Source organism: Sporothrix brasiliensis (assembly GCF_000820605.1).
Source record: "Sporothrix brasiliensis 5110 chromosome Unknown Cont17, whole genome shotgun sequence".
Taxonomy (NCBI): domain Eukaryota; kingdom Fungi; phylum Ascomycota; class Sordariomycetes; order Ophiostomatales; family Ophiostomataceae; genus Sporothrix; species Sporothrix brasiliensis.
Genome location: NW_024467136.1, coordinates 1966201 through 2235037, shown reverse-complemented (window position 1 = coordinate 2235037; position 268837 = coordinate 1966201). Strand labels below are relative to the sequence as shown.

Genomic DNA, 268837 nt, shown 5'->3' with positions numbered 1-268837 from the left:
AAAAAGAAGAAAAAGAAAAAAGAAAATAAGATGGAAGACTGTCGACTCACTTTGCGAGTGTGCTCTCCACGATGCCAACGGCGCCCACCACGGCCAGACCCGTTGCTGTGCTCTTCCAGTCCAGGCGGCCCTGCTCATGCAGGCCCCAGGCGCGGAAGCCCAGGAATGCGCCCAGACCGACAACGGCCACGAGGTTGCCAGCCACAGCCACCTTTGTCGCGGCGGGATGGTCCGACTCCAGGATGGAAAACTGCTTTGTCAGCCAGTTGTCGGCGCGCTTGGCCTGCACCTCGGCCTCGTGGGCCGTGTCGCTGGCCTGCTTCTGGGCCTTGCCAGCGGCCTTTTTCGCCTTCTCCTTTGCGTTCTTGGCAGCGCTCGAGACTTTGGCCTTTTGCGACTCAAAGTCACGGGAAAGACCCTTTGCGTCCGTCTTCACCGAATCGGCCACGTCCTGTGCCTCAGAAGACACGGTCTGCAGATCCGGGGTGTCGACATCGGGGAATGACGTGGTAGAGGCGTTCGACTCGGTGTTCTCGACCTCGGGAAGTTGCGGCGCCGCAGCCTTTAGGGGGTTGGATATGTGAGCTGGCAATACTTGACAAAAAAGACAAGAAAAGGAAAGAATACAAAGCTAGACTGGAACGCCCTAGACGCCAATGTCCAATATTCCACTGAAAAACACGCAGAAAGTGTGGCTACATACCTCTTCGGGGGTCTGCTTGGGGCCTTTGGAAGCGATGTCTGCGTACGACACTGTATGAGGGTGAAGAAAAAGTTAGCAAATATATCAAGAAAGAAAAGGATGCCGTGGGGAATCTGATGGCGGCAGGTTTGCCAATCGCCACGGGAAGAGAGCGAAGCGCTGTACAAAGCGGTAGCTGACATCGCGTACTTTTGCGGATAAGAAAGAATGCGCGGTGGCAGCTAGGAATTATGTGCAGAGAAAGTGTATGCGAGAGACAGAAGCCTGACTGTGAGAAGAATCAAAAATGAAAAAGCGATTCGGTGTTTTGATTAAGCTGCAATGGTTGTGAGAGAAGATGAAGCTAGATGCGGGACAAGGAAGAAGTTGGGGCGAGCTTAGTTTTTATTGTCATTTGATCGTCGGGAGGGGCACAAAAGAAGGAAGAACGAAGAAGGAGAAAGCACAGCGCATGCATGACAGAATAAGCAGTCGCCAAATGGCCTGGTTCTGGCCCTGGTCTGGCTTCTGGCCGCCTGTGGATTGGCGTCTTGCTATGGCGCCCAGATGGTGACTTCACACCCGTTCTCCTGGGCGTGCGTAGGTGGGGTTAGATCGACGAGGGCGCGAGTTTGGCGTGTATTTATTTTTCTACAGGAAAGAACCCTACGAACCCGACGATTGAGCATTTCTGGTCTTTGTCGCGGCAAGAGCAGATGTAATCAAAGACAGTCCCTGGCGGCCAAAGACGAAAAATATGGAAAGAGCTATTGGCCAAATGCGAGACTAAAGCGAAAGCCCGAATGATTGCAAAAGAAAGAAGGCACGAACGACGAGCTGAGTGGGCGATGACAGGAGCGAATGGCGGACCTTGAATGGAGCTGCTGGGCGATGACGTCGTTCTGCGCGAAGAATCGCAAAATCTGCTATGAGAATGGGTCCTTACGTGGACACAGGCCTCCGAGGCCAGGGCGGGTCCTGAGATCGACTGTTTCCGTCGCAGCATGTGCTCCGAGCAGATCGACTTTCGAAAAAGGAGCCAGCACTGCTTGTGGGTCTCACGTGACATCCAGCAAAAAATGCATGTGATCTATCACATGGTACACTTACCAACCGTTCATTGTTGGCGAAGAAAATATGCTGCACTCTGATTGGACAAAGCAACCTCACTTACACGATCAAAACAGAGGCAATATCATATGAAGAAAATTCAACAAAACAACAACGCAATAAATGTTCATAATGTCTATTGTCTTTGGATAAAATTAGTGAGGGCTTTTAATACCGTACGGAAACTTATATCTTAATAATTCATTCCACAAATAGATGGCTCTTTCGAAATATCAAAGTATTCAAGCAAATATTCAAATGTGCACTTTAGGGCATCATAATGAAATAGAATAGAGTCATCTTAATCATGCTGTCGACTTTAGAGAGAAAGAGAGAGAAAGATCTGGGATTGTCTTTATGTACGTCCGCATCGTCAGCCGACAGGTATGTGGAAACACGTCGAAAGTAAAATCATGTGCTTAATTTGGCGTCATCGAGTTTGGGGCTGATGAAAAATGGCTGCGTGGAAGCGTTGCTGAGTATATACAGACAGAATCATCATGGCATTAGTAGACTTCGACGTCACCATGCAAACTCTGATCACGGGTCGATGCTGAGTCCGCTTCAGCCCATTTCGTCCTCAACCAGGTATATATATCTGGCCTTCCTCCCTACTTTTCGACCATTTCGATTTTGAAACTTAACCCTTAACAAACTTTTTTTTCTTTCTGATCGAGTCCAAAAGCTTCATCAGACCTTCCTGCTTCTATCACATACTGTGACTGAACCAGCCCACAAAAGTTTATTTGCAAAGCTCAAACCGTTCCTTTCACATTCGGTGCTCGTTCCACAGGACTGTCTATTTCCAAATTGTTCAAAATGGCTTTCCAGGACTTTTTGACCAACATGGACGACACGTTTGACGTGGCCGAGCCCAATGAGAAGGAGTGTCACGATGACACCATGGAGCACCTTTGCAGACGCGCTCGCAAGCACGCTGAGCTCTGGGCTTGCGATGTCTGCGAGCTGCTTCACGAAATCGACATGAACGACGTTCCTCTGTCGTCGGGCATGGATGCCGTCTATGGTGAAGACCACAAGGCCAAGATGGCTCAAGCTGGCCACGAAACCATGACGCACCATTCCGGGATCAGTCACCACCAGATCCAAATGGCGCTTAAGCTTACTCGCCTTGTCCAGACTGGCCGCGCCAGCAGCTTCAAGGATTACCTTAGCAAGCTGACTGAGGCCTACGCCATGACGGACAAGGTGACTATGCGCCGCACCTCAGCAATTTCTCTGACTCCTCGCATTGACGGGCTTCCCAACTCGTTCACGCCCAAAATTGCAAAGGATCAGAATGACAGTCTGCACTTCCTCCTCCAGACGCTCTACCAGCTGGACGCTAGTCAGAACTCTGTGTGCATCAATGTGTGCCCTCACATTCAGATCACAAAGGAGCAGATCCTGTCCAAGAAAAACAGCTGTGGTCGCTGCAAGCACTGTGCCACCAGCTACGTGTCCAGCGCCACCCAAGTCCGTGTCTTTCATGACTTTGGCTCCGAGTCTAGCCCTGCCGACCTTTCGTGGCAGGCGCACCTCAAGTCACATGTCAAGAAGCAGGGCTCGGATCACGTTCGCTTTGGCCAGAACAAGCAGTCTATGGAGTCGCTCTTTGGCGAGACCATGCAAAAGGGATCTGCCCTGAGCGCTCCTCAGGAGAAGCGCTCGCACAAGGTGCACTCTGTTTTGCACAAGATGAAAACGGCTATGAAGCCAGCGCTGTCTTTTGACTTTTAAGTCGGAGCAGCACCAAAAAAAAGTCTTGTTTCCTGTTGTTGCGATAGTTTTGATACCCCCAGAATGTCTATTAGCTTTAGTTGAGTAGGTTTTTTTCAGTTAAATTGATCGTCTTCAACTTTGCCAAACAATAACATGCCCATAATGCAACGTAGATAAATGCAAATGAACGCGGCAAAGTAAGCAATCAAGAGAGGGATCGTCTATATTTCAGGTATCTACATTCTCTTTTATGTGTGGCATTATTGTTCTGGCGGCAGTATACATTATACACGAGTGTACACAACAATGGAATGAGAAAGGAGGTTGTGGCAGCTTTAAGCTGTCCTAATGAACCATACAGAAACATGAAAGATGCCGACTGTGCTCCGTCGTTCATCCATGTTATTATCATAGTTTATTTTTTTCGTGGCCCATTTTCAAACTCATAACCACGACCGCTGTTCGCCACCCTGCGTTTGGTTTCGTCTAGTGTTGTACAAGTGGTGACCGTTCTTCCATTCGGCTCGTTGTTGCCTCTTTAGTTCTTGTTGGCGCCGGTCGCATCGAAAGCGGCCGTGGGCACGAGGCCATCGTCAACAGCCTCGGCAGGTTTTTGTTCCGTCTTCGCAAATTGGTTGGCCTCGGCTTGCACGACGTCGTCTTTGGGAGCTTCAGCGGCCACCGCCGGGCCGGTCGATGCTGCCGGTGCGTTGTTCTCAGCGGCGGCATCGCTCTTGGTAGTCGGGTTGGTCTCTGTGGGTGCTGCTTCGAACTGCGCAGTCGTCACATCGGCAGGCTTGGGCTGCAGCTGGGACTCGGATGCTGCAGCGCCCTCGGGAACGCCTTCGACATGGCCGGGCCGCTGCTGGTCGTCGGGACCCGCGTTATCGGCGTCCTGCTCTTCGTCCGCGAGTTCCGCGCCGTAGATCTCAGGGTACTTGCGGAAGCAGTCCTGCATGTGCCTATTGTCTGGTTAGCAATGTGATCTCGGAAGCAATCGGATGTGAGCGAGCTGCGGAACGACATACTGGAACTTCTCGATGCAGTCCATGCCCTTGGGTTCTTCGGTCGAGAAAACGAAGCAGCTGAACGCCGCCTTAAAGTCCTCGCCGCACGGGCCGTCGGCCATGCCGCCGAGACACGGGCAGTCCCAGTTGATCTCGCCAGTCTCCGGGTTGAACGCGCCCTGCTGGCTAGCCTCCTCCTCCAGAGCCTCGGGAGAACCGTCGCCCACAACCGCCGCACCCTCGCCACCGGGAGCCGGAGGTATCGATTTGGAGGACGTGGTCTCTGCTGTGTCTGCCTTCTTGCTCTTCGCTGCCGCCGCTGCAGACTTCTCCGCCTCGGCCCGCTGCTTCTCTTCTAGTAGGGAGTCGATGGTGCGGAACTCAGAGTCCTGGGGAGCAATCGCGGCAGCGTCGGCAGATGTCGTCGTCGATGTCGATCTGCTCCTGAGGGAGTTGTGGCGCGCCGCTTCGTCGGCAAAGATCGGGCTCGTGGTGTACCAGTACAGGGCGCCGGCGGCCACGCTCCATCGGGCCACGGTGCCCTTCCACGTGCCATTGCTGCTAGCCGCCGTTGAAGCAAACCGCCGGGGGGCGCCGGACACGGTTGGGTGGCGGATGGTGCGGGCGAGTTGCGCCGAGGAACGTAATGATGCGCGATACATTGTGACCAGTTGTGTGGAATAGGAAGGGCAGGGGAATAGTGTACAAGAAGAGAAGTCGAAAGAAAATAATGAGAACGAAATTGAAAGTAAAAGGAGAAACGATGCGCGCAAATGCCGGAACAAAAGGAAAGGTGAAAAGAGGGAAGAGGCAATGTCACGTTTTCGAGAACGCAGCGTCGATGTGAAAATGGTGAGTGAACAGACTGAGCGAGCTATTTCGAAAAATTTACAGAGCCGAATTGGTCAGCATAAAGGCCGAAACTAAAGCATACAGTGCTGCGTTTCCGCCGTCATCCGGGCGGATGATTGGCTGGCTGAGAGCTAAGATTTTGGCGACCGTGAAGAAATGTATTGTCGCGTGGAAAGGGCGGAAGGCGGACGACGTAATGCACCGCACGTCCGACTGTTACGACAGTTACTTTTATTTACTGTTCTCCTTTGTCAAATATTTACTACAAGATATGATCTTATTTTTGCGAATTTTTTGAAATTTAACCGATGGCTGCACAGTATGCTCGTTCTTCCAAATTTCAGCTACCATGAAATTCTCATTTGCGAAACTGAATAATCACCTATTTCCAAAGTCCCGCCTAGAAGGTCGAAGGTGACAGTGCGTGATACCTGGCCATAAAGGGGATCTCTCAAGCTTCCACTCCGAAGCACCAACCTCTACGAAGCAACCCACACTATCTTAGCTAAGTCTACATTGGGCTTCTTTCGTCGATTGCTACACAGCGTCTTCCGACCCCGCGAGAATGGCTTCCATATCTGCTCCGCCAAACACACCGGTCTTTGACTGGTTTCCAGCCCGGCTTCTCCAAAGCAATCCTCGCAGCGCAGCAAATCCGTATGCTGCCGTCATCCTCAACCAGCCATTAACGAGCCTGGGACCAGCCCAGCGCGTATGGCGGCGTGGTACGTCTGACCATGAAAGAGACGGTATCCTGCCGTCTTGGTGCTGGTCACCAAGTCTAACATTCTCGCAGCACAATTCCGAGTAGCCGCAGACGGAGGCGCAAACCAGCTGCACGACGTAGCGGAGACGGCAGGACAAGATTTTGTGAGTGTTGGTAGTTGCATTTGCTACCCTGCTCTTCCTGCTCTTTGTCGTTTATGGGCATCTCGTAGTTTGCTGACGTCCCACCCAGAAAGACCTGGACGTCATTATCGGTGACCTTGACTCACTTCGCCCAGAGGTCCAACAGTACTTTGAGACCGAGACAGCCGGCCATAAGACAGAAATTATCCATGATACCGACCAGTACTCGACCGACTTCACGAAAGCTGTGAAACTTGTCCAGGACCGGCATCCGGGCATCGACGTCGTTGCCCTGGGCGGACTCGGCGGCCGCGTGGACCAAGGCGTCAGCCAGCTCCACCACCTCTATCTATTTAGCGAGCGGCGACGAGATGCGACTAGTGAGAAGTACCGCATCGGCTGGTCGGACGAGACTGCCCCTCATGGCAGCACATTCCTATTGACAAGCGACAGCCTGACATTTTTGTTGTTGCCCGGCCTCCACCGGATCCACGTCCGCGATCGGCTCGGCGGTGGCGGCGATGGCGGCAACGGCGAGCCGTCTGAGGATGTATTTGCAAAATACGTTGGAATTCTACCTATGCAAGGTCCCAGTGTCATCTCCACGTCTGGTCTGGAATGGGACATTACGGACTGGCCGACGGAGTTTGGCGGGCATATGTCGACAAGCAACCACGTCCTGCCAGAAACGGAGGTCGTTGAGGTGCTGACAAACCGGTCTGTTGTCTTTACGATAGCTCTAAAGGAAGAGTGGCAGGGCAAGTAGCTGCCTTTTTTGGTTTGTTTGTAAAGCGTTTATTAGCTTTTGTGTCGTTTGTGATCAATTAGGTTATTTATTATTTGTGCGTTTTTAGCGGACATGGTCGACTTGGTTAGAATGCCGAAACAGAAATCGTTTCTGCCTGATAATGTATAGAAGAGTGTCCTCCCAAACAATGATAAATTTGTACATATGCCCTATAAAATCAGGACGACCAAGGCAGAAAACGCCGCGCTGAAAGACCACCGGAAACATGAATGCCGTAACGTAACGCAAATAATTTCCCACCAGTTTTCTTTGCCCCAAACCACCCGGTATCACAAGAGTCCTCACCGTAAGTAGTGCAAGCAAAGCCAGCAGAAGAGCACAAATACTACGACACCAGCCCAGAAGATCCACTTGTCTTCGCGTGCCCGCCGTTCGATCATGCGAATCGTGTCGCCGCTGATGCCCAGTGTGTTTGCCACGGTGTACATGCGTTTCTGTGTGTTTTTGAGCATATCCCGCTGGTTGCCCAGGTCGCCCAGGACCGCCTGACCCCGCGCAATGTACTCGTCCAGCGCCGTGTTCGTGCTGGCAAAGAAGCTCTGCTCGCGCAGCGCGTGCGCCTCGCGCTGGTCCTCGGCCGTGCTCATCGTCCTGGAGTGGCCGGCACCACCGGCACCGCCATAGCTGTGGCTGCCGCTCGCTGTTGCCGTTGCCGACGTTGTTGCGTACGGGTTCTCGGGCGTTCCTGCTGCGTATGGCCGACGCCCCAGTAGCTCGGTGCGGTTCGACTGGTGCGCGGCCTCCTCGCGTGCGGCTTTCAAGCTGTCAAACTGCGCGCGGAACTCGCCGAGCTCGGTCTGGAAATTGCGGATGCGGTCAAATGCCTTTTCTTGTTTTGCCGGGTTGAGTTCCTGCTTGGCGAGTGCATTGTATTCGTCGACGGTGCGTGCAAAGGCAGTCAAGCTGGCGGACAGCGCGCCAACCGTGGCTGCAGATACAGGCTGCTGCAGATGTTGTTGTGGTGGTGCAGACGGGTCGGCGCCGAGTGCTGCGGAGAAGGAGGAGAGGTCTTTGCGGATGGATGTGCTCTGCTTGAGCGCGCTGTTGAATGCGGTGTTCTGAAGACGAATATTAGAATCATGGACATCCTAAAACAGGCAAAGAGGGTCGCGTAGGATCCAGCTTTACCATTATGACAAAGTCGTTACCGTCGATGGACGGGTCGCGTGAGGAAATGGGATGCGATAAAAGAAAGGGGTCGGAAATGTATTGCACAAGGCGCGTTGGCGTCGTTATTGTCTTCTTTTTCTGCCTCGAAACCGCTGACCACCATGTAAATATTGGTAGTGTCGGTTGCCGCTGGGAGGTTGTCGATCTGTTTTTTGCTTTTTGCCTTTCCCGTTTATTTTGCTGTTTGGTGAACGTATGGGGGTTCTGACGTAGTCGAAGTTTCGTCGTTTTCTGTGTTCTGGCCTTTTAGGAGGCAATCGTGGCTTAATCCCTTGGATGGCAAGAGCTCTTGTCGTCCCAGTTTTGTGGGCCTGGTTTCTGCCAGGGTAGCTTGGCTCGGCCATATTGACCGCCTTCCCTACATACTGACAATTTAGGTCACGTGACAATTTAGTTATTACACATGAAGGTGACGTCGATTCTTCAATGTCGCGAGATAACATTGACCTCTTATGTCTCATAAGCCTTGGTCGCCCCTTGTTGTGGTCGTCTTCTTTTTTTATGTATTCGTGTTCTATTGCCTAGATTTCAGTACAGGCCTAGACAAAAGCTGTTATTGGTGCTGCGGATCGAGGAGTGTTCCCAGTGTGTGAAGTATATCAAGCCAACGACGATGCCGAACAACCAGATGACAGCGTTGCCATAGGTTTCTGCTCGCAGAAACAATTAGAGCGTTCGCATCAGGAACAGCTGGTGTTGCTTTCAGAACCATGTGCAGTGGAAATCATCTCTCCGTATTGACGCTTTTTAGTGCTATCCTCTGTCTAATAATTGCCTATTATGGACTAGCTAACTAAGCATCTACTCCTCTTGATTCGCACCTTCCGGTGGTCATTTTGTGTCCTATGGGCAAGAAGCACGTGTGATACAACAAAGCCATCAATAACAAAAAGGGAAGAAGATGGAACGTATTTATGTTTTAAATTTTCGACAACAAACGAAGCATTCACTGTCGCCTTTTCGCCACAACCAGCAACCTGGGCCACCACTGGACAGAAGACGAGGTCAGAGCATTAGAGAATAACAGGCTCAAAGCTCAAATCAGTCCCTCGAGAAAGATCAATACAGGAAGCGTCAGAACTACTATGGAGAGCCGCACGACAGATTGAGGTGGAAGACTGAAGTGTTTCATTCTCTTGCGGGGAGCTCGTAGCCAGTCCCCAGGCGGATCCAGCTTCCGGATGATCCAGACGCGGAAGCCGCTTGGCTTGTCTTTGACGGGCGGGCTGAGCCATGGCCGGCCTACCTAGGTGGGAGGGGCCGGTAGGCGTTCCAAGACACTTCATACTCCTCCCGGACACAGTGATTATGTCTTGGCAAGACGAGGCTGTCCTGTGCCTAGTGGACGTCTGGAGAGATTCAGCCAGGGGCAGGATGGTTCTTCTCTTGCTTCCATTTCTTCTATTTAAGAGAATGGTCTCGTCGACAATCTGCGCTTTAAACTTTGACTTTCACACCATCTCTTTTCATACTCCGCACAAAAGCCTTTGATTTCTCTGCCGACCTCTATTTTCATTCCTTGCTCTCTCCTTCTCAATGTAACCACTTCCATATTCAACACCAACCATAAAGAGTACGAGTCCTAACTGCTCCGAGTATTCAAAACCATATAGAGCAACATGGACGGCTCCACCGCCAAGCCTCTTGACTACCTACAGGTGCTGGATGAAAGTGACCGGAATATATTTTTCTTCATCCTCGGTATGTTCTCATTATTTTCAAACAAATGTTATACCTTCACGCAGAGAGAGTTACATTATATCGCAAACTAAAACTATTCCTCGCCAAAATTAGACTGCATCACAGACCATCTTATCTATCACGGGGAGCTTCCTTCCAAGAGCTTCCTTGAAAGCCTCACTGGCAAAACACACATCACAGACTACGTTGCGGCTTACGCTGGTCAGCAAGACCAAAGCACGCTACGCAAGAGCGTTGCTGCCCTGCAAGCGTGGAAGCCCATTTTCTTGGCTATACCACCAGGCCAGGCCACTGGTCATCGCATCTCTAAGTCGCTTTCGGCCAATAAAGGAACGGATGCTCCGCTCAATGGTGCCACTCTTCTCGATGGACGTGCTGTAGACTGGCCCACTCGACTTAAGGAAAAGAGCGAAACCTACTATAGCGACACGAGCGGCCCCCTCATCCGCAGCTACTACGAGGCCCGTCAAATACGTGCCGAGTACGGCAGCCGTGATTTCAGGTCGGTGCCGCCAGAGCGTTGGTCTGACTTTCCGACTTCCATCGAAGAGCAGCAAAAGCTCGTATGCAAACTCTATGATGCTATTCTCAACATGAATGGCATCCTAGAAAAGAAGCGGCCATTGTCCTTGAAGAGCTCGAGCAGCGACGATAGCGGCGATGATGGTGATGTTGACTCCAGTACCCCTGCTACGTCACGGAAGCGATCGGCCACAGAGAGAGACGAGGACGGCGGCAATACTAAGGATGCGGCCGAAGCCAATACTCCACAAATGAAAATGGTCTCTCCCAAGAAACCCGTTCCGCCACAAAAGGAAACAATTAGTGTTTCCAAGGTGAAGGGTCTCAACCGCATCGAGGTCGAGATGCTCTCCTGGGAAATTTTGGTATGGACAAGCCTCCTCGAAATGCTGGATTCTCACATATGTGGTGGCGACTAACACCTTACTTTTTTAGTACGCAATCCGCGATATCGACCGTGGCCAACTACCTTTTATGAATTGGAGTGGCCGCGACTGGAGCTGGGACTCCCAGTTCACTAGCTTCAATGACCGGTTTGAGGCTGTTGCTACGACTCTACGCCGTTCGAAGGCGGCCGTCTGTAGCCTGCTCGAGTCTGATTACATGGCCCGGCTGGTGGCACACCCACGCAGGGAGTATCGCCGAAAGGAGAACAATCGTTCCCAGAACGCGGAACGCAATGCACAGGTGTTTGTCGGTCGACATGCCATTGGAACGGGCCAAGTACAAGTTGGCTCATCGGGTGATTTGCGGGACCGTGACGGCAACGTGGTTGCTGCCGCTGGAACCGCCCACAGTGGCTTGATCGAGCAGACACGCAAGCTTGGCGAGATGAGCCGGCGGAGTCATGCTGCAAAGAAGGCGAAGACGACAGCTGGAAATGCCACAACATCTCTCGAGAACGATACTGCTGGCGAACCCTCAGGAACTGCGGCTGCGAATGGCTCTCCGCCACTGTCCTCCCAGAGAAAGCCCCGCGTCCGGAACCGGAAGCTCGCAGCCAAGACAGAGACCTCCACTACAGAGCAGTCTACATTCGGAACATCCGAAAGTACCGTTGCCGACGATGCGAGCCAGGGCCAAGGCCAGAATTCGTCGACGAATTCGAATATGAGTGTGAGCTCGGCCGTGCCTAAAGTGGCAACGATACAAAACGGACCTGGATTCACCCCGATGGCGCCCACTCCTTTCTCCTGGCCTCAAGAAAATGGCAACACTACAATAGCCGTAGCTACCCCCGTGGCTCCGTTTGATACCCTAGTTACTTGGCCGCCTGTAAACCAAGGCTTGATTTCTAACGGCCAAGTATCTTTCCATCCAGGAAACAACCACAGCAGTGCTGCTTTTCACGTTGACGGCTCATTCATGGGCGGCGGCGCGAGTAGTAATGAGTTCCCGTCGGTGGCCAGCGGCTTTGCGGTACTCAATACAAATGCACGGCTCAACAATCTCAACATCATTGGAACGAATACGTTGACACTTCCGTTTCGCCCAGCCGCTGGTGAAAGCAATACTCAGCTGCCGGCAGCCGTAAACAACGGAAGCCGCCCCGGATCAGATCAAGACGCGGCTGCTATGGTCTCTGATGCTCCCATGGAAGATATTTTCAGCATGGAAGTCGGAGTCACCACAGGTGTCACTGGAAGAGATGCCACCGTGGGAGGTCATAGTAGCAATGCTGCTACTAACCCAGCGATAGCCCCGTCCCAGCTGACTGTGGCGGAACCGCCGATGCTGAACCCCATAGCATCACCATGGGGTACCGACGAGCATATGAGTCTTCTCTACCAGATGGCGCTGTACAACAACTCCATTCAGAACATTCTGGGCGCCAACTGTACGCCAATACCGAACTTGGCCTCGTCCGCAGCCATATCTGGTGATTCAGGTCTCGACACGAGCATGTACACTATCCCTGATGACTCGTGGGCTGTCAATTACGATACTGACTCTCCCGAACTTGGCGACGATGGTAACTCGAGCCACAAAGAGAATGGTAGGAATCACTGAATATGGGCCTTTACTTTGTGGATCAGGTCTTAATTACGGTCTTTGGAATATTTCACTTTGTAAGGAGGTATTGCATGGTCGGTTTACTGCTCTCAGATCGATTGAAAGATGCAGAAAGCGTGCTTCTGGTGTTCGTTTTTTAAACCTTTGGAGAGTCGTTCTTATTTGTTCTATTTTAGAGGTGCAAAGAGGTTCTTTTAGTACGGATATCTGTCGGTTAAAGGATAGTTGGCAAAGATAGGACGGAGTATTTTGGCGAAGAACGGAATAATTCAGGAGACCACTTTGGAGGGAAGTAGGCACAAGATGGACAGGGACTGGAATTTTATCCTGCTATAAATAAAGGAATTGAAAAAATGAAGAAGCTCATCGCTTTTGTTTTAGCTCGACCTGACCAGTTATGCCTACAAAAACTACCAATTCCTCCGCCCGCCTCGGCCCCGGTTAAACCCACCGCGAATAGCATTGCCGCCGCCCATGGTCTGGTCGTAGCCACCGAAACCTTGGTTGCCGCCAAAGCCTTGGTTACCGTAACCACCGCCGGCAGCCGCTCCCTGGCCGGCAGCACCACCAGGACCACCACCGCCCATTTGTCCCATCATGGCAGCCATTGTCGCGGGGTCCATTTGGCTGGGGTCCATGCCCGACGCCATCATCTGCTGGAGCATCTGCTGCATCTCGGGCGGTATGCCACCGTCCATGCCTGGCATGCCCTGCATACCGCCTTGGGCAGCACTAGCCGCGGCAGAACCACTGCCGGCACCAGCAGCACCGCCAGAGCCCGCATTGTTCCCGCCGGCCGCAGTCGAGTTGGCACCGGGCCCGCCAGCAACCACGCCGCCCGAGGCCATGCTGTTGCCGCCGCTGCCAGCACCAACAACACCACCAGGCCCACCCGGCATACCGCCCATCCCCGGCATGCCGCCCATCAGCATCATGTTGAAGTCTTCCATCATGCGCTTGTTGGAACTGGCCACGGCGTCCTGGTTGTACTCGGTGCGCAGGCTCTCCTGCTTTTGTGAATAGAGGGCCCAGGTGAACTCGTCGAAGCCGTAGTTGAAGTAGTCGCTAAGATCCGTGCCCGGCTTGCGCCACGGTTTGTCGTTCTCGGGGAGGTCCAGGTCAATGTTGACTTGTGTGATGGGCTTGCCGGTGGCCTTGTGGACGGGAATGGCGTTGATGTCAACAGTCGATGTGGACACGGCTGGGTAGTCGGCGGACGGTTCGCCTGCACTGCCTCGCCGTCCTGCTGCAGCTGCTGCCGCTGTGTCGTCAGACTTTCCTGTCGCCTTGGCGCTCCCTTCGCCAGTGGTTGACCGCTGTGGTATATTGCGAATGTCGTTGTACTTCGATTGTCTGGGCAGACGTGTTAGTGTCCATACGGTGGAATAGCAACTGGGAGCGCAAGAAGCGAGAAATGTACATACGAAGGAGGGGCTGCTTTTGTGCCGTCTTTCCGTTCCGTGATGATGTCAATGTCTGAGTCGTCGTCGTCCTCTTCCACACCGTCCTCGACCTCGCCGCCGTCTTCGTCCATGGCACCACCATCGTCGCCATCACCATCTTCTAAAGCGTCTGCATCATCACCCTGCCCAGCGCCCCCTTCTGTTTCTGCTTCAGCCGAGGTTTCTTCTGGCTTCAGGTCTAATGCTGCTTCAGCATGCGTCGCGGCAGATGTCTGCTCTTCGGGCTCATCCGGCGCGTAGAAATCGTCGTCATCGTCGTCGATATCCATATTGCGTGGGTGTATATGTGTTCTAGTGAGCGTGATACGTAAAGCTGAGAGGATGGAGTGCCGTCGTGTGGTGAATCGTGGACTTGTCGCAGCGTAGCTATGTTGGACGAGGTTGGCAAAAGCGGCAAAATCGCAAACTAGGGAGACCGCTGCTGAAGCTTTGTGTCGACAGCGCCCTTTGTCGTGCATTACACCAGGGAGCTGTTGCCATATTTGGTGGCAGGGACGGTCAGAGAGCGGATTTCTGCTGTTTGCGGCAGGTGCACGTGACAACTTTAGCCAGGAACAGCAGGCGGTGAAGCAAGAATCGCGCCTGCTCATCCAAAAACGCGAGAGCTCTTGCCTCAAGCAAACCAAGTGGCAGAACCCCAGGCCCAGGGCGACAAGGCGCCAAAATTCCCAGTTGAAAGGGGAGCCCCAAAAATACCGGTCACCAACGCTTTTCCTAAAACCAACAGCAACAACAAACCAACGCAACCACCAAGACCACACCGCATTCTTAGAGACCTCCGCCCTTTTTGTCTTGCATTTCCTGCCTCGGCCCCCTCCCTTTTTGTTTGGTAACTCCGTCCGCATTCTTCTGCAATGGCGCTAGCTCGGTCAGCGAGCGTGCCTGGCGGGCTGAGCATCAACACAGGCGCGGCCAACCTCTTGTGAGTACGGCGTGCTTTTGCGCTCCATCCTCGCTCGGATCCGTCCTGGATCAACACGGCTTTTGATCACGACTTCGTGCCGTCCTGTTCATTTACATTCACTAACACGCCGCAGCGGAAGTACCGCCACATCCCAAGCTCCAGCAAGCAGCGGTCTCTTCGGCTCGGCCACGACACAGACAGCAGCCAAGCCAGCAGGCGGCCTGTTTGGCTCCCCAGCAACAGCGACGCCAGCACCGGCGACCTCTACACCTTCTCTCTTTGGTGGCGGTACGGCAACGACAACAGCGGCACCGGCAGCAGGCGGCCTGTTTGGTGGTGGAGCGACGACAGCGGCAGCAGCCCAGCCTGCTAAACCAGCACTGGGCGGACTATTTGGCGGAGGCAGCACGGCGACGACAACAACGGCGGCTCCTGCAACAGGAGGTGGACTCTTTGGTGGAGGTACGGCAACGGCGCCGGCGACAACGGGCGGTGGTCTCTTTGGCGCGTCAACAACCACAGCGCAACCTGCGGCTGCCACAGGTGGTCTGTTTGGAGCAAGCACAACCACGCCAGCAGCCGCAGCACCATCGACAATGTCTGGTGGTCTATTTGGCACCACTGCACAGCAGCCTCAGCAGCAGCAGCAGCAGCAGCAGCAGCAGCAGGCACAGCAACAGCAACAGCAACAACAGCAGGTCGTCCCTGGGGTGCGCATCGACCTGTCCAACCTCAAGGGCACGACGCGCTTCAATGATCTGCAGGAGAGCCTGCAAAAAGACATCATTGCCTTTGACACAATGATTCAGTCCTTCATTGAGCAGAAGAACCAGGTCGAGGCGTTCCTGCCGGCACACAGCGAGAGTCTCGAAGCCATACCGGGCGACGTGCGCTTTGTGGCGCGCAAGTACGACGGTGTTTCGGGCGCCATGGCGTCTGATCTGCAGTCCATCCAGACGCTGCGCGAGACGGTGAAGCAGGACGCAGAGCACGCGCAGCTCAGCTTCAAGGTACTTGACAACCAGAAACTGCCGGCACAGTTCCACACATCTGGCCTGTGGTCGACGACAGGCGGCGCTGGTGGCAAGAAGAACGGGCGCGGCGGCCGGGACGGTGTCCGTGGCGGCGACGACGGCAGCGACGGAAAGGCGGGCAGTGACCGGGGCGGCGATGGTGGCGGCCGCACCGACCTCATCAACTACTTCTCGCACACGGGCGACGAGATCGGATCGCAGCTGCGCAAGCTCGAGTCCAACCTGGGCGAGATCGAGGTGCACATGTACAGCGTGCAGGCAGGCCTGTTGGAGCAGCTGCAGCGTGTGGCGGCGTCCTCGTCAAACGGTGCGTCGTCTGCTGACGCGAACGGCGAAGGTGGCAGTTCGGCCAGCGACAGAGTCGCCGAGCTGGCAGCGGTGCTCCGCGACTTTGAGGAGAGCATCCTGACGGTGGCCAGCGTGGTGGGCTCGGCACGAGAGAGCATGACGGGCCTGCAGCTGGGCGGCTTTCTGGGTCGGCGGTAAGGAGAGAGTCTGGGGGCGTAGAGGGCCATGGGTGTTATTTTGTATCATGTACGTCTAGACATTGGAGAAGGAAGCAAAGATGAGTGGGGCGGCGGTCACGGCCGCGGTTTGATTTGATTTTCGTTCTACTTGGCGTAATATAATGAGTCCGACTTTTATTTTTACATCCAGTATTTTGTCCTTTCGTCGTGAAAATAGAAATAGCATCGTCAGTCATTACGTGATCTATAGTTAGGTGGTGCATACAGCATACACAACAGGCCCAAAGACACAAGCCGTTTCCCAAAACGCCGTTCCGAATGTTCTGCCCGCCCCTTCTTCTCTCCCCCTAATACATGCCTTCGTCACCACCTCCTCCGCCATCGTCAAATTCGTCGCCATAGTCGTCGTCGTCCCCATTGTCAAAGGCTGCTTCTGCGTTGTAGTCGCCCTCCTCATCGTCGTCGTACTCCTCGTCCTCCACCTCGTCGTAGTCGCCCTCATCCTCAACCAAGTCAAACTCGACATTGTCTTCGTTGTCCAGGCCAACATTCTTAAACTTCTCCAGTTGCTCCAGCGCCTTGTGTGTTCCGCTCTCGCCGTCCGCACCGTCCTCGGCCTTCTTCGTCTGGAAAATGTCCTCGGCCGTGCGCAGCGACGTCACGTCCGACAGCGCCAGCACGCGGTCGCGCATGTTCTTGGCACCAGCGCCGCCCTTGCCCAGCCGCCCGTCGTCGTTGCCGTCGAGCGTGGGCCACAACTCGGGCGGGAACAGCTCTTTGCTGAACGGACGCGCCGACAGGTCCGGCAGCGCGCGCTCTGTCGTCTGGAACCGGTGCGAGTACATGGGTACAGACGTGAAGGGGTCGATGGTTGCCTTATTGCGTACGCCGTACTGCCGGTTGATCTGGTCCTGGCCGTACGCCTTGCCGGATGCGCCGCCGCCGCCAGGACCGCCGCTCCCGGCGCCCTCAAGGCTCTTCCATGTCCGCGTCTGCGTGTACAGGGGAGTGGAGTGCGTCTGTTCGCGGACGAGCAGGAAAAAGTCGACCGCCTGGCACTCTTGCTGCGTCAATGGAGCAGCCATCGGCGCAGAGTACGCCTTTTGCTATTGTTAATGATGCGCATGCATTATTGGGGTAGCGTTTCAAAAGCACCATCTCTTAGAGAGCCTGGAACTCACCGGAAACAGTTCAACGGGCCGCGAGTCGGCCTTCATTGTAGGGTCATCGGACCATGGCGCACCAAAACCGCCTCGCCGTCCTCCGCGACCGCCGCCGCGACCGCCGCCACGACCGCCACGCATCGTGTGTTATGTATGGTGAGGACAGGAAGTAGACAGAAAAATTGAGTACCGAAGACGGGGCAGGCGGGCAAATGTAACGCGTTGGACGTTGGTGACATGCGTATGACCGCGATGCGATATGGCCTATGACTGTAGATTGTCACCAATTCTCATAGGCCTTTCCGTCCTACAACTTTTTTTTCTGCCCGTCAATTTTTTGGACGGTGCATTCGCTAGTGGCGTTCCGGCATTAGTGGCGCGGTACAGTGAGCATATCAGTAACCAAGTTCGCCGTTATCGTCCCCCACCGCCCAAAAAGCATGCTGTAAGGTACCCAACCTGCAGGCGGTGCGTCGGCCCAATAGCGCTAGCCCCGCGTTTTCCTCAGCCGGTCCCCATCTCGCAGACAGCTCCTTCCTCGTGGCGCACCTATTAGAGCTAGGCAGAGAAACAACTGACGACACCTGCCAACTTAAAAGGCGTCTTCGTCGCAAACAACGGCCACAGCGGTGCGCTTTTGGGACATCAGGCTTGGGGAAGCTGGTCGTCTGGCATCCTCCAATCTGCAGCTTCTCATATAGTGACAAGCGATTTCAAAGCCTCATACATTGAACCCCCCACCCATCATGGACCACAACGCCCCCATCTCCGGCCTCGACGACCTCGACCGGCACCTGGATGCTCTCTTGGCTCTTCCCAGCAATGCACCGCCGACGGCGACCCCAGCCTCGGTCCGGTTTGATCCAGCACTCTTTGACACCGTCGAGCTCCAGCTCACCGAAGGCAACATTCCTGCCCTCATACCCCGCCTGCTGCCCAAGATCGTCGGCGTCCTCCAGAATCCAGTCGCCGTCGGTTCCGAAGCCAATGCCGGTGTATTGTCCTCCATCGCCATCAAGCTGCTGGGCCCTGTCTCGTTTGGTGATGCTCTGACGCTCGCGTCTGAGGCCAACCTGGTCGCCGCTCTTGGCGCAGACGCCGCGCCTGCGACCAACGTGCTGGCCATGACGGTGGTCCACAAAGCCTCGGGCGGCAGCAACACGGCCAGCCAGCGCCGTGCTGGTGCAGCCGAAGACATCACCCGTCTCTCGACTATGAATGCACTGCTCTCCGCGCTGGTTGTGCGCTGGCTGGCGTCGCCGGCGGTCGAAGTCGGCGAGTGCGGTTCACGTGTGATTGGCGACCTGCTGGATGTCGACTGCCCACTGCCACCCGTGCGGTATACGGCGGCACAGAACGAACCAGGACGGGGAATCAACGGGTCTCTGAGCGGTATCGCAACAACGACGATTGCGCCGCCATCGCCCCTCCGCACACGACCGGGCCAGGGCCAGTTGTGGAACCGCCTCCTGCACGATCCAACCTTCTATCAGGACGTGCTTGTGGCCATTTGCCGTGGCACCCACCCAGAGACGTCTGGCAACACGCACCAGCAGTCCATTGCACAGGGGCGTGTCCTGCGGCTCGTACCGCGCTTGGCCGCCCTCAATTTGGCCGCGGTCGCGACTGGTTCAGAGAGCCTGCTGCAGTTTGTCGCCCTGCAGATGGTGGACACGTCCGATGTGCTGATGCACCTTAGCCTGGTGGACTTCTACGAGACGCTCGTAAGCGTGTTGCGCGTGGCTGCAATGGCGAGACGCGTGTCGTCGGCCGCAACTGGAAGTGAGGACAGCGGCAACAATGTCGACTACACCATTGAGGTTTTGCGAACACTGCTGCGAACGGCCACGGCACAGGATCCGGAGCTCCTACAGTCCCTTCAGTCATTGCCGGACCGGACAGTCCCTGAGGAGGCGGATGAGCTTCGGGACTGGTTGCGGCAAATACTTCCAGCGTCTGCAACGCGAGTTTCTGGGTGGCAGTAATAGAAAATACAGCATATGCAGGGAGTTTGAGAGCTTGGGTCTTTTGTTATTGGGGCGTTGTGTGTTTGTTAACTGTAAATCTCATCTTTTTTTATTTTCGACTTTTTGCGTCTTACAATAAATAATAAAATGTTTTACACAATATAATTATATTTATCTATTATGACATTATTTTCATACCAATGAAGCATAAGCAACCAACCCGTAAAATAATATCTTCTGTTAATTTCTCTTCCTTTCGCAGTCTGATATAACCCCTTTCATTTCTCGACACGAACTATCGAAACACGAAAAAAATACATAAAGGCAGACTTCTTTTAAGCCGCGTTTCTATTTCGCCGGTGTGACATTGACCATGTTAAAATCTTACACCTGACGTTTTGAAGAAAATATATACCAACAGTAAGAAGAAAAAAAATGGCAGAAACAAGTCTTTGAAATGGCACAAAACACATCCGCCCCAAGAGCCATCTAATCAATCTCCTTTTTTTTTTTTGGTGCTCTACGCCCCTTTGTGCGTTTTACACACGGGCCCTCTTTTCTTCACTCCTCAGGCGCCGACGGCGAGTTCATCCGCCGGCCCATAAACTTGGTGCTCGCATCGCCGCCCTCGTAGTCCACAGTCCCGCCCTCGGTCGTTGTCGTTGTCGCCGTGCTCAGAACGCTGTCACCCCGACGCCGGTGCTTGCCCTGCTGTTGTTCATCGTACGCGCCCGAGGAGCCACGCCCGCCAGCGCCCTGGCCAGTAAAGAGGCCACTGAGGCCGAGGCTGACCTCACCCACGCGCCGAAGTACGTGAACAATGGCCGCACGCAGGTCGCCGCTCAGCTCGCGGCCCAGCAGCTCGATCATGCTCGGGTAGAAGTCGGCCAGGTGCTCCAGGAAGGCCGGCTCGGGAAACTGTGCATAGCCCTCGAGCACGTCCACGACGACCGGCCGCCATGCCATAATGTTGCGGTGCTGGCTCTCGTCCTCGAGGGCGAGGTAGCCCTGCAGAATATCCTTACACAGAGGCACGAGGGCGCTCTCGACGTCAGCGCGCTTCGCCTGGCGCTCCTCGGATTGGTCGGCGTACATCTTGAAGAGGATGGACACGTATGTAGCGGCAGAGCCAGACTCCTGCTTGAGCAGGTTGGGCGGCTGCTTCATGAACCCCTCGCGCCACAGCCGCATGCGCAGTTCTTTGTCGTTGTTGAAGCGGCGCGCGAACAGGAACGACTTCTTCAGCAGCGCCATAAGACGGAGCAGCTCGGTCGACGGGATCTGGTTATACACGGCTTCATTGCTAAAGAGCTCGTTGACCGTCTCAATCATAAGAAGCTGCAGCACGCAGCGTGAAATGATGCGGTTGAAGAAGCGGCGACGTGCTGCCGTCACTACCACAGGCTGCTGCTGGAGGCTGCTGGTCGGTTTGTAGTCTTCGAGCTGCTGTGGCGTTGACGGACCGTTTCCGGCGATGACAGCGGCGATGCTCTTTGCGGTTGGCGTCTGCGGGTCATCGCTGGAATCTTCGTCCTCGCCGTCCTCGCTTTCGACTGCCACAGCGGTGCTTGGCATCGACAGTGTCGAGGCCGTGTCCGAGTCGGGAAGCGGGTTGCCGCTCTCGGCCGTGCCACTGCCGCCATTGATCTTGAGCGACTTTTCGTCCACAAATGTGCCATCGGGTGGCACGCCGGGGCTTAGTGGGTAGCCAAACTCGAGGGCGCCGGGAGGCGGCGATAGCGATGCTGTTGAGTTGATGGTGGTGGCCGAGAAAAGCTGGTAGGCCGTGGTGCGCTCAAACAGCTCACAGAAGGCGCCGACAATCTTGGACCAGTGCTCCTCAGAGAACTTGGTGACGTTCTGCAAGATCAGCTGCTGCAGGCAGTTGCTACCAATGCGTGCTATCGTGTCGTTTTCTTGCAGAATGCAGAGGGCAAGCAGCTCAAGGAACCGGTCGAGCATGTACTCGAGCGCTTCAAAGTAATGCGTGAACAGTGTAATCATATTGCGCAACGCCTGAATCATAGTCGTTGACAGCCAAACAGAGAGCTCCTCGTGACTCAGCACGTTGGACATTTCGGGTCGCGACCTCAGGACCAAGAAGATCGGGTACAGCTGCTGGCGCCACAGGATGTCCCAGAAGTCGGGCGGGAAGCCACCGCCGTACCGCAGCAGCGTCTCGAAGAAGTAATTCAGTGCGTTCGACCGCACCTCGAGGTCCTCACCCGTCATCAAGACATCATGGAATGCAAAGAGGACAGGGAACCAGAAGCCCTCTTCGACTGACGTAGATGCACGGTTCGAGAGGGGCGACTTGAGGTCGCTTTCGTTTGTGCTCTTCCCATTTTGCGTACCGTTGGAATCGCCGTTGGCAGCAGCCAGGTGACGTTGTGACAAGGGGCACTCGGGCGTCTTCAGCATCTTGGGCACAACGGCCTTGAGCGTCTCCATGGCCTGCAGGCTCTTCTTCTGGAACCGGATGTTCTTGGAAAACTCAGTCAGGCAGACAATTAGGTCTGTGAAGGCACCCTGGGCGATGACGACGCCGAAGCGAGTCCGGAACACCTGTGTGACATTCTCAAATGCCATGTTGACAATGCTCTCGGCCGGGTCGCGCGCAGCCACCGTAAAGGCACCGAACATAGTCCGCCAGCCCGACCGAATATTTTCGCCCCGCGCCTGTATCATTTGGATCAGGCACCGTAGGGCCATATCCTTGACGTGGATGTTTTTGGAATTGGCCATGACGTGCTCAAACGGCTTCAAAAAATCCTTTTGGAACTTGAAACCTGGTAGCTCCTCAATCTCCATAAAACGCATAGACAGCTGACGCAGTGAGTCCAGCGCGAAGAAAACGACCGCCTCGTTGGCGTTGGCGCCAATCTTGTTGAAGTGGTCGGCCAAAAGGTCCCAGATGTTCGTCCACTCAAAACGCACACGCGTCATGTTGTAGTAGCTGATCTCGACAATCTTCTGGAGACTGTACATGCGCGGATTGTCATTGGAGCCGGACACCTTGATCTCGTCCCAGCTGACTTCTGTCAGTGCACGCGCAAAGTGGGTGATGGCCTCACCATTCAGGTTCGCCGTGTTGGTAAAGATGCGGTCCATGCTCTTAACGGTCTCGTCCGATGTCAGATCGTAGGCGATTTCCGGTGACGAGAAGCCATTGGGCCCCGTGGGAGCACGGGGCCGCTGTCGACGCTGCGTGGACTTCCGGCTGTCGCTACCTGTGCTGTTACGGTCCTTGGAGGGCGGCACGAAGCGTGCCTTGGACACGTCGGGCACAGCACTCGCGTCGATGCCGCTAGCCATCAGTTGTAGGCGCTCAAGCTGGCTGACAGAGATGAGAATATCCTTCCAGGACTGCCGAAGGTAATTGCCTTCTGTGTAGCCCAACTCGAGAAGGACGCGCAGGGCCTCGACGTTCTTGGCGTACACGTCTTGAACGTTGTTCAGGCTCGCCGCATTCCGAAGCGCCGAGATAAAAGCCTCGCGGGGGGTCGACAGCTCAAACTGGCACGCGATCTTGGCCGCCAGCTGCATGCCCTCCAGGCAAAGACGGTTTAGCTCGAGGTTGTGCGCGTTCTGCATCTGGCTGGAAAATGCCGAGAAATAGGACATCCACGTCACGTCAAACATCGGGCCAATGTGCTTGAAGTTGGTGGCCGGCACAAATTTAACACCGCCAGCCTTGGCGGGGTTGCGGCGCTGACTGCGGAACAGGTTTTTGAAGAGCTGCTCGGACCGCAAGGAGATCTCCTCCGACTGCTGGACGTACGCTTCTCGTTGAAGGTCACGACCGACATTGGTAAAGGCGCTCGCCAGGCCGGTAGGCTGCTGCACTGGCAGATTGCCAGCCGCGGCTGCCGCCCGGCGCTCACTGTCAAGAACGATCTCGTTGGAAGCAATCTCCTCGTAGATGCCAATGAGGTACTCGTCGGGCAGATCGGCGTTGTCGTTGATACCGCGATTGTTGCGAATAAAGTCCTGCTGGGTCATGCGCTTCACGACATTTGTACTGTGCAGATCGGTGTTGAGCATAATAACCGAGTACGATAGCACGTATGCTGTATCGGCGTTCGCAAAGGCATTCGGGTTGCCATCGTTGTAGCGCTCAGCAAACTTGAGCATGAAACGATCGATCTTTTGGGCCTCGCCGGGAAGACGGAACGATTGGAGGAACTGGCGCAGGGCGGACACAAAGCGGCGCTTCGAAAAGTCCATGGTATCGACAAAGGCATGCATCGTCTCGATGTTCTTGGGGTCAGCATCGCCGAGGTACTCGCCAATCTGAGTCTTGTCCAGCCGGTCTTCCCGGATGAGGAAGTTGGCAATATCGGTGGGCGAGTCGCTGGGAATGAACCCTTGCTCAACAAGCATCTTCAGGCCACGCTTCGGCTTAAAATTGAACGCCTTAATTGCGACGGACAAGGCGGTCTTGCGTGCCTTTTCCTTCTCGACCTGTTCCGGGTCATCATCCATGACAGGCGTCGAGGGGAGAACCGGTGTGTCCACACGCGAAATGCTGTCGCTGTTCGAAGGGTCAATGGATTCACGGACATCATCCACAGATGTCCGCCGGTCCGCGTCCACAGCCGCTGCAGCCATTGCACCGCCATCCGGGCGGCCAGCCTGCGACCAGTTGACCATCGACCGCAGTGACTCAACGAGGGCATCGAGAGAAACCCGCTTCATAATGTATTCTGCCGGAAACTCGGGCTCAGGGGTTTGGTTGGGCACGATGTAGTTAACTGTCAGCGGAGGCGGCAGGGAGGTTTTGATCTGCCACTCACTGCCGCTAGTGCTACCGTGCTTCTCTTCGTACGCGCGCTCGATGTCGGAGGCAATGGGAACGGGAGTAATGGCCAGCTTAGACAAGCTTTCGACGATCGTCTGGAAGATATTGTCGACGTTCGGTTCGCAGTCGTAGTTGAGGTAGGTCTCGACAAGAGCGCGAGGATCGGCGCAGAAGCGGTTCAGGATGTTGATAAAGTACAGCTTCTGCGACATTGGGGCGGTTTTCCGCGCCACGAGGGCCAAGTAGATCTCGTTGAGGAAGACCTCGATCTCCTTCTTGAAGGATGCCCGCATAAACTTGAGCATAAGCCAGAAAATCTCGCAGCAGACTTCGAAGACGCGGTCAACCGAGCTGGCGCCATTGCGGGTGATGCTAAGGCACAGGTAGAACTTGATGGCCTGCAAGAAGCTGGTGGGCTCGTTGCTCTTGGTGTTGGTGATGGTGCAGAGCGGCGACGTGAAGACGCTGATGTTGTTATTGAGGAGGGTGTGGATAAGATGCAGCGAGATCAGCTTCGACCGCATGGGCTGGCCACGCAGGTCGTAGAGCTGGTCGGGTGGCAGCACCTTTGTGGAGAGGTTGCAAAACGACCGGAAAACGAGATAGGCATCACGGATGTAGACCTCATCCTCGGCGTCGAGAGACTCGGGCGCCTCATCATGGGGACTGTCTGGATTCGTCTGCTCGGACACGGATCGTGCGGAGGACGTCGGGTCACGCTTGAGGTGCGTCACCATAGTGGGGCCATCGCCGAGGTTCGAGTCGTCGAAGCTCTTGCGGTGCTCGAGGTCCTTGAGTGTCAGCTTCGTTTCGGCACCTCCCTCGCCGTTCGCGGCGCCTAGCTCGTCACGAGCTAGACCGGGGGTGGTAGCAGCCGAGGCCGTATCAGGAGATTCGTCGCCATCGCCACCGCCCTCGCCCTCGTAGGCCGTGCTAGCACGGGGCTGCTCAAAGATACCACTGCTGCCATGCTGCTTAAGCTTTGACAAGCCGAGCCGGGATTCCTTCATCTGAAGACGCAGCTTGACGCGCTCAAACACGGTGCCGACCATTTGTGTCAGTGTGCCCTGGGCAACCTGCTGGTTCGGCGCGTTCCGCGAAAGGAGGAAGACATTGTACACCTGGCGAATTGCCTTGAGGAGGCCAGCACCATGGACGACAATTTTGTCATTGAGCACGGCGGCCAGCAATGATTTGACAATCTGCAACTGGATCTCGGCGGGCGTCGTATCGCCCTGGAAGCAGTCGCATATTGTGTCGATGGCTCGCTCGATGAGAGGTGCGCGGTCGGCAGGGTCTGATGAGCCCTCTGCAGAAGTAGCAGCGGCTTGGCTTTGTGGGTCCTCGTCGGCATCGGTCGAGGCAGCATCGGCAGCAGCATAGGCTGCGGCCGCAGAGGCGGACGGAATGGAGAAGTAGGAGTAGGAGATGAGCTTGCCAATGCAGTCGAGGGCAGTCGTGGTCAGAGGGATGCTGCCCGAGCGGGTGGCGAGCTGCAGCGGCGCAAAGATGATTTCGGGGTCGGGAAACTGAGGGTCCTTCTCCTTGATGGCGGCCAGGGCTTTCTTGACAGCGTCCGCTAACGGGGCATTGTGTGAAGTGTCCTTGGCCGCAGCAATGACGCCGAGGGACGCGGCCACGAACTTGAGCGAGCTCATGCTGGCCGGGAGGGGTAGGTCGAGCGAAGGGCCATGCGCGGGAGGTCGAGGATTGGAGTGGTACGATCGGCCGAGTGTAATTGTCAAAGGCAGATGCCGTCAGGGGAATCGCAGGGGATGGCCGACGTCGATGTTGAAGCCAGAGGGAACGATTTGCCGACGTAATGTTGTTCGGGGTGGCAGCTCGATCTTCAGGTCACGGTCGTGGCAGTCAGGGGCACAATTGGATCTGGATGGAAGCTAGCAACCAAGATGGGAAAAGGAACAGCCGTCGAGTGTGACGCCCGTGGTGAAGTGACGATAAGTTGCCGATGCCGAGCAGCTGGATGAAAGCAGATGAATCGGGCTGCCTAGTTAATATGGAACCAACATAACCAGGAAAGGAGCATGTTTCGCCCACAGTAAACGACACGCAGCACTGGGGGCAGTTGCGACCCGTATCCGGCGAACCCACGCTTATGGGCGACCCCTAGTCAGATTGGCTGAGCAAGGAGGAAGGGTCCGCCACGTTTCCCTGCCAGTGCCCCACAACCGCCGGTTTGGGGCCACTGTGGCACAGCGACTGTGGCGCGTTGTGTGAGTCGTGAGGCGGGCTAACATGTTAAGCGCATAGGCGAAAGGACAGCTGTGCAAGTCCGATTTGTTCCATAAACCGCATCACGTGGCATCACGTGGCTCAAATGTGTGACAGAAACAGTGAGCGAAATGCACACCATGTACGGTGGTAAGCCTCTCGCCGGTTGTAATCCCGTAAGCTGCTTCTTGGTTTCAGTACACGACGGTGATGGACAAGTGAGCGTTGTGGTTCTGCCGTGCGCCATCGTTCCAGAGAGTTCCGGTCATGAGAGCGGGAATGGCGCTGCGACATTTTTTGTATTTCAAGATAATTTTAAGCCATCGTTAAGCGTGTACTAGAATCCGCCGGAGTCGGTCCTGTCGCGTCGTCCAGAAGGCCTTTGGGAGCTTAGGGGCCGTCGAGCAGAAGCCCGCCAATCATGTGTCGCTATTTGCGACGTCTTGCCAGGGGTTGCCGTAGCTGCAAGTGCACTAGAACCTTGGAAGCAGTGCGGCCAGCGCCGTCCAGCGGACCACTGCTGGCGAACATGCCATTTGGCAACGGCAATAGCGGCCCCTGTCAGTGGTGGTGGGTCGGGCAAGCTCTTTTTGCTGCCCCAACCACTAGGACTTCGGCGGCGATCGAGGAGGCCACTTCAGGGAAGGAGTAAAAACGAGCGAATAAAGCATTAAAAAATGGATCAAAAATAAACAGCAAAAAAGCTCGTTTCGAGCCAATTCCCCCCGAAGTTGGCTTCAGCCATCGTCAATTCCCTCGCTACTTTTCGCGCTCTCAAACACCCCAACGCTTTCTCCGGTGTTACTCGCTCCCATTTGTTTTTTTTTCTTTCACATAGCCATCACCGCATCCTCTGTGACTGCATTGACTCGTCAGATCACTCTTGTTTACTGTTCCTCTCGTTTTGGTCACTCGAGCTCCCACTGGTCGCGCTCGCTCCGTTCTTCTCCGTCTTAGTTTTCTTTTCTGATTTGTCCTAATTTACTTTATTTCTTGTTGTCTCCACCCCTTTCTTCTTCCCCCAATTCACCTCCGATCGAGGTCTAGAAAAGTCAAAAAGCTCGCATCAGACTTCTCCCGACCCTCCTTCAAACCCCTTTTCGACCTCCAGATTCATCCGATTCCCGTCCAAATCACCGCCGCCATGCTCGCTCCCGTCCTCCGGAGGCGCGTCTTCCAGCAGCGGACCGTCCTGCGGTACGCCGTGCCGTCGGCACTCGCCCGCTTCTATGCCTCCTACCCGCCACACACTGTCGTCAAGATGCCCGCCTTGTCGCCTACGATGACGGCTGGCAACATTGGCGCGTGGCAGAAGAAGCCCGGTGATGCCATCGCCCCTGGCGATGTGCTCGTCGAGATTGAGACCGACAAGGCCCAGATGGACTTTGAGTACCAGGAGGAGGGTGTCCTCGCCAAGATCCTGAAGCAGACGGGCGACAAGGACATTGCCGTAGGCAACGTAAGTTTATTTTTTAAGGATGCTTATGCCAACTTTCGGTTGCTTTTTGCTAATCTTTGATCTTCCCCCTTTTAGCCCATTGCTGTTCTCGTCGAGGAAGGCGGTGATGTCAGCGCCTTTGAGGGCTTCACCCTGGCAGATGCTGGCGGTGATGCCGCGCCCGCTGCTTCCGAGTCCAAGGATGCTGCTCCTGCCGAGTCCGCCCCGACCCCTGCCCCGACACCATCCGAGTCTGCCGCTCCCGCCGAGCCCGAGGACAACAGCTCTCCCGGCCGCCTTCAGACCGCGCTCGAGCGCGAACCCAACATCGGTGCTGCCGCCAAGCGCCTTGCCATTGAGAAGGGTGTGAAGCTGGATGGCCTTAAGGGCTCGGGCCCGGGTGGCAAGATCACTGAGTCCGACGTCCAGAAGGCCGTGTCCTCTGGCTCGTCTGCGCCCAGCGGTTCGGTTGCTGGCGCTGCTGGCGCTGCCTACGAGGACATCCCTTTGTCTGGCATGCGCAAGACCATTGCCAACCGCCTGCTGGAGTCCTGGAACACCAACCCCCACTATTTCGTCTCGGCCTCGCTGTCTGTGAGCAAGCTGCAGACGCTGCGCCAGGCCCTGAACAGCACTGCCGATGGCCGCTACAAGCTGAGCGTCAACGACTTCCTGATCAAGGCCATTGGCGTCGCCTCCCGCAAGGTGCCCCAGGCCAACTCGTCGTGGCGCGAGGGTGCCATCCGCCAGTTCAACACCGTTGACGTTTCCGTTGCCGTGGCCACGCCCAGCGGCCTGATCACGCCGATTGTCAAGTCCGTCGAGACCAAGGGCCTCGAGTCCATCTCCAACGCTGTCAAGGAGCTCGCCAAGCGTGCTCGTGACGGCAAGCTCAAGCCTGAGGAGTACCAGGGCGGCAGCATCTCCATCTCCAACATGGGCATGAACCCCGCCGTCGAGCGCTTCACCGCCGTTGTCAACCCGCCGCAGGCTGCTATCCTGGCCATTGGCACCACCAAGAAGGTTGCCATACCCTCCGAGAACGAGGACGGCTCCGTCGGTGTCGAGTGGGACGACCAGATTGTCGTCACGGCCAGCTTTGACCACAAGGTCGTTGACGGTGCTGTCGGCGCTGAGTGGATCCGCGAGCTGAAGCAGGCCGTCGAGAACCCGCTGGAGCTGCTGCTGTAAGGTGGCTACAGTTCATGCTGGCATGCGGATGGGATATCCATAGTGAGCGGACGAGGAGGACGTCTGGGGGACCCGACGCGTCCCGTCCAGAGAGTCAGAGAGTCGGTCTCGAAGTTGTCTAATGGAGGCCAGTTATCTCCCATGGCTGGCCTATTGCTACCAACACAACCTGCTCCAATCGTATATACAAATATATAGACGCAGGAGGTTGCCAGGGACGGGGCCTCGACTTTGTTCTCTGTCCAGAGAACGGCAGGCCCTTGTGTACAACGATTTTCAGTTTTTGTTGCGTGTTTACTAGCTGCATGTTTATTTCCCAATTTTTTTAAAAAACTTCTTTGGAATCTAAAAATGGATTAGAACGCGACATTTCTGTTTGTCCTTGAATGGTCTCGTTTGAACGAATGGATAGCGAATAATTAGGGGCCGTTTTGGTTCTGTAATTTTCAACAGCTGACGACGAATGGTGAGGCAGACTTATTCGCTGGTCATGTCGCAACGAGCTATCAAGGGAATAGCAGTAGCTGCCAAATAAAAACAAAAAGTACCGAGGCGGAAATGGGCCGCACGGATAGAGCGTAGGAGCAATGGAGTTGATCCTTTGGTTGCTCCTGCAGGCAAAAGTTTTGTTTCGTAATACAGGTCTTTTCATATGGTTGCTCTTCCTTCCAATCTGCCTTAGGGTGCTGAATGCGCCGTCTGACAGCCCTCATTTCTGCCCTGTCGATTGACGCTTGCCTCGGACTTTCGGCGATTTGTCCAACAAGACCAGGGCAAAAATAGAAAGGAGCGACGGAACCTCGTATGTTTCCGTGATGCATGGCCCGTGCACGCTCTCTGGCTCCAGCAAAACCGCCCTAGCAGCACAATATCCGACGAAACCGTTTGGCTAAAGTCCGCGCTCTCTGCGAAACCCACAACTGCACTTGTCGCAAGAAGCACCTGCCTCCCGTCTGCCGACGCTCCTTCCCTCCTCTTTTGTGCCTTTATGTTTCCAGTTCTTGCCTATTTTGTTTTGAATCCCAGAAGCTCCTTCCCTGATCTCGAATTGACATAGCGTGGCAGTTGTTATCCCACCAGAAACCTTTCTGTGGCAAGGCAGCCACGCTCCTCCCTTACCTCCGACCGCGCCTCACGAGCTTCCTCTTTTCGACCTCGTTTTCTTCGTCCTGCAAACACGGCTCGACAAACCTCTGAGAGACTATAACCGTCTCTGTACCAACGCCTATTCTTTAAATCCGACTTGCTGCAGCCGCCGTCCATCATGGAGCCCAACAACGTACCAATGAAGCGGAAGCGTCGGCGCCGCACACTTGCGTGCGAAGAGGTATGATTCCACGGTTGCGGACATGGACGTGAAGATGATGATGGAGGGGATGATATGATACAAAGGCGCTGTTGCAAAACGCAGGCCGCCAGTCGGCTTGTTGTCGCAAATTGCTGTTGCGTCAGCGCAGCTCGGAAATGCGGGTTAACGAAACAACGTCGCTAACGCCTAACGCCTTACAGTGCCGCAGGCGCAAAGTCCGGTGCGACCGAGAGCAGCCATGTGCCAACTGCGTGCAGGCCTACAAGCCGGAACACTGCTTCTACCAACCGGACCCTATGGTTACGAAGTCGCCGCCGATGCGGGCGGGCCATGTGCGCAAACTGAGCGAAGGTCCCGGTAGTAGCGACCGGATTGAGCGTGACAGCCGAGGGGGCTTTCCAGGAGGCCCGGCTGACCGCACAGGATCGCTGGAGCCCGACTGGCCGGGGTCAATCACAAGGACAGCTACGTCATCGGCCTCCGTGACTGGAGCCTCGACTCCGGCCCGGTATGTCGTCCTTCCGGCTCCCGGGAGCGGCATCGGGGCTCCCAGTAGCAGTGGTAATCCGCATTACCGGCACGACGACCAGATGAGCCGCACTGACAGTAGTCGCGACGGTGCCTTTCCTTCGCCCGGATCGATAGCAAGAGGGCCATTGCCGGGCGTCTCGTCTGTTACAGGAGAGTCAGAGGTGTCGTCACTCAAAGAACAAGTCCGCCGTCTGGAGAACAGACTGGCCCTCGTGATCAATGACCACGACGAGCCCCGTCTCCCTCCGCCGCACCATGGCAAACATTCGCCGCCCCGTGGACCACATTACCCTCCACCTCACCCGCACCATCTTCCTCCTCACCATCGGCCGCCGCATCACCACCCACCTCCCTTCCACCACGGGCCTCCCCACTGGCCCCCATTTGCCCACCATTACCCGCCGCCGCCGCCACCGCCGCCGCCGCATATGATGCACCCTCACCACCATGACCTTCCCCATCACGACCGGAACGACCGGCATGACCATCGCGATCATCATGGTCGCCACGATCACCACGGTCACCATGACCACCATGGCCACCATGACCACCATGACCACCACGACCGACATGGCAGGCATGATCGCCATGGTCGGCATGGTCGCCACGATTTGGACCAACCCCACCAACTGCTACCGCCGCCAACACCGCCATCCATGCAGCCTCCGTCCTCAAGCATGCCTCTGTCGTCTCTGCTCGAACCGCAGTTTGACGGTTTCGGGAACGACCCACCGAACCGCAGATCTTCCTCCCCGCCCGCGGAAGAGAGCAATACACCTACAAAGAACCGATATATGGGCCCGGGCCATTGGATGAAAGGCGCGTTACTGACGTTCATGGTATGTTTAATTTCGCCGCTTCCAAGGTTAACATGTCGTCTTGTGACTACTGACACGGTCTTTAGAAACCGCTTTTGAACGAGATCGACAGCAAGAACAGCGAACTGTATCAGCATATGAAACAGTGTAAGTCGCTTAGTCGCGTAATAAAGTCTGGCCGCGTCCCCGCAATGCTTGCCATTGAGTACGGCAAAAAAGTACCGGCCCGTGAGGTCGCAGACGAGCTGATCAACAGCTACTTCCGCACGTTCGAAACTGTATATCGTGTCTTGCATGTCCCCACCTTCACGCAAGACTACCGCCGTTACTGGGAAAACCCCAACACAGCTAGCAACAACTTTGTTGTCCAGATGCAGCTGTGCATGGCCATAGGAGCTGTTTTCTATGATGAGACATTCTCCCTTCGCCACCTAGCTACTCAGTGGATTTATGAGGCCCAGTTCTGGCTGATGACGCCGCCGTCCCAGAAGGCGCGGATGAATATCCCCGGCCTGCAGACCATGTGCCTGCTGCACTTTTCCCGTGAGGTATCCGGTATCGGTGCCGACCTCGTCTGGACCTCAGCCGGTGAACTAATGCGCTCTGCCATGTACATGGGCCTGCACCGTGACCCTACCAAGCTCCCCAAGGTCCCGCGTTATTTGGCGGAGATTCGCCGTCGGCTGTGGGCGACCATCTTGGAAATTACTCTGCAATCTAGTTTGGATTCTGGTGGCCCGCCATTGTTGTCACTATCTGACTTTGATACGTTGCCGCCCGCCAACTTCTTTGACGACCAACTCGTGGAAAAGGCCACAGCAGCGACGAGTGGTGCTGCTGCCCCGCCACCAAAGCCGATGACTACGTTTACCAACACTTCTATGCAGATTGCGCTGCTGAAGTCGTTCCCTACCCGCCTGGCCATTGCACGCTATGTGAACGACTTCCGCAGTAGGACCTCCTACGACGAGACCCTGCGCCTGAACTCGGAGCTACGGACTGCTTGCCAGGCCCTCGCTGGTACAATCCAGTCATATCGGCCCTCGGGCAGCGCGGGCAAGCTGCTTCCTACGAATTTTCAACTGCGTCTTGTTGAACATCTGACGCACCGCTTCTTCCTCTCTCTCAACCAGGCGTATCTTGCTGCGTCGCAAAACGACCCCAAGTTCTACTTTTCGCGGAAAGTAGGCGTCGACACGTCGCTTAAGCTATACCAGGCCTGGTCGGGAAAAGCGTCTTCCTCTTTGTCAGCATCATCGACGGGTACTCCCGCAGCCGGATCGACTTCTACGCCCTCTTATGGGCCGGCAGCATCCTCTCTTTCTTCAGCCTCGGTTGTAGCGGGACCAGAGGCGCCGCCGTCTTTGACCTCAACCCCCGGGCATGGCACCCGTGATGCGACCTCTGCAGTCGAACCCCCCGAAGACGAGCAGGACGACTTTTTCCGGCTTTCTGTCTCCGGATCAAGTGGGTTCCGGTCTGTGCCTGTACAGTGTATTGCAACCCTGAGTATGGACCTTCTGTGGCAGCTGGAGGAAGAGCACTCTGTGCGTTTGCGCCTGGGAATCAAATCAACCAACGGCGCGAACAGCAGCAACAGCAGTGGCAATAACAACGGCAGCACGGCCGATGGAGAACCCGGTGCAACTAGCAGCAATGCTGGCGACGCACAAAACGTTGGAGCTGTTAGTCCGCCTTCCGATGCTGGGTCCAAGTTGGCCATGCCCGGCGTTGTCACACAAGCCGTGCTCCTCGAGGCCCTAGAGCAGACTGTTCGCTATGCTGAGAAGCGCTTGCTAGCGGGCGAGACAAATGTCAAGGGGTATCTTTTCCCCTGTGCTGTCGTATCCCAAGCGCGTGCCCTCGCTCGCGGTGCGGATGCGGAGGACATGGAACAAACAGTTATTAATGAGTGCATTGCCCAACTCAAGCACTGTGTGGATTTGCTTCGCGAAGTTGCGTCTACGCACCCTGGGAAGTCGATGGACGACGACGCAATCACGTTCACGAGTCTAGGCTCAGACCTGACCATGAACACGTCAGATAATGACGGTGCTGCGCTCCAAGATTTTAATGCAGCCTTACCGGTAGGCGATGACCTCATGCTGGGTACCGGCAATGAATGGGGCTGGGAAGATTTGGTAAGTTGCATATAGCCTTCTTTTTGGTTGTGGCTTTGGTAACACGAATACTAACAAGATACCAACAGATGCAAAACCAAGGGTTCAACTTCAGCTTCAACATGAACGGACTAGACACTTTTTTTGCCGGCATTTAAGCAAAACGAAAGGAATATATGGAAGAGGGCATGCAGGGCCATGACACGTCTGAACGAGATGCAGATGGATATGATTGGGTAGCCATCCTCAAAGTTGTTAGTGGCGTGGGTGTGTTTGTTTATGACCCTAAAATAAGGTTCATGATATTAGTCTCATAAGCACACGTTCACAGTTTGAATTTCACCACGTCCACGATTTTATTCTTACTAACTTTTTGCGAACTTTAAAAATCTGGTGAAGTATAAAGGAATAGTATATGCACTTTTTGTGTCCCCCTTTTAACGCTTCTACTTTGACATCTACAACTCTTTCACCAACTTCCTGACCTTTCCAAAGCACACTCAACTACCACACCCAACAAACGATGTTTCCCTCTTTCAATATGAAGGCTATCGCAGCCGGTGCTATCCTCGCTACCGGCGCCATGGCTGCTCCTACCGACGAGACAAATGTGTCTCTCATCGACATTTCCATCCCTACCCCTACGGCTGACGGCTACCAGATCAACGCGGCTTCCACGACGGACAGCACCGACACCTGGACCAAGGTCGAGTCTGTGGACGCCGAGATCGACGTCGCCAGTGTTGTCGTTGACGTCACCCTCCCCTTGACCGATGCCGAGAACGACAATGACGCCGACGCCGACGCCGACGCCGACGCCGACGCCGACGCCAACGTCGCCCTGGCTATCGACTGGAGCTACTGGACCGATTCTCCCGACACAGCACCTGACGTCAAGGCAGCAGCGGCCGCGGCTCCGGCAGCCGCGGCTGCTCCGGCCACCCCCGCCTCGTCGGCTGCCCCTGCCAACCCCACGGAGAAGCCCGTCAACATGTACCCGAACAGCTATGGTGAGGGCCTCCTCAAGGGCATCAAGTCCATCTTCGACTTTTTGACCGGCCGCTCCATGCACAGGGCCCACAAAAAGGCCAAGGCCGATTACGAGGCCAAGGTTAAGGCTTGGGAAGCCGCCAAGGCCAAGGCCGAAGAAGAGATTGCCAACAATGCCCAGAACGTCAGCGAGGAGTGGACCATGGACGACCCCGATTACGACGGTGATTCGGGTGAGGTGGTCGAGGTGGTTGAGGTGAACGACCGCCGCGCCCGCTTCTTCCAGGCCTAAGTGGTTTTGCCCCTCGCCCTCGCCCTCGCCCTCGCCTTGTAAGGCGGTGAACCTTGAAAAGGATGCTTTTGATGCTAAAGCAGCAGCGACACGTTGTCACTTATGTGCTGACTGATCTTGTGGTTTGGTACCAACAGTGTGCATTCCATACGTCGCGCACTGCCTTATTTGTATTTGTTTGACCTTCTGATTTCTTTTTTCCTCCCAAAAATAAAATTTCCGAAAATATAGGAGCAACTTGCTTCTAGATAGTCATTTCTAGATATAGATAGGTATGTAGGTTAACAAAGTTGGTTGTTCTCAAAAATTGTCGTCCCTCTGCAAAGTAACCACATGATTACAAAGCGTAAGTGGTACTTGTAGGCACGATTAAGCGGCTACCCTGACCAGAGAGTTACTAAGTGAACCCAATACAAAACATACCCACACCTCGAATTCCACGACTTGTAAGAACTCTATTTTTGCCATTGACACAACCAGCAAGCCATCGCTTAAGCAGAGCACGCAAATGCCGTCACGGTGGCTGGCACTGCATCTGTCGTCGTGTTTCCGCCTTGCAAAACGGGTCCAAGACCACCAATGTTGATCGTCTCCAGATACCGACACCCGTGACAGTCGACACTGTATGTCGAAGTCACCGTGGTCAGGTGGACCGTTCGAGTGGATGGGTTGAAGGGATAGGTGAAGAGGTTCAGATACATTGTCGAAGTGCAGTTGCTGTCGTGTGACGTGGAAGAGACAGACGACGGGGTTGGCGCAGCGAGAGACGATGGACGGGGTGACGGCTGGGGTGACGGCTGGGACGACGTCTGGGACGGCGCCGCGCGGGCTTCTTGGCCGGGATTGTGTCTGTCCTTGGCGACATCGTTCCGGGGCGGCGAGTGACGGTCAGCCACAGGGCCGGCCAAAACACCAACCGCGGCCCAGCCAAGAATGTTAATAAAGAGCATGCTTTGAAGTATGAGTCGTAGTATGAGGTGAAGTGTGAGATGTACAAAAGTGCAATAACAGACACGAAAGTATCTAGGGCCAGGAAGTAAAACAAAGAATGGGTAGGTTGATATTTGAGAGAAAATAAAAGGAAACCAGTAAACCAGGCAGTAGCATGTGTTTTATATGAATAAAGAATGAGAACGGTCTGAATGCCTGCGGAGAAAAGTCGACGTTCAAACACAATGTGGAATAAACATAAAGAGCGGAAAGAGACGGCACTGTGAAGAAAGAGGTTCGGCCACAGGACAAACCAAATCGTTGTGGGAGTCGGCGAATGTGGGAGAGAGGAGTAAATACCGGACGTCAATTTCTTGTAATGGGAGGCTAACTAAATAGGCTGTCCGAATGAGGCCGTATTGTCCACCTTTCGATCGAGGACGAAAAGGCAGCATTCCAATTGCAGGATCGTGATGGTGGACGTGGAATGGAGCGACATCAACGGGTTGATGGAAGAAATGGATTTGACCGTTGCTGTCGATCACTCCGCCACGAGAACAGCGAAAAATCTTAACTCTCTAAATAAACCCAGGCTGTCCTTTTTCGTTTTGTAGCCTAACAAGACTTCGTGACAGGCATGCACCTGCTGCAGTCGTCCTCTTCTTCTTCTTCTTCTTCTTCTTTTTTTCTTTTTTTTTTTTTTTTTTTTTTTTTTTTTTTTTTTTTTTGGTTTGCCGCTTCCCAGCCTTGCTGAGAAAGCTCATAGGGTGCACAATTCCATATTTGAGAAACTGAGCATTATACTAAAACGTCTGTTCCGTAGTCCAGGAAAGATGCCGTTTTCATAGACAACAAGTCGTATCCTCACACGTACGGCAGATATCGGAGAAAACAGAGACTGCGTGAATGAGTAAAAGTACCAGATTTGAAGTACAGTACAAAACAAAAATGAACCGTAGATGAAGAAGAAAGGAACCAAGGTGTTCAAACGTGCTGCCCCTGCCGCTCTCCGCCCCTGTCGCCCCCGGCGTCTGCCTTACAACGCAGCCCCCGCTGTCGGTTCCGCTGCTCCTGCCGCCACCGGCACTGCCGCCGCCGGTACTGCCGCCGCCTTCCCCGTTCCGTGTCCTGTTGCCGTTCCCGTCAATGCCGCCGACGGAGCGCACTTTGTCCTGTACAGAGTTGTTGCCGTGTCGACAGACGTGGTCCCGCGGATGATCATGGCCGGGCAGTTGAACGTGTCACGGGCGATTTGCAAATGGTCGCAGCCGTGGCAGTCGACGGTCCGCACCTTGGTCACGGTGGAAGCATATTCCGTCATGGTGCCGTCCCAGGTGCAGGGCGCAGGCAGGTGCACGGCAGATGCGTCAGTAAGGGTGTACGTGCAGACGACAGCCGCGGCGGCAATCTCGGCATCTACTCTGCGTTGCGGGGCTCTGTTCGCGTTGTTGTCAATACAACCAGAAATGTCAATACCACAGTTGCGGAAAGGAAACAAAAGAAAACCGGCAAACACCCACCAAATGACGTGTCGGAGCCGTCATTGTTGCCATTGTCGCCGACGAGGGGGCCGCCGGGAACAATCAGACCCGGCGACAGGGTCGGCGGGAGGGGATCGCCCAGGCCAAAGCTCGGGGGCGGGTCGTCCGCTACGGCACGGCCGACGTTAAAGTTGGAATCGCCGTCATCACCAGTGAACGGGTTGTCGGGGTCCAGTTCGCCGCCAGGGAACAGGGGGTCAGGCAAGATGGGTCCTCCGGGGATCACCGGATCCGGCTGGAGGGTGCTCGTGGGTCGACCGGGGAACCACCAAGTAGGCGTCGGGATAAAGCCGTCCTCGGCACGGGGCTGCACAGGCGACGCGGACACCAGCGGTGCCACGAGGATGGCTAGAGCCAAGATCTTGCGAGCAGCCATGGTTGATCTGTTCACGGTATGGTTACGGATGTGTAGAAAATGAAAAGTTGAGAAGATGGGAGGATGAGAGAGAAGTGAATGTAAGATGACGTGAGAAAACTGCTGGGGGAAATCTGGAAGCGGGTGGGACGATTAAGCTTTTGAATGCTAAATTTAATGAAGGCAAAGGAAATTGAAAAGCGTGGTCCTCATGGGGTCACTTATCTACTTTGCGAGGTAGATGCCTTCTTTCCTGGAAAGGAGAAAAAGTGTCAGGAGATGTGATATTCTGGGCCTTGCCATGGCCCAATATTAATATTCGGTTGGCGATCTATATGGAAGGCCGGCTATAAGACTTGTTTATTTTATATAAGGGAGGGGGGGCTGAGAACACCACCTCATTCGACGAGGTGACGTACAGATTCCTTCTGGTGATTCTTTTGCATTTCCTCTCTTTTTGGCTCGTGGAGTTGTGGCGTCACTTCGGTCTTGCTTTCTCCTCGGTGTGTTAGTCTACGGCGCAGTTGTTCCATGGCGGAAGAGAACAAGTTTAAGCCGTCCGTGGCGTTACGGAGACGACCGTCTTCCTTTTGTTGCCCAACTAGGGTGACACCGAACGAGTTCCTTGCGATGGAGCTTGTGGGCGATGCACTGAAAATTAAATGCAAGAAATGACGGCACGATATTGACCACCCACAAGCTTCGTCTTTCTACAAACGGATTCCTCCACAGGAGGTTCAACAGCGGCTTGCGTATCCTATATGCCGGCGAGTTTGTAGGCTTGTCAATTAAAAGGTCTTGGTATCGTCCCAGAAAATCCATGTTGTCTCACGGTTGCCTCAAATCCTGCCATACGCTCGCTCGTTTACTGTGTTCTGCAGTTGCCGGTATTCTGTTCATACTTTTGCCATGTTCCCCCAAGCGTCAATCATGTAGAAAAAGAGTGACACACTGCGGGATGGGAGGCGAGAAACCGAAGGCGACGGGTAAATTGGGATAAATGTGAATGGTGGTGGCTGTCGTGGCGGTTATGGCTTTGTGGTTGTGATGTTGGTGAGATGAACTGGAGGAACCGGTTGGACAAAAATACAACGAACGATACAGTATGCGACTCCCTCGAATTCCGGAGAATGTCCTCCCGTCGTTGCGATGCGGCAGCCTTCCCGTCGTATTGTTCGAGATCATCGCCGCCTCTGCTCAACACTTGCCTGGTAACGGAAAGGGAGCCGTCTAAGTTATTCATAGAACGTCATTTAGAGCGGGGCGGTGTCTATTAATATAAACTTGGGTGATAGACAGTGCAAAGGCAAGAGAAGACAAAAATCCGAGGCAGCGCTCACACTTCGATAGATGCCCCTGTACTTAATTCGTGGAACTCCTTACTCAATTTACCAGCCAGCGGAATTCGACCGCACCTTGTCTTCCCAATTAAAACGGTCCCCTGCTTTATGGTTCGCCTTTGTCTTTTGTACCGTTGATGTGCTTTACGGAGCGCAGACCGCCGACACATATTCTGACCTTGGTTGCTGTGCACGTTGGGCTTGAGAAAGCAGAACATCGCGCAATTTTGTTGGTGGTCAGTCTTCGTTTGGCTATTTCATATTTTATTGTCATGATTGCAACCGCAAAGCGAAGTCAGGCCATCTCTTGAAATAAAATAAAGTTAAGGTTGTGACGGACCTCCGAACCCCTTTTGTTGTATAACGGAGCGCCGTCATGTGAACCTTAACATGCTTGTTCTCTCCTATAGTACCGAAATCCTGGAAACTAGATACTGCATCGGCTCACACGGGATGGATGTAAATGTGCCAAGCATGCAGCCGCACGCTTTGCTAGGCATTGTGAAGTAAGATGAACACGAAAAAAGAAGATGAAACAAAGTAAACAAATGCTGACAGCTGACTTCGGCGTTAACCAAATCACGGTCATTTCGTAAGTGAGCCACATCAAAACATTTGGAAGGCTGTTTAATTCATAATTAACGTTGCTCGATATATGTACGAGGGCAAGCAAGACCGACATCAAACATAAAATATAAAATAAAAGGTGCTACCACCAGAGTCTTGCTTTGTTTTTGTTGTTTCCCGTTCTCTCCGCTTCATCTACAGCTTCGCCTTGATGGCGTCACTGCCCCCGCTGCCGCCGGCAAAGTTGGACCCGCCCAGGGCCCCGACAATCCGGTCGATGCTCTGCAGCAGCCACTCGCTGCCCGCGTCCGTCACCAGCCAGTCGACGCCGCGGACGCTCTCCCTGTCGTCGGCCGACGCGCCCTGCTCGCCATGGGGCAGCCACGTGCCGTCCGCGACGGCCTTGCGCAGCCCAAAAATGTGGGACACGACCTGGGGGCCGACGCCCGTCTGGGCGCGCAGGCAGGCAATGGCGACGAGGCTGGTGAGGGCGCGGCCCACGGTCGCGAGGCCGCCGGCGCCGTGGTTGGGCGGATCGGTGAAGAGGGGCCCGTAGTGCGAGTTGAGGATGTGGACGGGGAGGTCCGGGTGCGACTCGGCGAGCTTGTCGAGCAGCTTGACGTCGACGCCCGCGTAGACGGAGCGCCAGAGGCCGAGGCCGCGGGCCGTGGTCTCGGGCAGGTCCTCGGCCCTGGGCACGCGTGTTGGGGTCGTGGCAAGCTGCGAGACAACATCGGCGGGCAGGCCGCTGTTGCGGAAGCTGCCGAGGACGTTGATGGTGCGGGGGATGCCGTTGAAGCCGATGCACTTGAGGCCGACCTCGCGGATCAGCTCTGCCGCGGCCACAGGCGGCAGGGCCGGCGTGGGCTGCTCCGAGGCCACACGCCAGAGCACAGCCAGAGCGTCCGGTGCGTTGAGCGTAATGGTCGCGGCCGCCGAGAAGGTGACCCACGGCTGGCTGCCAATGTTGTTCTGTGCCGCATCACGTGCAATTGCCCGGTACACGTCCGCAATGCGCGGCGGTGCTGCGGTCGGCCCTGGGCGCGAGAAGGGCGCGTTGATGAGCGTCTTGAGCGACGCAGACAGCTTGGACATTGTGGCGGCTCCTCGGCGATGCTTGGCCAGCGGATGCACGGCGCTTGATGCTGCCGGGTGATCGAGTGCACGTTTGCGTCCTCACGTGGTTTCTGTCGACTGGTCTTAATCACGTGATAGGCACTGTGTTGCTTCGTACTGAAAAAAGGCGAGAACTATGGCTGCGAAGGGATCTGAAGACCCAAAGATATGGCTTCTGGGGTTCGTGAGAAAATCAGAATCGATGGCGACCTTGCCAAGCCGGACGTTTGCCATTGCAGCATCGGATTCAATTGCCGACATGGGTGCTGTTGGCTCCATATTTATTTCGACACCAAAGGTGTTAGCGATACGTTAGTGGAGCCGACACCACTGTGGACGGACTGAGCGTGTAAAATACAGCAGTGGGTTTTTATTGCAGCATCTACTGACGTTATTGCGAGCCACCGTCGAGTTTCAACCACCGACCATTCCCTAAGTCTGTTTGTCCTCCAAAATCACCAACAGCGGCCAGATGAATATCCCATACTCGATGCACAACGAGACCTCAACTGGCCCATGGCCCATGGCCTGCCATGCGTATCCATCACCAGTCCATCTGCACACGGCACACCTCCTCGACGGTGCTGCTGCGTGCGCCTTCGCGGCCATATTCTCTCTCCAGCTTCTTGTCCACCTGGTCCAGGGGTTCGTCCGTGTTTCGATTGCTGTTCATGTCGTTTTCGCCCATGATGCGCAGTCCCGTCTCGAAAACGGCCTGCAGCTTGTTCTCCAGGTCTGTATTCACAGCCTGCTCTTCTTCCTTGCGGCTCGACTTTTGCTTGCGCCGCTCTTGTTCGCGCCGCATGATGCTCTCGGCATTTCTGGCCACCCGCATCTTCTGCTCGTAGTTGAGTAACACCATGTTGACATCCTCAGCTTCTTGCTGTTCCTGCACATCTGGTCGCCCAGACTGTGTCGACCGTGTTGACTGGGTCGAATGTGTCGACTGCTCCGACTGCTCCGACTGCTCCGATTGTCCGGATCGCTTCGACTCGCGCGTCTTTGCACGCTTCTCAACCCGCTCATAGTCCTCGGAGAGGCCACACGGCGGTTCGGCTAGCTCCACCTCGTCGGCTTGCCCGGTTTGCGCTGTCTGCTCAGATTGTTCGAGCTGTTCCTCGCGTGCTCGCAGAATATCGGTCAGTGCGTCATACTCTGCCCTTGTCGGCTCACGAATGGGGAAAACGTGACATCTTCTGTCGCCAAGACACCATTTCAAGATCTTGTTCTGGGCACTGTGGAAGGCCGTATTAAATTCGGGGCTGCACGGCTCCAGCGGCGCGCAGAGCGTCTCTCCCTCTCGACTCCAGCGAAGCACCGCCCGGACAAAGCCGAGCTTTGGCCCGTAGACCTTCATGGCAAGCAGTCCAAGAGCGATGGTGCAACCGACTGTAAAGGCACCTAGCTCTCGGCGCGTGGGAAAGCCATTGCGGTGGCTGGCAAAGAGGTTTCGGTATTGCTTGGCCGACTCGGGCAGTTCGCAAATGGCCCGCAGCGTGTTTACAAGAATACGCAGGTCTGTCACGGACAGCGGATCGACCTGTCTCTCGCAGAACATGAACGACAGAACTGCGTAGTACAGGGCACTCTCTAGCTGGCGGATCTCGAGGAACATGGCTGCTCCGGCCATGCGCAGCCACGGGATCGGCTTGTAGGTAACATTGTCCATGGGCCCTTTTGTGAAGTGGGCAAGAAACTCCCCCTCCGCCAACGTAACGAACTGATGAACCAGGTCCGTCTTTGCCTTGTCCCAAGCCGTTCTTTTGATGTCATGAATGAGCTGGACAGCCTTTGGGACAACGCCGGCATGAAACCGCTTGAGGGCCGCCAACTGACTTTCACTTTCCCCGGCAATGAGCTTCATGGCGTCGGCATCTCTTTTGCACACCTCGCCTAGTAGAGAGGCCCGTTAGTCGGCTGAGAAAGAAAACAAAATAAACGCATGAAAAGCATACAGTTGCAAACGTAATCGGGGCAGAGCGTTTGCAAACGCAAAGCCTCCCGGCGGCTCTCCACATCAAGGCGCGTGTCAACCAGCGCTACCGTGATTTCTTCGCCGGGGAGAATGGCGTGGAGCGATCGGACACGTGCCTGGCGACCTTCCACGAAGACAAAGGCATTGGGGGCGCACGAGTGGTTGAGCATTGCAAGCGAGATGTCAAAGCAGTGCACAATTGCGGTCTCGTCGGCCGTTGCGATGACCGCTTGATTGGCTAGGATCTGCGTATGTTAACACGGTGCAGGTAGTTGCATACATCCGTTAACGACGCCACACAGCGACAAACATACTCGACAAAGAACATCACGGATAAACGTCAAGTCACGGTTCTCCAGTGAGAGGAGATGATAAGCATGGAGAGCGCAGTTCTTGACATTGTGCGAGAGAGGAGGCTGCAGCGGAAGCTTGAAGGGCATACTGAGGTCGCGGATCACTTTCATCACGTTGTCGGGAACCGTGTCGGCCTTGTCCATGAGCAGCAGGCGAAGGTGGAGGAGGAACGCCGGGTCTCTGCGCTGCAACGTCTTCAAGAGTCCGCACTCGAAACGGTGGAACTGCTTCCACGCTTTTTGGTGGCAAGTCTAAGCAAGCAACACGCATACGAGGTTAGCAAGGCCAAGCTTCCATCAAAGAGGCCTGGGTGTGTTTTTCACGCACCTTGTTGCAAAATGACATCAGGTTGCAGCCCGTGCAGCGTCGAGCCGGCGGGAGAACTGGATTGCCGCTCTCGCTCTCGCTAGCCACTTTTTCGGTAAATGTCTGCGGGCTCTTGAAGCAGTAGTCACAGACGTCTGTATCGCGCAGCGGTCCCTTACGAGGCCGAGTTGCCATGGTCTGGTCGTCTTCGGGACTTCGGGCCATGACCAACGGGTTGGTCAGAAAAATCATCTCTCCCGGCGGCAGGGGTGCTTCGCCCGTGAAAAAAAGTCCGCTCTTCTTGGTGCCCACGGTAGACGCCTTGATTTCAATGGGCACGGCTTGCTTCATGGAGTCGATGACCGTGGTGTACAGCAAGGGGCTGTCATGTACCAGGCCGATGGGTGGCACCTCCAGCGGCGGCAGCGACGTGGCGCTGCAATCGGCGGACGTAAACAGCGTGGTGTTATACTCCTCCATATCCTCGATGATTGTTTCCGCCATTTTGAGAGTCACAAGATCAAGTTCAGAAACACGTGAATGGGAGGGCTGGTTTGAAAGCGTAATGTAGAAGAAGCGTCGTGCAACTGCGTTGATTGAAATGGGGCAGACGAAATAAGGAGAAGATGTATAGGGTTGCAGCGTGCAGACTGTTTAGGATGTTGTATTGAAGAGTGGTAGCAAAAGGCAACATTGTTTACTCTGTCCGTATCGGAGGCAAGTCAAGAAAGGAAGGAGGGATGGTTGCAGAGTGGCAGGACAATGAAGAAAATAAATGTTGCTTCGAGGAAGGCGCTCCCAGTCACTTACTTGGGAAGGAGCATATCAAAACATTAGAATATAGCCGCTTTTGATCGACTGAGTAATTTACATATTCTGTCTACTCATCCTGGTCGTTATTACGTCTAATCGTTTTTGATGGTCCTACTGAGAATGTACTGAGGCCATTGAAATGATTATTTGCGGCCTCGTAGAGCTCTGCCCTGCTAGTAGGAAGAGAGAGAAATGTGTTCATTACTTGTCAATTTCTAGTTACAATGTGGACTATATAAAACAAGAATCAATGCATCAAACATTGTGTCATCAAGTTCATAATACTAGTAAAACAAATTCAAAAGAAAGACAAAAGGCAAACAAGTATTCCGCAGCGCCACAGATTCCGCAACACACATACACACACAGCTTAGAAGTAGCTACGCATGGCGTCCTGGAAGCCGGGGCCACCCTTGAGATCACGGTCAAAGGACATGTGCACCTCAAGGACCTGCCGGATGTGGCTCATGGACATGGGCTCCTTTTTGTTCACGGCCAGCGCCTGGGCCGTGCGGACGGTATTCTTGATCTGGCGACCATTGAGTTCGTTCCGGGCCAGGTCGTTGTAGTCCTCATCGGAAAATGGCATCATTTCAATCTTCTCGAGAACGCGCACCCGCTCGATAAAGATCTTGAAGATGGCTTTCTTAGCACGTTGGTCGAGAATGTCGTAGCGCAGCGCAAGGTGGATTCTCGACTGGAAGGCATCATCAAACGTCTGGGGCATGTCAATAAAGAACGTCGCTAAACGGATCACAGAACATGACGGAAGGATAGTGACATACCTCAACACGGTTCGTCGTCAGGAACAAAATACCCTGGAAGTACTCCAACTGTCGGAGAAAGATGCTGACTAGAGCATTTCTGTGGATATCGTGCATGTTGCGCTTCTCAAGGAACACATCGGCCTCATCGAGAAGCAGGATAGCACCCCATGCATGACAGATGTCGAGGATCTTCTGCAGCTCTGACTCCAAGAACCGAGAGTCCGTGCCTAGCTCGCCGGCAGAGACCATGTACAGGGGGCACTTAAGCAGCTCCGAAATGCCCTCTGCAGTAAGCGTCTTGCCGGTGCCTGGAGGTCCGTGAAGGACAGCTAAAGAGAAGGTAAGTTAGCCCTCCACGACTACAGCAACAACTAGATCGGAGTAGAGTAGAAAGTCGACATACCAACGAGACCCTTGCCCTTGCCCTGAATGACGTCGTCGATACTCTCCGCTGCGTGGTATTTGTGCGATTCGACGAGAGCCTGTACACCGTTGTCAGATTCATATACTCTAAACAAAGAGGAATGGGAAACAGTGACAAACCTTAACAATGTCCTTCGTCTTGGACTCAAGCACAAGAGACTCATAGGCGTCCTTGTTCCAATGGATCTCCTTCACACTAGACACGGTAAACTCCAGCCACATTTTCTCTGCGAAGGCGAACCCGAGAACAACCGGAGACGACATAAGGTACTCTTCCTCGCTGAACTCCAGCGGCACCTTCGCATCGTCGTTGTCACCCGAAGCATTGTCGTCCTCGGCGCCACCATCCTTTTCAGACCCTTTCTTGAGCTTCTCCGGGGCCTGGTCGTCGGAACAATTGTCAGCTTCATTGTCGTTTCGGTTGTTAATCATCCTGGTACCGCGTATGCGTCTTACCTTCTTTTCCTCCAGAATGCCGTTGGCCCGTCCGTTCCCTTCGTCCGTGTCAGAGCCAGCACTACGGCCCCGCCCGTTACTCCATTCGTTGTCGGAATTTTCGTCTTCCGAGAAACCTTCAAGCTCTGTAGGGCGGATGAGAGAGATTGGGTAATTTGGGTTGATGCGGCGGTGAATGCTGGAGTCAATCATGATGCGACCACTTATGTTGACCTTGACAGCTGTCTTTTTCTTCTTGTAATACGCCATACCGTCGTAGTTCTTGTACTGGACGCCGCTCAATGACACAAATTTCTTGCCACGTTCGATCAGATCCTTACGAAGCTGCTCTTCGTTTTTGTGGTACTCCAGAGGATAGACAGGCAGACTCGTGATCTTGCGTGCGCCCCGAAACTCGTCAATCTCATCGGCAACGCTACCAAATCCGAATCGTTTGCCATCGTACTCGAAATACTAGCACCTGTTAGCCCATGTTCGTCGTCCAAAACAAAGTGCCAAATCATGCAAGAGGTATTACTAACTTTTCCTTCGATGTAGTAGAAGCTGCCCTTCGAAATACTGAAGTGCTTCTCGGCCATCTCAGCCTTGAAAACTCGCGGCTCGTCCGGGGACCCGTATGTCGTTGTGAAAGCCAGGGTGTTCGGCTTCCAAAGAGCCCAGAGCAGCTCAAAGGTAATAAGACCGTTTTTGAGAAGAGGCTTAAGACTAATTGATTTGTTTTTTGTGAGTAAGGTCAAGAAGACAATCAAACAGTGGAGCCAAAAGGAGCAAATGGTGTATATAAAGCTCGAAGATGAAGCATTTCGCTTACCTGTTTTTCAACTCCTCATAATCCTTGTCGAGGTACTTCGCGAGAACCTTGAGTTGTTGGCGTTTCTTCTCGTTGCGCTTGGCTTCCTTCTTTCGGGTCTTCTTGTCTCCTGTTGGCTTGAATCCTTTCATGGTCTTGATATGCTTGCGGATGTCCTCCAGGTAGAGAAACAGCAAATTCGGGTCCATCTTCGGAGTCTCTTCGACAAGGCTGATACCTTTGATGTCACCCATGACTTCCTGAAGGGCATCGCGAAGTAGCTTGCTCTTGATGTCGACGAAGGTTTGCTTGTATTTGCCCTCCCAGTCAAACGTACGACGAACGTGGAAGACATAGCCGTCATACTCGGAGTCAGGTGATTCTTCAGCAGTGTCCTGCAGCTTGTAGTTGTGGATGGTATTGTCCCACACCTGGTCAACACGTTTGAAACTCATTGACTTGGACGTCTTCCTGTGCCTGGAACTCTTCCTGCGGCGGCGGTTGTCGCGCATATTGCCATGGCCGTCGACGATTACATTGTGCATACCACCTCGCATGCCACGGCCCATCCTACCTCTACCACGAGTCGGGGGAGTTGAACGTTTCAGAGGCATTCCATGATGAGGAGGAGGATTGTGGGCGGGCAACGGTGGAGGAGTGTATGCCGGCATTGTCGCAAAGGGTTGGGCCATGCCCGCACCAAACGCCATACCACCCATGGGCATGCCCATGGGAGCACCATAGTAGGGAGTTTGGTATTGTTGGTAAGGATTGAAGGCTGGGATTGTTGGCGGCGGCGGCTGCTGCTGCTGCTGCTGGAAGAGCATAAGCCTGGCGAGATCCTTCTGCCGTCGGGTGTTATGGTGGCCCCTTGCTGGATGGCGAAAACCGTCGCTCTCGCTGTCTGACCCCGACGAGCTTTCTGAGTCACTCGATGATCGTGACGCCGAAGACCTTGACACGGATGAAGAGTTCGAGTCCGAGTCTGAGTTCGAATCAGAATCAGAATCGGAAAGATCTTGAGCCTTGATAGGTTTCTTCGATTTTTTCGACCGACCCCGTTTCGTCGCCTTCGCGGCATCGCGACGCTTCTTGTTCTTCTTCTTTTTTCGCGAGCCTTCATCGGCGCTGCTGGAGGACTCACTGTCGGACAAGTCTTGGTCGGAAGAAAGATCAGAGGCCTGTGACGATGAGTCCGAGTCGCTCTCTGAGCCCGATGAGCCGTCGACCTCAATCACAACAGTCCTCTTTGGCTTCTTGGTGTTGGAGGTCTGTGCCTTACTGGTCTTGGCCTTGCCGCTAGCATTCCCCTCGCCATTGGCACGGTTTGTTGTCTTTTTGAGATTCGTTTCAGTCTTGATGGCCGCCGGCACTGGATCAACAATGGCCTTTGCAGTGTCCTCTGTCGTGGACGTGGACGTATCCATCTCCCGGATGACGAGGCCCGCCGAGTTTTGAGAATCCATATTGGGCGGTTGCTGTTGGAGCAGGTGAAACTTGAAAGGTGGAGAAATAGGTCAGTAGATAGTTCTTTATTGATTCTTTGGTTCTCTTCCCGGTTGCAAAGGATGAAACCAGATGCGTGCAGAATTATCAAAAGATACAAAAATACAGAACAAGAAAAATCAAAGGCGGCCTCGAGAAACAAACGAGACGAAGAAAGCAGATGCAGAGAGGACGAGGCGCGATAGAGTCAAAATGAAACCTGGTGAGCTTTTGGAGCTAGCCAGCTGTTCAAGCAGAGCACATGCAGCTCACAACTACGTACGATACACAGAGTGTCCTGAGGCTCGCTGCAATGCTAGCCTGTCGTCGTTGTCAAGATTGGTTGCGTGTGAAAAATGCACCGCCCGTGTGACCTAAGAGTAGAAGACACCTCGTGCGGGGGGAATTCGGGGAGACGCTGATGCAACGGCTGGCTCCTAACGAAGCCAGCAGAACTAGCTGAAGGGAAATAGCGATAAGGTGGAGGTCGAGAGCGAGGCGTGGGCCGCAGGTACGTTGCCGCCACTTGACGGCAGTCTTGGATATGCAGGGTGGACTGGGCGATAGGCAAGGTGCAGCCTGAGAAGTCGGTGAGAGATAGCTGCATCAGAATTCAAGGACGGGGACTGGGAAATCAAAAACAAAATTAAGACGACAGGAAGGCCCGGTTGCAAATAGAAGAGAACCGCGATGGGATGAAAGCATAAAGATATCTAAATCATACTGCTTGGTGGAATGTCGGTCTGTATTTACTTACACCAAAATCGACAGAAAGCGAAGATCCAAGCAAGCAATACCGCAGCGTGTGGCGATTAGTGAAGGACCGAGGATGCAACGTCGGAAAGTTGGGCAAATTCAAGCAAGTTTTGGCCGTGATGCGATGGCAATGCACACAAAAAGAGAAGTCGAAAGGTTGTCGACAGAGCTGGCGCGAGGGTGTGAGGCTGTGCCACGGAAACAGAAGGAGTGGGGAGGGTCCGCAAAAAAGGAAACAACGACAAAAAACGTGAGGCAGGAACGATGAACGAAGTAAGAGGACGAAGGTCGTCTTTATTATACCCTCTTGAAAAGAGATAGATGTGAATAGAAGATAAATATGTGGAGGGCTTTTACAGATAGATGCATGGGTCTGGCCGACGTTCAATTTGTTTGGTTGTTTGTTGTCAGAAAAGCCCCAAGCTGCGGTCTCCATGCATAGCCACGGGTTGGCCTTTTGGTGAATGCATGATTCCTGCCTGTTGCCTAAATCTCACGCCTGGTTTGCAGTCACAGCTTCAGAATCGCGCCTTCCTCTCCCGTTTAACGGACTCAACTCTTCACCTCCCATCACCAGCGTGAAGACAAGCCACGCAGGAAGGAGCTTGGGCCACTGCCTTCCCCGCTTACCCTTTCTCCACTGAGTTAAACCTGTGAACTTCCAGTTTTGGAAGAAAAGAAGAGCAAGCAACGGGAGATCTACCAGTTGGACTTTCCACTGTTGGAATGCCGCAACATGTCGACGATAGAAGCGAGCCAGATGCACCTTCCTCGTTTTCAATCATTTTTGAATTAAGACGCTGTGCTACAAGAACCACATCGTCGCCCACTACGGAGCAGCCAGCGTCACGATTCTTCGTCGCGACTCCACCAAGTTTCTCAGCCTCGTCAAACCATCTAACGCTAAGCGACACCCACAGGCAGACACCGCCTCGGAAGCGGCTCTCAACAGGCAGGCAACAGTGGAGCCTGGGCGGAAGTTGTTTGCCAAACCCTCTTTATCAGACCAAGAGGTCAAGAAGCTGCTCAAGAACGGCTCTTCCTTGCAGAGAGGATGGTGTCGCTTGTGCGGCTCAAAGGGACTTACTGTGGGCTGATGTGCCGTTGGCAGCCTAACCTTGTCAGCTGAAAAATAATCCCGGATTTTCGTGAATGAACCGGGGGCACACCAGCCTAATCTCGTTGCACAGTCGACTTTGGCACAGTCTGCGGATGCCACGTCAAATGTTGCTTGCCGTGCTGCAACCCTCTTTTGAGACGACGGTCGACCACAAACGAGCGACATACCGATTTGTTGGCCCACCATCGTCGTGATGGCACTTCTTCCCCGACCAGAGAAGTGATCACATACAATAGTGGGGTTGCTCATTGATCCTCACTGACACGATCGCCAGGCAGAAGATTTTATCGTCTGTTGAGGCTCCGCGAGACATGCTCAGCATATGCAAGGACACTCATTGTGTGAACATGCCTTAAAACAAGCTTACCACGCCTGTTCAGAATACAACCCTACCGAGGCCTACCATTTGGACTCGAACCAGCGACAAAACGAGCCGTCCTTCATCAGCAACGATTCATTGACCGAACAAAAAACAAACGCCCAACAGTTGACGATACGCTGCAGTTATTGCAAAAGACTTGCGTCAGATGATTTCCCAAATTAACCAACAGGCACATCTTGACTAGTTGGTATCTGCAGAGCAGTTGTTTCACTTTGTCCTCCGTTATTAAAATGCGGCATTTTAACGGTGCGTTTGTCCTGTCTGGGCCTATATTTACCGCCCATATCTTGTCGCATTCGAGGCCATCCAGTTGCATCTTCGCAGCCTCGTCGTATCTCGGCGGTAGGTACAGAGTATTTGGCCTCACGATGAAGCGAAACGGAAGAGGTCTTTGCGTGGCTAGTGACTTGGCCCGCAATGATCGATCACCGCCGACGTCATCCCGAATTAGTACTCGCTCCAACGCCAAGACCCGCTGGACCACACAATCTCGGCGAACGTCTAGCTTTGGCTGACGATTGTCGAGCCCAGTTTTCCCAGTTTGTTTTCCCCATTCGCGACAAGTGCTTTCGCGCTAGCATCGGACTCAATCGACAGGCAGATAAAGAGAGAGGAGAAAGAAGACGCCGCAAAAAGAGGGTGCCAGCCAGCTCTTTTCTTTGAGCTCCTCTTTCCCCGCTTCCACCTTCTCGCAGGTTCATTCATACAACGTACAGCCAAAATCCAATTAGCACTTGCAGAGCTGGAGACAACGACCACGACAACGGTCAATGCGTGCTACGAGAGCTTCTTTGCATAATACGTCTCCTGCCGACAATGAATCACCGTTCCTCGGGCGGCTGGCGCCGGCTGCTCGGATGGGACCGCCATCCGTCTCACGCACAGCACGATCGGTGGTGGGAAGAGACGCGACGACGACGTACGTGGTCAATTTATGATGTAGTAGCGTCAATTCTCCCTGAACAGTCGTGCTGACCTTTCCGTCCCGTGTTCAGTTCTCCCGGCATACGTCGAAGACACGATTGAGTCGGCCATTCCTCCCGAAGAGGTGACCAAGATCGCGATTCGTCTACGCTATTTGATCGAAGAATGCATTCCATGCGACATGGAGGAAGACGTCATTACGCGCTCTCATAGCCAGGTCATTACGAAAAAAGTCGTCCAAGCGGCCAAAGAGGCCGGTGGCGAAGATAACAAGGACTGCGTGGTATGTGTAGATTCCGCGCTGGGGATGGGATATAGGAGACCGGGCGGCCGGCATCACTACTGGCCTTTCGCTGTGCACAGTTGCTAACGGCCCAGGTCTATTGCTTGCTTATTTGCAAACGGTGGTTCTGGCACCAAGCCCATATTGAGCTGTGGGATGCGGAGATGCACAATATTCGCTCGACTGCGTGCGAGGTGATAGCCAAGCTCATGTGCGTATTGCGTTACCCTTTTGCTACTGCGGTCCGGGCCACATTGTTTCTAAACTCCCAAACAGCATCGAAGGCGAGGAAGACACGAACTACCTCATGCACGCGGTTCTCCTCAAACGCTACTCGATTCTCGTTAATAACGAGCCGACTCTACCTTCCAACGTCATCGAAAAGGCCGTCGACCTGCACGCTCTTCGTGTCATCGGTTCTTCGGGATATCAAAAATGTATCAACTACCTCTGGCGAGGATGGCTCGTGCAGGACGAGGACGATCCTTCGAGCTTCGTGGACTATAAGGACCGCGACAACACGTCGTTCTATTCGCACCTCGACCCAGACCGCATGCGCGCCCCCATGTACCAAAATGCAGTCCAAGTGCTCTTCTCCATCCTCTACCTGGTGCTCTACACCATTGCTATCAACACCATCAACCGCAATGGAGACTTGGACATCGTCGAGATTATTCTGTACCTCTTCACCTGCGGTTTCCTCTTTGACGAATTTGCCAAAGTCTGGAAAGCTGGATACTACATTCTCGGCTTCTGGGACGCCTTTAACGGTGTGCTCTACTCGCTCCTCTTTGTCAGTCTTATCATGCGTTTCATCGCCTTCTCCAAGGCGCCATCCGATGACCCGAATGGCAAGGGACCGCGCGAGCACTTTAACGAACTGAGTTACAACTTTTTGGCCGTCAGCGCACCCATGTTCTGGGTCCGCCTGCTGCTGTACTTGGACAGCTACCGGTTCTTCGGTGCCATGCTCGTCGTGCTCAAAGTGATGATGAAAGAGTCGGTCATTTTCTTCGCCCTGTTGGTGGTCATCGTCATTGGCTTTTTGCAGGCTTTTATCGGCCTGGACATTGCGGAAGATCTCGTTCTCAGCGACGTGACGTTCATCGTGCAGGCCATGGCCAACGCCGTGATGCAGAGCCCCGATTTTGACGGCTTCGAGCAGTTCGGGCATCCCTTTGGCATCATTCTGTACTATTGCTTTACGTTTATCGTCATGGTTGTCCTGCTCAACATCTTGATCGCCCTCTACAACTCGGCGTATGAGGATATCTACGAGAACGCCGACGACGAGTACCTAGCCTTGTTTGCGCACAAGACGATGCAGTTCGTCCGCGCGCCGGACGAGAACGTGTTTATCCCTCCGTTCAACCTCATCGAGGTGTTTTTCTTGGCGCTCCCGCTGGAATGGTGGATGAGCAAGCGCATGTACGAGCGCATCAACGACATTGTCATGGGCATCCTGTACTCGCCGCTGCTGCTCATCGCCGCCTATTTTGAGACCCGGACGGCGTATGACATTCTGGGCAACCGCCGCCGCGGCGATGACGATGACGACACGGTTGAAGAGTGGGAGCAGCTCGCTGTGACTGGTGTTGGTGTCGACTTTGAAGCGGACGGGTGGAAGAAGACAGTCGAGAACGTCAAGCCCAACGTCGAAGACGAGCTTGCCGTGGTAGAAGTGCGGCAGCTGCGCGCTGAGGTCACCGAGTTGAAGCAGCTTCTCGAGGCACTTGTCAAGCGGGCGGGTGACACATCGGTACAGCAGTCGACCGGAGAGCAGAGCTCCGCATCCAAGACAGCCGCATGAGTGGACACCCGGAAGAGAGGATCATGAGTGGCGTTACGAGGAGGGTAGGAGCAAGAAAAGCAGGGTTCGGCACTGCTAACCATATACGAGACGATCGGTTCTTCATCCGACTGAGCGGCAAGCTACCATCTGCGAATCATATCTTTTTCTGTTTTGCATTTCCTTGGCACAGAGGCAGACCCGGCCTAATTTTTTTGGATTTTTCAATATTTTCTGAACATTTAAGGGCATATTTTACTCCTGTTACGGCGTGTCCGGTACAACCGCGGCAGCAACCACGACCAACTACCCTACAACAGCCGGCATGACGCACAACGAACATATTGCGGTGTGGCAGAAACATATGAAGGTTATGTTTGTTGGTCCTGAACCCGGGTCTTGCTCGGCATTGGTTTTAGATATACACGGTGTTAGTTTACGGATACGTAACGTAGTATAAGAAATTGTGTGAAGTTTAGAAATACTACGTGCTTATTTTGCTAGTTTTATTTTGTAATTTGGTTTTTCTTTTAAGAAAAGAAAAATGCCGATTTACAAAGGCAATTAAATATTATTCGTCATTGATGGCCGTCATTTTCTTAAAATTAATACAGTCTTATACTACAACATAAATAATTTGTACGAGGGAAAATTGTTGGAAATGAAAATAGTGCCGCGAACTGACAAGGTTCGAACTTTTTGTGATGCATAACACACAGAATATAACACATAGCCTCCGAGGTTGACGGATTGAGCGCCTTGAAAGTAAATGAGAGGGGAATATTCGTCAGAAACACGTTGTTCAGTAATGAAACGCGAATCGACTCGCATAGAAACAAAAAACCGACTGTAAGATGGCAAATAATCTCAACGGGTTGAAAAAAAAATCAGAAGTTAAAAGTTGGAAAAAGAAGAAGGGCAAAAAGGACAGAAAATACTAAAACGCCACAAATTGAAAAATTTCTTGTCTCTCTCGACCTTCCGTTCCCTAAACATTCGTTGCCTCGATGAATCCCCTTAAAGAAAAGACCAAACAAGTAAACAAATTCCCTTCAAAGCAGCCGCGGGCCATCCCTTGACATATTCCATACATGACGACGATACAAACAACAGTTAACAAAGGTACTCCGCAGACACCGATTAGAAAGTAACAAGCTCCTTGCAACCGATGTTGATATCCGTACAGGTTTGAAAACAATACTGAAAACAAAAGACAAGACTGTCACATGCAAACACGGCATCAAATGACCGAAAACCGGTTAAGACGTCAAACCGGAGAGATGGTGACAAACAACCGAACATGAAACAGATCGTAAAAAGTGTTGAGAAGAGTTTTGTCGCGTAGAACAGCAAGAAAAAGAAGGAGAAAAAAGCAGAGAACAAAACGGGTATGGTTGTAATGTTCCAAAGTACAAGATGATGTAAACGCGAAGTTTAGACACCGCCGCCCATGAACGCTGCCAGGTCGTCCAGCTCCAGGAGCTGTCTCTCGAAGGCGCTGCACAGCTCCTTGGCCGTGATGTCGACCGTCAGGCTCGGCGGGTTCGAGTTGGAGCGCGGTTCGGGCGACTCCTGCTTGTTGACAGGCTCCGGAGGCGGGCTGTCGGGGGCCGGGGTGGGGGCACCGGCAGAACCACCGTTGATAGTGGCAATGCCACCGGTGCGTTTGGGCGCGGGCGGCTCGCTGCCGCGGTCAACCGAATTGTTGCGCTCGGCATCAAGCGACGCGTTACCGCCCGCATGGTCGTAGTCCATAGCATCGGGGTTTGTGTCCGGCTGCGACGAAGCATCGTCCTTGAGATAAGGCGAGCCATTGCGGGCCTTGGCTTGCTCAGGCGATCCAGGCGCATCTTCGCGCGCGTTGATGTCGCGTAGGACCTTAGCCATAACAGTCAGATGGCGGTTCCAGGGCATGACCAGGGGCCACGACTCGGCGCCGTCATTCATCAGACGCAAACTATCGCGCACAATGAGCAATGCCGTGTCGGTCACGTTGGAGGGGGCGAGTCCCTTGAGATACAAGTATGCAACGGTTGAACCAGCGGTAAAGGCGGAGAAAAGCATCACGATGGGGAAGCAGAGGATGGAATCCTTATCGGCCCCGTTCTCGAGCGACACCAGCATAGAGATGATGCCATGGGAGGCTGCAAAGATCTTGTCGACGAGCTGGGTATGAGCGCTGTTGCGCCACTCATCTGCATTGAAGTCCTCGGCCGTAACGATCTGCAGAATTTGGCGACGGTTGACAAAGATCGTGGCACACTGTAAGAGGCAGTGAATCATGGCGTACGTGAAGCCACTGCCCATGGTGACGTGCAGGTTGATCTGCCCAGGCTTGTCGGCAAAGTGGACGGGGAGAGACTGGCGGATGGCGTCAATCTCGGCCTCAAGGTCCAAGCAGCGAGCCTCGGAGAAGGTGTCGATGGACGTCGTGGTCATCATCTCAACCACACTGCGCCAGGCCTTCGTCGCCAGTACAATATAAGCGAATTCGCCAACATCGGCCAGAGCGGCATCCGGGTCGGGGGCAACGCCGGGGGCGACCCCGCTGAGTGTCCGGACAAAGACGGGGCTGCCAAAGTTGAAGTTCATGTCTTGGCAAGGGAGCGCGACATCAACAATGTCCAGCGATGAAAGAGCAGGATGGCGGCCAGGGCTGCTCGTGAGGAAACAGTCGAGGATGTAAATGAGCCAAAGAGTGCGGCGGAATGATTCCTCCTTTAGGAAGTTGTCGGGATCCGAGGGTTGGTGAATCTGCACGATGCGGTACATCTGGGCCATGCGGGCGGCCTGGCCGAGGTAGATGTATGCACGGACGGCGTTGCGGCAGCCCCATTCATGGATAACGAGGAGGCAGAGGGCCTGAATGTCACCAAGGCTCGGGTGATCGAGGGACTGCATGATGAAGTTGCTCGCCTTCTGAGCAAAGTGCTCCGCAGCAGCCGTGCCGCCGCCGTGGCTACCATACCGGCGGATGAGACTGGGAGAGTAACTGATAGGGAGTTAGAAATTGTGTCGGCACCAGTCGTCTCAAGGTTGTTCTTTTTTATCTTACCGAGAAGCAGTGGTCAGCAGGGCGTGCACCATCGACGGGTCGAGGGCAGCATTCTTCAGCTGCTGCAGGAAGGACGGCTTATGGAAGGCAACGCATGCAGGTAGTGTCTTCGAGATAACCCGCTCGCACTCGGCCATAAGTTCTGGAGTCAACCTGTGATAGAGGCGGCATGGTTAGTTAACGGTACAACATAGACTCCACGGGGCCAATATAAAGTGCACGAAAATAGGGCAATATGCTGGAAACCACATCCGAGGTGCACGCTGGTGAATGTCTCAGGTGGGGTTAGGTAGCATGTATCGTGCCAGGCGAAGCTGAAAGGGGGGGGGGGGGGTGTTTGAGGGGAGCTTGAGCAAGAGGTGACCTTTTGCAAAGGCCGTAGAGGTCTGGGAGGCCACGTCAAAGAGAGGCAAGAGAGTACGAAATGTTTGGTGATTACAGGCCGCCGGAGCATGGAAGCCCACTTTCGGCAGAGGAGGGACGTGGAAGGAAAAGGACCGGAGAGGGCGAATAAACTTACTTCTCCGCGCTGCCAAGCGAGTGGCGCGAAGCCGACGAGGTGAGGACAACGCGGTCGGCCGATCCAGAACCAGGCACCCGGCTGTCGCTGGGGAGGGACTCGCGCGTCCGCTGGGGGATGCGAGCCGGAGAGACACCCTGTCCACCATGGCTCATCGACTCTGAGGGGAGGTAGCATTCGTGCATGCCCTTTGCGCAATTCTTGCACGGCGCGCGGCCGTTCTCGTAGACACACTTTGTCTTGCCCTTGCGGCAGCGGACACAGGCACCGCCGGCGCGGAGGGCCGTGCTGCGGACGACGGAGGCCATCGTGAGTGCGGTGGTGAGCGACGTTCGGTGTCGAAAACCTGTCTAGAGATAATGGATATATGCCTGGTGGGAGGGAGCGAGGGAGTTGGAAAAGAGGAGAGGATGCTGAGCGGTGGAGATCCAAAAGTGGCAGATGGCAGTAGCTTGCGACGTGCCAAATACTGTACTGATTGTGAAGGTGAGGCCGGTTCTATGGTGGTGCGGACAGACGCCCGAGCTGACGACGCAAAGCAGCGTTGATGGACGGAGGAGAAAGAATGTGGTGAAGGGAAGAAACTGTCGGCGGGAGAGGAGAGGAGAAAACGAGGATGGAGAAGAAAAGAGCCGGGAGGGAATTCGGGCAGGAAAGAAGTGCGCGGATCAAATTAGGGGCCACAAGGTAACAGGTGGAGGAGAAAAAAAGGAAAGGGCCGGAAGAGGCGCGTGAGGGCAAGGGCGCAGAGGTGGCAAAGGAGCAGGAGCGCCGGACAAGGCAACGGAGGTTCGCGGCGGAGAGGCACACGCGCAATGCGCGGGTGGCAGCGAGCTTGGGCGCTATTTTGGGGGCTTGTGCAGGGCTTGGGCTCTTTGGCCGCCTGTGTTGGGTCAGCCCCAGGGCTGAGGTTCGGGGGTCAGACGAGAAACTACGCTTCGGCGTCGGTCGGGGCGCTATTTTTCTGGGGCGGCCCTTTTGGCCTGTGGCCCTTTTCCTCGTTTCTTTTTGCTTTTTTCTTTTTCTTGTTCTTTCTTCATTTCCCTCTTTTTCTCGGCTGTGGCCTGGAGCAATGTTATTTCGGGACTTGCTCTAAAAAAGCCACGGCCTGCCCGGGCCAGAGCGATCTTGACACAAGAGCACGCTGTAGGATGTACGAAAGATTGCATAAAGGAGGCAACGCACAGAAGGACAGCAGACACAACGACACGGCGCAATAGCGAGCACAAGCAAGAAAGGAGGCCCGAAGGACACTGAAGAGAATAAAAAAGAGCAAGGGGCGCCGATACTGCCTTACGTTTCGGGAGAGGGAAAGGGGGAAGCTGTGCAAAGGGGGCAGGGAGAGCAGGAGCGGGAGAGCGGTGGGCAACAGCGTGTCACGGTAGTGGAAGGCGCGGTGGGCGGTGGGCGGTGGGCGGTGGGCGGTGGGCGGATGACGGGATGGAAAATTTAGCCCCAGTCAGAAAGAAGGAGACGTGGACGGACGGTCGGGGCGGCGGCTACGAAGGGGGGCGTGGACGGTGCGCGACACACAAAAAAAGGGGGGTGTGCACTCAACGCCAACAACACCCGGCCGCAAATTGGGAACGAACACAGGATAACCAGAATGACGCCTAATAATACGATGTGGGAAACACTAAGCAGACGTGAAAAAATGATGGACGGAAGGCCCAAATAATTGAGAAACAACGAACACGGGCGGATCGGGTGATGATGCCGGGGGGCTCGAAGGGGAAGGGACGGACAACAGACAGCACCAAGCCAGGCGATCAAGGCAAGAACGAAAAGAGTGGGAAATTGAAAAGTGGGTCGACTTCTGTTTGCTGGCTAAAGCCTGGCGAGTTGGCTCCGGAGCACCAAGGTTTTTGCTGGCCTGCGTGCCGTCGCCACAAAGCACGGAGACCAGCGAGGGCGTGCGGACGGGATGCCTGCCTGCTTTTTTGGCGTTGTGCGCGACCAGGGCGACACAGGTTGTGCGGTGTTCGTACGCCCCGGCCACAGTCCACTGATTTCTGTACCTTGCCTCCTTTCACGTAGGACGAACTTTTGTCTGCATCGCGAGGAAGGAGGAGGAAGGAGCTTCTGACTTGCATCCCCCCTTACCCTGCATTGATGACGCTGACTGCCGGCTTCCACGGCGCAGCAATGTCGAGCCACAGCCCCGGCCTCCCGGCGAAGTACGACGTAGGCTCTAGGGTAGTAGCATTGTGAGATACAGAGACGCGATACACTACGTTTACAGAAGGGGCAAGGGGCCACAGAGCAGCCCGTCGCCTATGGAATCACGGCCGGGGCAGACTCTCGCCCATTGTGCGGGCTGGCGGCCTTCTGGCACCTTGCGCGACTTTTACGGCGCTTCTCTTGGCGCTCCCATTCCCAGAGGCCGCACTTCCCGTGGCATCAAGTGGCTAGCGCCGCAAAAGAGACATTTCCCCCGCTCCTTGCCCAACAAAATTCCAAGCCCTTTTCTCACCATGCAAAGAGAGCTTGGAGCGAAGCACAACTTTTGAAATGGCGCCGTCCTCGATTCCGGTATGCCTGACACACGACCGCCTGTGATTGCGTGTCATACTCGGTACATTGAAGAGTGGGAAAGCAAGGTACACGAGCGAAGTCACTGTGCATGGAAAATCTCAGCCCACCCCGGCCGTTCCAAGACCAGTCCTAGCCAAACACGGTTGGTTTGACCTTCCCAGAGACACAACTGGCCGGGCGGCAGGATGGTGTCCCGGCCGCAGTCCAGACGCGTAAATTGCAATTTGCAGGGCGGAAAACTTTGGCGGCAGGTTGCACCCAACAACGCCTTTTTCGCTGCTCATATTTGAATCACTGTTGGGATTACGGAGGTCGTCCAGCACTTTAGAGTGCACGATTTATCGTATCTTCTCTTGCACAAGGTGGCCATTTGGGAAGAGATGAGAAAACCACAAGCCCATGGAAAGCTAGGGAGAGCGTGACGACAACCGGACTACGGAGTACTAACGAAAAGATCGGGCGACCTGTCGAGTGACACATGGGCTCGCTTGGCTCTCAAAGTCTTGGCTCAGACCGAATGTCACGAGCAACCGGGAATCATAATTTGCGTCGCCTCTACTTGGTCGCCTTGGTATTTTCTATTTCCTGATCATTTTTCTACTTTTCCCCCTTTTCTTTCTCTTTTCTCCTTTGCATCCTTTTCTCCCAAAGATGCTGCTGCCCTTGAACTCGTCCGGACCACGTCGTCGCGAAGTTGGTCTTGTCGCTGTGTCCATCTGCTCCTCAGTGCCTCGTAGGGGCGATATGTTTTGCCACCAGTCGTTTGTCTCTGAAGAAGGGGGGTGTCGAGTCTCAGTAACCGTCGGCCGCTCAGGTATCAAGTGTTTTGCGTGCTGATCGGGGCTATGCGCCGAGCAAATCAGGTCTTGGCTGCTAGCTCAAGGTTGTGTTTGTCGACTCCGCTCCGTGACGGCGAGCCTGCACACGTAAGATGCCTTGCTTCGGAGTGAGACTATCCATGCGCACGTCGCCCGAGATCTTGCAGAGTTTTGGAATCGCCAACTCACCCGTGGGTTTCCAGTGCTTCCGTGTCCTCTTCCCGCATTATACTTACCTTGTTTTCCTTATTGCTTCAATTTCTCACATCTTGGGCACTTCCCATGAAACGGCCTACTTATTCGGCAGTTACAGGTCACGGTATCGAACAAATGGAAGGCACGTGAAGGTGCTCGGTAGCGGACCGGACTGGCTTTCGCACACTAGGGGGGCCGTTCTTGCCCTTCCTGCGGCCTAGGCACCTCTTTCTCTTCCAACAGTCGTGCCACTGCCCCAAGCCCGACCGGGACGCACAATTTAGCTGGAAGATTGCCCCACTTGCTTCCGTGCCCAAAACCAGTTCCCCCAAAGATGGCGCCGTGTTTTTTCATGTCTCGCCCAGTGCTTCGTGTGGGTGCCTTCCGTGTACCTTCCGTCCTTGCTTAACATGAGCGTTTCTTCATCGTTCCTTCTATTTTACTTTTACAAAGAGCCACGAACATGTTTACAGGAAAGAAAGAGCAACCGGCAATACGTCGTATTTGGTTCTCTTTTGTCACCGGCTTTCCCCTTTTCACAAATCACTCGTAAACGCTCGCCTCGCAAGCTGGCCGGCACATTAAGACTACACCTACTTCCGGGGGCGACCCTCCCTTCTACCCCCGGTCAAACGACCTTGTCAAACCGCCATACTCATCAAATTATCCAACCACCCGATCCCTGAAAGACGGTACACGGTAGAACAAACATGAAAGGGCGCAAGAAAGAGCAGAAAGAAAATGAACAGATCCCGGAACGGTTGGGCGACGAGAAAGGAATAGGGGCCAAGAAAAATGAGAGGGCGGTTTGAAGCACTTCTCTCATGTCCAATTGGGGCAGCCCCGTTGCGCCGTGTCTCACGTTTCAGACCGCCTCCGACGGCTCAGACTTTGGCCCCAACAAGTGTCGCATGAGATGTGTTATGCACAATGGACCGGGCGCAGCGCTGGATACTCCTGCTGGCCTTCGGCCGTGCTCGGCCAGCCTCAATACGGCAACTGGCAAGCAAACCCCAAACCGGCTGGCGAAGTGCATGCTTCGAATCGGCTCTTCGGGTCTCTTTACAGGCCTGTGCATCGCATTCGGCCTCCCTCTCTCGATGGTTTTTTGTCTTTACCTACTAGCTCTTGTCCAGCCTCTGTGTTTGCTTCCTCGCCGCCGGCTAAATCAAAATCAAGATCAAGCTGCGAAATCGACATTCGCTCAGGAGAACGGACGGGCGGCTTGTCTCACTTCCGGCCTCTTACGTGGCGGAGACTCAGCACCACATACCTACGAGGTATTGCTACACAGTACACAGCTTGTTTCCCGTCGATCCTAGGTATGGATGTCGCCTGGCCCTCTTCTTTCCCTTTGATTATTTTGTCTCTTCATTTTGTCGGGGTCTGGGCCATTTTAATCACCAGCGCACCGACAGAGTGGCAATGTGGGTTCATGCGGCCCCATTTCTTCTCGGCAAAGCGCGTCGTAATTTACGCGCACGACGCAACGGAGCGAGGCGGACAGGGCCCCGTTTCCCTACGACTCTGTATTACGGTGCCCATTTCAGGCTTCAAGAAAGTACAGCCCTAAAAGGAAAGGAGAATGGGCAGAGCACTCCTAAACGCTACAGAGGCCGCTGGTTTGGCCATTTACCACCGTGACCGGGAGGGGGGGGGGGGGGGACGTCGACCCCGGTGTTCCGATGCGCCAGCGGTGCGCTGTCAGATTTTCAACACGCAAGTACAAGGACACACACGGAGCACTGCAATCACCAAACTTGCAATTTACGGAGTACATCAGGCCGCAGATCCGTCGTACCAAGTGGAATACGAGACGAAAATTGAGGCACACGACACGACTACGACTGACACAAGCCGCTGTCCCCAGAAAGACAGGAGACAAAATACTAATTCACACGAACGAATCAAAACATATGCTGGTAAAAGCGTCTGCCCAGTCGGCCCTCGGGGATCAGAGGAATGGCAAAACGCTCGGCACCATTTGATTTGTGTGCTTAGGCAGCGGGTCCTGGGACGTGTTGATGGCTGACTTTCTCTTGCCGTGCTCACCCGACAAAGGCGAATAAACGGCGACTTTGGAAACTATGGAACCGGCTTTCCTTTCGTCATTTCGCTTTTTGTGTTTGAATGCTATTTCTTTTTCATGTAAATGTGGCCTTCGGCCGGCATCGCACATTTCGGCAACCGAACATTTTTGTGGTTCTTGTGCGCCATATTTGCCTCATGATTTCCTGGCGGGTCCTTTTGTCGCGCCTGCGTGTGCCTTTCCTTGGCCCCGGCGATGGGAGCAAAATGAACACTACCAGAACACCCAAGCGGAAATCGCTTGGAGACCGTCGGAAGGTGCAGCCCGAGTAAAGTGCATTTGTTTGTACAGGGCCGGGAGAAATTAAGGCGAAGACGGTCCACGGATGCGCGAATCCGATTATTTTCAACTCGGCAAACAAAACCTACCGTATGATGCGGCATGTCCTTATTACGGAAATCGAATCGACAAAACAAAGCAAGGTTTGATTGTCACGGAAAGACGCCAAAACGGCAACAGCGCGTTTGCTGGTATGATATTCTTGGATAAAAGTCCCAGTGCCGGGCGTGCCATTTTGGCTGCAAGGACACATCATTAACAGATTGCCAACGAGGCTCGGGATGCTACGTGGACTGCGTATCCGCGCGTCCCGACGAGCCCGTAGAGTTTGGGATGACGCACATCGTAAACTCGCCAGGCTATCTTTTGGCGAGTTCGGGAGGCAACGCAATTGTTGCCCTCGAGGTGGTAATTCCAAGCAAACCAAATGCCAGTGGGTTTCAAATCAAGCAAGGAGAGAGCTGACAGAGCCGAGATAGCTTATATCATTTCGGCAGACCGTTGCTACGACTTGTCGGGAGGCTCGGCACTGGCCGTTTGGCGTGACTGACCCCAAACATAGTTGTTTGTGACTTGGTCTGGGGTCCTATGAGATGCCGAAGTTGACTTCAGACGACGACACAACTGTCCCATCCTAGAGCTTGAGAAGCTGGCTGTCCTTGTTGTTTGCCATAATAAACGAATTGCGGCCCACATCAAGGTTCTGCTGCCTGGAAACTTCAGACGACACTGCATCCACCTCATTGCCTCATCTCTTGACTCACTCGAGCTCGACTGGCACACCGAATCGAGATCCCGACTTTGCCACTCGTGGGCTGGGACGAAGCGACGCCTACGCCAGGTTACCCTGCTGTGGATTTGACCGCCACAGGTTCCGGTTTGTCTGTCCTCGGCGCTGCTTGCCGGCAACTATCGTTGACCTTTCGGAGAACGGGATTCATACTGGCATCACTAGACAAAACAAAATAGCTCGTGAGATTCCGATATCAGAACCTGTTGTGCAGAGCGAGTGCTCGGCCGGGTGGCGGCAAGGTCGGGCAGAAGGGGCAGCGGGCAAGGCTCGGTGGCTCGGTGGCTCGGTGGCCCACCGGCTCTTTGGACATAAATTCCTAGAGCAGATTCTAGGACAACGTTGTGGGAGTGTGATGCTGGACCAAGATGGAACCGCTTTCACGCCTAGCTGCCGAGATATGACCGTCACACAAGAAGTGTCGCCGCTTGCGCAAATTGTTCTCGCTGTGGACAATTCTGCTCCTTTTCTGTCTTGTCATGTCGTCAGCTGTGAACCCTTTCCGTTTGTCGAGGATGAACCGCAGAGTGACAGATCTAATGAGGTTAGATTGTCCGGGGCGCATGTTCTGATTAGATTCGAAGCCAAAGAGCCGAACCTGCCCATTGAACGTCACTCGTGGTTTCTTAGCTTTTGACGATACTTGGTGGCATGGCTAGAAGCCAAGCGGAAGCTTTACTGTCGACCGTTTACGGTGACAGGCACAGCGACACAAAACGTTCGACGAGGGAAAAAGCAGTGTGTGCCAAGCAGGTTTCGATGGTTTCGCTTCGTGATGACTTACGGCTAAGCGTGTCCCTTTGAACGTCGACGTTTGTATGTTGGCGTCCCTTGCTTGTCTGATGGTTTCATTCACAAGAAAAGGTTGGGTCAAAGAGCATGCCGGTGTCCAGGTCCTTTGCAAATGTTTGCGTTTTGTTTGTCGATACAACCCCAGAAAGGAACCGGTCATGATATAAAAAATCAGTCAGCGGTCAGTTCCGGCGGCTGGCCGCCATCAATTATTCCGGTCGGACTTGTTGTCGGCCGGCGCAGAATTTACCGATTTTGCCGGCAGGGCTAGTTGGTCTTTGATATTGCCGAATTTGCCGACGAAGCTTGGCATCACTGGGATTCGAGCATCGATGGAAATAGGATCAAACCCAAAATGAGATTGCGTTCTAAGCAGGATGGAAGAGGAGACAGACGTATCCTTCACCGACTTGTTTTTTTATTTTATTTTAACTTCATTTGTTTTTTAAAAAAAGAAGCGGATACTTTTCGTCTGCTGTTAATGGTCGTTTTTGTCGAGAGCTTCGTCGCCCGTTACGATCTGAGGATCTCTCCCTACTCTTTCTCGTACCCCATGTTTCAATCTCTATCCCATATCCCCAATGTTGCCTACCCCATCCATGTATGCCATTCATGTGGTGTCATGGCTACGACCGAATGTGACCATCCCACATCTCGGGGCGCCCGACTATCAACCGGCCTGTTTAACGTCCATCAATCCGGCAGGCAGTTCGTTCCCCTGGTCCCTGGTTCCCGACCTCTATGTTTGGATTCAGAAAGCCACTGTACTATTGACACCGGTTTTGCTTGAGAGGGACAACCTATTTTGTGACCCAATCTGGTTGGCCTGGTTGGCTGGCTTGCTTATTTGTTTCTGTTTGTTCTTCTATCCTCACATTGGCAAGCTCGAGTTTTGCATCGTAAGCATTTTGGCTCGCCTCCGCTTTTTGTGTATATGAGCGAGAGCTTGGGAAAGAGAGAGCACAGTTGGTATGGAACTTTGATGATGCTTTGAAAAGCTTGAGCGTTCGAGATCAAGTCAATGACTGATATTTTTACGTCACCTTTTGAGTGGTAAATATGTCCATGCAAGAAGGAAAGAACAGAACGCTCGTTTCTTCAATGGCTCCTATGTTGGATGCCATGACTACGGCCTTATTTTCTCTCTCTCCCCAGCTCGAGCTACGTCCCGTCCTGATCTCCGTCTTGCTCTCGAAATTTGACAACCTCTTTACCCCGGGCTTGAGCTCCCGATATCTCACGAGAACTTGACGTGATAGTCCAATTCTCCCGCCTCATTATCGTATCCAATCCTACGAAGATGTACATGACGCTTTGGCCATCATCTCCATGGAGTCGAAAAGGTTGCCTCGCCTCCGCATTTTCACCGTCAATTTCCCACATCTGCTTCGTTTGCTTCCCTCTCTCCCCCCGCGTGGGGTTTTAGGTTGTATTTTGGAGCTTCACGAAAATAAAAAGGATTTAAGTTGAACGTCTTCGTAGGTTGCTTTCTTCCTACGGACAATGCCGCGTCCTTTACGGTGTGGTTGAGGAACGAGGGAAGAAGTTGAGAACGGGCGAGATTCTTAAAAAATAGCTGCGCAAAAGACGGGGGTTGGAGGTTGTGAGTGTTGTTTAGTGGAATGAGGGGGAAAGGCAAAATCGACATTGGGGAAGCCTACCGACCTGCCTGAAGCGTTCTAGTACGAACTAACGTATGTGGATAATGGAGGGAGCCATGATCTCACAAATTTTCCTCCAACGGCGCCTTTGGGTAGCCCTTTGGGCACCGAACGGAGTAACTACGACATGGAGAACGGGCAGAAAAGAAGGGAAAACCTCACTTTTTTCAGTAGCTCCGGCGGAAGGCATGCACTGCAACCAGGCCTGCCCCATCCGGCGGAGTCTCGGTGGGGGATGTTACGCCGTAATACAAGGCGCCTGGATAAGAGTTCACCAGATCTGTCGCGGACAACAGGTGGTACGATGGTCGTTGTGCGGATTTATTACTACGTTCGGGATATTACTTGTTTGCTTGTTTTAGGGCAACTAACTTCTGTAGTGCATGCTTCTAATCCACAGACTGGAAACATCATCCATTGTGGACCCGCGCTTGGGGCAGATCTTCCTCATTGACTTGTCCACTCCGCAACCACTTTTACAGAAACGCAGGCGCTTGGTTTTAGGTTCTGCCATGTAGCCTATTGAGACAATTGCCGAGCCTGGACTACGTTCGACAGTCGATGTTCGACATTCCAAGACTACATGGAGACAATCAATACGTTTTGCTCTAATTTTTTTTTTTTTAAAAAAATAGAAAAGGTATTTCACACTCTCAACATGTATTAGTGGTAAGTCTGCAGCTAGCACCGGAGCACATTGCGGGATGATTTACGGAGAACGACACATTACAATGAGGACAAGCTCTTCCACAAGCTCATGTCGTCGAGATGTTGGGCAATTGGTCTCGGTCGGTCACCGAAAAAGAACGAATAAAAAAGGTATAAAGAGGTAAGAGTCGAGACAGGGATGGGCTCCATACGACGCTCTTGTCGAGTGTTCTAGCCTGTGGGCGAACGTTGATCAAAAAGGGTTCATTTTCATAGCATCCTTCTCCATTCTCATCTGAAGTCTCGTAACACTCAAAAGGCGATCCAGATGCGCCTTTTTCATCGCTGCGTGACGAGATGCATTATATCCTCGGTCTAGCACTTTGCTGTTAAACATTTCGACTCTATTTGTTTCCTTTGTATTATCGTGATATTCTCACACGATGTCTCGGGTGAGCGACGTGCAGGGATCCATAAAAAAAAACTGAAAATTTAAACTTAAGCGAAGGAATTACAAAAGGAACAAAGCTGCGAGGACGAGTTGCTTGTTACGATCCTTCTAAAGTATTTGATTTTTCTCCTACTCTCCTGCGGACACAGCTCTCTGAGATAGGTCGCATATGCAACGGAACCAAGTTGACTGTGGACAGATTGCACAGCCACTCCAGTCATCACCATATCTAAGCCCTCCGAAAGCGCTGTTGCCGTCGTCGTGTGTCGTCAACGTACTCCTTACATCATCTCAGCTTTCTCCTGGTGTGGCGTCGACCTTGGTAGTTCTTTGTACGGGGACGCATTTATGCGCGTTACTTCTGTTCTACTGTTGTGCCGGAACGGGAATCCGGCAGAGAAGCGACGTCGGCACAGAGGCGCCGTGAATAAGAAAGAGAAAAAGAGTATACAACAACGATGAACAATGACAAATAACGAGCACGAGCAGCACCAAAAAGAACCGCACAATTCTAGTCGAAAACAGAAAAAGAAAAGGAAGAAAAGGAAGAAAAGGATTTGAACCCCTGCTTTTCTCGAAATGGAAGACAATCGCGTGACTTGGCCTGTTCCGCGTTTATTTTATTTTATTATATCTTTTTTTGCCATGCGTCTTTTCACTTTGAGATCCTCCGTAATTCGGGGGCGGGCACGAGATGGGAGGGAAGGATCGAGAGAGAAGTCACCAGGTTATCCCTGTTTTGGGGGAAAACAGGCCGGGGGATAGAGAGGCGATATGTTTGCAGCATAACCTGATGGCGAGGCTGGCGACGGGTTTTTTCTCTGGCGTTGTGCATATTCGTAATATTGTTGACTGATCCAACTATGTCTTTTCTTTTAATTTATATCTCTTTCCATCTCTTTTCCATCTCTTTCCACAGCGTAATTTGTCAATATTTCCTGCTCGAAGAAACCGGGTCCCGGCGCCCAATCTCCACCATGAAAATGACAAAGGACAAAATGACCTCGAGGCACGATAGACGTGTTTCTCTTTTCGTGCAAGATCGTCGCCCACTTTCTGTGGGGTTTTCGGTGCACGCGTGCGGCGCCCGCGCACTTTTTCCCTCTTTTGTTTCTTCTGGTACTTTTGCTCGTTTCGTTTCTTTCACTGGACGTTGTGCGTCGTCATGACTCCGTATGTCGTATATTTTGCTGGTCCCCACCGAGAGCCACCCGAGCCACCGTCTCATTTTCCACGTCCCACGCGCCGTGCGCCGGTTTTTTTGTCCCGTTTCTTCTTCCTTTGGTACTCTGCCGCCGCAACCCCCAGAACGTCGTAGGATCCTGAGTTTCCATTTGGTACCCTCTTTTTTTGTTTTCGTCGTCCATTTGCGATCGTCGATTCCCCCGTGTCGTTTCCTGGCACCACACCACATTCCTCCTGCACACGAGGGCTCGCGCCCACACATCCCTGCTTTCTCTTCTCCTCACTTACCTCCGCTTCTTCCCCTTACCCCGCCGTGTTATTTTCTTGCCTCCCTCGGTCTTCTTTCTTGTATCTTTTCGTGTCGTCTTCATATCGTTCTCCGTCCATTGTCCTTGGGAATCAAAAGGTTGGTCAAACGTATGACATACTAATCATGCCAAGACCACCCAGTTATCGTTTGCTTATGTCGTGCTCTCAAGGTCAGATACCATACAAGGAAAGCTTGTTCGTCGTAAATTGTCGGTAAATAATAATTGACAAGAAAAAGACCCCGGGGATAGAGCATCCCCGGCCGTGGAGGTCCCACCCATCGTGCCGTTGGAGACCTACCGCCGATCGCTCTACAAATAATTTTCTTCTGTCGTACCTCTTGCACACGGCTCTCCATAAATAAAGACAGCTCGTTCCCCTCTCCCGTCACCGATCGTCTCTTCCCCCCCTCTCTCCTCCACTCTGTTCGTTGCTTTCCGTTGTTGCTCGTCTTTCGGTAAGCATCCTCTTTTGAGTGCAGGAGACTTCATTCTGAGGGTCTGTCACATCTCGATTCCGTTTTTCATCCTTTGCTTCCCTTGCCCTGCCTCGTGCTTTTCCCTACTTCTGGGAAAAGCTTGGTCCTGCACGAACCATCGCGCACACTGTTTCGAGGCGCCCTTGTTGACGTCAAGCTTTTACAGCGCCGCGGCGAAACATTGGCACCAACCACTTACACCCAAACTGGCCTAGGCAGAACGCCAAGTGTCTCTCTCTAACAGCAACGACGTCCCAAAGAGGAACTTTGTCTCCTGCACACACACTTTGCATCCTTCTCGCATCGCCAAAACCGTCGCACACTGGCAACAAACGACACAATATGGCAGAAATCGAAAAGACCGGCGGGCCGGTGCACGCCGAGTTCACTGACCTGCCACCCCACCATGGCATGTCTACGAGCCAGTACATCGCCACCCGCTTCACGACGCTCGCGCCCGCCAAGGGCTCGGCGCCGAACCCTCTGCGCATTCTCTTCTCGCTCAACCGCCACCAGTGGGCATTTTTCGCCATCGCCTTCTTCGCCTGGTCCTGGGACGCCTTTGACTTCTTCACCGTGTCGCTCACCGTCGGGGACCTCGCCAAGGACTTTAACAAGACCAACACCCAGATCACCTGGGGCATCACGCTCGTGCTGATGTTCCGGTCGGTCGGCTCCATCTTGTTTGGTATCGCTGCCGATCGCTACGGCCGCAAGTGGCCCTTTGTCATCAACAACGTGCTCTTCATTGCGCTCGAGCTCGGCACGGGCTTCTGCCAGACCTACCCGCAGTTCCTGGCGTGCCGGGCGCTCTTTGGTGTCGCCATGGGCGGCCTGTACGGCAACGCCGCCGCCACGGCGCTGGAGGATCTGCCCGAGGAGGCGCGCGGTATCATGAGCGGCATCTTGCAGCAGGGCTATGCCTTCGGCTACCTTCTGGCCACCGCCTTTGCCCGCGGCCTCGTCGACACCACCTCCCACGGTTGGCGCCCGCTGTTCTGGTTTGGTGCCTGCCCCCCCGTGCTCATCATCGCCTTCCGCCTCATGCTCCCCGAGACCAACACGTACCAGCAGCACGACGCGGTACGCCGGGCCGCCCGCGTCCACGGCGACACCGCCCCGCCCAGCGCCACCAAGACCTTTTTGCGCGAGGGCAAGGTGGCGCTGCGCCGCCACTGGAAGCTTCTGACGTACCTGGTCCTGCTCATGGCTGGCTTCAACTTCATGTCCCACGGCTCCCAGGACCTGTACCCGACCCTGCTCTCCAACCAGTTCAAGTTTTCCGCCAACGCCGTCACCGTCACGCAGGTCGTGGCCAACCTGGGCGCCATGCTCGGCGGTACCGTGGTTGGCTACGCCTCGCAGATCTATGGTCGCCGCATCAGCATCATGGTCATGTGCGTCATTGGTGGTGCCCTCCTGTACCCGTATACGTTCGTCACCAACAAGGGTGTCATCGCCGCCGCTTTCTTCGAGCAGTTCTGCGTCCAGGGCGCTTGGGGTGTCATTCCGATTCACCTGATGGAACTCAGTCCGGGTGCTTTCCGTACCTTTGTCGTCGGCACGGCCTACCAGCTTGGTAACCTGGTGTCGTCGGCGTCGTCGACCATCGAGAGCACGATCGGTGAGCGCTTCCCGTTGCTGCCCCTGGAGAACGGCACCAAGCGCTACGAGTATGGCAAGGTGATTTGCATCTTCATGGGCTGCGTGTATGCCTATGTCATGATCCTGACGTTCCTCGGCCCCGAGCATCTGAACCGCAACTTTGATGTCGCCCACGACGCTGATCTGCGCGCCGTTGCTGGCGATGAGACCATCGTTGACGCTCTGCAGCACCGCGAGCGCAAGGGCCTCGGCAACGAGGGCCTGGAGGGTGGTGCCGCCGTGCACCCGGATGGGGAGCGTGACAAGGCCACCACAAGTTATGTTTGAAGGATGAGCGAACGGCAGGTAATGTTCGGGGAGGCGGGCGAAACGAAGTGATCCTATGGTTAGTTATGGGCCACCTTGAATCATCAAGGTGATGTCAAGGAAGATGCAAGTCACAAAGTGAAATTGATCAGCCAAATGAAAACGATCTATTGAAGTAAGATGCCGTCCCTTGTGTCTATAATGATGCCGTTCATAACCACATCACTGTGCTGCACCGTGCTGCGTCTTCTATACGCGATCCTACGGACCACGATGCAGCTATTGTCTTCGTCTTGTCGTCGTCGATGGACCCACGTAGATCGTTCGACGGGTCCCGTTGACGGGTGCCATACTCGAACTAGCAAGAATTGGTTTCGTCTCTCCCCAGAAAACTCACGACGGCTGACGGGTAACCCGGAAGCACCACAAAAATCTCGCATCTGTCATCGTTCGTGCATGGTGACCCGCTTTGTCCTCGAGTTGAGCTCACGAACCACTGCGACTGGAGAGTGTGAAAACGTCAAGGAAGGCTTTCGCGCACGCCGTTGTCCGTAGGATGGAACGGCCAGGAGGGCCCAAAAGCAAGCCAAGCCAGCCTTTGCCCACAATTTCCCACTATTTTGCGGTGGATTCTATTCCCCCTGCTCAAGAAACGGCCTGGAATAGAAGGCTCAAGAGGGTCCTCAACAGGGCCAAGTACGGAGTAGCTCCCCTCTTGTTTAGCGTAATCTGGGGAATGTGGATTCAGGCGTGGGCCTTGGGACACGCGAATATGAAAGTGTCGAGAGTCGAGAAAGGATATTCTTCAATCGGTGAAGAAACAACAGATTTCAAAGTAAACAAAGGGGGAGAGAGAAAGTGCAAAATCATTGTGAAATACTGCCCGAAACTTCACATGCGAATTGCAGGCACGAACCTACGCAAAGTGGGAGTACCACGAGAAGGAACGAACGACAAGACACGGGGCCTGGCACACACTGCCCCTAAAGGTCGCGTTCGAAGGGGCAGGGAGGGAAGAGTGAGAAATCAATTGCCCCACTGAATTATGGCGCTAGAATCGTCACTGGCCAATAAAACTGTCTGTTTACCCCGCATTTGCCTAGTGGCAGGTTGCTGTCTTGCCCTTGCCCATTCTTCCATGCTGCCCAGGTCAGCGTTGTTGTTTCCCATTTTGCCACCAAATAATTTAGCGTCGACACGCGAGCCTGAGTGGACAACTGGGGCCTGCGAAGTACGGAGGCGGAGACAGCGGAGGTCCTAGCGACACAGAAATCCGGGGGATAGACACATAGAGAACGCCAGTATACCCACTTTCTGCCCCAGAAATAGCGTTATATAGAGACTGCGGCACCACGTACGCAAACATGCCTTTTGGCAGGAATCGGGTGACTTTTGACAATTCAAATACAAGAAAGTGTATTACGAGTAGGACATACGATTCTCATAGTCAGACGTGTTTGGGTCGGAGTGGGCGCCGCTTTGTCGCTGGCCATCGGTGGCGGTCGCGCTGACGACTCGTTGTGACTTCACTGTAACATACCACTGTCGCATGTCCGTCCACCGCCTGTTGGTACTTTTGGGAGACGGTGAGACACTTGGACAAATCGACAAAATACGCTGGAGAGTTGACACAGAATAGGGCATGTTTGCTAGAAGCGGCACGCCAATCCGGGATATTGCCTGTTTGTGCACTGCGCCCAGGCCTCTCTTTTCCAGTCCCATTTGTTGCGTCACTTTGATGCCCTTTGCCCTGAGCGTCTCCCCCGGCGAAATAAGCAGCCCAGAATGCTGTACGTCGTACACATGACCTGTTCTTCCCCTTCTGCTTCTTTCTGGTGACGAAATAGCGCTTTCTCCAGGCAGGACACTTTTTGGCAATGTGCGACATCCAATTTCTCAAAGCATGCCGAGCGCAACAAGCAAGAACAACGGCCAAGAGAGACGATGGTAGATTCCGAGTGCGATACCTGAGAATGGCCGTTTGAGCGGAGAAGACGCAGCTCCATTTCTAGTGCCATCGCCCTCGACATGCCACGACGACGATGGAACGACAAAAGCAATTATTACTACGGCAAAGTGGATTAATAAAACCAAGAACAGATGCCCTGTGACCTCATCCAACAGGGAAAGGCCCAGTCCAGGGGCGATAACCCGACAAACATAGACTACTTCGTACGAGAGGAGACGTGAGAGAGAGGGTGGGCGTGATCAACCAATGGCCGAAGACGCTCTTTCTCCTGTCTGGGCTGACTGACGGCTGGCCCATCGTTCGCTGGCACGCACCGTTGTCTGGGGCCGCTCTTTCCTTTTCTGGGGATGTGATGCACTCCAACGCAATCGTCGGATGGCCTGTTCCATTGTTCCCATCCCCCATCATGCCCTAACCCCCCTCATTTGTGCCTTCCCCTCCTGATCGCTGGTTCCCTCGCCTCCCTTTATTAACCCTCCATCACCCTCCTGCCGTTCATGCCACACCGTATCCTGCCTTCTACCCTCCTTTTATCATCATCTTCTTCCCATTTTCAGCACACATCCAACCAAATCATCTTATCTGAGCCGCATTTCCATCAAATACGACCCCAAACACTCAAGCACAAGTCGTCATCCATCACAAGAGTCTCTTTCAACAGGTATGTGTATCTCATTTCAGTGGTTTGTCATCCATCACCAGTCACCAATTTACTGTCAATCCCTGCTTGTTCTCGACATTTCATCATTTCATCAAACGTTTGCCCATCAAACTCACATCGAATTATTAACATTGTTCTTCCTATCCACAGAACTCTTCCTTTTCGTCACAAATATCAAATCTCCACTCTACAACACACCCGTCACCATGCCCGTCCGCATTCCTGCTGCCAAGGCCACCGAGGTCATGTCGTTTGGCGTCGCTGGCGTCGGTGCCTTCGCACCCATCTACATGATGCTCGCTCCCGGCGCTGAGGAGACCATGGCCCGCCACACCGGCTATTGGGCACCCCGGTGGGAGCATGTCGCCCAGCGCTACATCTCCCCGCCGATGCAGCATGCCGTCCGCACGCACGTTTCGCCGCCCGTCGAGCGCACCATGCAGCGCATGGACAAGGCCACCAACCACCACATGACGCGGGCCGCGCAGCACGTTGACCGCCGCATCCGCAACAGCATCCAGCGCGTGCAGAAGTAGACGCCGTGTCGTCTCCTTTTCTACTTTGCTTACGTTTCCCTCCCTTTCGTTGCACATAAACCTTTCTCTTGCATATGGGACAGGGTTCAGGATGGTTGTATGACACAGGGCATGACATGTTGGGTATCATGGCTGAAGACCTTTTTATTTGTTGAGCATTGCTATTTGCATTTTACTTGCGTCTGCTTTTCCTTATTGTATCTATTGCATGCACTCTTGATGGCAGTGATGGAATGTCTTCGGCGATGCATAGTTACACGCCTACATTCGGATCCCCATCACCATTTCTCGTTATGCTAAGAACCTGTCCGCCGTAGACAGTGCCTTCTTGAATAGCAAACGGAATCAACAGTACAGTCAGACTCTTATATTGCACCTTGTCCGTTGCGGTGAATACATTTGTCATGAAAGCAGTAAACAGTGAACCGTTTTGTATGTCAACAGACGGTAGGAGTACGTTGCAAATTCCATCGCGCAGTACGGAGTAAGTTGCCATTGCGAGGTATTGTTATTGTCTGGTGATGACGACTGTCAATTATGGACAGAGTCTCCCAACTATCGCGTTGCAAGATGCTTTCATATGTACTTGCCCAGTGCCTTATTTTAATTCGACATGTAGAAAAATATGTTAGGTGAAGGAAAAGGGCCAAATAGGTGTTTGTGTGTGTTTGTGTCCTGAGTTCCGGTGTGGTGGGCCGACAGTTTCCAAACAATTAGACCAGCATTACGACAATACGGCTCTTTGCCTACATCAATGAAAAAACTGCCTCGTATTAATACAGTGCCGTTGGATCGCTACGAAAAGACGCCATCGTGACTGATCACGTGTCACTCTCCGACTTTGCTAGTAGTGATGAGGAAATAGGGGCGTTTGAATAGCTGCAACAACAATCAACAAAGGTGGACGTCGATGATGGGTAAGAGTGCAGTTTCTTTTTTGCCACCTATCTACGGTGCAAACTTCACTTAGCATAAGGGTCCGGTGCTGGGACCAAAGAAGAATTTAAAAGTAAAACAAAGCTTAACATGGTAAAACTTCGGTGACTTGGAAATGTGAACAGAAATATAGTCATCATCAAGGGAAACAGTTGCTCATGTAACGCATATACATGGCACCTCTATTCTAGTCTCTCTTATATTGTCCCTTTTATTCATTTCGCGAACTCGAATCCCGCTTTCATTCTTTCCTTTTCTTTTTTCCCCCCCGAACTTTCCCTGCCACATACGCCAGTGTTTAATGGGCAAACCGGAAATCCAGACGCTTGCTGCCCTCGTCCTTGGTGGTGGCCAGGTAGTGAAGGCGCTCCTCTTCGGTCATGGCGCTCCAGCGCGCATCGCGCGACTTGTTCCGCCAGACATAATAGACCTTGGTCAGCAGATAGACGCCGACGTTGCCACAGGCAATGGCCAGCAGCTGGCTGTTCCCGCGGCGGTAGCGGGGCGCATCGTCGGCGCGGTAGATGTTGGACGCGATGACGCCGCCGGCCTGGACGACCATGTTGTAACACGCGGCCGAGACGGTCCGCGAGCGCACCGCGTTGGAGTTGCGCGAGTTCCAGCCGACCTGGATGGGGTGGGCGTTGGGGTACGCCAGCAGCAGAGTGGTGAGCGTGAAGACGACCCACTTGCTGACGGTCGCGGTGTCGACGACGTAAAAGTAGACGAGGAACGGCACAGCCCAGATCTGGCCGATCATGGCGGTCAAGGTGAGCTCGTTCCAGATCTCGGCGACGTAGGTGAGGATCATCATGGTGATAATGTGCAGCACGGTGTAGGGGATGGTGAGCAAGTTGCTCTGGAAGGTGTCGAAGCCCAGGCCCTTGAGCGACAGGGTCAGGTACTGCTGGGGCGGCGTCATGGGGATCTGGAACAAGATGCCAATGACGTAGAGCGGCCACAGGTCGTAGTCGCGTAGGCTCTTCCACAAGGTGCGCGGCGTAATGGGCTGGCGGTTGTGCATGGTGCTCTTGGTGGGATCCTCGCGCAGGACGCGGTTGACAATAATCTTCTCCTCCCGCTCGCTGAACCAGCCCTTCTTGCCACGGAACCAGCTGGGCGTCTGGCAAGGGCCGGGCGGCATGAGCACGGCGGACAGCAGGCCAATCACAAAGGTCAAGAGACCCTCCACCAAGAAGAGCCAGCGCCAGCCAGACTGGCCCGCCACACCGCGCATGTGCAGCAGACCAAAGGCGAGGATGGCGGACAGGATGTCGGCGATGCTCATGGCCGTCCAAAAGAAGGACAGGCGGATGGACAGCTCAAAGTGCTTGTAAAAGTAGGACAGGTACAGAATGATGTCGGGGATGAAGCCGCCCTGGAGGATGCCGAGCAGGGCACGGCAGGCCAAGAAGGACGAGCGGCCACTGAGCCAGTACTGGCTGAAGGCGACAATCGACCACAGCACCATCTGCAGTGGGATCCAGCGATCCGGGCCCATCCACTTGGAGACGAGCTGAGACGGGAGCTCGGCGCACATGAACGACAGCTTGAACACGCTGTTTCCGAGATTGTAATCGTAAGGAGGGGGGGGGGGGGGGGGGAGGAGAAAAGTTTGTGTCAGTTGGGGCAAGTCAGTTGTTCAGCAGACGAGAACAAACTAAACTCACCATTCGTAGTCATCTGCAGGTCCTTTAAGAAGTTGTCCGTCAGAGCCTGGACCAGGTTCGAGCGGTCCAGCTCCAGAGACATGAACATGATGCAGGCCCACACCATGATGCGGAAGTCGATCTTGCGAATCAGGGTGTTCTCCTCGCGCCAGGTCCAGCGAAACAGGGGATCGAAGCGGTGGACATTCTCCCAGTTGGACGGCGGATGGTACTTCTCCGCCGACTCGTTGTCGTCAAAGACGCTCGGCTGCGTGGCAATGGCATCCGGATCGTAGGCGCCGCGCTTCTGCCACCAAAACTGCTTCTGCTGGACGGGAAGGCCGAGATCGGGAACGCCCGCACGCTGGGTGTCAGAGGCATCGGAGTCGGATAGCGACACGACGGTCGCCAGCGCCGACTTGTCTCTGGCGAACACGGTCGCCATGATGGTGGTGATTGGGTAGACAAAGAAGGGTGTAGGAATGGAAATGTAGGTTGATCTCTGACAGGGAGAGTGAACAACAGGAGGCAGCCCACGGTCTGTATATATATATATATAAAATCACCAAAGGAAGACGAGCAGCGCACCTGTCCAGCTGGCAGAATCTAGACGAGGCCGGGATGTAGATGCCCTTTTATCTGTCCGGGAGGCCAGCCGAGCAAAGCCGGGCGACGACCTGCAGGGCCACACCCATTGCAGTAATAATATGTGCTTTCCATGCTCTTGTAGGCTGGACACAAAATTTTGCGCATGGCGTAATGACGATCTCAGCTGACTCTCCTTGACTTGCCTGTTGATGGGCCCTGTCTAGTCGTCTGGAGCAAGATTCTGCGGGTTCTGCGTCGGAGTGGAATAAAAAGCATGTAAGTGGATAGGTGGATTTTGGCACCGGTTTGCAGCGGATGGAACCCTTAGAAAGACCATCGACAACCTACCGAAGAGGTACCCCAGGAAAAATTGTGCAAAGGGAAAAGCTCAAAAAATGGCTTGACTTTTGGCTGGCCAGGACCGTGGTCCGTGCAAAATCAAAGGCACGAAACATTCGGCCAAAGTGACGAGATGCACTTCAGATAGAGGCAGGGCTGTTCTAATTGGTGCGTGGCCTTAGTGTCATTTTATCTTCTAAAATCTGTAAGGGCACAGAACCTGAAGCTAGTGATGTAAACTGGATCTCACAACGAAAAAGATGAGAATACGGAGAGAAAAAGCACAGGGACAAAGATTTTATTATTAGCCAGACACAAATGTCGATACTACACATCGTACACATGGAAGATAGGGAAGATGTTGAAGACGCTTCGACTGGTGAGAAGAAGAAAACAGGTAAACAGAAGTAGCCAGGCAAAAAGGCAAAAAGGCAACATTCACGTCTTATCTGCAAAGGCCAGATTATGCCGTTTTCTCTTTCTCTCTTTTTGTTTTTCTTTCGTCTTTCCGCCACCTAGCCGTATTCCATTACACAATACTTCAAGATTCGCTTTGTTTACGCCATCACTGCGTTGTGCTTCATTTACTTTGCGAGGCTTCCAGCACGCAAACTCGGGGAGCTCGCGGACAGAGTGGCGATCAACCGTTTGGCAGGGCAAAGGAGGAGAGGTTTTGATAAGCAACCGAAAGTACATGCTTCCACGAGTGGCTGCGGGCCAGGCCAGCGATGTCGTGTCACTGCTCCTGCAAGGTTATCGCCACGTTACCTTGTGCGTGCTGTCTATGTGCTGTATCTGTAATTCGTACGCCTCTCGCTTTTCGTCATTGCAATGCTAAATGTCGACGACACAGCACATGGAACACACAACAACCAAGACAACCAAGACATCCAGGTCGACGCCCCACCAACGACCCAAGCTTGGAAAATTGGCCATGACAAGTCTACTCGGCACACGATCTGGCGGGAAGACTGCAGGCCAGACCGCTCGACCCGCCTTTGCAACGGCCGAGTCAGGCTATTTCCAGCCACCTGGAGCCACTATTGGCAAGGCCCATGCCTCTTCGCCCGCTTTTACGCCGCTACGCGGTTTGGCCACACCGTCAACACCTTCACCATCGTCACCACCCAGCAGTGTCTTGACAATGGCGTCTTTTGAAGGCGTTCTTTGCACTTCGACCTTACGACTTTCATGGCAACTTACAGCCTTATCTCCCTTTCCTCATTCCATGCCTCGATACCCGTTCGTCTTCTGCCGTCTTTGTATAGTGATTGACAGGTCCCAGTCCCTTGGAACGGGCTCTCGAACAGGCAACGGAGACTGCTCTAGTCATACGAAGGAACGTCAACAAATTAAAGTCCAGTCGAGTCGTGCAGCGGGCCTAGACGCAACATGGTCTGGGCCTGTCTATTGTCAACCTCTTCAATATCGAATGCAATCGCGATGTTGGACCGGCTTGGCCTCGTGATGCGTCGTGATGTGTCGTGACACGTCTCCTCGAGTCTGATTCTAGTCTTTCAACGGACAAAATATACTATGGCTCCTCTTCCGGTAATTGTTAAACTCTTCACGACCACAGCGCCTTACACTTAGACCAAGGCACCTCAATTTTCTTCTCTACAGCCAGGGAGCCCCTTTGTCTTGACAATGCTGTAGTGAGATACATTTTGCGAGTCCTCGTGAGACAAACGGAAGCTGGCCAGGACACAGAATAAGTCGAATGGATCTACTTTTGGCCAGACGCATCACACAGCCCCCGAAAACCAGTCCACGCCGTCCCGCGTGATTCGCGGAGTCCGGATGTATCGGGCATTTATTGAATCCCGGATCGGAATTGTACGTTCTTTCTTGCGCTGCCATGTTTTTTAACTTTGTTTCTACGTCTGTCGAGAGTGCTCTTCCGTTCTCTTTCTCACGGCACAGACTCCAGCCCACCGATCTTGTGCGATATTGCGTGACGGGACTTTCGTGATCGCCAGCGCCGCTGACGCAACTAAATTACTGCCCGCAACTGCCCTACCGACAGTGCCCCAGTCCACCCCATAGCGGCACTCGCGATTCATTTAGCCCAATCCCCTGCCAAGTAGAACTCCACCAGAGGCCCTTGTCGCGAACGATGCTACACTGACATCGGTCATGTTTCTTGAACATCAGCCCCGGGCTGCCTAGAACCCAGAAAGTAGCTTGTTTACGGAGGTGGTCCGTTGCGGATCTTGGATTCGGTGCTTCTAACAACCCCCACGCGGCAACACTAACACCAATAACAGCACAAACAAAGCCAGGCTAGCCAACGAGATAAATTATGTCATTTGGTACAGAATGGCAGAATAGTAGGGAGGAAACCTCTCTTGTATTGACCAGACGGGCCTTGATACTACATCGTAAAGATGCAGTGCCTTTAATACAACTATCAAATAAGAAAGACAAGGAGAAGATACTGAGAAAGTTAAAGAATCAAGTCAAACATTAAAACGTATAACAGAATATTGAAATGAAGGATAACAATACGTCAAACGCCGACGCCTTTCGATCTGCCCACCGCACAAAACATAAACTTGACGTATTCAAGCATGCTCTTGCCTCTTATATAATGAATTTGCATAGGCGCCACAGACTACAATTCATTCACATGCGCTAGTAGCCAATGTGCATTATTGTTCGTCTTGGGGGTTTTTCTGCAGTGACGTGATCACGACACGTCGACCCCGGATTTCACGATTGGCACTGACCAGACCTGCAACTTGACATGACCGGTGTTGACAAGACGATTGCCATTGGTGAGAATGGCATTTCCCGTTTCGTCCGCCTTTGGCAATGACGATGGATTCTCTCCTCCGACATGCCATAGCTCAAGGGCCGGGTATTGTCTCAATACATACACTTTGGATCTCAATCGGCCCTCTTTGCGTTCCTACTGTTGACGATCTCCGTCACACACACTCAAAATCTCGCTCGTTTTCTTCTTATCCAACCAATTCCTCCCTCTCCCGTCTCCTCGCGGCCATTGCCCCTCCATCTTCATGAAAAGGTGTCATCCGCGCTTGCTTCCATCAATATGACACCAAATGGAGGGATCGCGCAACTGGCTGCAGAAGGCCTGTTGCAGACGACGAAGACGCATCGGTGCCTTGTATGACTGTACGCGTTGCAGCCTATTGTCGGAGAACGGAATGATGCTCGTTTTGGCGGGGTGAACACATCAAATGGCGTCGTGTGCACCTCGCTGCCTCCCAAGTCTCCCTTTGGATGTAGATATAAAGTAGACGCAGAGTCATCGGTCTTGAGTTTTATATTGTGCTTTTCGTCTCTCATTCTTCATCCATCTTCGTCAACTTCCGACTGATACCCTTGACTTCCCTTTCATATCCCATCCTACCGTATACACTTTATCCATCATGGCTCCCGGTGCTGTCGAGAACCTTCCCGTTGCCGCGACGCCCGTTGATGTGGCCAAGGAGGTGGCCACGCCTGACGTTGTTTCTGTGACCGAGGAGGTTTCGGCTCCTGCTGAAGCTTCCATTGAGGCTCCCGCAGAGGCGCCGGCTGCTGAGGTCGCTCCGGCCGAGGCTGCTCCTGTTGAGGCCGCGCCTGCAGTTGATGCCGCTGCTCCTGTCGCCACTACAGCCCGCGCCACTGATGCGGCTCCTGCCGAGACTACCTCTGCCGAAGCTGCTTCTGCCGAGACTACTCCTGCCGAGACTGCTCCTGCCGAGACCGCTACTGAGGAGGCGCCCGCTCCTGCCGCTGCTTCCACGCCCGTGTGGACCCACCGCGAGCCCCTCAAGCTCTCTGGCGCTCTAGACGAGTTCAAGTCCATTGATCTTACACCCACCATTGGCACCGAGTTCCCCGAGGCCGACCTCGTCGACTGGCTCAAGAGCCCCAACGCCGACGCCCTCCTGCGCGACCTTGCCATCACCATCTCCCAGCGCGGCGTCGTCTTCTTCCGCAACCAGTCCAATCTCACCAACGACCTGCAAAAGGATGTCATCCTGCGCCTTGGCGCGCTCACCGGCCGTCCGGCCACGTCGTCGCTGCACATCCACCCCATCCTCAACTCGGAGCGCGACCTCGGTGGCGAGGACCCGCAGATCAGCACCATCAGCTCCGTCCAGCAGGAGCAGTACTACCGCGACGCCCCCGGCAAAGCCTCCTTGAGCCCCAAGAAGCAGACGCGCGGTTCCTGGCACAGCGACATTGCGTTCGAGCCCGTGCCGGCCGACTACACCTCGCTGCGCCTGGTCCAGCTGCCCAAGACCGGCGGCGACACCCTCTGGGCCTCGGGCTACGACATCTACGACTCCATCAGCAAGCCCTACCAGCAGTTCCTGGAGACGCTGAGCGTCACCTTCCACCAACCCCTCTTCGGCCAGATCGCCGACCGCTCCGGCTTCAAGCTGTACGACAAGCCCCGCGGTGCCCCCGAGAACGTCGGCTCCGAGCTCAAGGCCGTGCACCCTGTTGTGCGCACCAACCCGGTGACGGGCTGGAAGAGCATCTTCCCCGTGGGCGGCCACGTCAGCCACGTCAACGGCGTCACCGAGGAGGAGAGCAAGTCGCTGCTGGCCTGGTTCTTGGACCTGGTCTACAAGAACCACGACCTGCAGGTCCGCTTCAAGTGGCAAAACGAAAACGACCTGGCCATTTGGGACAACCGCAGCGTCTTCCACACGGCCACCTTTGACATCCGCGGCCAGGGTGACCGCTTTGGCAACCGCGCTGTCGGCCTGGGCGAGCGGCCCTACTACGACCCCCAAAGCACGTCGCGCCGTGAGGAGCTGGGCATCGAGCACGGCCGCAGATAAGAGATGAGCGGGTGTCTCACTCTCTCTCTTTCTCGCTCTCTCTCTCCTGTTTACAAAGTATATTTTACGCTAGCACCTCTCATGAAATGAAGTCGTTGAAACTGTAAACATCAAAGAGTTGCTTTGTTTGTCCTATCTTTCTATTTTTGAAACGATGCAGTCTCGGTTGCTCGTAAATTAATCGCCAAGGCCGCAATCTGCCCGGACATACCAGCCGCGGGGCCAGAACAGCGGCCGATCCCTGGACCCAAAAGCACGGGTTGGGAGGGACCATAAATAGCGCCGTCGAGTTTATTATGTGCGTAACATACGATTTGTGCAAAAAGAATAGTACGAAAACTACAACCTAGCTAGAGATGGTGTCTTCGCTAAAATGAAACCAACAACAAGGCTGATATCTGCTTGTTTGTTTATGTCTTCTTGCAAATTGATACTATCCGGACAATGCTCACCCTATACATCAACCGTCCCGTCCCATTCATTAGGTAGAGCCAATGTTTCAAATGGACCTCCCTCTTATTGACGCACCCATGTACACAAAACTCGTAGAAAATAATTAAGCGAGAATACTGTGCCAGTCTGGTTGATACAATGGACTACAAAGTGAACCATATATATCTGCGAACCCGGACACGCGGCCTGGGACAACGGAAAGTACGCAGATGTGCCATATTGCGAGAACCATTGGCTCGTCCACACCCGAGGGACATTTCTGACCCGTCCGTTTCTGACTATTTTATTCACCGGTCGCAGACAACATTCCAACCTTCAGCGGGTGTATTATTGTTTTTTTATGCCGAGACACCTTCTCATTTACCATATCGTATCGAACCATCACTACTTGAGAATCTTGGTCCCAGCCCTGGATTCGGTTAGTCCTGGGTTTAGCCACATCGTACTTTTAAGCCGACATCCGGGTTCTACTTGCTCTCAGTAAATTAACCATGCATGCCATGTTGGCCTCTAAATTCGCCTTGTCAGTTTCCAGGTCCTTGAATCTGTGTTGACAGGGTGATCATACGGGTGATAGATGCGGCAAACTTTCGACAGCAAACTAGCTTGTCAAGTCACATTAAAATGAGTGCCAACAAGTGTAGGCTGCGGTTAACAAAAAAGACTAGGGAAGATCACCAATATCAAATTATTCGTAACCACTGCAATCGGGCAGATTGTCATTAGACGGGTTCTTCCGAAGACATGCAATGTCTATGGAAACCCCCCGAGATAGACATTTGTAAACCAATAAGGTGACCAGGATGGTGGCACAGTTCCCGGACACGGGCGGTAGATGCAAGGTAGGAAGTCCGACGACAATAAGAGTTGCCCGCTCTCATGGTATTAATTACACTTGGATTGTCCTGCGTCACCGACTCGGCCAGAATGTCCTCTGTGCCGATACAAACATGCATCATGACATGTTGGAACGTATGCATTTCCGAGTACATTGTCATCAATCCGTGGCTCTGAAAATACACCGAGAGTATCAGGGCTCCATGGAAAAGTGAAGAAAAGGTCTAAAGAGTAGCAGAAATGAGAAGTAAGAAGGGCAGGACAGAGCCAGCATCGACGTCTGGACGGCTCCAAGTGAGTCAAAATGGGGCGGCAAGGTTTTGTCAACCAGGTGCATGTCTCTCGTCCGGTTCCGGGTGGCAATTAGATAATAAAATCCATCCTATATATCTATCCCCCATCCGTCCCTTGTCTCTCATAGATGGATGCGTTACTTCCATCGTGGTAAGTAAGGTCTTTTCCTAAACAACCAACAATATGTTTTCGCCATCGAAACTTGTTGTCCTTGGCTGTACGCTCCTTCCAGTCGTGTCTGCCATCTCCGGAAAGACGTTCACAGGATGGGATTGGTATGTCACCCCCGAATTATACGAGGAAGCACAAACAGTCACCAGTTGCTAACTCCTTTAGCTGCAAACCTGCTTGTGCTTGGACGGCCAGCGTTCCGAAAGGAACCTCTGGCACCGCCCATGTTTGTGACATCAACAACAACCTTCTCACCAACGGGCCACAGGCCAAGTCCGGCTGCGACAGCGGCGGCACGGGTTACCTCTGTGACTCCTATTTGCCCGTCCCCGTCTCCGACACACTTTCGTATGGCTTCGCCGTCATGATGGCCAGCGGGGACTGCTGCAAGTGCTACCAGCTCACATGGACGTCCGGCCAGGCCGCCGGCAAGCAAATGATTGTGCAGGCCATCAACGTCGGCGCGCCGAGCGGGTCCGTGGGCAGCAACGACATTGTGGTGCTGACGCCCGGCGGCGGCGTGGGGCCGAACACGGCCGGCTGCCGCAACCAGTACGGCACGAGCTGGGGCCAGCAGAACGGCGGCGTCAGCGACCGCGCGGCCTGTGCTAGTCTGCCCAACAATCTGCAGGGCGGCTGCTACTGGCGGTTCAATTGGGCCAAAGGCGACCTCAACGGCTGGAACGTCGACTACAAACAGGTGTCTTGCCCAGGCCGGTTGACATCGATCTCGGGCTGCTCGGGGTAAAGACAAGCAGTGAACGATGAATCGGTTTGTCTCTGGTGGTTGACGTCAATTAGTTTGATCTTGCAGTTTGTTCTTGGAGTCTTGATTGTGGTTTTTATTTTATTTTTATTTTATTTTTATTTTATTTTTATTTTATTTTTATTTTATTTTTATTTTATTTTTATTTTATTTCTATTTTATTTCTATTTTATTTTTATTTTCATGTTTATTTTTCCTTCTACTTTTATATTTACTTCCAATATTATTTATTTTTATATTCGTTTCATTGTTAACGCAAAACAGTGGCACCTTAATTATGCAGAAGCATTTTCATTCCTTTATTTTGCCATGCGCTTTTGCAGGTTCTCTCGTTCAGGTCCACGAACCAATTTATTTGTTTCATCTTGTATTTTTTTTTTTTTTTTAAAAAAAAATTCATTCCACCAGCAGCACCGTAGTTCAACAATGCAACCCCCGCGATCCTTCACGACAGATGCCTGGCTGTCCAAAGTCCACTTTGCAATGCACTGCCCCGCTCACTTCTTTCTAGGTGCATTTGGAGGGCCGATACAGCCTCGCAAGTGAGAGGCTGAATGCGGCTCATGAGCGCACACTGGGCCGGTGGAGCCTATCAGCTCATGGTGCAGATTTGGTGCAACTGCGAGATGTGCCGCTGGCAGAATCGGGCAGGAGCGAAGCAAGCAACAGCAGTCGCGACCCAGTACTCAAAGCAGAACCAGGAAGGAGCAAGAGGGCGACGGCTGCACCGGCAATAATTTACGACTACCCCCCCTTTCTACCCAACCACACTCAAGACCCATCATCATCGGCTACCCAGTCCTGACCAGCACCTGGATAGCCGCCACTATGCGACTCATCGAGACGTCCACGCTCGAGATGCGGGAGTTCTTCCCGCCAAATATCCCGCCCTACTCGATCCTATCGCACACATGGGGCGCCGACGAGGTGTCGCTGGTCGACTTCATGGCCGTCAGTTCGGCCTCAGCCAAAACCAAGTCCTCCCGGCGCGGCTTCAAGAAGATTGTGCGCGCCGCCCAGCTGGCCCGCACGCTCAAGCACAAGTACATCTGGATCGACACTTGCTGCATCGACAAGTCGAGCAGCGCCGACCTGACTGAGTCCATCAACTCCATGTACCAGTGGTACCGCGATTCGGAGGTCTGCCTCGCCTGGCTGGACGACCTGCTGGGTGACAGACCCGACAGAGACATGGCACACTGCCGCTGGTTCACGCGCGGCTGGACCCTGCAAGAGCTCGTTGCGCCGCGCCGCCTTGAGTTTTATGACGCAGACTGGTCCTTCCGGGGCACCAGAACGGCACACGTCGACCGCATCTTCAAGCGCACCAACATCCCGCAGCGGATCCTGCTGGGCCAGGCGCACCCCACCGGCTACTCTCTTGCACGCCGCATGTCGTGGGCGGCGACGCGCGAGACGACGCGTATTGAGGACACGGCATACTGTCTGCTGGGCATCTGTGACATCAACATGCCGCTGGCATACGGCGAGGGCGCCAAGGCCTTCCGCCGCTTGCAAGAGGAGATTGTCAAGAAAAACAGCGACCTGACCATCTTTGCGTGGCGCTCGCCGCTTGCCACAGTGCCGGCCATCCAAATAAGCCAAGACGAGGGCACCCGCCCACATCGATCCGCGGTCAAGCCCGTGCCGGTCACCGTTGAATCCAGCCCCGTGTTCCATCCAAAAGACGCGCCCGGCGTCGCCTCGCCGGCTCACTCGCGAGCCACCTCGCCGGCCCTCCCCAACCCCATCGAGACAAAGCGTCGTTCCGTCTCCACGTCTCCCTCGCCCTCGAAAGGATCGAGAGCCTCCACACCCGTATCGACCCCACTGTCCACCCCGACTTCGGCACCGCTTGGGAAAGTCCTCTCGAGTCCGAGCACCTCGGCCGTGTCAGTGGCAGCGTCCTCGACCGTGGCGGATGGCGCTACCAACCAGCGGCGCGGCCGGCCTGAACTGTGCCTCTTTGCACCCTCACCAGCACCGTTTGCGGAATATGCGAGCTTGCATCCCTTCGCCGACGACTTTGAAAACTTTTCAGTGACAAACCGCGGTCTGTTCGTGTCTGGGTCGGTGTATTTGCGACTCGTGACCAAACAAGCCGTCCCCGGCCAGTCACCGGCTACAAACCATTATTTGTTGCTGCTTGGAAGCCAATTCGGCAACTTCGTCGGCATGTACCTGATCAAGGTCGGGCCAAACATCTTTCAGCGCGACTGGGAGGCCGACATGGCCGTCTTGAAGCAGGACGATGTGCAGTTCCTGCGAGGCTTTCTCGTAACGGACTGGTATATCCTCATCGACAAGCGGTCCGCTAACACGATCACGGCAGAGACGTTCCGCCAGTCGTCCATTCATGTTCCACTCACGGGGCACGGCAACGAGTACGTTATCGTCAAGGAAACAGCGCCGACGCACTTGTGGGATGTGCAGGACCGCCTATTTGTGCGGCCCAAGGCATATGCGTGGACACGCTACGACATGGTCTTGGCCGTCAAGTTTTCCGCCACGCTGCGCAACATCCACATCAAGGTTCCCGACACACCCGACGCCATTCCGATAACGAGGCGCATCTACTTTGTCGTGCTCTGCCAGTACCGCCACCACCAACGCGACCCAGAGTTTGTCGTCTTTTTGGAAGAAGACTACCCGCGGGAGACGGAGATGATCATGGTGCGGCGGGCACCCAACAACAGCTTCATGTGGCCCGACCTGGATGTCCTCTGCCCCCACCTGACGAAGCTGCCAGATTATGTCATGGTCGATGTCGGCGAGCGCAATGCGCGCACGGGCAAGTGGCGCAGCTGCTGGTACCGCATATCGACAGTGCTCAAGAAGGAGAAGGTCGACCTGGAATACACGGAGCCGGAGCTTTTCAGCTTGTACTTTGACATCACGCTGGTTGAAAACTACAATCCCGCAGAGGCCAAGGACAAGGACAAGCAGGGCAAGCAAGACAAGCAGGATAGGCAGGATAGGCAGGATAGGCAGGACAAGGAGGAGAAAAAGACGATTGCCACGAACATGAAGAAACCCAGCTAGAAGCTGCATATCTTGGCGAGGCGACAGTTGCACGATAGGGAACGAAAGAGACCATGGCGTATGCTGACATTATTCAAAATTGCTTTTGATTATTTGTTCGACGCATCCGAACGACAACCGAGTCAAAAGTGAAAAAAGTGCAAAGAGTGAAGCTACACAAGCGAGTGAGTGTATCTGGTATCCTGTTGTTCCGTCCAAATCCATGTAACTGACATGACTTTCAGTACCGCGTTAACCCGAGAGAGAGACTGATAAGGCGAAAATAAACAAAAAGAAAGAAAGAAAAGAGTAAAACAGACGACAAACTCCCAAGACTCCCATTGCCCATTTATTTCCTTTCGTGACGCGACCATGTCATTCCGTCTACTCGGCATGCCCAATCCGAGGCTGCCCACCACCACGAGAGTATTGTGCATATATCGGCGACACGGGTGCGACGGGCTCTGCCGGCTCTGCGGGCTGCGTCGACTGCAGCGCCGCATCGTCCGTTCGTTCTTCCTGCACGGTCGTGTCTGTCGTGACAACCACATACTCGGGGGACACTGCACTCATCCGCGACCGTCCGCCAATGGGACTCTTGGTTGCCGTGGCGGTGGTGCCGGCGGCCTTGGTGGTCTTGAAGGAGGCAAAGGCAGACGCCTTGGACGGCACTTGTGTGGGGACGTATTGGGTCTGGGACGGCGCCAGCTTGGGCATGGCCGGCGGAGGCTCCGAGTTGCTGGTCGCCGGCCGTGACAGGTTGCCGCTTTCGCTGTCGGTGCCATTGCCGCCGTTCTTGTTGTCGTTGCCACTGAGGATGCGCGCCTGCGACTCTGTCGAGTCGCGCACCTTGGACGTACTGCGGCTGCCAGCGCTGGCGCCGCCGCCGTTGCTGATGCCGTTGCCACTGCCAACGCCGCCGCTCATGACGGCCACGGCGGCCGCCTTGGCTTTGCCGTACGTCGAGTGGCCGCCCGTCGTGTCGCGGCTGCGCTGCAGGTTCGACGTGTTGGGGGACGTGGTGGTGAGCACAAAGGTGCCGCCGCCGCCGTAGCCCGTGTTGAGGGCGCTCATAAACGGCTTGAGGCAGGGCATGGTGGTGGCGATGACGGCGTAGGCGAGCTCGGTCTGGGTGCAGACGTAGGCCAGGATGCCGTGCAGGGACTCGTCGTTGCTGTAGAGGGACTGGCGCAGGTAGTAGAGGCGGACGGCAGCGGCGAGGATGACGGGCAGGCGGAGGCCGTAGGCGACGACGACGACCGACTTTTTGCTCCACGGCAGCTGCAGGTCGCGAACGAGCCAGACACCGCCGATAAAGAGGGCGATTTCGACGAGGACGTCCATGACGGTGACGGCAGCCCAGCGGGCATACTGGTGGTGGTGGTTGTTAGTGTTAGTGACAACAAGTCTGAGCGACGTGAGGACACGGAACACAAAGACAAAAGACAAAAGGAGGGCCAAGCACGTACCGTGGTCGCAGAACAGCCGGGGACCGCGTCGTTCCAGGGCTGGCTGAGGTCGCAGCGGATGGTGACGACGAAGATGGAGACGACAAAGTAGACGGCCGAGGCGACGAGCAGGATGCGCGCCATGACGCTGTGCGACGGGTCGCGGGAGAGGCGCATCAGCAGCAGGGCAATGGAGCTCTTGGTCAGCCACATGCCGACGAGAAAGAAAATGTCGCTAATGTACAGATCGCGCTGCCAGGCGAGGATGGCGTCGGACGTGAGGTCGGCCACGACTTTGCCAAAGCCGTTGGAAATGGCCAAGAAGACCAGGACGCCTTGTATCAGGGCGACGACCATGCTCAGAAAGGCGGCGTAGTCGTCCTTGCCAAAGGCAGCGCGGCACTCGATGCGGACATAGGTGCGGATGAGCAGCGAGATGACGCCAAAGACCAGACCGAGACTGGCTGCGATGGCGAGGATGCCGCCCTGGTCGGTGTCGGTGACGGCCTTGAGCGGCGGCAAGACGGTTGAGTTGTCGGCCATGTTCTTGATCGATTGTATTTTGAGTCGCGTTTTTCAAGTCGAGATGCCACCGACCAGACATAAACACAAGAGAGACGAGAGACAAGGAGATCGACCAGGGATCAACACAGGCGGGCGGAGAGATATGAACAAGGACGAGAGTCGGGGGTGCGAGTTGTTATAAAGATCAAGAGAATGTCACGAGGAGGCCAGGGGCGGGCGATGAAAAGTATGTCCGAAGATAAAAGAGAGTGGTTTTGCTCCAGGGAAGGATGAAAAAGAGACGGCAGACCGCACGGCAGGGTCAGTCAACGAAGAGGAACAGAGCCTAAACCGACAGGAGAATATGATGTATGTATGTATCGCCTGCATGGAAAATGAAAGAAAAAAGCTCTTGTAGGGAGATGTGTACTCGTATTGAAATCGGGGTGGACACTGGGAGAGCTCTGATGGGGCACAAAGCAAAAAGAAATGGCATGAAAAACGAAGGAAGAGTGGAAATAAGATAGAGGCACGGCTATAGCCAGATCTATTATTTCCCCGTTCAGCGTCCTGCAAGTTGTTGCTCTCCCGTCAGTAGTGATCGTCGGAATGGATCCAGGCGAGAGACAAAGGAAGCGGGAAGAGAAGACAGGGAGGCCTGTGAAGGAAGAAGGAAAAAGATTGACAGGTTGACAGGTTGACAGACTGACAGACTGACAGACAGACAGACAGACAGACTCACGGTTCGACCGGCTGGCCGTGTAAGATGTGACCAACACGAGGACGTTAGACTCGGCGACCGACGATCTCGACAGGTTGTATATGGTGGATGACAAGAGGAAAGTGGAACGGGAGAGACGGAGGGCAATAGAAGAGACAGGAAGGCCAAGGACAGAACGCCAAGAGATATCAAGACGGCTCACTGGTCGACATGAGACATGCAGAAGCTGGCACTCATTCGTCTCTCGGTGATGGTCTGAACGATAACTCCGACAACCGCGTAAGGTACAAAAATCAAAGGAGGTGTGGTGTACTTCGGAACTAGGCCCAGGGACTCGTCGCGAAAGAGGCGGAGGGCTGTGAGCTGTGACGCCTTTTACAAGAGGAGAGAGAACGTCGGTCGCAAGGGGCCAGGCACAAAAAGCCACAGACAAGGGGTGAGATGAATGGGTGTCACAGTGGCCAATTTGTGCCGCAAAAGGCCTCTCGAAAGGGGCTGCTGGATGTGATGGATGAGCAAAACAAGAACACGGCGAATTTCCCAGTATGGACTACGGAGGACGGGGTTTTCCAGCCCCAACGAAGCGAAAGGGCATGCTAAGCGTCGATCATGGCTCCCCGACAAACCAAAATAAAAGAAAACAAGTCGAGAGCATCCCTGGCTCTGGGTGAGGTGAGATGTTGAGCTGAAAGCGAGTTCTATGGCAATAAAAGTATGAACGTGAACGAAAAAAAAAAAAAAAAAAAAAAAAACCAAAACAACCTAGAGAGCGGATGATCTGCACTCAGATCACATTGCTTCGTCGCTGAATGGCCGTTCAAGGTAAAACATACGGCGCTCTCAGCAAAGCATGACCACAGTAGCATAATCAAGACAAACTACAGCTGCGGATACAGCTGCGGAGAGACACGGAGAGACAGAAGTGGCAAGTTTTGGGGTAGATCACATCACGAGTGACACGTCGTACTGCTTTGTGGGAGAAGGAGAGTAAAAAGGCAAAGGGGCAATCAATAAGAGGAAGTGACAAGAAAGAGAGAAATACAAAGACACCAATGTAAGGGGTAGCCGAAGCAGCGCATGGCCCACGAGGGTGTACAAGGTACGGGACGACGTAGAAAATAAAGTAAAAAGGAAAGCAGACACGGCGCGACGGTAGAAAAACTGATTTGTCTGTTGCCAACTGCAGGGAGATTGGAAAGACGAGCCAACGCCACGGCCAAGTAAGTGAGACACGAGAGCCAGAAAGTAGACCGACCGTTTTGTTTGGGAGGTAGGGGGGATAAAAAAACGAGAAAGAACCGGTTGTGTTGGACCAGTCGCCTTCTCAATGAAACCAACAGCATCAATCGGCACCTGTACTGTCGTATCGACATAAGATCGCATTCTCTTATTCCTGCATCGTAAAGCCAAGCAGCGCCTGGAAACAAACAACTAAAAAGAAGAAGACAGAGAAATGGAGGAGGTGCGTCTTCCTTTGCTCGACTGAGGGGATCAGCATTGTGGAGTGAGACACCTCTGTGCCTTGGCTTCGCCTGGCTTTGTTCGGGTACTTGTGATTGCTTTTGGCGTCTATTTGGTGATTCTCTCATTGCCATATTGCTTTTTCTTCTTCTTTTTTTTCTTTCTTCCGGTTGTGCCTTCCCAGTGACCTCATCCTCGTTGGCATCACAACAAAAATAACAGACAGCCGTGTCAATGCCCTCCGCCATCATTGGATTTCATAAGAAAAATGCTCTTAACTCTACGTTGTACTCTGTAAGAGATGTCAAAGACCACTGCTGAATGAAAATGGTCTGATCTTAGAATATCAATACGCCATGATGCCTCTCTTGGTCGACTTTGTCCACACAACAGTACCAATCCGGAGATGCACGTGGGGGTTGGCGAGCACAAGCACGAATATCGAGCACATAATTTCCTCGCAAATGTACAACGTAGAGTTCAAAAGCCACTCGCACAAGTACGAGACACGCACCGACCTCGCAGGATGAGGAAGAAGCGCAGTCGGGAGACCTGACGTCCGTTTGGTGGGCGCAACGTGGAGGGTCGCAGTGGCGCTACTACGAGTTTGTCGTAGCGCTACGCGGGAGTGCGCAAGGGATCTTTTTGGGGACAGGGACAGGCCCTTGTCCCAAAACTAGGCCCACAAGGGTGAGATGCTGGCTCTTCCCATCGGTCAAGTTGTGGGAGGCCAGGGGATGCGGTCAGATTGAGCTGTGGGGATCTTTTGTGATATGAGATAAACAGGGTTGTTTACCATCTCGGTTAGAGGAAGAGAAAACGAAGTCCAGCTGCAGCTGAAAAGAAATTCCAATCACAGGCCAAGGATGTCATCAGTCAATAATGGCAACTCCCAGAGCCAAAGGTGGCCGAAACAAACAATGACCAATTGCTCGCGACACCTCTCAGGTCCGGCTTTGCTGCCAAGTAGGTGTATGCAGGACACGAGCAAGGGGTAAGAACGAACCTGGAAGAAGAAAGAGAGACAATGGGAAGAAAAACAAGAGTCAAGCAGTGTGTGGAGAACGAGACAATGTCTCTAAACATGACGGCAGGTTTCGCCCAATAGCGGACGACTCCGAGCGAGAGAGCAAGAAACAGGAGAGGAAAGCAAGGGGAGAACGAGGAGCAGTGAGCCCCCAGAATCCCAAAGACAGGACGGCGTCGTAGGGACGGCGTCGTAGTTGGCTCCGTGTCCCTTGCCTCGAACAGCGCCGATCTCCCTTGCGTCGGGGACGTTAAGGGTAGCCTGTCAGCTAAAAGCGACAAGAGGAGCATAAACCCGACAGGACAAGGAGCGAGTTCCGTATGTCAACATTGCGACCTTTACCGGAAGGTCATAAAAAGAAAAAGAAAGAAAAAAGAAAGAGGACCGCCCAGTTGGGTATTCTCCGAAAAGCAAACGGCCCCTGCACAAGTCGCAGAGAAGGTTTGTTGAGAAGGTTTGCCTTTTGCATAGTCCCGAGGACTTGTGCCAAGAAGTTTGGGTACCACTGGAACTGTTCGAAAGGATAATAGGAAGACAACTTTGGTTGGGGTTGAGTCTCAAAATGAGACGTGACGGAATAATCCGACTCTCTTCCATCGGTCTATCGGTCGCTGTCGTGGCGGTTTAAATAGGAAGGACCAACTCGAGGTACTTCCATTCTCGTTCAGTATTAAGTACTATATAGATACATATATATATTAAAACAGAAAAACAGAAAAACATCAACAACAACCTCATAGTTTTATCACAACATAACAAAAAAAAAAGAGCGAATTCGAAAGCGGTGCTTCTGTATGAGAAGCGCATCAGGATTTGAGCCCGATGCGGGGGTCGAACCCGCAACCTTGAGATTAAGAGTCTCACGCTCTACCGATTGAGCTAACCGGGCGTTCAGACTTTCTCGTTCTTGATTGATGCAACGATCGCTTATTTGCATATATGAAGGTGGTCTTGAATCGGCTGACTAAGCTTAAATTCTTTGTTGGGCAAGAAACAATTTCTCTTTTTCGCTGCCCTCTCACCCGCAACCGTTCCACAAACAAGCCCAGCTCTTCGTAACATGCAAACTGAGAGGTGGTCTAGACGTACCCTGTCTATTCTGTACGTCTGCCATGTTGCGCGTTCATTCCAACCGTCGGCGACTGGCAGCGGCTTTGACGTGTCTCAAATCCGAAAGACATTTTTGAAAACGGCTGCAAAATGGCTGTCTCTTTGATTCATCCGGGCGTTGAGTCTTTGGCATCGAGCAAATGCAGTGTTTACATTGTCTCCTTGCAGGACAGGGAGGCCGACCTCAGACTTTATCACTTCAGACAATATTTGCAACAATGTTTTGGTTTTCTTCTTTCTCTTTTCTTTTTCTTCCCAAACCTCTCTCATCGGCCTTTCCCCATATTGAGGAACGGTGCGTCGTATTTCAAGGTTGTACGGCGCACGGAGTATTCCTCTGTTGTCGTTTCTCGGTCATGATCGATCTGGAAATGCGCATCCTTTGAGCTTTACCCTCAATCGAGTACGACAGTCGCATTTTATCGGCCGAGCGTCCGAGGTTGCTCCATAGCGTCCTGTCAGCTCTCACATTTGGTGGCAAAGGCCGTTCGGTTCGTCTTCCGAGGCCCAGGAACTAGGGCAGCCAGGGTAGCCAGGACAGCCAGAGCTGACCCTCGACAGCCGAAAGAGGGTGCTGACCAGGCTAACCTGGGATGTGCTTGTTGGAGTTCATTGGACTTGGTCCCGGTGCCCGTCAGCCCGTCTTCCGTCTTTGATGACCCCTTGCGAGCTGATGTGGATCTGCGTGGGATGCAACTGGAAAAATAAAAGGGGAACACAGCTCGAGTGAAGCTTAACAAGCGACTTGCCGCGCAAGGGATTTTTGGTTCTCTGCACGCTCTGACGCTCACTGATTTTTGCTTCTTCTTAGTTGTTGTCTCTGCGCGAGGCCCCTTCAGGCAAGGATCAACGGCCGCTAGACCACCCGTAAGGGAGCGGAAACCAAGACATCTCCCATGTCCTTCTTAGCGCAGGTCCCGCTGTTAACCTTTTGTCGTAGTGTCTTGGATGATCCTCTTGGTTCTGGGGCTGCATCTGTGCCTTTTTCGAACCCTTTTGTAAGTCTTACCTTGCATTGGAGGAGTCGACCTCGAAAAGCCGCAGCTTCGCCTCAATCTGTCGTCTGGACTAAGACAAGTGAGAGAGGGGCTGATGCAAGGGCCAGGAGGTTGACAAGAGGCAAACCAATGGGCCACCAGAAAGAGGAAGCTATGGCCAGACCAAGTGCACATGCATGTGGTGGACAGACATCCGGAGAGACATTCGCGTGAATACGGGGAGCATGTCGAGCGCCGTAACAGATTCGAGAAAGACCTGACGACCTGGTCTCTTTCGGGACGTTTCTTTTGGAGACCCATGTAACAGTCTGCTGCATTGATTTTATTGAAGTATTTTCATCACATTGAGACCCCTGCTTGCATGTCAGGTCTGTGTTCAGGACCTTTTATTTCTTTTTATTCCCTTTTATTCCCTTTTTATCATCCGTTGGATTTCCATCACATCGGGGCCTGGCCTTTGGATGGAGCTGTGCATGGGTGGTTGCCTGTCGATCCTGGCTCTACTTCGTAGTCGGAAGCCTTCCAGGGCCGCGGGTCAGTTTTGGCTTCAGCTCAAGGAATCAGCGAATGTCGAGGAGGTGAGCGAGCCAGACAGAAAAGTGATAGTGTGCTGCAATGCCCAGGGGCATTGAAACGAAAACAATACACAGGAGGCGAACAAGAACGCACAGACAGTCAGTCGGGAAGTACCTTGTCGTTTATGAATTGGGAAAGCGATTTAGAAAAACAAAAAGAAAATAAAAAGCCTCTTGGTCCAAAAGAGGCAACAATCACCGCATATCTCCATGTCGGTTTTTGTGGTGGAATAGACGTCCTGCAGCTGCGAGCATGGTCACGGAAAAGACGCTGCAGTTGTCCCCCACGCATGCAATATGCTGCACATATTAGCCATACAGAGACGTTGGAACAGCACAGAAGTTTGTGGCTTTGGTAGTACGACATAAAACCTCGCATTGGATGCGGAGCACAGAGGTCTTTCCAAGTGGAGGTGCCGGTTTGTCTGCCGGATGATACCAAAGAACGGTAGAGGGGGTGGGTGGGAGGAAAAGACAAAAGGAAAAAAAGAAAAAAGAAAGAAAAAAAAGAAGAAGAAGAAAAAAGTAATAGACCATGGGTGCCTCGATACCGACGGCTGTTTTGGTCCAGCTCTTGTACGACATACTTATGCTCCTGTACCCACTCCACCTTCACTTACAACAGCTTAGCCAGTCGACTTGCATCGTTTGAGTGGGGGAGGCTTGAGCTGGAAGAAACGCTACTCTTGTATTTTCCGTACGGCATCCACAGTCGTAGCAAGGAGTACTCTTTTTGTTTGTTATTTTCCCTTTTATCTTTCGCCAAGCTTTCCTGCATTGTACTTCTGCCAATAGACGGCCACATGTGTCAACAGTCATGACAGGCATAGTCGACTGGAGATAACAAAGGCTGGAGCATTGTGTCGTCAAGTCTTCCATCCGCTTGCTGTGCTCCGTTTGGTCCCTGCAGACCCTCCATGTTCTTGCTGGATCGCCACATCTTCCTTGCCTCCTCGTGTCTCTGACACAGCATGGACGCACTGCACTCGGAACGCCTGGATGTATGTCTCACTCCGGTTCGTCGCCGCCCTGCATACGAGCACGATCATGTACGGCACGGCGCTAGAAGGACTGAAAGGGCATCTCGTCCAGAAGAAAGAAAAACGAGTTTGCCTGTGGTTGGGTGCATTGGCATGCCGTCCTGCCGCGAATCCTTGCCCAGTCTGGCCCGTCCACCACGCTCCCGGGACCGCTGCAGTCGCTCGTTGCTTTTCTTCGTTTTCTTCTTTGGTCGTAGTGTCCATTATCACTTTCTTTCGGTACGTGGACAGCGTGTTCCCGGCCATCTCTTCCTTTCCTGCCGTCCTGCCTCCATCCCTTTTTTGAATCAGGCGGGCTACTCTGGGGCTCTTTTGCCTGCCCACGCGCTGTCTCCTCCTACCTTTACGACAGACGTCTCCCCTTGCATTTCGTTTCTCGCTCCGCGGCCTCCTCGGCCTCCGCCTCACGTTTTAGAGTCGTCTTTTTGACTGACCTTTGCGGAGTACTACTCCTTTTCTTTTTCTTTTTCCATCACTCCTTCCACCCACTTTCTGTTTATCGCTTCTCCATTAATACGCATTGATCGTCCTTCTTCCTCAGTCTCCTCTCAGTCTCTTTGGTTATCCCCTCTCCTTGTTGTTTTTCTCTCTTCTCTGCGTCCCACTCCCATTCCCTCTCTCCTCTCCCTTGTCCATTTCTCCATTTGCTCCGTCGTCTCCATTCCCACGTTTTCTCTTTTCCTTCTTCCTCTTACCCGTCATTTCTTTCCATCCAATTTCCCACGTTACCAGCCTTTCTTTGATTTTTACTCTCACAGTCTCATCATCGTACCTGAAGGCAACATCACGTTTTCATACCAACACGTACACGTCCGTCTCGGCATCACTCACCATGTCGGACACCACGAGCAACAAGGAGTTCATCGAGATGTCCTCCGACGGGGTCAACAACAAGGAGTTCGTCGAGATGTCGTCGGAAAGGGCCGTCTTCGAGACGAACAAGATCGACGCCAAGGGCGGCACCGAGGCCGATGCCCGCGAGATGTCGATGCTCGGGCGGACGCAAGTCCTCAACGTACGTGACTCTCCTCTCTCCTCTCTTCTCCCAGATCCTCTCTAGCATCCTGCTCACCTTCACAGCGCAACTTCCGCTTCCTCTCGACGCTGGGCTTTGCCTGCACGCTCATGAGCACGTGGGAGATTGCCCTCATGACGACCAGCTTCGGCCTCGTCAACGGCGGCAAGGCCGGCCTCGTCTGGGGCTACCTGATTGTCTGGGTCGGCTACATGCTCGTGTTTGCCTCCATCGCCGAGATGGCCTCCATGGCGCCCACGTCCGGCGGCCAGTACCACTGGGTCTCGGAGTTCGCCCCGCCGCGCGCCCAAAAGTTCTTCAGCTACACCATCGGCTGGGTCTCCGTGCTCGGCTGGCAGACCGGCCTGGCCTCGCTGGCCTTTCTGGCCGGCACCATGATCCAGGGCCTGCTGGTCCTGGCCCAGCCGACGTACGTCTTTGAGAACTGGCACGGCACCCTGCTCGTCATCGGCATCACCGCCTTCTGCATCGTCTTCAACACCTTTCTGGCCGGCCGCCTGCCCATTGTCGAGGGCACCGTGCTCGTCGTCCACGTGCTGGGCTTCTTCGCCGTCCTGGTGCCGCTCTGGGTGCTGGCGCCGCGCTCGACGCCCGCCGACGTCTTCGGCACCTTTGGCAACCTCGGCGGCTGGGACACGACGGGCCTCGCCTTTATGGTCGGCCTGCTGTCGCCCGTCTACACGCTCATCGGCGCCGACTCCACCGTGCACATGTCCGAGGAGGTGCGCGACGCGTCGCGCGTGCTGCCGCGCGCCATCATGTGGGCGGCCACCATCAACGGCTCCATGGGCTGGGTCATGCTCATCACCTTCTGCTTCACCATGGGCGGCGTCCTCGACATTGTCGACACGCCCACCGGCTACCCCTTCATCGCCGCCTTCTTCAACGCCACCAACAGCATCGCCGGCACCGCCGTCATGACCTCCATCCTCATCGTCAACGTCACCTCCGCCTGCATCAGCACCGTCGCCACCGTCTCGCGCCAGACCTGGTCCTTTGCCCGCGACTGCGGCCTGCCCTTCTCCGACGTCATCGCCCACGTCAAGCCCGGCTGGAACATCCCCCTCAACGCCGTCCTCCTCACCTTTTCCATCACCGCCCTGCTGTCCCTCATCAACATCGGCTCCTCCGTCGCCTTCAACGCCATCGGCTCCCTCGCCGTCAGCGCCCTGCTCGGCACCTACCTCATCTCCTTTACCTTTCTCATCCTGCGCCGCCTGCGCGGCCCCGCCCTGCCCTCGAGTCGCTGGTCGCTCGGCCGCTACGGCCTGGCCGTCAACGTCGGCGCCGTCATGTACCTGTCCGTCGTCTGGGTCTTTGTCTTTTTCCCCCAGGCCAAGGACGTCACCCTCACCACCATGAACTGGAACGTCGTCATCTTTGTCGGCACCATGCTCTTTTCCGTCGTCTACTACTTTGCCTACGGCCACAAGCGCTACATGGCGCCCGTCAGCCTCGTGCGCCGGCAGGAGTAGAGGACAGCGCCTTGGTGATTTCCCCTGAAGAGTTTGCGTAAAAAACATTGTTTCGACGATACCTGTATCTCCCTTTGGACATCGTACTTGATCCCCCGTTTGTTGATACGATTACGGATGGTTGTTTTGACGTCTATATATTCACATTGATAGAAATATCCAGTCTTTTTGTTTGCTTCGTTGGCATTGATCAATTTGGTTGCTATCGACTATGTACTTGTACTTCATAACGCCGTGCCACTACTTCTTCGAACCGATGCCCATAAACAAGCTGGCCAGACCCCGGAGCGAGCCTCGATTCGAGTTTGCATTTGTGCTCTCCCTGTCTGTGCCCTCGTTGGTGTTGCTGAAGCTGCTGGTGTTGGTCTTGTTCGTTGTGTTTGTGCTGAGTGTGCCATGCCCGCCGCGATTCGCCTGCGTCTCTTCCTCCAGGTCGTCGTTGTCGTTGTTCTCCCCGTCCGTCACATCTCCTCCCTCTCCTCCGTCACGGTGGGATGGCGCGTCTCCCTAGCACTGAATCACGCCCTCGCCCGTCGGCGCGCTGACGTCGTACGCGAGGTCCAGCTTGACCGACCGGCCCGCATTGAGCTTGACGTCCCACACAATCTCGCCCGCCTTCTTGAGCGTCGCCGACGCCGTGCCCCAGTCCTTGGCCGCCGTCCCCGCCGCCGTCTCCGTTCCCGTCCCCGTCGCCGTCACCATGCCGACACCCGCCGGCACCGGCCCGCCGCCCACCGACACGCCGCGCGGCTGCTGCAGCTCCACCCGCAGCTTCTCGTCCTCGCTCACCGGCACCTGGTCCAGCACCAGCAGCGTCACCGGCTTGCCCGCGCTTGCCCGCGTGTTGGAAATCGTCACCGACCGCCGGTACACGCTGCTGTCCTCCTTGGAGAAGATGCCCGTCGTCGCCCGCTTGACGTCCGGCTTCGGGTACGCCACGCGGATCGCCGGGTCCACGCCCAGGCTCAGCGGGAACGTGTCGCCCGCGCTGCACCGCGGCAGCGTCGTGCGCCCCAGGAACGAGCCGTCCAGCGTCAGCCCCGCCGTGCCCTTGAGCAGCGTCAGCTTGCTGCCGTTCTTGAGCTTGGCCTTGAGGTACGCCACCGGCTTGTACTTGGCCACAATCGTGTGGCTGAACACCACCTCGCGGAACGCAATCCGCGCCACCCGCTGCTTCGACGCCGTCGACCCGGGCGCCAGCGTCTTGAGCCCCGGCAGGTCGTACGTCGTCGTCATGCCCGTCTCCTCAAACGACGACTCCTGGAACTCGAGCTCCGGCTGCAGCTCGCCGCCCAGCGTCATCTCCTCCATGTACGCCGCCGCACCCTCCCCGGCGCCGTCGCTCGAGCCACCGTCTTCTTCCTCTTGTAATTCGTCTTCTAGGTCGTCATACCGGCGCGCATCGTTCGACGACCCAAAACCCACGGTCGGCTTCTTCATCCGCGCAGAGCCGCCGCCCCCGGCACGCGAAGCCGACAATCGAGCTGTTGGCGCCGGAGGTGGCAGCGCTGCCGGGGGCGCAGCTCCAAAGACGGCGGCAGCGTTCGAGGTCGTCGCGCCAAAGGACGACACGACCGGCGCTGCTCTGCCAAACAGGGCGCCGCCAGCCGCCTTGGCCACCGGCGCCTGCTGCTGCATCATTTGCTGCTGGGGCATGGAGAACGGATGCGACCCGGTCCAGCCAGCGCGGTCGCCGCCCGCATCGTAGTGTGTGGTGCCCGCGGACGACGACACGCCAAACAGCTCGCCGCGCGGCTTCTGCTTCGTGACCAGCGCGTTCTGCTGCTCCTTCCAGTCGCGCTTGTGCGACACCTCCTCGCGGCTGTGGAGGACCGCGTCGTAGCCGTAGCCCCGGCGCAGCTTGACGCGCCACGGCAGCAGCGTCGGGATCGTGTCGTTGAGCCCCGAGAACGTCGTCTGGCTCGTCGACAGAATCACCTTGCAGCCCGTCCACGCCTCCGCCGTCGTGTTGGTGAGCTGCGCGTCGAAGCAGAGCGTCGCCGTGTTGTTGGTCGTCGACAGCTGCAAGTCATACGTCGGCGACCAGAAGGCGGACGACGTCACGTACGAAATGGAGAGGTCGCACGTCGGGCCGCTCGTCGTCACCGCGCCGCCACTGTCGGCCCCCTTGTCGGCCCCCTCTTCGACGGCGACGCCCGCGCCCAGGTCCTTGTCCTTGGGGGCGGCCGCCAGCTCCGTCACGCTGGCAATCGACGTCCGCCGCGACGACGACGGCGTGTACGATGGCGCGTCCAGGGTGATGCGCACCGTGTAGCACTTGCGCGGCCAGTACTTTTCGCGCTCGCGCTGCACCCGCAGCTTTTCCCGGTGCGCCTCCGCCTTGCGCCGCTGCACCTTGAGTTTTTCTTTGCGCTTGGCCGCCTTGGCCTTTTCGCGCGCCCGCCGCGCCTTGTTCACCGCCTTGGCCTGGATCCGCAGCAGCTTGCCCTCGTCCTTGCCCAGCTCCCAGATCTGCTCGTTCAGCTCGCGCACCCGGATCGTGCCGGCCATGTGGTCGTCGAACACCTTGGCCCGCTCCGCCCGGTACGTCTCCACGCCCGCGTCAATCTCCACGTTCCGCTTGCGGTCCAGCATCTTGCCGTACGCGTCCAGGATCTTGAGCCGGCTCTCGGCGCTCGCCACCTCCTCGTTCGCGCGCTTGACCTCGTCGCGCAGTGCCTGCAGCTTCTTGCGCACCTCCTTCAGCTCGGCCGCCTCCTCCTCATCGCTGCTGTCCTCTTCCTCTTCGGTGTCGCTCTTGTCGTCGTCGTCCGACTCGGGGTAGATGTCCTGGAAGATCTCGCGGTTGGGCAGCAGCTCAATGGCAATGTCCGAAATAATGGCAGAGCCGGTGCCCTCGACCTTGATGGAGTTTTCGTCGACCGTCGGCGACAAGCCGACCACCGTAATTTGGTTTGCACCGGGCTAAGGTTGTTAGTGAGCGTCGCACGGCCTGCGGTTGGGGAATTCATTGTCATGTACGTACCTTGAGAGAAACATCTTTGATGTCGCGGACGACTTGCGCCCGGCTCGGGAACAAGGTGACCGTCCGGGTGGGGAGATCGCGCACGCGAAACTCCTGCTTGTGGATGGTATCCATGGCGGTGGAGTTGTTGGTGTATTGCAGTTCTTGGTGGTGGTGAAGTGGTGGTGGTGTAAGTGCAAGTAAATCGCAGAAACTCGAAATTTGACAGAACGGAGCAGTGCTGTAAACGAACAGCAACTGTGACTGTTGGTGGTATGTAGGTCAAAGTACGAAGTGGTGATGAAGAAGAAGAAGAAAGAATAAAAAAACAAAATAATGAAAGTCGAGAGATGGCGGGGAAATGCAGGAAACTTATACTCTGATCGAGGGCTGGTGCCTTGGCAAGGGACTTTCTTGCCTTGCGTGTCCAACGTCCGTCACTTTCGTGTGTGAGCAGTGAAGAAGCCGCTGTGGCTGAACCTGAAGTGAACCAGGGGCACAAAGTCAATCCTTCCCTTGATGGGAGCAAAGCTTGAAGCTATCTGGCGAATTGGCACTTGGCTTGACAGCCACGCTTTCACCAAGATGGCACCCAGAGGGGGAAATCAGACAGCTTCGAATTGGCTTTCATTCTCTCTCACAGAATTGAAGCTCGCCAGGGTGAGGCTGACCCCCGAAAGTGGTAAAACGTTCGACGAAAGGAAAACTAGGCTCTATTGTTGTTAGTCAACCAGCTAGGCATCCACAAGGCAGAGGCAAACATGCATGTGTAGAACTGACTGGCCTGTCTGATTGGCTTGTTGGTCTTCCCTCAACTCCGGCTTTGCTGCCTGAATGCTGGGCTGTCTGTCCACACTGCCGAGAATGCCTTGTTAGTTGCGGAGAAGGCCAGTCCAGGGGCAAGAAAGCTCAAAAGCAACAAAGAAGGACTGTAACGGCGATCCTTGGCAAGAAAAACAAACCCGCTTAATGGCACGGAACATAACGACAATTATGGGCCTAGTCGGGCTGCCTCTTTTCAGTGGGAGCAAAAGACAACCAGACAACAAGCAATAAAGAAATACAGATAGAAACCGATGTCCAGGCAACAAAAGCTCCCAAAGTCAGAGTCACACGATAGATTCAAAACATATTAACCCAAAACAGACAATTGTTGATTACCAAGATGGCCGTGGCACAAAACGAGCGTGGGGATACTAAAGTACAAAGAGTAGGAAAAGCAAGGACGAAAATAAATAAATAAAAACAGAGCTTGAAAAATACAGGAAGGGCAAGCGCAAAAGAAACGACACGGAAAAGGCAACCAGACGCCGAGAAATCAAAGACATATTCTTACAAATGAACTCATGGAGGTCATTTTTCCAAGGTGACGGAACCAGCGCGGCTGCTGAACAGCGACAGCACCCTTAGATCATCACCAGCGCGGCCATGACCGCAGCAAGGCCGGCGACTGTCCCCACAAGGTTTGCAGCACCACCAGCCCGGCCCGCCGCGGCGCTCCTCTGCTTCTGCCCGGCTGTCTGGGCCCACGAAGTGCCGTTCTTCTGGCCGCGCGGGTTGAGCCTCACGACCGTACCGGGCGCCGAAATTGTCTCAATCGCCGGCAGCATCGGCTCCAGCATCTCGCAGTTGGCCACCTGGTCGTCCGGCATCACCTCCAGTCCCGTTGCGTTGGTCTGGAACCGCAGCCGCTGGCGGCCCTCGGGGCCGGCCCACGCCGTCCAGTCGGGCATGCCGGCCAGCTTCAGGTCGTTGGGGTCGAGCGCCTTGACAAAGGACGTCCAGTAGGCCATGGTCGCGGGCACAATGGCAGCATTGCTCTGGCCCTCGCGGTACGACTTGGGCGGGTTCCCGTCGGTGTTGTTGGGCCCGAACACGGCGTTCAGCTCGACCGTGTGATAGGAACCGAAACCGAGGCGCTCCTGCTCTTCGTCACGCACCGCGAACCGGTAGTTGAACGTCTTGACGCCCTCCCGGGCAATGGCGTTCTGCAGACGTGCCGTGATGCAGTGAGCAGCGATATCACCAGCCGCATTGGCCAACGGCCTCCAAAGGGGCCCACTGCTGGGGAACTGCGCAAACGTGTTGGCCACAGCGATGACGCCCGTATGGTTCGTCAACAGGTACGTCGTGTTGAGCAGCGCCAGCGATGCGTTGGAGAGCACATTGAAAACGCGGTTGTCAATGAAACGAAGCGCCTGCCCGGTCGTGTTCGTCATGGACGGGACGTTCTTGGTGCCCTCGTCGGCGCAGGTACCAGCAATGATGGGAACATGCAGGAAGCGGCCTTCGTCGAAGCTCTGCAGCATGGGGCGGCGAACGAGGTCGTTGTCCAAGTGTGGGTTGAACTGGCACTGCTCTGTCTGTAGCGCGGTGGCATTGACGGCGCGCAGGCAGCTCAGTGTATTGGCAGCAAGCGTGCAGTTGGTCGCCTGCAGCAGGCAGTTGTACTGCTCCTGGCCCTGGTCCAGAGTGCGAAGCGTAGCCACTGACGGTGACTCCAGAATAGCTCCTTTGATCAGGCGCGGGTCTTGCTCATCCCACGCTGCGAGAAGCAGTCCTAGCGATGTGGCACCAGCGGAGTCGCCAGAGGCCACGATATGCTTGGGATCACCGCCAAACTAGTCGCATTGTTAGTCTGACTGTGTTTCAGGCGGATGTCAACACGTGGGAAGCAGTTACGTACCTGTGCAATGTTCTGCTGGACCCACTGCAAACCCTGGATCTGGTCCTTGAGGCCATTGTTGAGACTGCCGTTGTTCTGCACCTCACGGCTCTGCAGGAAGCCGTAGGGTCCCACGCGGTAATTGATCTGGACCACGATGATGTTGCCAAAGGTGGCCAGATCACTGCCGTTGAAATTGGCGTTGGAGTTGGACGAGAACCCGCCACCCTGGATGAAGAAGAGCACGGGCAAGGCACTGGTGTTTGTGGCGTTGGACGGCGCAAAGATGTTGGCAAAGAGGCAGTCCTCGGAGACATTGAACCGCTTGCTATGCATCGTAAAGTCAGACGGGTTGCGCGGCAGACAGACGGCTTGGAACTGCGTGGCGTCCTGCACATCCGTCGTCGTCGGCGGGTTGATGGGCGCGGCGAACCGTAGATCGCCCACCGGCGCCGCAGCATAGCGCACACCGAGCCACTGCGTCACTCCAGAGGACTCGATAGCGGAGCCCTGTAGTTGCGTGTAGTTGAGGGTGACGAGAGGGTCAACGGCCCGGGCAATAGCCGCAAGGCCCAAAATAGAGAGTACCTTCATAGTGTTCAAGGGATAAGGAAAGGACAATTTGGGGATGTGGTAGAAATATTGACCAGCAATGTAGGGTGTAAACTGAATTATAAAGTGTGATCTCGCCGAGACACTTGATAAATATTGGGCAGGTAGAAGGGAGCGTAAGAAAGGAATGACTAGGGAAGACTCAAGAAAGTGAACTGGGGATGATAAAAATGATCGGAGAGAGGCAGGATCGTCAAGTACCGGTCGACGCGGGCATCCTGCCATATATACTCGAGTCTGGCCGAAGACGAGCGCATCATAGGAAAGCATCGATCGTATTTCGGTGATCACTCGAACATCTGTCCATCGTCCCAGCCACCCAGGTATGCCTCCATCTTCCCCTTAACCCCTACTCAAGAGTCAACTTTCGCGTGGCATGTTTCTTCTTCTGCATCTGTGCGCCTTCCTGTCGCCGCTTCAGAAGATTGAACGGTGGCTCTTGATGGCAATTCGGCAACAGAAGTATTTCCATCCCGGCCTCCTTGACAAGATAGCACGGCCAGAGTCGTTTCAATCGTGTTTGAATAGTCGCCGTGTGCTCTTCGGTATGGAGAACGGATTCTACCAAAAAGGATCATGTCGGGTACAATTGTGAGCAAAGTCTTGTGATTGCGCGCCCTGGATCCATATCGCCAGTGCGCCGCGGCTCTGCTACTTCCAAGGCGGAACTCCGGGACGAAGAGTCTTCCATATTGTGCTAGTGTCTCGTCTGGGGTAATATTCGTCTACCTGGAACCGAGTCCTGGAAGGGAAACAGACCTGGGTGTGCTGGAAGGAGGCGGCCGGGTAAACAGAATTGTAAGGGCAGAGGGCCGTGTAAGTGTTTGGCAGATATTGCTCAAAGGGGAAATGGAAACAAATCTTGCCTTGTCCACGAAACAGGAGCAGTACCTTTACCCGGTGATGGCAATAGCCACGCAGAAAGTAGAGAGCACAATTCTTCACAGCGCACAGAAGAAACGAAACAATTCGTAGACTTCAAAACGACAAGAGGTTTTTCTGACACACATCGGGGGCTGCCATGTATGTCAGTGGCGTACGTCGTGATGGGATGAATTCTAAACGGAACAAATCCCGGATGATAGTGTATCTGTTGAGAGCCTCCTCGGATATGCTATCCGGTTCGACTTAATATTTTCTGATGTCTTTTGTGGCCATAAATCGTTTTCGTAGCCGAGCAACTGCCGGCCTCGCCGTCGCTGCTATGTCGTCACTTTTGAGTTGGTATTCGTTTTGTTTGACGTCAAAAACTCCTAGCCTATCTAGGGGGGGCGCCCGAGTCATTGCGTAGCTGAGGTGAAAGTCAAAAACAAGCAAAGGAGGATTAGTGGTTGAGCCGCGTGGTAAAGGACCAAGATCAAATTTGGCAAAATATGTCAAAACCAGAAATATCATTAATCATAGAGGCAAACCTTCCCCAATAAGTTCCAAGACCCCCAAAAAATGCGAAAACATGAATGTCATCATAACAAGCTCATACTCGTGATCACTGGCGACCCCAAAGAAGAACGCGCCAGCGCCAGCCCGAGAGCTGCTTCAAATCGGCCTCGTTCAGGGGCTCGTCGCCACGCTCAATCTTGGAACTGAGCCGCTTGAGCCGGCGGCCGACTGTGCGGGCCACGCGCAGCGAAACTTCGTTGCTGAAAATGTAGAGCACTGCAAAGACAAAAAAAGCGATTGAGGCTAAGCCGCCGCGTCGGCTCACGGAGCTGAGCATGCGGTCTACCAGCGACCGGCTGCGGACAAAGGCGTACTCAGTGTCATTGGCCGTGAGAATCGGGGCCGACGTGGTGCTGCTGCTACTGTCGTTGCCACCACGGCGGCGGAACAACCGCCGCACAAGAGGGATGAACGTGGCCAGCAATCCACCGACCAACCAACGACGGAAGCGGTGGTTCTCGGCTGCTTTGGCTTTGCCATACAGGGCACGCCGCACCTGGCGCAAGTCCCGCAGCACCGAACCGGTCTGGAGGCGAAGCTGATCCTGCACAGCAGCAGCCGTGCTGTTCGGAACGTTGGCGGCACCAGGTCCATATTGCAGGTGCTGGCGTTGTTGGCCCTGCAGCTCCATGAGGCGAATCAGGCCGCTTTCAACAGACGCCCGTGCAGAGCGGATGTCGGACTTGGTCGCAGTGTCGTTGGCGTATATTGGACCTGGAGATTGCGTCAAGACCGGCGCAGCACTAGAATGCGGCCCGCCACCGTAGCCCCCGCCTGGGCCACTAATTCCGGGAGCTCCGCCAACGCCGCCAACCACGGGTGCGCCAACCGTCGATCCAGCGGTGGACATGGTCGGCTGGGGTGGGATTTCGACCATGGAGGGCGGCGCGGATGGGATGTACGGCGGAAACGGCCGCTGGTCTTGCTGCTTCTGCGGCAGCAATGACGGCATTGAGTCGTACGGTCGGTAGGAGGGCGGACGTGAGCTACCGTCGACAGTATTGGTGCCATTGATGCGGGTGTCGTCATTGCGTCCGCCTGGCTCCGATGCAGGCAGGCCAGATGACGGAGGCGGGATTGGCGGGTAGTTCCCGGGCTGCTCAGGCCCGTATGGCGATGGGTAGTAGCGGTCCTTCGCCGGTGGGGAGGACGACTTTTCCGGCTTCTCTGAGGAACTCATGGTGTCGATTTTGCTGACCGTCAATTGATGAACGGAGTTTCGATCAGATGAAACACGATAAGAGGTGGTGTGGTGTCTCTCTTAATCCCTGTTTTAATGTTTCTGGGTCCTATCAGCCGCAGGGAAACAGAGAATGACGTTGAGACAAAAACACTGTAGAAAATGTGACGGCAGTGGTCTTGGCATGGGCTGGGGTATCAATAAATGCTGGTAAAGTGTGTGCTTACATATTGCAGTAAATCCCGAGGTACGAAAGTGCATGGCGATTTCGAATAATTGAGGAGGCTGGGATTTGTGCGTGGACATTGAGCCAGCAAAACAAGTCAAGTTAAGTGATTGGGCCAAAGGAAGGAGAAACCGATGGGAAGAGGGCAAAGGCGAGTGGGGCGGCTGCCAGATCCTATTGCATTGATGAGCGCCCAAATGATCGAAGAAGTGTGCGTGGGAGATCGCACCACACGGTGACAGAGTGTGTTGTTAAGTTTGTTGTCATGAAGGTCAAATCTCAGTCTGAGATGAAATTCGAGGAAAAGGGGCCGTGGACCGAGAAAAGAAGACACAATGGAAGGAGCGCTGTTTTCTGGTAGACTTTGGGCAGTCACGATTTACAGCCTCAACAATGCTCTTGCCCTCTGTGAACCAATTCGGTCCTTCCAGTGAAACGGCCTGCAGCAATTGCACAGCTATTACCTCTGGCCCTGGAGCGAGCAAAATTTCAAAACTGTCACTTTATACATATCATATGGGAGCCGGCTCGTTTTTCATCCAAAATACATGATATTATGGCGCTCTCCGTCACCCTAAGTAACGATTTGACCCAAGCGCCAGGCCAATGCCAAAACATATGGTGTTCGTTTACACTTCTCCATAGCCACATCTATAACTTCTGTTCTGTTCGATCTCAGACCGAACGTTTACAGCCAAAGTTCCAAAACGGAAACCAATTCCAACGAAAAGAGTCGCTGCAGAGCGTCGGCTCAAGCTAGCATCTCGCTCGGATGTAGCATGTCGCGGAGTACCGTCAAGAGATCATCGAGCGCCCAACGGAGGACGCGGTAGGTGACGTCACCCAAGTTGGAAACGGCTCGCAGCGTGCGGCTCGCATCTACCTCCGCGACGCCCTTCAGGTTTCGCGTGGTATTGTCGTCGTCACAAACCTCGTTGGCGCCGCTGCTGGTGCGGTAGAGTGGTTGGAAATCCGGGCCAGTCACGATGGCAGCGCCGTGCGGGTCGCCACCGTTGAAAAACTTCCACACGAGGTACAACTCCCAGAGCCGGTCAGCACAGCGTTGCGCGAGCACCAGATCCTGATACGCACGCCGGCCGTGGTTGAGCATCTTGGGTCGCAGCCAAAGGGTCTCGCTGCGCCAGTAGGCGTTGGCAAGGTTCTCGAACTTGGCTTCATGTTCGGGGCACATGCGCGGCGAGGTAGCCGCTTGGAGGCGCCTCGACTGGATGTCGTCAGCGAGTATCTCGTCTTCGATGCTCTTGTCATGCCATCCGTCTGCGTCACCGGCATCTGCATCCTCGCTGCAGTTGTCCACGATGGTACCATTATCGTTGAGCTCAGAGTTGGCGCCTTCAGACGCGTCCAACGTCTGAGACAATCCGCTAGTGGAGAGCCCCCCCTGGCTTGGCTCTTTGGGTGCGGCCGTAGGGCTGACACGAAAAGTCTCGGTGATGATGTCTTCCAATTCTTTGGGGCCCGGTATGCTGTTGCCGCTGCTATCGTGGTCAACGATACCAACAGGCCCGCCATCGCACTCGATAATGCCGGCGCCGCCGTTTTGGCCTGCCTTGGGTTCAACCATATCTTCGACGCTGTCTCCGCTGTCGCTGCTGCTACTGCTGCTGCTGTTACAGCTCTCTTGCGGGCTTGGGCAATCGCATGGAACAGGGAGATCCTCACTAAATGCCGGGACGACGTACAGCGTGCACTTGGCTTCTGCGTTGCGAGCCTTTGCGATGCATATTTTGACCAATGCCGGGTCGCTTTCCTCGATGTGGCAACCGCAGTGCCACGCCGTGTAGCGTTGGATGATACACATGGTGAGGACTGTGATCTTCGGCTGCTCGTGTAATCTACAGTCTCGTGGATGGAATCGAAGGTAGCTCGCCAGCACTTCTAGACCGTGACAGGATTGTATCTGATATCGAAATTGTGAGTTATTTGTTGACGGACAAAAGGCCAAAGGCGAAGAAGTTCTCGTAATGGCTGTGTAAAAGCTTTCTATGACGAAAAGGAGAGCATGAAAAGATGAGGATTGGACACTTTAGACACACTTCTCTGTTTACCTTTTGTGGCGTCGTAGTGATGACACAAAATGGCAGGAGCGACCTGACGCTGAAAACGGCAGGTACGATCCATAGCCATGACGAGATCGGTGTAACACAAGAGCATCTCACGATCTGCGATGCTTGATAGATTGAGCTTAGAGCTAATGTCGCATGTTGTAAAAAGTACAAATGTCTTTCATAAATATAAATAGCCATTATTATTTTAGTTTGGTTTTCTTTCTTTCATTTTATTCCGTCTTTTTTTTTGTTATCGTATTTTTATACATTAAAGAAGAAAGTCATATTCCAACTTTGTAATAAATTGTATTTGTAATTACATTGGAAATAATTATGGACAGTACCTTGTATACAATATTTGCTTTCAAACTAGGGGACAAATGGGTAAATGATGGGACTGAAATACGGGCTCCAGATCTTTTTTTTTTTTTTTTTTTTTTTTTTTTTCCATCGACATGTCTCATGAGAGCAAAGGAAGCTACATAATAGAATATAGGAAGATAAATTTCTAAACGTCGATAATAACTGACTATGCAATAAGTATGCTACAATCTTCTCCGACTCCTCCAACATGTGGCCCTACGGCTCGTATCTCCTTAGCATGTAAACACGGCCGGCCCAGCAGGTTTGTACTGTTTGCCGCCGTTGTTGTAGATGTTGATCATTAGGCCCGGATCCGTTGCCTTGTATGCACCGGGGAATGCCACCAGATTCGTGGGCTTCTTGGAGCCGCCTCCCGACACGGAGAGCTGTGCGCACGAGATGTAAAACTGCGCACCACCGGCCGTGGACGCGGAGTGCAGCGCCACGTGCTCGATGCGGAACAGGTAGTCGCCGCTTTCGATGCACGAAGGCACCGTGAAGCTGACACTCGCTTTGTCTAACGGGGTTAGCAAACGCACAACAAGGGATTAACAAAACACACTGTGGGGTCATTTATATGTAAAACGTACTCTGTGATGGCCAATTCATCTGGCCCCCGCCGCCGGAGGGCATGTCCTGGTAAACCTTGAACCAAACGGAGCCGGAACCGTCCCAGTTGGCCAGTGTTTTGCCCTCGGGCACCTTGGCCATGTAGGCGGACAGCGCGCCCGGGTGGTAGATGTTGGGGTTGGCCGACCAGGTGACGGTGCCGCCGGCCTTGACGGCCGAGGTGGACGTGCTGCCACCGCCACCGGGCGTCAGCTGGTAACAGCGAATGGCCTCGGACGACACGTCGGTGACGGGCCCATTGCTGTAGTGGTTGGCGGTCATACGAACGGTCTGCCAGTCAGCGGTTCCCTGGATGTGCGGGAAAGTGTCTGTACAAAGGTGTTAATATGGTCATGGGCAAAGTCCTAAGAATGTGGAAGATAAAACGGACAGTGAGCGTTGGCGGCGGCCGCGAACAAGAGCGCTGAAAACTTCATGATGATGGATGATGAGATGACGACAAATGTTTGAGGCTGCAAAAATCAAATATGGCGCTGAAGAGTATTAACACAGATGTCTTGGCTTAAAAAAGCAGATTCTGGAAGGAACCGCCCTCTTTTAAAGCTGAGAAGGTATTTGTTTGTGACATTTCTTCGTATTATCTCGCAATATACAACAGACATGAACGCTTAAAAATGCCGCCCTCATGACCCGGACTATATGACGTTTTATTTTTCTGGAGGAAGAACTAATCACTGTAAATGGACGAACATGGAAAAGAATTCAAATCAATAAAGTGAACGCAAGCGTGTGGGGATGGGCCGCTCTCCGGATAAAATGGGGACAATTAATTGTCCTGTTGTGGAGACGGCAGGACACGCCAAAAAGCCCGTATATTGACAATTAAGAGGCAAAACACCAGAGGACAACAAGCAGCGTAGGAAAAGGACTATGAGCTAGTTTTCGGTAGTACTGAGTGTCAAGACAGAATGGTATGAAAAGTTGCCGGTCAACCGGTTATGGTGCCATCCAGTTCGCGATGCTTTTGAATCCTGGCAGTTCCCGGATCGTAAAACCATGGGACGGACTGTCCATCTACACGCCTTTACGCAGACGCAGCAGCGTCTTAATCTGGGCCGTGATGTCTGGCATCGGGAACTCTGTTCGGTTACCGGCGACCTCGCCGGGAACCCAAGGATCAAAAAGCCACTCGTCGATCATGTACACCGCGTTGGGTCCGATCTGGACGGCAGCCGTCACTACTGACCCGATGGTGGCGTTGGTGACGTCGGCGGCTGTATCCTTTGGTGGGTTGGGGATTGTGCCCACGTGCCGGGCCGTCGTCCAGCTGGCGTCGGGCGACACGAGCACCTGGATGCCTGCAGCGTGGCTCGACACCAGAAGAACGGTGCCGTTGTACATGGGCGGTGCGTAGATGGCGTCGGTGTCGTTGAACCGGATGTCTGGGACAATGGGGACCTCTGTCAGCGTGCGGGGCGCGAGCGGATCGCGCGTGTCAAGGCGGTAGATGCTGCCGTTGCCCGCGTCGTTGGCCAGCAGCAGGTTGCCCTCGGGCCCCAGGGCGACGAGCCCACCAAGGCCTGGGATGGTCGTATTGGCCGTCTGGAGAGGGCCGTACCATGGTATCACCTCTGTGCCGTCGGCATTGATGCGCAGGATCGAGCCAGGGTACGTGCCGACAACATAGGTATATCCGCGTTTGTCAGTCTCAATGTCCTGGAAGGCGCCGTAGAGTCCCTGGGTGGTGGCAGTGAGGTTGACGGTCCAAAGTGTAGTTTGCGTATTTGGATCCCATTTGAGAACCAAGTCGGTGCCGGACACATCAGCACCGGCCGTGGCCCAAGGCGCAGCCGAGCCGACGAGAATGGTGACCAAGCCGGTGAAGCGGTCCCAGGCGACGCCACCGATATGCTCTGTGCCTGTGTGGGAGACATTGGCAAACTCCAGGGTCGTGATAAAATCGTCAATGTAGGGATCATAGATGGCAACCGTAGCGTTCCATAACGACCTTTGTTGTTAGCAGATGTAACCGAAGACTGGGCGTACGAAGGCACCTGGTCGACTCACCCAAAGTAGACGAGACAAGAGTCACCGTCCCAGTCGGCGTTTTCTGGGTATAGCTGGTATTGGTTGATGATGAAGCTGCCGCCATGAACGTCCGGACAGCCATCGAGCCGGCCTCTTTGGTGCCGCTTTGCGAGCGATGACGACCACGTATCGGGGACAGGCGTGGCTGCCGCAAGAGCTGCCACCCACAGAGAGAATATCTCAAGAGAGGCTACTCCTGTTGTGAACAGACGCATGATGAATCGAAAAGAAAATTAGTTTAGAATATTCGAGGATCTTTCTAAGATTGTTGGGCCGGTCGAAGGTCGGATAGAACTGTTGCTGTGGGAGATTGAGGAACGCAGTCCTTTTTAACCGTGAGTGGCTCTTCTTCGTGCCTCCCACGAAGCCGCCATCATTCGCAGTCAGCGGAAGTCATATCGCTTACACCTGGTGAGCTGGCTGTGCATTATTAGGAGATCTGCAAAATGACCTGATCATGTCTCGTTTGGGTGCTCTGTAATTCGTATGCTTCATTCTTTTGTACCGGTGAGCTCTTTGCGGATATCCCGAAAAGGTTTACAGTACCAAGCTGCGTCTTCCGACTGGTCCAGACCCAGTACGGGAAGAAGAGGCGGCAAAAGGATGACGGAGCGAACGAGATAAAAAATGAGAGAGAAGGGGCCGGCTTATGTGTTTTCCATCTGAGACCTGTGGATGCCCAATGCATATCCGAATCTCCGAATACTGCCGGGGAATTGTCCTAGAAGAAAAGGAGAAAGATTGAAAAATTAAGAAACAAAACGACTTAACCTTGGCAGGTTTTGTGTTTGGCCCGTGTGTTGTCTCTTTCAGTCGTATTTCGAATCCACATCCGGCAGATGCGGCGCCGCACGCTACAGCCGGAGCGGCTGCACGGGGGCTGCTCATGTAATTATGGGTCGCCTGGTGTAAGACGTTTTGCGGCCAATTTGGTAATGCAGCACTATGGAGCAAAGTGTGATACGCACTTTCAAGCGTCTGTGACCGAGTCACTGCAGAGCGATGCAGCATAAACAGGAAAGCAATGTTGTTTGCGCGTTGTATTCGATATATATATATATACGTAGGCCGTGAACATGGAAAGGCTCGAGAGCCGCCCTAATCCAAAATTGTCCTGAAGTTCGCCGTAATTTTGTCGGCGCCCGATACTCCATCTATGTCCCAGCATTTCTCAACTCCAGTAGTGTTCGCGCATGGGCATTTTAAAGGTGTCGACGAAAATATTTTCCGCTGTGTTCCAAAAGTCGCAAATGGTGTCTATGCGATGCCGTTATGGATGTCGTCCAGAGCTATCCTTGACCATACCACGCCGGCCCGATTATCGTTTCATCGTCTACCACTTGGCCTCCTTGCTGTCAAGGAACGTTTCCAGAATCTCCACAATGTTTTTCAGGGCCGCCAGCCACGCGTTTAGTTTCGGCTTGAGAACATCGTAGTCCGGCGACAGCTGGGCGTAGAAGTCTTTGCGATACGGGCACGCAGCCATGGCAATCCTGAAGCCGGTGCGAGCTACAAAGTTGTGGTGTTTGCTGAGGGTTTCTTTGTATGCCCCGTTGAAGGACGTCTTAAGCTCCTCGGTATCGGTCTTGATGTTCTCGGACAGCGCTGTATACATGAATTCGAGGCCGCGGAACAGCCATAGCAGGCCCTCGGTCGCGTTGTGTTTCTTGGTCTTCAGCTCGTTGACGACAAGCGACTGTAGTGTCTCAGAGACACCGGGGGCCTCAAGCTGCCGTTTGCGGATCTTGGCAACATTGCCGAGCATATCGTCCTTGACAAGCTTGAAGGCCGTGGCACCGAGAATGTCTGTCAGAGCGTGTCAGCAAGTTTGGTTTTCTAGATAGCATCTTTCCCGTCCCATTTCCTCTGCTTCTTCCCAAGATTTTCCTGCCATTGGTTCCATACTGACCGAAAATGGTAATCAACGACTCAGTGGCTTCAAGGAAGGTCTCTGTGTCGATTGCCTTGGTTGCAGGATCAACGGGAACGTCGACAAAAGACTTCTTGAGCGTGTCGACGAATGTGACGCCCACGGGCGTTTCGGCAGCCATTGTCTAGGAAGAGGGGGGGTTGGGGGCTGGTGATGGACCGTGAGGAAGGAATTAATGTCGAGGACGGCACTGTCGAGTAAATGGAATTGGAAAACGAGAGCTGAAGAACCGAAGTGGCGGAGGCGGAGGAAACTCGTGTAGCGGTGGAGTGGTGTTGGCGAGCTAGAAACAAGTCAGCTTCGGACAGGGGTATAACTACGTATATTCGTATTACAGCGCCAATTGCCAAGTGGCACAGGAGACCAAGGAAAGGAGTAGAGGCAAAAGGGGGATGAGGGGTTGTTCTCAGTTCCTGAGCCGGGCGCGTGACGGCTGAGAGTTTGATTGGCTGCTAGTAGACAATTCATTGTTCAGTGCATGCACATGTATTCTCGAATGTCACGTGACTCTGTTTAATGTTTCCCAGTTCATAGTACCTAGAGTCCGATAACCCATACGGCCGCAGACTGTGAAGCAATTGCGATACTTTCCCCATACACCGCAAATGCTAAACCAGACCGATAGCGATTGGGCACCCAAAGCAAGAGCTCTCCGTCATTGGTGATCCATTCTCCATCCCAGCCCAATCCATGAAACCGTTTTGACCCCCCTGACTCGCCGCTATCGCCAGGAGGAAACACGGCGGTGATTCGGACACTTCCGAAGTCGTTGAACGTTTGGGTTCGTTGCCCGGTCGCGACATCCCAAACATTGACGCGACCTGGTGCGGTGGCGGACACCAGCGACCTTCCGTCCGGTGAGAAATCAATTTGCACGGCTATTGTGTCATTTCCCTCGAGTGAGTGAAGGAACGTCTTGGACTGCAAATCCCACACCTGAACGAAATCGTCCGACTGAAATGCGATTTTCGTCTCATCGAGTGAGAAGGTCCGCGCATAAAAACAATGGCAATTTTTGACTGTAAGTCTGCACTCGTCAGACGCCAAGTCCCAAATCTCAATATCTCCGTCTTCTGTAGCGTGTAGCAATTTGCTTCCGTCCGCCGAGGCGACAATTTCGAAAGAACCACTGCGCATTGTCTTTATTCGCTCCCACGAGCTGGTTCTCCAGATGTCGACTACAAAGTCGGTCGTAACCGTTGCCAGTCGTTTCCCGTCAAGTAAAACGGCCACGGCTATAAAGCGGCGGTCACCATCGAGGATGCCATGGACAAACTCTCCCGAAGCCGCATTCCATATATTAACAGCGCCGTCCGACGAGACGGATGCTAGCGTCTGTCCGTCAGGGAAAAAGGCAACCGACTGGATCGTCCCTGTGTGCTTTTTCAGGACATGGCGACGATTGCCCGACGCCGGGTCCCATATTGCAATTTTCCCGTTGTCCATAGCTGCAGCCAAAAGGGAACCATCAGGGGAGAACACAATTCGATGGACTTCATATGAGTTTGGTTCAGTCCGATGACGGCGATGTCCGGATGGTAGGTCCCAGATTCGTATGATGGCATCTACCCGGCTTGCAAGAAGACATCGACCATTTGGCAATGCAAACATGACCTCGTGTCTCTCATTGTTGTAGTTAATTTCAGCAATTTTGTTGTCGTTGTCACGTGTATTCAGACATATGCCAGATGCGACGTCCCACGTGTTTGCTGTGCCATCGCTTGCCCCAGACTCGAGATGCTTTCCATCAGGAGAAAAAGCTAGATGGACGATCGTTTCACTGCTGTTGGTGAATAGCTCCACAAGTTTCTCTGACGCGACATCCCGGACCTCGATTTTTCCATTGTTAAAGCCGAATGCCACTCGTATGCCGGATGTGGTGCAAAGTGCCGACGATCTGAGGCTGGCATCGTATTGACGTCTTGAATAATGTATGCAGTCTCCTGATGCCACATCCCAAATCGTCGTTTCACCGTACCATGAGAACGACATCACATGTTTTCCATCTGGGACAGAAAAGGCAACTGATTCCGAGGATGTGGCTTCGCCGACAAGTGTAGTTATACAAATTGCAGATCGAATGTCCCACACCTTAACAGTCCCGTCGTTTGCGCCAGACACGAGTAGCTTTCCGTCTGGTGAAAAAGCGGTCTTGTTAACTATGTATTTGTGGCCACTGAGCTGCATGCACTGCTGCCAGTCATCGTCAAGCACAGGCTTTTTTTCTATCCAGTCTAGCTCAGGCTGCTTTTCAAAATATTGCTTGACTTTGCTGTTTTTCGGGCTGAACAGTACTGCCGATGCGTAAGCTTGAAGAGGAGATAACTCAAGACAGTAACTGTTCCACATGATGAAAGATACAGAGTCTCGAACGAATTCGGCAAAGTCGGACATTTCGTTCACCGGAACAAGATCTTGGAGCGCGCGCATGGATACAAGCCCGGCAGCTATTTTGTCCAACAGAGAAAGAGACTCCAGCCAGTGAAGGAGGTGAGCCAGTAAAAACGAGTAGATTGCTTCTCTGTCGAGTAAAGAAGTCCCGGCCTTCTCCCCTGAATGACCAACAGCATCTCGGAAGTGATCAATCCAGTAAATGCATGCATAGCGCACGGAGGCAAGCGGATCCGGATCGGGTGGAGGTGTCTCTCGGTCGTAGGGGCCGATGTTTGGAAGGTCGTACATGTTTTTGTGCAGTCGAGCCGACATGGCCCCCAAACACAGCCGTCCCATGTCTGCATGGCCTTGGGCAATACTAGTGGTCCCCAGCCGCGCAGTGTAGTTCTCCGTGAGGTAGTCATTGGCGGACTGGTGGATTAGTCCGACCGTCGTGCTCGTGAGCGTGAGGAAGGAGCCGCACTCTTCGACGATGCGGGCCGTCTGGTCTTCGGGCAGGTCGACGAACGTGGCCAGCTCCGCCAGAGACAAGGGGCGGTAGGCGTGGTAGACGGCCCGCAGTGCGGCTCTGCAGTACACCGGGTCGTCCTCGTCGCCTCGCTCGATGGCGACCATGATGTGGTCGTACAGCGCCGAGAGACCGGGCGGGAACTGCTGGATGGCCCGCAGCGCGTACATGCCGTTGAGCGTCTTGCCGTTCTTGTTTGGCTTGGTGAGCCGCTGAAAGACGAACCAGACCCAGAGATACGTGTTGTTGGCGCGGCTGGTGATCTCGCGGGCCATGTCGCTGAGGATGGCGTCTGTATACCCGTGCGCATTCGTGAGGCGCGCGAGCTGGTGGTTGATGTAGGCATGGACCGGCGCCTCGAGCCGCTGCGAGTCCAGCTCGACGAGCGCGCTGGCCTCGACGCGCGTGCCGAGAGACACGCTCGGGCGGCTGGACACGAGCCAGTTCACCTTGTCGGTGATGGCGAGCGAGTGGGCAATGAGGTCAATGAGCTCCGGCAGGCCGTCGTCGCACTCGTCGAGGGCGTCGACAATGAAGTAGACGGGCTCCAATTCGGGGTCCCGCAGCATGGTCTCCAGCATGTTGCAGAGGCCAACGAATGCGTGACGACCAACAAAGGACGGCTGGGCGTTTTCGTACTTGTCCCGAAGATGACGGAGCAAATGTGGCTGCTGTTGGAGCAGCATCCAGACCAACGTGCGCACGGCCGCCATGCTACTGTTGAGCGTGTTGTCGGCGTTCTGGAAAAAGAAGTGCGCGATGCCTGGGCTCAGAGCCGCCGGCCGCTCCGACAGCTCACGGACGATGCCGAGCAGAAGCATCGTCTTTCCCGTGCCAGCCGGGCCTTTGATCCAGAGAAGACGACTGTGCTGCGACATTGGTAACGACTGGTCGTCGTGGGCATCGATGTCGTTGGTAAAGACCCTGAACTCGGGCACGTCGAGGATCCATTTGAAGGCGTCGTCGAGCAAGGCGTCCTTTCTCCTCTCAATGGCATCCATGTCGTCTTTGGGATTGACCACAAACAGTTGCCGGAGCAGAAACCGGTCGTTCTCGCTCGTCTGCATCTGCCTCTGTTCGTCCAGAAAGTCCCGGATGGTCTTGTCGAGGTTGCCCACGAGCTCCATTGTCGCGGTTGCGCGGTCGCTGGTCTCTTGCAGAACTCGTCGGCCCTCCACGTTGTTGAACTGCTCCGATTCGATGCGCAGATTGGCCTCGTCTTCCTTGATCTGCGTCAAGCTCAAACTCCATTTGCTGCTGAGTTCCATTGCGTTCTTGACAAAAACAAGTCCCTGGTGACGGTAGTAGGTGCATACGCTCTCCATAAGAAAGAGAAGCAGCTTCCGATACAGGCCGACCACTCGCTCTCGCAGGGTGCTCAGAATCACCTCAATGGGCCGGCCGTTGGCCTCGATGCTATATGGGTCGAGCAGCTGGTCGGTGAGTGCGCAATACCATTCCATCCGCGAAATGACGTATTTCACGCCCTCAAGGTTCACCTTGTTTGCTTTGGCAGGTTTGGAGAGCAACTAGTAGCAAGGAGGGAGTCAAAACGTTAGACCAGTTGCAGCTGGTTGGTTGGTTGGGGGCCAAACGGGGCGCGGTTGCCATGTTGGCCGTATTTGGGGCCAAACGAGGCAGAGACTTACTTGGAGACCAACACATACACCGACCCAGGGCAAGGCAGCTGGTGCCGCCTGCGGAACGGTCTGGATGATAAACTCGGCCAGAGGCCTGGCCGCCAAAACGGCGTCGGCAAAGGCGCCCATTGTGTTGGTGATCTTGGCAGACTTTTCCACCTTTTTCAAGCCGGTCTGCACGAGACGGACCATGTTCCGTTGGCGCAAGGTGGCCATACTAGGCCCGGCCTCGATACTGTCGTCCACAGGACGGTCAATGTCGTTGATGCCGTCTTCATCTCCGAGAGTTTTGTGCAAAATTTTGAAATATTTCTGTGCCAGTTCTTTGCCCCCTGGGGTCTTTTCGATGCTGACAAAGGCTGCATCCCACAGCTCCTGTGATTTGCGAGCCGGAGTGGCACTGACTGTGACGTCGGGTTTCGATTGTGCCTCCGTTTTGACCTCTGTCTTGACCTCTGTCTTGACCACTGTCTTGACCTCTCTCTTGACCTCTGTCTTGGCCTCTGTCTTGGGCAGGACTTTTTCAGGTTCCGATTCTTGAATTGGTGACGGATTTGCGCTCGCATCAACTTCGTCTTTTTCTTCTTCTTCGAGGCGCACAACCGCAGAGTGTATATCATCGTCGGTTTCGGTCAGGATGTTCAGCTTGCAGGAGTCCAAGAGTTCCCGTACTTCTTCTGGCGTTCGATGCACACGTTCTGCCTTGTCTCGCTCCTTTTGTCTGGACTTTGGCCTCCCGGCAAGTATCTCTGACAAAACAGATTCTGCAGTGCGTGAGCTTTCTGTTTTATTAGTGCTATTACACTGTCGACAAAAACATACCTGGCGCGTGACCGCTCGATTCGTCCTTTTTAAACCATTTCTTGAAGACTTTGGTTTTCTTTTGCCTTGGCTCTGCACGGATTCGGGACAGCATCGTGGGAATGTGAAAATGTGTGTGAAATGGTGTCGAGAGATACGGATCAAAGATCACCAGGGTATAGTCGAAGATGGTGCAAGGAAAACAAACTAGGAAGGACAAGACAAAGTTATCGTGATCCTAAGACAATGCAAATGTTCATATCGATGGCATCTTTCGTTACAAGAGTGTTGGCCGTACTTTTCTTTCACGTTCCTCAAACAGACAAAACAGGCCCCCTCTCCCCTGCCTTTCTCAAGGAGGGTGGCCTCCTCCTCGCGGCCTGGCCATCTTGGAACGCGTCCCGGTTGGGGTACGACTGGGATGCCTTGCCGCCCGCCTTTACCCAGGGCTGTGCCTGCAGGCCGAGATAATTGGCTGACAATGCTTGTTTTGTTTCCCACCAGCCCATGCAGTTTTCAGGGCGTCGTACAGCATCCCGTTTCATGAGTAAGATATGTCCTCTTCTTCCTGCAGGGCAACCTTGGCTATGTCCATTTAATTCGTGACGTATCGTAAAGGAATATGGCAACTTTTGACAAAGTTGACGATAAAAGCACTGAGCCACATTTAATAGCTCTCTGGTTGGGCTAACTAGCCATCAGCGGCAGGAGCCGCATTGTTTAGCCATTCCGGGCGCTAAAAACGGTGGACCCTGGCGTGCCGCTCCGTTTTAGCGCTTCCGAACTGGCCAGACATAAAAGGTGTTTGTTGCTGGATGAAGGCTGGAGTAAACGGTTTCTCCGTTTCGCCAACGTCGGCCACGCGACATAGTTCCTAAATATGACAGACGAGGCGCTGGTAATATGGGATCTCTTCTCCGTAATGACTTCTCCATTCTCTAATAGTAAACCCCGTTGCACTGGCAATCTTGATTGTAGCACGTCGTTAGACGTACCAGTGAGTAGGCAGCAATTCAGTCTGGGCTCCCTCATCAAGTGCCACGTCATGGCGGCGCAATGAAGATGGCAAACGGTCGTTCGTCATAAGACATGGCACTCCCCTGTGTATCGTACGGCGTTCTTTTGACAGGTCGTACCAACGTTAATGATGGGTCCTTTCTCGACTGTCACTGCTCGGCCTCGCCAACTGCAGCATCAGGCAGCAATGACGCTATCAACAGGTGCGCAGCCACCCCCAAACTCTTTTGCTCTACCACAAGACAAGGCCTTGTTTTCCCAGCGAATCAAATGTGCTTTGGGAGGTAGGTGTCTGAGATCGTCGCCCTACCCTTTCTGTGGAACAAACTCCTGTTGAAGCGGGCTCACAACAAAGCGAGCTGCCGTGGGTCGTGATTTCTCCATACCTGTGGCACCTTCCACAGGCTGCTTCTAGAGCAGGCCTTTGAGAGATGCACAGAAAGTCATGTCCCTTACCTTTGTCTGGCCTTGATATATCATCACACCGCCTTACGGGCCAATAATCACCGTGTTTGCTGCGCCGCCAGCCAAGAAAAATGCTGAGATTCTGTCGCATTGCTTTCAACGGTGACTCAACGGCAACTCACCTTAGGCTGACAACTAAAGACAAGGCACCATGACATAGGCTTCTACATGCACAATAGGCTTCCAGAAAAAACGGGAGTGAAAAAACTTACGTGTTCAAATAAAAGGTCAGCCCACAAAGAAACATCAGGGCACTGACCATGACAGTGGAGCGAACGCTGGCCACACTCTTCAACGTGTCGGTAACCGTCATTTACCGATTCTACCATGAGTGGGAACGACACATCCGATTTGGATGCTGTACGAGTTCAGATGGCATTCCGATGGTCTGGGACCGAGCCAAGCAATATGGAGATCCTTATCCTGTTTGGTGGATTTGTTCCGGCCGATAGTCCTGCGAAGCCTTTATTTACTTTCACTTTGCAACTCGTCTGTCAAGGGATGTCTTGGAGGCGCCTTCTCCAAGCGAGGCAAGAATGATAGCGCGTGTTTTGTGTTGAACGGAGGCCTGCTAGGACAAGTCCTTTGGTGAAGAAAGCCGACAGTGAGCAACGACACAGTCAAGAGACAAGACACTTTGGATACAAAGGTATGTCGTTTGCTCTTCTCAGTAACCTAAGCTATTTTCAAGGTACATGAGGCATGTTGACGATTCAATGGAACATAGTCCATCAGAGCATGTCGAGCTTGGCCTCTGTGATAGCACAGGTCTCTGGGCCCACTAAAAAGGGTGTCATGACTGCCAAAATGTGGAGACATGTCCACTAACTCCCACTAACACGCAAAACACTTTGTAAGTGCTCGTCCGCCGTGAACAGCGGCTACTAACGGAGAGCGAGTCATTGATGTTCAGGTGCACCTAACGACGGCACGGATTACCGGGTAAGTCTTGCCGGGTCAAAAGAATAGGTGCAAGGCTGCTCTGGGCGTCTCAAAGCTGGTCAGAAGCGAGGCTCCCTGCTGAGGTTGTTGTTCCTCCAGGCACAGTCTGGGGTGGATCGACGGGAATAACCACCAATTTGGGTATTGACTCGTTGGAATGGGCAGTCAATGCATTGCGTGGAGGAAATTCAGCGATGAATAAGTAGCGTGGTTAAAAAAAAAAAAAAGGACTGCACGCCGGTTTTGCCAGTCTTTCGTCTCCGAAGGAACTCAACATTCTCACTCTTGTCGGGTGTGCTCCGTGTGCCGTCACATCCTGTCCATCCTGTCCACCCCCCCGCAGCCTCCGCAGCCTTCCACGGGAGCGTGTTGCGGAGGACGCCTGTTGATCTTATGGCACTGTCTGGAGAAGTTTGGAGTTTTGTGTGTAGTTTCTGCGCTAGGTGTGCCGACTACGGAAAACGAAAACCGTTGTTTTGGAGAAGAAAGGGGCGTCTCACCATGCGAAGCGAGAACCCATTCTTGGTCCAAGGACAACAAACACACCAGATTCTGCTGGTCGACTGTCAAGCAAGGGACGATCTTGGGTGTATTCTGACAGAAATGGCTGGACGGTCAAGGATGAAAAGTCCATGCAGGACGCCAAGGCAGATATATGGATGAGGATGCCCACATGTTTTTTTGTTTTTATAGATTAGATTCTATAGAATCCCGTCCTTGCCAACGATAGAAGTAGCATCGACAAGCTTCCACATACTCGCAATCATGGCTGACGTCGAAAAGAACAGCCACAGCGCCGAGGAGATCTCGCCGGCCAGTCATCATGAGCAACACCAGCCACAAGACGCAACCTACCATGGCTCCAGCAATGAGCACGAGGCCATTGGCGGCGCCCGGTTCGACGTCGTCGAGGGCGACCTTCCGCCGGGCTACTTCAAGAGCCGCTTCTTCCTGGGCACCATGCTGGCCATCGGCCTGCGCCTGACGGGCGGCGTGGCCGGCTTCGGCTTTGCGGCGCCCATTCTCACCACGATCAACAACGACATTGGCCCGTCGGCCAACATCCAGTGGGTGGCGCTCGTGTACACGCTCACAAGCTCGGTGGCGCTGACCATCATCGGGCGGGTCACGGACATCTTTGGGCGGCGCTGGATCTTCACGGGCGGCACGTTCCTGGGCATCGTCGGATCGATTGTGTGCGCGACGGCCCAGACGGTCGACACGCTGATTGGCGGCATGACCATCATCGGCCTCGCGGCGGCCACGCAGCTGTCGTACTACTACGTGATGGGCGAGCTGGTGCCGATGAAGTACCGCTTCCTCGGCAACGCCTATGTGTACATGTGGCAGTTCCCCAGCTCGGCCTTTGCGCCGGCCGTGTCCAACGCGTTTATCCAGTTTACGCGCGTCGGCTGGCGGGGTCCGTTTTACGTGCTGGTGGCCGTCAACAGCGCGTCGTTCCTCTGCTGGCTCCTCTTCTACCACCCGCCGACGTTCCACATGAAGCACCAGAACGAGCGCATGGCGACGTACCTGCGCGAGTTTGACTACGTCGGCACCGTGCTCTTCTCGGGCGGGCTGCTGCTCCTCATGATGGGCCTCAACTGGGGCGGCGCGCTGTACGCGTGGACGTCGGCGGCCGTCGTCAGCACGCTTGTCCTCGGCGCGCTCGCGTTGGTCACCTTCCTGTGCTGGGAGGCGTTTGCGCACCCCAAGGAGCCCCTGGTGCCGATGCACCTGTTCCACAACCGCGGCTGGAACGCCGCGACGGTGCTGTCGGGCGTCGCGGCCAGCATGTACTACGCCTTTGCCATTGTGTGGCCCGGCCTCTGCGGCCTCGTGTGGGCGCGCGACGACGATCCCATGTACGCGCCGTGGCTGTCGACGTTTGTCGGCATGTTTATTGTGGCGGGCGAGATTGTCGGGGGCGCGCTGGCCGGCCGCCTCCGCCGCCTCAAGTGGCAGTGCCTCGGCTCGGCCATGCTGGGCGGCCTCTTCTTTGCCGTCGTGGCCACCTGCAGCCCGGAGACCAAGGTGCGCGCCGGCGTGCTCGTGTCGCTCGGCGTCTTCTTCCTCGGCTGGGTCGAGTCGCTGTCCATCTCCCTCATTACGCTCACCGCCACGGACCAGGCCAACCTCGGCACCTCGGGCGGCCTGGCCGGCAGCATCCGCTTCTTTCTCTCGTGCACTGCGAGCACCATCTACACCGTCGTCCTCCGCGCCCGCAGCGCCGTCACGATCCCGGCGGCCGTCGCGCCCGCCGTCGAGCAGGCCGGTCTGCCCGTGTCCAGCGTGCCCGCGTTCCTCGACGGCTTCACCACGGGGTCGTTTGCCAACGTCAGCGGCCTGACCCCCGACATCATGGCCGTCGGCACCAAGGCCTACTATGTCGGCAACTTTGACGCCTACCGCACGGTGTTCCTCGTCACACTGGCGTTCACGGGCATGGCCTTTGTCGCTGGCATCCTGCTGCCCAACGACATTGACAAGTACCTCACCGACCGCGTGCATGTCACCCTGCACCAGGGCACGGACGAGACGGCGCTTGCCGGCGCCAAGCGAAGCGAAAAGCAGATATCAGCGTGAGGGACAATATGTGCAGGGCGCGACTGTGGCAGGAAGACAGGCTACTGTACTTCGCCATGGGGGTGCAAGAGCCCCAGTGCCCGGGTATTCATAATTTGTATACCAATTGGACAATGCCGTACGACACACATCGTACAGTATCTCTCTTTGGTAGTCCGTGTAAGCGTTCCAAAAGACGGCAGTGCCCCCACAAAATAGAATAACTTGAGCAAGGCAAGCGGCATCCTTAAGCATCATTTCCTAAATCTGGCATTAAACAAAATGGAATAAACCGATATGAAAGTCCAGTAGTTGTCGAACCTCCAAGCGTCGTCGTAAACAGCCAAGATAAGCTGCATAGCTGTGATTGGACGGGACTAATATCAAACCCCATGTTTAGCTCGTCTCTCACACGCTTTGATGTCCCGCCTCTTCTTTGTTCTGTTTGTTTTCTGGACGACAGACGGTGCCCTATTGCTTCTGGATATCTCTGACGACTGCTCAATTTTTATTGCTCATCTAATCAGAAATGAAAATGACGCCCGTTGGCAATAAGTTTGTGTCACTTTTATTGTTTCCCTTTTATCTCGTATCGTTCTCTCTGTTCACATTCTCCCGTGCGGATGTGATTCACAGGGAACGCCTCTCTCCACGTGCGAATCTCCAAGGCAATGCTAAGCTTTTCGAAGCCCACAATTTTGTTCGGCTACCCCAGAGCCAAGGCGGGACGTGAGCATGCCAAGACCGCGTCACCGGCTGCCCCATGAAATGAACCAGATGTCGGAACGACATGCGGTGCACATCATATCGGTTTAATAAAGGAAAGCATGTAAGAGCATACATCGTAGAGCCAGGACACGACAGCACATTTGGATGACAAAACGAAACGTTCGCGCGCTACACTGGTTCGTTCGCTCCGTCCTCGCCATATCTATCAGCCCACATCCATCACATCCGCCGCAACTCTGCGCTTCCCGGGCACGTCTGCCCAAATGGGATAGCAAGCGCGAGGCCAGCTCCATGAGCTGGTCCAATGGTCCAATGGAAGCGAGCTCTCGCTGCCCTTATCTCTCTGACGTCTTTCTCGCTGTTTTGTCCATTTCGAATGGGGCATGGTTCTGTTGCCTCCGCGCATTCTTTGCATCCTTTACGGGCAAGGGAGATACCGATAACGAACAATGTGTCGACTATCGCCCCTCCTGTCTGGCTGTCCCAAGCAGAGCGGGCGCCTTCCGTTGTTCTTCTACGCCTGCCAGCACGCAGCCATCACCTTTCAGCTTCAGCTTGTCCCCCATCCTCCTCGCCGTGGCCCCATGTCGAAGCGGAACCCAGCATCGGCCGTGTCTTCTGCAGGTCAGTCTCTTACATATGGCCCCGTCTTCTGCAGGTCGGCATCTTAAATACGGCGTCGTCCTCCACAGCTTGAAGGTTGGTCTGCTGTTGTTTGGAGCTGTCCTTTCATCATCTTTCACCAACACTCATCCTGTCACGTCGCACGACCTTTTCCTCCTACAGTCTCTGTTACAGCGCAGCAAACAATGTCCAACGCAACCAGTCCCATCTGGTGGGTGCCCACGTCGCCCGTCGGCAGTGGTGTGTACTTTCTAAGATTTTTCCCCATTGTATTTGTTGTAGTTTTCACCCGTTTCACCCTCCTAACTGAACGCGCCAGGTGACAATGCTTGGCAGCTGACGGCGGCGTCGCTCGTGGGCCTGCAGTCGGTGCCCGGCCTCGTGGTGCTGTACGCGGGCGTGATGAAGAAGAAGTGGGCCATCAACAGCGCGTTCATGGCCTTTTACGCCTTTGCGGCGGTGCTCATCTGCTGGGTGCTGTGGGCGTACGAGGCGTCGTTTGGCGAGTACATGCTGCCGCTTGTGGGCAAGCCCAACAACGTGCTGGGCATCGACCGGCTGCTGACGCAGTCGAACCTGCCGTCGCTCAACGGCGGCGCCGGCGCCAGCCAGGCGATGCCGCTGGCCACCATGGTGTACTTCCAGTTTGTGTTTGCGGCCATCACGCTCGTCATCACGGCGGGCGCGTTCCTGGGCCGCATGAGCTTCTACGCGTGGATGGTCTTTGTGCCGCTGTGGCTGACGCTGTCGTACACGGTGGGCGCCTACTCCATCTGGGGCGGCGGCTTCCTGACGCAGCTGGGCGTGCTCGACTACTCGGGCGGCTACGTCATCCACCTGTCGAGCGGCACCGCCGGCTTCATCGGCTCGTACTGGATCGGCCCCCGCATGGCCAAGGACCGCGAGGACGCGCGGCCCAACAACATCCTCGTCGTGCTGATCGGCGCCGGCATCCTGTGGATCGGCTGGAACGGCTTCAACGGCGGCGACCCGTACGCCGCGAGCGCCGACGCCGGCGTGGCCGTGCTCAACACGAACCTCTGCACGGCCGTGTCGCTGCTGGTGTGGACCGGCCTCGACATGGTCGTCTTCAAGAAGCCGTCCGTCATCGGCGCCGTCCAGGGCATGATCACCGGCCTCGTGGCCATCACGCCCGCCGCGGGCTACGTCGCCGGCTGGGGCGCCATTCTGCTGGGCCTCGGCAGCGGCTCCGTGCCCTGGTTCACGATGAACATTGTGGCCAAGAAGCTGTCGTGGCTCGAGCGCCACTTTGACGACACCCTCGGCGTCATGCACACCCACATGGTCGCCGGCTTTGTCGGCGGCTTTGGCACGGGGCTCTGGGCCACCGTCGACGGCTGCGCGGCCTTTGGCGCCACGAACCCGGGCGGCGCCATCGCCGGCAACGGCATCCAGCTGGGCTACCAGATGGCCGGCGCCCTGTTCATCATTGGCTGGAATCTCGTGTGGACGTCGCTCATTCTGCTCTTCATCCAGCACGTCCTGCGCATCCCGCTGCGCATGAGCGACGAGGAGCTGTTCCTGGGCGACGACGCCGTGCACGGCGAGGCCGCCTACGTCTTCGGCCCCTGCGAGGCCCACGAAGAGCTGGGCCACGCGGGCTACATCCAGGGCGAGATGGTCCAGACGGCGGCGGCCTCGTCGCCGGCGGCGGGCGGGCCGGGCGACAACGACGGGGGGGCCGAGCTGGGCATTGGCGGGTCGACGGTCGTGCCCAAGGACAAGACCAGCAGCGGCACGGGGGAGGGCAGCACGCCGACACAGTGAGACAATACGTCGGACGGGTGGTTCAAATTGCATGAGCCGCAGCGAGAATAATTCAGATACGAAATAGATACGAAATAACAAGACAGTTGGTTTCTGCAAGTACCGGGTTCATCCAAGAAACAAAAGAAAAAAACAAGACACATCTCCCCCCCTATGCTACAATCATGTCCGTCACCGGCTCGCAGGTCACGTCCATCTTCAGCAGCATGGTCTCGACCGAGTAGTCCTCGCCGTTGGAGCGGCCGCGCTTGCGCAGCGCCGGGGCGACGACCAGCAGCACCTCGGACTGGTCGGTGGGCGCGTCCTCCCACATGGGCGTGTCCATGACGGCCGGGTTGAAGCGCTGGGGCGCGCCGCGGTCCTTCTGGCCCGGGTGGCGGCAGAAGATCCACTCGAGGCGCGAGGCCTGCTGGCTGGTGTCGCGGTCGAACTCGCAGGCCTTGTTGACAATGTTGTGCAGCTCCTCGGCGTGGCTGCCGTCGTTGGCCGCGCGCAGGTACGGCTCGATGGTCATGCAGATCTCCTCGACGAGCTTGTTGCGCAGGTTGTCGCGCACCATGATGCCGGGCCGCTCCGCCACCAGCTTGGCCGTCGTCGCGCGCCACGTGTAGAAGCGGCGCTCGGCCTCGGCGTCGGTGGAGGTGGTGCCGCCGCCGCCGCCGCCGCTGTTGGCCTCCTTGTCCTCCTCACTGTACACGGCAAACGAATAGTCGCCCGGCCGCATCCACGCAAACACGTCGTGCAGCGGCAGCCGCCCGCCCGCCGCCCAGTACCAGCCGCCAAACACCGTCTTGGCCAGAATCACCCACAGAAACGACTCGACCGCGCTGGCGCAGCGCGTCGGCGACAGCAGAAAGCTCTGGAACGGGTCCAGCGGGCTGATGCCGGCCATGAACTCGCCCAGCTTCGTGTCGGCGCGCGCCGGCGGGCGCTCGTTCTGCGCGGCGTCCTCAAACTCGCCGTCAAAGTACTGGATGGCAAAGTCGCGGATGTCCTGGCGCAGCTCGCGCGCCTTTTGCGTCAGGAAGTCGTCGGCCATCTGGCTGAAGCCCTGCCCCGCCTTGAAGCGGTTGAGGTCGCGCAGCACCTGCATGTGGCCCTTCTTGGACCGCTCCGTCTCCTCGCGCAGCTTGCTGGCCTCGTCGCGGAACTGCGCCGCCAGGTCCTTGTACACGCCCAGGTTCTCCTGCAGCACCGCCGCGTTCTCCTCCGCCGCCATGCGCCGCATCTGCTCGTGCTGCAGCGTGTTGATCAGCGACTGCACCGTCTCCTGCAGGCTGCGCCGGTCGCTCGTCATGGTGCGCATGTAGTCCTCGCGCGGCGCCCGCGGCAGCGGCACCATGCCGGCGAGCGTGTGCGTGATGGACGCAAAGTACGAGTTGGCCGCCGACGCGTTGTTTGGCGGCCGGTCGTTGGGCCCGCGCGTGTTGATGGGGAACGTGTTGAGGTCGATGACGTTGCTCTCGTCGTCGCCTTGGTGGCTGTGGCTGTGGCTGTGGCTGTGGTCGTAGCCCTGTCCGTAGCCGTGTCCGTGTCCGTGTCCGTGTCCGTGGCCGTGGTTGCTGTCAAACTCGTGAAAGTCTCCTTGGTCGTACTCGTCGTCTTGGTCGTGGTCGTGGCCGTCGTCGAGGCCGTCGTCGCTGCACATGTCTTCTTCAATGAATCGCGGCGTCCCTAATGCGTACTCGCCGCCCTGGTTCTGGTCGCTGCCGCTGTCGTTCTTTTTGCCGTCCTGTTTGCCACTGCCGCCCCCAGTGCCACCATTGCCTCCGTTGCCTCCGTTGCCCCCGTTGCCCCCATTTCCTCCATTTCCCCCATTGTTGCTCTCCGCCCCCGATGGCTTGCCCTCTTGTCCGCCGCTGACGCCTTTGTCCTTGTTCTTTTTTCCGTTGCCGCCCTTCTTCTTGCCGTCCTTGTCCTTGTCTTTGCCCTTGCCCTTGCGCCCTGCAAACGAGTTTGGCGCCGGTTCCGTCGATGTCGGTGCCGTTGGTGTTGGTGCAGCGGCCGCTGCTCCAGCTGTGGCCGCTCCCTCGCCAAAAGCCTCAATTCCCTCGCCAAATTCGGTGGCTTCGCTGTCGTCCCCGTCGTCGACGCCGCCACCCTGGATCTGGTTCGGATTCTGGCTTTGGTTTTGGTTTTGGTTTTGGTTCGTATTCTGGTTCTTGGCTTGGTTCTTGCTTTGCTTCCTGGTCTGGTTGTCGCTCATCCCGCCCTCTGGAAGCTCGACTCCGCCCATTCTGAGAATCTCGGCAGCCGTCAGGGCCGCGCTCGAGTCGTCGCTGACGTTGACGCTGGGCGACGATCCACTGCGTCCTTTGCGGGTGCGGCCACTGTTCTTGCCGTCGGCCGTGTTTCTGCCCGACAGCCCTTCGGGGAACGACGACGTGCGCTCGGGGATGGGTGGCTGGTCGTTGTTGTTTCCGTTGTTTCCGTTGTTTCCGTTGTTGCTGTTTCCACCAGAGTTGCCGCTTGGCCGTTTGTTGCTTCCAGCGTCGGGTGGCGTCTTGGTGATGCGCTTCCGAGATTGGTTTTGCTGGCTTTGTTGATTTTGTTGGTTTTGTTGGTTTTGTTGGCTCTGTTGCAGCGCGTTTTGCTGGACGTTTTGCTGGGCCTGCTGGCTCTGCTGGTTCTGGTTCTGCTGGATGTTCGGCTCCTCCATGGTGGAGTGGCACAAGGACGGGCTCGAAATGGAGTGGAAGAGTGGCTAAAGGATCTAGCTTCGTCAAAACGTCTGCTACCTCAATAGCCGAGTTGTGGGCTGGGAGCGTAAGACCTAGAGTGGACGACGTGAGGGCAATTTGATTCAAAGTGACAGTTCAAGACGACAGATCAAGACAACTCAAAACGACAATGATGCTGCGAGCAAGCAAAGGCCGACGAAATAAACGCAAAATCAAACAAGCGTCGGAGCTCGGTGGACAGCCCAATCTTGGCTGGAGCTGTTTCTGATTATTGTGTTCGGCCGTCCTCTGTCCAATATGTTCTAGCCTCACGCCTCCCGCAGTGCCTATCCCAATGTCTGACTTTTCCTGCATTCTGCCTCTTCGGCTCTTTGACCCTGCCACAACCTCCTCCCAGCGGCGGCTTTCGTTATCGTCTTCCCTTGGTGGTCTGTCCACTTTGCACCACTCCATCCAACACTGCCCCTCCTCGTCCTGGACCCCTGTTGATTGGGGCGCCAAACACTCTGCCTCGATTCCAAGAGTCCTTTTCGACGTGGCTCCACGGCCTGCCAACGACCCATGCGCCGACCGGACACTTTACTCCTCTTGTCTGGCCCCGTCCTCCTTTTCGTCTTGTCCCTCCAGTCCCTTGTCCAAGGCACCTCATGGCACCTCGGGTGGGGTAGGGAGAGGGGCTGAGACGCGAGAGTTCAACAATGCATGGTGGCTGTGTGGACAATTGGACGAGGCTGAAGAATGGCGGCCTGCGATTGGTTGGATGTGTAAGTGATGCCCCACTCCCTCTCCATTTTCGCAATCCTTTGCCAGGGATGCCTTGCTGTTTCTCGAGTCTTGCGTCCATTTTCGTCGTGCTGAATCTTTTGCTTTTTGCAGACGATGGCGAGTCTTAGCGAGCTTGTAGAAGTGTCTTCTGAAGAACATAGGACCCTTCCCGACGCGAGCTTGAAAGGCGGCGCTGGGCTGCGAACAAGCAGTAAGATAATTACAAAATAGAGTGCAATGATGAAGCCCTATAGCACACTACTGGATATCTTACCTTTTTGCGCGCTACAGGTGGCCTAAAGTTAGGCGACGGAAACACCCTAGCAAGGCCGAACGGGGCCAGACGGGGCCAAACGGGACCAGGCCAAATCAAGGCCCAGGCCGAGCCCGCGCCTCCACTGATTGAATTCCCGCTGCCATGAGCCCCCAATTATCGCACACAACAGCGGATCAGCGCCAAGTAGAGCAGCGTCGAGAAAATAAGGCGCGGCAGGTGAAACAAGGCACTCTGGCGGCCAGGCACACTGCAGTGAGGCACCTGTTGAGCCTCTCTCTGCAAGACGGGAGGGGAAAGGCGACAGCTCTCTTCCCCACCTGCAGACCTCCCACTTTTACCCCATTGCAACTGGTGTGCATCTTGGGAGATGCTTCTCGTCTGGACGGAGAAATAGCCTGTCCAGTTGGCGTGCCGGTGTGTGTATGTGCTTTGCCGCTGCGGTTTGCTGCTGTCCGAATGCCGCCAACCATACAAAACAACTTCCAGCCTCCTTTCTTCTTCGTCGGTCGATAACCGAACATTCGGCGGATTGCTTGACTTTGGTCGTTGATATTTGCACTTGAATTTTGATTTCCAATTCTTACGCCGTACGCTCTAATATCCGCATTACCACCGGACATCTCTACTTATTTCGTCTCTTCCATGCTTCTTTCCTTCTTTATACTGCCACTTTTAACACTCCCCACCTCTCTTTCTCCTCGACTACCCTCTCACACTTTCCCTGTCCCCTCCTCCAGTATCCCCAAATGGCAGATTCTGTCAGGATGTCGTCCACCACCGAGTACTGGCAGGGCATCTCCGACGACCAGACCAATGTCCTGATCATCGGCATCGACTTTGGCACCACCTACTCGGGCGTCGCCTGGGCCACGCCCTACGACTTTGAGCAGGAACAGATCAACCTCATCCACAGCTGGCCTGGCATGGGCCTCGAAAAGGGCAAGGCGCCCACCGAGCTCTACTACGACGACGGCCAGATCTACTGGGGCTACGAGATCCCGCCAGACGCCGACCCCGTCCAGTGGTTCAAGCTGCTGCTGCTCAAGGAGGACGACCTCGACAACGAGCTGCGCAACTCCGAGTACGTGCGCCGCGGCCGGCGCATGCTGCGCGACACCGGCAAGACCCCCACGGACCTCGTCGCCGACTACCTGCGCCTGCTGTGGGAGCACGTCATCGACACCATCTGCCGCGACCGCGGCGACGCCGCCGTCGACGGCATGAAGTTCCACGTCGTCCTCACTGTGCCGGCCATCTGGAAGGGCTACGCGCGCCAGCGCATGGAGGACGCCGTGACGCAGGCCGGCATCCTGGACAACCGGCCCGCCGGCAAGACGGAGCTGTGCTTTGTCACGGAGCCCGAGGCCGCCGCGCTGGCGACGCTCTACAACAACCCGAACCCGAGCAAGGCCGGCGACTGCTTCATCATCTGCGACGCGGGCGGCGGCACGGTCGACCTCATCAGCTACAACGTGACGCGCGCGTCGCCCGTCGTCATGGAAGAGGCCGTCGAGGGCACCGGCGGCCTCTACGGCAGCATCTTCATCGACGAGGCCTTTGAGAAGATGTCGCAGCGGCGCCTCGGCCCCAAGTGGTCCAACCTGTCCAAGACGGGCATCAAGGAGCTCGTCAAGGGCGAGTGGCAGCAGGCCATCAAGCCCCAGTACAAGTCGCAGGCCAACTCCCGCCGCCACTACACCGTCGGCATCCCCGCCGAGGCCTTCAACTCCAAGGCCGAGCTGACCGACTCCAGCAAGGAGCCGCACATCAAGATGGGCCGCTTCCACCTGACGGGCGAGCACATCGAGGCCCTGTTTGCCTACTCGTTTGAGGGCATCGACGCCCTCATCGACGAGCAGATCCGCGAGGTCAAGAAGAAAAAGAGCCTCGACGTCACCGACATCATCCTCGTCGGCGGCCTCGGCGCGTCGCCCTACCTCTACCAGCACCTCAAGGACCGCCACGGCCCCAAGATCAACGTGCTGCAGTCCACCGGCACCAAGCCCTGGACCGCCATCTGCCGCGGCGCCGTCTACAAGGGCTTCTACAAGGCCCTCAAGGCCGACGGCGAGGACAACCGCCTGCTGCTCGAGCCGCCCATCCAGATCGCCTCCACCGTCTCGCGCTTCTCCGTCGGCCTCTGCTTCTCCCAGCTCTACAACGCCTCCTACCACAAGATCGAGGACCGCTACTGGGACGACAAGGAGGAGGTCTACTTTGCCGGCCGCCAGATGGAGTGGTACCTGCGCAAGGGCAGCTCCGTCAAGACCCTCGCCCCCATCCGCCACGACTTTTACCTGCTCTTCACCAAGCCCAAGACCGAGTGGACCCGCGAGCTCTACCTCTGCAACGACGTCGAGGCCCCCACCCGCCGCGAGGAGAACGTCATCAAGCTGTGCGACATCCGCTGCAACTTTGCCTCCATTGTCGACAGCCTGCCCGACTACACCTCGCCCAGCGGCAAGGTCTTCAAGAAGTTTTCCTACGAGATTGTCATGACCCCCACCGGCGCCTCCGTCGACTTCCAGGTCTTTTACAAGGACCAGCGCCTGGCCAGCCAGGAGGTCAAGGTGTGCTTCGATTAGGAGGAGCAGGGAGGCGAATGTGAATGATGCTTACTTGGTGTTTCGTTTTAATCTCTGGTTTTGTCCTGCTCGACGATTTTGGTGTTTTTTTTTAGTCTTCACCGAATTCCCCTTTTTTGGCGTTGCGGGAAATAAGCGCAGCGGATTTGTTTTTGGGTCTACGTTGGATTCCTTTACCTGTTGAATTTATACGCTTATGATATTTATATTTTATATATATATGTTGACTTCTTCTCTACTCGCAATAAAGAATACAGACAATGACAAAAAAAAAAACGAAGACAAAAAAACGTACAGCAGCGGGTATTCGCTGGTCGTCACCGACCCAACTACTAATCCGCCGATTACTGGTTTGACTAGGGGAGAGCGGACGGGATCCCGTATTTTCCAGTATCTGTGGCCGTACGTGGAAGCTGTTGTTACGATGTGAGTTTATATACGAAGTACAGCGGACAAGTGCCTGATCGTTTCACGAGAAACCAATAACTGACGCACCGGATATTACAAAGTGCTATTCTCCTGGTCAATTTGTGTTTTGGAGTCCGAACTAAAAACACCAGTATGCACGTACAAAGGCACTGTGAGTTTGGTAAAGTTATTGGGTCTCTCTCATAGTCGTGTAAATACGGCGTTTGGTGTAGAAACGATTAAAGGAAGAAGCGATGCTCTCCAGATGCGCTCTCTCCAGGTCACCATCACAATGTCACATTGTTTCCCCGCCTGACTTATGACGGCAAATTGGTCGGGCTGCCATCCGGGCCAGTGTTTCGCCATATTTACTGCAAAAATAGCGCAGAAAGCTGCTGGAAAAGTCGGAAACCAAGTTTGGACCCATACTGAATGCCCTGGACCAGCTCTTTCCTGCTCTGGAGCCGTGCCGGGTAAGCCAAGCCAACCACAACAAGGCTGCGGGCCGACAACGGCCTGCGGCCACGCTAGTGCTGGGCCGGTGCAGCACAAAACGGCAGTGGTGCCGGAGTCACAATGGGAAGGTGCAATGCGCACTTGTGAGTGTGCAATTCTGCACGAGTCTTTCGTTTGGTCGTCTAATTTGACTCCGACGCCGTCTGCTGTCGTCGTACATCAGCTGTCGCCGTGCTTCAAACGACAACAAGTTGAGGATGAACGCAAAGAAAGTGATATTTGACTATGCGGACAAACAAAAAGATGAAAAGCCCATGTGTTGTACTTCTGGACAATTTTTTTTGCGTGTTGTCTTTGCCTTCGCCTCGCCCTCAGTCTCGCCGCTCGCCTTGTTCTATCTAGCGTCAAGTAGCGCCGGCCAATACTTCGATTTGCGCGCCTTTCTTGCCGTAAGCCGGTCGTGCTCGTCGATCCCGAGAGCATTTGTGACATGTAGATTCTGACGTTCCTTGACAGTTTTGTCATTGACACATCCGAGCGTATTTTGCATTTTCTGCTCATCTCTCACTCTGTTTTCCGTTTCTTTTGCCTCGCTCATATTCTCCTCATCATCGCAATCTTGCGCCTACGCCGCTCTTTCTTCCTGGCTACTTCCGACAACCCGGCCCACGTGACCGGCAACATCACCACTACCACCGTCGCACTTTCCTCCGGCCGCCTCTCTTCCCCATACGGCGATGATCACAAGCTCCATTCGCTATGTTTACCGCGAGTCCGGGTTGGCGTCCGTCTTCAACACGGGCGCCGACGCCTGGATCATCATCCTCGCCCGCACGTGCCGCATGTTCGCCTACGGCGCCAGCGCCCTCGTCCTGGCCCTCTTTTTCGCCGAGCTCGACGTCTCGGACGAGCGCATCGGCCTTTTCATGACCTTGACACTCGCCGGCGATGTTGGTCTTTCTCTTCTCCTGACCCTCGTGGCCGACCACGTTGGCCGCCGCCGCACGCTCATGTTCGGCTCCGTGCTCATGATTATGTCCGGCACCACGTTTGCTCTGTGCGAGAACTACTGGTTACTGCTGGTGGCCGCCGTGGCGGGCGTCATTAGCGCTACCGGTGGTGACTTTGGTCCCTTCCGTGCGGTCGAGGAGTCGATGCTCTCTGAGCTGACCAACCCAAACACAAGGGCCGACGTGCTCGTGTGGTACGTGACCACGTCTGCGCTGGGGTCGGCTGTCGGCACGGAGGTGGCCGGCCGCGCCGTGCACTATCTCAACAGCGACAGTGCAGCTGGGGGCTTGGGCTGGCCGCTGCGTCAGGCGTACCACGCTTGCTACTGGGCCTACGCGGCCATGGGCATTCTCAACCTGGTGCTGAGCTTGATGCTGTCCACCAAGTCCGAACTGCAGCACCGGTCCATCGAGGACGCCGATACTGTCGTCGCTGACAATGACTCAACCAGCGACATCCAATTGTCACCGAGACCTAGCAGCGGCCGCCACACGCCTCGGGCGACAGCTACGCCGGGAAGAAGCAGTAGCAGTAGCGCCACTGTAGTCGATGATAGCGAAGAAGGCGGTCTGTCCGGGGGCAACGCCGGCAGCAACGACCACGAAGACGACGATAGCGATTTTGGTGGCGAGGGAGATCCCCTGGCTCACCCTGGGACAAATTCAACTCCGCCCCAATCTGCACGCGCCAAAGCCCCCGGCCGCTTCAGCCAGATCTCCAAAAAGACGCGCTCCATCATGTACGGTCTCTGGTTCCTGCTCATGGTCGACTCGCTCGCCGATGGTATGGCCAGCATTGCCTTGACCTCGTACTACATGGACAGCAAATTCCACATGGGCAAGGACTCGCTCGGCAACATTCTGTCCATCAGCTACTTGCTCGCTGCCTTTTCGTCCGTGTTTGCAGGTCCGCTCTCCCGCTACATTGGCCTCATCAACACCATGGTCTTTACGCACGTGCCCTCGTCCGCTGCCGTCCTCTTGTTTCCCCTGCCGAGCAGCATCGGCCTGACGTACGCCCTTCTCCTGCTGCGCATCGGTCTCAACAACCTCGACCAGGCCCCCCGCGCCGCTCTCATTGCGGCCGTTGTCCGTCCCGAAGAGCGCACTGCTGTCCTCGGTATTACCAGTCTGCTGCGCACTCTGGCCTCCACCACAGGCCCTACGGTGACCGGCTTCCTCGCCGGCAGTGGCCGCTTCTGGATCGCATTTGTGGTGGCCGGCGCGCTGCGCCTCGCGTACGACTTTGGTCTTTTTGCCATGTTTGTCAACATCCGCCTCTACCAGTACGAGCCGACAACGCCACCCAAAGAAGCGTCGTCGAACAGAAGTACCTCTGCGTCGGCCAACGACACCCACGGTGACTACAGCAGCGTCCCGGGCCACCCGGACACGTTTGTGCTCGACGAGGAAGAGAGCATCACGGGAGACAACAGGTGAAGCGAGGCTATTAGGGCATGTAATTGAAAGGCCGCCGGTGGACAGGATGCTGAATTACGATTTTGATTTTAATTTAAAAGTTGGAATTTCCATCCTACAATTGCGTTGGTGTATATTTGCTCACCGGTTTCATGAGTTTTTGCAGCTAGATTCTCATTTCATTGAAAATCACATTACACGTCATTCAGACTTTGGTTGCCAATGGTCTCCTTTGGACGTGTGTTTATTTCACGGCCATCGCAGTAAATCGTCTCTAATAATTTCATGATTTGTCACTGTGCATGACAAGATTACCGGCAAAAGGGCACAAATTGGATTCAGGAACGGACGAACGTGGAAAAGGCGGAATGATTAATATATTCAACAAAGAGGGAAAGGGTAAGAGAGCGCGAAAGCGCGACAGACCAAGAGCAGAAACGAAACGACACGGAACGAGTGCCTCCCGCAGAGTGGAGGTGGTGGCAGAGGCGGCAAGCATCCCGTCGGACTGATTGGGAGCTTAATGGAAATCATTCAATAGAATTATATAAGGAGAAGTTGTCAAACATATCATTTCTTTGTAAAATACATATTTTCTCACGTTATTTTCTTTTCTACAAAGATAACTCACTTTAAAAATCATTACAACACACATGTTAACAAAAATTTAGGACTTCGCCCAGGGTAGATCTTTTATTTAATACCTCAGTCGATATTCGCCCACATCGATGATTCCCAATATTAATGAAGAGTAAATGGCCCTTGCCCGCTCTGCTTTGGCAGGAAACGGGAAATGGGGAACTCACCACCCCGACGCTGGGTGGCTGGTATGCGGATATTGGATATTGGACAGTACGTTGTATCTTCACGCACATTGAAGCTCGAGCCCCGGCGCCGAGACTTTTGCCGGTCGCTTTCAATCTATTTAGAAGACTGAGAGAACCGACGCTTCCAAATACCTGAGAAGAGCCGCTTGACGTAAACAAATAGAAACCCGCAACGACAGCCCGGGAGCGCAGATTTTAAAATCAATCAACACAGTGAGAGGCAGGATGGATCAAAGAGACAAATTAATAACACCTAAGCGCAATTTGGTTGTATCTCGCTACGCATGGGGCAGCTTCTCACCGTGGTAGGCCTCGCGTCCTATTCCGTATCGTGGGTGTACAGATTATATATCCCAGAATCCCTTGGGCTGTTTCTCTTGTCGTTGTACTTTTATCTAGCACCCCTGCAACTTTTTCTTTTCTGACTTACTGACGACCCATTCAACTCCCTTGACACCACCGAAACACCAGCATGCAGCTCTCCGTCTCTGCCCTGCTCGGCCTTGTCGCCGCTGCCAATGCCCACGGTCTTGTTACCTCGCCGGCTACCCGCACGCCCGGGGCTGCCACGGCGGCCGTTTGCGGCGAGACCATGGTCAAATTCTACCAGGCCGACAACACGTCGTACCCCGAGGCGCTCTTCCGCGCCAACCCCAAAGGCATCGGCGCAGACTACAACGCCGCCAAGTGCAACCTGTACCTGTGCCGCGGCTACCAGTTCGGCGACAACACCAAGAATGTGCAGTCGTACAAGCCGGGCGAGAAGGTCGACATGGACGTGTTCATCCGCATCCCGCACAAGGGCTATGCCAACGTGTCGGTGGTCGACACGACGACCAACAAGATTCTGGGCGCGCCGCTCATCGACTGGCCGAACAACTACGCGGCGACGCTGACGCCGCCGGCGAACCAGACCAAGTTCAGCGTGACGATCCCGACGACGCTGGGCGACCAGTGCACGACGGCCGGCACATGCGTCCTGCAGTGGTACTGGCTGGGGCAGGGCCAGACGTACGAGTCGTGCGTCGACTTTACGACGCCCAAGACGACGCCCATGCGGTTCACGGCATAAGTTGCGAGAGAGGATAAAGCACGAGTGCATTTGCTGTCCAAAGCGATGGTAGTGCTTGGTTCAAATTGGTTGGCAAGGTTCCACTGTGTCGTTGAAATGTGCATATATTTCTATGGTGTATGATGAACTCTCCAAAAACAAAAATGACAAACAAATATTTACAAGAGTCCGCCCCTATGTCTTCTTCCCTCATTTACAGAACTAGCTTGCCGCCGTGGTACTTGACGTTGGAGCTGTACGTAGTCGACGCCGCCGCAACGTCGTCCAGCGTGCGCCTTGGAAAGCCGTCGAACGAGACGGCGTACGTGGCCACCGAGTGGGCAACCAGCTGAGCATTGAGCTCCCAGGCCGTCAGGTTGATATTGCTGACGTCGTCGCACAGCTGGTGGTAGCACGGGTCGTACCAGTCGCCGGCCGTGCCACCAAACAGCGCAGCCTCTTCCTCGGTCTTGACGCCCTCGGCACCCGTGGCAATGCCACCAGCGGGGATGCCGGCTCGGATGAAGCCGTCGTAGTCGCTGCGGCCGTCAAAGGGGATCAGGGTGTAGTTGAGGCCGTGGGCGGCGTACCAGTCGGCATACAGGTCGCGCAGGGCCTGCGAGCCGGCCGGGTTCTCGCTGTCCAAAGCGTTGTACACCTGGTAGGCATAGTTGGGGCTGGCCAGCATGTCGTAGTCCATAAAGAGACGCACCTTGAGGTTCTCCTCGGGCGACAGCGACGCGGCATAGTAGTCGGAGCCCAACAGGCCCTCTTCCTCGGCAGCCCACCACGCGAAGCGCACGCAGTTGTTGACGCGGAAGTGAGACAGCTGCGCGGCCACCTCGATCAGCGTCAGACTGCCAGAGCCGTCGTCGTTGATGCCGGGACCCTCGGCAACACTGTCACTATGGCCGCCCAGCATGACACAGTGATCCGGGTCGCCGCCCACGGTCTGGGCCAGGATGTTCTTGGTGATGATGGTGCGCACCTCCGAGTCGATGTAGGCAATGCCGTCGTAGCTGGCGCCCTTCTTGAGCGCAGCAGCGAGCGGCCGGCCCTCTGCGCCGGACAGACCAAACGTGGCAATCTGGTCCGGGTTCGGCGCGCCCAGCGTGCCGCTGAGCGGGCCATCCTCCGTGTTGTAGACGACAGCCGCAACGGCGCCGGCCTTGCCAGCCAGCTCCGACTTGGTGCCAAAGGGACACGTACCGCGCTGTATAAGAGCAATGGCGCCCTTGACGTCGGCGGGGTAGTCGGCGGCGTCGCAGCCGTCGTTGGCCACGAGAGCGAGCTGGGCAAAGACGGGCTGGTTGGCCTTTGTCGGCGGAGTCAGGCCCATGGGACGGCTGTCGACAACGGTATCGTTCAGGACGAGGCGCCACTCGTAGACGTTGCCCGTCGTGGCCGGGAAGGTCTGGTTCCAGACGCGGTAGTAGCCGTCCTTGCCCTCCTCAGGATTGCCGCCGCCGAGCGCGGAGACAATGGAGTAGATGTAGTCGAGGGTGCCATTGTGGCCGCCGCTGCCAATGACGCGCGTCGGGTGGCCGTACTCGGCGTAGCCGCGCTGAGCAATGCCATAGAGGGCTTTGGCGTGGCCGAGCAGGCGCTTGCTGGAGATCTTGCGCTGAAGCTCCTCGCTGTCGACGAGCGGCTTCTTCGTGGAGGAGGCGGCGGAGGCGGCGATGTCATCGTCCGACACGAGAAGAGGAGGAGCAACAGCATCGACGCCCTCGTGCACAATCAGAGGCTGCTGCACTGCATTGTCGGAGACGGCGATGGGCAGCTTGAGGGCCGATGCGCTGCTCAGCAGCACTGCCGCCGCGAGCGGCGCTTTCCAGCTTGGCATTTGGAGAGAGGGAAAGGAGGACGCGGCGATGAAAAACGGCAAAAAACAAGTAAAAACGAGTGTGTTCTGCGGTGCTGATGGAAGTCTGTAACGAAGACAAAGAGAGCAACAAGAGAAGAGCTCGAAAAAGGTGACGAAAGACGAAAGGCAAGAGGCGGGAAACAGAGTCACGAGCCCAGAGCAGGATAAGGAAGGAGCTTTGCGGCGCTAAAATGCGCCGAAAGGAAGGTCCGAGTCAGGCACAGGATGCCTGTTGGCTTGGCGGATGTGGGGCTCATGGGCGCTTTTGACCGCATTGGTGATTGCTTTGGTGGCCGGTGCTCGAGTCGGGAGCGCTAACGCCAGAGATAAGACCAATGGCATAATACGGGGGCAAGCGAGTGGAATATTGCGTCTTTTGCCCACTCTGACGGGGGGCAATTGCTTTCGTTGAGGATGATTCAAGATACGCAAAAGTTAATTATGCATTTATACCATATTTCAGTGTTGGTACCGCCCTCGCGGTCGTTCTTTCCTTTTACAAAATAGATGAAGACCGCGGAGGCAGGCGCAAGGAGAGTCCGAAGAGGCGCGAATGGATGGCAGGAGCAAACACCCCAAATCGAGGACACAAGCGGCTTTTTCAATCTTGTTTGTCATTATCGTACTTCTCATGCGACGTGTTATCCAATCTTTTCCATGCCGTGGAAACCATCAATGCGTGCAAGGAATCCCGTGAACGCCCAGCATTAACACAATCGAAACATTTATAAATCCAACGCCATCCGCTTGGCCGCTCGTCACGACACTTGGGCCGCAGACGGTTATTCCCCCTCACACATTATTCACTTCCCTACGCCTTGTCGGCCCGCTCGGTGACGGCCATCATCAGCGGTGGCTTTTCCCAGAAGGCATAGGTCTTCTGGTCGGCGGCCCAGCGAATGCTGTCCGGCTGGGTCGCCAGGTCAAAGTTGAAGACGATGCGGGCCAAGACCGTGCGCATATCGGCCACCGCCAGATAGCGGCCGATGCAGTTGCGGGGGCCGTACGAGAAGGGATGGAAGGCGTCGCGTTGATCGTTGCGGAAGCGCTTGTCGGCCCCGGCGCCCGTGAGCCAGCGCTCCGGCGCGAACGTGTCGGGCAGCGCAAAGTTGCGCTTGTTCCGGAACATGGCATAGTACGAGATGGTGAGGACGGTGGCCTCGGGCAGGTAGAACTGGCCGTTGGCCACGGTGGTGCCGCCGGCCCTGGCCTGGCGACCAAAGCCCCAGGCGGTGGGTGGGTGCATGCGCAGGGCCTCGTCCAAGACGGCGCCGAGGTACGGCAGATTTTTGACGCCGGCAAAATTGATCTCCGCCTCTGATGAAAAGGCGCCGCGCACCTCGGCCTGCAGCTTCTCCAGCGGAGACTGGCCACCGGCGGCCGGGGCGGGAGTTGTGGATAGGAAATACAAGGCAGCGCTCACGGCTGTAGCCGATGTCTCGGCGCCGGCCGTAATAAAGGTCGTGAGCGAAGCGTGCATGCGCTTGGTCGTCCAAAAGTCTTCGTTTTCGAGCATGGGTGTCACAAAGTCTGGCCGGCCAGGACCTAAAACGCGGCGGCGCCTGATCTTGTCGTCGGACATTGCATGGTGCCACATGAGTTGGTTGCGAGCCTCGCGGGTCATTTTGAGCCAGACGGCGAGGCGGGCAAGCGTGGTGCCCAACAAGCGGTGGAGGTTGACCTTGGTCACGCCACCCTTTACGCCTTTGCCAATCATTGCCACCCACGCATGCTCGGCGCCATCGACGAGGCTGCCAAAGGGCTCGCCGAAGCCCAGCTCGCCGATGATGTCAAAGAACAGCCAATTGGTGTACTGGACCATATCGACGACGTTGCTGTCTTGGTCGTCTTTACCTTCTTTGCTGTCACTCTTTTTCGAGCTCTTCTTGGCGGCGGCGTGGAGAAGACCGACAAGTCTGTCGATGTGGCTTTGAATGAGCGGCTCCTGCTCGGTGACGGCCTTGGTGGAAAAGGCCGCATTCAGTGACTTGCGGGCCATGATGTGGTCTGCCTGTGGCATGTAGAGCAAGCTTCCGGGCCGCGAGACGTTGTTATAGAAGACCGTTTCCTTGGGGTTCTCCACGTACGCGTGGCCGCCATTAGCTTCGGTTCCCGGCATGCGTTTCTGTCCAAAGACATCACTCCAGCCATGGGCCGCCGCAAATGACACCTCGTTGGGGCCAATGCGTACAACGTCGCCGTATGCCATGTGCATGTCGCGCAAAATCTTGTGGGCATCGCCAGACATATACATGCGGTAGCGGGGGAGGCCCGTGGCGGCGTACCACCAGGGACCCGGGACGACGCGAAGTGGATGGAGGAATATGTTGTAAACGATGCGGGCAAAGAAACCTAGGATGGTCTGGATCGTTAGAGGTTCATCAAGCCGGCTCTAATTCCACCTCCGACCGCTTCAATTTTGACTCACCGTGATGACGGCCAGGCGGAAGATCAGCGCCGCGGGTGGCATACTAACCTGCCCAGCCTTGATGAGGCCGAGCAGGCTCTCAGGAGATGTTGACATTTTAGTGAAGCGAAGCTGATGAAAGGGACAAACTGCGAAATGCTGTTGTCGTAGGCCGAGAGGGGGAATGTGTGGCTCTTGGGGATATGAGCTTTATGTTGGAGTTCTATCCACTATTTGAGACACTTGACCTTCTGTAACTATCAACCCTTGTCTCCATGTCTGTGGCTTCTGACCTTTTGAAGGTGGGCGGTTGCTTATAAGGATAGACAAAAGCCTTACCGTTACATCCATTCCGGCCATATTGTGAGAAGTGGATGCGGGCGTGAGCGTGGCTGTGGACGTGAACAACAGGCACACGGCCGGGAGAAAGATTACTCTGTAAACGGCCTATACGGCTCGGAAACTCGAAATGGCGGCGTCGATCAGAGGACTCGCTATGACTCGGTAGAAAAGATCCGTAGAAAAGCCCGCTTCCTCGGTAGGGTAGAGCTGTGTCCAAGCAAAAGCAGCTTACGCAAACACTTGTGGCGACGATACAGCCATCACAAAAGATCAGTCGGGCCGGGAACCTATCAGAACTCGTCCGCCGGACGCCGTACGGAGTACATTGTGCGTGGCACTGTAGACAAAACTTATTCCCGGTTCTCACGACCGCGTCTTCGTAGGTCCTGTTTCAGGACAAAACAGGGCCTTCAAATTTTGGTGCACCAACAAGTCTTTCATACGTTTCCATTCCGGTGTCATGGCCATCAGAAACGGCATTATTAGTTCTTTTGATCGCATATCGGTTATAATAGAGCCCTCTTAATCCGGGCCGCATATGACCGGTGTTTTGCAGCACCAAGCACATACCACACCAGCTTCGTCTCCATCTTCGATGCGTGTTACTTCGCGTCCTGCGTATCGCACCTCGGATCCTTTCGTCTGACAGATGTGTGCCGGCATGGCCTCGTATGGCGGCCGGGCGGCATTAAAACTGGGCGTTGATTACGAGTAGCGTCGCCGCCGCAGGTCGGGGTACCACCCTTCCATCAATCATATTGTACGGAGTATGTTGTACATATCCCTAGCTGTTCGTATCTCCGATAATTACCAAAATCCCGACAGCAATACCATGGATGTTGAGGAAATCAAAAACAAAAAAAAGGAAAAATAAAAAGCGGCGTCAGGTCCTGTCAGCACTAATTTAACGTTGCGAGCAGGACCGGTAAGAAGCAGTTAGAGTCCGGTAGACGCAGCCATGTGGTATCGTATTAGTCAACGGAGTATTATGTCATATTTGATGAGGATTTCTATTTTGAGCAGCAAGACGGTGGACATCACGGAACTGAACAAATCAAGGGATATGAAGCAAACCCGACGGGGCAATGGGAAGGACTTTGGTCACATGATCATCAGATCCATACTCCGGTTTCCAGATTGAACAAAACCCGGCCAAAGTAAATAGAAAGAATAAAACTAGAAATGGAGCAAATCTAGAAACCACAAGGAAACTCGAGAACTCAAGTTATATGGACCAAAAGCAACAGAACACCGCCGCTGATATATTGTAAGATGGAAAATACAAGATGCACTGTGAGTGCTCCTTGTGACCGACCATGACACAGGCTCTATCGGCGGCTACGCCTGCTTGCCCAGCGGTGTCAGGCCGGCGCGAAACGGTCGCTGCAGGTTCTTAATCTTGTCGTCGTCGACACGCCAGACGCCCTTGGTGCGGTCGTCGTGCAGCTGCAAGTGTGTTCCGGCCGCACCCGCAGCCGCTGCCAAGCGGTGGAAGACGACATCGCCGTCGTGCTCGGCATTCTTGAAAAAGAGCGGCGTCCAGACCTCGCCGGCGGCGGCCTCGCGGGCGCGCATGCGGCGCTGGGCCTGCTCGATCTTGGACTTTTCTGCAACGGTCTGGCTCAGATCGCCCTTGCCGAGACCGTCGAGCACGCCCGCCCAGGCACGCCGCGACTCCCAGGGGTCCTGGGTGGCAGTGTCGGGCAGATCAATGGGTGCGGGCTTGTTCTCGGGGGCGTCGACGTCGTATGTCTCGAGCACAGCGCCGGACCGCGCGTCACGGACGGTCCAGCCCTTGCTCCAGACGCCCTCAATGGTGTAAAGCACGTCGCGCGTCGTGCTCCCGGGCTCGCTGGGGCTAAAAACCTTGGCCGTGAATGCGTTGCGCGTGCCGCCCCAAGCCAGGCCCTGACCAGAAAACTTGATCTCGGCCGTGTAGCCGCTGCTGCCGACGACATGGTAGGTTTCCGTGATTTCAGGATACAAGCGGCCGGACAAGAAGCCGCGCACCTTGATATCGGGCAGGGGAATCAGGTAATCTTCATCGTATGCATCGACGCGCACCACCGCGTGGCCAACCTGGCGCACCTGGACGCTGCCAGAAAAGGTCATTTCGACGCGGGCGTATCCGTCGGCACGCACGCCGTGGACGTCGTCGGCAATGTGCATGGCGGTGATGGGCGGGTGGTGACTGACCTGCTCGGCAACAAGACGGGTGGTTATGCGGTCGGTGCCACAGGCACAGGAAGACGAGGTGGAGGAGGTGGTGGTGTTGGTGGAGTTGGTGGAGTTGGTGGCTGAGGACGAGATGGTTGTGCTGCGGCTCAGGCCAGGCTCTTGGTGCTGGCTAGAGAGACTGCTTCGTGCCGACGGGCTCCGGCTCTCGACGCCATGTGTCTTCTCGTCCGTCCACTCGGCGAGGAACAGTTCGCCCAAAAACGCATTGAGCGGCTTCTTGATGCTTGTCGAGGGCGAGCCGCCGACGTACATTTGTGAGCGGAGGGCAATGAGGACCATGCGCAAGACGAGCAGACAGCGGCGATCGGCGGCGGGCTCGAGGGCAGGTGCTGCGAAAACGGCGGGTCGTTGGGCCCAGCAGCGGCCGACTTCGACGACGGACATGGGCGCGAGCATGGATGGCGGGCCGGTGACGTTGGCGAGATCACCTGAGGTCGAAGAGAGGAACTGGTCATTGTTAAAAGAAAGACAGAAAATTGTCACAATTGCGAACTCAACAAACCTGCAGAAGCTCCTTGCAGCGAGATGCAAGAGACTTGTCCATTGCGGTGGATGTGCTGCAAATCTGTGAAGGCTTGGTGCGGTGGCACTAGGCGTGATCGGCAATGGCGATGTAAGTGATGTTGGTGTTGGTGATGACCAGCGAAAGTAAACAGACAATGGGCTTGCTTTTCAATTTCCAATGCTCTCGAAACAAGTCACCTCTGTCTATCAGTACTTTCCCTCGGCGTCGTTCGTGCCTTCTCTTTTTATGTTTTACATGACTACTTGGCGTGCGGAGGAAGGTACGTGGCTGTCTCCTGCTTCACTTTTGTTTCACCCACCTGTGGTGGGAAGGTGCGCCATACGCCGCGTTGCCCCACGCCAACAACGAAGCGACTCTTGGCCTGGTCTGCAGCATCGCACCTGCCTCAGTTGAGAGAATCGAGTAACTGAGATTCTGCAGCTCCTGCCTTGTCATAGTACAGGATGGCCATGGAATAGTATGGGGAAAATGCGCGCACCTGCAGAGTACAGGTAAGATACCGGGGAGCCAATAGGGCCGCTAGGATGCCGTGTTCTTGGTCTACAGATGCACTACCGCCTGGTCAATTGTATGGCGCTGCTGGCGACATCGACGGCACTTGCACGGAAACACAGTGGTCCGGCAGACCATTTTGCATTGTTTGCTATTTTTGCCCTGTTCTTCTAGCCCTTTTCGTACTCCCGGGCGGATGGTGACGCCGTCGGGGTCTGGAGTGTCGCCGGCAAATGCACTACAACCACTGAAAAAACACTCGTTTAGCGGGCACTAGCGTGCTGAAAGCCGCTGAGAGGTGCTAATTTCTTATATTGCTGCGCCACTGTTGTCGACGAGACGGTCCAATTCGACGGCGTATTGTACCGAACGCTGGACGCGCACAGACGTCCTTGAGAAAATAGACAGAGGCACAGTGCTTGTTCGTCGGATTGCTTGAAATTGTACTAAATGGACTGAATTATTGTACTGTACATTCCTGATCATGGTATCATCGTGTCGGTGGATATTATGCCTCCGACCCTTTCCTTGTTTCCCCTCGGATTTCTGATGGTTTTCTCTTTCATGCCATCTCTTTGTCCTCGTCCCCCGCCGATGTTGCGTCGGGTCTAACTGTGGCATCGAGTGTTACATCGTCTGCAGTGTTGCCCGATACTGGCTCGCCTGCCGTCTCCGCCTCGTCTTTCTTTTCGGTGCTGCCCTCCTTCTCCGAGGCTGACGAAGCCGACGACGCCCCATTGCCCTTCTTGGACCGTGAGAACATGGACGTGCCCGGAATGAAGGTCGACGCAGACTTCGACATGCTGGACATGGCAGACATTGTGGGCATAGCCATGGAGGACATGGAGGGAATCGAAGACCGCGACAGGCCGTCGATGCGTGGCATCTTGGCCGGCAGCTGCGACGACCAGTCGGACACACGCTTGAGACCTGTGCCGGCATTCTGGGCAACCGACAGGAGATGCCGCAGGTAGGTGGCGCGGTCTTCGGGTGGCATGTCTGCGGCTGCGGCTGTAGAGCCCGGCCCGACAAGATCGTTGTCGTCGTCTTCGTCGTCGTCAATCACAATGGCTGAAGCAACATTGCTGCCCTTCGCCTCGTTCTCCTCGCCCTCGCTATCGCGCATCAATGACGCCGTGGCAGCAATGTCGATGGGTGACTCGTCCGGCAGGTCCTTTTCGGCGTCATTCTGATTGTCGTCCGTCGATGCGCCAGCCACATCGTCGGCGCCTTCTTTGCGGGCCACCTCAGCTGCTGCCGCCATCCCCGAGTTGCTGCTTCCCTCCACAATCTCAACGCCCTCGTCCGTCACCCGGATAGAATCCTCTCCCGTCGCATCCTTGTCGGCTTCGGCCGCCTCATCAGCTAGCATAGGGCCCAGCGTGTCCACAATGGGGTTGTCGTTGCCAAACCAGCTGGCAACAAGCACGGCAGCGCGGCCGGTGAAGGCATCGTAGTGAGGGTTTTTGTCGCGCTTGAAAAGGCTGATGTGCGCCTGCACCTCGTCTTCGCACGTCGGCATAGTCCAGCGCTCGAACATGGAAGAAATGGCCGTCGTTTCGGTTTCACTGTTGTCTGGCTGGTCTTGGCCATTGTCGGTCGTGTCTTCCTTCTCCTCTTGGTTCGTCTTCGCTGCTTCGTCCACAGCCTCCATGTCATCTCTGTCTTTCGCGGCGTCTGGCCCATCTTTCTCTTTCTCTTTCTCGTTCTCGTTCTCGTTCCCTTTCTCGTTCTCTTTCTCTTTCTGTTTTTCCTTCTCCTTCTCCTTCTTTTCTTTTTGTTTGTCTTCTGGCACTGCACAGAATGTCCGCTCCGGCACAAAATACCCGCCGCTCCAGTAGCCGTTGGCCCCCAACGACACATACAAATCGTGCACGCCGATGCCGCCCTGCAATCCACCCAGTCGTTGCAGCCGCCTGTTCAATTCAGCCTGCTTCAGGAGCGCGCCCACAAACGTAAAGTGCGCTGACAGCCATGCAAACGACTCGCCCACGTTGCGCCGGTTGATGTATGCCAGGCCCTGGCCGATGGCGTCGACGCCCGACTGGTAGCCCTCGCGCAGGCTCTGCCGGTCCATGCGGCGCACCTTTTCCACGCCGGCCATGATGGCCTTGCGGTGTGTGTAGGCCGCGACGCCGCCGGCCGCAATGGCGCCGACCGTGCCGGAGCGCACAGCCACGAGCTGCCAGACTTTCCAGCCGGCGCTGGCGGCGCCACGCGCAGCACTTCCACCACTACCGCCTCCGCCGCCACTGCCACCACTGCTCGACGGCTTGGCAGCACGGCCCATGGCCAGCCGTCCTAGGGCGACGGGCCCTGCAGACAGCGCCGTCATCACATTGAACACGGTCTGCACCTTGCTGTAGTTGGAGAACGCGCCGTAGACGAACATGGACCGTGACAGGCCGTTGTAGGGCGTGTCGAGCGCCAGGAGGCCCTGGATCGGCGGGAAGAGAGCCGTCGTGTTGTCCGCCGCCCCGGTCTCTTGCTCGGCCGCCCGGCGCTCGTCGAGCGCCAGGAACAGCGCGTCGGCCGCGACGAACCCGCCCATGGAGTGTGCGACGAGCACGACGCCCACCTGGCGGTCATTGGGCGGCCACGGCGTGTCCAGGTGCTGCTTGCGGATGTCCATCACGCGCGCCTTGAGCCACTCCAGAAACTGCTGGCTGGCCTCTGCGAGCTCGCCCTTGGTCTCGTAGCGCGGGTACACGACCGTCTCCACGCGGTCGTGGTCCGGCAGGATGCCGGCGACGGTGGATTTGAGGTCCTACACACAGTTAGATATTGCGTGCAGCAGAAAACGCAAGGACATACTACCGTGAGACGCACATCAGGAAAGCTGCGAAAGGTGTTGTCGCCGCCCTTGAAGCCGTGCACAAAGCACAGCAAGAGAATGCGTGGCATCTTGCGAGCCTTAGCGTCGGGTATATCGAAAAGAAAAGTCGAGTAGACGATGAGACAAGGTTGCCCAGGAATCCATGTTGTGAGAAGGGAACGTGTTCCTCGACAACGAGGCTACGTCAAAGGTTTTATTGTGAATGGTTTCGTTGAAGCAAGATCGCGCTATGGAGTGGCCTCCGGCCACTAAGCCGCTGTGGCGAAACGGTGACACCGCAACGTACGCACTAAAACACGTGTAAAGGCCGCTAATGTCCCACCCAAATCTTGGTTCGATAGCCCTGACGTATCAATTACAATCACTACATCTCCTTATGTCGTCATCCATCCTTTACGATCAGGTTTCGAGGTCGCTGTATCACAGCCAACAAGTTTGCATTGGATCGGACCAGACTTGACACTGTATTCAATGGCATTTATTGTTAATCGAAAGAGCTGTTTTATTTCATTGTATTCCAAACTTTATTATTTTAGGACCGCCAATAACACCTGGTTAATTCGTACATACATGCTCTCCGCCAAATTACTCGCATCTGATGCTCTAAAAAAATCAAATCCAAATCGCACACCTCTAAATCAAACCTTGTAGGTAAGGCCGGATGGAAAAGGCCGACCCTCCTTGGTTGCTATCATTGGCCCTGCTCGGCAGCCCAGGGAGAGGTCCGGCCGGAGGAATAGTCGGTTCCCGCTGCGTCCGGCTGCGTGACGATGGGGATGCCGCCGCCACATTTGCGGTAGCAGCCGGCGTGGCGCCGTATTGTGACACCGGCGCCAGCTGGCTAACAAAGTCGTGATACTCGCGGGCCAGGCTATCGGCGCTGTCCTTGTTGGTGTACCGACTGGCGGTTGTCTCCTTTGTGCGGGTGCTACTGCTGTTGTTGTTGTTGTTGCTATTGTTGTTGTTGAAGCTGGTATTGCCTGTGTAGTAAGCATAGTTGGTCGTATACAGAGCATTGCTTGCCTTGTTACCGGCGCTGCCTGCTGTGGTAGTCGCTCGCTGCATCTGGCTGCGGTTCCACTCCTCCTCCATGCGGCTGATGCGGTCGAGACCGCGCGGCTCCGAGCGGCTCCCCAGGCCGAAAGGTTCGTAGACGCTGGACGTCGGCCGAGGCTTGTATGTGCTTGTGGTTGTGCCTGCATTTGTACTGGACACAGGAATCATGCGGCTGGTGCGGCTAAAGTTGCGGCTTGCACGCACTTGATTCTGGCTCCGGTAGACGTTCAGAGGCGCAACGACATCACGAGCACTGCTGGTTGGGCTGCCAGCCTCAAAGAAGGTGGACCCGTTGTTGGTGCTGTTGCCGTTGTTTGCTGTAGATGGGTCGCCGCCACCAGCTGTCGTAAACGACCATGTCGAGAAAATTCGGTCGTTTGAGGACACAGCTGTGGCCGTTGGTGCGGTAGAGTCGGCCGGGGCAGCAGCCGAAGCCAATTTCGCTTTCGCTGCCTCCTCGCCTTCTGGAAAGACTCGCTCATACTCTGGAAGCTTGTACTCTTTCAGAGTGACTTCAGACGGCGGCGCGACGCGGCTGTCCATTTTGGGCCGTGTTGTCGAGGCCCGAATACGCCATTGGCGCAAGCTACCGCCGCTACTGCGGCTCTCGCCGGAGAGACCAGTGCCGCTGGCAGCGCTTGGGCTTCCTCTGCCGCTGGGCTTCTTCACCGTGCTGTTCGTGACGGCCGGCCGCCGCTTCCAGAACCAGAGAAAGACGATACATCCAAGAGATGCCAGACCAACAGCGCCCAGAATAATACCAGCAAAGGCGAGGACCACCTCGGGCGTTGTGCAGGCACCGAGCGCGTTGTTCTGCCGGTTGGTCTGCAGAATAGGCGGCTGGCTTTGTGGGGCTGAGGCTCCATTGGCCTCTGGGACTGTGCCGGGCAACCCTGCATCCGTTGCCGCAGTCACAGTCGCCGTCGGCAGATTGGCCACGGCCGCGGCCTGCTGGGCCACAAAGGAGGCGCTGGCGCTGGCGACAGCGGCCACCATGACGGATGACATGCTGATAGACATCACCTGCTCTGCCGAGGAGACAGACGCCAGCATGGATGCCGCGAGAGACGACGAGAGCGATGCCTGGGCGGACGCTGCCGACGACTGCGCGGAAGCCAAGGCTGATGAAGCACTCCGGCTCGCCTGGCTGGCACTGCGGCTCGCGTCGTCGGCACTCTGTTTCAGCGTGTTCACGGCCTGCTGTGCCGACTGGAGGCTTGTCTGCAACTGGGAGATGGTGCTTGACGCGGACGAGCTCAGTGATGTAAAACGGGAGCTGAAGGAGGAGGAGATGGATGACAACGAAGCAGAGTTGCGTTGCTGTTCTTGTTGTTCTTGCTGCTGGAGCTGCTGAATCTGAGCATTATTATTGTTGTTGCTGTTGCCATTGTCATCGCGAAGATGGATGAGAGCATTGCTTGGACGTGGCAGAGAAAACGTCTGGCATGGTAAGGTGAGGGATGCTTGTGCCACTGGTGCTGTTGTTTGTGGTGGACGAACAACACCGGCTGATGGCCCTGGCAAGCTGGCGCCACCGAGGGCGAAGCAAAAAACTGCAAACGTGTGTTTCATTATGGCGGGTGTTGACGAAGGAAATGGGTATCAATATGAAAATGAATGAGTACAGGAGACGTCCCGGGAAAGAAGGAAGAACACGATGGAAACCGAGAAGAAGAGAACACAGCGACCAGGTCAAAAGAGACGGGCAAGTCAGCGGTATTAAAGATAATGGAAAGCCAGGGAAGAAGGAAAGAAGTGATCCCGGTGTGGCCACATCGATAGACCCGGAACCGAGGCGGACCTCAGGAAGAGGGCAGAAACCAAGTGATGCGCAGGGTAAAGTCAGACCGTGAAAAGGAGCAGCAAAGAATGACAGAGTGGATGAAGCAGTAGAGGATGATACACCTCCTCAGACCTTGCCTCCAGGTCGGGTGATGAGATGTCCATGGCGAGCGATCTCTAGACACTCTGTTGCTCTCGTACCGCTCTCACCCCGTCTTGTCTGGCCTCGTCTGTACTCGGCTTCGCAGTTCCTTCTTCTCATGCCTCACATCGAAGCATGCGACAGCGTCGCAACCAGACAACGGAAACAGTCGAACTGGAGCTGGCTAAATGGGAAGAGACCAAGTGGGAACCAAACATCGTGAGAAGTTCTTGGCGACGCTGGGTAACCAGCAAACTCCCATCTCAAACACAGCTTGCCAGCTGGTCATTGGACAATGGACCGTGGGTGAGCATCATATTTGTGTTCTCGACGAATTAGCCGGCGTCGTCTTTTGTAGTGTGGGCTGGTAGACGAAGAAGCCGAAGCAATCCGGGGAACCGAATGCAACGTCTGGAGTCCATCTTGCGTGTTGGCCTCTGCCGAGCATCAGCTGCAAAACCCGGGCTTGTGAGGTCAAAAGGCGGTAGAGGTGACGTTAGCAGAGAAGAAAAGAAGAAGAAAAGAACACTGGAAGCGGAGAAGCAATGGCTGTACCAAACTCGGCAGTAGAAAATGAATGCAAATGTACCGGTACATGTGTGATCGCCGCCGGGTTGCCTTGCGCTTGTTGAGTCGTACGAGGATGGCGGAGGGTGGCATAAGAGGCAGCTTCAATAGATGCGAGAAAGAAAAGAACCAGGGGTGACCTTGACCTCAGATCGCATGCGTACTCATCACAGCAACTCTGTGGCGTCAAGATCGGCGATGCATGAAATGCAAACGACATTAGCAAGGGGCAAGAGGAAAGTCGAGAGACTGTGGGGCCTTTGGAAGCATAGAAGGAACAAAGAAGGAAAGAGGAAGAAGGAAAGAAGGAAGGAGAAAAGGAAACGTGCGAGGGAAGGCTCGACCCAAAAATACACAAATAAAAAAGGAGAAAGAACGGATGGCGTCCAGCTACCCGGCGTGTGGGGCAGGAGCGATCGTGTCTTCTCGGCCGACGCCGTTTGGTTCGGCTGATATTGAAAGTCTGAGATTCTTCACGCCAAATACTCTAAACACGCCCAATTTCGATTTTTCAAAGCCCAGCAGGCAAACTTCTTCCCTTGCCGTCTTCTTTTCATCATGTGTCTAGTATTGTGTTCTCGGTTTTCGTCTCATTTCGACGGCACATTCTGCTTAGGTTTGTTTATTTTGCCTTCTTTCTGATTCATCCATGTGCCGTTATTTTTGCCAAAATTCCAGGTCATGAGAAGAGAGTTGCGAAAGCAGGCCAAGAAACAACGGGCACGCTCGTGTTCTCAAAAGATATAAAGATGTCGACAAGATGACTATGGGGCCGCACATTGAAGAAGAAGCAAAGTTGCTCTCGTTTGCTATCGCGTTTCTCCATGTAACCTCACGACTCTCCGTTCATCTCAAACTTCAGAGACCCTGCATTTCATCCTAACTTGTCACCTCGTCCGCACTTTGATGCTCCTTCGTCTCTGACCCTGTCCCTGTTTGCTTGTCGCTTCCTTGCCTTTGATCAATGTCTGACCGCATTAGAGTTTGAATGCAACACCTACTTTATTCGCTTTCTTTTCTTCCTCTTCTGTTTTCCGTCTTTCCTCCACCCTTACCTTCTGGCGTGCTGGCCCTCATTTCATCCCTCCTCTCCGCTCTTCCGTGCTTGATCGACGACTGGCAGCCCCTGCTTCCCCAGATCACCACCCAAAGACTTAGCTTACATTCACATGTATCAGCACATTGTAAACCATCGCGTATTTTTTAATGTGCCGTTCCCCAGCGACAATTTAGACGTACCAAATTCCAAGCTGGTTGGTTCAGCATCTCCATCTGGGGTCTCCATTCACGACAAATGCTCACGGCCTAGTGGTTCGGCTGATACTTGTCCAAAGACCAGCCGTGCCTGTAGCGACCAAAAACAATCATTTCGTCTCAACACTTTGCCGTACCAGTAGAATGGGACACCCTGGGCAAAGGCCACTTACGGCTTGTCTGCTTTGCCTGTCGACTCGATGTTTGAGAATGTTTTATCAAAACAGGCATACCAAATACACACATTTTCTCGCCATTGCATAGTTCACTGTTTGGTTTTACCGACTCGGCGATGCCGCAATGAACCCGGCTATTTATTTATGACATGATACCTAATGTACATAATTACAGGAAACTAATGGTTTTGATCCAAAACATGTCCATTTCTAAAAGAAAAAAAAGAGAAAGGAATGAAAACCCACAGTATCAAATTTTGCTCTCATTTTGACCACCCGCCATTTCTAAGTCTTCGTGATGAACCTTTGCCCAACGTGCAGCTGCCTCCGTGAGAGCAAACTCGGAAGCCAATTCGCTCGTGCGCACGGCGTAGTCCACAAATCCGACCTCGGCAATGGCGCCGGCGGCGACGATGACGCGGCGGTACACGTCCGTTGTTGGATCCAAGACGTCCGTGTTGAGCACGTTGGGGCCGACAATCATGATTGATGAGGGCGACGTCTGGATAGAGGGCGACACGTCCATCGCGTGTGTTGTATGCGTTGCTTCGAAGGATGCGCATGAGGCGGATGCTGTACACGCCGTCGTTGTCCGTCTCCTCTTTCCCCTCGTCGCCGAAGCGCACCTCGTGGCAGGACAAGTACGTTTCTTGCTGGTTGGCTGTCAGCCGCGCATCTACCATTGTCGATGCGCATATTGGTGGTAGTTTTGCATGCGTAGCACGCACACCGCTGATATACAGAGTCGCCAAGGATAACAGCCCAAGAATTGCCATATTTTTGTCATCTTATCCGGACGGGTTCATGGTTCACCAGAAAGGGAATTTCATCCAGTCAGGCGCATTTTGCCATGGCTCTGAGTTCTTAAGCCTGGCCAACTCCTCGTGCGTCGTCGCTTGTTTCATGTCAACTCCCCTTTGGCATTTTCCCACTCAACTCACAATGAGACAAAATAACTCAAGGACCGTGTGCACAAGCAACGACGTGACGAAATTATGTCATCCCTTGCAAATACGGAGCAATTGAAAGGCATGAGAACCTGAGTGATAAACTATGAACACGTGAAATTTGTCAATTTATGCTCCAGAGGAAGCAATGTATAAAATGCACGCAAGGCCTTGAATTTAGCTTGTAAGGAGTAAGCACAGGCGAACTAGAAAGGCGCCTTGATCTCCTCTTAGCAAGGAGTATCAGCTATATATGACATGCTGTCTATCGCCGTGCAGGCAAAGTAGAAACGGCGGTAAGCAATGTTGGCCGATGTTTGTGAAAAACGGGATAAAACATATAGCAGCTGTATGTCTGGCTCTCCCTGCTATTGTGCTTTTTAATATTCGTAAAATAGTACCAAAAATAAAACATGCCTGCCAAACGCGTCTAGATTTCGGTCTAATCTTCCCAGCCGTGATGGCTATGTCAATGATAAAGCTAAAACATAAATAAAAGTGTTTGTTCTCTGCACTCTTTCCATCTGCTCCGGTTTGCTTGGTTTCTTTGCGCCTGCGTCTCTCCAAGTCCAAAAGTCAACATCTCCAGCACAGCTGACCATGCAGCTCCTTTCGCCCCTCGTTCTCCTCGCCCTCGCGGCATTGGGGATGCCTGCCCAGGCACAGAACGCTACAGTGCCCACCCCCGCCGCACCCGGCCTCGATTTCTTGTTCAGCTGCAACGTCTCCGTGGGCCTGTCCGTCAAGGTCGGCACGGGCGTCAAGAACACGACGCGCGCCGTGTTCCCCGTGTACGGCGGCCAGGCCATCGGTCCCCGCGTGCAAGGCAAGGTGCTCGAGATCGGTGCGGACTGGGCGTCGTACGGCACGCTGCTGAACGGCGTCAACGTGGCCGACGACGACACCGCGAGCAAGAACCCCAATGCCACGAAATACTTTGCGACGGACGCGCGGTTCCAGCTCCTGACGCTGGACGGAGCCAACATTTTCGTCGCGACACAAGGGCAGACCGCGCCGGGGACGACCACCGGCGCGGTGCATGTGCGCGCCACCCTCGAAACGGCGAGCGCGGCCTACAGCTGGGTCAATGGCATTTTGGTGGTGGGCGTCCTGCGGACGAACAGCGACGGCTACCAGATTGATCTGTGGCAGTTGACGACGCCCTAGTTGGGCGGCGAGGAGGAGGACCACAACGACAAGCGGCGTGCGCGAGGCAACCTCTACGGGTGATGGGGAACGGGAGACGAAGGCAGAGATTGCTCCGATGGTTCTGTAATTTTTACAGCTGGAAAAATTGTATCCCGAAAAAGATCACAACTATTTACACTTACGGTGGATCTGATGATCAGAGTCAAGCGATCTTGACATGTCTCGTTTAGCCTATTGTTTCCGCTTTAAAGGATCCTACTTTTGTATTTTCTTATCCGTTCACTTTCAACACGCCCCCTCATCTTGTGCCGTGCATGCTTCCGATTGCATTTGTTCAGGAACCAGGTCGGCCCTATCCAGTGCCATGCCATATGCCATATATGGGTATAGCATAGATGGGATCTGGTATTGTGAGCAGCGTCCCGTAATATTGAGAGCCGCGTGCAATATGCTAATAATAGAAAATAGGTATGAAAATAGGTATGAAATAGTGATACATTTGAATGCGGCGTGGATACGGTCCACAGATAAGTGACGTTGAGAGATTTGTCTTGTAAAGAAAAAGGAATTGTGAGAATAACTGCCATAAAGGCGTCTGCCCCTGAACAAATGCAAGCGAAATCGAAGATGACGAGCTGGATGCTACCAAAAATAAACCAATTTGACTAGATAATATCCAAACCGACCAATTCTATCCCGGTATTGTGTCCAAGCGAGAGGATCCAGCCAAAGCGAGGAAACCGGATACATCGTAGACAGGTCTAGAACTCGGCGGGTATTCTTGCCAACTTACCTCCTGGTGAGTTGGATCGGTACGAGACCTTTTGGACGATGCTCGGCGTCTTATTTCGTTTTTACAAGACGTTCACCGTGCATGTGGTCTTGACCTCAGGAAGGGAGCCTACCTGACCATCGTTTTTGCCTCTAGCCACACTGGACACTGGACGCCTCAACAATGCAGCTCGCTCAACTGATAACATTCTGTGCGGCGTACATCGTCACCGTACACGCGGATGTCGGCGATGGCAGCGTCTCGGGTACACGCCTGCCCATGCCTTCCCGGGACCCGTGGATGACCACACCACCGGCGGCCGGGTGGGAGTCTGCGGCACTGGGTACGGTGCTTAAAGTGCGCCCGCACGCGTACAACATGTCCAAGGCGGCCGTCGGCTTCGAGGGCTACCGCGACGTGTTCCAGCTGATGTTCCGGTCGTCGGACAGTCACAGCCAGCCGATGGTGGGCGTGACGACCGTTTTCGTGCCGGACGGACGCGGTGGCGACGGAGCCCGCAATGGGTCCGCATCCCATGTGCCCGTCCTGTCGTACCACCCGCCATACGACACGGCGTGCATCGACGCCAGCCCCAGCTACGGGCTGCAGTTTGGCGAGCCGTACGGGGAGATTGCGTTGGCCCTCAAGCGCGGCTGGTTTGTGTCGGTGCCCGACTACGAGGGTCCGCAGGCAAGTTATGGCGCCGGCGTGCTGGCCGGGCACGTCCTGTTGGATGCCACCAAAGCGGTCGTCGCCACGCTGCGCCAGGGCGTGCCGACGTCCGCCGACCTGCCCACATTCAGAAACACGACAGCCACGCCAGCCACGCACAACGTGACCGTTGCCTTCTGGGGGTACAGCAGCGGCGCCGGGGCCACAAACTTTGCCCTCGAAATGGCCGACGCGTACGCCCCCGACTTGGTGCTGCACGGCGCCGTCGTGGGCGGCATGACGGCCAACCTCACGCACAGCCTCGAGCTGCTGAGCGGGCGCGACGTGGCCGGCTTGCTGGCGCAGACGCTCTTGGGCATCACGACGCAGTACCCGGACCAGAAGAAGGTCCTGGACGACAGCCTGTGGCCCTCGGGCGTCTACAACGTGAGCGAGTTCTACAGCGCGCGCAACATGAGCGGCTGGCAGTCGCTGGTGCACTTTGCGTACCAGAACATGTTCTCGTATTTCCGGGAGAGCCGTGCCTCCATTTTCGGGCCAGCGTCGATGCGCGAGATGCTGAAGACGGAGGGATGGGCCGGGCAGTACGGCACACCGCCACGGCGGACGCGCACGCTCTACTACCAGGCCGTGGGCGACGAGATGTGCCCGGCGGAACAGGTGGACCGGCTGGTTGACTCGATTTGCGCGGCGCGCAAGAACGCGACGGCATCGTCGTCGTCGTCGTCGTCGTCGTCGCCGCCGCCGTCGCTCTTCCTCTACCAGCGAAACCTGGTTGGCGGACACAATGACGAGCTGAGTAATGGCCGGCAGCGGGCGCTCGATTTCCTTGGCGAGGTCTTGGACGGGACGCAAACGGCCATGACAGCCGGCCTACCAGCGACGGGATGTGTGATACAAAACGTGTCGGTGTCTGTTGATCCCAATGGGCCGTTTCACTAGAGGTTGTTGAGGGGATCTGACGTGTGACGCAGAGGATCGGAATGTAAAGTACGAAGTACGGAAATAGCTTAAATGGAATTCGTGACAATTCTGTCTACGGCGCGTGTTGTACCACCGCACAGAGACCCGTAGCGTGTTTAGCGGTACATGGCGGGACTCTGAGCCGCTCCCAGCCCCCATTCCTTCTGTATTTTACTGCTTAGACAGGCCACACGTCATCGGCGCAACGAAAAGCTTCACTCTATTTACATTGTCACAAACGCCACGTCAAACACCACATCGCACAATGGCATCGCGACCCGCAAAACCGGAGAAGAGCGCCTCCCGTGCGCCGTTGACGCAGTGGTACAACTCGGGCGCTCTCTCCACGCTCTTCGTCGTCGCGGCGACGTATCTTTTCTTCGCCGTCACCTATCAAGCCAGCCATGTGTTTGGTTTGTCGGTGCCGCTGTTGTCGCGGCTGCCACGGCCCTCGTTTCTGCAGCCCAAGGCCGCTGCCATCCCGTCACATGCCCAGGTCATTGACCAGCGGGCATTCAATGCGCTGCCTCACGTCCCGCCGTCGACTGAGTTCAATGGCACCGGCAAGGTACTGCGCTCCCCTCTCGTCCGGCCCAGCTCATCGCTCCTTCTTTGGCATACCTTGCTGACATAACCACCTTCCTCCAGCCCTTTATTCCACCTGGCCACACCTTGGACTCTCTAAAGGCGCGCCCCTTTCACATCTACGACCCGGCCTTTGCGGCCCTGCTTGGCCCTGATCCGACGCTGACGCGCATTGCCGTGTCGGACAAGGACCCGCTCTTCCACGAGGCCGTCGTCTGGTCGCGTGGCACCGACGAGGTGTTTTTCGTGCAGAACGCCGGGGCCCCCGACGCCGGCACTGGTCTGGCCAAGTCGGCCATTATCCAGAAGATTTCGCTGCGGGATGCGCAGGCGGCCGCCGACCGCAAAAAGGCCGGCGCCGGTGATGCCGACACCGTGGTGCCCGTGGCCGTGGTCGACGCGTCGCCGCAGGTCGTCAACCCCAACGGCGCCGCCAACTACCGCGGCCAGATTCTGTTCGCCGGCGAGGGCATGGGCCCCGACGTGCCCTCGGCGCTCTACGCCATGCACCCGCGGCCGCCCTACAACACCACGGTGCTGCTCAACAACTACTTTGGCCGCCAGTTCAGCTCGCTCAACGACGTCGCCGTCCACCCGGCGTCGCGCCACGTCTACTTCACCGACACCCTCTATGGCTTCCTGCAGGACTTCCGGCCCGCCCCCGGCCTGCCCAACCAGGTCTACCGCTGGAACGACGCCACCGGCGCCGTGACGGTCGTGGCCGACGGGTTCACGCTGCCCAACGGCCTGGCCTTCTCGCCCGACGGCCGGCACGCCTACGTCTCGGACACGGGCATGCACCACGGTCTCCGCGGCTTTGACGCGCGCGACCCGGCCACCATCTACCGGTTTGACGTCCGCGCCGACGGCACCTTTGACAACCGCAAGACGTTTGCCCATGTCGACGCGGTCGTGCCCGATGGCGTCCACTGCGACGCCGAGGGCAACGTCTACGCCGGCTGCGGCGATGGCGTCCAGGTCTGGAACCCTGCGGGCACGCTGCTCGGCAAGATTTTCCTGGGCACCGGCGCCGCCAATTTTCAGTTTGCAGGTGCCGGTCGCATGGTCGTCTGTGCCGAGACGGAGCTCTACTACGTGACACTGGCCGCTGTCGGCGCGGTTGTTGAGGAAGAGATGTAGCTGTAGCCATACGATTGCGAGACGATGGCAGGACGGAAGAATACAGACCGGCAACGTCGTTCAGAAAGGAAACTTCAAAACTCCATCCCAGGGAAGGAAAAGGTGCCTAGTTTTAATCTTTGAAGAAACAATGAGCTGCAGGTGACTGTGATTGAGACCATGAACCAATTCCGCGGTTTTATTCGTTTCGAGAATGGCGTCAGGACGACGACGACGGCGACGACGGCGACGACGGCAATGATGGACGTTCCTTGGTCCCGTTCAACGCCGTCACCAACACGACTGCGGGCGACTCGTCGTGCCTGCGCTGATGGAAGCAGCAAACACCTTCTCCATAGCCATTTCAGTTCAAAATACACTTAGTACCTTGTATTACTTCTGTCGTAGCCACTACACATTACCTCTGCCATTTACCGGGTCCAGTCAAGTTTAATGGATCCGCTCGATCTCGACGCATTCCAGTGCCCCTGGCAGCTGGCACCTGTCAGTTTCTCTCCCTTTCGCCCTTTTGCCTTCACCCTGAGATCGCGATGCATCACGTCGCAAAGGGGTACGTCGTTGCCGGAAACGACGATACGCACAAGGGGGAGGCGGTGAAGGGCGCGACTCTGATGTCGTTTGACGTAGGGAGAGAATGGAAAGAAGAATGGGTATAAGGTATAAGCCAAGGCGAGAGGGTGCAGTTTGCTCCCAGGGGGGTTCTAACAAGGGAGAGTAAGGCGATGAGACAAAAGGGAGTTGACCACAAGGGAGGGACCAAACAAAAGTTGACAGCTGTGGAGTTACAACATTGCCCTGTCACTAATTTTGGTCGACGGAGCAAAGTGTTGGCAGCACGATCCAAGATCCATGGGCTTTGCCGATTGAAACCACAGCCCTCCGGCCGTTGATGGAATGTGGGACATCGTGTCAAGACAGCTTGAGATGGATGGCTGGCAGCGTGAGGGAAGCGGGAAGGCCTAGCCAAGAAAAAAAAAGAAAAGAAAAGAAAAGAAAGCAAGAAAAATCAACACGCCAAAAACGGCCCATACCCAACCCCCCAATAGGCAAAGAAGGTTCTGCAGTCTGAGTCCCCACTGCGCCCATTGACCTTAGCTGAACGGGGTAGAAAAGGAGTATTGCTTCACTAAAGTAGACATAATTGGCGTGAGACCTTGGGCTGCCAAAAAAAAGCCCCTCCCGCGTACCGTACGCCTGCCGAGGGCACTGCCGGAGACTACCCCGTTCGCTCTATACTCTGTCGGCTGCGGATCTCCGTCTCCTCCCCCATAAGGCTCTGAGACCGCACTCCACCCAGGGGGAGGAGGCTTGACAGACGGAGGGAAAACATGGCGGCGAGTATTACAGCAATGGGAAAAAGACCGCCCGCTTCCAGACGCCCAGCGATCCGAAAGTCCCCGGGTCGTCCATCGTTGTTGATCCCTGCTGGTCCGCCGAACCGGAGCTCATGGGGGAAACGAGCACCGACAAACGGCCCAGACCGGTTCGTTGTGTCTCTATCAGTCCACATAAGACAGACCGCCTGCCAGGTCAAGCCGGAGAGAGTCCATGACGACGCAACTCAAAAGAAACTGCAAATACGAGGACCACCAAATATGGTCGAGACAGTCTGTAATTATGCTTACGTCGTCTGACCTGTTCAAAACACAAAGATGGTAGGGTCCTGTCGGATGCAGGGGGGAGGTTGCTTTTTTCTTTGCTTTTGCTGATATGGAAAGAGACTGGTGGAGGAGCGTTCGAGCAAGGCTTACGAGTACAGAATGCCGACACTTGTAAACAAAAGAATGTGTCGTGAAAACTCCACGACCGGGAGCCGGCATTAAATCTCATCTTATGCAAGACAAATAACAAACTAGGTGTTGTACGAATGGATCTATTTGCGAGTAAAAGTGTGGATGGGTGGATTTGGACAGCAACTAGCAGGGTCCTTTTTTGACAGTTTGGCCACTGCCGGTTGAGTTGTACCGGAACGATGCGCACTTTGGGTTTAGTCGAGGCCTCTAGGCACGGGAACGACAACACCATAAAATAGGAGAGGTAAAACATGGGATTGTGTTGGTCCGAAAGCAAAAGATGCAGTGGCCGCAGTGCGACTTTTGATTCACAGCCAATGTCGAGTTCAAGACCTGATCGAGCTGTCAAGTTGGGTGGCGTTGTGACTCTTGATTTCCCCTTTCTTTCTTTCCTTTTTTTCCCTCTTGCCCCTTGCCGCTCTTGATCCAGAGTTGTGCCCTCCTTGCTTCCACGTAGTGGCATTTCGCGACCTAACGGTTGCTTTCTTTGTCTGCGGAGAGCCTTGTCCGTTTTTTGTTCTTTGGTTTCTGCATTTCAACTTTTCCAGTACAGGGGTGGGTTTGTTGGGCCTTTTGTTTATGACTAGCCCCGCCGGCTTGTCTGTTTGTCATTTCAATTCTATTTTCTTTCGTATCACCGGCCACATATCTCGCCCCTTGCATATCTCCTTATGCCGCCTTGTTATTGGCAGCCCTCCGGCAAAAGAAAATCGAGTTGGTTGATTTTTCACAACAACAATTTCATTGCATTGCTTCTCATTCGTAACTCGTCGTGCCTGGCTCCTCATCCGTCCCAATGATTTGTTTTTTGTCCATGACGAGGCTAAAGCTGCAGTCATTCTCACTCATCTGACTGGCTGTTGGGCCAACAAATCAACGAGGCGCACACCTAATGCTGGCCTGTCTCACAGTAACAAATGAAGAGTTTAATACTTGTTTACGGCCTGTCGTCAGCCGTGAGTCGTCAGCCGTTGCAATTCGTTTTCTCTGGGCGTACCTCGTACAACAGCTCGTGAAACATCAATTTCCTTCCTTCTACGGAAGCGTACCTATTAATTACTGCATGATGTCTGCCGATCTACTCTCCATTGTACGTAGTCTTTCCCTCGTCACTGTCCACCGTATCCCACTTCCCACGCTGTTCGTACGTGGGCGTCCAGGGGGTGGTTTTTGTGCTTCATGCTTCGCCTCTGGATTGCGTCTTTTATTTCCCTTTTCTTTTCTTTTTGCCTACGGTGTACTTCGTAGGCGAGCATAAGATTGGCAAGTTTGGACCGGGGGTTGCGAAGATGAGCGACGACAGCGGAAGCGGACCAGGTGCCGTCCAGGGATCCAAGATGACCAACTGGCCAAAAAGAGATAAAGACCTGCAAAATGATGTTAGAGAACAAGGAGAGACAAAAGGAAAAGACGGAGAGGCCACGGCAAAGGCAGGAGACGTCAGCCAGAAGAGGCAATGTAGCATGCGAGGCACGGAGGGCTACTTTGGCCGTCGTTGCATGAGATACATGTGCAGTGTCGAACATTGGTAAACAAGCACTCGATTTCCGTACGTTCCGATATTTCTTTTCTTTTGTGTCCTTGTCTCTTTCTCACTTCTCGATGCTTTTCTTCTTTCTTTCTATCCCCCGTCTGTCAGTCTCCATCTGCCTGCCAGTCTCATCCCTTTCTCTCACATTCTCCTGTCTTCTCTACCTATTTCTCCCTGTCCGCCAAAATCAAGGTCAGAGGGCACCATTGAAAACGGAGCAATGGGCATCGCCAATGCCACAATACCACACATATCAAGGGCAACATAATGACGATCAAATGGCCGGCTGCCCTGCGCAAGTCAGTGGCTCGAGTGGCCTCCAGGAGCCCCGCGCGCCTCTGTCGAGCTCTCCCGGCAACGGTGCCTGGGGGCGCCCAACACTAGCGATCTGCCGCGGCGGGCGCAAGGCTCGTCGGTGCTAGCAGGGAACGCCCCGCCCAGGCGACTGCCTCTGAGTGGCCCGCGTAGAGCCTAGCTCGCCTGGTCAGGGGGTTTGAGACAATGCTCTGCCCTTGCTTCAACGGCTTTTGCAGGGCGCGCCCGGACGCGTTTTTTGTGGGCGGCGATCGGCGGTTCTGAGGCGTTGGCCCGGGCGCTCAGAGCAGAGAGCGTCTGGCGAGGTAGTGAACGTTTTTTTTTTTTTTTTTTTTTCAAGCGTCTTTCCCATGCCTCTCTTTTCCCTTCCTTTTTGGCCGTTTGTGCCTTTGCTGTTGTTCGCTCTTCCACGCCGCTCTCTCGCTGCCTATGCTTCTTTTTCTTTTTCTGTCTTTTTATTTTTAAATTTTATTTTGGCTGCCTCCCCCGGCTCCCTGTGATGCACCCTTGGATGCATGTGCCGATCACAATTGATAAACGTCATCTGAAGCCACCATGGGACTAAGTTGGGGCCACTGTGTGCACTCTCATTGACTGGCAAAAACGACCGGTTCAGAGTAAAAATATTGCTTTGCACATAGGTGCCCTTCACGGGTCTGGATTCTCATCTGCATTCTCTTGCCACGAGAAAAAGAAAGCAGAAATATAATAGGAGCAAAACAGCCGACCCAAAAGAAACGAGCAAACTCGAAGCGCTGGACACTGGCCGGTCCACATGCAGTGCACCTTTCTGTGGGGAAAGGAATGCGGTGAAGTGGTTATGACGACGTGGCTGCCGAGGGATGTTGCATTGTGTGGGAGGAAGTGCCGTCCTGTTGGTTCGGTTGGGCTGACCCCCTTGAAACGTCGTACGACATACCGTCGCGCATTTGTCGAATTTTGTGCCTTTGGCCGTCCTCGGGTTGTGAAGGATAAGAGAGTAGATAAGAATAGTTTGTGGATTGTGTTCGTTCGGAGCATGTCGTATGTTGCCCAGAAAATAATAAAAGCACATGCAGTTTGGGACTGTGCTTTGACGTTGTTTTTGACTTATTCGACTTTAAAAAAGCAAAAACTAGTGTGAAGCTATGTCCAGTCGGGACAACCGCCCGTTGTTTTGTGCAACGTCGAGCCAAGGCCCAAAGCTGGCGGGCTCAACGCCATCGACGCCATCGTGCGCACATGCCCCGTCGAACGTCCTGCGGGATCCCACTATACGTTGGGAGATTGACCACACGTGCTCTGCGTTGGTCTGCTCGTCGGACCCGATTCTACTCTGGCACTATCTACGGCCTACTCCGTAATTTGTTTCCTAATTTCTGAATTATTCTCTTTTTCATTTTTCATTTTTCATTTTTCGACTTTTTGTCTTCCTTCGTCCTTATTTCTGAAATTACCACCCTCGAACGTCGTTGTCTTGGGCATCAAAGCGTTTCTTGATATCCCAGCCGTGATCCAGCCGGTCCCTGCACGTGCATTGTTTCTATTTCCTGCTTTCCATTTTCGTCCATGGCGTTTCTGCGTTTCTAATTTTGCAAACTTTTGGGCTTTATTTTACAGCTCATCGTTTGATCCAGCCGTCTATCATCACGCAACACTGAACGGCGGACCTTGGCAAATGAACTCAAAACGCCCAAAACACCCAAAAAACATCCAAGCCATCCAAGCACTCGAACGGCCCAAACAGCATGGACCAGTCCAGACCGGGCAATTCCGGCTCCTTCTCATATGCACAGAGGCCGACCTGGTCGATATGCCGAGGACAATCATCGTGACAGTCTCCTCGTGATAGGCGACTGCCTCTGCCCGGAGAAAGAAGTGAAAAAAAAAGAACGAAAAAAGAAACCTTCAGACATCAAACTGGTAATGAGCAGAGATGACCCGTCTGTATATTCTCTGCCTCCCTGACCATATTCCAGCTCTACCTAGATTCGAAGGGGTTTTCGAAGGGTGTGTGTAGATCGAGAGACAGACAAATGCCGTCGATATCTGGACGCTCGCTGTCTGTCTCTCTGTCTGTCTGGCCCAAGGCTGCAGGGTTGTATCGTCTCAAACTCAAACTCAAACTACTGGACAACCTGCATCCGGGACCTGCATAAGCTCTCTCAACCTGCAGCCACAATGTCTTGATATAAGGCTGCCCGTTGAAATGGCGATCGACAGCCCTCGTACGAAGCCACAGGGAGGAGGGAGTCTCGATGCACACAGGTGTAAGTCGACAGTCGTCCAAGACGGCCAGCTCCGCGCCGGGCCCTCGCCTTCAACTGAAGCCTCCTGTCCGCCCTCCTGCGAGAGGGCTGCCCCATCGAGCCCCATCGACCGAGACCTCTCGTCTAGGCAGGTCACTGGTGTAAGTGCAGGCTGAGTGTGGGTGGATGCATGTGGGTGGGCACAGTGGAGTGGTCTCGCCCCCTTTCCTCCTTCCTTCCTCCTCTCTTCTATCTCGACCCTGGCCTCGGACCCTGGCCTCGACTCCGAGCGCAACCCTGACCTCGTCCCAAGCAGTGCAGTGTCCCCTGGCCGTCCCCTGGCCGTCTCTCCATACCGTCGACGACACCATCGTCTTGTCTGTCCATCGGTCCTTAAAAGACGGCCTTCCCCCTTCCTCATTCCTGTCTTTTTTTTCATTCCATCCCATCATCAAGCATTCTCATCTTCACCCTCTCCTTCTCCCTTCTTTCTTTGCCTTTTTACCTTGTCTTGTTTGCACATCACTTGCCAGTCACTCTTTTTGGCAACAGTCACTCGTTCGACAAACAGTTCAGTCTTTTCCATTCATACAAACCTTAATTGCCCTTAATTAATACGGTCCCTCGTCGTCATCAAAACTCGAAAATCTTGTCCTCCTTTGCAAGATTATCACCGTCCATCATCACATCATCAGCGTCAGAACAAACACAGATCACCATGTTTTTCTCCAAGTACGTGCCCGTCCTCGGGGCTCTCGTCGCCGGCGTCCAGGCCTCGCCTGCGCCCATCACGCCTGTCGGCAACTCTCTCGTCAGCCGCTCGCCCTCCAAGACGTCTTTCGATCTGTCCAAGAGCTACGACCAGGCCACTCTCTTCAGCGGGTAAGTTTTTTTTTTCTTCTGTCCTCGCTTTGCTCGCTTTGCTCGACTTTCCCACGACTCAATATTAACATCGCAGCCTTGCGCCGGCCGCCGAGAACGGCCTCGCCAACGTCAACCTGCACCTTGGCCTGCCCAACGCCCACATCACGGGTAACGTCGACGTCGAGCTGAACGCCAACTTCATCCTCGAGCCCACCGTCATTATCAACCTTGGCGGCGTGGAGGCCTACATCGAGCTCGATGTCAAGGCCGACGCCAAGGTCTTTGAGGCCGCCGAGCTCGTCACCTCCGGCAAGCTCTCCATCGACATCCCCGGCCTGCTCGACGTGGAGGCCGGTCTGGCCCTCGCCCTCGACCTTGTCATCTGCCTCGACGCTGCCATTGATCTGTCTGCCGGTTTCTACGTCAACTTCCCCCAGGGCTCCTTCATCGAGGTCAACGTCCTCACCTCCAAGGTCGTCCGCCACCAGCTCGACGACCTCAACGCTCGCACGCTGCCCCTGACGCTCGGCGCCGATGTCGACCTGAACGTCGACGTCGAGCTCGAGGTCGGCCTGCGTCTGCGCACGGAGCTCGGCATTGACGCCAACGTCGACCCTCTCGGCATCCCGCTGCTGTCGGCCGGTGCCGAGGTCGCCGTCTGGATCAACCTGTTCGACTACACCTCCGTCATCATTGGCCACCCCTCCCACCCCCGCCCCCCTTCGTGCGCCAACAACGCCGTCACCGAGGCCTTTGCCCTGGACGTCGGCATCATTGTCGCCCTCGACGTCGACGTCCTCGACATTGTCGACTTGGACCTGGCGCCCACCATTTCCGTCACCCTGGCCTCGGCTCCCATTGCCACCAACTGCATTCCCCCGTGCGCCGGCTGCCAGCACTCGGCGTCGTCCTCTGCGGCCACCTCGACCGTCACCGCCACCTCTGTGCCTGCGTCGTCTGCCGGCGCTAGCTCTCTGCCTGCGTCGTCCACCGGTGCCAGCACCGCCACCCACATCTCGTCCGGCGCCACCACGGTGACCTCGACCGACAACGCCGCCTCGTCCTCGTATACCAAGACCGTCGTCTCGCACTCGGGCAGCACCGTGACCAAGACTCTGAGCAATGGCAGCGGCGCCTCGTCCACCGGCAGCGCCGGCCCCATCTCCTCGGCCACCGTCAAGGGACCCCAGAGCCTGACCACCTCGACGTACTTTGAGACCAGCACCGTCACCATCACCTCGTGCGCGGCCTCCGTCGTCAACTGCCCGGCCTCGTACACCCAGAAGGTGGTGACGGAGATTGTCGTCGCCAAGACCACCGTCTGCCCTGTCGCTGCCGCCTCCTCCGCCGCCTACTGGCGCGGCAACGCCACCGTCAGCACTGCCGCCGCCACCACCACCCACGGCCCCGTTGTCGTGACGGTCCCGGCCAAGTGCTCCAACACCGTCACCTTCTCGACGATCCCGGCCTCGTCCGCGACCTCCAACACCTTCACCGCGCCCACGAGCGTCTCGGTCGTCGGCACTGTGACCCTGACGGGCGCCAAGCAGGCCACGGTCACCCCCACGGCGGTCGCCGCGCCCACCGTTGCTTCCACGGGCGGCTCGAAGCTCATCACGGCCCAGCCGTCGGCCTCCAAGCCGGGCTACAGCTCGCCCTCCAACCTGCCCGTGACGGCTGCCGCCGCCGGTGTCAGCGCCACGCACATCAACGCCCTCCTGGCCCTGGTTGCCGGTATTGTGCTGGCTCTGTAACGGTCTGGACACTTGGGGCATGGCAAGGCTAGGTCGCACGTCGTCATGATGCTTCGTTTTTTGAAAAATCATTTTCTGTTTTGAAAAATGCGTTGGGAGTTTATTAGGGACACACATCGACACCCACACTCACTCTCACACTCACATACCACTACCATTTCTTTGGGTTTGCTTTTGATGTTTTTTATCTTTTATATCTTGTACCTTTTTTTTACTACTATTGGTTCTGTATTGCCATTTTCTTCACTTCTCCATACTTTGTATACTATTTTTAGACCTCCTTTTTTTACATACAACCACTCGGGGACGACAACCACATTATTTTAACACTTCGGCTTGGAGCTCATCTATATACCAAAAAATACAAAATGGACTATTTTTCATTTCAATCGTTTTACCTCGACTGGTGATTTGTCGTTTGTAAATCCACTGCAGCCACTGTAACTGTCACTGATCAGTGAAGCCAACGTAACTGCCTATTCTGTCGACATTCCGCGCACTTACACATCGTGAAGGAAAAGTGGGTCCAAACGGGAGTACCCTCGTCGCGTTCAAAAACGGCAAGAGCAATCAAGGGACTGATCACGCGACTCAGCGAAGACACAAAATACAAAAGTAACAGTTACTTCTCAATTTCATTCACGCTCCTTAGACGGGTCGTTCGCTCTTCGCATCGTGCCCACCTCGTTTTTCGGAGTGCTCCCTTGGCTGGATGTGTACCTTGATGGCTGTAGACAACACCCGCTGGACACACAACCCGGATGGACAGTCATCAGGGGCACATCAACATCTGATGCAGGGAACAGCGGCGGCATGGGAGATGAATATATGTTCTGTAGAACCTACTAACTGATCATCGTTGCCTTGAATTTTATGTTGATTTTCTATAGACTTTTTTTCACTGGTGATTATTTTCATTGTATTTCTTTCGGCTTCAATTTAACATAAATTTTAAAATCAACAAACATCAAAATGGCAATCAACACAGAGACTGTGACCCAGTCCCTCCCTCCCACTCCTCCCCGTTCACCCCCAATCACAGAAGACGACATTTACGACGTCATTATTGTCGGCGGTGGCCCGGCCGGCCTTGCCATTGCTGCCCGCCTTCGCGAAGACACGCCGGCAGCCATCTTCACCGACGAAGAGCACCGCCGCTACACTTGGCTGCGAAAATATGGCAAACGCGTCTCCGTTCGCCACGTCAAGAAGAACAAGGACATTCCGCGGGGCCCGGGCTCGTCGTCGCCGCCCATGAAGATGGCCGTCCTCGACGCATCGTCCGACGCCTGGCTCGGCCGCTGGAACCGCCTCTTCGGCGCCTACGGCATTGCCTTCTTGCGCAGCCCCCTGCTTTGGCACGTCGACCCCCTGGACCGCGACTCGCTGCTGGCCCGCGCCCACGAGCAGGGCACGCCCGACCGCGACCTGTTTGACATTGGGGCCTGCGTCGGCAAGGAGATTAGCAAGCACTTGAAAAAGAAGAGGATGGGGCAGCCGTCTGGCGACAGCAGCAGCAACAGCAAGCGCACGACGCAGCATCGTCGCACCACCGCGCAGGGCCGCGGCGCCGGTCTCCAAGACGGCCAGCCCAACGTCGACATCAACGAGCGCGACCGCAACGACTACTTCACGCCGTCGCGGCAGCTGTTTGCCGACCACTGCAACGGCGTGCGCGACCGCTACGGCCTGGCCGGCGGCGTGCTGCGCCACGAAACGCTGCGCGCGCTCGACTACGGCGTCGTGCGAGGCGTGTCCCGCGACGACGGCGACGACGACGACCCCCTCTTCACGGTGACGACCGACAACGCGCGCCGGTACGCGCGCATTGTCGTGCTGGCCGTCGGCCCGGCCAATGCGGCCCGTGTGCCCGCCCACATCCCCGGACTCGCCGAGGCGGCGCACTGGCTTCGGGCGACCAACGCCAAAGCCGGCGCAGCCGCCACCGGCCTGGACGGCGAGACCTTGTATCCCCACGCCGGCCACACGTTCCACCTGCGCCAGGTGCCGGACCCGGCACTGGCGGCGCGCATCCAGGCCCAGGCCCCCACCAACGTGCTGGTCGTCGGCGGCGGCCTCACGTCGGTGCAGATCACCGACCTGCTTGTGCGCCGCGGCGTCACGCGCGTGTGGCACCTGATGCGCGGGCCCAACGTCGTGGTCAAGTACTTTGACGTCGACCTGCGCTGGATGGGCAAGTACCGCAACCGGGAGCAGGCGCGGTTCTGGTCGGCCGACACGGACGAGGAGCGCCTCGCGATTGTCCAGGACGCCCGCGGCGGCGGCAGCGTGACGCCGCACTTTAGCAAGGTGCTCCGGGGCCACGTCGCGTCCGGCAGGGTCCGGCTCCACACGGGCACGCAGGTGGCCCGCCTCGCGTTTTCGCCCGCGTCCGCCACCTGGGCGGTGACGACGACACCCCCGATTGCCGACCTCCCGCCCATGGACCACATCTACTTTGCCACCGGCATCGACACGGACGTGCGCCGTCTGCCGTACTTGCAGACGTTGCAGGACAAGTTCCCCATCGAGACGGTCGGTGGCTTCCCCTGCCTGACCGAGGACCTGCAGTGGGCGCCAGACGTGCCGCTGTTCTGCTCCGGCAAGCTGGCGATGCTGCGGATCGGCCCGGCCGCGCCCAACATTGGCGGCGTCAAGCTGGCGGCAGAGCGCATTGGCCTGGCCGTGGAGGAGCGGCTGCGGCACCGGAAGCGACGTGACGGCGAGGATGCCATGGAGGAGACGCCCGACGAGCAGATGGACTACTTTAGTGGAGTTGGCAGCAAGTACAAGTGTCTCGCGAGTGTTGGGGCGTGAGAGGGCATCGACAAGCCTGGATTTACACTCTTACGTTACATGATCACACAAGTGCAGTAGCACATGACAAGAGTTTAACAAAAGCCAGAGAGAGGCCGATTTTTCTTCTATGTCTAACTAGAAAGATCATAAAGACAAAAGACGTGTACTGGTCGAGGGACGGTAGGAAAGGAGATTCCAACTCCACCGCCCCAAATCTATCCGACATCGACATCACAACTACTCTAAAGAGGCGGGCGCGTATGTTCTAGATCGTACCAAGTAGAAAAAGAGAAATCGTTGCAAAAGACATGAAAAGCCAGACAGGAAATAGAAACAAACAAAAAAGACAAAAAGGAAAGGGCAAAAAGCATAAAGACCATTAATTTTTTTAAGACTCCGAAACATGAGGTAAAAAGACAGCAAGGAAACGCAGTGTGAACAAAGAAGCACTTTTGGCAGAAAAGGAAGAAAAACGCGGGACAATCGGTTTTGACAAAACGTCGTCCAAACGCTTAGTCCTCCTCGTCGGAAAAGACCTCCTCGCCACGCTTGCGGCGGGCCATACGCTCCTTCTTCTTCTTGCGGGCCTCGGCCGAGGTCAGCTTCGCCTTCTTCTTGGTGCCGGCAATCTTGTTGCCCATGGCATCGAACTTGTCCTCCTCGTCGGCGTCGTCGCCCTTGAGGCGGGGGCCAGAGCCCTGGCCCTGCACCCAGTTGTGGCCAGAGGGCGTCATCTTGCCGTCCAGGACGGCCCACACCTCCTCCGTCAGGTCCTTGGTGAACTCGGCAGAGTGAGAGATGATAATGACACCGCCCTCAAACTTCTTCAGGGCCTTGGACAGGGCGCCCAGAGAGTCGCGGTCCAGGTAGTTGGTGGGCTCGTCGAGGACGATCAGGTGAGGGCGCTGCCACGAGCAGGCGGCAAGGACGACCTTGACACGCTGGCCACCGGACAGACCGCGCATGCGCGAGTGCGAGATCAGCTCAGCATCCAGGCCGAAGTTGGCGCAGTGGGCCTCAATCTCCTTGCGCACCAGAGGGCGGAACTGACCCGAGGCCAGGGCCTCCTTCATGTCCACCTCGGCGACCATCTTCTGGTGGGAGGCCAGCAGCTCGTTGCGGGGCAGCCAGTCGTTGTCGGCGGACATCATGGGCGTCCAGCGCTCCTGCTTGGTGCCGACGTTCTCGCCCAGGGCGAACGAACACTCGTACTCGTACGAGTTCTTGAACTTGCGGCGCGAGTTGATGCCAATGACACGACGCTGGGTGTCGCCGATGCGGAAGACGCGGTTCATCGCCTGCTCGTCCTCCTCGGTGATGATCTTGTTGGCGCGGTCCATCGTCTCGCGATCCTCACCCGTGCGGAAACGCCACTGGATGTACTCGGAGGGGGTCTTGTCCAGGTGGTTGTCGATGTGGGCGAAGGCGTGCTGCTTGATGTACGCGATACGGATGTTCTCGTGCTGGTAAATCTCACCGGCGGTGGGGATCAGCTCGCCCGTCAGGACGTTCACGAGGGTGGACTTGCCGGCGCCGTTGGGGCCGATGACGGCAATACGCGAGCTCAGCGAGCACTGGAAGGTGATGTCCGTGATCTGGGGCTTGGGGGTGCCGGGGTACTGGAAGCTCATGTTGGTGGCACGCAGGATGGCCTTGGCCTTGGTCTTGACACCCTCGAGGAAGCCGGGCTCCGGGAAGGAGAACTCCATCTCGGAGGCACCCAGCTCGTAGTAGGACTTGGCCGACGGCACGCGGGCGACAAAGTCCTTGAGGTTGCCCCGGTAGCGCTTGAGCTTGAAGCGCTCGTAGTGGACAATGTGCTGGCACACGTTGTCGAGGAAGCCCGAGTCGTGGGACACGATGATGGACGTGCAGGGCGAGTTGATGAGGTAGTCCTCGAGCCACTTGACGTTCTTCACGTCCAGGTGGTTGGTAGGCTCGTCGAGCAGCAGAATGTCGGGGGCCTCGAAGACGGCACGGCACAGAGCCAGCTTCATCTTCCAACCACCGGACAGGGCCGTGATTTCGCCCTCCACCATCTGCTGGGTGAAGCCGAACTCGTTGAGCTGCTTGATGACGTCCTCCTTGGTGACGTCGACCTTGGCCTCGGACAGCTTCTTCATGGTCCAGTCAATGGTGGTCATCTCGGTGTCGGCGGAGTCCAGGTCGTGCTCGACGAAGACGGTCTTGACCTCGCTCTGCTTGGGGAAGCCCTCCACCTGCTCGTTGTTGATGGCGCGCATCAGGGTGGACTTGCCGGAACCGTTGGGACCGCACAGACCGTAGCGCTGGCCACGCTTCAGGCGCAGGTGGGTCTGGTTCAGCAGAATCTTGGCACCGTAGGCAAGGGAGAACGTGCAGTTGCACAGGTCCTCGCCCACCTCGTCGTCGGCCTCGCCCTCCTCCTCGGCGGCAGCGCCAGGAGACGCCTTCTTGCGGAGGCTCTCGACGACCTTCTCGGCCTCGGCGTCGCCGACAACGACGGCGACGTACGACTTCAGGTTGGTGACCCAGGTGGTGGGCTCAATGTCCTTCTCGTCGATGAGCTGGCCAGCAATGGCGGCAATGTAGGTCAGGACGGGGGCAAACTTGGCGTCGCTGCCCTTGGCGCCCAGGACGGACTTGAGGTGGCCCAGGACGATCTGGACGTCGCCGTGGTTGCTGGGCTCGGGGATCTTGCCGTCGACGACGTTGCCGACACGGGTGATGGTGTCCAGGGCCTGGCGGGTCTTCTCACGGGCCTCGGGGTCGGCCAGGGTCTCGTAGTTCTTCTGCAGACCGGGCATCATCTTGGGCAGGAAAGGAGCGACGATGTTCGGGTCGTCGACGAGCTTGCACATGTTGTCGACAATGACAGCCGACTTGCGCTTGATGGCGGTGTCGCGCTCAGCAAGACCACGGTCCAGCAGGGGGACCATCAGGGCCAGGGTGGGCTCCTGCACCTCCGTGACGAAAGTGGTGGCACCCAGCAGGTGGACCGTCTCGGGGACGTTCTCGGGCTTGGCCACACACTTGATCAGCTCGGGGATGAACTTCTCAATATCCTTGTTGACGATCAGGGAGCAGACAACCTCCATGGTCTTGTAGGCACGGGTGGAGACCTCCTTCTTGGTCACCCACATGGCCTCGGAGACGGCCGGGATCAGCTCAGGGACACGAGTGGACATCTGGGCCTGAGCAGTGCGGATCAGGGTGTCAATGAAGTCGAGGGCGAGCAGGCGCTCGGGGAACTTCTGGGCGTTGCGCAGCGACTCAATGACGCTGGGCAGGGCCGCCTTGACGGCGTTGGGGGACAGAGCCTCGGCGATCGCCAGACCAGCGGCGATGGCAGCGGTCTTGACGCTGGTGATCTTGTCACCGGCAGACGCCAGGACAGCGGGCAGGAGAACAATCAGGAAGGGCTCGACGTTGGCCGACACCTCAGCGTGCTGGGCAATGGCCTGTATGGCGGTCAGAGCCTTCTCGCGGACAGTAGCATCCTTCTTGTTGGCGAGCTGCTTGGACAGAGCGTCAATGGTCCTGAAATCACGTGTTAGTGAAAGAGTTCATTCGACGATTAAGACGGAAAACGGAAAATGCTCGCAGAAAAGGAAAGAGCCAAAATGTCGTTGCAAAATTTCCAGGAAACTGCCACCGACCCATCCCATCCGCAACCCATCAATCGCAAAACCAGCTTCAAAATACAGATCGAGATCCGTAGCCCTGCCTAGGAAGGCGGAATCGGAATCTCTGCAGCTCCGCAAATGAGCACTGGCCAATGACCGATTTGGCAAACGCCCGCAAAAAAATTTCTACCCTCGTAATTAAACGGGGCCTGGCTATTGCTGGAAGCGGTAGAAAAAACAAAGGCGGTGACCAAAAATGGACCAACTTTGCGGCGGCAGGTTGGTGGGGGGACACCTAGCAATTGGAGACGCAAGTGCTCTTGGTGGGGGGGGGGGCTTTTTGGCAGGAAAAAAAGGCAAGAACGACTGGCTCAAAAATTTTTCGGGTTCCTGGTTTTGGCGCGGGAAAGATCAAAGGGGCCGTCTGCACCAAAGCACCGACGCGAGGAAGGCGCGGTTGCAGGGTCCCCAAGACACGATCGCAGCAAAACGTAGGAAAATAGGAGCGCAGAAATCAGTGCAGCAGACATGGAACGTACTTGGCGGGAACATCGAGGTTCTCGATGCGGCCGTTGATGAAGGTGGCAATCGCGTTGGACGACTCCTTGACCTCGGAAGCCTCCTTGGAGACGGTAAGGCCCTGCATGAGGTCGGCGAGGACCTTGTCGCTCTTGGCGTTCTCAGCTTTTGAGGCCATAGTAGCGGATTGTGTTGTATGAAGAGGAAGGAGAGTCGAAGAGGAGCGGAGGACGGAGGGGTATCGTCGAAAAAGAAAACCGGCCGCGAGGAGCGTCTATCCCGGTGGTCTGAAAAACGAAGGAAAAAGGAAAATCGAAAACGACGTACCGCGCTCTGAGCAGAACGAGACGTCGAGGCTTTCGAGATGAAGGATATAGAGGTAAAATAGAGAGAAGAGAGGGGGATGAGAGGGGAAAGAAAGCAACAGAAAGGAAAAAGGAGAAGTGGGAAAGGGAAAAGAGATGCGAGGGGGGATAAAAAAAAGTGGACGGGTGCAAGAATATTTATGGCGGATGTAGATAAGGCTTCGATGGCGAACACTGTGCTGGAGGGGCGTGGGAGTACGGGGCAACAGGGACGAAAGGGCTGGGGGCCAGCGGGATGGAAGAGAGCAGGAACAGGGCCTTTGCGGTGAGCTGGAGGCGAGAAAGGAGACAACTGGGCGACGAGAAAAAGTTTGCAGCAAAGGGCAGAAAAAACTTTTTTGTGGGTCTTTGCCCCAAGAACAGCCAGCAAGATCCCGAGAAATTCAGAGGCAGGCGCCAGCGTAGGGGACTGGCGGGCTGGAGGGGTAAAAATTTCAGTGTGAAAAGGTTTTTGCATGAGGATCCCGCCCTCACCGCCCTCCCGAATTGCCGGATTGGGACTAGGTCCGTATCTGATAGAGGGAAAGAGATAAGGGCCGTTACACTGTACGGCGTACTGTGCCGGACATATTTACGACGTATTACCGACTGCTCGAAGGCGAACGTGTTCTTTGCCTCCCTCCACGGAAACTCAGCCAAAGCTGGGCTCTGGGGTACATTCGCGAGATGTGTTGTATACAGTTTGCCCATTGCATCCTCTGATGTTTGCAAAGGCTGTTTTGCCGACCATATTCGCACGTCTATTAGAGAGGCAGTTGGACAGTTGGACAGTTGGCCTGCTAATACGGAGTGCTGTTGAAACTAAACAGCTCCTTCCAATTTGCCGTGTTAGACTGCTGCTTCCTAGTTATCCGCTTTTTTATTTTTTTATTTTTTTGTTGGGAAGTATCGCCGGGCTGTCTTTTCGACTAGAGCAGGGCCCTTTCAAAAGACGGCAAAAAGAATTTGAAGGAAAAGTAGATTCGTATGAAAAATGAAAAGAAAAACTAGTGTTAGACGTGGCAGCCTGCGTCTTATCATCGCCGGCGCTATGCCTAAAAGAAGAGCGTAAGATACCCGTAACGGGGCTGCCACGCTACCTGTGAGAGCTGTAATTTACAGCGGATTTAGGGGACTTTTTAACGCCTCGCCAGCCAGAAAATTGGCAGGAACAAAAGACAAAGGACACGACGCAGAACTCCACGACGGCCTTGTCCGCGTACACCGATGCTCACGTCCATGTCACTAACCGCAGCTGAGATTCGAAATTGGGTTGCAATAATACGTCTGTTATCTTTCAATCAGCAGCCCGTCAGCAATCCTTTACCCCGTAAGACTCCGTATACGTGAAAATGGCGGGATGAGAGATAACCGGAAATCTGGAACTCCTGCCGCTTTCAGCTGGCAAGAGATATATGGGAGTCTCGGGCGGTAAATGAATACGATGTAAGACGATGGAAGACACCAATAACAAGAAACGAGCACCCCCAAAGAAGGGTGGACAAAATGGCGGGATCCAAGGCAAATTACAACAAGGGAGAACGAACACAAAATGAAAGCAGCCAACGGCATCGTTCGCGCTAGACATGTGAACCCGTCCAAAGCCAGCCCGGAGCACTTTTTCGTTTTCCGAGTTATTACCTACGCCTATGACAGCAAAACGAGGCGTGCGGTAGTTCGACGTACAGTGCGAGCACTAAAAAAACTGGCAGAGGCAGCCACTCGGAGCGCCATGTGCCACCACGGGCTGTCCGAGAGCATTTCGGATATTCTTATTTTCTGCCGTGGCATCTCAAAACATACCGCGATATCGTTGCAGTGGTGCACGGGACTGGTCTGCACTGTTGAATACGTATGGAGCATGACGTCGTACGCCAGGAGTTGCAGACTTTACGCTGGGCGTGTCTTTTGCACTGGACACTGCATCATGGTGGCTGGGGCTCGTCGAAACCGCACCACATCCAGAGTCAAGAATGTTCGTCGTGCCTGGCCGCCATACCGAATGCACGTCACAACCCCGGATTTCCCCTTACTCTTGCCGCATCTCACCGTAGTTCCCCAGAGACCAAAGCCAGCCCGGCAAGGTCCCTGGTCAGATAACGCCATGCAGCTGCTCCGTGCACATTGGCGGTCTCCTTCCCCGGTCCCTTTTATCGCAACTCCTTATCAGGGCGTGTCTTTTTTTTTTTTTTTTGCGGGGGCGGGAACGGCGGGGACAGCGGAGCCCACTGGCAGATTCGCTTGGCTTCTTGACCGCTCGACAAGTGTCCGTTGTAATAACGACGAGGCAGGGGAAAACGAAGAACCGGCGGCCGTTCGACAAGAGCGAGTCGATGCATAGCAGAGCAAGGCACTAACGTTGGCCTGCTATGTTTCCCACGTATTCCGTTTTGGCCATTCTGTCTCTGTTCTCGGTTCGGCCCCTGTGTCGTCTTTTGGGTCTTTCCTTTGGGCACGGAAGGGGTAAGGATAGGTACACGGTGAGCAAGGTTCGCGCGGGTTGCGAGGCAGATGGATAGCTGAGTGAGTCGTCTGGTCCATATCTCGTCTAGCTAGCGACTCTTCTCGGCTTGACAACCTAGCGGAAAAGTTTTGTCTACACTCTCCCAAATGGTTAGCCTTGCTCATTCGTCTTAAGAATGGTGCCGAAAGGTGTCCTTCTGTGACTGTGTTTGTGATGGTACCAGAGCGTCGGGCGTGTAAGTATTGGTCATACGCCGTCTCGTAGGTTCGTTTGTGGCATCATAAATGCATCATCATGCATTTCTTCGCTTTTCCTGCCGATTCATCGTGGCCGCACAAAAATGATTGTTCGAGTGCGAGATCACGATCAATGTAACTGGCCAACAAAGCGCCTCACACAATCATCTGCACGTGACATGTCACATGAATTAAACAACCATAAGTGCACGTGATATATCACGCCAAATTCCGTGTAAGTGAGTGGGTACCAATGAGCAGGCAACTTTCGCCCGAGTTTAACTATGAGGAAGGAAAGTAAGAATAAAATTAAATCAACTAAAACAACATTGATATCCGAGGTTGTTGGTTGACCTAGGTATATTTGAAAATAATTGCTCGCAACTTACCCCCAAGGTGCAACTGTTCCTATTTTCCCATTCCAAACTACCGAGAGAGGCTCCTAGAAGACGATGATTTGTCAGAGCGATCAAAGGCCTGTGATTTCAGGCACTTTGCAAAGCGGCCCGAAGTCAAGTTTAATGATTTTTTAAAAGTACATAAGGTATATCGACCTGTCGAGAATTTACCTATATCGGACATCTTCCTCACCGAAGGGCCCCGAGAAAGAAGCAACACAGCGGTGTAACACTTAAAACACCTAGCGACGAGTGAAGATACACATAACACTTTCTAGCAAGGGCCCTAGTTCCTGTAAACAAGCTAATGTATTTTATTATAAGAAATATAGTTCAAATAAGATGGTTCTTTTGTTGTAAAAGCCAAAATAAGGACTAGCTCCAGGAACACGCAAAATAGCCTCGTTTATATCTTTGAATACACCGCCCATTGAAGCCAATATTTCTTGGAACCTTATTCACTATATTTGCAGTAGAGATTGATAACACGTATACGTATTGAGAGCCTTCAAGGCATGCTGCAAAATGCGCACATTTTTTTTCCTTTCCAATGTACGAGGAGATACAGTTGACGACGAGTCTACCACGGGCCAAGATCACGTCCTTTTAGTTAACTGGACATATTGTGCAAATTACCACTGCAATTGATAGTATATGGCAGATTTTGAAAAGTCAGAGGGGGAGCGGTGGTCATGCAGAGTAGAAACAGTGGCTTCTGTCACATCCCCCACCCACTACAAAGGCGCACCTGCGCAACGACGAGTCATGGATACTTTACATAGTTTCTGTTTACAATCGGAGCTTATGGACGGTTCTGCTGTAGTCAGTGTCGCCAGATACATCGCCTCCAAGTAGATCTGTACTACGAAACGACAGTCGTGCCTCTACAGCCCCGAACAAGATGACCTTCATACGGCTCTGTATGCTTGTGCTCTTTATCTTACATGGTCAAGTTTGAGGCGTAAAAGGCTGAATAATGAAAGGCGGAAGCCTATACACAATCGGTATTGGGTTCATCGTGTCCAGCTGTTCATTCCAGACGAGACATTTGAAATTTCCAAAGGACATCGGGATGACAAAATGGTCTCTCGTTGTCATTGTTTGAACAGACTTGTAGAAAGCCATTCTATGCCCCCAAATCACTGCACGCAGCTCAAAGAAACGGCAAGAGGGGGGTTACTGTTCAGAAATCTCTGCTAGGTTGACTCACGAAGACTCATAGCATTATTATGGAGTTAGTAAAAGAGCGCGGTTTGCGGCACTTTTCTCGTTTGTGTACGTAACATTGCTTTTCGGATGCTGCGGGGGGCCGAAAGGAATGAGGTGTATTTAAGATGCGTGTGAGCATGATTTCCGTTCTCGTCAAGGACGCGACGGAACTGGACAAGACTCTGTCTAGACATTCTTTAAAGGATACCTGTACGATCAAGAGTAAAATAGCTCTTTCAAAGGTCACGGGAATCCCAAGTGTGGTGTATTGGTCTTGTCGGGGCCAAAAACCTGGAATAGCAGCGAGACAGTCTTCGCAGGAATGTGTTGTTCACAATCATCAGGATGCTGGGCTTGGTGAACGACATGATCGATGGTACGCGTTACGAGGAAGATCAACGCTCCCAAGGAGGCACAAGGAAGGCTGCAAGATTATACAAGGTGTTTTGTTCACTCATCAGTTTGCATAGGTGGTGTCAAAGTCAAGGATCATGGATAGATTTGTGTGCTATCATTAGAGACGCTTCATTTTCCCGGGAACGGTATCTAAAAAGATGGATACAATAAAAGAGGTAAAAAAAATTAAGAGTAGACCAAAAAATACGTGCCTAAATCAACTGCTGGGCATAACATAGTAGGCAAGAAGACAACGCAAAAGAGAATGAGAAAAAGAGAGAGAGTAAATAAATCCGAAAGGAACCCATTCAATATATACAAGAGCGCCGGTTGTGAGACAAGGAGATGGCATCAATATTAAAAGGAGGGTAAAAACGAATGCAGCATACCGCAAATGGCCGAATGACGTGGTCAAACATGCCTGCTGCCATCCGACGGGTAGTCTCTGCTGGCCGTGCGCGGCGAGAAGTCGCGGAAGACCTTCTCGTCGTCCGAGTCGTCGCCGTCGGTGCTGCTGGACTCGCTGCCGCTGACGTACTTGTCGTGCTGCTGCTCGTCGTGCTGGTGGCGCAGCAGCTCGCGCATGTGGGGGACGGGGCGCTGCAGCAGGCGGAGGCGGCGGCGCTTGGCGAAGACGATGGAGGCGACGCCGACGACGAGCAGGACGGGCAGGAGGTAGGGGAGGGCGTTGCGCAGCATGATGATGGCGGCGCCGTCAAAGGAGTGCCAGGCGGAGCTGCCGAGGTGGTCGAAGATGGGGGTGGAGACCTTGCCGTTGAGCTTGTGCATGTCGCGGTTGTCGTCGGGCCCGCGCAGGACCTTGTAGTCGCTGCGGTTGGCCTGGAGGGCGTGGATGGTGGAGGCAAAGTGGCAGCCGGTGCTGAACATGACGGTGGGGTAGGGCAGGCCCAGCCAGCGGTGGTTGTACGCCTTGAGGCTGTCGACAATGGCGCCGACCAGGGGGTTGTGGCGCTCGGCCATCATGAAGCCGCTCGAGAAGCCGACGGGCATGGCCTCGATGGCCACGAAGCCGAAGCGGCGCAGCGGGCCGAGGGCGCGCTTGCAGCGCAGGTCCATGTCGAGGACGGCGCCGCCGTACTCGTACAGGACCATGTAGCGCAGGGCGTCGACCTTCTGGATGAGGAAGGGATAGCTGTCCCAGGTGGCCTTGACCTCGGGAAACTTGTCGGCGACAAACGCGGCGGCGGTCTCGTCGGTCCAGTAGTGTGTCTCCCAGCCCTGGTGGAAGTCGAGGCAGCTCTGGCGGGTCTCGGTCCAGGCGGGCAGCGCGGGACGGGAGCCAAGCACGACGTGGTGCATGACCGGGGGCACGCGGTCGGGGTAGTCGAAGCCGGCCTCGGTCTGGGAGGCATTGTAGTCGGCAAAGGTGATGTCGAAGTTGTCAAGCGCCTGCGAAATGACAAATGCGGGTGCGTCTCTTGACCATACCATGGGCATATACGCGAGTGTCCAGGCTGTGTAGAGGATGTGTCGCGACAGAAACACGAAGACGACAAGGAAACCGGTCACAAGAAGGCCAAACCGTGACCGCAGCCGCCGCGGAAGGGGGCCGGTGGACAGCATTGTATGGTGGTGTGATAAGAAGGTGATGTAAGAAGACGGTTCGCGAGTGGAACGGTTGGATCGTTTGACGTGAGCACGTTCAAGTGCGGCAAACGGTTGCACGGGCCTGGCCGGACAGCAGCGGATACTGGAAGGGTAGTTTGACAGATGCTTGGCGGCAGATCTGGCGACAGACGAACGACGATGGTCGAAAATCAGGCACGCCGGACGACCAGAACGTCCCAAGCGCTAACAAGATATGCGGATTCGGGGCGTGACGGGACGAAGACGAAGACGAAGCCGGTCAGGATGTGTCGAAGTGATGTTGCACTGGTGCTGATGTGGCGACGATGAGCGACGAGCAGAAGTTGGTCGAGGGTGGACGTCGAACGTATGAATGAACATAAAAAGGGGTCGATGATGTAAAGGAAGGAGAAAAAACGTGCTGCCAAGGAACGGTTCGAAAATAAGAAATAAAACGGTTGGGATGGTGGCCTATGACAAAGAGGAACAGTGGCAAGGGAAAAAGGAAGTAAGGGAATAATAAAGAAGAAGCAAGCCAAGGGAAGTCAGGCGGTTCGAAAGAGGTGCGCAGATGAGTGCTTATCTGTCAGATTAAATTCCGGCCCGGCGAGGAAGAAAAGTCGATGGACGAAAACGTGGGTAGATGGGGAAAAGTAGACTGACAAAGTGTGCAAACAGGAGAGAATGAATGGCAGAAGCAATAAATAATGAGACAAGAAGGAATAAGAAAGAAGAAAAACGTCGCGAGCGGCACAGGGCCACGAGAAAGAAATACAGGTAAGCGTGGCGTGGAAGACGATGGACGATGGGATGGGGGCCACTCTTCGTAGGCTGAAAGAAAGCAGAGTGGTCTTTGCGCGAGAACAGTAGCATAATAAAAAATGGGACCGTTTGGGACACCAAAAATATACAAAGTTATAGCAGCGTGGAGTGCCAACAATGACAAGAAAAGAAATGGAATTTATCGAACAATACTGAGGACGGGAGCCTCAAAGCGCCGCGAGACTGCGGCTGGCGTTGAGTGATGGCCAGAGAGACCAAAAAAATATCACGCTATGCCCATACGTCGTACGGAGTACGGAGTACACACATACGAGAGAGACGAGAGACATGGGACATGGGTGGCAGTTAGGCCCTCCCCCCCGTGCTCAACCAGGGCTGGTGGCAACTCTCATTAGCACATTAGCACACTCTCCCGTCTTAGCCCCGTTTCTAGCACCGAAGAGTGAGCACAAAAACAGCGTTTCCAGCGAAGCACAGCAAAAAGGCTTGGCAAAAGCTTAAATTAGAGTGTGGAGAGGCTTGACCAAAAGGGGATCGGCAGTGGAGGCTGGTGGAGTCGGTTGGAGTCGAGGTCTGGAAGGGCCTGACAAAACAATGTGGTGAGACTGCGCAAAAAAGGAAAAGGAAAAAAAAAAAGGAAAAAAAAATTGCTGCCTGCCTGGTGTTTTATTCCCGTCGGTGACTGGCTCGCTGCAGCACCTGAGCTGCGCCTGAGCTGCGCCTGGCGGAGTTTCAACCCAATGTTGAACCGTATTACGGCGGACAAAGCAGCCAACCACAGCAGGGTGAAAAAGAAAAGAAATAAAGAAAATAGAGAAGAAAAAAAAATACGAAATTGGGTGCGAGGAAAACACACACATGGATCAGGCGATTCGCGCGTTTCGCGATTCGCATTGGTCGTCTTCGGGGATTCTTTTTTTCTTTTTGTCCTCTTGTCTTTTGCCCTTTTTGTTTGTCCCTATTCGATTGCTTTTTTTGTACGTTGTATGTTTGTCGCCAACACCACCAAATTCTATGGAGCGTTTTCATGTATATTTTGTACCGCTGGGCGCCGCGGTCACGAAAAAGGGACAACGCACACACGACCACAAAAGCAATTTGGAGTAGCGATCGCCGTGGGCTCTGACTGGCACGCTACCAACTACCGCAACTAGAGGGGGATTGTCAACGTACACGGCGATTATTGGTTCGTTTCCGTCGCCGAGTCAAATGCACTAACCGTCGCAATTACTTCTGCCCTTTTTCTGCTTTATTACAGCCCAGGATTAACAGCCCCAGGGATTAAGTGGCTGATCCATGCCCTGTAATTGTACTTGTAAAAAGGATAATTATTCCATTTATTTCTGTGATGTGTGCAGGTCGTTTCCTGTTTCCCTGTTTCGTGTCTATCTCAACAAAGCAATACGCCTGACGCCCTATATGCTAATACATGCTACTTTGCTACATTATTGCTCGTATTTCGGCTTCGTTCCCCCCCTCTTCGTGATCATAGTGCTGATCCTGTTCCTGGAGCTGCTGCTGCGGCTGCTGAAGGCACAATCTTTTTCAAATCGTTGAACCAGACATACCGGCTGACGACCATGTACAAGTGGCGATCCCAAGTGTACTGGCTGTTGTGGTTGCGAAACGCCTCGCGTGTCTGTTGGTAGCGGTGCCAGGAGTTGGCGACCAGCGCGCGGCTCGTGGCAAATGCAGACGTAGTCTCTGTTGCGCCCACGCGTGCAGGGTAGAAAAGGGCCGCTAGAATGCGCCAGGTAAAACGCAGCGCGGTCAGGGGGAGGTCGCCCAGAAACGTGTACTTGCGCCAGAGCGGCGCAGTGACGACCATGTATGCCACGGGCGTTTTTGAAGAGGGAGCAGAAGACGAGACGAGTTCACTAGTGTCATTGTTAGGTTTGCAGGCCCAGCACGTAATCTACAGTAAAACAAGCCATGGCCAGTAGTGGAAAAGGGGCGTGTAAAATGGCGGGCAGGACCACGGAAGCGGGAAGAGGGGATAAGGGAAAGGGACAATGGTTGGATGTGGATGAGAAGAATGCAACGGTGAAAGGCGGGAAAATGAAAAGAAAGGGCGAAAAAGAAAGGGTTCCTTACCGGACGGCAGCGCTCACGGCACGGTGGTTGATATGGCCAGACACACCACCTTCATCGAACGTGATGATCTATGACGGAACACACGTTAGAGCTCCGAGAAAGGAAAAAGAACTAGAAGCACAGAGCACAGCAGCACAAAGCACAAAGCACAAAAAAGAGGGGGAGGCAAAAAACATACCGCGTCAATGTTCCACTTGTCGATGTACTCCTGCACAACGGTCTGCAAGAGGGCGGTGTCCCACCATTTGGTAGGATTGTCTTGGAGGTCAGGATGGTCCAAGGCGAGGCAGCGTGCTGGGTCGATTTGTAGCGCCGTACACGATCCAACAAGTTCTTTTTTGCGCAGGTCGCCAATGCCATAGTTGTTTCCTTAGGACCGTGGTTGGTTATGTTAGAAGAAAAAAGGTGGGCCAAAGACGAAACTCGGGCTGCAAAAGGGCAAGGCACCACACCATCACAAGGGGGGCGCATGGACATGGTCAAAACTACTAAACAAAACTTACCGGTCGATATGGAAATGAGGCTGCCGTGCACGCCTCGGTTCCGGTCGAGGACGCCGAGTATGCTCGGGGCGAAAAAGAGGCACTCATCATCCGGATGCGCAGTGACAATCAGCAGATTCTTGGCGCCTTGAAGGTCCTCCGGCAGGAGCCGCACATCGCCGCCAACCAGGTAGGCAATGGTCCACTGCAGCAGCGGTGGAAACAGCACCAAGAACAAGGCGATCTGGGAGACGAGGCGCCAGGCACGGCGCGACAAGGAAAGCGAGCGGAACGAAGGGGCGTGCAGGCGTAGAGTGCCCAGCAGGCGCGTCACGCGGGGCGGCAGCAACATGACTGTATGTGTGAGGAGTGTGCGGAGTGTGAAGAGTGTGAGGAGCGCGGTGAGAGGAGAGGTACAGAAATGGGGAATGGGGTCAAGCGAAACACGAGGAAAAGTAGGTCATTGAACAATGCAAAACAGCCGGCAGCCAAAGCAAGGAAATAAAGGCGGCCGGTGGAGAGTGGACAGTGGACAGTGGACAGGTGGACTCGTGAGCCGCTGAGCCGCTGTGCTGATCTGGCAGACCTGGCGGTCTGGCTGGTGGAGAAGTGGAATGCACAAATGAGCAAACACAAAGTGATGAAGATCCAGGAGATTCGGAGTCAAAATGAGAAGCCGCCAAATGACTGCCAAGAGGATGACAAGACTAGACGGCCCAGGCAGCAGAATAAAAAGGGGGGAGTGCAAAGGAAGTGGGAAGCGACGAGGGAGCGACGAGGGAAGGGAGAAATCAAAAATAGCCAGAATTTGGAAGGGACGGGTGAAGACAACGCATGACAGGGAAAGAGCGAGTGGCAGTGAGGCGCTGCGAGGATAAGATACGATCGTTGCGAGATCTGCCAAAACGACCGTCGCGACTGGGGGCGACTGAAGCAGCGAACTTAGACGCGCCGGAAAGGCACCATGGTTTTGCTTCCAGTGACTGGCATGCAACAAAAGATCTCAGAACAGTGGCAGCCTGTTGAGTTGCCGCTTGTGCTCTTCAATCCGTCCGCGTGCCAAATTGGCACAGGAAGGGAAGGCGCAGGGAACAAGCAAAAGCACAGTGAGTGGTAATACCCCGTATTCCATAACGGAATGCTCCGTTCCCTTAAACCGCACTGAACAAAACCGTCGCTGAAAAAACTGGAGCGCCCCAATTGTCCAGAAACGGCTAGCTGCTGCGACTCCGGGCGTTCCGACCACTTCAAACACAATAGTACCGGCAGATTGGGCAGATTTTGGGTCGCGCCTGCCCTCCAGTTCAGTCGGTCTGCAGCTCGATTCCCGCTGGCCGTTGCAGCAGGCAAAGTAGGCAAGTGCGACGCACGACAACACGCCAGGGACGGAGTACGCCAGTGCGTGCTAGCGATGTTCCGAGATGCTATTCGTACAAGTGGTTCCTATGTCGTAATGTATTACTCTGCTTCCTCACTCCCATCGTGTCCAACCGCTGCAATCCGCCCCTACCATTTGGCCACATGCTCTCCTACCGCACAGGTCGAACTCTGTTTCGGCCTCGCCCCCCTGGGTGGTGGTCGGTCGCTGCGGGATCAACACAAAGCAATGCATGAAGAGGCAGTCCAACAACGCTGCGCGGAGATGCAAAACGCAAAGCTACGAAAAGCAGAAAAAGACTGCAAAGCCCCCGACGGGGCAATGGGGCAAACGTCGACCCGACCTCTCCTCTTGCTCTCAATGCTCTGTCTGAAGTGGTTGGCTCTCCGTCACGTTGATCCGAGAACTGTGCCAAGACGCGGATCAAGTCAATCACCGGCACTCTCGATGTGTTTTGTCGACCTGCTAAATCACTTCCACTGTATTGCTTGTCGACGTGCCGACTGCTCGCCCTTGTTGATCCTTCCGTCTCGCCGGATCCTTTCTGGTTTTGCTGTCTCACACCAATTCTTCCGCATCGTACCTCCTACCTCCGCGCTTTTGATTATCAACCATAGTTTTTGCTCTTCTGCCCGCACGATCGTCCAAACGGTTCGCCCAAACGGTTCGCCCAAACGGTTCGCCCAAACGACAGCCTAAACGAGATACCCTGTGGCCTCCCCGATCCTGCGAAATCCTGCTGTCTTATGCTTACTTGCCGTCACACCTTGCCAAGGCCAACCAACACCTGAACGGTCGGTCTACAGCGCATCACCGCATCTCAGCATCAGACCATCAGACCATCAGGACAGCGCCACTTGACACGGCGCCACACTCCCAGGTCTTTTCCATTCTACCGCCTTCTCAACCGCCGCATGCTCTCCCTCCATCCATCTCACCCTCGGCTCTTATCTCCAAGCCTGATTTGCAGGGCCCGTCTACTCATTTATGGCGTCCCGTACGGAGTAAGGTCCTACAAAGCCCTGGTCTTGCCACCTTCACGATAGTCTTGACTGGCATCCTGGCATCCTGGCATCCTGGCATCCTTCTTATTTGCTCCTCTGAGTCTTCCTTTTGCTCTTGCTTTTTCTATTTCCTGTGTCTGAATTAGCCTGAAATTGGCTTCGCCGCGCTCGACGTTGTCCACCCGGAGAAGTCTTTATGTCTCTGTTTCCATCCACACCTTTTTCTTCTTCTCACACTCTCGCCCTCTCGCCCTCTTATTTCACGCAATTCCTTTCGGCCCCGTCGTATTATCGTTCCCGTCGTACCCCCTTTCCCCCGGCCCAAAATATCCCTGCACAAGACAAGCTTTTTCCTTTCGGCTCGCATGCTCTCTCACCCTTCTTGTTCATGTTTCCTTTTTCTATTTACCTGTCTTTCGTTCTTTGTGTCCCCTCCCTCCCCCCCCCCCCCTAACTTGTAATTACCACGTACAAAGTTCAGAACATTCGACTCGCCTTGGGTGTTCGCGCGCCCTCCGCTGGTCTGCCTCAACGTTTACATTCTCTCTCCTAAAATTTTAATTATCTGTGTGTCCTTTTCCTCGATCCAAAAGTGCCTCTTTCACCGAGGCGAAGCTTTTCTGCCCTACGAGACCGACAGGGGTGCTGCCGCTACTGAAACGAAGAACCGCAGCACCACAAAAAAAAACACAAACCGTAAAACTAGCGCAGGCTTGTCATGCTCCACACCCTCCTCATCCCTGCTCTGCCCAATCATTTTTTTCAGTCTCCATAGCTCACGTTTCCTCGACTTGTTCAGTGCACTGCATTCTATTCCTCTTCAGGGAGTATTTACATTGGCTCCTTCATTCACTTTTCCGCTATTTCACCTGTTTTCTTTTCTGGCTGTTGTCTTCTCATTTTCTACGGAGTGTTTACGCCGTGCAGAGCACTCCTGTCGCCTTTTGGATTATTTCTACCGTGTCATTGCTGCTCGCGCTCGCCATCCCTTTTTGGAAGTCCCCGGTTTTCTCAAGCTCCCCCGTTTCTCACAACCGTATCAAGTTGGAATCCTTATTTTGGATCTGTCTTCGCTCTCATCGTTTATTGCCTATACGGCGGTACTACTTACAGCGTGCTTTATCCGTCCTTTCTGGTTGTGCTTTGTGCTTTTCCCGGCTGCTCTCTTTCATTTCGTTTCTCTTCATTTTTTTTTAAAAATTGTATTTTATTTTCCGAAACCGAACAAATTGAGCCACACCTCCCTCCCAGACTTGATCCGAAAATCATAGGGACGAGGAGAAAAGACGTCTTGCGACATCACACAGCAGAAAGGCATCGTCAACTCTTGACAACTCCCCACGCCAGATTCCCGGGCATCTTTGCCCGCCGGCCACTCTCCGCCATGGCGCCATCACCGAGCTTAACCAGCACATCGCCGGCAGCATGGCCACGGGCGGCATCGCCCGGTTACCGGCCAGCACGATTCTTGCGCGGCGCCACGTCGATACAGACGATGTCGCAGATCTTCGTACGTAACACAGCCGTCTCTGGCCTCTGGTGCTCTGGTTGAAATATGGACAGGCGTATTGACATTCCCAGCTTGTTCTTCAAAACTCAGCTCTGATAATGGTAGGTTGTCCAATATGCCGCTGATATTGGCTTGGCATGTCTTTAACCATGTGGCAGGTTATGCACCACTCACGCGCCAAACCGGTGTCTGGCCAGCGCCGCTACTTTATCTCGACGGCCATGATGTTTGTCGAGTTGATCAAGCTGGTCATCAGTCTGGCAATCGACTGCCACGCACAGATAAAGGCACAAAAAGCAGCAGCCGCAGCAGCAGCAGCATCAGCAGCCAACGGTGATGATTCAAAAGAACGACCAGCGTTGCCCGCCAACCCCTATTCGCCCGCCAACATCGCGTCCATCCTCTATCAGTCGCTCTTCGCGTCCGGGTCGTGGATGCTGATTCTGCCGGCTGGGCTCTATGCGCTGCAGACGCATCTCGTCTACGTGGCCGTCAGCAACATGGAGACGGTGCCTTTCCAGGTAACCTACCAGCTCAAGATCTTGACGACGGTGCTCTTCAGCATTGTGATGCTGCAGCGCGTCATCAGCCCAAAACAGTGGCTCGCACTGGTGCTTCTCACGCTGGGCGTGGCCATTGTGCAAGTGGCCGAAACGTCAGGCGGCCCGGGCGCAAAGACAATAGCGTCTGCGTCTGCGTCTGCATCTGCCCCGCCGTCCTCTTTTTCTCTCGCCAGCCTAATGGGCTGGTTTGCCGGGGGCCGGACAGACAGCGCAAACAACACACGAGTCACGACAGCATCACCGAAGCTAGTCCACCCAATGAACACCACCAAGGGCTTCTTCGCCGCCATTGTCGCGTCCTTCATCTCGGGCTTCACGGGCGTCTACTTTGAAAAGCTCATCAAGGAGTCGCGCGTGTCCGTGTCCCTGTGGACGCGGAACGCCCAGCTCTCCTTCTTCAGCCTCTTCCCCATCCTGCTGCTGGGCGTCTGGTGCAAGGACGGCGCCGCCATCGCGCAGCACGGATTCTTCGTCGGCTACGGCCCGACGGTGTGGGCGACCATTGGCCTGCAGGCGCTCGGCGGCATTCTGGTGGCCATATGCATTACCTACGCCGACAACGTGGCCAAGAACCTGGCGGCCAGTTTCAGCATCGTGGTCAGCTACATGGCCAACGCGGTGCTGTTTGGCGAGCCCATGACGCTGCAGTCTACGCTCGGCGTTTCGACGGTGCTGTTCTCTCTGTACCTGTACCAGAGCCGCAGCAGCCGACCGCCACCGGATTCTCCGCTACTGCCGGTCGACCGGGACGGCCTTGTCGACCTGCGGTCCAAGGAGATGCGCGAAAAGTAGGCGGGCGGATTCAAAAACCACACAAAAATATTCCCAATATAGAAACACACATCCAAAGATAGAAATAAGCGCGATCAATGATACCCTCCATTTTCTGCTCTTCAAAGTACGGTACATGATTTTCTGTATCAAAAATATCCGACTAAAATAGTATGTCACGATCACGGACTTTTTTGTTTCTCTTATCCTGCTGCCTAGGTCCCACCGAGACGTATCTAACCGCCATAGGCAAGACAACCATGGCCACAATTGGGGAATATCCGTTTTCCTGCGACTCGTAAAACTTTAACCCAAAGGGGAAAACGCATTCCCTGCTCGCTCTTCACTCGCCATTCCGCCCTCGCGCCATCTCGTCTGTGGAAAGCACACTCACTGAAAAACATGCCCCTTACGACGTAATTACTGCGCGCGGAATGGTCCGTAACTCGTCGCAAACCGTTGCATTTGACGCTTCCGCGGAGCTCGCCTTGTATTTTCCGTTGATTGTGACCTGCTAAAACCCAAGGGCCCCTGGTTTTCTCGCTGACGATCCGGCTTGTCTCACACCCCCCCCCCCCCATGTTTTGTCCTTTCTACCTTTTGTATCCTTACGGGGGCCATAGGTGTCGTTCTTTAGGGTCCCTCTTTCAAATTTCAGCGCAATGAACGAGCACACGCGGTAAGCGAGCACTTGGCATTCTTCGGTGCTTGGCCTTTTCACTTTCGAAAGGCATCCATCGCGGTCTGGGCCTGGCGAGACGACCAGCTCGTTATGCGTCGTGTGACAAGGTTGCACTGAAAACGGCCAGCGACACACGTGCTACCTGACGCCACCGTCATTTATATGCCTTTATTTGTCTCTCACGCCCTCCAGACGTGCCCACTCCCCCCTCTTTTCGCCTCCATTTTCTCATTAGCACAAAAAGGTTCAGTCGGTCTCGATCCGGGTCGAAGAGAAAAAGGGGTGGGACGGGGGACGCGGAGACAATATGGCTTTCAATATCGTGGAAAGTACGAACTAATGCACAGCGAACTACTGTCTGTCAAGGTTTGTGAGGCTTGTTTGTCAAGCCCTGGCTCGATCCAATCCCACCAATCCCAAATCGCATGGTCGTCGGCTTAGGGGTGTTCTCTTATTTTTAAAGTTTAGACGAGTCGCCGAGTACTCCGTATTTTGCTTCGAATCCATTCGCTAGTGTGGTTCTTTTCTCACTTGCTTTGAATGGGAAGCATCGTGAGAGGGCCACTGGCTGGTCTGGAAGCAAGCCACACTCGCTCCACAGAACGGTCTAGACCTCGGCCAGTTTCCCCCCCAATGTTCCCTTCAAAGCGAACCACTGTGCCTCTTTGGGGCAACCCTTGCCATTTTAGGCTGCTCTCTGCCTTTTTCTTCTTGTTCCTTTCTGTCTGCCGCTTTCTCTATTTCTAACGACGTATGTCACTCATTTAAGGGCATGGCACGAAATGCTTGGCAATGCACCCGTCCTCATCGCGTGCTATGGACGACTGCAGAACGCGCCCTTCCATACGACTAACCCAAAGGGCAAACCAGGGGCCACGGATCCAACCACTTTGGGAAGACGTGGATAATTTTCACCCTGTAGTAAACGAAAGCGGTGCCGGTACGACTTTCGGAGCGCCGACCAAAGGTCAGGTTCCGAGAATGGGTCTCATCGGCGCGGCAAATAAATAACTTTAAACAAAATTACGGGCCCCCGGTTTGTCAAGGCGAGAACGGGGACATCGGATGCAAAAATAGACAAAATTTCCCAGCTCCTCAACGGATATGAGACGGATATTATGTGGGCCAGCAATCCACGCCACATCGAAACAGTGACAAATACAGGCGTCTAGAGCGTCTTCTGTGGCGACGCTCGATGACGTCCAGTCCAAGACGAAAAGTAAGACGGACCCCGGAAGGAGTCACGGTGAGAAGGCACCGCGGCCCTAAGCGCAAGGCAGCAACCTGAACTCGGCTAAGAAAAGCACAAGAAGCTCTAAGAAAAGAAACAAGTGATGCAAAGGTTAGTCAATGGCAAAAGCAGGTTGAGACAGATCGGCGATTACGGAAACATTGGAGAAAATGGAAACAATGGAAACAATGGAAACAATGGGCTTCGCTTCTTGGCGACAAGACAAGAGTAGCATGCCAAAAAGCACCATGACGTCGTCCCGGAGTCTAACAATTGCTTCCAAAAGGCCGCGGAGAATAACCGAAGGACAAGACGACGCCAGGATGTTAGTAATGGAACGAGATCATCTCGAAAGTAATTTTTTATAATAAAGGTGTGAGATTTAGAACGCAGCGAGGCGACACACGAAGACTCGAAATATAATAGGAAATGCTAGTAGTATTCACAATAGTTCAAGGGGTCAGGGTAAAAAGATAAATATAAATATATAAATCGCGGAAGACAAGAATTAACGTGATTTAGATGTCGGGTCAACTCATTTCAAAGAATTTTGAAATACAAAAAACCAGCAGCAGGCAATTTATCTTAAAACGAGGTTGGGAAACGGACGAAAGCCTGCCGGTGACTCCTTCTTCATGTTTGTCAATCACCATCAAAAGCACAGAACCTTTCAAACATGTGTATGACCCTTTACCTAAGTCAAATACGATATTCAGACCACAACAGTAAATGTACCGTCGTACACAGTGACCTAGCGTCACTGGTGCTATTAGCACGGTACCTCTGAAGTCGGTCGACCGTTCCTTCCCGATGCATGTTCGTCGTGCACCTGCCAAAATGTTGCCGTTCACGTGCGAGGCTGTGCAACAATCTGCCCCTCATTGGACGTTGATTTGACTATGAGAATGCTGTTTTGTTTCGCAATTGTTGGCCAGTCATCAGACGTCTGTCGGCTTCCACAACGACGTTTCTGCCTTGCCGACGACCCTGTCAGCCCCGACCTTGCTGCGTCATTTGGACATTCGACACCCCTCATTCTACAACATACAACGTACAGCAGACTGTTGTCATTGCCGGCAGCGTCATCTCGTTGTCGAGTTCTTTTCACCTTTCACGAAAAACACACAAACCACGTAACACGACGTTATACTCCATTGCACAGGACGTCTTCCCTTTTACCTGATCCGCGTGTTCAACAACCACTGCAGTCATCCCGCACACTGCCAAGATGCTCTACTTTGCGTACGGAAGCAACATGGCGCTGGCGCAGATGAACCGTCGCTGCCCTGGTAGCAAGTTCGTTGGACGTGGCATTCTGTACGGCTATCGCTGGCAAATCAATGAGCGCGGCTATGCCAATGTTGTCAAAGTCGAGGACACGGCCAAGGCCGGCAGCACCAAGCTTGACACGGGTGGCGGTACGACCGCACACCACAAGACAAGTGCACCCACCGGCCCGTCTGTGCATGGCCTCGTCTACGAGCTCGACGGAGCAGGCGAGGATGAAGCGAAGCTCGATGTTTACGAAGGCGTTCGCACATCCGCCTACCAAAAGATGTACGTCGATGTGGTGGTCTACTCGTCCACGTATCCAGAATACGTTGCCGCATATGAGGCCTCCGGACACAGTGTCCCGCAGTTTGCAGGGACAAAGTACGGAGACCCAAGCAAACCCACCACGGCCGAGGGCGTGCTCGTGTATCTCAGTGACAGGTACATCACGCCCGGCGCACCAAAACTCGAGTACGTGAACCGTATGAAGGCAGGAATGTGGGACGCGTACCACCTGGGCGTTCCGGTGGACTATTTGGAGCGTGATTTGATTCCACATTTGGAAAACAACCGCGAAAAAGCGTCCAGTCTTGCCTCCAAGAACACAAAGAAGGAGAAGAACTGAACGACAAGGTCCTACGATGCCCAGAAAGGGTAGGAGGCGAGAGGGCGAGGGTATGGCGATTTCGACAATCGACGGAAAGGTGTGTATACGACAGACACGGCACACCGCTGGTTGACAGGCACCCATACAGGGTTCACACGTTGGCGTTACGGATGTCAAGGAATGGCAAACGGACATGGCATTACAGATCCAACTGGTTTTGTGTCAATGTGCCAGGAATATGTGATTCATGTTGTACAGGTGGAATATCACAGTACAACCAAGAGAAAGGCCAGTCGGATCGAACCGACACTATCAATTAGTTGTCGACCTGTGTCGATCTCAACTCTTGTTAAACATGTTTATTTTGTGTGCTCTCATTTTCATATCCACAACTTCGCTTTTGCACGACAAGTCGACATCCGCTAGCACCACGTCCGTTGGTTGCACCGATAGGAACCCCCGCACGACACTCATCCTTGAACCGGAACGATAGCGGCATCTGACAGCATCTCGGTCCACCGGAAGCTGGCTGGTGCCCCGCATTGTTGTCCCTCTTCGATGCGGAGTGCACAACTTGACAATCGCCGGACCGTCGCTGCATCCATCGTCTTGTTCCAGTGAGCGACTGTAGGGTCTACGTTACCGACCATCGTGCATATCTCTAATAACATCAGGAATTGGGGAGCATTACACCATCGTGGCCGCGTGCTAGGTCCTTCTTCCCTCTGCCCCCATCTGTCTCCCATCCCATACCTCTTTCTCTCTACGCGGCTCTGAGCAGTGCAACCAAAACAAAGCAGTTTGCTCCGACCATCGTCGACTATCAGTCGCCATGGAGGAGCTCACATTCACGACAGCTCAACCGTGCGCCTTCTCTTTCGTACCCGAGCGCACAGCTCTTGTGTTGGTCGACGAGCAGCGCGGCTTTGTCGATGCCGGCGTTCCAAATGCTGTGCCCGTCACCCCGTCAGTTCTCGCAGCAGCCCGTGCTCTGGGTCTGCACATTGTCCACGCGCGCGCGGGCCACTCTCTGGTCGACGAGCTGCGGCCACAGTCTGGTGAGGTGGTGGTGGACAGGCCAGGCACAGGTGTGTTCTGGGCGACGGGCTTGCACCGACGGCTGATGGCTCGAGGTGTCACGCATCTGCTAATAGCAGGCGTGGCGACGGAGTGCAGTGTGACCATGACAGCGCGCGAGGCGAGGGACCGCGGGTTTCAGTGCTGCATCTTGACAGACGTCGCGGGTGGTTTCGATGCGTCGTTTGGGACGGCGTCGACCAACACGGCTGTACCCTATGGGGGACAGTTTGGTTTTGCCGCGCCGAGCGCCGAGCTTGTGGCGTATGGCGAAAAAGCATCTGCAGCCCAAGAACCGCCTCCTCCAGCCGCCTCCTGGGACGGCACTTTGCTCGACCTAGACACTTTGCAAACACAGTACAGAGGTGCTGGCCTTTCCCCCACCGACGTGATCCATGCAGTGTTTGACCGCATTGAAGCGTACGAAAAGGAGAACCCGCACGCTTGGATGCTGCTGCGGTCCCGCCCGGAGGTGCTGGCTGACGCTCAAGCCCTTGTCAACAAATACGCTGGTGTGGAGCGCGACTGCCTACCTCCGCTATACGGGATTCCCTTTGCCGTCAAAGACAGTTTTGACGTTGCCGGTCTTGAGACAACAGCGGCATGTCCACCCTTTGCCTACACAGCCACGGTCACCGCGCCGACGGTCACGGCATGCCTCGAAGCGGGCGGTCTGCTCATCGGCAAAACCAACATGGACCAGCTGGCGACGGGCTTGAGTGGGTGCCGTTCACCATGTGGCATTCCATCGAGCGTCTTTCGCCACGCCGACCACGATGAGGATGCGTACTGTCCAGGCGGCTCGTCGTCCGGCTCGGCCGTTGCTGTGGGCGCGCGGCTCGTGACATTTGCGCTCGGCACAGACACGGCTGGAAGTGGGCGCGTGCCGGCCGCATTCAACGGCACTGTGGGCTTCAAGCCGACCAAGGGCACGCTGTCCTACCGTGGGGTCGTGGCGTGTTGCCGCAGCCTCGACACGGTCGCGATCCTGGCGCGTTCGGTACGCGAAACCCGCCACATCTGGCACGTCGTCGACCACTACGACGCCGACGACGCGTTTGCCAAAGACCCCCAGTCGCTGCCTCTCGTTCTGGCCTCCCTCCGCGGCGTCAACGCGGCAGGCTTCACGTATGCAACGCCGCCTGTGTCGGCCATGGCGGCAGCATCCTTGTCGCCCGCGTACGAAGCGGCCTTTGCCAAGGCCCTCGCGGTTGTCCGGGCCATGGGCGGCCGAAGGCATGCACTCGACGATGCCGCATACAAACCGTTTGTCGATGCGACGGACCTGCTGTACAACGGCACGCTCGTCAACGAACGCATTGCATGCATAGGCGATGACTTTATCAGGACGAACATCGCCCAGTTTCACCCCGTTACCGGCAAGCTGTTCCAGCAGGTGCTCGACCGCAACGCCCGGCCCTGGGATGTGTACAAAGATCAGCTGGTGCAGGCCGAGGCGACGCGGCTGGCGAATCGACTGCTGTCGGGCGGCGTCGGCCATTTTGGTGGTGTGGGCCGTGATGACGATGGTCATGATGGAGCTGGTCGTGGTGCTAGTACGACGGTGGACGTCTTGGTTGTGCCGACTGCGCCGTTTCATCCCACGGTCACGGCGATGCAGGACGACCCCATTGCGATGAATGCACAGCTGGGCGTTTTTACACACTTTGGAAATGTGCTGGACCTCTGCGCCATAAGCGTTCCGGCAGGCACGGTTGACGGCGGCATGCCGTTTGGTCTCTGCTTTGTGTGCGCCAGGGGCCTGGATGGCAGGTTGTTTGACATTGCAACTGCGTTTGAGCGGGCACTGGCGGCTTCTTATGGCAAAAGACAAGTTAAATTGGGGGCCGGAAGGGTCAACTAATAGGTAACAAAAAATAGAAGAAATGGGACTAAGAGGTCGGCCGTGGCCGATGGTATTGGAATAGCCCAAAACGGGTCTGCAGAACGCCCAAACTCCAGTCTCGCGCTGTACCGGTCTATATTTATGTATCATAGCCAGTAAATATCGCTGTACGTCTTTCTCACCTCACGGCACACTCTTCTCTTTCGGCCTCTCCCCGACACACACACACAGTCTCTCCTCCCCTACAGCTTCTCCAGTTTGGGGTCATGGGCCAGATGGGCTTTCATAGCGGCAAAGTTCTTGGTGCTGAAGCCAATGTCGATCCAGTAGCCGGCGTCGCTGCGGAACATGACGGTCGCGTGGAAGCGGTGCGGCGTGGTGAGCAAGCCACTGCGACCAATAACAAAGACTTCCGGGGGCGGCAGGGGCGTCTTGGCGCCGCTGTCATCGGCCGAGGTGGTGGCGGAGGTGGCCACGGCGGCGGAGAAGTCCAGGCCCCGCCAGGCGGCCGACCAGCTCGTCACCGAGAAGGACGTCTCAAAAGGCTCGCAGATGTGCATGTTCTGCTTGCGGCGGGCCATCTCGCGGATGATGGCGAGATGAATGTCGACATGGGCGGGATCCCGCATCTCCTCGACGCAGCTGTGGTTGTCCTTGGCGATCTGGGCGAGCGGGGTGTTCCGGTCGAGGCGGAAGCGCGTCGACGCGTGGGAGAGGCCGTTGTGCAGGAAGCCGTCCATGGCGGGGCCGGTCAACTGCGGGAGGCGGCCACGGACTGGCGCGGTCAGTACAACGGGCGACACGATAACAGGACAACAAGACAACAAAAGGAAATCAATTGTCACATACGGTTCACTGTCTGCGACAGGTTCATCGTCACCGGTCCCTTGTGGATGCGCGACAGCTTGGTCATCACGGCGGTAATGACGTCGTTGTCCGTGATGCCCGGGTCGCCTCCGCTGGCGTTCAGCGCCTTGGAGCTGCGCGCACGGAGAGCCTTGACGGTGGCCATGGGGAGGAACATGATGCGCTTTGTCTCCTCCGAGTTGAAAATCAGGTCGGGGAAGAAGCCCAAGAGGACGACCGGGTACTCGCCGGTATAGAATACGTGCATCTTGCCCTTTTGCGGGCGCTGCTCCGCCTTGGTCAGGGACGAAAATTCGCGGCTCTGCGGCAAGGGATCCTGCTCCAGGAGCGGCGGCGGCGCCTGGCCGGCGACAACACCCATCCAGGCGCGCACCAGAAGAGATGTGCCCAGCTGGTCCGCCACCGCATGCGGCACGCTCAGGGCCACGACGGTCGCATCCTCGTACTGCGTGAGGTGCACGAGCAGGATGGGCGTGTCGTTGGTGCCGTGGTCGACGTCGTAGGGCCACGAGGCCGGGCGGAACTTGGGGTCGTAGTCCGTAACCGGCGGCAAAAAGGCGATGCCGCCGCCGCCCTCGCTGGACTCGACGGGGGGCGTCTGCATCAGCTGTGGCGCGTCGGCGTCGATGGGCCCGGTCTTGGTCTCGGTCGACCACAGGAAGAGGTCGTATGTGTCGGCCGGCGGGAAGGTTTTGGGCACGTGGTACTCCTGTAGGCTGGTCGACTTGTTGAGCATGATGCGCCCGCCGAGCTTGCGCCAGTGCTCGCGGATGAGCGTGTCCAGGCCCCTTTTCATGGCATCGGCATCCAGACGCGCCTTGACGACAAAAAAGGTACGCGTGCGGATGCCCTGGAGGGGTGGTATCTGGTCTGTCAAGGCGGTGGGGATGACGTCCACGGCGGCTGCCCCGGCGACAGCCCCGGTGGAAGCCCCGGCGGCAGGTGTTTTTCTTGCGACCATGATGCCGAGCGAGGCGAGGAGTACTGCGAGACAGACACAGATGTGATACGGGTCGCTGAAGAGCCAAGAAAAGGTGTCAGACATAACAAACTGGGGTATCGTGGAAGGAATCCTTGGGCATCAAGCAGGAAAGAAACAAAAAAAAAGGACAAAAGAACAAAAGAACAAAAGAAAAGGCACGGAGAGGACATATACTGGAATATGTTTGAAATATTATAAATGGTGGAAACGAAACCGACCAAGACACCAAGGGAATCCGAGCTACAAATACTCGTGCACATATTGTGCAGATAGGAGAAATGAACGGGGGTGCAAACGTGGGACTGCCACGCACAGCACTACGTACAGAGTCAGGCTCGACGGGGACAGGAAATGACAGGACAAGGACAAGCATCGTCAGCCTGAGAGGAGACGCTCTGAGACTGGCCCGCTTTCCATGTTTCCACATCGCGGGCTTCATCCTTGGCCCCAACCGCAATCCTCCGAATACGCAGTACCATGCAGAGACAAGCACGGCCGTCAGCAAGACCAACCGTCCATTCCCAAAGAAGACGGAAACCAGAGTAGGGCTTATCAATTGGCTCTTAATTTGCGTTCTTTTTCTATTTTTTTTTTTTCTTTTCTTTTCTCTTCTCTTTTCTTTTTCTTCTCCTTCTCCTTCTCCGTTCTCCTTTTCTGCTCGTTGGCCTGGAATCTTCGCAGCATGCTGATCACCCAAGACAGCATGAAAACTAAAATCAAAACAGATCCTGAATTGGACGGACGGGACGCTATAGTCGTTGGTCGAGCCTCGCTACTGGCTAATGCAGCCTTTATATTTTCGCTCGATGGGGCTCCTTTGATTAGCTTGATCCTTGAGGAGTGACAGGGCTGTTGAGAAGGTGCATAGGGCAGTTAGTGTCCCGACTTTGGCCAGGCCAAGATGCCAAGGTGATGGAATGGCCGCGCTTGGAAGCGGGCCAGGGTGAATTCAGGACATGGGACATGACAGAAAGGGGAGCTGGGCAGCAGAGGCAGAGCAAAGCAAATGAGCAGATGAGCATCACGGCAGTACGGCAAGCCTCCACTTGCAGTGAGATGCCCTCGAATACACACGACTTGGAGTAGCATCGTACGTCGCACGGGAGGACAACGACGCAGAGACCGGAGACTCCAGACTGGAGACTGCGACTGGCAAAATGGCGACATTGATATGGAGGAGAATATAGTAGGCGACAACGTAAGCAGACTTGTGGGCAACGTCAGCCTGGCGCATGTACGACGTAAGCAAAGTTACAGCGATGTCAGCCCAGTGTAATTAGGCTTTTCGGCCATGCATAGCGCTGACGGGCCTGCTAAAACCCTAAAGCCGGCGCGCATCCCCGGACTTGCCTGGAACAGACGTCCTAATACGTCGTACTCTGGACAGCTGCTGCTGACTGGCGAAATTCGCCGACAACAATCTCAGAGAAGAGCAGAGCGACTCAGGGGTTGTCGCTCCACTCGCCGCACGTTTGTGCTGATCGACAAAGGCAAAACACACACCTCGGCACCCTTCGACCGCCGAATTGCCGTCGCTCGCATCCTGCACTTCGTTCGGGAGCGTCTCTGGGTCTCTGCCCTCTCCTTCGGCCCTTGTTTTCGGCCTCGCCACATCGAACCCGTCGCGCGCTGCCGGCTGTCCAGAGCTGCGGAGGCAGATCCATGTCCTCCGTTGACCAAACAAAAACAAAGACAAAAAGCAATGCGCTGGCCTGTTGCCGACCGTCCATAGACGACTGACTGTATCGGCCGTTTTGTCTCGGCTTCGAGTTGAGACAGGGACGCACCCGCGCTGTCCCATCGGCACACATTGCCGTTTCCCCCGGCCGTCGACCAACCCACGAATCCACGCCCAGGGATGGTGGCCCATCCCATTGAGCGCGAGTATGCCGATGCGCTGGGCCTCTGGGGCTGGATCTGCCTGGTCGCGCGCGCCGCCGCTCTCAGTGAGGATCCCGTCCTTGTCCAAACGACAGCCTTTGGTCCCGCCGCTTGTCCGTCCGTCCGTCCCTAACACAAAACAGCGTTTTTCCTTGCCGTGAAGTTCGTCAAGGCCGTCGTTGGCGGCAAGGCCCGCCGCCATGGCCAGACGGTGTACAAGTACACGGCCCTCGAGGGCATGCGCGATTACCAATACGGCCTCAGCGCCGTCCGCGTCCAGAACCTGCTGCCCTCGACGAAATGGCTCGCCCGCCGGTTTGCCAGGCGCAACAAGCTGCCCTTTGCGCTGATCCACCTCAGCGACGGCACGACAGCCGCTGTGCTTGGGCCGAAGGCGGAGAAAACGGAGAAAACGGAGAAAACGGAGAAAACGGAGAGAACGGAGAGAACGGCGGAGACAGCAAAGGGGGCAAAGAGGGCGCAGAGAGCGCAGAGGGCAAAGAAGGCAACCGGGGCAAACACGGCAAACACAGCCTCTACGGTGCCGGCCCAAGCGTCGTCCTCAGCACCCCGTCGAGCCGTCGTCGTGTTCCACGGCGGCGGCTACATGGCGCCCGCCCTCAGCAAGCACATCCACTTGGCGTGCGGCTTCAGCAAGACCCTCCCCGACAACGTCGCCGTCTACATCCTGCAGTACGGCCTCGCCTCCGAGACCGCCAACCAGTACCCGCGCCAGCTCCAGCAGGCCGCCGTCCTCCTCGACTACCTATTGACCGCGGAGAACTACCCGCCCTCGGCCATCACGCTTGTCGGCGACTCCGCCGGCGGCCACCTGGCGCTCAGTCTGCTCCTGCACCTGGCCCATCCCGACCCGCAGGTGCCCGCCGTCACGCTGCCAGACGGTGCGCGCCTCGCCGGTGCCGCCCTGCTCTCGCCCTGGATGATCACGCGCGCCCGCAGCGAGGGCCTCGTCCGGGCCAACGAGGCCAAGGACGTGCTGTATGCCGCCGCGCTCGACGCCTGGGCGCAGAACTTCCTGGGCCCGGTCGACGCGAGCGAAAACAAGGACAAGGCGGATGCTGCCGCGGCAGACAAGGGTTCGCCTTGGAGCTGCCCCCTGACGATGCCCGACCGGTGGCTGGCGGACTTGCCCGTGGACGACCTGTTTGTCACCTATGGCGAGGACGAAGTGCTGGCCGGCAACATTGCCCAGTTCTGCACGGCACTGTGCCGCGCGCGCAAGCCCCTTCCTGGCGTCAAGACCGCGGCCAAAGGCTACGCCAACGAGCTGCACGTCCACATGGTCATGAACCGTTTCCTGATGCTCGGCGAGACGTGCCTGTCCGAAGAAGAGTTCAAGGCATGGTACGCCACCCAGTTGGAGGCGCCTCTACGGTCGCCTTCACCTCCAGCATCGTCGCACGATGCAGTCGAGGTCGCCAGCAGATAGACTACACCCCCGTAATACCCTAATTTAATAGTCACATAATATTTGGCTTCAAAAGTACATAGAATAGACAACTTGCCCGTTTAGGATACAATCTGTTGACTATACTTGTAGCCCATTGGCTCTGCAAAGGAAAAGAGTAAAGCAACCGATTCAATCAGACAACGCGCTCTAGAACAGATTGAACAATGGACGAGGTCAGCATTAAACACGGCTGAAGTCAGAATAAATATTGTTTTTGGTCACTGCCCAACACCAGAATTCTACCAGTGTCTGCATTGCGCGCACAGGAGCCAGTGTCTTACGCCGCAGATACTCCATTTTGCTACGCCATTGTGGTATAACTTTTTATTTTTTTTTAAAAAAAAATAACACCTTGGCGAATCGCGAGAAGAAAAAAGAAGGCAATAAAAAACAAACAAAAAAAACGTACAGCAGCGGGTATTCGCTGGTCGTCACCGACCCAACTACTAATCCGCCGATTGAAGGTTTGACTAGGGGAGAGCGGACGGGATCCCGTATTGTCCTGCATCTATGGCCGTACGTGAAAGGCTGCACCCTTAGTTGAAATTTATACCCGTGTTCGAATACGTGTATCGAGAACTCATGCACGACAACTGTTACACCGGCCCAGCCTGGACAAGAACAAGACAAAACCTGCGATAATGAACGGCTGGCCGTAAAGACAGGCAATGACTGACGATGGAGACTGCAGACAAACGGCGGACCAACTTCAGACAAACACCACGACATCCGAGGCTCAATACACAAAGTAGTATGTGTTCTGCAACAAGGATTCGGCCGAGGATTCGGCAGAAGCAGTCCTTTACGTCACGCAGCGTCGAGCATCTGCGGGTTACTCATCTTTCAAAGTCCCCGATTTCACTGCGGTTCGCGACGAACGCCGACTGACACGGCCCGGGACACAAAAAGTGGGCATTGCCATGGTCTCTGGAATGTGGTGAAATGGACATGGCGAATCTTGGACGGAAGCGAATGGCAATTGTAGAAATTAGAAATTGCAAGACAAGGCCGAAAGCGCGAGAAAACGACGCTTGCGGCGCGGTTTACGTGACCACGCGCCCAAATTCACCGGCTAGCCTCGGCGGCGATCGCTGGTTCCGCATTCGCTCACCTTGAAGTTTTCATTCCGTCTTTATCTGTAGTTCTTTTTTTTTTTTTTTTTTTTGGTCGGTCCCTGACTGACTCTCACGTTCTGGTGACTTTTTAAGCCGAGCCTCCATTTTCTCCAGGCCAATGCGTCACATCCACATCGTCGTCGTCCCGGTTGCCCTGATTCCACAATTTTCCCTTACCCGTCTTACGTCTGACATCAATGACACAAAGAGAACGTCAACAAGTCAATAAACGAGCATCGACCATCCAATTGGAGCTTACCGCCGCCAAACGGACTGTCTTTGAATTCACGGCAATTTTATAGAATTAGTACGACTGCCTTGCCCACCACGCCCACCTACCCTGATTTTTTTATTCTTTGTCTATCCAACTTTGTCTCTCCAATTTTTTCTCTCCAACTTTTTCTCTCCAACCACACCCGCGATGGGTTCCGTTCCGATTGCTACGTCACACTTTGCGGCGCTGCCGTCGGCTCCGCGTGACGAGATCTTTGCGCTGCTCGGCCAGTTCCGGCAAGACACCCACCCGGATCGCGTCAATCTCGGCGCCGGCGTGTACTGCTCGGATGCCGGCGAGCCGTGGCCGCTCGACGTCGTCCGGACCGTCGAGCAGTCCTTTGCGGCCAAGGCCGACCCGCATCGCCACGACTACATCCCCATCGAGGGCGACCAGCAGTTCCTGGCGCTGGCCCGCGACTTTGTCTTTGGCGACGCCTGTGACGCCGACCGCCTCACCTCCGTCCAGACCGTCTCCGGCTCCGGCGCCAACCACGTCGGCGCCCGATTCCTGGCCGAGACGCTGCGCCCGCGCCGCGTCTGGCTGTCGGCGCCGACCTGGGCGAACCACGAGCTGATCTGGAAGACGGTGGGCGTGCCGGTGCACTACTACCCGTACTACAACGCCGCCACGCGCGCCCTCGACTTTGCCGCCATGGTCGACAAGCTCGAGGCGGAGGCCGCGCCCAGCGACGTCCTTCTCCTGCACGCCTGCGCGCACAACCCGACCGGCCTCGACCCCACCCAGGCGCAGTGGCGCGTCCTGGCCGAGCTGTGCCAGCGCAAGGGCCTGTTCCCCTTCTTCGACAACGCCTACCAGGGCTTCGCCTCGGGCGACCCGGACCGCGACGCCTGGGCCGTCCGCCACTTTGCCCAGCTGCAGCCGCCCGTCGAGATGTGCGTGGCGCAGTCCTTTGCCAAGAACCTGGGGCTCTACGGCCACCGCGCCGGCGCGTTCCACCTCGTGGTCGCCGGCGACGCCTGCACGCCCGCAGCGCGGGACGCCGTGACGGCCAACCTGGCCCAGATCATCCGGTCCGAGTACTCCGTGTCGCCGCGCTACGGCGCCGACATTGCCAAGGCCGTGCTGGGCAGCAAGGCGCTGACGGCGCAGTGGCACACCGAGCTGCAGACGATGAGCGGGCGCATCCTGGCCATGCGCCGCGCGCTGTTTGACGAGCTGGTGCGCCTGGGCACGCCGGGCACGTGGGTGCACATCATCGACCAGATCGGCATGTTCTCGTACACGGGCCTCTCCGTGCCCGAGGTCAACTACCTGCGGGAAACATACCACATCTACATCCACTCGTCAGGACGCATCTCCATTGCCGGCCGTACGTATCCAAGGACTCCTTCTCTTTCCCTTTTTGTTTTTTGTTGTCTTTTTTTTTGGCCAAACAAATGCTGACGAATTCCAGTCAACACAAAGAATGTCAAGTACGTTGCGGCCGCGATACACGCAGTGCGCTCCGACCCATCCTTGGTGGACTCTACGTGAGAGGATGTCCCTGCTTTGGTAAAACTGTACATACAAAATACAAAAATAGAACATGACCATATGCAAGCGACATGGACGATGAATGTAAAACAACAAACATCAAATTTTATCACAGTAGTATATGAACATGGCGTGGACACAGTTTTTGCGATCGTCAGTATACAGCCGAATACGCCGACGACGTGACGTTGTCGGGGCTCACGAGACGGCTGCAAATGGCGGCTCGGAGATTGTGCCCCTTTGTAGCCAGAAAACGGGACGGACTTTAGCCAACCCCGAAAAGTATAAATGAACGACCGGGCCTGTCACATTACATTTGAGTAAGCACAGACAAAAATAGGACTCGTTTTCTTGAACACGTCATGAAGAAGAGGAGACTGGGCTTGATACGACCAATCAAGAGGACCATAAACGATCTAGAGTCATTAATCCGTGGCAAAACCAGCCGTGAAGCATTCAAACAAACCGTCTGAGACGCACTGTATACCCTTAGCACATCGATCTAGACAGCAGACATCACAGAACGCGTGCGAGCGAGATGAATCTGCAACAATTCAAGTCACTATGGAGGCACAAAATTCCCCAAACGTAGTTACGCAACACACCAATGTCTCTTCCGGCCATCGCACCGGCTCCGCCGTTCGGCAGTTCTTGCACTTCGACTGACGAAGACAGAGCCAGTATAAAAGACGCGAGCATCCAGCCTATGTACAAACAGCACACGGTCCGAGTTTGGCAAACAAAGCACCTCCCAAAATCAAACATCATGGTCAGACTCTCTGCTTTGGTCGTCCTTGTCGGCCTTGTCCTGTCGCCCACCACCGTCTCAGCCCACCCTGGCGAGCATCCTTTCTCGCCAGAGAAGCGGCAGGAGACGCTGAAGAAGCAGGCATTCAGCCACATGGTCGCCCACAACAGCAAGAGAACGCTTGATGCTGCGTGCGGTGGCCGTGCCGAAGACGTGGCTGCCCGTCAGCAGCGTGCCATGGAGCGCCGCTATGCCAAATTCCAGGAGCTGCGCAAGCAGCGCAATCTTGACCATTGTATGTTGCCATTTCCAAAACTCTTTTCAGTGTACGTCAACGGAACAGGACACTGACTCCACTCCCCCATTCACAGTGAACACGGTCGAGCGCCGTGCCAATGCGGACTTTGCGCGCTATAACGCCGCGTCCCACAACCGCACGGGCCTCCGCCACTGGGACAGCGACACGCCCTCCCACACCGTCTTTGGCGCAAACACAAGCTGTGTCCTGACGCCCGACAACATTGAGGGCCCGTATTTTGTGTGGGGCGAGGACGTGCGGTCGGACCTGACCGACGGCCAGCCCGGCGTCCCGATGCACCTCGAGCTGCAGCTCATCGACGTGGAGACCTGCCTGCCCGCGCAGGCGGTCTTGGTCGACGTCTGGGCCTGCAACGCCACGGGCGCCTACTCGGGCGTGTCCGCCGCGGGCCAGGGCGGCCTCAACTCGACGTTCCTGCGCGGGGTCCAGATGAGCAATGCCGAGGGCGTCGTCGCCTTTGACACCGTCTTCCCCGGCCACTACCTGGGCCGGGCCACGCACCAGCATATTGCCGCCCACATCGGCGCCGCGCTGGCCGCGACGAACCAGTCGTACACGGGCGGCACCGTCGCGCACATTTCGCAGCTCTTTTTCGACCAGGCCCTGATCCACCAGGTCGAGCAGACGTCGCCGTACAACGCCAACCCCGTGCCCCTGACCACCAATGCCCAGGACCTCTTCACCGGCTTTGCGGCCTCGCCGACCTACGATCCCTTTGTCGAGTATGTCTTTGTGGGCGACAACGCCGACCCGGCCTACGGCCTCTTGGCCTGGGTCGAGCTGGGCATCAACACGTCGCTCAACTACGACGCGTATGCCGCGCCGGCCGCGTTCCGGTACGAGGGGGGCAGTGTCGACAATGCCAATTTCTTCGAGGAGCAGATTGCGGGCGCGTTTCCGCCGCCGACGCACGGCTGAGGCAGGGCCGTTTACGATGGGCGGACTCGATGGAGGGGGACGTGGCCTTTACGTGGATGTGCTACAGTAAAGTAAGCCCCAAAACAAAGGAGAGGTCACATGAGACTAGCTTCGACCTCCCATCCTCCCCTGCTACTTGCCATATCTGCTCCGAACAATGCTTGCTGTGCTGGTAGTAAACTGTATTGGATATATAAATGCAAGAAAAAATGGGCTTCGCGCGCGTATCGGTACAGTGGCTCTCTCTATCCTGTCTGTTCTCTCCTTCGCTCTACTTTCGGTTGCGCGTCTTCTTGTTCGGCAACTGCTGGTCTTCTTCCTCTTCGTCGTGGCCCTTTTTCAGGTCTTCTTCCAGCCCCCATTCTTCCTGGTCGTACCAGTCCTCGCCGTCCGACATGTCCCGGTTCGGCCCGCTGTGCGCCTCGGCCTTGGCCCACCGCAGGACGGTATGCCGCAGCCGGTCGGCGCGCAGCAGGCCCTCGTGCAGCTTCTTCGTACCGCGCGAGACCTCCTCCTGCTTCTGCACCCAGAGCTGCAGCAGCCGCCGCACGTCCTCGGCCTCGGCTTCTGGCAGCCCCAGGTTGGGCTCGGGGCGTGCAGACCGGGGCGCCAGGAAGAGCGGGTGGATGATACCCTCCTCCTCCTCCTCCTCCTCCTCCTCGTCCGCGTCCGCGTCCGCGTCCTCGTCGCCGCCGTCAACGCCCGCCAGCGCTCGGCCAGCATCGTCTGCCCCGCCGCCTCGGGGTATTACTGCGCGGTCGCCATTGGACTGTGCAAGCTGCTTCCCGTCGGCAGCGCCACCTTGTGGGGCGTTCGCCTTGCGCCGGTCGGCTGCTGTGTCTGCTTCGTCACCTGCGTCTGGCATGGTCGAGTCGGGGTCGGGCTCGGGCTCGGCACCGCCCACCGCCTTGTCTTTGTCGTCCGTGTCACCCTGCCTCGACGCGCTCCGCCTGTCTTCCAACAGACCAGCGGGCGGCCCTGTGGACCCGCGCGCCGTCGCCAGGCGCGCCACATGCTCGTCGTCAAACAGGTCGGCGTCGTCGGGGGTGACCAGCAGCCCGCTGTCCACCCAGATATGGTCGCCACACAACTTGATCAGCAGCGGCTTGACTTTCCACAGCGCTGCGCTCTCCTTGTGCATCCAATTGCTGCCTTGCGTGGCCAGCTCGGTCAGGGCCTTGTTCGTAAACGGACGCGAGAGCGACGGGTGGTTGGGCAGGTCGGTGACGGCAGTCAGAGGGGCAAGGAGGTCTGAAGCATAGTTGGCATAGTTAGCACGGGTCCGTTGGCTGTGTGCGCAAGTGTGGTCCGCTCAAACTCACGCTCTAGTTGAATGCCGGCGTACGGGTTCTGCTCGGCGGCCGCCGCCTCGGCGTCCTGGACGACGGCATCGTCGTCCTCGTCGCTGTCCACCGCATACCCCTCGTCGTCGATCAGCGCCGGATTGTGGCTGATAATCTCGCGCCGGTAGCCGCCGTGTTCGACTGTCTCGGTGAACACCGTCAGGCCATCCGCAGCACCCAGGTGGCCTTGGCGCACAAACCGCGCGCGGCGCTTGAGCTTGCTGCCGCGGTTTGTACTGTGGTCGACGTCGGAGTCGGAGTCGGAGTCTGTTGTAGATCGGCGTGGATATGGTCAGCATTCGGCCGGTTAAGCTGTGGCGCAAAGGGCAAAGCCAGAAAGGCGCGTCAAAGAGGGCGACGGTCCTGGCAGAAGACTCACCAAACGGTCGCCGCTTGAGGGCGCGCTGGAGGCCGATGACGGTCTCCAAGAAGACAGCCTGGTCGCGTGCGGCCATTGTGGCGATTTGTGTGTCCGAAGACAGCTGGGGAGTGTCGAGAAGTGTCGAGAAGTGTCGAGAACTGGACGAGGCGGCAGAGAGGGAAGAGAATCGGTCTTTTGCCGGGGGATTCGCGGGCACCAACGAAAGCCAGCAACGCCAACGTCGTGATTCAAGTCTAAAAGTGTAAATACAGGCGTCGCAATACGGTTATGGATGTATAGTCGCCCAAGGGGTCGCTGGCCGTCGTCTGTGTCGGTGGAGGGAGGAAGAGCAAAGCTGATGGAATTGAGTGGTCGATCGCAACGACTGCCGGCGCAGACGCCCTCTCGCCCTCTGTGCTCTGCCCTCCATAGCCTCCTCGTTTTCTGCCGCTTCCTAGTCATGCCCCAGAGACAACCTCGCGTTCACCGCCCTGGCACAGTCGCCGCTTTGAAGAACATGATTGGCCAGATCACTTATAAATATGGGTCCTAGTGTTCCAGGACAGGATACATATGTCCTCATCTAATTTGTGTGCAAGCTGAGGTACTGTTTACCTGGCAGTCTGGGGCAGCTGTTGAGCGTTCCTGGCCAATCACAGCAGCTGTTCACAGTAGCCTGCGATGTGCTCCATAGGGTCGACGCTCACTGTATGACATCCTAGAGCTGCTGTCAGCTTCACATACAATCAGTTGTCACCGGAGCCGCGCAAACCTGGCAGCGCACTCAGCCAAGAAGCTGCACGGGCGAGCGTACGTTTGCAATCCATTCACGAGCGCATACGAGTACCTGATACACATGCAGAGCTCCTAACCAGCGCCGCCGGGCCCCTTTCCCCTCCCCCACATCGAGCTGCAAGAAACAAAAGTCGCGATATCTTGGACGACGACAGCGACGGCGACATCGGCGGACGCGACCTGGAGAGGGCCAGACCCGGTGAGAACGGCCGCGGGGACGCAACCTGTACACATTTCGTCCGACACAGGACCGCCAGCCCTGCACCATGGATGCCTATCCCGCCTACAGTCTGACGCAGAACATCCCGTTACTCGTCACGATCGGCCTGCCGGCAGTCGGCGACTCTGGCGACGACACAAGCTCGTGGACACTGGATGCCGAGCTTAAAGACCAGGCCACACTCTTGCGGTCCGAGCTGCCCGTGCTCGACGGCAACCCCGTCGCCGAGTTCAGCCGCTATATATCAACTGGCGATGTCTCGGGCCCAGTGCCGTCAGGATCACAAAAGTGGCGTGGCCGGGCCAGCTCACAACGGTACCGGTTCCGCGTACGGACTGCAGGAAGGGTGAGTGTGCTTCGTGTGCTTGGGCCATTCTGTCTCTCCTTTGATCCATCGTCACCTGCTAACGTCGCCAGACATATTATTTCCCGCCGCGCCGAGCTCGCCTGCCCGAAAATTTTGAAGCGCCCGAGCCGCAGAGCGTCGTCCTCCACTCTCCCTTTTCGCCACTCAGCCCGTCCTGCCATCTCTACCCAGACGGCATCATCGACTCTCGCTGGATCCAGAAACACCAAGAGATCGTTCCGAGTGTCTTCCTCTGCTTCTACTCTTTGACATCCGACCCGACGACCGCAACTCTCCAGGACAACAAGATCAAGTCCGACATCAACGCCTTTCGGACTGCCGTGCAGCAGTCTGGCTACCGCTCTCGCGTGGCCGTCGCCGTCTTCTTTGCCGCCCCTGGCGACGACAGCAACAGCAGCACGGATGGCGTGGCGCAGGAGCGTCTGGAGAACATCCGCAAGGGAAGCGGCACCGATACGAAAATGTTCTTTGCCATCCCGGCCACCACAGCTGCGGGTGCGCCCGCTGACGAACTGCACCGCGTGGCGGAGAACATGCTGACCAACGTCTACACGGTCGCCATGGACTACTACCGGGAACTGGGCCGCCACCTCCGCAAGAAACGCGGCCGTGGATCGGCACCTCAGCCTTCTGTTCCACCAACCAGTGGCACCTCGCAAACCCTTTCGCTTGCCGGGTGGCATGTCCGCTATGACGTCAAGGCCGCCGTGATTGCCGAGTTTCGCCAAGAAACAGACGCTGCGTTGCGCCTACTCGACCAGGCCTATGAGACCCTGCTCGGGCCAGAAGTGTTGGCCGAAGCGATCCCGCACTGGAGCCCGCGATGGAACGAGGCGCGCCTTCTCGTCGACACGCTGGCCGTGCGCAGTCTGCGGTGTCTCCTGATGGCTGGCCAGTACAGCTCGGCCGTGCGACGCTGGACCGTCTACCGCGACCGTCTGCGGAATCTGCTGGACGCCCGCGGGCGCGGCACCGCCAACTACGGCTGGCAGGCGTGGGAGGCGCGCTGGGCTGTCGTCATGGCCGACCTGATCCGCCGTGTCGGTGTTCCCGAGCTGGATCCACGGTCGGGCCGCAACCTCTTCTTGCTGCCCGAGCGCAACATGATTGCCGAGCGGCTCGCGCCCTGGGAGTTTCTCCACCACCGCGGCTACTGGTACCGCATCGCGGCCCGCCACACGGCGGCACGGCGTGCCCTGGCACACCAGATCCCCGACGACGACCGCCGCCCGCCCGACGTCTCGCCTGCGTCCCACGTCGCCAACCGCGCCTTTTCGTACGACGACTACATGTGCCCGCCGCCGCACAGCGAATACCCGCTGGCGGGGCATGGTCCGGGCGTCAACCATTCGGCCGCCATCGTCACCTATCTGGAACTGGCGCGGGACGAGTTCCTCCAGCGGCGCCAGACGCATGTCGCTGCCGAGTTGGCGCTCGAGTGCGGCCGCGAGTATGTGTCGGCGAAGCAGTGGGACGCCGCCGTCGACTTGCTGGCGCCCTTGTGGACCTCGTCGAGCGCAGCAACGGGGTGGTCGTCGTGGTTGGACGTGCGCGAGGATCTGGCCTGGACGCTGCGAGCCGCCGTCGCAGAGCTCGAGGAGCCGCGGCCCGATCTGCTTGTCTCCATCGACTGGGAGCTTCTCCATGCGCAGTATACACCACGGGCAGACTGGGCATACGATGTAGCCAAGTCGTTGCCCGCGTCTTCCAAGGGCGTCCAAGGCAAGCAAGAGGCGGACAGCGTGCCGGTTGCCGTCAAGCTGCCCGAAGGCACACCGCCACCGTCCTTCTTGTCGGCTGCGTTTGTCTTCAAGAACGGCGAAGGAAAGGCGGGTGAGGCTGTTTTGGCACAGCTCACAATACGTTCTGATGCGCTCGCCATCTCTGTGCCCATTGTGCTGGAAGAACTGCATCTACAGTTCAACAGCAGCATCAAGCCAATCGTGCTCAGGCACAGTGCCGATGCAACCGCAACATTCTTCACCAAGGGCAAAACAACACATTCTACAATACACCTGGAAGAGGAGGACGAGGACGATCCAGGCGCAGGGACCAAAACCATCAATGGCGGTGACGATGACGACGAGACACGCGTGCTGGGTCTCCATGGATCAGCGAACCTGACTTTACAGCCGCAGTCAACCCTTGTCTTTGAATTGGCCATTCCACTCCGGCAACCGGGCGACGCCCACGCTGTTTCGGCCGACCTCGTCTACCGATGCCCTTTGTACTCGCTACAGATGAAGCTGCCCCTGGCGTCGTATGTTGCTGGCGAGGGCAGCCGTGGCGGAACGCCGACATGGTTCCTACCCCGTGCGGGTGGGCGCGTGTCTGTGCCTCGGGCCGACAGCCAGGCGATCAAAATCCTGCCAAGGCCACCAAAGCTGGATATTCAGTTGCTACATGCTCCTGCGGCAACAACCGCGGCCACACCGATCCCGACAGTCCAGTACTACACCAACGAGGCCATCGACCTGGCCCTCGAGCTCGTCAATGCAGAGGATGCCGATGCCAGTGTCAAGTTGGACGTCATCATGGAGGGGGGCAGCGACGAGGCTGGCGCGAGCGGCAGCAGCACGCCCGGCTTCACGCTGCTGGTGGCGGGCGACGAGATCGATACCGCAGAGCCACAAACAACAGACATCGCCTCGCCAACACCGCCAACGGCCATGCTGCGGTCTGTGCCCCTCGGCCATGTCAAGGCTGGCCATTCCGTTGCCATTGCCATCCGCATCCCTCCCACAACACCTTCCATGGACTTGGATCTCACCCTTCGCGCCGCCTACCACCTTGTGAGCGACACAGCCACGCCCATCACCCAGCAACTCTCTGTGAAGCTGAGCCTCAGCAATCCCTTCGAGGCCAACTACGACTTGCTCCCGCGCATGCACCCAGCGGCCTGGCCCAGCTTGTTCGACCACGAGGGCATTGTGGCGAGCGGCATACCAGAGGACACCGATGCCGTGAACCGGGGCTTCCACGGCTTGACGCAGGCGTGGGCCCTCGTCACGCGCTATGCATCGTTTGCCACTGAAGACCTGCGCGTCGTCGATCTGGACCTCGTCATCAAGCCCGAGCCCCGAATTTCTGTCCAGCATACAAGAACCGACGGTGCAAGCCACAATGGAAACGACAATGGCACACTCCAGACAAGGGATGCCGACGGTGCTCTGACCATCAAGCCGCAGACCATGGAAGAGTCCCGGTTTGACCTGGTCGTGCAGAAGGCGAGCCTCGACGACCGTGATCCGGTGCAGCTGGATGTGTCGTTTGTCATTACGTGGCAGCGCCTTGCACCGCCAGGCTCCCCTGCCGGATCGGCCGCATCGGCCGCATCGTTGCCCACAAACACCACCACGCTGCCCGTCCCACAGCTGGGCCTCTTCGGCACCGAGCCCCGTGTGCTGGCGTCTGTCGCCTACAGCCGGCCCTCCGCACCCGTGCCAGCGATCCAGCTCACCCTCGCCATCGAGAACGCCTCCAACCATTTCCTCACGTTTGGTCTCAGCATGGAGCCATCCGCCGACTTTGCCTTTTCGGGCGCCAAGCTGACCACAATCCATGTGCTGCCCATGTCCCGGCGCGCCACCACCTATCGACTGGTGCCGCTGGTGCGCGGCACATGGATCCGGCCGGCACTGGTCGTGCGCGACAAGTACTTTCAAAAGGTGCTGCGCATCTTACCGACGGAGGGCATGAAGATGGATAAGGACGGGATTCTAGTCTGGGTACCACCAGATGTGGAAGAGGAAGAGGAAGAAGAAAGCGGCAAGGAGGGGGATGCAGACGGTGAAAAGGGCGGCGCCGAAGAGACCAACGCGTAGACGCATGAGACCGTGTCCAGTCACAAATCATCGGCAGTTTTAGAGGATAGAAGGACAATTTATGAACCAATTCCGTATCAACTGTACAAGTGCGTTGCAGTAACGTATCCAGACGTGCCGGCAGTCAATGTAGATATATGCGTATTGCTATGCAAAATCTAAACAGCTCTAGTCAATTCTAAGTTCCAAAAGAACATCTAATCCTTTTTCTTTACAACCTTGGTTTCGGCTTCTGAGGAATGAAGCTGCGCCACTCGGCATCAATCGTCTGCTTGGCCTCGTCTCCGCGCGGCCACCATGCCGCCTCCAGCTCCCGCTCCTCCTCGCGCCACAGGTTCAGCTCCTGGCCGATCCACGACGCCGCGTGCTCGGCGCACACCGTCGGCAGGTCCATGGGCACAAGATGGCCCGTCTTCTCGACCACGACCTCACGCACGCGGCCCGCTGCCACGCCGCCGCTGCCGCCAACACCCACACCCGTCAGGTCCAGCTTCTCCTGCCGCAGCTCCGGCGTCGACATGTTGCTCGTCGCGCCAAAGATGTAGCACACGCCCGGGCGCAGGTGCGGCAGCTGGGCGGCAGTGTTGGGCACCTCGGGACGGTACAGCTGGCTGGCACCGAAAACAGAAAGGCTGGCGTTGCTGATGTCGGGCAGCCGCTGGCGGCTGAACACACGGCGGCCCGTCTCGACGTCGACACCCTGCAGCAGAGGCCGCAAAAAGGTAAACACCTCCTGGTGTTTTGTGGTCGTCAGCGTAACAGGCGGGCCATCAGCACTAGTGCCGGGACCGTCCTGCTTACTTTGCGTGGCCCCCACAACAGCGTCTGGGTCGGGGAACCGTTTTGTGGGCAGGTCCCGCAGGCCGTGCTTAATCCACGCGTCCAGCACACGGGGGTCCCACGCGGCATAAAACTTGGACCGGCGGAACGAGGCGGCCGCATTGGCACGCGACGGCCACACTTCGCGGCGCACGGCGGACAGTTCGAGTGGCGTGGAACCAAAGGCCGGGCCGACCAGTCTGAAATTGAGCACCGGGTCAAGCAGCACGAGTGTAGAGAGGAGGCGAGGGTGCATCAGGGAGAGGTTCGCAATGATGCTGCCGCCAAAGGAATGGCCGACGCCGACGAGCGGCCGGGGCATCTCGCGGCGGAAGGTGTTGATCATCTGGAGCAGGTCGCGGGAGTGGTCGTACCAGGAAGCTAGAACGGTGTCAGAAATATCAATAACATCCAGCGGCAAAGAACGTCTCTTGTACGTACGGTCGTTGCCCAGGTTGGCTTCGTTTCGGACTCCGCTCTCGCCCTGCCATGCAACGTCGGCGATCCATATACTGCGGATGCGGAAGCCATTCTTCTCGCTGAGAGCCAAAAGGTCGTCCCAGAGTGGTTCGTACAGTTCCTGAGCGCAGTGTTAGCTGATTCTTCGCCAATCGTGCGTCGTGTACCTCACTCGCTCTCTCGATCTGAGCACACAGCCCACACACCTTCACAAAGCCATTGGCGTGCGCCGCGATGATGGTCACGTCGCCTGGTTGCGGGTTCGGGTTGCTCCGGGGAATGTACTGCTTTGCGCACACCTGGAGGATCTCTTCTTGGTTGTGCGCGGTGGCTCGGGAGTATTCGCGGATATGCTGGCCGTCGAACACCCGGTCCTTGACCTCAAAGAACTGCTGAGACATGGTAGCTGTGCAAGTTGGAATAATGGGAGGGTGTCAAGGCGCCGAGAAAGAAACGCCGAGAGAGACAGGCGTCAGAATACGCCGCAGTCTTTCTTTCGTGCGTCGTGCTTCGTCCTTCGTCCTTCGTCCTTCGTCCTTCGTCCTTCGTCCTTCGTCCTTCGTCCTTCGCTTCTCGTCTTTTGTGCTTTGTCGATCTGCGCGACAACGACTTCTTAAACGACAGCAACGAGGTGCCCAATGGCAGCCAGCCACGCCCAAGCGCAGGCGCGGATGGGACAGTCGGAACGACTCAGACAAGCAATAAGCGAGCACCAAAAGTCAGGAGAGTCCAGAACCTGGGAGACGAACAGGAGAAACAAGAGGACGGCAGACGCCGAGGCGAAACGAAACGGAACAAGCTCGATGAGGAGAGCCGAAACAATGGGACGCAAAAGACGATGGAAAACGCCCGTGTTTGTCTCACGAAAAGCCGAATGAACGTCTTGTTAAAAGCATACATGAGCAAAAGCTCGACGTTGCGGCGAATAGCCGCAGCGCAAAGCTACCGGAGAGACGCTGCCGAGGCACAGCCCTAAATCACAGTTAAGGCAAGAGGGGGCGGCAGATTGTCCGCAGGCTGCGAAGCGGGGATTTTGCGAAAAGCCGGGGAAGAACGACTGGCAGCATCACACTCGTCGCGCTTTCCCTCTAAGTCATGTCATCTCCAGTTGCAAAAGGCAGCCCTTGAGTGGAAATTGGACTCTGTATTCTGCGGCAGGCTGGGAAGGTAATCAGTTTGCACCTTCCCGCGATTCTAAAGTTGAACGTTCCTGCCATTTACGCGAATCACCTCCGACAATCATTATTCCCGTGACTTGGACGTCTCGCTCATATAACATTATCATGCAAATCTGAGAGACAGCTGCATCGGCTCCTGTCCACCCCCACGGAGACTCACATTTGACACCTCGTTTATTTGAGGCGCCAGTAGCCGGCTCCTGTCGCACATGTTCAACGGGCAGAGTCTTACCTTGTAACAAAGTTGTTGGAGGTACGGATGTGCTGTTGTTTCTAACAGTGCATATAATACATGCACTGTACATTGCAGAGTTGACTTAATTATCGACACTGTGTCGTTTCTCGATTGTTGTCACGTGACCAACGCGGGGATTTCGCGCGGTTTCGCGTGTTTAATGGTCTCCGCCCCTGTTTTCGCGTTTTATGCGGGACGTTTTCCGACTGCTACGCGCCTGCGCCATTTCAACATCGCGATCTCAATGTGCATACGACTAGGAACAACCACTCCGAACAAGACAAAATTGTACCACGCCCAACACCAATAGCCACGCTGTCTCACTCCGCTCATTTTGTCTCCTTAATCTTGCCACATCTCAACACAATATGGCCGAAGACGGGCCCAAGAACGTCTTTGGCTCCTGCTCGTTTGCTTTCGTGCCTGGCCGTTCTCTGCTTCCCAAGACCATTGCTGAAGTACGCCTCCTATGTCCTGCCCGTTGCTATCTGCCTTCGATCCATGGATCTCTAACACATCCCAGCTTTCCCGGACAGTGCAAAAGTATGGCGGAATCGCGTTGGAACCGGAGGCGGATGGCAAGCTATCCCTGGCTGAAGCGACACACGTCATCTCGAACTCGATCGACTTTGAACAGTACAATACCGCCATCGATATGATGCTTCCCGTCGTCACGTCGTCTTGGCTTACACACTCACTTAGCCGCGGAAAACTGGCCCAGATCCGCCCCTTCTCGCCCGACCCGCGCATGATTTTCTCGTCCGTCAACTTGACCTGCGCCGACATCCCCGTGGGCGACAAGGAGGCCATTACCGGCGCAACCCTGGCCCTTGGCGGCATGGAGTCCAAGGACTTGACGCGTCTGACGACTCATATTTGTGCTCTGACCATGGACCACGACAAGTGCAAGGAAGCCGTTGCCAAAAAGCTGCGGTGCCTCATCGTGCTGCCGCATTGGTTCGACGACTGCTTCAAGCTCGGCAAGAAGATCGACGAGACACCCTACCTTCTCCCTGACCCCCCAATCTTGCGGAGCATGAACGGTACGGGCGGCACTAGTAGCTCCATCGGTAGCAGTGCACTCGGTGAGGGTGAGGCTGATGACGACCGCGTGCCTATCCCGCAGAACCTGGACCTCGAGGGCGCCACAACACCCCTACCCGATACGCCTCCCAACCTTGGCTGGCGCAGCAACTTGACCGTCTTCCAGAACAAGCGGGTCATCCTTGCCCAGGACATCAACATTGGCGTCCGGTTCCGTGCGGTGGTTGTCGATCTGATCAAGCGGGGCGGCGGACGCATGGTAGCCGACGATGACGTGGGCGCGTGTGACATGTACATCTGCCACTACCGTGACGGCGATAACTACGTACGAGCGGCCCAGGCCGGAAAGGACATTGGCAACCTCGCCTGGCTGTTCCACATCATTACCAACAACGAGTGGTGTTCGCCGCTGCGCCGTCTCCTTCACTACCCCGTCCCGCGGAACGGCATTCCCGGGTTCGAAGATTTTGTCATCACGCTGTCGAACTACGGCGGTGAGGCCCGCATCTACCTCGAGAACCTTGTCATCGCTGCCGGTGCTAAGTTCACCAAGACGATGCGCATGGACAACACGCACTTGATCACGGCGCGGGACAACAGCGAAAAGTGCGAGGCTGCACGCGACTGGAACATCCAGATGATCAACCATCTCTGGATCGAGGAGAGCTACGCGCGGTGCCAGGTGCTGAGCGTGACCAACCCGCGGTACACGACGTTCCCCGCGCGCACCAACCTGGGCGAGGTTATTGGCCAGACGTTCTTTGACGAGTCCAGATTGCGGGCTCTCTTTTACCCGGGTGGTGCCAACGAAGAGGAGATGGAGGACGACGACGACGACAACGACAACGTGGCCGTCAAGGGCACAGGAAAGAAAGGCAACAAGAAGGGGGCCGGCCGGCCCAAGAAGAAGGTGCTCGTCGAGGAGCCGCAGGTGCTGGCGGACGTGTCTGGGGCGCAGAACGGCCAGCTGAGTGACGACGATGAAGATGATTTGTCCACATCCAGCGAAGCAGAGCCTGATGCAGCAAATGACGTAGCCCTCCCCCGGCGAGCAGCTCGGAATACCGCTAAAGCACCTGTGGCCACTCCATCCCGGCCACGAAAAGGCGCGCAGCAACTCGACAAGGAAAACGAGGGCACGCCGTTAGTTGTGGGCAGTGCCAGTCGGAGTGCCAAGGACAAGGCCTTGACGAAACTACACGGCCTTGCCCCCGACATCGCGCTCTACGAAAAGGAAAAGAAGCGATCAACACGGGATGGAAACGCGCCATGGGGCGGCAAGCGGGCAGCCGACTTGGTGGACAAGGAGAAGGAGAAGCTGGAGATGTCGCGGAAGAAGAGACACAGCTCCGACGTAGAGAGTGAGGGCACGGATTCCGAGGATGCTGAGCGGCCGGCCAAGAAAAGCCGGCCATCGCTGCCGCCGGTACAGATGCGCGTCGTTCTGACGGGCTACCAGCGGTGGGTGCACCACAGCGGCAAGGAAGAGTCCGATCGGGTAAGTAGATACGAACACAAGGGACGGTACCTAAAAGGGACTTTTCATACTCATACCAGTACTGACAACATCTGCAGAGGAAACTACGTGGCATGGGCATCCAGATTGTGCAGGACAACCAGCCGTGCGACTTCTTGGCCGCGCCATGCCTCGTGCGTACGATGAAGTTCCTCAAGACCTTGGCACGGGGGCCAGAAGTGCTGAACGCTCAATACATTACCGACGTTCTCGAAAAGGGCAAGCTTCTTCCAACCAACGACTACCTGCTGCGCGACAAGGACGGCGAGGCCCGCTTCAACGTCAACTTGCGCAAGGCACTGGCGCGTGCGCGCGCCCACCGCGGCCGCTTGCTGTGGCATGTTGTTGTGTACTGTGCCGCCGACATCAAGAACGGACCCGAAAGCTACCGCGAGATCGCCGAGGCCAACGGTGCCATCTTCAAGACGTACCGGGCGCACAGCGGCACGACCATCAAGCCGACGCCACCTGACGAGGACAACGGGCAGCCGCCCGAGCCTGTGTACCTGCTTACGAGTGCGTCTCCGCCGGAGCGCGCGTTGTGGCCCAAATTTGAGCAGATGGCGCGCGACGGAAACATGCTGCCACGCGTAGTGGCACCGGACTGGTTGTTGGACGTGGCCATGCGGCAGGAGGTTCTATTTGACGACCACTACCTGGCCGAGAACTTTTGGGGCAAAGGGACATAAAGCAGCATGCGTGTGACGGGAATCTTACTAGAATTGGCGTTTTGCTCTATTGGATTTACTATCTGTGGCTGCATTTCCAGGTGGCGTGATTATTGGCGACCTTTACCCTCGTCGTGTTTTATATTGTCTTTTTATTCAGCCCAGGTCACGTAACACACATCCTTGTTGTACATCTTCATCGCGAACAATAATGTCCCAAGACTGAATTTTATCTCAGATGCTTCCTCTCACTTGCTGCCCATCGCCACGCTTCTATCACGCTGCCTATGTACAATTAACAAGGAAAACACACAAACGTCCCATTCGTCTAGAAAAACTTGACGCCAAGCGAATCTTCCTGGCCAAACACCTGCGCCTTGCCGCGCTTCACCAGCGTCGCCAACGCCCGCTGCAGCACCACCGGGTCCAGCCCGTGCAGGTCGCTGCCGCGCGTCCCGTCGCCCGCCGTCAGCTCGTACAGCGTCAGCACGCTGCCCCGCTGGGCTGTCTCGTCCACAAACGCCTCGATCGCAGCAGCCCACTCCTCGGGTGTCTTCCAGAAGACGTAGCACGAGAAGGGGTCGGCGGGCGATGTGGTGGTTGATAAGGAATGGGAGGCTGACGACGACGATGTGCCAATCACCTCGATCCGCCCTTGCCGCCTCAGATCTTCAAATACCTCGCGCACCTCGCGTGCCGGCATCGTGCGGTCGATGGTGCGGTTGCGGAACAGATCGGGCGCGTAGTAGGCGACGCTCGGTGCCTCGCCATCGGCATCTGCGGTTGCGGCAGCCGCCTCGTCCCCGTCTACCCGCACCGGCCCTGGCGATGAAGACGACGACGACGATCCGCCAGTGGCATTGCTGCCGGTCGGCGGCGCAACGACAAGTCGAAATATGCGGTAGTGGCGGCAGTAGGCCAGGACAAGCGACGACCACTTGTCGAGCTGGGCGCGGCGGGTATCGAGGTTCGGCTGGAGAGTAAACATCGGCGGGTAGTTGTAGTAGTGGGGGAACTTGAAGGCGGACGATGACGACGCAGACGCCGGCGCCTTGGAGCTCTGTATCGGTGTTGCTGGTGATGGTGATGAGACCGACGGCGATGCCGCGCCGGACCTCGCTACCCGGAAATCCTGTGCCATCGTGACGTGGAGTGTGAAAGAGCAGTGTGGTAGGAAGATGGAGACTGCGTCAGTGCTCTTATAGGAAGAAAGCACAGGGCCTGGAGAGGCGTCTGCTTTGGCGATTGTGATGCCAGTCGACGAGATGTCGTCACTACAAATAATATTGTTGTCCGGGTACTACCAACTTGTGGTATTGTTCGTTTTGTCTTTTTTTGGCCGCTGTGAGATATACAATTAAGGTTTCCAAGTCATGTGACAACTATGTGGACTGAGATCTTGCTTCGCCCGATGCTGATATAATTGACGGTCCAATGCGTCGATGTTGTCTGGAGATTGCTGGCTGCTCGGAGGGGTTAGTTGAGCTGTTGAGCTTCCTGGTAGTGGGACAGTGTGGTGACAGTGTGTCACACGGTGGTGTTTTACCAGTGACATGAAAGTGCTACGAAGCTCGCAATAAATGTCATTTGTTTCCAACATATCTGATTGTTTAGCTATGTGTTTTAATATTGTATCATAGAATAGAGTTGTTTGAATTTTTGAATTTTATTTCCTTTTTTCCTTATTATTTAAATTTATTACGAATTCAGCGTGTTATAAATACATGAATATAACAACAAGAACAAAATAAAAACTAAAATAACGAAGCATGTAACAAAGTACATCGTTAGACAAATAAACAATTCATTTTCCATAAATTGACATAAAGGTGACAACATCAGAAACTTAGATGTATTCGCGAATTTTCTCGATTTTCAAAAACTCGACAGCCTCGTCCACAGCGTTTTGGAAGACAGTGGTATATGAAACAGGCTTCTTAAGGCGCCCTCCCACGGGCACAATAGTTTGCTTCTTGTGTTCGTTTAGTTGTTTAAAATGCACTACGCAAAATTCAACTAACATCCGCTCGCCTTGCCAGTCTGTCCAAATGCATGTACATGATAATATCCCTGTCTCGTCACGAGTCGCCACGTAGGCCAGACTCAGCAACACGGCTCATTCTTTTTAAATGTGCTGAGATCAGTATCCCTGTGTGTGTTATTGCTCGCGCTCTCATCTATATCCCTACTTCTTCTCCTCTTTCTTCTCTTCTGGCTTCGGTGTTGGCAGCTTAAACGTCTCAGGCGTCTTGTCCACACCTGCGCCAATCTGCTCCCATGCGCTTGAACCACCCTCAAAGTTGCGGAAGGCCTGCGTCAGCTCCAGGGGTTCCGTCACAATGCGCTTCTTCTCCTCGTCGTAGCGGATCTCCGTGTAGCCCGTCAGCGGGAAGTCCTTGCGCAGCGGGTGGCCCTCGAAGCCGTAGTCCGTCAGAATGCGCCGCAAGTCGGGGTGGCCCACAAAGAACACGCCGAACATATCGTATACCTCACGCTCAAACCAGTTGGCGCCGTCGAACAAGCTGGTGATGCTGGGAACCGGGGAGGCCTCGTCGGCGTACGTTTTGACTCGGATGCGCGAGTTGTGCCGCACACTCAGCAGGTTGTAGACGACCTCGAAGCGCTGGTCGCGGGTGGGGAAGTCGACGGCCGTGATGTCGCTGACCTGGGTGAACTCGGCAGCAGTGTGGTCTGACGGGTTGGAAATAGAGTTAGTTGGCGGCACAGAAGCTACATGGCATGACGAAAAAAAAAGACAAAAGGCAACCTAGACATACACTTCAAGAACGAAAACACGGGGACGATGGCTGACGGGGCCACGTAAATGGTGAGCTCGTCCTTCCACACCGAGAATTGCTGCACGTACTTGGGCAGCGAGCTCATCAGCCACGCGCCGTACTTGTGCATGTTGTCGGCCATCGCATCGTACTTGTCGGCCGGGTTCGTCAGCGGTGCCTCGAGAGTGCCAACCGCCGGCCGCGGGGCCTGCCGCATGTTGGACGCATCCTTGGGCACATGCACGGCATAGCCGTGCATCCGGCTGCTGGTCGACAGACAACGGGAGGAGGTCGCAGCGACTACGGCGACAGATGGGGATGTGGTGCTGGGCGCCGAAGGCTTGGTGGCCCGAAGAGCCGAGGCGAGTGCCCTGCTCCGGTAGACTCTGCTGGCCATTGTGAATGTGTGTCGGTGTTTGGAGGGCGTGAGAGGGCCTGTCGGTATCGACGGACGAAGGCGACGGGGCAATTGAGACGTCGGATCGCGCTCAATTGGGTCTATCCTAGGCCGATGCAGTCGTCGTGGAAGCGCGGACAGCTGTTCTGGTGGGAAATAGAGCCGTTGATTTTGCTCACTGGGGGATGCGGTATAATTTGCTTCGCTGTGATTGGCTGCTAGGCTCGGAAGCCGGATGATTGTATTTTCGACTCCGCATATCTGGTAATTACATAAAGGAAATTGCATTTATCGGGACCCGTCCACTGACCGCCAAATACAAAATCAAGGACCTCCTGCAGCTCTTTCGCTGCCAGCTCGTTGCTCCGATAAATGAAACCTTGTCGGCCGCACGCTGGAGGACTCTCGGGACTGTTGCTCCTCTCTGCCTGATGCGGCGGCCACATGCAAGCCGTGCAGCCAGGCTGTGACTGCCTGAATACGCGCTGTCTTTTGGCTGCAGCAACCTCCAACCGTGACTTGCCACGTGCCGCTGAAAACAGAAACTAGTCCATATACGTACTAGCTCCTTTACGGCGCTTGCTCGGACAGTTGTTGACGTCCAGTCGCCTTAGTGCACATGGCCACCTGCAAGCTGCCTGTTGGGCGGTAATAATGCTGGCGGCAAGGGCTCTGGCAGTCTTTAGCCTTCTGCCAACTCGCCTCAACGCCCCCACTGGCCGCCCCAGCTGCTCCGTAATACAGCGCCCGTAAAATTTGCCCCATCTTGACGAGACGCCATCTTGCCCAATTTTCTCTGTCCCCATCTATTCCCGACTTTTTCGTCTCCTTTTCTACTTTCCAACTCTACCAAGCAACCCGTTTTTTCTGACCTCAGCAAGTCCTCGCATTGTTCATATCCCAGGGCGTTTACTACGGACATATTTCTTTTCTCGCTAGCATCCATTTGCGTCACCTTTCCGCCTGCCGGACCAGAGCTTCGACCTTGTCCCTTTTCTATTTCACATTTCGTGATTTCTACCAGATTCTTTCGATTTTGGCCTCTTGTAATTCACGCGCGTCGCGACTCGACCACCCGCTCTGCGAGCCTTCCGACATCGCCAGCTCGACTGAAACACCAATCCTTTCGAGTTTGAGACGCCTCTGTCCTCACCTCAACCGTCGATTCGCGCCTCATTTACCTCTCACCTTCGGACGCGCCGTGTTCGACCGCACCTCTCACCAATCCTATCACAATGGCACCTCAAGACACCTTCATCGACGATGAGGAGGACACCTGGTACGCATCGCCACCCTGCAGACTGCAGACCTCCACCATCGACTGCACCCATACTTCCCTGTACCTGGACTGCCTGCTAACTGCTCTTATTTCAATAGCCCCCTCTGCATCGAGGAGTTCGATTTGTCCGATCGTGGCTTTCGACCGTGTCCGTGCGGGTACCAGATCTGCCAGTTCTGCTTCAACAACATCAAGCAGAACATGAACAGTTTGTGCCCTGCATGTCGGCGACCCTACGACGAGAAATCCATAGTCTGGAGGGTCGTGACGGCCGAAGAGTATGTCGACCCAACCCACCCACCTCCCTTCATCCCCTCCTCCACCTTTGGTACAATGGGATATACTGACTTTTTTACTTTTTTACTGTAGACATGCCGAGTTCCGCTCCAACATCCAGAAGAACCAGAAGAAGCGAGCTCTTGAACAGCGCCAAAAAGAGGTGCAAAAGCGCGAGGCCGAGAAAGAGAACCGCAAGAACCTGGTCGGCGTTCGTGTCGTACAGAAGAACCTTGTGTATGTAACGGGTCTGAACCCGACCGTGCGCGAGGATGAGCTTCTCAAGACACTTCGAAAACCCGAGTTTTTCGGCCAATACGGGAACATTCAAAAGATTTCGATTAGCAACCGAAAAAGCCCGGACGGAACCCCTTCTCTCGGCATATACGTAACGTTCGAAACGAAAGAAGACGCGCAGCGATGCATCCAGGCAGTTAACGGCTCGTTGAACGGTGAGCGCCCCCTCAAGGCCCAACTTGGGACGACAAAATACTGCTCCGCGTGGCTCCGTCACGAGCAGTGCACCAACCGCCAATGCATGTTTTTGCACGAGCTTGGTGACGAGGAGGACAGCTACACCCGTCAAGACTTGTCATCAATGAACAGCATCAATACGCAGAGGCCTTTGGGGGCTTCGTCGCGGTCCGCTTCTCGGCAACAGAGCCATCCCATCCCGATTCCTACCTCTGCGTCGCAACCTATGATCCGCTCTTCTAGTCGAGACGAGTCCGAAAGCGGTGATTCATCGGCTCTTCCTGCCGCTGCCAGCTGGGCGCGAACGTCGCAGGTTCGCAGCCGCCGTGGTAGTCATGCGACCAGCGGTGCGGCCCCCAGTCCGGCCATCTCGATGTCGCTGCCTGTGACGACCGAGTCTGCTGCCGAGGCCGTTGAAGATTCCCCGACTCTGGAAGAAGCCACTGCGATAACAGCATCGTCTTCGCGAGCCCAGGGCAAAGCCCCTGTGGACGCCAACGTTTCTTCAGCCTCCCCGGTGACCAGTGGCAGCTCAGGCTCGCAGTCTGTCTCTGCCAAGGAAACGAACGAGAAAGACCCGGCCGCTAGCATCTTTACCAGTCTTTTGCTGGCGATGGGCAACTGCCCACTTCCTTCAACCTTTTTGATTGACGGACTGACGCTCAACTCTTTCCCTCCCTTGTTCGATCCCCGCGGTGGCGAGAAGCGACGTGCACTTCGCGACGACGAGAGCCGCCTGGATGCGGAGCAGGATGATCAGGCGACGGACGCGAGAGAGCCGTCTGAAGGCGAGCCGGAAAGCAGTGGTAGCTTGGCTTTGGGCGGTGAGCCTGAGGATCGCGAGCACACTCGCAGCACCCACGGATTCGACCAACGGCGGGGCGGACTGCCTCCCCCAATCCAGCGGTCGAATACCGAGAGCCTTTTCAACTCCTTTGGCGCGAACTACCTGCCCACCGCGAACCCCGGCACCATTGGCAACCGTTCCATGACCCCACAGCAGTCGCTCTACTCCCGCACCCCCAGCAGCTTTGCGGATCAGCCGCCCCCAGGCATTACACAGTCGCAGGCGAACCTGTTCCAGGGACAGGTGCAGAACCGCCAGACCTCGAGATATGGATTCGGTGGCGACAATGCTAGCGGCAGCAGTACTACGATTAAGTTGGCTGCGAATCCGCGCATTCTGTCGCAGCAGTCATCGATGCTACCGCAATCTCTGCATTCGCAGCAGAGCGCACCCTATTACGCTGCCTCCATGCCCGGCCCCCCTCCGGGACTGAAATCGACCGGCACCCCGCCGGCGGTGTTCGGCCAAAGTTTCGCAAACACCAGCTTCGGCGGTGCCCCAAAGGATACGAGCCAGCTGCTGCAGGACATTATCCGTGGACGAGGTGGTGGCAGCGCTGGCAGCCAGGCGCACGAGGCAGGCAAGCGTGAGTACATGATTCCCTCCTTCCTTTCCCAGTACCCATCGTCCGGCTCCTCTACTCCCGCTCCTCCTTCTGGTTTCCCGGCGTCGCCCTACGGCCCTCCGCCTGGGGGATTCCAAGACAATGGATCCAAGCAGAAGAAGAAGGGGAAGAAGCACAGACATGCTAACACTTCCTCCTCTGGGGGGAGTGGTCTAGTGGAGCTTGCAGACCCGAGCATCCTGCAAGCGAGACTGCCTCACCAGCAGAGCAACGCCGGCAGCGGCCTGGGACTTTTTGGGAGCCAGGCCCAAGGTGGGTACAACCCGAGCATGATGTACAGTGCTGGCTACCCGAGATGGTGAGGGGGTGAATGAGGAGACGCAAAAGCAAGCCGAAAACGTTTTGGTTTGAGAAGGGGTGGCCAGCAGCCAGCAGGGGAGTGATTTTGAGAGGAAGACCCGAGACAAAGCAGACGAGAAGCGAGAGACGAGAGGCCCTGAAGGCTCCCAACAGCAAAACGCGGTTTTTTGATTTCTTTTTCCCGACTGTTTCAGTTTTTTCTTATTCCCCTGTCTACAATACCCGTTTTGCATCTCTTGCCCATTTGTCCTGTTATTGCATTTCAATTTGTTTTGTTATATTTACGTCATGTCTCCCTTTCTTGTGCTGCAGATGGCGTATTGAGCGAGGCCATTCTGTTTGTTTTTTCCTCTTGTTCTGTCTGTTTGGCGATATTTTGCGTTTCTTGATGTTCGAATCTGCACGAGGCGTTTGTCCCTATTCCCCCACAGCACAAAGCCAACAAGTTGAGAGGCGTATCTTTATTGTTTATTTTAGTCCTGTTTTGCATTGGAGGGCTTTTTGCATTTGGGGTTGCGGGTCGCGCGCAGAAAGAACCAACCTCGAGAGGCGAGACGACGATGTCAACGACCATCACCAACACTGCCACCATCTTCACCTTCACCTTGACCATCTTCCTTCTTCTTGTTGCCTTCTTTCAACTGTTTCGGCCTCGGACTGTTTCTTCTTCTCTTCAGCACCACAACGCCTTCTGAGAGATCTTGCAGAGAGATCGTCGCCGCGACGCCAGGCAAGCCACCGCATCATCGTCTTGCCTCTCGAGGGTTCTTCCTTTTGTTACACAATGTATGTTAACTATCCGGGGCCCAGTTTCGTTTCTGCCTTTTTGTTTCTCTTCTTTGCGGCACTCACCTGTCCTGAAGAAGAACGCAAGCGGGGGGCGTGACTTGTTCCGCCTGGCACTGTTCCAGTCTCGACGGGGCCCGCGTTTTAAAAAAAGAAGCAAGATAATCTTTTTTGTTCTCTATACCCTCTACGACAAACAAGTCTTTGTGTGCCAAATGTAACCACGGCCCTCCGACTTTGGTCAACGACAATTCAGCACGCCCCCTGAAGGACGAAGAAGGAACAGGAAGAAACAAGACGACAAGACGACAAGAAGACAAGGAAGAAGGACAAGAAGGACAAGACGAAGAACCCGGCGACGACCATGGCTGCTGCGACGTTCTTTCTGCGCCGCACATTTCCTTCCCCGTCAACCCTCTCCAACGTTTCATGTCACATACGGGGTCGAGCTCTTCTTGTACGAAACGCCTTCGCTTATCATGTATTTCTGTATCTCTTATTCCTGTTGCTCTGTAGTAGGTTTGGGGTTGCCGCTGTTCTGTTTGCCTCAGGCACCTGTTTAGCTAGGATGCTGGACCTTTGGTCCTTCAGTCTCTCGGTCTCCCTGGTCTCTCAAGTCTCGTCCACTTTAGTCTCGACTTCTTGTCAAACCGCTCCCCACAAACCGTGGTGTGGCGTGTGGTTTCTGGCACTCCGTTTAAGGCGCGTTTCTCAAAGGATAAACTAACGTATGCTGTTTTTCCTTCTAGATGACGAACTTCCAGCTCTGGACGATGTAGTGTCCACCGTTGATGCGCTCGTTTCCGATGAGCCGGCCATGATGCCGTACCCATACGGCATCGACTCGCCGCTCCGTTCTGGCACGCCCTCGTTCCCGCCCGGATTTGGCCATATGCAGCCGATGCAGCACGCGACGCCGCCACCGCCGCCCGGCTTCGGCAGACCGATGACGCCAGCAGCCTCGATGACGCCCGTGACCTCGATGACACCGAGCAACCTGAGCACCCAGGCATTGCCCAAGCCGCCCGTTCCAGTTGGCCCCATCGTCGATCATGCTCTAACCAAAGAGAGGTCGGAAACGACGTCACTTCCGCGAAAGGAAGAGAAGCAGCAGCCGGCAGTCCCCCAAACTGGAAAGAAGGCGACGCGCGTTGCCAGTCTCGCCAGCAACAGCAGTGCGACAACTGCTCCCGTGGAAAGTGGAAAAGTTATGAAGGCGCCCGAAGTGGCCCCGACCCTGACTCATGTCGCACACGAGGCGCCGACGCCTGCTCCCACGCCGGCGACACCTCTCAAACTTACGAAGAAGAACAGCGTACTTCAGGACGAGGACTTTCCCGCTCTGGATGCGGCTGCTGCATCTGCAACCAAGTCCGCCGCAGCCGCGCCTGTTTCGCAGGTCCGGGCGTCGAAGCCATCCACTCCCGTAGGAAAGAAGTCCAATGACAAGAAGCCTGTTCCTGCTGTTTTGAACCTTGCGGCAACGGCCAAACCAGCTGCGGCAAAGGCGGCGGAGGCTAGCCCGGCCGTCAGTGACAAGAATACGACCGCAGACATGGCGTCGGCGTTCCCTTCGTTACCCACGCCTGCTGCGCCTTGGTCGCCGGCCGTCCGCGCGGCCCCGCCCAAGACACTCCGCGTGGTGCAGCCGGCCAAGACCGAGTCAGGCCCTGCGCCTGTCTTGAGTCTGACGGCGATCACGGCAGCTGAAAATGCCAAACTCGCGGCGGCGTCGACTGCTGCATCGTCGTCGTCATCGTCCACGCCCGCCCTGACATCTGCCGTTCTTGCCAACCGGCAGGCATCTGTGTCGAACCGTCCCAGCACGCCCGTGAGTGAGGTAGTGTCTGTCTCGGACAACGCGTCTGTCGTGTCGGCGTCAATTTCTGCCTCACGGGCGGGATCACCACCGCCGCCGCAGCCGACCCGCATTGGTTCGGCCGCCGTCCGCAACACCACCAAGAGCCAGCAGCGCAAACAACGCAAGCAGGCATTGAAGATGGATGCTGCGGCCGTGGTGGAAGCCGCCACGACGACGAGTACCTCGTTTGCTGGCCAGGCGCTGAACGAGCACGACGAAGAGGCTGTCGAGATCGCGCCGATCATGGGCCGCAAGAAGAAGCAGAAGAAGGAGAAGCCTGCTCCGACCCCAGTTGTGGCGGCACCCGCTGCGACGCCTGCCGCAGAGTCTTCTACGGAAACGGCTGCCTCGGCCAAGGTACCAAAGGAGCAGAAGGAGTCGAAGCAGACGGAGGCGAAGGACGCAAAGGAGACGAAGGAGCGCGCCAAGCAGTCATCCGCTGCTAAGAAAAAGGACGATGCTAAGGAAAAGGCCGCTGCGGCGGCGGCCGAGGCTGCTGCTAAGACCTCGACCGCAGAGACGGCGAAGAGCACGACGAAGAGCACGACGAAGAAGAGCGGCTCTGCTTCCAACACTGCACCTGCGGCCGCTACCACCGAGACGCCTGCTGAGTTGACGCCTTCGACCGACTCGGCCAATGCCGCTGTGTGTGCGCCTCTGGCGCACGTGCAGAAGCTGTTTGAGAAGGAGCAGGAGGTCCTTCGGAAGGTGCTTCGCGAGGCTGGCGAGGTGGCGGGTTCGACTACGCTTTCTGTTATGCGAGAGGACGATGCGCCTGTGAACCTCAGTGACGCCCAGACGCAACCCGGTGGCTCGATCCGATCCATCGCGCTGGACATGGCCGCCCGCGGCCTGATTGACAAGCACCTGGAGAACATCTCGCTGCTGCAGCCATTCGTGACACTGGCGCAGTCCCGCAGCGTGCCGCGCAGCTCGGTTATCAAGGGCGACGCGCTGCTGCCGCCCGACGTGCTCTTCACCAAGGAGGACCTCGACGACATCGTCGCAGGCAAGGCTGTCCGCAAGTACGTCGACGAGGTGCGCGTGCTCGCGACGCCCAACGGCGACTGCCTGCGCAATCTGACGGAGGCGGAGGAGAACCGGTTCATGACGCTGCAGCAGCGGCTTGGCAACAGCTTGGCGTCGCCGCTCAGCTACATGCACGCCCGGTACGAGGAGATGGGCGGGTTCGCGCTGATTGCGAAGCGTGCCGTGCCTTGTGGATTGCCGTCGTACTACCCGGTGAAGGCCCTTGCGCCGGCGGCCATGGCGGGCCAGATGCTCTTTGACCCGATGTCCAAGATCCAGCGCGAAGAGGCCGTCTATTGGATCAACCAGTACGTGCTGCCTCGGCTGAACCTGCTGCCGCAGAGCGAGGCTGCGTCGTGGCAGTCCATGCTGGTGGATACGGGCGTGCCGCAGGCGATCGGCACGACGACGCTGGCACCCTGGATCTACCACACGCCGGAGATGCGTTACGGCATGCCGGCCAGCGGCTATGCGGCGAGCAGCCTCCCTGCTAGCAGCATTGTCACCAATGGCAATGGTGCGGCACGCGGCGCTCCGACCTCCAACACACTAGAACATGGCCGCCAGCAGCAGGGCGCCGGCATCAACAACAACAACAACGCGGACGGTGCACCGGCACTGGAGAGCAACGGCATCCACAGCGACTCCGCCCTGACGTCGACCAATGGCTTGAGCAGCGGCGGCCGCAGTCATTCGGCCCGCCCGAGCAGCCGGTCGTCCGGCCTGATTGTGGACCGCGACAGCGTCGACCTGAAGAACGACCTCGAGAGCTCTGTGCACGCGATGAGTGTCGAGGACGCCGAGCGGTCGCTGGTCGAGGCGCGCCGCGAAGCTAAGATCTACGAGCGCGCGCTGATCCAGCTCATCAAGATGAACGGGCGGCTTTTGCTGATGAGCGACGAGGGCCTGGCCAAGATCGCCGGCGGTCCGACGTCGGGCGGGCCCGGGTCCGAGGCCGGATCGTCCAACCGGTCGTCGCCGGCCCCGATGGCTGCCACGGCGTATTGACTCGCGCGCACGAGAAGCACGAGACGCACGAGACGCACGAGACGGCTGAGCGACCGGAGCACGGCGACGCTGCAGACGACTGGCCGGGTATGGACGGGCCTGTCAGCGACGCTGTTGGTGCTGGGGTGGCTGCTGGGCGGTGTGATGGGTGTGGCGTTGGGCCTGGCCGGGTGGGCGGGCGTTGTGATGGGGCAGTTGGCCGGGCATGTGTGGTCTCAGGTGGCGGCCAAAGGGGCGACGAGCAAGGACAGCCGCCAAGAATCTTCGGCGGTTGCCATCGTCGTAGAATGACGGCTGCTTGGAGTCAAAGGCCGGTGTAGGAATAGTTTTTTTATCATCGTTTTATTAGGATTCCCCTGTATTGTTTACTACTGTGTACCACTACGATATACTCTCAAGCAGCATAGCATCAAGCAACTGCTTGTTGACGGGGTGCCACGACAAACGTTGTGCGCTACCAGTGACCTGTAATTGTACACTCTGAAGTGACTTCACTTCCTCCCACAATCTTCTCATCCATGACGTGTGTCTCAGTACTCCCTACACCTTCTCTGGAGTCTCAACAATGCAGGCCTTTGTGCGCACGAAGTGGTCCGCTTGTCATGCTTTGTTATCACGGTCTCGATGCCAAGGCCTTCACGGACGATGGACTGCAGACGACGTTTGTCAACATTGCAAAGCCCTTAAAAAGCATCAAGGATCGACACAATTCACACTCTGCGCCAAGTACGGACAGTGGCAAGTGGTGCTTGTCTATTGGGCGCCTGTCCCGTCGAGGACAATCAATAAGCTCTAACACCTGCCCGGCGCGTATAGGAGAGAGACAAGGCCGCGTTTTGGCGTAGGCGTGTGGGAACGGGGAGTTGGCGACTGTTCGCGCCTCGTGTGCTTCAAAACTGTGGCTGTCCTGCCGCCCTCGTAAGCAATCACTAATAGGCGTGTCAGCGGGCAGTCAGCGGTGGCTTCAGCGCAGAAGACGGCGGGACGTTCGGCGCCTCCGCTAACAAGCTGCAGTTGGAGCCACGAAAGGCGACTTTCTACAGGACTGGAAGTAAGATTACCAACAGCTAGGCTCGCCAGTGCCCAAAACAGTTCAGAAATAAGCACAGCTCTCGCAAGGACCAACAGCCCTGTTTGGCAGCAATTAAGACATTGGTGGGGCTTGGCGATATGCCTCCCAAACTGTGGCGATTACGGAACACCAAACACGCCTGACTGAGTGCGGCGTTGGCTCAATCCGGCAGACTGTCAACTCAAGTGAACAATCCATGGCCGGCTCGTCACGGCTTTCAATCCGTAGCAGCAACCTGCACGTAATATGCATGGACATGACTTGATGCTGCGACTACGAAATGTGGATGAGGCTTTTAAGAGAGGGAAACAGGCGAGCGGTACAGTTCATTACTGGCTCTTTGTCGGCATTGGCATGGTTCTTTTCCACGGAGACGGCGAGATACACGAAATGCGGGCTGTGGGGTTGTCTGGTTGTGTTTCGTTGGAGACAGAGAAACACAAAGAAGTGTTCAGCAACTCGTTGTGAATGGGCCGCTCGGATGTAAGTAGACAAAGTGACGTCACGGGCGGGGCCGGTGCACTCTTAGCAGCATTCGGCCGGCCAGCGGCCACTCGGAAACGGCGTGGGCCTGGCGACGCTGCCCCTTCCCTGTGGAGATGCTGAAATGGAACTGACGGCCAGTGAAGTGCCACTACGAAGTACGTCGCTGCGGCGGCAGAGGAAGGAACGGGAAGCAGAAAAAGAAGGGGCATGAGGGATGAACGTCGCGAAAGAGAAGGAGCATTGGGCCATCAGGACCATCAGGGCCATCAGGGAGCGCACTCGAGCACGACTCGCTCTCTACTTTGCTTGCGCCCAATGTTTCTTGGCCGGCCTCCTTCCGATAAAACAAAACTTTGGGGATCCTAGTCACCCCACCTGCCCACCCAAGCCCCCCTCACAGAACATCGCGCGCCTTCCGTCTAGAGAGTAAGTGGCCGTACCGCGCGTAAGGGCCTTTTTCTATTCCCTGCTTGGAAGGTATCCTCCCTCCTCCCCTTGTTCCTCCGCAGCTTATAAAGGAACCGTAGATCCCCCTCTTTATTTCTCTCTTCATTCTCGCTTCTCTTCTCTCCAGTTGACTTTCATCTTCACAAGTCTCACCTTTCACGCCATCTGCCATTAGCCAATACCTTGTTCGCTTCCTTGTCCCAATACACAACCACGCCACCATGCCTCAGCAAGCTGCCTCCGCCGAACACCTCAAGGACCTTTTCAGCCTCAAGGGCAAGGTCGTCGTCGTCACGGGCGCCTCCGGACCCCGTGGCATGGGCATTGAGGCCGCCCGCGGCTGCGCCGAGATGGGCGCCGACGTCGCCATCACCTACTCCTCGCGCAAGGAGGGTGCCGAGAAGAACGTGGCCGAGCTGACCAGCAGCTACGGCGTCAAGGTCAAGGCCTACAAGTGCAACGTCGGCGACTACGCGGATGTCGAGAAGCTCGTCTCGGACGTGCTGGCCGAGTTTGGCAAGATCGACGCCTTCATCGCCAACGCCGGCGCCACCGCCAACGAGGGCGTGCTGGACGGCTCCGTCGACGACTGGGAGCGCGTCATCCACACCGACCTGAGCGGCACCGCCTACTGCGCCAAGGCCGTCGGCGCGCACTTCAAGCAGCGCGGCACGGGCTCCTTTGTCATCACGGCGTCCATGTCGGGCCACATTGTCAACTTTCCCCAGGAGCAGACCTCGTACAACGTCGCCAAGGCTGGCTGCATCCACCTGGCCAAGTCGCTGGCCAACGAGTGGCGCGACTTTGCGCGCGTCAACAGCATCTCGCCCGGCTACATCGACACGGGCCTGTCCGACTTTATCGACCAGAAGACCCAGGACCTGTGGAACAGCATGATCCCCATGGGCCGCCCCGGCCTGGCCAAGGAGCTCAAGGGCGCCTACGTGTACCTGGCGTCGGACGCCAGCACGTACACGACGGGTACGGACATTATCATTGACGGTGGCTACACGGTGCGGTAAAGCCGCTGCGAGAGACAGATACCCCCTCTTGAGTTGGACGATGAGAAACGAAATTGACTCACGCCATATGATGGGTTTTTGGAGAAGGTAAAAAACCAAAAAGAGATACACATACAATTGAGATTTGAATACGAAAACAAAATAAAAAACTATCCGGCATATGAAACTGAAAAGCCAAGGCAGACGTGGCTGATATTGATGTACTGCAAAGTGACGAGCCATGCTGTGCGTGCTGACTGCAACAATACGGGTGGACAAAACGCCAAGTACGACCAACATATGCAAAAAGCGCGCCTTCCCATTGCTTTTGTCGAGATTATGCACGTGGGAGCCCTTCGATTCACAGCCGTCTTACCCCATGCCACTGATGTCACTTCTGCATGGGCTCTTTATCCTACGCCGCCGGCTGACCCTGCTTGCGGCGCCAGGCCGCGGCCGACCGCGACTTGGGGTACGTGCGCGCCACGTCCTCTTCGGTAAAGCGCATCGTCAGCCGCCGCAGCCATGCCGCACGCTCGTTGAGCGTCATGCGGCGCTGCTCGGGGCCCAGGGGCACCAGGCGCTTGGCCAAGTAGGCGTAGTCCTGGAACAGGATGAGGCGCAACGAGATCTCGAGGTAGTCGATGCCGAAAAAGACGAGCCCCTGCTCGGCGGCGTACTGGCGCTTCTGCGCGACAAAGGCGCGGGGGTGCTCGCGCCAGTGGCGGCGCGGGTTGAGGTGGTGGGACGTGTGGTAGCCGTCGTTGAAGCACACGCGGTTGCTGGCAATGTCAATGACGGTGATGCTGGACCGGAAGTCGGAGTCGGGCGCGTCCGGGTCCACAAACGCGTGCTGGCCCCAGTTGCCGAGCATGAGGCCGATGCGCAGAATGACAAACGGCAGCACGAACACAAAGACGGCGGCGCGCTGGTCGGTCACGAGCACATGGTGCGCGCCCGCCAGGACGCTGCCGGCCAGCAGGCCGTAGCTCGACAGCTCCCAGAAGCCGGCGCGCACGCCCTGGCCGACGCGGCGCGTGCGCACAAAGTAGAGCGGCAGGTCAAACCACGCCAGCACGAGGAAGCGGCCGAGGTACTTGCCAAAGTCGACGAGGCTGTCGCGCTGGTACCACATGGTGGACGACAGGTCGTCCGGCCCGTTGGCCTCGACGTGGTGGTGCTTGACGTGGTGGTAGTAGTACGAGTTCCACGTATGGCCGATGAGGGGGTCCATGAGGTACGGAAACAGGCGGTCGACGCCCGCCGTCCACCACTGGTCGCGCCGCAGAATGCCGCCTTGGTGGATGTGCTGGTGCATCATGATGGTGTAGGAGCCAATGCAGCCGAGCAGCACCCACAGCACGTGGGCGATGCCATGCAGCCACGAAAAGCGCCAGAACAGCAGCGCGGCCGCGCTGGGCACTACGGTGGAAAAGTACAGCAGCAGGTGCGTGCAGAACACGACATCCGTCTCGTGCCGCACGATGTGCCGCTGTGCGAAACGGATGTACGGCTCCAGCACGGCGCGGTGAAACCAGCTGTGCGCGGCTGCCGAGACACGCTGGCCGACACTGGCGGACCGGGCATCCGCTGCAGCCTTGCGCCGTGCCGCCACACCCTCCTGCAGGTCGCGCAGGTCGTAGCCGGTGAACACCGTCGGCTCGAAAGCGCTGTTGCCCGGGCTGTTGAGCGCGTCGAGCGTGGCCAGGACAGCATCGTCGGGTGAGCTGACGCCCTTGGGCCGGTCCTTTTGCTTCTTGGCATCCCGCACGGCGTCGGGATCGTGGTCCACTTCGTCGTCCTCGTAATCCCGGTCATCCCGGATGTCCTGGATCAGGTTCTCCAGTACGTACCGGTCGGCCCGAGTCATGAACGGGTCGATCGTGATGAGCTCCTCCGTGGCCGCCATGTTGCGCGTGAGGTGTCAATGGGGGAGGGGGGAAGAGGTGGGACGTGTGGAAGAGTGAGGAAGTAAAGAAGAGTCGCACCGTTGGTGCAGAGGTGACGTTGTATGGTGACGATCTAGCTTGAACTGGCCATGCTCACTTTCGGGAAGGGGGGGGGATCTCAAAATAGAATCAGTCAGTGGAGACGTGATCGAGGTGTCAAGTTGGAACAGTGGGCCAAGAGAAAGAAAAGCTGGGACGCTGGACCGGAAATAGTAAACTTGAAGATTGACAGGTCGAAATGACAGGACAAAGGACAAAGAAGGGCATAGTCAGCGTGACGACGGAGGAAAGTATGATGTTAGCAAGGCAGCGAAAATTGGAAATACTAGGGGCGGCTCTTTCTCGATTTGGAAAGCTTTTCTTATTTATTATGGGGAAGGAGCTAGCTCGACAAGTGCCATAGAGCCAGTAGCTCCAGGGGTTATCAGGAAGGAGCTGTTTACAACGATCTGCGGGTGACGGAAAGGTCTTGCATTCTTTTGGGCGCCAATTGGCAACTGCAACGACATGTTTCAATAGCTGGCCAAAGTAAGAAGGAACGGAATTGAAAAGACGTTCGGCGCTCCGAACTTGTAAGTGGACTGAAGTTGTCCCGGTTTTCAAACACAACCGCATTTCTGATGCTCCACGATGCGAGCCGTGGAAGACATGAAAGTGCGTTCCAGTGTAGGCAGCGACTAAAAAACCAAGCCGGCATATTTATTACAACATCAGAACCCGTTTTCTCCGTCCTGCAGCAACTCGCATTTTTGTGTTTTCCCATGGGTCTCCCCTTCAAACAGGTTTCACGTTGTGAACAAGGAAAAGGCGAAAGTGTGTGGTGCTCCACAGTTGAAAAGGGGTCCAACGGCCAGTCCACAAAACACAGGGCCAAACAAGGAACGCTGGAAATTGGGTGGCATTGTACCTTGATTGTCTTCCAAGACTTATCAAACTGTTGCACCAAGACGATGTATGTATGCAATGTTCTTCTGCAAAAGTAGACTCAGTCCTGTCAGTCGCACAAGTGCCGCACTGCAGCCACAGCTGTGTAGGCATAAAACGCTTCCGTGTGCTCTGACCGCTTGTCTGATTGGCTGCGTTAACCAGATCAATACTCCAAACATTGTAAAGAAATCCAAAGGACAAAGGGCAAAGTGATTTATTCTCTTTACTTAATATCAAAAACGAAAGTCGGAAGGACAAACATGCAGGTGGTTTCCCATCTGCAGCAGCCGCACCTTAGACAAGCACCGGCCAGCGAAATCGCAGCGACATACAACATCGTAGTCAGTCGTAAACAAACACACCATAGCGTTCCCGCCAGCGCGCAGAAAGTCATGCGAAGTACAACATACCTGTATAAGTATGGCCCGCACTCGTACTTTTTCTGGGTGTCGATAAAGCTGGACATTGTTCAATTTCGAGAAGCAGAGATTTTATGCATAAGTAAAACTAGGTCGCAACTGGAGAATCCCTCCTTTCCCATCATTACGGCCGTCAGCCGGTATTTATACACATAGCTACGACGTAGTGCAGTTTAAATGGCCAAATAGGCAAGTGAAAAAGAGGACAAGCGAACAATGAAACAGGGAATCGTTTGTTGACATTAGCAAGTGAAGAAAGCAGCCAGCGCGCCCTTCGTCGTACAACCAAGAGTGAGTTACCCGTCGTGACATGGACAAAGCGTTCCCTTGCGGTTTCTTTACATAGTGTGCTCGACAAGGCCTTAAAGATCTGACTTTCCAACGTGATAGTGATTTGGATTTTGGTAATAATTAAAGCTAGTACGGCCAAACATGGTATAGAAAAAAGGGGTTGGGTAATACGAAGAAGCGACGGAGAACAGAATAAGAAATATCCCAATGGAAAAAATGAAGGAGCGGCCGGCTCAAATAATATACAAGTAGTCTTATAACCCTCCGCACCCTCCACTCACGCCTGTACCGAGGCCTCTTGCGGCGTGGAGCTCCCTTCCAAGTTGGCTTCCGGAGCGACGGGAGCGCTGGTCGTAGCCACGGCTGGAGTCACCACGGCTATCTTGTTCACCGTGTTCAGGAATCCACCACGAAGCAACGCCAGCGGATTGAAACCGAGGTTTTCGTAGTTGGTGGCGCTGCGCAGACCGCTGTCGTCTGCCGCCGGAACGGGTTCGGGCGCGGCGGCAGGCGGGGCCGCAGGCTGGGCAGACTCGGCCGTGCTGTCGTTGTTGGCTGCCGCAGAGGCGTCGCCCTCGGATGCCGTCACAGCAGCCTCCACAGCGGCGGCAGCAGCAGCGGCTGCGGCAACCGCTGCGGCGGCCAAGGTGGCAGGGTTGCCTGCTGAGGCGGTGCTGTTCGCATTGTTGCCCGTAGCGTTGGACGGCGACGATTTCAGCCGGCGCGCCAGCGTCTCCCGCAGCGGGCCGTTCCAGACGGAGCTGTTGGGGACCTCGGTAGCGCCCTCGGCGCCGCCCTCGACGGGGATCGGCTTGGGTGCGACAACCTCAAGCAAGTCGTTGAGGGCGCGCAGCGCAGCCTGGCGCTCGCCGGCAACCTTGGACAGCTCGGCCAAGATCAGACCCGAGAGGCAGATAAAGTAGTGGTGGAACGGGCTGATGGGGGGCCCAGGCGCGCGGCGGGAGACAGCCTTGGCGTCGGTAGCGACAAGGGTCAGCTCGACCACCTTTTTGGTGGCCCAGGAGACGTCGGATGAGAGAGTGGACGGCTGCAGCAGGTACGCCAGCAGGCGGTACTGCCAGTAGCCGAGATGGACGAGCGGGGCGCCCGATTCGGTGACGGAGTCGGGCAGGCCGGCGCGCCACATCTCTAGGCCGAGATCGAGCTGTTGGCCGAGCGGGCCGAGGAAGGCGGCAGAGGACGAGGACGATGATGGGGTTCGCAGTTGGCGAAGGGGATCCTTCGAGACGAGTGCAGGCGCAATGGATGAGCCGAGAAGGTAGGACAGCTTCGTAAACTGGAAGGCGGACTCGCCCAGAAGCGGGCGCAGGCCGGGCGACAGCACAACGGTGCGCAGTGGGATGAGCAGCGGCTTACCGAGCGCGACGGCATTCCAGCGGTCGAGCACGACAAGCGACCACCACGCGCGCAGGCCCAGACGAGCTTCGGAGTCCGTGTCGACGGCGCCGGCCTGGGACGGATCGTCTGCTGCAGCCGCGGAGATGGCGGCGACTGTTGCGCCCAGCTGCTCCTGAGGCAGGTCCATTTCGTAGGAGACGGCGACGGCGCGTGACAGAAGCGCCGTCTTTGAGAGGCCGCCGTGGTGGCCCTTGAGAGAGGCCGGCCCATGGGTGTCTGCTTCGATGGCAAGGAGCAGCAACGTCTGCAGGTGGACGAGGTCGTGCAGAGACGTGCGCGCACTGCCTTCCGTCTCCCACTGGGCAAGGAGAGCACTCGCAACACGCGCCAGACCAGCCGTTGGCACGGACCCAAGCGCGTCAGAGACAGCGCGCAGTGCGACAACGAATGCGTCTTGCAGGAATTGGGGGCACTGAGCCAGGTTGTCGAGCACACGGGATCGGTCGCTGGGGAGGAAGGGGAGGCAGGGGTGGATGGCAGTGAGGTAGCTGCAGGCGACGAGTTAGCATACATGCATGAATGCGCAACGAGACGAAAAGGTGGGGGGACAGTTCGTATACGAACCAAGCAAACACGGCGTCGTCGAGCTCTTGCGACTCGTGGTCAGCCAGAGGCAGCAGCCGCTCCATATCCGTGAGCGACCGAGAGAGTGCGTTCGGAGTGTCGCCATCGATGTGCGGTTGAGGCGCGAGCGACACGGCCGAGTACGGCGTGCGCGGCGTCGTGGTGGCCCAGGCGGTGTGCCGGTTGTTGTTTTGCGGGCTGCCGTCGGGCGTCTCGTCCGATATGTTGGCAAAGGGCCGCTTGGCGTTCTCGTTGAGCGAGTATCGCGCATAGCCGTTGGCAGCATCGCCCGCGTCACGCAGGAGCTCGAGGGCATCGGCGGCGGACGCGGGACTCTGGTTGCCCAGCTTGCCCTCGATGCTGTTGATGCGGTCGGCGAGCTCCTTGATGTACCCCTTGCTGGGGCCGCGCTTCTGGGGCACGCGGCTGAACAAGCACTCCATGCGCGCACGCCGGCAGTTGGTACAGTGCTCGGTCTCCGACACCGCGTCGCATTTGATCTTCTTGCGGCGACACGCGTCACAGGCGCGTGACACCTTGGATCGTTTCCTTGGCGGGATGTGGTCGACGTTGTACTGTTGGGCCATATGCGCCATCTGCAGCGACGCGGGCAAGTGGCTCACGCCCTGGACGTCAGCCGGGTGCTGCAGAGTGTGGTGGTACGCGGACGTCACGTCGGGGCTGCCGTATGCGCCATCCGCAGCAGCAGCCGCCGCCGCCGCCGCCGCGACGCGCAACGCCTCGGCGTCGTCTTGGCCGTCATGCAAGCCAGCGCCGGCGTCTGCGCCGCTACCGACACCGCTGTTGGCGTCATGGAACTCGCCTTCGCGGCGCGCATTGGCCTCGCGCATCATGGGCGCGAGGCCTTGGCTTAGCTGTGCGGCAAGCTGCAGCTCCTCGACGCTGACGGGCGCTCGCACACCCTGCTGGGGTTCGTCGTGGGCCGGGTTGTGCTCCTGCTCGTGCGGCTGTTGGTGTTGCCGGTGCTCGTCGTGCGCCACCCCGTCCTGGCTCTCCGCCTGTTGTGCGGCGGCTGCTTGCTGCACGTGCTCCAGCGCAGCGGCCGCATACATGTTGTTCTCGTCGTTGGGATGGTGGTCCGCTTGTGCCGCGCCACCGTACACGCCGCCGCTCCCGTCGTCGGCTGGCCCTGTATCCTCCGTTTTAAGGGCGCGCAGGTGCAACTCAGGATACGACTCGTCCGCGTCGCCGCCCATGCTGACGTCGACATCGTCGCTGCCGTTCACTGCAGCGACCAGTGCACGGACATTGGCCTCCGCAGTGGCGGCGCTGTCGTCCAGCTGGCCGCCGCGGCTCTCGTCAGACTGCATGCCTCCGAGCTGCGGATCTATCTGGTCGAGACTGACGTCGGCGCCCGTGGCATTGTAAAAGGAGGTAGCGCCAGCTTGCCCTTCGGCCGTTGGCGTCGGATACTGCTGTGTGAGGGTCTCGTCTGCATTGGCAGCGAGGCCACGTTTGTCCATCAGTGACGCGGTGAGGAAGAGCCCGCGTCGGTGTCGTTTGATATTGTTTTGCAGCGAGAGAGGCGTGCGGAGGTTACGGTCGACGCGTCGCGAAAGTCAAAGCAAAAACGATGTCGAAAGGATCACGGCCGGGGCCCGAACGGGATACCGCCGGCGAGAGAGAAGAGACAAAGCTTAACATAAAAACCACGTGTCAGCCAATTGACCGTACTACGGCACCGGGCAAGGTCTGCCAAGCTGTCGGCACGCGGCGCACGAGGGACGCGCGACGGATGCCGGCCAATGCGAGCCTCGAAAATACATCACGACAAAGTGTGGTGGTGCTGCAGCATTTTGAAGCATTTTGTAGCATTTTGTTGCAGAAAATACTGCCAAAATCGCACGACGCACATGTGTTGCAGCTTGCAGTGGCAAACAAGAGCAAAAGCGCGGCGAAGCTTCGACAAATCTCGAGGCAAAAGAAGTGGACTCACCTCTGGTCAAAATAACCTGGAACTGATGATATTCCGATGCTGGGAAGCGCTGCCAGTCGAAGCGCGGCGGAGGAGGAAGAACCAGATGGCCGATGTGGATGGGGAAAGGAGAAAGGAAAAAGAGAAAGTGCGAGGCAGTGGGAGACGGCGAGGTTCAGGAAAAACTTGTCTGCCGGGAAGGAGCGGTTGGCAGAGTGGGGAAGGCAACTTACGAGAAAATTTTGCGAGGTTGGTGTAGTCACGTGCTTCGTCACGAAGTGTTTAGTCATCCGGCGTTGCGACTTACACCAAATTTGGTAGCGGCGATGCCAAAAAGCTACATGTTCGCTGGGAGCCTGACGTTTTGTGAGAATGATTTGTTTGGAACTCGTCTCTTGGATTAGATGATGGAAGGCTGTATGTAGATTTTTTTTACGAAAATATAATAAAAATAAGTAAATAAAAGCAAATGAGGAAACGGGCCTTATGAGGGAAAATAACACGTGGAAATTTTTAAAATATATTGTAGCAAGAATATTGAATAAAAAAAAAAAACAAGAAACAATTGTAGAGACGGCGGATACGGATCAGCAATAAAACAACACAATTATAATGGTTGAACTCTGCTCAACATCTCCTACAAACCCATCAGAACGTGTGAACGAGACAAAGACAAGAAGACTGTAAACTTCACGCAACGGGCTGAAAAGATTACTGGGCTGTGCAATACATATTACAATCCACTTGCACGGACTAACAGTTTATGAAAAATAAGATACCACTTGTTTCTGATGAGATAAAGGAAAAAGACACATGAGAGTGTCAAGTTTGCGGCCGAGAAAACGGAAAGCACATGACTTGCAATTCACGGTCGTGGTTGCCTGTGTTGCAAAACGGGGATCGCAGTTATTTTAGCGTCTGATTCACCCAACCTCACCTCATCCCTTTAGTTCTTCGCAATGACAGCCGACGTCATCCACCCGCGAGAATATCCATCGATGGCTCCATGAAAACTGGCTGTTTGCAAACAGTTGGCGCGATTATGGGCCCAGACCGCCAATATGTCTACGTTTGACGGCTTCATCAGGGAGTTTCCTGACATCCAAGGTGTGTGTCAAGGAACTGTACACTGTGGCACAATTTTGTCCATACGATGCTTCACCGTTCGATCGTCTAACCAGCTGTCAGTCGACTACTTCCGCAGCACGCAGGGGATGGCATCACGGCGACCCTTGGCCGGCTTCCTGAGCCATGTCCACAGCGACCATCTCGTGGGGCTGGACACACTGCGCTCGCCGTTGTACGTCCACTGCCTAGTCTCGACCATGGCGACTTTCTGCTGACACACTCAGCGTGTACTGTTCGGCGGCAACACGGGCCCTGGTGTCGACACTGGAAAAGTACCCATGCCACGTCAATTTTGCCAAAGGCATTCTCGAAGCACGCAAGCGGACGTACAAGCATCTCCAGAATCTTCTCGTACGTGACTACCTGGTGTGTGTGGACGGATGCAATTGGCGTCTAACGAAGCCGTGCAGAAACCCTTGCCTCTCGATACGCCGACGACGATTGAGCTGTCGCCCGGGAACCGCATCCAAGTGACGCTCTTTGACGCCAACCACTGCCCTGGGTCTACCATGTTCTGTAAGCCGTGTGGCCGTTGACGTCATGCAGAGCCCAAGACTAATATGCATAGTGTTTGAGGACGAGTACAAGGCGGCCCTCTACACGGGAGACACGCGCCTGGAGCCGTGGTTTGTCAACGCCCTCGTCCGCCACCCGTGTTTGGCCGAGTACACCGCCGGCCTGCGCACCATTGACACAGTGTACCTGGACACCACATTTGTCGAGAAGGGTGTTGATTTTCAGACCAAAGCAGAGGGCTTGCGTGAGCTGTTACAGACGGTCGCGAGGTACCCTTCGGACACAATCTTTTACCTGCGCGCTTGGACATTTGGCTATGAAGACGTCTGGACGGCGCTGGCCAAGGCGCTGCGCTCCAAGGTGCACGTCGACGAGTACAAATTGCGTCTTTATAGGTCCATGGCGCCTTTGGCCGCCAAAGGCCAAAGTTCCATTCCCAGTACACACGCCTATGTCGACCCCGTTGCACCCAACCTTGTGGGATTCATGTGTGCCAACACCGCACATGATGGCTGCCTGAGCGTCGAGGATGACGTGCGCATCCACAGCTGTGAAAAGGGACTGGGATACTGTCCCGCCATAAATCAGACGAAGCGGCCGGTGGTTTGGATCCGTCCAATTGTGTGCCGACTGCCACATGGCCGCGGTGAGGTGCCGGAAGTCGGGGCCGGTGGTGGCGGAAAAGACCTCAACAAAGAGGCCGAGCTGGACGTGTACGGCCAGGGCGAGATTGACCGACTGTGCGAACTGTAGGTGGACTTGGCAACATGTGCTTCACGTTTGGAGACCGTGCTAAGCTAACTTGGTCTTGCAGGATGTGCGCGGTGAAAGATCTGTCCCAGGAGGAGAAAGTTGACCTCCAGACCCTGCTCGCAACGTCAATTCATGGCGACCATCAAATCCCCATTCACATTGACCCGGACAAATTTCAAGAACAAGGGCAAGACTGGGAGATGGACATAAGTAGGATCAGATACGCTCTTCTTGAGACGGCGAAGCTTCAGCGCTGCTACGAGACCGGCTTGGCCTGGTCAAATATTAAATCGGAGCCCAAAGGACACCCAACCGCCGTCAACGAGCTTTCTCAGACCATCACCTTTCCTTATTCGCGCCATTCTTCCTACCGGGAGCAATGCGATCTTCTTGACAAGCTGCGCCCCAAGGACGTGTGGCCATGTACGTTTCACCTAGAGGAATGGTTTGCTGGCGGAGAGCTAGTTATCACGGTTGAAGATCTTTTCGGTCAATACTGCTCGGGGAACACGTTCCGCCACGACGTTGAAGCGGCAGAGAAATACGGCAAACGACCTGCAGTCGATGGAGAGGATGCGCAGATTGTCATCGACAGCCAGGTTACGACGCAACCAGACCATGGCTCGAACCCGGATGCCATGTCTCTCCTAGAGACGCAAGACGAGCAAGCGGTCGGCGGTGAATGTTCTCAAGATCACAACGAACATCGACTGGCCCAGGAAGGACGACGCCACCCAGCACTCAATGATTTCGATTATCCTTACTTTTACCTCAACACCACTGCCTCCTACGTTTCGATGCATGATGGCACGGAAGACTCTCAGGCGACACAGATTTCCGAAATTTCTGGAGAGCGGCGTTTTGCCTCGCACCAGGCGGCCGTCAACAATGCCGTCGGAGGTGGCGAGTGGGTGCACATCGCACTGGCGAGCACCTCCGATAACCACACGATGCCAGACGTTGACCTGGGATCTGGATGAAGCGTTTTCGATTGCACTCATTGCGCTCCATGACAGACTTGCAGACCGAAACCCGGGGGAAGGGGAGGTGGTGCTGCGGCAGAATGCGAACACTTCCCCCCCAGAAAAAAAAAACCATTTGCCGCATTTGCCTAAACTGGATGCCGCACCCTGTTGCTCCGTGCATCCGCCACGGCACGCAGATCTGATGCTCGCTAGCCTGGCCATGTGATGGTCCTGTTTACTTGCGGAGTTGGGGTAATAAGTCGGAACAAGCTCATTGCTATCATCTTATTTTGACTTGGGATTCCCGCTTAACCATAGCAAACTTTCTGGGAGCAAGGATCTACTACTACGTCGATTTTTCGGCTTCACGATGGGCGGTTCTTCCCTTGCTGTTTTCGGTCTCGTCCTGAGCGCCTTCTGGGCTCCAACGGCATTGTCGCTTCCGACAGCAGCATCCGAGTTGGACCCTGCCTTTGGTTCTGTCGGGCCTCGCCAGAGTCTTGATCTCGCCGCCATCGCCCCAGAATTGTTCAACGCGCCATCGAGCCGAAACACAAAGGATGCCGCAGTGGCCTCTGACCTTGCAGGCTACCTGACCATTGTCTTCCTCGGCGCCGACCCATACATCTACTTTTACCTCAGCGACGGCAACAACCCAATCGCCTTCAAGGCTCTCAACAAGGGAAACCCTATCCTCAAGCCGACCAAGGGAACGGGTGGCGTGCGTGATCCCGCGATTGTCAAGGGCGGGGGTGACGAGGCTGGTCGAAAGTGGTATATTGTCGGCACGGACCTCAACATCGGCAAGACGACGTGGGACGCGTCGCAGCGGACCGGCTCACGGGGCATCTTTGTGTGGGAGAGCACCGACTTGCTGACGTGGACCAACGAGCGGCTGGTGACGGTCGAGGACCAGACGGCGGGCATGGTGTGGGCACCCGAGGCCATCTGGGACCCGGCCAAGAGCCAGTACATGGTGTACTGGTCGTCCAAATTTGTGCGTTGACCCTGCCACTTGTGTATGATTTGTATTTGGCCAGTGATCTCATCTCATCCGAGCGACTCTAGTACACTGCATCCGACAACAAACACACCGGATCGCCCACCAATACCCGGATCCGGTATGCCTACACGTCCGACTTTAAGACGTTCTCGGCACCGCAGACCTACGTCGACAAGGCCCCCAGCGACACCATTGACTTGACCGTGCTGCCCCTGTCCACGGCTTTTGGCGTGGACCTCGCCGCTGCCGCCACGAACCAGACCTTTTTGCGCTTCATGAAGGACGAGAGCAAGAAGGGCGTGTTCATGGACTACTCCACGACAGGGATCATGGGACCGTTTACTCGGCCGGGCGGTGCTGCGGCGACGATCGAGTCTGGTGTTGAGGGCCCGGCGGCGTTCTGGGACAACACGGTGGCCGGCAAAGCACACTTGCTGCTCGACTTTTACGGCGGGGACGGCTACCGACCGTACGAGAGCACGCGTCCGGAGACCAACAACGGATGGACGGCTAGCAGCCGCTCGGCATTTCCCAAGAACCTGCGGCATGGGAGCGTGCTGCCGGTGACGGCGACACAATATGCAGCGCTTGCTGCCCACTGGGCATAATATCCACGTTACATTATATTACGGCCGTTTTTTACGACGTTGATCGTGGCCGTTTTCTAACGCGACGGTCTGGGGGAGCTGGTGCTTTGAAAACAACGTTAGCAGCCCCAGTTTTATTTTTCTTTAAAAATACGGTTGCACTCATAAGACGAGTTCTAAAGTCGTTCATTGAATGAAATACGGGGTAATGCGACGTCTTGTGCAATTTACAGGTGAACATGCTGAGCGGAGTGCATGGTGCGCCGTTGCCGTCCATTGTCTGCCGTCTACCGTAGCAACAGGACCCACGCGACTCCGACGAACGCCAAAGGTAATAATACGATGCCTGTATGATTTACGATGCGAAGATGCTTCGCAAATGTTCCGACCGGAGTCATTACAACGTATTTCGTCGTAATGAGGTATGGTTCCTTTACTGCTCCACTACTCCATTTTGCTCTGCCGTCGTTGCAGCGCTATTTGCCCTGTTGAATCTGGAGGACCACTGTGTAGACACAGGGGTGGATTGGGGTGTCGAGGGTGTGTGTCTGAGCAAATCTCGCTGCGACGTATCTTATTTAATGACCTCATTTGGTTTGGCCGATGGACGTAGCTCAGTCACAGTTCGAGAGAGTGTCAAAACGGAAGCACCCCTGTCGATACTGGGGCCAATGGCGGTCATTTGACCCCGGCCGAACCTGCCGAGCCTTGGCAGTTGGTTGCAACGCCATCAACGGTTTTTGACGACGCCGTCAGGCCGTGTGCCATGTTGCTTGTCAGGGTAGCAGTGTAGCAGAGCATCGAGGACTGCATCGGGGGCGGGCGTCTTCCACTCTGCTGCGGCTTGTGACGACTCATTTCGCAACAGCGTCTGACCGACCTCGAGCCGTGCGGGCGCAAATTGATACCGGAAAGACAATGCGGTGGTGAACAAGGTGGCTGGCTGCAAGTCATCGTTGACTAGACATGGGTCGCTCGTATTCTGTTTTAGGACGATGTTGCAGCACTGGCCATAGGATTGAACTTGCAACATTGACCGTTGCTGAAATACGAATTACCGACAGGTCGATCAGATTCGAGAGCAAACAAAATATACATGTGATGATAAAATAAATACAAAGATTGCAAAACGCCCTTTTCGTCCTTTCTATTTTCTGCCCGCGCCGTTTTAGTTGAATCCATTTCCAATCAGACGCCGCACCTGCTCTACACATTCAGCTGGGCAGCCCCCGTCTTGCGAATGTAGTCCTGGAAGGCGGCCAGGCGCTTCTCGACAGGGCCGCCGGGGCCGCAGTAGCGCTGGACCATCTCGCCGGAGCGGCCGACAAAGAGGGCCGGGTCCAGCAGGCCGTCGATGTCGGCCCAGACGGGGCGGAAGTACTCGGTGGCCTTGATGCGCTCAATGAGGTCGTTCTTGCCGCCCTGGTTCTTGACCACGTCGCTCGCCTGGTGCGACAGCACGCGGATCTCCTCGTGGGCCTCTTGGCGCGAGCCGCCGGCGGCGACCAGCTTCATGATGATGGTCTCGGTGGCCATAAAGGGCAGCTCCTCCATGACGTGGGCGTGGATGCGCTTCGGGTAGATGACCATGCCGGAGCTGACGTTGTCGAGGCCGATGAGGACGGCGTCGGCCAGCAGCATCATCTCGGGAATGTCGATGCGGCGGATGGCGCTGTCGTCGAGCGTGCGCTCGAACCACTGGTCGGCGTACGTGTCGGCAAAGTTGGCGGGCAGGCTGCGCAGCTTGCGGCCGAGCGAGCAGATGCGCTCGGAGCGCATGGGGTTGCGCTTGTAGGCCATGGCCGACGAGCCGATCTGGTCCTTCTCAAAGGGCTCCTCGAGCTCCTTCATGTGGGCGAGGTGGCGGATGTCGCTGGTGATGTGCATGGCCGTGGCGCCGAGGCCGGCAATGGCGTTGGCGATGTCGAGATCGACCTTGCGCGAGTAGGTCTGCACGGAGATGTCGTAGGTCGTCGGGAAGCCGGACTTGGCACACAGGATCTCGTTGAGCTTGTCGATCTTGGCGCCGTCGTTGTGAAAAATCTCCATGAAGGAGGCCTGGGCTGGGCGTGTGTCAGGTTGCGTGTTCTAGAAATGCCATGGATGCCAATAGGATAGAGGATGATGTAGGGGGTGCATACTGCCCGTGGTGCCCATGGCGCCGCGGAACTTGAGATTGGCACGCTGGATCTGGATGTTCTCAAGGTCCATCATCTGGTCGTGTCAGTCAAGGCACCTACTGTCCGGAATGGTCCGCCTCAACAGCCACACTCACGAGGTCCTGGATCCACTGGGCGACGCGGCGGCCGACGGTGATCAGCTGGGCGGGCTGGAAGTGGGTGAAGCCGAGCGTGGGGATGTCCTTTGTCTGCAGCGCAAACTGGCTGAGGTTGTGGATGACCTTGGCCAGCTTGGGAATGAGAAGGTCCATGGCGTCTCTGTTGTTGTCGTTGTTAGTGCCAGCCCATTGTGCTCTTGTGAGGACGGGGCGGGCCCGGAGCATACCGCATGAGAATCAGCTCGGCGTTGTCCGTGACGCTACGCACTGTTAGTAGGATTTCAGCCAGTACATCGCCAGACACGACTGCCCAATGCTCGCCACCACTTACTAGCAGGACGTGGCGCCGAGGTGGATGATGCCGGCCGCAGCAGGGGCCACCTGGCCGTACGCATGAACGTCTGTTGTCTGTCAGCCGAAGTCGTCCCTCAACTTCAGTAGTGCCACCGCCGTCGCGGCGTAAAGAACTCACGCGCCATGACGTCGTGTCGCCGGCGCTTCTCCTCGACGGCGGCCACGGCAAAGTCGTCGTCGGTCAGCGTCAGGTGGGCGCGCATCTGCTCGAGCGCCTCGTCCGTGATGCCCTCCACGCCGACCTCCTTCTCGGCCTCGGCCAGCAGCAGCCACAGCTTGCGCCACACGGAGTGCCGCGAGCGCGCGCTGAAGAGCTGCTTCATCTCCGCGCTGCTGTAGCGGGAATCGAGCGGTGTCTGCAGTGCGGGCTCTGGTCAGATTCAGTCGTTTGATGTAGCGATACACGCCGCATCCGTCATCCCATTCAAGCCACCCGGGCCACCATCCAGGCTACTGCACAGGAGAGCACTTACCTTGTACGTATCAAAGCCGGACATGGTGGCAGCTGGTGGGATGCAATGAGCAATCGTGACTTGTGGTTGGTGACGGAGGGTCAGTTGGGTCCCGGATGGGCGCAGGACTGGGCAACTGTAGACGCGGCCGACTCAATGGCATATACAGTAAAATGCAGTAAGCACACAGACGAAGCAACAAAACTATTCACGACAATAACGCTATCGAACCATCACGATAAAATAAAGTTTTTGCTTCGCCGATAATGGAGCCACTAGATGCCGGCGACCCCTGCAGTGGGCTAGCCTCACGTTCTTCCAACCCCACTATGAGGCCACCACGTGCCAAGTCATGTGCCGATCAGTGCCGGCTCACTCCCTAACTGTCGACCCGCTTGCCCCTACGATCCAGCCTGGTTTGCCCTCCGTACACCCTCCGCCAGCACTACAACGTCACCGTTGCCTTGGCCACATTCTTGCCCGTCACCTGCACGGCCACGCCCCGAGCTGCGCCGGCGATGCCCAGCGCAGATGCCAGCTCCTGCACTGTCAACGTCCGCGTCTCGTGCGGGAACAGCGTCACATAATTGTCGGACCATGTGACAGGCGTCACATCGGCGCCCTCTGCGTCGACGAGATTCAGCGACACAAACACGGCCGGGACAGCCGAGTGGTTTTCGAGGCGGATGACCGTCTCGGCAGAATGAGAGCCGTTGGTGGCCGCCGCCGCCCTCGTCTCCCGAGCTGCCGTCACGTTCGCCGCCGGCAGCTTGTCGAGCGACTGGAAGCCGGCGTACTTGGCCACGGGCGTGTAGTACCAGTTGGAGTCGTCCCAGCTGAGCGTGTCCACGCCGGCGGCGCTCAGCCAGTAGACGCTGCGGCTCAGAACGCCGGCCGACGGCGCGATGCCGTCCAGCAGCGTGAGGCGCAGCAGAGCGACGTCCTGGAGCGTCGACACGCCCTGGATGGGGAGCACCGTGCGGCTGCTGTTGGGCACGGCGACCGTCGTCCTTTCCTTGGTCGACGTCGTGATGTTGCTGATGACGGCGCCGTCGGCCGCGTTGATCAGCTCGGCGCGCACCATCCGCACGCCCGTCTGGTTCTGCGACCGGTTGACGAGCACGGCCGCCTGGCGCACATAGTCGTACGCGACGTGCTCCAGCGCGCCCGTGCCCAGGGCCGCCTTGACGCCGTAGTAGGCCCCCGCCGGGTGCAGGTAGTAGTCGAAGAGCGCCCAGTGCAGCGCCGGCCACGCGCCGTTGAGCATCCAGTAGACGAGGCCCGTCGCGGGCCGCCTGCTGCTGTTGGCGTCCGTGCTGGCCGCGCCCGCGAGGCCCCAGTTGGCCGCAAAGCCCTCGAACGCGGCCCGCGTGGCCTCGTAGTCGGCCATTTGCGTCTTGAGGAGGTAGTCGTCGAGCGACGTCGGCGCGCCGTACCGCTGCCACAGCGCCGTGTTGAAGATGGTGCGGTTGTGGAACGAGGACGCCGCCGTCGACATGTGGTACAGGCCCTTGTTGGGCGCGCGCCAGAGATCGTCGAGATCGGCCGTCGACAAGAACTTTTTGAGGCTCGAGAGCGTCGGCGTGCCGCCGCCCGGCCCCTGCTCCGACCCAAAGCCAAAAGCCGCGCCGTAGCGCACGTCGTCGTCGACCGTGGCCGGGTCCGTGATGTCGTACCAGTAGTTGGGCGGCACCCAATCGTACGGACCCGGCATCTTCATGCCGCCCGGCCCCAGCGCCTTGGGATAGCCTGCTTTGGCCGCCGAGGCCACGACGGGCGCCTGCCAGCCGGCGTCGGCCAGCGCGGCCGTGTAGATGGCCGTCGCGCGGTCGTCGGGCCAGTAGTCGCTGCCGACCAAGAAGCCCAGCAAACTCGGGTGGCTCTGCTGCATGGCGGCCTCGTGGCGCATGCTGGCGTTGGCCGTCGCATAGTCGGCATCCGACCACACGGCGACCGGCTTGGGCAGGTCGTCGTTGTACGACCAGGCCTCCCACTTGTCGCAGCACTCCCAGCCGGGCAGCACCATCAGACCCAGACGGTCGGCGATTGCATACAGCTCCGGCTGCTCCATCTTGCCCTCGAGGCGGATCGTGTTGAGGCCCATGTCGAGCGTGTAGCGGGCGTGCGCCTCGAATCGGGCCGCGTCCCATCGCAGAAACACGTCGGACGCGTAGCCTCCGCCGAGCACCTGGAATGGCTTGCCGTTGATGGAAAACAGAATGTCGTCGGCGCTGCTGACCCGGGCCGCGACCTCGCGGAACCCAAACGACTTGGTGGCCGCGTCCGACTTGACGACGGACGACCGCGATGATGTCGTGGCCGGCGCCGACACGGTGAGCTGTGCAGTGTACAGAGGCTGGTCGCCCCACTGCCGCGGCCACCAGATGGCCGGCGCGTCCACGGTGGCTGTCAAGACGATGCGTGTGGTCTGCCCCGGGCCCAGCTGGGTCGACGGCGATGATACTGACGACAGGGCTGCGTCCGAAGCCGCCAACGATCCGCCATCCCGGAAAATGCTCGCTTCGGCAGCAAAATTGACGCTCGCCGCGCCCAGGTTGCGCACGGTCGCCCGGATCGTGACGGTGCCGTTTGTGCCCGCAGTGACCACGCTGAACGACTCAATGGCGACGGCCCTCGTCTTGCGCAGATTGATGTCCCGCCACACGCCCGTGCCGTTGTCCGGCGGGTATGGATTCCAGTCCACAAAGCCCAGGCCAAAGTCTTGGAGGTAGTTGGTTGGATACGCGCGGACGACAATGGCATGGGCACTGCCGTTTTCCTTTCCGCTTCCAGACTGAATGGCAGACGTCACATCGTACACGTGTCCGCCGTATGCGCCGCTCTGTGTCACTTTGTCGGCGACCTGCTGGCCATTCAGATAAATATCGGCCCGTGACGTGATGCCGTTTGTTTCCAGAAGGTAGTATGTGCTGCTGCTGCTGCTGTTGCTGTAGGAGGAGGAGCCACTCTCCGACGGTACTCCAGATGCAATTGTGAACTCGCTGCGGTACAGCCATGGCACTTGGAACTGCGCCTTGTCGATGGCTGCCAGGTGGTCCGAGAAAAACAGGTCGCTGTCGTTGTACACGCCCGCGGCAAGGAGACAGCCAAATACCGTGCATCGCGAGACGGGCGCATGATGCCATGACGAAGAAGCGGCAGCGGCTCCTGGTTTGGACAGAGCCGCCGGATCCTGTGTAATTTTGGCCGAGGACTGGACATCCCAAGCCGGAATGGGCGCCGTGTCGCCAGCTGAGACCAGGGAAAGGGCTTTTGGTTGAGCGGCCGCTGCAGCTGTTGCTGCCAGTGCAAAGAGGGAGGCTGCTGTGTCGACGGAGAGACGCATGGTGACAACAATGAGGAATGGCGATCTGGTGCCAAAAGAGAATACAACGTCCCAGGAAGTAGAAAACGGAGGGTCCAGTATGCCTTTTGACGATGCTCCTTCTCCATGATCCGCCGTGATCCATATCAGCCGTCTTGTATAGCAATTTATTTTTAAAGTGGTGGCCCGGCATTGCCTGCGCATCTTTATTTCCCTTCTGGCTGTTTCTCCGCGGCTGGGCGCCCAGGTGTACCGCAGCAGTCTAGAGCCGTCTTCGCTGGTGGCAACATAAGACTGTCTAGATGCAGCCCGTCATCTGCAACGTTGACTTTGAAGATAGGTTTGCTACGTCGTACTGTGTGCTGCTTTGCAGAGGTTGGCGTATCTGGGAGCAAACCTGTGTTGGATCTATCTGTTTTGTTCATTAGTTAGTACCTGCTGAAGCAGAGGTAAAACCGAATGGTGAATCCCTGCAATAACAAACACGTTACGAGACTCAAAATTCTGATGAAGTTCAGAAACATTGCAGTCATCTATGTGAATACTTCATGTTGGAATTGGGACACTGTGCGTGTAGACCTACATCTTGTGTGGGACATTGTCCCCTCCTTAAGACGGGTAAAATCGAGAAATGGCGGAGAATACCTTGCGGTCGTTCCAAACAAGTTTAACTACCTCGGAAGAGCAACGCATCGAGCGGGACATTTGTTGGCCTCCTCCGTCTTCCGAGGAATACGTCAAATCGCATATACAATCGTTGACCCAGTTTGAGGCCAAGGTTAGGTAGTGATAAAAACAAAACAGTGCGTGGTACATCTTGGACTTTTCAACTTGCCCAAAGACCAAGAAACAGCTTTCAAGAAAAGTGGATTATGGACAATATAAATAAGAGTATAATCGAGAATCTGCCATGTCTATGCTAGAATTTTAAAATAAGAAACGCGAAAGATAAAAAACACCACAAGAAGCCAAAACTTTTGGGAGTTGAATGTAAAGGACGACAGACGCCGTTCTTGCTTCCCGAAAAGAGTGTTCCGAAACGAGCGTCGAGAAGAAAAAGAAGAAGAAAAGAAGAAAGAAACCAAGGAGAAAGCGACAGAACGAGAATGGAGTTGTGGAGGTTGGGCAAGCAAAGAAAATCGACCAAGGCAAAAAGTAGAGTGAAAAACGTAAGTGAAATAAGAAGTGAAGAGTAAAGCGAAGAGTCTCGCAACTCCTCTGAGGGGTATCAACTAAACCAAAAAAGGGGGGAGATGATGAAAAGGAAAGTCTGTGTGTGAAGCCAGGATCGAATTTGTTTGCTGTTCGGCCGCGGTGTCGAAAAGGGCGGGAAAGGTAAAAAAAAAGCCAAAATATTGAATGCAAAAAAGCGAGACGATTGGAATGAATGGAGAACTTCCACATTCCCAGTCTGCTCCCTAAACATGCCGCTCTCGTTCGGCGGATCGCACTCTCTGTCGTCCGTGCAGGGCTCCGTTTGCGCAAAGCTACCGACGAGCTCCTCCAACTGTTGAATAATTTGTTTATTTTTGGTTGACAAAAAAGGGGCGAGCTGCAAGACCCAAAACTGCCACTAAAGCCCGCCACCGCCGACCAGGTTCATGTTGGCTTCCGCCTGCCAACGCCACTATTGTCGTCGCCGTTTGTCCTGTATGATGCCGCCAAACCCACCAGGAGTGCGATCCGGTAAACAGAAAAAAATGCCAAAAAAAGCGAAAAAAAAAAAAAAAACAACGAAGAAAATGTCGTGAAAATACGGGGATAAAGCCATGGCGCTATTTATCTTGACAGGAGCCCAAGTCTTGTTTTCCGGTTCGTCTTATGATGCTTGGCCAGAGTTGTGCCGTTCGACGTCTCCGTAGCCGAGATCCAAACCCAGTCCGCTTCCATTGACGTGGGTCAGATCGAGCGATGGCAAGCCGTTGGATCGCGAGGTGCCCATCGACTGCGGCGCACCCGTCAAATGCGACTGCGGGTCGCCGAGCGCTTGCGCGTAGCTATACGTGCCGATGCTCTGCGTGTATGGGGTCATTGCTGCTCCTGTGGCGGCTGCCGCCGTGTAGTTGGCTGTGGCGTCGGGGGGGCTCGTGCTCGTGCCGCTGGGCGTCGTATTGTTCGGGTTGGGTGTCGCGTGCGTACGTGGGCTCGCGTCCGCGGACGCGTTGCTCGTATACATGGGGCCTGGGTGTGGTCGGTAATCGCCGGCAGGGCTGCCCGTGAGCCCGTGCCCTGCGGATGTCGACGCCGCGCTCGAGGGCTGGTAGCCCATGGACGACGGCGATGCTTGGAGTGCGCCGTACTGGAACGCGTGCTGTGGTGAGTGCCGACTCGACGGCGACTGGAACGTGCCTTGACCGGCCGAGCCCGGACCATGCGGGCCGCCGCCCAGTTGCTGCGTGTCGAGACGGTTGAGGTGGTGCGTGTGAGGCGCTGCATGGCTGTACCCGAGGGTGGCCGTTGTTGTCTGAATCGGCAGCCCATACGGGGACGAGCTAACCGGCATACCGATGCTGTGATAGGCAGCGGCCCGTGGCGCACCGTACCCGCCGAGATCGGATGTTCCGGCTGCCACACTGGGCACACCGCCGGTGTATGGAGGAGGCGGCGGTGGTACGTCGTCGATGCCGAGGCGGCGCCGCTTCGAACCGAGGCCGGCGCTGTCGGGGTCGTAGTGGCCATACGCCGTTGCCACGTGAGGGTCAAACGCACTGCCGCTCGTCGTCGTGGCGCCATACGGCAAGCTGTCGTCGGCACTGCTCGTACGCGTAGGGATGGATCTCCGCCCAGCATCGCGCGGATCCTGGTGCTTCCGGGCAAACTCGGCCGCTGTCGCATTCCGCTTCCTGGTCGTCATGCTCCGGGAGTCCTTTCGTAGGCGAAGCCGCACGCCCTGGTCGCTAAAAGAGCGCGTCAAGAATGTCGACTCCGCGAGTCCAGGGAAGGACTTTGTAGGATAGACCTGGAACGTATCGGACACGATGGACGTGATGTGCACGCACTCCATCTTCTGCATCTGGTACAGTGTAAACAACAACCGGAACTTGCCTTCCACCTTGCAGCTGAGGTCGCCGAAAACGAAGAAACCGCCGTCCTGATTGTCTGTATCCTTGAGACGATGCAATGACGAGACCACGGTCCCAATGAGGTAACTAGGCAGCGGCTCTTTTGAGGACGTCTCGTCGCCCTTCAACAGAGAACAGGACATAAAGTAGTACGGACCTAGATTGATTGTGACGCCGCGTTAGGCTCCCGCGTTTGTCCCTGACTTGCCTGCTCCTCTTTCTCAAGCTTCAAAGGTGCTGATACGTACTCTGGAGGAAGTTCTGCATGGGGTCCTTTTTGTGGCTGACCTTAAGCTGCAGGATTGGTGGTGGATCGATGGGTTTGCGATCGGCTGTACTCGCGTCAGTTGGTTGGACAGCACACGAGGAGAAATGTCAACAAAACGTACCTTTGTCCTTGCCCAGTGCCACGCGGGCATGCTGGGGCTGTTGGCGTATCTCAAGCATGTAGTCGGGTACACTTTTGGGGGGAGAGGGAGAGGGCTTGTTAGCAGATGGTCAGTCTTTTCAATGAGCAACACCTCCGCCACAAGACTGTACACACCTTTCTTCCACTTTGATAGCCGCTGAAGGAGGCGCAATGGCGTGGTCCCCAAACTGCGTCGCGTATGCGGTGTGCAGATGCCCGCTCATGGGGGACGGTGGTAAGATCGAGTCGAATCGCCCGTCGTCATGCACTAGAGAATAGTCACTGGCAGAGGTGGCGCTGGTCGTGCCGTAGTACTCGTACCCGTCCGCCTTTCGTTTTGTGGACGCCGTCGTGTCGGTGTTGACTGGTTTGCTTTTCGTTTCTTCTCGCGCGTCCGTCGAGAAGCCAAAAGCAGCAGCGTTGCGTTGTTCTCAGACCCAAATGGAAGGCGAAAATTCAATACCAGCTCCGCGTCGAGGAGAGTCTCTGAAAGATGTCCCAGAAGCGCAAAAGGATGATCGTCTACCTGTCGTCCGTGGCGCGTCCGTCCTGCAACCGCCACTCTTACTTGCCGATGTGTATCTCTCCAACGTTCCGATGCAGTGCCCTGAGATCTAGTAGCTCGAAGTGTCCATGCGCGTGCTGACTGTGCTTCGTTCTCTGCGATGTTGGCCAAACTGCAGGCAACGGCTAGGTTGAGGTACGGTCGCAGACCACCAGTCAACTTTGCAAGGTCGTAGTTAACGAATGAGAGCCACTTTCCGTCCAAGAAGAGGCAACGTGACCGGGCGAGGCTGATGAGTGCTGCTATTGGGTTTGCTGGATGGCAGCACCAGTTGTTGAATAAGGAGCGACAAAGATTTGGACGACGTAGAAATCCGAGAGGAGCCCGACGTGTGCGCGCAGATGATGTGGAGAGTGTGATCGAGATAGTCCGACGTGAATAGATGAAAGGTTAACGTGGAATGGTGCACGAGATACAGTCAAGAGAGAGGCAAAGTAACGGCCAGAATGGAAAAGAAAATATTAAGAGAGAGATTGCTCTGGAGTCGGTGATGGAGAACGAGAGGAGGGGAGGGGGCGAGGCGTGATAATATGGGTCTCAGAGATCCAGTTTCCTGTACTTGTCGTTGCGCCACCGGTGGGTGTAAGAGCAAAATAAAATAAAAAATAAGGAAACTGCCGGCTGGGTCGAGGTGCGGATGTGCTGGTCCACGGAAGTTGCAACACACAACCTGGTCGTCTCAAAAGTGGTGTCTTTTCTCCACGCTTTGCCTTGTCCTTTCCTGTTGCTCTTCTCCTTGATCTTCGTGTCGAGACAACTCAAAATGCGCAAATGATGCTGTCCGAGGTTGTTGCAACGGGCCCAGGCCAGTCCAGAAAAGTTGTATGCTGACGCACGAACAGCTGAGCGTGCCGGAACAAACTCTGGATAGGATATGAAAATAAAGTGCCACGGATTCCGGACAGTGATAAAAAGAAGAAAGAAGAAGATGCGGTAAATTCGGTTGGTGAACAAGAGACGGATCGCAAAAAGACAAACAAACAGTCCTCAACGCAGGCGTCAAGTGCAGAGTTGCAGTGCACTCGATGTGGTGTGGTTTGTTCTTGTGGTTGAGCTCCGGTCTACTGTCGTCCGTCTGATCTGGTTGAACCTGCAATGCAGGAAGAAAGATTGGGATCGTAGGCCCAGGGAATGACTGGAGTGGCAGAATATAAATAAATGTGAAGAATAAAAAGAAAGGTGTGTGCAAGTTGAGGTGGATAGAAGGTGTCCTTTTGTTCTCCGCCACACAAACTTGCATCGTATTGAACGAAATGCTTGCTGAAGAGAAGACTCTCAGAACGATATTGTATCTACGATATAGGCAGGGCCAGTTACGGAGGGGAGGGGTGGTTGGAGTGTTGGAGAAAGCACAGGGCGGAGAGGGCCAGAAGCGCGAGGGTGGGACGGAGAGTTGTGCGTGACAGGGGGGGAGGCGTGCATGTAATGGAGAAAAAGAGGGAAAGGAAAAGAGAGAAAGAAAACGGAAAACAGGTTAGGTGGAGAGGGGGGTGTGAGAAGCAGCCTGGAAGGAGGGTCCTTGACAAGGCACAGTAGTAGCCAGTGGCAGCAGGAAAGAATGTGAGGCCAGTCCTAGTGTGGTACTGTCTCTCAGTTCCCCATTTGTGTACAAGCGCACAGAGGACAAGGAAAAGAAAAAGAAAAGAAAAGAATGACAGATCGAAGGAGGTCAAAGAACCGACCAGGGTGGATGGGCATCAGTGGAGAGGAGAATGCAAAGGAAAAAGGTTAATTCGAGTCGAAGGGGAATAAAGTAGGGAAAAGATAAAGTAAGCCTGGTCTAGGTCAGGTATTTTGGCTAGTAAGTCCCTCGATGTCAAAGGTATCTAACGCTGTATTCTGGGCTGCTCAGAGGGCGAGTAAAGAAAAGGGGCGTGTGCAGATGTGAATGTACCCCGTAACCAGAGACGTCGTTGTGTGCACCTGCAATAAATAGAGGGAGGGGACCAGGGCAGGGTAAAGCAGTGCCGGCGTGACGCAGCTGGTATCCTGGTGATGACTAGAAAAAGGGCACCGAGACGACTGAACAGAGCAAAAATGTGCTGTGTCTGGTAAGAGTCTGGCCGTGGCAAGGACGGATGGCCGCTGGACTACCTTTTGCCTGCCCGTTGCCGATGCAGATGTGGAAAGACATGCAACGGGTGCTTTCTTCAACGGGGGCCGTCTTTGTGGGGATCGTACCACAGTCGGAAGAGGTTGAAGTGGGGGAGTCAAATCTAAATCGGACAAAGACGAATGGGCTGGGTGGAGAGACAGTGAGAGAGGTCACAGAGAAAGGCCAGATAGAAAGGTATGGGCAGGAGCCAGCAGCGACAAGTACACTATGCATACACTGAGTTAAGACAGCGGGCAGTGAGGACGATACGGGAGGAGAAAGTCAGATACGACTTTGTACTGGACCGTCAGGTCGTAGCAGATCCCAAGTTGGTGCCGAACAAGCCAAAATATGGTCTGGGTGGAGTGTCCTGCTCCCAGTTCGACGTAGGATTGGGTGGATGTTGGTCGAAGAGAAGCGCGATTGGGCGAGCCACGCCGCTGGCCGAGATGAGGTAGCTTTCAGAGACAACAGAGGCATAAAGACGAGGTGGGCCACAGGCGGAGCGACAGACGATGGCTCTGTGGCCTACGTAGCGGAAACAAAAGTGGGTGGTAATACACAGTGAGGCCCGTGGCAAGGTGAGGGAGAAGAAAGTATGTCGCAGTCGCTTCCCGTATCCCGCGCGTGACCGAGTGGCTTCGCGGTCAGGACGAGTCGAGCAGAGCGTTTGTTCGGCAGAGTGTGTCGTCGCTATTAGATACTGTCAAGACGTGTGTGTGCTCAGCACCTCTGCTTGTTATTGTGGGTGATCGCTTGCCGATTTCTTATGCTGCTTGATCGGATGACCTTCTTTCCTCGGATCGTCTTATTTTGTCTTGCGCTTTACCCCAGAAAGTGGCCGGTCCAAAAGGTATCCGGACCCATCAAAGCTAAAGTCTCGCTCAATGCCCTTTCGACTGTTCGCGGATGGTTCTGAAAGCATATTTGAATGTCTTACTGGCTAGATATCGCATGCATTACCCATAGCTTTGTTTTCTATGCCGCCCCGAGATGTTTGAGTATATGGCAAAGTCGAAAGGGGTAATAAGGCCGTTTTTTTTTAAGTCGGGATGTGGAGGAAGTTGGTGGAGAAAAAAAATGAAAAGAGACGTCAAGTCCAAATCGGTTGGACCAAGGAAAATAGATCGGCAAGGCAGGAATTGATCAGTAGAGGAAGTACGACGTAGTTGGAGAAAAGTAAGCTGGGTAGAACAACAGAGTTGCTGGGATCAAATTCTGTCAGAGAGGACCAAGAAATCGGTATCGGTATGACGAACCCGGTTTCACCAGGATGTTAACTGGGAAAGGGAAGAAGAGGAGTCGAGGTGAAAGAAAACAAGAAATCCTTGGGCCCAGTTCACCGTTGGGTAAACTCACCGGGGATGTGACGTGGATAATGCCGTGGGGTTGGTGTCTCGAGTTAAATCCATGCAGTGACAAGAGGAAAAGAGTGTGCAGGAACAATACAGGTAGTATAGGAAGCATACAAGGAATTTCTGCACGAGTTGAAAAAGAAACGAACGGAGGACGGGACGTGAGACGTAAAACGGACGCTAGAGAAGTTGGCCATGCCGAGACGATAAGGCGTTAAGAAAAAGAAAAGAACAAGGGAAAAAAGGAAAGAAAAAAAGGAACGCAAAGTAGAGAATAGTCAAAGAGGATAGCGGATAGGAAAACCGAAAACGGTAATCTAAGAATACCAAAACAAGGACCTTTGACTTGAAAATGCAGGGTTTCACGCAATGCGTCGCTGTGAAAAAGGCGGGATACAAGAGTCGCCGATCGCTAGGAACTTAGAAGCCGGGGAGAAGGGGAAACCAGCGTCTTCAATGCTTTCTCTAAATTGTTGTCATTTAATAGTGCCTTCGTAGGCCGATAATATGACGTTCGCGGCCCGGAGAGTGAAAACTCGGAAATGCGAACTAGAACGTAGTATCACTCAAATATTGCTTTAAGAGTTGCAAGAAATGGAGTATGGTGAGTTACCACCCAAGTATGAGAATCTCGCTGCACAGCTAGAGACCAAAGAGAAATGGTGGGCACAGAGAAAAGGCGGAAAGAGATTGCCTGACGCCTCGCACAATTATAACGTCCGCATCGCTGCTTTTGGCTTCCCAACTTTCCAATGGTGAATGCTCAACATTGCATGTCCATCAGTACAGAGCATTACCGCATAGTGGAATATAGTAGTAATACTCCGTATCTGAAGGGAATCATAACACATATCGGACAAAATGGTGCGGCCTGGGACGGAAGAGGGTGCGGAATTGACGTATATATAATTTCTGCGATCACTAATTGTAGAGTCTGTAAGGCTCTAGTCGTTTCTCGTTTATTTTTGTCAAAACTCCGGCGCACTCGAGATCAACAGAGGCCCATGTTGGCCCCCAATGGTAGGTTCGAGCGGGAAAGAAGAATGGTGCCTTATTATGTGTTCTGTTTTTGTATGTTGTCGGAAAACTCCCGCGGCTGGACAGGCACAACTTTGAGCGCTGTGGCTTGCACACGACTGGCGGTGTGAATGCGCGGGATGGGATTGAAAGGTGGTTGGTTTCGAGATTGGGTGGCAGCTGTGGTTTCCAAGAAGCGCTGTCAAAGGCTCCTGTCAAGATTGCCATCCAAGCCAGACTGGGACGGGGGCCTGGGCTGGATGTTGCCGAGAATGGCAAATGTGGGAACATGTCCCAGCAGGGGTGTGGGGACAAGCTCTGTTCAAGACGGGGGACTTGAAGTGGTTGGTCATATTTTGGTCTGTTTTGTACTCCGTATGGTGTGTGAACAACTTATCTGGGAGGCCGTTTGGTCGTTTCGATCTGGCCCTTGCTGCTCCCCTGTCATCTTTTGAACTGTCTTCTTGTGCCTGACCTCAATCTTTCATTTTCAAGCAGCGTCCTCTTGCTGTCTGTGCGGCTGTCAGAGAGGGTGGGAGGTCAAATCTGGTCTAATGCCTTCCATTGATGCTTCGACACATTTTCTCTTTCATTCGAACCGTTGTAATCCCCACCATTCTGACGGGGATCACCCCGGCTTGGGTGCCCTCCGAGAGAGCATGAATCAAGACCGTGGCCAAGGGACGTCCTGAATCGAGGGGAGACCAAGGCTGGCGTGGTAAGAACATACGGCATCAAATAGGAAGTAGGATTAGCTGTTCAAGTCGATGGGAACTTTGCAAGCGTACGCTGCAGCCTTGAGTGTGCTTGATTTTGCTTATTCTTTTTATTACCTCTGGCAGATTTGCCTCGTGTGATACACCGCGAGCGCACTCCGAAAAGCGTTTTTGGATCTTGGCGTGTTTGCCCCGTTTGGCCCAAAAAGGTAACACGGCAGCAATTTTGAGCAGCCAAGGGACACTTGCGCAGGAATTCTCTCGCCTGATTGAGCCTCCGTCCCTAGAACTGCTGCTTGCCATAGCTATTGGCAACTCGCTGCCCAACAGCCAACGAGGAAATTTCCTGGTTTGTTGAGAGCGGCCAACAATCCGCCTGTAAAATCTCCCGCACCTGGGGTAGTAAACGACCGGCATTGCAGCGGCATTGAACGAGAGGAAAGCAAAGGCCTGGCCAGCCTTGCTGTCCAAACGAGGACGGGCTAATAAAAACTGGGGCTTTGCGGCGGCACCGTATTTTCTGGGGAATATCTGACAAGTTTGAGACGGAAAAGCCTTCGAGTGGCGTATGATGGGATGATGTAGTGCGTATTTGGGAGGCACATACCGCCGTAGGCATTTCCTATGCCAACTCTTTTGCTTGAACATTTCCATTGCTTTCGACCAATTTGGCCGCTGGCGAGTAAACGACCGTCCGGTGGGCAGCAAAGGCCGATTTTCAGGTGCGCATGTTATAACACTGATTAGCGTGTAGAAAGTGGCACATGGTATTCTGCTCCAAAGAACGTATCGGTACTTCAGGATTCCACCGTGGTCGAATTGTTTAATTACTCCGTAGCTCAGGTGGCACTTGAGGTGCTTGCGGATAGTCTCCGTTCTCCGTAACCGCTCTGCGAGTGCGACATCATTACGGAGCACCAGGGACCTTGTTTTATGAACGACAAACGGTTCAATTTACTTGCTGGCGGGCTGCGACGTGTCTAGACGAGGTAGGGTTGCATTGGACGGGTTAGATTCAGAGGTTGGCAAGCATAATGGTGAGCAGCGAAGGTGTACTTACGCAAGCGCCCCGTACTTCGTACAAAGAGATATTCGCATTGCCCTATCTCTCACAGCGTACTTTCTTACTCACTCTTGGAAGCGTGCTGTAGCTTAAGTCACATCCACGATTGCCAGTAGACGTTGAGTGTTGTACAATGATGACCGTTGGAGTGAACTCTTTGATTTCGTCAATTTTCCCTGCTGTCCATGGGAAGCGTGTCTGCTTGCAAGTTCAGCGCGAGACGTTTTAGCCAGGGGAGGCGGAACGTTGATTGCCAGTACGACTCTTCGTCAGTCCTTATTAACTGGAACACGAGGATCCTGGTATCTTGTCGGGCAGGGGGGGAGTAGTAGAGGCTTTGCCAAATTCGTTTGTTCGGGGCGGAGAGCGGCTGTTTTGGTGGGTCTCTTCCCTGTTAGTACTCTAAAGCAGACGAAATGTTCAGTCAAATTGTTCGCTCTTCGTTCCTGTTCTTACCTTCTCCTCTTCATGACCCTGACGCGCAGGTGGTTGCGGCGAGCTTCAGACGATCAAGATATGATGATCAGACAGCCAGCTACCAGGGTAGCGCCCGGTTGTTCCAGTAGTTGCTCTTTATGCATCTTCCTTTTTGTCTTCGATTCTTTCGGCAGCCCCATCCGGTCTCCTCTTCGTTCATAGCCCCTTGCCCATGAATGACATTTCGAATGTTTGAAGAACATTCGAAAGATGGTATGGAAGGGGCCAGTGCGCGCCGTCCTAGGTGACGAGGCCCTTCAAAAGATGAACGAGGAGATTATGCTCTGCGGTCTGTGAGATGGTGCAAGCCGCTGAAACATATTAAGACTCCTCTTAGTCACAAACGAAGGACCCTCCAGCGTCTTGTCAGCCTTTTGTTCCGAGTCTTTCGGCCCCTGTTCCTTGCACCAGCGATTCAGGTGATGTGTTTTCCGACTGCTGACAGAAACGGACAGGTCCACAACGGCCAATGCCCAAGGACGAACGACAAGGGGTTGATTGGAGCCCACCTTTGTTTTTTGGCCTGCATGCGACTTTGTACTGTGGCATTAACTTCCCTCGCGAACGATGGAGGGTTTCTAGGCGCGGCAATGACACAGGCGACAGGGTGCAACGCCGGTGAAAGATAAAGTGGCGGTATGCACGCGGGAGACGCTGAAGGTTGGAGGGTGCAGCGAGTATTGCGAGTATCATGAAACAAAAATATGGGAAGCAGAAAAAGTAAACTCTCCGGATTTAGAAAAGAATGAGGTGTTTTCGTCATTTTCGTCGGCAGGTAATACTTCCCTGATAGGGAAAGAGACGCGAGTGAGCAAAGCGGCGATGCGCAGTGCTCCTTCCTTTTTTCAATGGATATTACGTGTTTGTCGTACAGGGAAGGAGCAATTGACACCCCTTCTACCGTCATGACCATCACCGTTCTTTCCGTATTAGTGGACACTTTCTACAGATTTTCAGGTCGCTCTTGCTGCCGATGGGCAAGACCGTTCTTACAAAGAAAGAGACGAGACAAAAACAAACATCGTAAACAATTCAACCAGATAAGATTACTTTTTCTCCCTCCACCACGGACCGTGAGTTGCAACCATGACTTCAAGTCCTTCCATTCCTTGTCCACCGCCCTTTTTTGTTTTCCGCCAACACCCCCGGGCGCAAAGTCGATGCGCTGCGTCTCGTCAAAGTCAGCCACATGTCTGCGTGAAGGAAAAGCGCACAAACAAACGTGGTCCTGAACAAAACCGAGCTGAAAACAGCGCATGGGATGCAAAGCAAGCCTGCGGACCCTCAATCACACTGCAGCATGCAGAAGACAAAAACATGTAAGAGACCAGTGGCGCTCAAGCTCAAGGCAGCGAATAAACAACAAACACAAAAAAGAGTGAAGTCAAAGTGCAGACACAAACCGGAGAAAACGAGAGTCGCTTGCTAAAGGATGGTTTCAACCTGGTACGACTTGACGGGAGCCCGCAGGATCTCGTCTGCTGGCTGGTCGCAAAGGCAGATGGGAAGACCCGCCAGGGAACCGGATGGCAGGCCCGGATTGGTTGAAAGTAAGGCTGGACATGAA

General features: G+C 55.5%; 81 protein-coding genes and 1 non-coding gene across 82 annotated transcripts in view; 36 read left to right on the top strand and 46 right to left on the bottom strand.

Annotated features, from left to right (window-relative positions):
- The window catches only part of SPBR_03069 (uncharacterized protein), a gene marked incomplete at both ends in the record, with an annotated part of 966 nt that extends 81 nt beyond the window's left edge, over positions 1-885 (bottom strand). Inside the window, 3 exons of the mRNA XM_040761372.1 lie at positions 51-562; positions 704-753; positions 846-885. Coding sequence (XP_040620654.1) covers positions 51-562; positions 704-753; positions 846-885 — 602 coding nt within the window. The remainder of the gene's footprint in view (positions 1-50; positions 563-703; positions 754-845) is intronic.
- Positions 886-2611: 1726 nt separating this feature from the next.
- Positions 2612-3532, top strand: SPBR_03095 (uncharacterized protein; the record flags this gene model as incomplete). Its single annotated transcript, XM_040761398.1, has 1 exon — positions 2612-3532. One exon carries the CDS (start codon positions 2612-2614, stop codon positions 3530-3532), a length of 921 nt encoding a protein of 306 aa, XP_040620653.1.
- A 520-nt stretch (positions 3533-4052) lies between these two features.
- On the bottom strand, positions 4053-5183 carry SPBR_02957 (mitochondrial intermembrane space protein mia40; the record flags this gene model as incomplete). Its single annotated transcript, XM_040761260.1, has 2 exons — positions 4053-4476; positions 4543-5183. The coding sequence occupies 2 exons, from the start codon at positions 5181-5183 to the stop codon at positions 4053-4055; spliced, it is 1065 nt and encodes a 354-aa protein (XP_040620652.1).
- Positions 5184-5938: 755 nt separating this feature from the next.
- Positions 5939-6988, top strand: SPBR_03012 (thiamine pyrophosphokinase; the record flags this gene model as incomplete). The annotated part of the gene is made up of 3 exons (XM_040761315.1): positions 5939-6098; positions 6170-6243; positions 6332-6988. The coding sequence occupies 3 exons, from the start codon at positions 5939-5941 to the stop codon at positions 6986-6988; spliced, it is 891 nt and encodes a 296-aa protein (XP_040620651.1).
- Positions 6989-7311: 323 nt separating this feature from the next.
- On the bottom strand, positions 7312-8303 carry SPBR_03051 (golgi family SNAP receptor complex member 2; the record flags this gene model as incomplete). Its single annotated transcript, XM_040761354.1, has 2 exons — positions 7312-8088; positions 8298-8303. The coding sequence occupies 2 exons, from the start codon at positions 8301-8303 to the stop codon at positions 7312-7314; spliced, it is 783 nt and encodes a 260-aa protein (XP_040620650.1).
- Positions 8304-9819: 1516 nt separating this feature from the next.
- SPBR_02358 (uncharacterized protein) lies at positions 9820-12433 on the top strand (the record flags this gene model as incomplete). Its single annotated transcript, XM_040760661.1, has 4 exons — positions 9820-9901; positions 10082-10788; positions 10859-11537; positions 11745-12433. The coding sequence occupies 4 exons, from the start codon at positions 9820-9822 to the stop codon at positions 12431-12433; spliced, it is 2157 nt and encodes a 718-aa protein (XP_040620649.1).
- A 413-nt stretch (positions 12434-12846) lies between these two features.
- On the bottom strand, positions 12847-14168 carry SPBR_02845 (uncharacterized protein; the record flags this gene model as incomplete). Its single annotated transcript, XM_040761148.1, has 2 exons — positions 12847-13789; positions 13861-14168. The coding sequence occupies 2 exons, from the start codon at positions 14166-14168 to the stop codon at positions 12847-12849; spliced, it is 1251 nt and encodes a 416-aa protein (XP_040620648.1).
- A 585-nt stretch (positions 14169-14753) lies between these two features.
- Positions 14754-16323, top strand: SPBR_02728 (nucleoporin nup49; the record flags this gene model as incomplete). The annotated part of the gene is made up of 2 exons (XM_040761031.1): positions 14754-14821; positions 14937-16323. 2 exons carry the CDS (start codon positions 14754-14756, stop codon positions 16321-16323), a joined length of 1455 nt encoding a protein of 484 aa, XP_040620647.1.
- A 328-nt stretch (positions 16324-16651) lies between these two features.
- Positions 16652-17608, bottom strand: SPBR_03078 (DNA-directed RNA polymerase 3 subunit; the record flags this gene model as incomplete). Its single annotated transcript, XM_040761381.1, has 2 exons — positions 16652-17410; positions 17486-17608. The coding sequence occupies 2 exons, from the start codon at positions 17606-17608 to the stop codon at positions 16652-16654; spliced, it is 882 nt and encodes a 293-aa protein (XP_040620646.1).
- A 605-nt stretch (positions 17609-18213) lies between these two features.
- SPBR_02895 (uncharacterized protein) lies at positions 18214-19452 on the top strand (the record flags this gene model as incomplete). The annotated part of the gene is made up of 1 exon (XM_040761198.1): positions 18214-19452. One exon carries the CDS (start codon positions 18214-18216, stop codon positions 19450-19452), a length of 1239 nt encoding a protein of 412 aa, XP_040620645.1.
- A 543-nt stretch (positions 19453-19995) lies between these two features.
- Positions 19996-25893, bottom strand: SPBR_02170 (uncharacterized protein; the record flags this gene model as incomplete). The annotated part of the gene is made up of 1 exon (XM_040760473.1): positions 19996-25893. The coding sequence occupies one exon, from the start codon at positions 25891-25893 to the stop codon at positions 19996-19998; it is 5898 nt and encodes a 1965-aa protein (XP_040620644.1).
- A 1718-nt stretch (positions 25894-27611) lies between these two features.
- SPBR_02764 (pyruvate dehydrogenase E2 component (dihydrolipoamide acetyltransferase)) lies at positions 27612-29096 on the top strand (the record flags this gene model as incomplete). Its single annotated transcript, XM_040761067.1, has 2 exons — positions 27612-27926; positions 28002-29096. The coding sequence occupies 2 exons, from the start codon at positions 27612-27614 to the stop codon at positions 29094-29096; spliced, it is 1410 nt and encodes a 469-aa protein (XP_040620643.1).
- A 1264-nt stretch (positions 29097-30360) lies between these two features.
- Positions 30361-34032, top strand: SPBR_02219 (c6 zinc finger domain containing protein; the record flags this gene model as incomplete). Its single annotated transcript, XM_040760522.1, has 4 exons — positions 30361-30423; positions 30606-31775; positions 31841-33895; positions 33964-34032. The coding sequence occupies 4 exons, from the start codon at positions 30361-30363 to the stop codon at positions 34030-34032; spliced, it is 3357 nt and encodes a 1118-aa protein (XP_040620642.1).
- A 383-nt stretch (positions 34033-34415) lies between these two features.
- Positions 34416-35156, top strand: SPBR_03202 (uncharacterized protein; the record flags this gene model as incomplete). The annotated part of the gene is made up of 1 exon (XM_040761505.1): positions 34416-35156. One exon carries the CDS (start codon positions 34416-34418, stop codon positions 35154-35156), a length of 741 nt encoding a protein of 246 aa, XP_040620641.1.
- A 491-nt stretch (positions 35157-35647) lies between these two features.
- SPBR_03322 (uncharacterized protein) lies at positions 35648-36106 on the bottom strand (the record flags this gene model as incomplete). The annotated part of the gene is made up of 1 exon (XM_040761625.1): positions 35648-36106. One exon carries the CDS (start codon positions 36104-36106, stop codon positions 35648-35650), a length of 459 nt encoding a protein of 152 aa, XP_040620640.1.
- Positions 36107-37122: 1016 nt separating this feature from the next.
- Positions 37123-38003, bottom strand: SPBR_03127 (uncharacterized protein; the record flags this gene model as incomplete). The annotated part of the gene is made up of 2 exons (XM_040761430.1): positions 37123-37502; positions 37607-38003. 2 exons carry the CDS (start codon positions 38001-38003, stop codon positions 37123-37125), a joined length of 777 nt encoding a protein of 258 aa, XP_040620639.1.
- Positions 38004-40084: 2081 nt separating this feature from the next.
- SPBR_03113 (conserved mitochondrial protein) lies at positions 40085-40984 on the bottom strand (the record flags this gene model as incomplete). Its single annotated transcript, XM_040761416.1, has 1 exon — positions 40085-40984. One exon carries the CDS (start codon positions 40982-40984, stop codon positions 40085-40087), a length of 900 nt encoding a protein of 299 aa, XP_040620638.1.
- A 565-nt stretch (positions 40985-41549) lies between these two features.
- Positions 41550-44144, bottom strand: SPBR_02362 (uncharacterized protein; the record flags this gene model as incomplete). Its single annotated transcript, XM_040760665.1, has 4 exons — positions 41550-42898; positions 42961-43225; positions 43295-43585; positions 43662-44144. The coding sequence occupies 4 exons, from the start codon at positions 44142-44144 to the stop codon at positions 41550-41552; spliced, it is 2388 nt and encodes a 795-aa protein (XP_040620637.1).
- A 679-nt stretch (positions 44145-44823) lies between these two features.
- Positions 44824-48355, bottom strand: SPBR_02228 (AAA family ATPase; the record flags this gene model as incomplete). Its single annotated transcript, XM_040760531.1, has 7 exons — positions 44824-45171; positions 45239-45528; positions 45624-45702; positions 45764-46024; positions 46100-46552; positions 46621-46804; positions 46911-48355. 7 exons carry the CDS (start codon positions 48353-48355, stop codon positions 44824-44826), a joined length of 3060 nt encoding a protein of 1019 aa, XP_040620636.1.
- Positions 48356-51448: 3093 nt separating this feature from the next.
- Positions 51449-53649, top strand: SPBR_02444 (potassium ion channel; the record flags this gene model as incomplete). Its single annotated transcript, XM_040760747.1, has 4 exons — positions 51449-51551; positions 51628-51839; positions 51935-52050; positions 52116-53649. The coding sequence occupies 4 exons, from the start codon at positions 51449-51451 to the stop codon at positions 53647-53649; spliced, it is 1965 nt and encodes a 654-aa protein (XP_040620635.1).
- A 1413-nt stretch (positions 53650-55062) lies between these two features.
- On the bottom strand, positions 55063-56820 carry SPBR_02625 (fungal specific transcription factor domain containing protein; the record flags this gene model as incomplete). Its single annotated transcript, XM_040760928.1, has 2 exons — positions 55063-56608; positions 56684-56820. The coding sequence occupies 2 exons, from the start codon at positions 56818-56820 to the stop codon at positions 55063-55065; spliced, it is 1683 nt and encodes a 560-aa protein (XP_040620634.1).
- A 379-nt stretch (positions 56821-57199) lies between these two features.
- On the bottom strand, positions 57200-57511 carry SPBR_03364 (uncharacterized protein; the record flags this gene model as incomplete). The annotated part of the gene is made up of 1 exon (XM_040761666.1): positions 57200-57511. One exon carries the CDS (start codon positions 57509-57511, stop codon positions 57200-57202), a length of 312 nt encoding a protein of 103 aa, XP_040620633.1.
- Positions 57512-69775: 12264 nt separating this feature from the next.
- On the top strand, positions 69776-71365 carry SPBR_02712 (MFS transporter, SHS family, lactate transporter; the record flags this gene model as incomplete). The annotated part of the gene is made up of 1 exon (XM_040761015.1): positions 69776-71365. One exon carries the CDS (start codon positions 69776-69778, stop codon positions 71363-71365), a length of 1590 nt encoding a protein of 529 aa, XP_040620632.1.
- A 2815-nt stretch (positions 71366-74180) lies between these two features.
- Positions 74181-74510, top strand: SPBR_03361 (uncharacterized protein; the record flags this gene model as incomplete). Its single annotated transcript, XM_040761663.1, has 1 exon — positions 74181-74510. The coding sequence occupies one exon, from the start codon at positions 74181-74183 to the stop codon at positions 74508-74510; it is 330 nt and encodes a 109-aa protein (XP_040620631.1).
- A 1234-nt stretch (positions 74511-75744) lies between these two features.
- Positions 75745-77540, bottom strand: SPBR_02601 (uncharacterized protein; the record flags this gene model as incomplete). Its single annotated transcript, XM_040760904.1, has 2 exons — positions 75745-77005; positions 77098-77540. 2 exons carry the CDS (start codon positions 77538-77540, stop codon positions 75745-75747), a joined length of 1704 nt encoding a protein of 567 aa, XP_040620630.1.
- Positions 77541-81417: 3877 nt separating this feature from the next.
- SPBR_02799 (uncharacterized protein) lies at positions 81418-82827 on the top strand (the record flags this gene model as incomplete). Its single annotated transcript, XM_040761102.1, has 1 exon — positions 81418-82827. The coding sequence occupies one exon, from the start codon at positions 81418-81420 to the stop codon at positions 82825-82827; it is 1410 nt and encodes a 469-aa protein (XP_040620629.1).
- Positions 82828-84949: 2122 nt separating this feature from the next.
- SPBR_03348 (uncharacterized protein) lies at positions 84950-85330 on the top strand (the record flags this gene model as incomplete). Its single annotated transcript, XM_040761650.1, has 1 exon — positions 84950-85330. One exon carries the CDS (start codon positions 84950-84952, stop codon positions 85328-85330), a length of 381 nt encoding a protein of 126 aa, XP_040620628.1.
- An 846-nt stretch (positions 85331-86176) lies between these two features.
- Positions 86177-88390, top strand: SPBR_02440 (uncharacterized protein; the record flags this gene model as incomplete). The annotated part of the gene is made up of 1 exon (XM_040760743.1): positions 86177-88390. One exon carries the CDS (start codon positions 86177-86179, stop codon positions 88388-88390), a length of 2214 nt encoding a protein of 737 aa, XP_040620627.1.
- Positions 88391-88753: 363 nt separating this feature from the next.
- Positions 88754-90360, bottom strand: SPBR_02700 (uncharacterized protein; the record flags this gene model as incomplete). The annotated part of the gene is made up of 2 exons (XM_040761003.1): positions 88754-89740; positions 89839-90360. 2 exons carry the CDS (start codon positions 90358-90360, stop codon positions 88754-88756), a joined length of 1509 nt encoding a protein of 502 aa, XP_040620626.1.
- A 3986-nt stretch (positions 90361-94346) lies between these two features.
- Positions 94347-94419, bottom strand: SPBR_09495. The gene has a single exon. It is a non-coding gene; the product is annotated as a tRNA-Lys (tRNA).
- Positions 94420-98085: 3666 nt separating this feature from the next.
- Positions 98086-99764, top strand: SPBR_02670 (amino acid permease; the record flags this gene model as incomplete). Its single annotated transcript, XM_040760973.1, has 2 exons — positions 98086-98268; positions 98334-99764. 2 exons carry the CDS (start codon positions 98086-98088, stop codon positions 99762-99764), a joined length of 1614 nt encoding a protein of 537 aa, XP_040620625.1.
- A 240-nt stretch (positions 99765-100004) lies between these two features.
- SPBR_09110 (uncharacterized protein) lies at positions 100005-102864 on the bottom strand (the record flags this gene model as incomplete). The annotated part of the gene is made up of 3 exons (XM_040767236.1): positions 100005-100238; positions 100287-102689; positions 102751-102864. The coding sequence occupies 3 exons, from the start codon at positions 102862-102864 to the stop codon at positions 100005-100007; spliced, it is 2751 nt and encodes a 916-aa protein (XP_040620624.1).
- A 1271-nt stretch (positions 102865-104135) lies between these two features.
- On the bottom strand, positions 104136-105988 carry SPBR_02577 (para-nitrobenzyl esterase; the record flags this gene model as incomplete). The annotated part of the gene is made up of 2 exons (XM_040760880.1): positions 104136-105350; positions 105416-105988. 2 exons carry the CDS (start codon positions 105986-105988, stop codon positions 104136-104138), a joined length of 1788 nt encoding a protein of 595 aa, XP_040620623.1.
- Positions 105989-107492: 1504 nt separating this feature from the next.
- SPBR_02951 (uncharacterized protein) lies at positions 107493-108626 on the bottom strand (the record flags this gene model as incomplete). Its single annotated transcript, XM_040761254.1, has 1 exon — positions 107493-108626. One exon carries the CDS (start codon positions 108624-108626, stop codon positions 107493-107495), a length of 1134 nt encoding a protein of 377 aa, XP_040620622.1.
- Positions 108627-109603: 977 nt separating this feature from the next.
- SPBR_02995 (uncharacterized protein) lies at positions 109604-110674 on the bottom strand (the record flags this gene model as incomplete). The annotated part of the gene is made up of 1 exon (XM_040761298.1): positions 109604-110674. One exon carries the CDS (start codon positions 110672-110674, stop codon positions 109604-109606), a length of 1071 nt encoding a protein of 356 aa, XP_040620621.1.
- An 843-nt stretch (positions 110675-111517) lies between these two features.
- Positions 111518-112330, bottom strand: SPBR_03164 (uncharacterized protein; the record flags this gene model as incomplete). Its single annotated transcript, XM_040761467.1, has 3 exons — positions 111518-111801; positions 111875-112222; positions 112285-112330. The coding sequence occupies 3 exons, from the start codon at positions 112328-112330 to the stop codon at positions 111518-111520; spliced, it is 678 nt and encodes a 225-aa protein (XP_040620620.1).
- Positions 112331-112928: 598 nt separating this feature from the next.
- SPBR_02899 (trichothecene biosynthesis enzyme) lies at positions 112929-114157 on the bottom strand (the record flags this gene model as incomplete). The annotated part of the gene is made up of 2 exons (XM_040761202.1): positions 112929-113862; positions 113922-114157. 2 exons carry the CDS (start codon positions 114155-114157, stop codon positions 112929-112931), a joined length of 1170 nt encoding a protein of 389 aa, XP_040620619.1.
- A 1118-nt stretch (positions 114158-115275) lies between these two features.
- SPBR_03215 (het-c) lies at positions 115276-115993 on the bottom strand (the record flags this gene model as incomplete). The annotated part of the gene is made up of 2 exons (XM_040761518.1): positions 115276-115748; positions 115852-115993. 2 exons carry the CDS (start codon positions 115991-115993, stop codon positions 115276-115278), a joined length of 615 nt encoding a protein of 204 aa, XP_040620618.1.
- A 2278-nt stretch (positions 115994-118271) lies between these two features.
- On the bottom strand, positions 118272-121330 carry SPBR_02280 (uncharacterized protein; the record flags this gene model as incomplete). Its single annotated transcript, XM_040760583.1, has 4 exons — positions 118272-118319; positions 118483-120303; positions 120442-121163; positions 121237-121330. 4 exons carry the CDS (start codon positions 121328-121330, stop codon positions 118272-118274), a joined length of 2685 nt encoding a protein of 894 aa, XP_040620617.1.
- A 3074-nt stretch (positions 121331-124404) lies between these two features.
- SPBR_02589 (uncharacterized protein) lies at positions 124405-126225 on the top strand (the record flags this gene model as incomplete). Its single annotated transcript, XM_040760892.1, has 1 exon — positions 124405-126225. The coding sequence occupies one exon, from the start codon at positions 124405-124407 to the stop codon at positions 126223-126225; it is 1821 nt and encodes a 606-aa protein (XP_040620616.1).
- A 1517-nt stretch (positions 126226-127742) lies between these two features.
- SPBR_02704 (ammonium transporter, Amt family) lies at positions 127743-129345 on the top strand (the record flags this gene model as incomplete). Its single annotated transcript, XM_040761007.1, has 2 exons — positions 127743-127797; positions 127877-129345. The coding sequence occupies 2 exons, from the start codon at positions 127743-127745 to the stop codon at positions 129343-129345; spliced, it is 1524 nt and encodes a 507-aa protein (XP_040620615.1).
- Positions 129346-129496: 151 nt separating this feature from the next.
- SPBR_02379 (uncharacterized protein) lies at positions 129497-132004 on the bottom strand (the record flags this gene model as incomplete). Its single annotated transcript, XM_040760682.1, has 1 exon — positions 129497-132004. The coding sequence occupies one exon, from the start codon at positions 132002-132004 to the stop codon at positions 129497-129499; it is 2508 nt and encodes an 835-aa protein (XP_040620614.1).
- A 1828-nt stretch (positions 132005-133832) lies between these two features.
- Positions 133833-135653, top strand: SPBR_02588 (hsp70 family chaperone; the record flags this gene model as incomplete). Its single annotated transcript, XM_040760891.1, has 1 exon — positions 133833-135653. One exon carries the CDS (start codon positions 133833-133835, stop codon positions 135651-135653), a length of 1821 nt encoding a protein of 606 aa, XP_040620613.1.
- Positions 135654-137254: 1601 nt separating this feature from the next.
- Positions 137255-138967, top strand: SPBR_02651 (MFS transporter; the record flags this gene model as incomplete). The annotated part of the gene is made up of 1 exon (XM_040760954.1): positions 137255-138967. One exon carries the CDS (start codon positions 137255-137257, stop codon positions 138965-138967), a length of 1713 nt encoding a protein of 570 aa, XP_040620612.1.
- A 1278-nt stretch (positions 138968-140245) lies between these two features.
- Positions 140246-140845, top strand: SPBR_03269 (uncharacterized protein; the record flags this gene model as incomplete). The annotated part of the gene is made up of 1 exon (XM_040761572.1): positions 140246-140845. One exon carries the CDS (start codon positions 140246-140248, stop codon positions 140843-140845), a length of 600 nt encoding a protein of 199 aa, XP_040620611.1.
- Positions 140846-141038: 193 nt separating this feature from the next.
- Positions 141039-142670, bottom strand: SPBR_02690 (aminopeptidase Y; the record flags this gene model as incomplete). Its single annotated transcript, XM_040760993.1, has 1 exon — positions 141039-142670. One exon carries the CDS (start codon positions 142668-142670, stop codon positions 141039-141041), a length of 1632 nt encoding a protein of 543 aa, XP_040620610.1.
- An 832-nt stretch (positions 142671-143502) lies between these two features.
- Positions 143503-145215, bottom strand: SPBR_02650 (uncharacterized protein; the record flags this gene model as incomplete). The annotated part of the gene is made up of 2 exons (XM_040760953.1): positions 143503-145053; positions 145120-145215. The coding sequence occupies 2 exons, from the start codon at positions 145213-145215 to the stop codon at positions 143503-143505; spliced, it is 1647 nt and encodes a 548-aa protein (XP_040620609.1).
- Positions 145216-146778: 1563 nt separating this feature from the next.
- Positions 146779-148222, bottom strand: SPBR_02785 (uncharacterized protein; the record flags this gene model as incomplete). The annotated part of the gene is made up of 2 exons (XM_040761088.1): positions 146779-148125; positions 148181-148222. 2 exons carry the CDS (start codon positions 148220-148222, stop codon positions 146779-146781), a joined length of 1389 nt encoding a protein of 462 aa, XP_040620608.1.
- Positions 148223-149258: 1036 nt separating this feature from the next.
- Positions 149259-151600, bottom strand: SPBR_02413 (uncharacterized protein; the record flags this gene model as incomplete). The annotated part of the gene is made up of 2 exons (XM_040760716.1): positions 149259-151463; positions 151526-151600. 2 exons carry the CDS (start codon positions 151598-151600, stop codon positions 149259-149261), a joined length of 2280 nt encoding a protein of 759 aa, XP_040620607.1.
- Positions 151601-152165: 565 nt separating this feature from the next.
- On the bottom strand, positions 152166-154535 carry SPBR_02403 (uncharacterized protein; the record flags this gene model as incomplete). Its single annotated transcript, XM_040760706.1, has 2 exons — positions 152166-153864; positions 154504-154535. 2 exons carry the CDS (start codon positions 154533-154535, stop codon positions 152166-152168), a joined length of 1731 nt encoding a protein of 576 aa, XP_040620606.1.
- A 2224-nt stretch (positions 154536-156759) lies between these two features.
- On the bottom strand, positions 156760-157035 carry SPBR_09149 (uncharacterized protein; the record flags this gene model as incomplete). Its single annotated transcript, XM_040767275.1, has 1 exon — positions 156760-157035. One exon carries the CDS (start codon positions 157033-157035, stop codon positions 156760-156762), a length of 276 nt encoding a protein of 91 aa, XP_040620605.1.
- A 1021-nt stretch (positions 157036-158056) lies between these two features.
- SPBR_03282 (uncharacterized protein) lies at positions 158057-158623 on the top strand (the record flags this gene model as incomplete). The annotated part of the gene is made up of 1 exon (XM_040761585.1): positions 158057-158623. The coding sequence occupies one exon, from the start codon at positions 158057-158059 to the stop codon at positions 158621-158623; it is 567 nt and encodes a 188-aa protein (XP_040620604.1).
- A 937-nt stretch (positions 158624-159560) lies between these two features.
- SPBR_02792 (lipase 1) lies at positions 159561-160991 on the top strand (the record flags this gene model as incomplete). The annotated part of the gene is made up of 1 exon (XM_040761095.1): positions 159561-160991. The coding sequence occupies one exon, from the start codon at positions 159561-159563 to the stop codon at positions 160989-160991; it is 1431 nt and encodes a 476-aa protein (XP_040620603.1).
- Positions 160992-161277: 286 nt separating this feature from the next.
- Positions 161278-162737, top strand: SPBR_02777 (gluconolactonase; the record flags this gene model as incomplete). Its single annotated transcript, XM_040761080.1, has 2 exons — positions 161278-161580; positions 161661-162737. The coding sequence occupies 2 exons, from the start codon at positions 161278-161280 to the stop codon at positions 162735-162737; spliced, it is 1380 nt and encodes a 459-aa protein (XP_040620602.1).
- Positions 162738-169322: 6585 nt separating this feature from the next.
- Positions 169323-171222, top strand: SPBR_02558 (uncharacterized protein; the record flags this gene model as incomplete). Its single annotated transcript, XM_040760861.1, has 2 exons — positions 169323-169486; positions 169563-171222. The coding sequence occupies 2 exons, from the start codon at positions 169323-169325 to the stop codon at positions 171220-171222; spliced, it is 1824 nt and encodes a 607-aa protein (XP_040620601.1).
- A 972-nt stretch (positions 171223-172194) lies between these two features.
- On the top strand, positions 172195-174039 carry SPBR_02583 (uncharacterized protein; the record flags this gene model as incomplete). Its single annotated transcript, XM_040760886.1, has 1 exon — positions 172195-174039. The coding sequence occupies one exon, from the start codon at positions 172195-172197 to the stop codon at positions 174037-174039; it is 1845 nt and encodes a 614-aa protein (XP_040620600.1).
- Positions 174040-174533: 494 nt separating this feature from the next.
- On the bottom strand, positions 174534-177663 carry SPBR_02272 (elongation factor 3; the record flags this gene model as incomplete). The annotated part of the gene is made up of 2 exons (XM_040760575.1): positions 174534-177540; positions 177656-177663. The coding sequence occupies 2 exons, from the start codon at positions 177661-177663 to the stop codon at positions 174534-174536; spliced, it is 3015 nt and encodes a 1004-aa protein (XP_040620599.1).
- A 5940-nt stretch (positions 177664-183603) lies between these two features.
- On the bottom strand, positions 183604-184776 carry SPBR_02935 (glycosyl transferase; the record flags this gene model as incomplete). The annotated part of the gene is made up of 1 exon (XM_040761238.1): positions 183604-184776. One exon carries the CDS (start codon positions 184774-184776, stop codon positions 183604-183606), a length of 1173 nt encoding a protein of 390 aa, XP_040620598.1.
- Positions 184777-187048: 2272 nt separating this feature from the next.
- SPBR_03356 (uncharacterized protein) lies at positions 187049-187390 on the bottom strand (the record flags this gene model as incomplete). The annotated part of the gene is made up of 1 exon (XM_040761658.1): positions 187049-187390. One exon carries the CDS (start codon positions 187388-187390, stop codon positions 187049-187051), a length of 342 nt encoding a protein of 113 aa, XP_040620597.1.
- Positions 187391-187652: 262 nt separating this feature from the next.
- Positions 187653-188490, bottom strand: SPBR_03147 (uncharacterized protein; the record flags this gene model as incomplete). Its single annotated transcript, XM_040761450.1, has 3 exons — positions 187653-187724; positions 187835-188025; positions 188160-188490. 3 exons carry the CDS (start codon positions 188488-188490, stop codon positions 187653-187655), a joined length of 594 nt encoding a protein of 197 aa, XP_040620596.1.
- Positions 188491-191904: 3414 nt separating this feature from the next.
- On the top strand, positions 191905-193385 carry SPBR_02768 (uncharacterized protein; the record flags this gene model as incomplete). Its single annotated transcript, XM_040761071.1, has 3 exons — positions 191905-192030; positions 192102-192131; positions 192189-193385. The coding sequence occupies 3 exons, from the start codon at positions 191905-191907 to the stop codon at positions 193383-193385; spliced, it is 1353 nt and encodes a 450-aa protein (XP_040620595.1).
- A 3120-nt stretch (positions 193386-196505) lies between these two features.
- Positions 196506-197174, top strand: SPBR_03241 (uncharacterized protein; the record flags this gene model as incomplete). The annotated part of the gene is made up of 1 exon (XM_040761544.1): positions 196506-197174. The coding sequence occupies one exon, from the start codon at positions 196506-196508 to the stop codon at positions 197172-197174; it is 669 nt and encodes a 222-aa protein (XP_040620594.1).
- An 814-nt stretch (positions 197175-197988) lies between these two features.
- On the top strand, positions 197989-200097 carry SPBR_02471 (glutamyl-tRNA(Gln) amidotransferase subunit A; the record flags this gene model as incomplete). Its single annotated transcript, XM_040760774.1, has 1 exon — positions 197989-200097. The coding sequence occupies one exon, from the start codon at positions 197989-197991 to the stop codon at positions 200095-200097; it is 2109 nt and encodes a 702-aa protein (XP_040620593.1).
- A 224-nt stretch (positions 200098-200321) lies between these two features.
- SPBR_02715 (uncharacterized protein) lies at positions 200322-201907 on the bottom strand (the record flags this gene model as incomplete). Its single annotated transcript, XM_040761018.1, has 2 exons — positions 200322-200854; positions 200929-201907. The coding sequence occupies 2 exons, from the start codon at positions 201905-201907 to the stop codon at positions 200322-200324; spliced, it is 1512 nt and encodes a 503-aa protein (XP_040620592.1).
- A 1879-nt stretch (positions 201908-203786) lies between these two features.
- On the top strand, positions 203787-205259 carry SPBR_02772 (uncharacterized protein; the record flags this gene model as incomplete). Its single annotated transcript, XM_040761075.1, has 2 exons — positions 203787-203874; positions 203953-205259. 2 exons carry the CDS (start codon positions 203787-203789, stop codon positions 205257-205259), a joined length of 1395 nt encoding a protein of 464 aa, XP_040620591.1.
- Positions 205260-206816: 1557 nt separating this feature from the next.
- SPBR_02832 (aspartate aminotransferase) lies at positions 206817-208166 on the top strand (the record flags this gene model as incomplete). The annotated part of the gene is made up of 2 exons (XM_040761135.1): positions 206817-208002; positions 208087-208166. 2 exons carry the CDS (start codon positions 206817-206819, stop codon positions 208164-208166), a joined length of 1266 nt encoding a protein of 421 aa, XP_040620590.1.
- Positions 208167-209245: 1079 nt separating this feature from the next.
- SPBR_02338 (uncharacterized protein) lies at positions 209246-211949 on the bottom strand (the record flags this gene model as incomplete). The annotated part of the gene is made up of 4 exons (XM_040760641.1): positions 209246-210197; positions 210427-211402; positions 211474-211761; positions 211874-211949. The coding sequence occupies 4 exons, from the start codon at positions 211947-211949 to the stop codon at positions 209246-209248; spliced, it is 2292 nt and encodes a 763-aa protein (XP_040620589.1).
- Positions 211950-212916: 967 nt separating this feature from the next.
- Positions 212917-217061, top strand: SPBR_02194 (uncharacterized protein; the record flags this gene model as incomplete). The annotated part of the gene is made up of 2 exons (XM_040760497.1): positions 212917-213216; positions 213288-217061. 2 exons carry the CDS (start codon positions 212917-212919, stop codon positions 217059-217061), a joined length of 4074 nt encoding a protein of 1357 aa, XP_040620588.1.
- Positions 217062-217272: 211 nt separating this feature from the next.
- On the bottom strand, positions 217273-218740 carry SPBR_02776 (toxin biosynthesis protein; the record flags this gene model as incomplete). The annotated part of the gene is made up of 3 exons (XM_040761079.1): positions 217273-218261; positions 218322-218460; positions 218546-218740. The coding sequence occupies 3 exons, from the start codon at positions 218738-218740 to the stop codon at positions 217273-217275; spliced, it is 1323 nt and encodes a 440-aa protein (XP_040620587.1).
- A 1380-nt stretch (positions 218741-220120) lies between these two features.
- SPBR_02306 (brct domain containing protein) lies at positions 220121-223001 on the top strand (the record flags this gene model as incomplete). The annotated part of the gene is made up of 3 exons (XM_040760609.1): positions 220121-220210; positions 220276-222294; positions 222372-223001. 3 exons carry the CDS (start codon positions 220121-220123, stop codon positions 222999-223001), a joined length of 2739 nt encoding a protein of 912 aa, XP_040620586.1.
- Positions 223002-223308: 307 nt separating this feature from the next.
- SPBR_03163 (ESCRT-II complex subunit VPS25) lies at positions 223309-224121 on the bottom strand (the record flags this gene model as incomplete). The annotated part of the gene is made up of 1 exon (XM_040761466.1): positions 223309-224121. The coding sequence occupies one exon, from the start codon at positions 224119-224121 to the stop codon at positions 223309-223311; it is 813 nt and encodes a 270-aa protein (XP_040620585.1).
- A 1044-nt stretch (positions 224122-225165) lies between these two features.
- Positions 225166-226154, bottom strand: SPBR_03053 (NADH dehydrogenase (ubiquinone) Fe-S protein 3; the record flags this gene model as incomplete). Its single annotated transcript, XM_040761356.1, has 2 exons — positions 225166-225671; positions 225758-226154. 2 exons carry the CDS (start codon positions 226152-226154, stop codon positions 225166-225168), a joined length of 903 nt encoding a protein of 300 aa, XP_040620584.1.
- Positions 226155-227389: 1235 nt separating this feature from the next.
- Positions 227390-229957, top strand: SPBR_02367 (CCR4-NOT transcription complex subunit 4; the record flags this gene model as incomplete). The annotated part of the gene is made up of 3 exons (XM_040760670.1): positions 227390-227433; positions 227532-227711; positions 227803-229957. 3 exons carry the CDS (start codon positions 227390-227392, stop codon positions 229955-229957), a joined length of 2379 nt encoding a protein of 792 aa, XP_040620583.1.
- Positions 229958-232061: 2104 nt separating this feature from the next.
- SPBR_02308 (uncharacterized protein) lies at positions 232062-234917 on the bottom strand (the record flags this gene model as incomplete). The annotated part of the gene is made up of 5 exons (XM_040760611.1): positions 232062-233231; positions 233269-234180; positions 234238-234519; positions 234564-234801; positions 234889-234917. 5 exons carry the CDS (start codon positions 234915-234917, stop codon positions 232062-232064), a joined length of 2631 nt encoding a protein of 876 aa, XP_040620582.1.
- A 1948-nt stretch (positions 234918-236865) lies between these two features.
- Positions 236866-237666, top strand: SPBR_03174 (uncharacterized protein; the record flags this gene model as incomplete). The annotated part of the gene is made up of 1 exon (XM_040761477.1): positions 236866-237666. One exon carries the CDS (start codon positions 236866-236868, stop codon positions 237664-237666), a length of 801 nt encoding a protein of 266 aa, XP_040620581.1.
- Positions 237667-238060: 394 nt separating this feature from the next.
- On the bottom strand, positions 238061-239554 carry SPBR_02760 (acylamide-delta3(E)-desaturase; the record flags this gene model as incomplete). The annotated part of the gene is made up of 1 exon (XM_040761063.1): positions 238061-239554. The coding sequence occupies one exon, from the start codon at positions 239552-239554 to the stop codon at positions 238061-238063; it is 1494 nt and encodes a 497-aa protein (XP_040620580.1).
- Positions 239555-241508: 1954 nt separating this feature from the next.
- SPBR_02265 (uncharacterized protein) lies at positions 241509-244698 on the bottom strand (the record flags this gene model as incomplete). Its single annotated transcript, XM_040760568.1, has 2 exons — positions 241509-243096; positions 243224-244698. 2 exons carry the CDS (start codon positions 244696-244698, stop codon positions 241509-241511), a joined length of 3063 nt encoding a protein of 1020 aa, XP_040620579.1.
- Positions 244699-246211: 1513 nt separating this feature from the next.
- SPBR_02424 (artemis protein) lies at positions 246212-248527 on the top strand (the record flags this gene model as incomplete). Its single annotated transcript, XM_040760727.1, has 6 exons — positions 246212-246257; positions 246339-246450; positions 246503-246629; positions 246689-246794; positions 246847-247543; positions 247609-248527. 6 exons carry the CDS (start codon positions 246212-246214, stop codon positions 248525-248527), a joined length of 2007 nt encoding a protein of 668 aa, XP_040620578.1.
- A 355-nt stretch (positions 248528-248882) lies between these two features.
- On the top strand, positions 248883-250123 carry SPBR_02893 (uncharacterized protein; the record flags this gene model as incomplete). Its single annotated transcript, XM_040761196.1, has 2 exons — positions 248883-249509; positions 249581-250123. 2 exons carry the CDS (start codon positions 248883-248885, stop codon positions 250121-250123), a joined length of 1170 nt encoding a protein of 389 aa, XP_040620577.1.
- A 1185-nt stretch (positions 250124-251308) lies between these two features.
- On the bottom strand, positions 251309-253231 carry SPBR_02546 (adenylosuccinate lyase; the record flags this gene model as incomplete). Its single annotated transcript, XM_040760849.1, has 7 exons — positions 251309-252165; positions 252244-252316; positions 252378-252540; positions 252608-252640; positions 252712-252781; positions 252853-253102; positions 253208-253231. The coding sequence occupies 7 exons, from the start codon at positions 253229-253231 to the stop codon at positions 251309-251311; spliced, it is 1470 nt and encodes a 489-aa protein (XP_040620576.1).
- Positions 253232-253631: 400 nt separating this feature from the next.
- Positions 253632-256532, bottom strand: SPBR_02303 (exo-1,4-beta-D-glucosaminidase; the record flags this gene model as incomplete). Its single annotated transcript, XM_040760606.1, has 1 exon — positions 253632-256532. One exon carries the CDS (start codon positions 256530-256532, stop codon positions 253632-253634), a length of 2901 nt encoding a protein of 966 aa, XP_040620575.1.
- A 1798-nt stretch (positions 256533-258330) lies between these two features.
- On the bottom strand, positions 258331-260206 carry SPBR_02569 (developmental regulator; the record flags this gene model as incomplete). Its single annotated transcript, XM_040760872.1, has 4 exons — positions 258331-259730; positions 259822-259905; positions 259963-260033; positions 260118-260206. The coding sequence occupies 4 exons, from the start codon at positions 260204-260206 to the stop codon at positions 258331-258333; spliced, it is 1644 nt and encodes a 547-aa protein (XP_040620574.1).
- Positions 260207-268837: the final 8631 nt, after the last annotated feature.